Below are 288358 nucleotides of genomic sequence, written 5' to 3' on the forward strand. Positions count from 1 at the left end.
CCTTAAAAGCTACGGCACATCATCACGAATTCCATTAGTTCACTTTACTTTAAAATTACCATTCATTTCTGAACATAACGGCAGTGAATAATAACGTGGTTGGAAAATTTCTGATGGAATAAAACACAAACATTTCCTAAATAACTTCCTCTAACCACAAAATTTAAATTCATTAATCTAAGTGAATTACCTTTTCCTTGTGGTGAAACATGTCCATAAAACGCAAAAAGAATTCTGCATGCAGCAATTCTTGACGATGTAGATTTTTGTGTTGCCATATTCTCAACGAGAGCCACATAGTTATCAAAAAAGTCTGGTTGATTGTGGTGCTGAGTTAAAACCCGAGGGCAATTATTCATCTTTTCCGTGTCATTTGTTTCCTCTAAACCAGCCATCAAAGTTGCAGGTGGCTGGAAAAAGAATTGAACGAATAAGTGAAACAAATGTCCCAATGAATAATTTACTAAAGCTTCTATATACAGAGAGAACTTATGAGAGTAACAAAGAGTAAATAACTGTAACATCAGCAATGTCACTTTCATTCCAGCTTATGAATTGCTTTTGCACGTCTTATATCACCTAGTGCATCACTTTTGTGTGCAGTATTGGCCTGCTTTCACTTACAAGCTACTGGTTCGCCATGTCTGTGGATAATCATTCTATTTAGCGCTACTGCCGGAACTATTATCTGCGATCGTGAAACTAGAGTTACTATTGGTGAAATGTATGTCCATGTTTCTACATATTTCGTAATTCATAACCACATATTTCGCTGAGTACTTTCTGCAACGTACAGCATATGTCAGCGTAATGTAGTTGTTAGTGTCTTTGGTGGCTACTGTGACAAGTACCCTAGTTGTGTGGAATAACTAATCACGTAGAAGTACTCTGCTCACCTGAGATTCAGCTGTTGTCATTTCCGTAGCACACATCTCTTCTAGATCTTCATCATTGGTATTTCGACTCCTCTTGAAGAGGCAGGAGAAGCAGGAGTCCAGCTCCTTAGGAAACATACGATTCCGAATACGACGAAACATCTGTGGCCGAAGAAAATAGCCAGTGTCACGAGCTATCTAATACTGCATTAAAATATAAAAAGTCTACTGTAACAGTAGGATTCCTCCTGTCAGATAAAAACTGAAAAAGAAATGCTTTTCTACACAGAAATTACCTCTGTGACTTCAACCTTTTTAGTAACCGATTATCACTCATTTACTTATCTTTTCCGTGTATTTAGTACTATTCCAACAAAAGTTCCTGAGAGAGGAATATAATTCCGGTTTATCTGATTGGAAAGTACAGCGTGAGAATTAATGACGGCAGCGAGAGTTTCTCATATCGACTGCGGTCTTCATCGTGGCCGCATATTTGTTAGAAATCTGACTTCTAACTGTACTGTGTAATCATCATAATGACTGGGCAGACAATTTTTCGTGTTGACGGCCCTTGGAACTGCCGATTTCCTGGCCGGTAAATACAGACATCTTCAACAGCGCAACATTTCCTGTTCCGAAAAATATGACCGCGACACGAAATCAAAACGAATGTAGCGAAGACTGAGTACTAGATTATTACGCTCGAATTTGAACCGACACAGAGAAATGGACCAAAACATAATCGGAACAGGCATATGATTAGGCGGAAGAATTTTCCAACTAAAAAAAATTAGCATGAATCTCCTAATTGAGAACATCATCAAAATTACTAGTAAGGTCTGGGTTGTTTGGGGAAGGAGACCAGACAGCAAGGTCATCGGTCTCATCGGATTACGGAAGGACGGGGAAGGAAGTCGGCCGTGCCCTTTCAAAGGAACCATCCCGGCATTTGCCTGGAGCGGTTTAGGGAAATCACGGAAAACCCAAATCAGGATGGCCGGACGGGGGATTGAACCGTCGTCCTCCCGAATGCGAGTCCAGTGTCTAACCACTGCGCCACCTCGCTCGGTTAAGTAAGGTCTATCGTGTCTGAGAACAAAGTATGTTACTGTATATGATGTTCTTAGAAGAACAAGTAAGCAAAATACTCAAAACATTGTGTTCTACAAGGAAATCAAATCATTCAAAAAATTATGATTCTTGAAATTTTCCCGGCGTAAAGAGTATTCCACGAAGTTTCGGCATTGCGGCTATATAACGTCGACTTCCTACCATGAGATTTCGGATGACAAGCATTTAGCCACCTTCAGGTGAGTGTTTCGCACTGGAGGTTTCTGGTTCATGTCGTTTCCCTTATACCGAAAACAGCCGCACTACGCAAGCTACGAGAAGACCCTCACACGGTGGTCCTTCCAGCAGATAAAGGAAACACCACTATGCTGTTACCGCATGAGATCTGTGCCCAGAAGGCTTATAACTTATTGAGCGAACCAACGTAGCGGAAGATGAATAAAGACCATACAAGGAGGGTAGAAAGAAAAACGACAGCATTGCTGAATTCTTCTTTCCTTCCGTAAGAAGCTGGTAACGATTAAGACCTCACACTAAGGTTACGTGGTCTTCAGAAAATGCACAAGAAGGCCTTCCACTACGTGCTATTGTGAGCAATATCGGCGCTCCAACGTGTGACTTATCGACAACTCCCCTCTTTACTGAGATATTCTGGAGGAAGACCTCACATCATTTTCGCAACTCCGGTGACTTTATTAACAGACTGAAGGCACTTAGAATCGACGAATTTCACTTACTAGTAAGTTGCGATGTTGTCTCACTCTTCACTAGGGTCCCGGTCATGACTGTCACTCACCATCAGTGAGTTCAAAGCTGACATAAGAGCGCTATTTCATCTTGCCCATTCTTCAACCTACTTCTTATTCAGCAGTCAATATTTTGAGCAAATTGACGGTGTTGCCATTGGTAGTGCTCTCTCCTCTCTGGCAGCAAACTTTTTTTATTGAATACTTTGAGGAGAGGTCACCTGATTCGGCAGAACCTAAAGCAAAAGTCTTGTGGTACGTGATTGCAAAAAGCGGGACTGTTCTTCCTCACCGAGGGGCCACAACACAAAAGTATCAATCACGTACCACAAGACTTTTGCTTTAGGTTCTGCCGATCTCTGTTTGCAAAAAGCGGGACAGTTCTTCCTCACCGAGGGGCCACAACACAAAAGTATCAAACACCTGATTCATATCGAAGAGAATATCAAGCCGGCCGCGGTGGCCGAGCGGTTCTAGGCGCTTGAGTCCGGAACCGCGCGACTTCTATGGTCACAGCTTCGAATCCTGCCTCGGTCATGGATGTGTGTGATGTCCTTAGGTTAGTTAGGGAAGTAGTTCTAAGTTCTAGGGGCTGATGATCTCAGATGTTAAGTCACATAATGCTCAGAGTCATTTGAACCATTTTTAGAGAATATCATATTAACGATGGAAGTGGAGATGGGACGCTGTTTGCCATTTTGGCCGTCTTGGTCACATGGAAAATGGACGTATCTCTGGGACATTTCGTCTACCGTATGCCCACACATACAGACCTGTATTTGCAGGCGTCTAGTGGCCACCACACATGACAAACCATGGGCGTCCTTCAAAAGTTGGTGAACAGGGCACATGTTGTGTCTGATGGAGACAACCTTGCAACGAAGCTGGAACACCTACAATCAGTATTCAGAGATAATGGATATTCTCAGCATCAGATCGGCAAAGCTTTAAGGAAGTCGAAACGTGACCACCCACAAAAACTACAGAAGAAAGAGCGGTTAAGTCCAGAGCTTTTCTCCCGTGTGTCGACAATATCTCGTCGAAATTAGGCAGGATCTTAAGAACTCATGATGTTAAAGTAATCTTTCGCCCACCTACAAAGACTTGTGCTCTTCTCGCTTCGCAAAGGACGACCTTGTATTGAGGAAGGCTGGAATCTACAGCATCTCTGGTCAGTACGGCAAAAGCAACATTGGTCAGACGACACGCATAGTGCGTGATACATGTGTTGAACATGATCACTACACTCGCCATTCGCAGCCCACTAAGTCAGCCATAGCGGAGTATTGTGTCGCCACAGGACGTTCAATGGGTTACTTTGTCACGGTAATCTTGGGCTCGACGACGTTCTTCTGGCATTCAGTTATTAAGGAACAGATGAAAATACGATTAGCGCAAGATCTTATTAATAGTGATGGTGGCTTTCAACTGGATAAGGCGTTGGACCCGGGAGTTTCTTTAAGTTTTCAGAAAGAAAGCACTTTATGACCAATGACTCGTCTAGTGACATTTCATTTTGTTGCTTTTGATACCTGAATTTTAGCTCTGCGAGAGCGAATTCTGACAGAGTGCGCTCCATAGAAGCGTCTGCTTGCCTTAGACGGAGTAGTGTTCGAAGGGAGTGCGCAGCTAGACAAAGGTAGCTCGTGTAGCGCCTGCCTTAGCGCATGCGCCTTCGAACATATTTTTGGGCTAAGGCAGCGACGTAAACTAGTAATCTCCAGTGCAAAACACTCACCTGAAGATGGCTGAGTGGCTGTCGGCCGCAAAATCGTGCCAGGAAGTGGAGGTTATCCGGCTGCAGTCCCGACACTCCATGGAATATTAAAAAAAAAAAAAAAAATCCAAGGGAATGAAACGCCGATCTGAAAATGACATGGTTGAGGGACTAGGTAAAGCGTGCCTCTTTATTACTACACTGCAGGTTAAATGATTCATTAAACAACACAGAGTAGTGCTTGCGAAAAATATTATGATTGAAACAACTAAAAACTAAGTGCTTTCGCCATTCAGAAGTATACTTTGACAGCATACTTCGAAGGGCTAGCACCATGTTTTCCGAAGGTCTATGATCTGATTCACTATTGCGGTCGGATCACTGAGAACAAACGCAGCATATAATGAAGAATCAGCGGTGCCTCAGTAGAAACGATGTGTGTGTCGCCTGTCGACTGAGCGCAATGTGGTCAGAGAATCGTGGCGACATGTGAAACAATAGTAAAGCAACAATTATGGAATTATGTAGACCTGTAAGCCACAGTGCATCTGCATTTCTGTTACTTTTTGTTGTTTTAAAATGACATGTCTCTTGAAACTACATAGTAGATAAAATTTTCTGCCAAATAGAAACTCGAACTCGGAACCTTTGCCTTTCGTGGCCAAATGCTCTATTAAGTGAGACATGTCAGTTATTATAGTAAATTAGTCGGTGGAGAAATAACAAACTGAGTAATCACTTCAAGTGACCAGATAGGCAAAGGTTTTGACTCTCTGAGGCTGAAGACAAATTACCTAATTAACTATTGCTAAGTGGTAGGAAACTATTGCAAGTTGGAAGACGTATACTTAAATATTTCCCGTTTCTAGATGTTACTAATATTTTTGTACGAAAATATAGAACTATCGGAATTCTTACGGAATTAGGTTAGCAGATGTACAACAAACAACCTGTAAAACAATATTATGAGATAACTCTTCAGGCTTTCCCGGCGATCTAATGACATCTTGGCTTGTCGGGTGTTCTGCCGGATATCAGCGTCGTACTTGCACGATATTTCGGTCACGTAGCTCGAGACCTTCATCAGGTGCGACCTGAGACTGCTCCTCGAGTGGACCTGGTCCAGTATTTATGTCTATGGCCTTCCCCCTCCACCAACGGCTGCAGGCGCTTCCTCTGTGGTCCGCGCCCATTCCCTGTGGCCTGCTGGAGCGTTGCTGCTCCGTTTTCCGGCCGCTGCGGTTCTAGGTGTTCCCTCTGCGGTCCGCGCCCACCAAACCCGCTCCTGGGGGTTTCATCTACGGTCTGGGGTACCAGGCGTTCCCCCTGCGGTCCACGCCCGCTCACCACGACCTGTTGGCGCGTTGCCGCTCCGTTTTTCGTCTGCTGCGGCTCTGGATGTTCCCTCTGCGGTCCGCGCCCACCAGTCCCACTTCTGGGTGTTCCATCTTCGGTCTGGTGCTCCTGGCAGTCCGTCAGGGGCTCGTTTACCATCACCATGTCTCTAGTTCTTCTGTTTGTGTAGCGTTGCAGCTGGCCCCGTTGCTCATTTAACAATTCCAGAAAGTACGCCAACTTCTGGAGGACCCTGCATACAGAATTCTGGAGTGTGACCCCACGGACAAGGTGACCAAGAAGACTAGTGCTCTCTTGAAGGAAACAGGGATGCCTTATAAGATCATCAGACAACTACGGGAATAAGCGCCAGTACCACCTGGACTGTATGGTCTGCCTAAAATACACAAGGAGGGTGTGCCCCTACGTCCTATTGTCAGTAATATTGGGGCACCTACGTACACAACAGCCAAGTACCTGAAAGGTCTCCTGGCTCCACATGTGGGGAAATGTATTCACCAGAAGATTTCCTGCAACGCCTCAAGCAACTGCACATCACAGATTCGGACATCATGGTTAGTTTTGATGTGGTATCGCTGCTCACCAGAGTCCCACTGAAGGACTCACTAGAACTGATTGCAGAGAAATTTGATGGTGCTCTGTTGGACCTGTTCAGTCACACACTGACATCCACGTATTTCCTGTACAGAAACCAATATTACGAGCAAACTGAAGGTGTAGCTATGGGCATCCCACTGTCCCCTGTGGTAGCCAACATGTTTATGGAGAGTTTTGAGGAGAGGGCATTGGAGACAGCCACATTTAAACCCACATGCTTCTTTAGGTATGTGGATGACACCTTCGTGACCTGGCCACATGGGATGGACAGGCTCAATGAGTTTCTTGAACATCTTAACTCATGCCACCCTAATATCAAGTTCACCATGGAACTGGAGAAGAATGGCCAGCTGTCATTTCTGGATGTACTAGTCCAGAGGAAAGCAGATGGATCAATTGGCCACAGTGTGTACCGAAAACCTACACACACTGATTTATATCTGCAGGCCAGCAGTTGTCACCACCCTGCACAGAAGAATGGGGTTCTAAGGACTTTAGTCCACAGAGCACGTGCCCTATCAGACCAAGAGAATCTACCCATAGAGATAGAACGTCTCAAAACAGTTTTCTCCAAGAATGGATACATGGACAGACAAATTGAGAGGGCACTCCGACCAGCCACTATACCACAGGTTCCTGAAGAAGACCAAGATGAAGCAAGGAAGGTGGCATATCGGCCCTATGCTGGCTCTATTTCTGCCAGAATCAGTAGGATCCTGCGTAAACACAATATCAAGTGTCTTTTCTGTCCATCCAACAAGATCGGGGGACTGCTGGGGAGTGTCAAAGACGACCTGGGGTTACGAAAACCAGGGATTTACAATATACCTTGTCAATGTGGCATGTCCTACATTGGCCAGACGACAAGAACTGTGGAGATCAGGTGCAAAGAACATCAGAGGCACACTAGATTAAGACAGGTGACTAAGTCACCCATTGCTGAACACTGTCTAGAACTAGATCATGCCATGAAGTATGAGGATACCAAGATTCTAGCACAAACACCCAGATTTTGGGACAGTGTTATAAGAGAATCGATTGAGATTAAAATGGATGACGATCTTATGAATCGTGACACAGGGTACCAACTAAGCAGAGCCTGGGATCCGAGCCTGGGATCCGGCTCTGGAATTGTTAAAGGAGCAACGAGGCCAGCTGCAACACTACACAAACAGAAGAACCAGAGACATGGAGATGGTAAACGAGCCCCTGACGGACTGCCAGGAGCACCAGACCGAAGATGGAACACCCAGAAGTGGGACTGGTGGGCGCGGACCGCAGAGGGAACATCCAGAGCCGCAGCAGACGAAAAACGGAGCGGCAACGCTCCAACAGGTCGTGGTGAGCGGGCGCGGACCGCAGGGGGAACGCCTGGTACCCCAGACCGTAGATGAAACCCCCAGGAGCGGGTTTGGTGGGCGCGGATCGCAGAGGGAACACCTAGAACCGCAGCGGCCGGAAAACGGAGCAGCAACGCTCCAGCAGGCCACAGGGAATGGGCGCGGACCACAGAGGAAGCGCCTGCAGCTGTTGGTGGAGGGGGAAGGCCATAGGCATAAATAGTGGACCAGGTCCACTCGAGGAGCAGTCTCAGGTCGCACCTGATGAAGGTCTCGAGCTACGTGACCGAAATGTCGTGCAAGTACGACGCTGATATCCGGCAGAACACCCGACAACCCAAGATGTCAATATTATGAGACATAAGTACATTTCCTTCCATTTAGAACTTCTTTCAGGAATATTTTACCCATGTCAGTTGTACATAAATGAGTGACCTCGATTCATAAGTAGCCTTACTTTGTAAATATTGTTACAAAAGGAATACATTTGATTAATTTCCATGAACTGTAAAGTACTCTATAGCTTGTTCATGTAAAGTAACTTCAGGTCTTTTTACAACTCTCAACTACTATCAGCTATCATTTTGAATTCGGTGTTTCTTGTCACCTTTGGCTGTAGGATACTGCTGGTACAAGGTATTTTTATTAATCGCTAAGATAAAAAGTAATCATACTGGAGCACTGACGATAGTGCCCGGGGACATGAAGTATACATGAACTTGTAACAGCGTCACAAATAAAGGCAATATCTTTCTTCTTTGGTCTTTTATACAGAATAATTAAGGTGATTTGCTACTAAAATAGCAATAAATAAGTATCCTTATCACAGGCTGCGTAACATTTCTACTGATTGCAGAATCAAATGTGCGAAACTTATATCCTTAAATTTGTTTCTCTAAGTATTAATCATGTCCACTGCTCTAGAACACGTTTTGATTATATTCATTGCACGCAATATTTCAAAAAACTTAGCAACTGAAGCAGCTTCTGTTTGAGTGTTTGTTTGGTGCTGAGAACGTTTCACTCTCCAATTTAAAATTACGGAATCTTTTAGTACCACACCTAAATGTAAACTATGCACAGTACTTCACATTTCAGCTTGTCCGTAAGCGTCTAGGTAAATAGTAATAAATGGTCGAAGTAGAGAGGATATAAAATGTAGACTGGCAATGGCAAGGAAAGCGTTTCTGAAGAAGAGAAATTTGTTAACATCGAGTATTGATTTAAGTGTCAAGAAGTCGTTTCTGAAAATATTTGTATGGAGTGTAGCCACGTATAGAAGTGAAACATGGATGATAAATAGTTTGGACAAGAAGAGAATAGAAGCTTTCGATATGTAGTGCTACAGAAGAATGCTGGAGATTAGATAGGTAGATCACATAACTAATGAGAAGTTTTAAATAGAATTGGGGAGAAGAGGAGTTTGTGGCACAACTTGACTAGAGGAAGGGATCGGTTGGTAGGACATGTTCTGAGGCATCAAGGGATCACCAATTTAGTACTGGAGTACAGCGTGGAGGGTAAAAATCGTAGAGGTAGACCAAGAGATGAATACACAAAGCAGATTCAGAAGGATGTAGGCTGCAGTAGGTTCTGGGAGATGAAGAAGCTTGCACAGGATAGAGTAGCATGGAGAGCTGCATCAAACCAGTCTCAGGACCGAAGACCACAACAACAACAACAACAACAATGCACCTCCTAGCACATTAGTTAAATAATAACGAGAAAGGTATGTTTTAAAAAGAAGAATAAAGAAAACATAACATATGTGCGAACAGACAAGAAGCTACATGGAGAGTTTCAAATATCAGGGAAACAGAAGCTATACCGGAAGTTTTGGAGAGAGCATTAACCCACCCAGTCCACACAAAAGGAGATAAAACTTACCTCAACAGCTATGGAGACTTCCAGTGACTTACAAAATTCTTTCAGAAGCATTACAAAACAGGCTGGAAAGCCAAATGGATCAGCAATTGGGAGAGTACCAAGGAGGGTTAAGGAAAGGACGATTCTGTATGGAATAAACTTTACATATGAAATTCATAATGAGGTATAGAAGGATGGGATTTAAAAGCATTTATATAACATTTGCAGACTTCAAAAATGCATACGATTCACTTCACAGGAAAACATTAGCCAACACTTTAAAGGAATTTGAAGCTGACCACAAATCAGTGCCGAAATGCGAAATAAAGTTTTTTGGTGGAACCTCCAAGGCTTTTGAGATCAGAACTGTCATAAGGCAGGAAGGAGGACTGCTCTAACTGCTGTTCAATTGTATGCAAGAAAAGGTAATCAGGCAACAGAGGAAGGAACAGAAGGAAAAATTAAAGAGGAATCACAATTGGGATAAAAGGGAATAATTTTAGTTTTAATTGTCTGACTTATGCAGATGATCTTTCCGCCTTTGCTGAATCTGTAATAGATAAAAAATGCAGACAAATCCCTTACAAGAGACAGCTTCAAAAGCAGGCCCACATATACCTTCTGAGAAAACAGAGTACACGGCAGATATGAAGGAGGCAACGAAGTATATGGAAACTCATTAGGGCCTATAGTAGAGTAAAAAAGGCTACAAAATTTAAATATGTAGGTGAAATAATACAATGAAACAAGACAAGTAAGGTAACCAGCATGGGCAAGGAAAATGAAGGTAGCTTTTCAACTAACAAAAAACCCGTATAACAAGAAATCAATTACCATAAATACAAACATTTGGCACTACAAAACTGTCATTAAAACAGAATGCCTTTATGCATCAGAAAGCTTTTCGTTAAATAGAACAAACCAAACAGGTGAAATAGAAAGGAAGGAAAGATAAACAATCAGGAAAATCTTGGGACCAAAATAAGGGAATGGGCAATGGAGCTTACGAAGTAACACTGAAGCTTGTGAAAAAAATAGCGCTAATATCAGACACGATGAGGAAGAGAAAAGTTGCATTCTGGCGACACCTAAAAAGGCTAAATGAAAACAGGATAACAAAAAGAATTTCTAGCTTCTGTGACAGAAGCTTCAAAACATCAATGCTGACGCGAGGGAAATGGAAATAATGGAGGAAGAAATAAGAGAAAGAGAAAGGTTAACAGCAAAAATAAAAGGTTTGAAGGGCCTCCAGGAGATAATCAAGAAAAAGACAGGTGCAATATGGCAATTTGGGCAGAAGAAAGAAGAGAGAAACATAGGGGAAGAATGAAAAATTACTGAAAAGAAAGAGGAAGTAGAAAAGAAAGGATAGGTAAGTTATTTCATGTGGTCCTTAGTAGGCTAAACCAACTGAAAAAAACCGCGTAAGTGAAAAGTGTAATTTGATACAAGATATGATATCATGCCGCAACGTTCGTTTACACACACAATGTTAACAAATTTCATCATAAATACATGGCGTTTGCACATCATGTGTGAGACCCGTTGATTTTCACGTCTAAGATAACTACAGTCTCACGATTTGTTACATATTTTTACCGAGGACGATAGGAGAGGGATAGAAAACAGCCACATCGAATGTCTCTGTTATCGAACATTTTACATTAACAATATATCGCGAGTTTTGGAATGAGGCGAGGCAGTATTTCTAGAATTCCTCAATCTTAACTAAAGGAATCGTTGACCACTTTCCTGAAAGTACACTATGTTGATACTGATGCCCACGTTATAGCGGGCCCTAGCAATCTGAAATCCGCCTTGAGGACCACAGAGATACGAAACAATGTTGTATATTCCGGCAATCACATCATGTATCATAGAACTCCTAGCGGGTGGCATGTCTCTCCACACTGCTTCGAACCTCAGCTTTCAAAGTGATAAAAATATATCGCCTACGTTAGTAGACAATAACAGGAAAGTTAGTTGATGCTTACCGCGTACGTAGTGTAGTCTTCTTCGGCTCGCACGAAGAGATTCGTAAGAAGAGAATCGCAGTCCGTATAGCGCCTCAGACTGTTGCTAGGGAACGGCCAGCGTTGTCTCCTGCCGTTGCCAATTGTAAACCATCTCGCTTGCCTACGAGGTTACGCAGTGGAGGCAGTTCTTCATCGCCGCAGAAGATGTTCTGTTAATCCACTTACAACTGGCCATGTTTGTACCGCTCTGTTGATGATAACAATGGAATAAATTTTTGGTTAGGGTTTCCTTCACATTCGCCTTTTCAATATAGTGTTATTGATCTTAACTGTAGTAATTACACTGAAGCGCCAAAGATGCTCGAATAGGCAAGAGTATTAAATACAGAGCTATGTAAACGGCTAGAATAGGGCGCTGCGATCGGCAATGCCTATATAATACAACAAGTGTCTGGTGTAGTTGCTAGATCGGTTCCTGCTGCTACAATGGCAGTTTATCATGATTTAAGTGAGTTTGAACGTGGTGTTATGGTCGGCGAGTGATGCGAAACAGCATCTCCGAGATAGCGATGAAGGGGTGGTTTTCCCGTACGACTATTTCACGAGTGTACCCTGAATATCACGAATTCGGTAAAAAATCAAATCTCCTACATCGCTGCGGCCGGCAAAAGATCATGCAAGGAAGAAACCAATGACGACTATAGACAGTCGTTTAACGTGGCAGAGGTGCAGCCCATCCACAAACTGCTGCTGATTTCAATGCTGGGCCATCAACAAGTGTCAGCGTGCGAACTATTCAACGAAGCATCACCAGTATGGGCTTTCGGAACCAAAGGCACAATCGTTTGACCTTGACGACTACACGACACAAAGCTTTACACCTCGCCTGGGCTCGTCAACACCGACACTCGACTGTTGATGACTGGAAACACGTTGCATGGTCGGGCGAGTCTAGTTTGAAACTGTATCGAGCGGATGGGCCTGTACGGTTATGGATACAATCTCATGAGTCTGTTGGCCCTGCATGTCAGCAGGGGCTCGTCAAGCTGGTGGAGACTCTTTTATGATGTGTGGCGTGTGCAGTTGGAGTGATATGGGGCCCGTGATACGTCTAGATACGACTCTAACTCGTGACACGTACGTAAGCACCCTGTCTGATCACCTGCATCCATTCATGTCCATTATTCATTCCGACGGACTTGGGCGATTCCAACAGGACTATGAGAGAGACCACACGTCCAGAACTGCTGCAGTGTGGTTCCAGGAACACTCTTCTGAGTTTAAAAACTTCCGATGGCCACCAAACTCCACAGACATGAACATTATTGAGCATATATGTGATGCCTTGCAACGTGCTGTTTAGAAGACATCTACACCGCCTCGTACTCTTACGGACTTATGAAGAGCCGTGTGGAGTGGCCGTGCGGTCTGAGGGTCCATGTCACGGATTGCAAGACTCCTCCCACCGGAGGTTCGAGTCATCCCTCGAGCATGGGTGTGTGTTGCCCTTAGCGTACGTTAGTTTAAGTAGCGTGTAAGTACCCGTGGTCTAACGTCTTCGGTCCCGGGTTCGATCCTCGCCACTGCCTAAATTTTTATAAATAATCAGCACTGGCGGCCGAAGACTTCCGGAATAAGAAGTCAGCCTCATTCTGCCAACGGCCTTGTCAAAGAGGGCGGAGGAGCGGATAGAGGTTCAGGACACTCTCTTGTCCTAGGGGTGGGAAATTGCCCCTAAAGGCGGAAGAAACAGCAATGATCAACGACATGAGGATGCGGAAGGCAATGGAAACCACTGCATTAAAGACACGTAACGTGTATCCACAGTACATGTGGCCTGTAATTGAAGAAGTGTCATGATGATTTCTCCATTGGCAAAAGATTCCGGAATAGTCCCCCATTCGGATCTCCGGGAGGGAACTGCCAAGGGGGAGGTTACCATGAGAAAAAGATTGAATAATCAACGAAAGGATAACGTTCTACGAGTCGGGGCGTGGAATGTCAGAAGCTTGAACGTGGTAGGGAAACTAGAAAATCTGAAAAGGGAAATGCAAAGGCACAATTTAGATATAGTAGGGGTCAGTGAAGTGAAGTGGAAGGAAGACGAGGATTTCTGGTCAGATGAGTATCGGGTAATATCAACATCAGCAGATAATGGTATAAAAGGTGTAGGATTCGTTATGAATAGGAAGGTAGGGCAGAGGGTGTGCTACTGTGAACAGAATCGACAGCAGACCAACACCGACAACGATAGTTCAGGTACACATGCCGACGTCGCAAGCTGAAGATGAACAAATAGAGAAAGTGTATGAGGATATTGAAAGGGTAATGCAGTATGTAAAGGGGGACGAAAATCTAATAGTCATGGGAGACTGGAATTCAGTTGTAAGGGAAGGAGTAGAAGAAAAGGTTACAGGAGAATATGGACTTGGGACAAGGAATGAAAGAGGAGAAAGACTAATTGAGTTCTGTAACAAGTTTCATCTAGTAATAGCGAATACCCTGTTCAAGAATCACAAGAGGAGGAGGTATACTTGGAAAAGGCTGGGAGATACGGGAAGATTTCAATTAGATTACATCATGGTCAGACAGAGATTCCGAAATCAGATACTGGACTGTAAGGCGTACCCAGGAGCAGATATAGACTCAGATCACAATATAGTAGTGATGAAGAGTAGGCTGAAGTTCAAGACATTAGTCAGGAAGAATCAATACACAAAGAAGTGGGATACGGAAGTACTAAGGAATGACGATATACGTTTGAGGTTCTCTAACGCTGTAGATACAGCAATAAGGAATAGCGCAGTAGGCAGTACAGTTGAAGAGGAATGGACATCTCTAAAAAGGGCCATCACAGCAGTTGGGAAGGAAAACATAGGTGAAAGGATATCAATGATACGATTCGCTGATGACATTGCTATCGTGAGTGAAAGTGAAGAAGAATTAAATGATCTGCTGAACGGAATGAACAGTCTAATGAGTACACAGTATGGTTTGGGAGTAAATCGGAGAAAGACGAAGGCAATGAGAAGTAGTAGAAATGAGAACAGCGAGAAACTTAACATCAGGATTGATGGTCACGAAGTCAATGAAGTTAAGGAACTCTGCTACCTAGGCAGTTAAATAACCAATGACGGACGGAGCAAGGAGGTCATCAAAAGCCGGCTCGCTGTGGCAAAAAAGGCATTTCTGGCCAAGAGAAGTGTACTAATATCAAATACCGGCCTCAATTTGAGGAAGAAATTTCTGAGGATGTACGTCTGGAGTACAGCATTGTATGGCAGTGAAACATGGACTGTGGGAAAACCGGAACAGAAGAGAATCGAAGCATTTAAGATGTGGTGCTATAGACGAATGTTGAAAATTAGGTGGACTGATAAGGTAAGGAATGAGGAGGCTCAATGCAGAATCGGAGAGGAAAGGAATATGTGGAAAACACTGATAAGGAGAAGGGACAGGATGATAGGACATCTGCTAAGACATGAGGGAATGACTTCCATGGTACTAGAGGGAGCTGTAGAGGGCAAAAACTGTAGAGGAAGACAGAGATTTTAATACGTCAAGCAAATAACTGAGGGCGTAGGTTGAAATTGCTACTCTGAGATGAAGAGGTTAGCATAGGAAAGGAATTTGTGGCGGGCCGCATCAAACCAGTCAGTACAGTGATGACCAAAAAAAGAAGTCTAGAGACCGATGACCTCAGCAATTTGGTCCCTTAGGAATTCACACACATTTGAACTTATGAAAAGCCCTGCAGGATTCATGGTGTCAATTCACTCCAGCACTACTTCTGACATTAGTCGAGTCCACGTCACGTCGTGTTGCGGCACTTCTGCGTGCTCGCAGGGGCCCCACACGAATTCTTGAATTCATATATGATTAATCTCTGAGCCGTTATGAGTCAGTGCTATACCCACAGCGTCCACAGAGCGGTGCTTCAATAGCTTCCTTGCTCACGTAGCCATTATTGGGTGTGCTTCTATGTATAGGACGACGTGACGACCACCGCGCCCCGTCTCCTGCTGACGCTCTGTAGCTGCTGGGTGCCAGCGAGAGTTCCGTGTGCTGGTGGTTATGCACTGGTTTCCATAAGATGGGCCACGAGGGGCGACCGTGCTCGCTTGTGTACAGAGGTCGATGCGGCAGTGAAACCCAAGTGGTATGACCGGCTGTAATCAGCATTTTAGTACTAATGGCTATTACTTTAAATGTGCAAACAGCAGCAATACTTGTTACATATCAGAGGGCTGAAGTTTAAGAGATTAGTCAGGAAGATTCAATACACAATGAAGTGGGATACGGAAGTACTAAGGGATGACGAGATACGCTTGAAGTTCTCTCAGGCTATAGATATAGCAGTAAGGAATAATTCAGTACACAGTACAGTTGAAAGGGAATGGACATCTATAAAAAGGCACAGAAGTTAGAAAGAAAAACATACGTACAAAGAAGCTTCTGCGAGGGAGCCGTGGGTACCAGAAGAAATAATTCCGTTGAAGGAACTGCAGGAATACGGAAATACAAGTCTCTGACGAAGAAAATAAACAGTAAGTGCAGGGAAGCTAAGACGGAATCGCAGCATGAAAAATGTGAAGAAATCAGAAAAGAAATGACTGTCGGAAGGACCGATCCAGCATTCGGGAAAGTCAAAACAACCTTCGGTGACACATAAAGCAAGGGTGTTAACATTAGGAGTGCAACGGGAATTCCGCAGTTAAATGCAGAAGAGAGAGCGGATAGGCGGAAACAGTACATTGAAGGCCTCTATGAGGGTGAAGATTTGTCTGATGTGATAAGAGAAGAAACAGGAGTCGATTTAGAAGACATAGAGGATCCAGTATTAGAATCAATATTTAAGTTCAAGTGAGGCAGAAGGGACTTATAATATTCCATCAAAATTTTTAAAATCACTAGAGGAAGTGGCAACAAAACGACTATTTATTTTGGTGTGCCGAATGTATGAGTTTGGCAATATACTGTCTGATTTTCGGAAAGAATATTATCCCACAATTCCGAAGACTGCAAGAGCTGACGAGGGCGAGAATTATTGCACAATCAGCTTAACAGCTCATCAATCTAAGTTGCTGGCAAGAATAATACACAGAAGGGTGGAAAAGAAAATTGACGATCACTTTGGCTTTAGGAACGGTAAAGGCACCGCAAAGGCAAATCTGACGTTACGGTTTACATCGGAAGCAAGACTAAAGAAAAATGAAGACACGTTCACAGGATTTGTCGCCCTTGAAAAAACGCATGAGACTGTACAACGGTGCAAGATGTTCGAAATTCTGAGAAAAATAGTGGTAAGCTATAGGGAGAGACAGGTAATATACAATATGTCCAAGAGCCAAGAGGGAATAGTTAGAGTGGACGACTAAGAACGAAAGGATGTAAGACATCACTCCTCCTGTTTAATCTGTACATCAAAGAAGAAATTTATGGAAATAAATGAAAGGTTCAGGAGTGAAATTAAAATTCAAGGTGAACGGATATAATTGATAAGATTCGCTGATGACATTCCTATGCTGAGTAAAAGTGAAGAAGAATTACGGCATCTGCTGAATGGCATGAACAGTCTAATGAGTACAGAACATGGACTCAGAGTAAATCGAAGAAAGACGAAAGTAATGAGAAGTAGCAGAAATGAGAATAGCGAGAAATTTAACATCGCAAGTGGTGGTCACGAGTAGATGAAGTTAAGGAGTCCTGCTACCTAGGCAGCAAAACAACCAATGACAGACAGAGCAAGGACGACATCAAAAGCAGACTAGCACTGGTGAAAAGGACATTCTTGGCCAAGAGAAGTGTACTAGAAACAAACACAGGCCACGAATATATTTGAGGAATAAATTTCTGAGAATATACGTTTGGAGCACACCATTGTATGGTAGTGAAACATGGACTGTGGGGAAAATGGAACAGAAGAAAATCGAAGCATTTGGGATGTGGTGCTATAGACGAATGCTGAAATTTAGGTGGACTGATAAGGTAAGGAATGATTAGGTTCTGCGCAGAATCGGAGAGGAAAGGGATATGTGGAAAACATTGACAAGGAGGAAGGACAGGACGATAGGACATCTGTTAAGACATCAGGGACTTACTGTCATGGTACCAGAGGGGCTGTAGAGGGAAAAAAACTATAGAGGAAGACAGAGATTGGAATACATCCAGCAGATAATAGAGGACGTAGGTTGCAAGTGCTACTCTGGGATGAAGAGGTTTGGCACAGGAGGAGAATTCGTGGCGGTCCGCATCGAACCAGTCAGGAGACAGATGACTCAAAAGAAAAAAAAAGGACTGCTTATCAAGATACTCTTCGTGCCGTTTACCGTGTAGGCTCAAATGGCTCTGAGCACTACGCGACTTAACTACTGAGGTCATCAGTCGCCTAGAACTTAGAACTAATTAAACCTAACTAACCTAAGGATATCACACACATCCATGCCCGAGGCAGGATTCGAAACTGCGACCGTAGCGGTCGCTCGGCTCCAGACTGTAGCGCCTAGAACCGCACGGCCACACCGGCCGGCTTACCGTGTAGTCGATGATGTTACTCGAAAATTCTTTGCAGGCAGTGTTTCAACACAAGGGCACCATTGATATCATCACTACGTCTTTTAGGGATATTCATTTTGGTTTGTTTCCTTCTTCTTAACAAAGCTGGTGGCTGAGCAGTCTCTTAACGTTTTTGTGGTCTGTTATGTTTAAAGATTTCCCTTCTGGTAATTGTCGTTGCCTAGGCTGTTGGTTTGTGCATTACTCTCCTAGAATCAGATGGAACCATCGTTTGGTAAGAGATCTTAGCTGTACCTGTAGAATACCTGGAGAACATACTATTATATGTGGAACACATCAAAGTAATATTGCAGTCATATTTGTACAAGGTTCTGAAAATCCTCTTCTTTATTAAGAAACATTTTTATAACTTCACTTATTTATTTTACGTTTCTGTTATAAAAAGGGTTTTTTAATTTGGAGCTGTTAAATTAAAAGGTTCTTACGTTATTAGAAGCGGTACATTTGTTTATGATATTGGCCACGGAAAAGCCTTTTCCTCAGTACATATTATAAATGAGACTCTCTGGATTCCAAAGTTTATGTTATTGTAAAGCAGTCAGTCCACGTGTGAGAGACTTGGGTGTTGTCCTTTGGCTGAAGGATATGTGTGCACTGGCGTGTAGGCCAAATTAGGGAATGCTGTTTCAGTAACTTGAAATGGAACTCTAAATATACGTTTGAGTGGGAGAGGGACACGTTATCGAAATCACAGACAAAGGCGAGTAGGTGAAGCAATGAATTCACGAATGCCATAAGTAATGAAAAAAATATTAAAATGCTCAAAACTATTCTACATATTTACTCATCTCTCCAGGGCGAATACTGCACACCACACCTATAATGTTTACCATTGCAGTTGTCGGGTCTTGTAGTTTAGAGATGCCCGGAAATAGGACGTTTGTGGGATTGAATCGCAGTCGGACTGCAGATGTTTCAGGTTGCCTTCAACACAGGTTTCACCTCTCAAGGATGCGAAGATTCTCAAGATTAAGCTGTAGGTCCCGTTTCCGCGGTTGGATGCTTGACATGCAAGTCACTGAAGTGGCCTCCAAATGAAAGACATTTGCCAGGACACAGAGTCACACGAAAAATTATCAAAAACGTAACTTTACTTCCTCAACAAAAAATAACTTCAAAACAACATTACCAAGTTTAATATCGTATTTTTACGAATGAGGATGAGGGACTGTAAGTCACATATATCACGGGTGCATAAACTAAAACCAAATAATAGAAGTCCAGCAATGCAAAGAAAATGCATATGCGCGAATAAAGCTGCTATCTCACAAAATCCTGTGATAAATCAGGATGAATGAGCCCATTTCCAAACACCCAAGACCTCCGTCGACACTATATCCATTCGATAAAGAACCAGGAACAAAATCAAACTTTGTTCTCAATTATACAGTCGCGCAAAAACGTTTGGCAGCATGTCACCAGATTGTCTGTCACAGGTCAAAGCTTTACATGCGAACCGAGGTACAACAAAAGGTGATTTGCACAGATGCATTTCACAAGTAGACGAATCTGTTGATCACTGAAATTCTCTGACGTAACGAATGACCAGTTTGTGGCGAGTGGGTTCCTTACTCTGCCACTCTACACGATTAATTACATTGAACATCTTCCACTGAGCCTATAACAGAACGCATTCCAGCTATTGCTTCCATTTCATGTGATTATTCAATATGAGATAGTTTATTCATCGTAGTAAAACAATTAGAAATATGGTACTTTATACTTAATATCAGTATCATTACAGCAGTATCATTAACCTGTGATCTTGTGAACCAAACTACATATGCTGATTAGTATAAGAAACGTTGACCAGTACTACATGTATTCTTACAGTCAATTGACCTCTTTCTGAAAACCAATTAATGTCAAACATAGCAAAATATGGTCATTGATTTAACTGAGGTAACATTATTATTTAACACACGAGTAAAATTATTTTGGAATTTAGCTTTGTTATTAGCAATCTCTACGGAGATTGAAAACTTTATCCTGTACAGTCCTGTGTTACAATAAATTAAAAATAACAATTTCAAGAAAACCATTATTGCTAGCCTCTGTAATACAGGCAAACACAATGTAAATTCTAGTACCTTCCTCAGTGAGAGAAGAAAAAAGAAAAAAAAGAAAAACAAATAACTGTCGTGACCCACACCTATGGCATCGGATTATGAGAATAGGAACAGAAAAAAAGAAAACTACACAGGCACAGGCATACTCACAAGGAAGACAGTGGACTACTTACTATTTAGGGAACTATTTAATTCGATAAGAGAAGAATAATGTTAAGAACTGGTGTGCTGTAGGAACACACTTCTATGACTATTAACGAATCTTGGTGCTATAACACTGCAACTGGATTTACGTAGCTTGTGCAATCAAGTACCAAATTTGATTTATTCTGTACTGTGCCCCAACAGAACAAATAGTCCTGTCACGGAAAAGCCACGTATAACACTCCTGTCCGCTACTGTTATACCATAACCTTAAAGTTGGAAGCAGGTCGTGAAATAAAACTATCTTGTTAAAGCAACTATGGTATAAAGCAACAGAGCAGTGTTACCCTCTGAGAGGAATTTTGTTATGTTGGCCGTGTTGTATCTAACGGAGGTGGCTTATCGGAAATGAAAATCAGAATTACGTAAATATTTGAACAGTAACAAACAAAATTTTGCCTATCTGCACTGTTTAACTGATAAAGAAAACGGTCGCCAATCTAACTAGGCAAGAGAATGATTAACATTCTCGTTCAAGAAAATAGTTATTAGTAACTCTAATGGATAAACACAACCTATACTTGGCCACACGCGAGTGCAATGAACTCTGACACATACATATGTTTACGTTAAGACTGAAGCTAACAACTGGAGCAGCACAAACTATTTGCAAAAATATAACAGATACCGAAACACTCTATTACTTTCAGGACTTGTTCAAACTGAATGGTCTTTATACCATTACTGTTAACATTCACTGCAGGATTATAAATTGTACATAGGTGAAGTCTCTCTCAGTTAAATACTTTACTATTTAAACTGAAAGTCAATTGGAATCCACTAACAGGTTGCTTCTCACTATCATTTGAATAAAGATATTATGGTTTTCCTAATTAGTGGTCTTTCCGTTACTTGTTACCGAGCATTAACACAATAGACAAACTGTGGATCCTGTTATACTATTAATATGCACTTCTAATACACAAGAGAGACAAACACTTAGCAAACATGAGGACAGAACGTTTCACAACTGCAGTTTTCCACTTTTACTACCGTGAGACACAAAATTAACATATATGTAAGATACTGACTCACCTTCTGCGATTTACAACAGGCAGTAATGTAATCATTTACTAAGCAAACCTTTATAAGCCTCAGTGTTGAGAACTTTTAATTTGAAGTTGGCAACAACACATTAATAAGCAGTTTTACTGGGAAAATTATTGTCAGCAAGCATCATTAACTTTAATCCACTCTCTTGCCACATTAACTTTAACTTTCTTTTTACTATGTTCAAGAGGCATCAATTAGCAAGACACTGGGCTTTAATGTACTTCAGTAAGGACACTCGGAAATCACTTTAGTTCAAACGGAGAGGAACCTGAGAGGTGTTATAATGAGGAGAAAAATCATGGTAGGTACATAAATTCAGATATAAATTACCTTATATTTGAGCACACTAACACATCCAATAAGCTGATCCTTCACTGTACATCATTGTAGCATTCAGATGCAATGATTGCGCAATGTGGTGGCAACTGCATGTTGGTAGGTGGAATTGCAGGTAGAATTGCTGGACTCTGTTAGTTCTTGGTGGCGATGTTAGATACAAATTCCAGAATAGTTCCAGCTAATTATCCATCCATCCAAGGCATTGGAAAGTAGCAGAAAAAGCCTCTCTCGGAACCAGCACTATGCAACTTTTGCATGGCAGTTCACAGTTTGGCAGTTCGTCCCCGACCCGTAGCTCGTCCCCAACTGATACCTCGACCCGACTCGTAGCTCGTTCCCGACTGACTCTTGGTCCACCTTTTCTACCTAGGCCACCCACAATTTGTGCGCGCTACACAGTTCCGTTCCCGAGGGGAACCACAACAACTTTTGCAGACAGAATAACTAAGAACCCTAAGTGAGGATCAGCAGTTTACAGAACAGCAAACAAATACATTAAATAAAACTGAACATAAGCACATATTGACATTTCTACAAAAACTCATTCACACAGAAATTACAATTATATATAGTAAATTTTGTTCCCTCCAAATGGGACAAAGAATTTAAATGACAGATATACTACTTTGCATAGAACCAAACCATGACATCAAAGTATTTGACAAAGAAAAGAGTATACAATTTTGTGTTGTCTATTCAATCAAACACATTTACAGAAGCTTAACGATGTAATATTAAATGAAACAAAAGGAAAGTAAATCAGTAGAGTACTAGAGTCATGGTGTTACAGTGCCAATCAACTAACTGGGAATCGGTAATTTTTCAGTTCAGTTCTGGATGGCGGGCCACCATAAAAATCTGGTCACAGGGGTTCGAAATTTCTCGTGACGTTCGGTCTAGATGGTAGTAAGACTGTCCATTTGTAACAACATGCTGAGACTAGTGTTGACTAATCATTTTACCTCGCACCTTCCAGTTGAGTGGCTCTTTAGGCGAGACAGTACGCAAGCATGAATAGAGAAGCAGATTCTTCCGAAGGTCACAGATGCGTGTACGCTCTGTGAAGTCCTCTCAGGAAACATAATGTTATATTAGTAGAGTGTGCCGAGAATTGTTTACTGGCCCTCCAGCAGCCTGTATATGCTGTGTGCTTTTAGTCAATAGAAACGACCGAATTGTCAGTCCCGCGTTCATGGTATTTAAGCAGTCTTTTGTTACGAATGGCGACACCTCCTCCCCTGCAAGCGTATGTGTCAGCCTTCTCTCTGTTTTCCCACAATTTACAGAAAAGAATACTGTAGGTGAAATGAATGCTTGCCTTAATTGCTTGCCTCCAAGTAATTTGTCGGTTGACAAAAATACATCAGGTTCAAATGGTTCAAATGCCTCTGAGCACTATGGGACTTAACTTCTGAGGTCATCGGTCCCCTAGAACTTAGAATTACTTAAACCTAACTAACCTAAGGACATGACACACATCCATGCCCCAGGCAGGATTCGAACCTGCGATCGTAGCAGTCGCGCGGTTCCAGACTGAAGCGCCTACAACCGCGTGGCCACCACGGCCGGCTGCATCAGGTTTCAGGTAGTTATGTACCCACAATTTATATCGCTTATTCTCAGAGAACGGTGTTTGCAATGCTAACGGGCAGGTTCGGAAAGCAATGATACAAATTTTAAACTGAATACAATACATATTGTAATGCGGACAATAAGCGTTTAGTTATGCCTTCACACTAAACTAATCATTAATTCTGTGACAGGCGAATCACAGTATGCACTATTTACATACTAAAAGATAATAATGGGAGCATCTTATCCTAGCTTACGTTCAAAAATTGTTACCCTCCATATTAATTTGGTCGTGCAATAAAAAATGATTGTGTTATTATCTCCTCCGAGTTATCGTTGATATCATGGCATAGCACCTAAAGCTACCCAGTTACCACAAACTACTCTATCATCTACAACGCGCCCTAGAAGGCTACTGATGAGTTGAGTAAGCCCACCACAATGGTGGGTGAGCACTTTTTCTCAGACAATAGACTGAAGCTTTTCCGCCATAGAACATATAGTGTAATCGAAGTTCACGTATCATTCAGTGGTTAAACAGTCATTCGTCGACCTGCTAAGAAAAAGAACATTACCATACTTTTTCAGTGAGATCCGCCTGTTGCAAAACAGTTTTTTTGGGACATAAAAAAATTGTGTTTTGCTAAAGGCGAACCCCATTAAAAAACGTATGTTATTGTTAAAGAAAACACAGACGAAAGAGTTTCAACATCAAGATGATTAAAAAGAACATTGGTCAGAAATCATACTAAAGACGATATCATTTGTTTCGACGTACATGCAGTTCAGTAAACTGTAAGACAGTTAGTTACTTGCCACAAAATTAAGTTATGACATTTTAATGATTCAGTAACTGAAAACAAATATTCAATTGACACTTCTCTACAAGAAATACAATCTTGTCGTTGGTGATTTAATATCTCACTGTAGCGTACCACTACGCAGTGGTTCTTAGAAGCAAGAGAGATGAGAAAGATAAAAATTCACCGTTAGTCGTTGGGAGCATGCCCTTGATTCATCCCAGGCGTTTGCAGATCCTTTCACCTCTTACGAATATATGATATATACCTTGGAATAATAATCACAGCATGAGCTGAACCATTAAATAATGGAAAAAATCGCAACCCAAAAAATAAATAATGTACAGCAAGTAATTTCAGGAACACATTTGTCTAGGTGAAATATTTAAGGCATCAACACTGGACGATCATAGGTTAATGTAAGCGCGAAGTACGCCATTGCAAATGTGAAATACTGACGCATTAATAACCCATCTAAACACCAGAATGTTGAATGTAAGCATTCAGACATACATGCATTGTGTTGTACAGGTGTCTGATGTCTGTTTGTGGGATAGAGTTCCATGCCTGTTGCACTTGGTCGGTCAGTACTGGGATGGTTAATGCTGTTTGTGGAAGACCCTGGATTTGTCGTCCGACGGTATTCCATTTGTTCTCGACTGGAGACAGATCTGTTGATCGAGCAGGCCCACGCAGCGTGCCGACACTGTGTAGAGCATGTTGTGTTACAACAGCGGTATGTGGGCGAGCGTTCACCTGTTGGAAAACATCCCCTGGAATGCTATTCATTAATAGCAGCGCAACAGGTTGACTCACCAGACTAACGTACAGATTTGCAGTTTGGGCGCGTGGGATAACCATGAGAGTGCTCCTGCTATCATACGAAATCACAGTCCACACCATACGTCCAGATGCAGATCCAGTAGGTCTAGAATGCAGACAGTTTGGGTGCAGGTCCCCAACTAGACTCCTCCTAACCAATACACAGCTGTCACTAACACTGGGACAGAACCAGCTTTCATCAGAAAAAAACAACAAATGGGGGTGGTTTGGGGTCAGTGGAATGCGTGCTTCGGGGCGTCTGGCTCGGAATTGTCCTTGAAGTAATCGATTGATAACAGTTCGTTGTCAAATTGCTCAGATTTCTCGAATTGCTGCTGCAGATTCAGTACGATGAGCCAGAGCCTTACTCGGAAGACGATCGTCTTCCCTCTCGCTAGTGCTATTTGGCCACCCGGAGCCCTGTCTTGCTGTGACCGTACGTTATCGTGACCACCGCTGCCAGCAGTCGTGTACAGTGGCTACGTTCCTGCCAAGTCTTTCTGCAGTATCGGAAGTAGCCCTGTTACACGACCTCGTACAAACTCAGTGAGGTGTTGACAAAGGCGTCTTTGCCGCCTTGACTAAAATCACGTGACCATGTCCATTCTCAAGGGCAACTAAAGCTCACAACCGTTACAGCGTGTATTTAAAGAAAGCTTGATTTGAATCTTGATAGCTTTACTAGTAGTGCCACTCTGATGCGACTATCCCGAAGTCTGAATAGAAATCGTTTTTCGGATGTAGAAACTCAACTACCAACTTTCGTTTAAGTCGCATAACACCTTCCCAGTTTTGCGATTTTTTTCAGTTAGTGTATAAAATGCAGAGATGTTAAATTACAGAGAGAGAGAGAGAAACGACTCTCTCGGTAAAAATGTCTGTGGCCTTAAATTTCGATGCGTTAGAAAGACAATCTAGTCAATATGGGGGCCCCATTCTTAGCTCGATGTAATATTCAAGTACGTCATACTCAAATGTCATACTCACTCATTTTCATTGTTCTGTCTTACGTAATTTCCCGTTCACAATACGCTGAAAATCGCCTACCCTCACTCCCTTTATTTACAAGAAAGTCATCCTTCTGCAGTATGACTTAAGACACCAAAATGAAGAAAATGATTTCTTACATACAGTACATCTGAAATCAAAGATATAGATTAGCGTATTTTAGCTCTTACTTCACGTGCCATCTTTTCAAGGAAGAAATTAGTCAATATTGAACGTATTGTATAGGCCAATGCCCCTAGTAACAACCGCACATTAGACATGTTATGTAGATATCGTGACGCCTCACCCAAAATAGACGTCACAGTTCGCGCGGCTCCCCCCGTCGGAGGTTCGAGTCCCCTCGGGCATGGGTGTGTGTTGTCCTTTTCGCATGGACGCTCTGTGAGCGTTTTAGGAATTTGTGTTGAACCTATGGTCTGCAAGGTAGGAAGACACTAGCTCACCATGCGGAATGCAGCTTTACGGACAGTGATGTAAGCAGACAATGATCTCAATGTCGGTTCTACTACACTCCCTGTAAAGGAAGCGTTATCACTAACAGAAATTAGTGTGCAGGTTCAGGCATAACTATATGTAAGCAAAAATGAAAATCTTAGATTTTCATTATCAAAGTTTATTTTTACCCTGAGTATGACTTCATGTCATAATACGTACAGAATGATAAAATATTCATATGGGATGTTCACAACTGTGAAAAGAAATTCCGAACTGTTCTAAGTTCGTTTAACAATAAGATGGTTGATGACCATATCTGGGGGTCGGTAATATACAAGCAAATGAAATATAATTTGGGGCCAGAGATATCAATTACGCTAAATTGCACAATGAAAATACTCCAAATTGAATAGGGGTCGGTAAAGAGCAACCGGAAAGAAGTACACAATTAAAACAAATCCATAACTTAGGAGTATAAAGCACTCTACATTTTGTAATCAGGCCTTTTCGTTAGATCGAATATCTCGTGCTTCTGCTTGAATTAAGCCCAAAAATCATGAATATGTTTAAGTACAGTTCATGGTTGAATGTACAGAAAAGAAATAGGAGAGACAGAGACGACCGCAGTTCTGAGAGTCAATTGAATATCACTTGGTGGTGTAGCACGAGCGCTCGTGTTTACCTTTTGTCGGCGGCGGGAGTGGCGGCGGTCTGTTCTAAATCTCTCTCGACTGTTAAACCCCAGTCTGATACGTTTCCCTCACCTTCAGTGAAGCTGAGACTCCTAGTTGTTCCATAGGTAAGTTAACTGGCTGGAATAGCGCATATGTCATTGCCCTCAAATTAACTCCTTACGAGTTAAGGCGAGCCTGTGAACAAGTGTTCATACATTGACTCTCGCAATCGTCTCAGCGTGGTGCGAGTCACCGTGCTCAAACACTCAACAATTTGCTGCACGAGAAAGGCGAATTCTCCTCTCTACATTTGCCTGAATCAAAGCTGGTGGTCACGTGTTTTCTTTCTGGCCAATAAGAGAGTTCATACTTGTTGTAAGTCCACCCACTAAAGCTTTTTGTAGCCTATCACAGATGCCGTTTCTTTCGTTGGGCAGACTTTTAATTTCTGCTACGTAATACTGAGATAAACCGCGTGTTGTTTCATCCGAGTCTTAACACAAGTGTCTGTAGTAAATCACCAATGTTTTGAGTTGGGTTTTATCAGGATGTTTATCTTCCATCTCCGTCCGTGTTCCTGTAGAAAGGCTTTCTAAAGAGTCATCGTTAAAAGCAGCGACAAATGCCAGCTTTTGCCGACAGCCTATGCAGTGGCTCTGGCGTCTCACTGAGTCCACTACGTGTCCCACAGTGAGGTTTCAGCCAAACGTGGGACGGGCGTGCTGTCATAAAATTCTTCTTCCCTCAGATCTGCGTCTCGTAGCTCAGGTCCGTAAAATTACTTGTGTGCAGTTACTAGTGTGTGTGTTATTGGTCTGTATTCGCAAAATGTTGGTTTGTTTGTTCGATCTGCATGTTAATAAAGTTCGTACACTTTCACGTAACTATCTTGTGTGACGTGTTGATTTAACCAGAATTGTTTCAGGAACTCAATGTAAAGTGTGTTATTTGTTTTACACGTGACAGCCCGTCGATTTATAATAAGATAATAGTGTTTGTTGAGTTAGGAACTGCTGGATGCCATTTGGAACATTACAATGGTTTGAAATTTTCGCTTTGGCAAAAAATGAATGCAATCAAATCCATGCCTTCTCGATACATGCTTTCTGCTATGAGGCCAGCTCATTTCATTGGTATTCCAAACTTTTGGTTTATCTTCATGTTTCAAGTACCGTTGCTCGTCAGGGGCCTGACTGCAGGTAACCAATGCCCTCTGGAAACAATGTATCAGTATGACAGCTAAGACCTATATATCCTTGTTAGCAAAAGGCAACATTCATATACTGTCTACCAACATGGTGAAATTTTAAATAAAACTATGTTATCTTTTTTCAAATACATCAACGTTTCAGTCCACCGTGATGCTGAGTATATGATTACCCCATAGATTACCTGAAATTCCAGTAACTCCAGTAACGGTAAAAACCAAACATGTCAAATGCTGAAGTGATACACTACATTAATTTAATGATGACCGAGTGGGTATCTTAACCAATTGGTAGATGTGCACTCAGTAATGGTAACCTTGTGAAAATAGAACCAATCCAGTTTTCAGTGAACTTGGTTACTAAGTAAAATAATGATCAGAAGGTTACTAGAAAAGAGACAATAGAAAGATGCATTTGTCAGGAGTTTCACAAATAACCAAAATTACCCCTGAGACGGTACCTGCACTAGTGTGCAAAATTAAAGCAACTACGGGAAATATTGCGAGGTTACATTTATTTTGCCATAAATCAGTATAAACAGATAATAGTAAAGTAGAGACAATGTAAAGAATACAGACCGTAAACTACTGCAACATGCATAATGGTGGATAATCATGTTCTTTGTTTTTACAAACTTATCGGATTTGCGCACACATTCTGAAAACTGGATTATGTGCTAAGTATGGGGTGTGACCACCCATGACGGCTATAGAGGTCTGACACGCGATGGGACATGCTGCAAATGACGTCATTAGTCTCATGATGAGACAATAATGCCCACACTTCCTACAGAGTTGCTCGCAAGTCATCGAGAGCAGTTGGTGGCGGTTGGCGTGATGCCCCTAGAACTTCTTAAACCTAACTAACCTAAGGACATCACACACATTCATGCTCGAGGCAGGATTCGAACCTGCGGGCCAACCGGCGTGGCCGAGCGGTTCTAGGCGTTTCAGTCTCGAACCGCTGCGACCGCTACGGTCGCAGGTTCGAATCCTGCCTCGGGCATGGATGTGTGTGATGTCCTTAGGCTAGTTAGGTTGAATTAGTTCTAAGTTCTACGGGACTGATGACCTCAGAAGTTAAGACCCATAGTGCTCAGAGCCATTTGAACCATTTTTTTATTTTATTTTTTTTTTTTTTCGTAGGCAATCCACTGTTGTGCCGTAAGGCACCGTTACGAGCCGGTCCCACAAGGCGATGAGCTCTTGTGCTGCCACATGCAGATAATGCGAAGCAGTGGCCCCGGGAGCAACTAACGGATGTGCAGTGTCGTATGCATCAGACGAGTTTCATGGCAATGCCAGATGGCACCTTGGCGGGCAGCGGCAGGCATTGTCTGTAACAAACACTCATAGCGGTTGTTGGTCAGTCGAAGTCAAAATGGCTCTGAGCACTATGCGACTTAACTTCTGAGGTCATCAGTCGCCTAGAACTTAGAACTAATTAAACCTAACTAACCTAAGGACATCACACACATCCATGCCCGAGGCAGGATTCGAACCTGCGACCGTAGCGGTCACTCGGTTCCAGACTGTAGCGCCTAGAACCGCACGGCCACTCCGGCCGGCTCAGTCGAAGTCCAGAGCGTAACTGGCCACTGAGGGACAGACGCCGACTTGAGTAAGCTTAAGCAGGGTTCAAAAACGCTACGAATGTGACGCTAGAGCTAGTGACATACTGCAGGTGCATTGAAATTGCATGTGTGAACTCCCATTTTTTAGTGGCGCAACTTAAAAGACGCAACCTTTGTCATGCCATAAAGAGCTGCAGCTTGGTTGTACCTTTGTTGTGCCACATTCCTACCACTACTGCTCCCTGGTGGCAATATTGCGAAACACGAACATTCTGTCGCAGTTGTTGTTATATCCTGCTTACTCATCAAATAATAGGTGCCTAAGAAATCTGCTTTTTCGGATCACTTGACAACAATCCATACAAATAGTATTAATTAAGTTTATTACAAAAGGAAATGATTACAATGTTTAACTTTGTGAAATACAGATGTGTCGCAAGCAAAGGGCGACAGATAATAGAAGAAAGCTCTTCAGTATAAACATTGCTACGTAGCAGAAGCCAAATGACTAGTCTTGGTGCTATTCTTCATGCTATTCTTCAACTCTCTGCTGTGCAACTCGTTGAAGTAGGGCATGGTCAGTCAGCACGGCGCTTATGTTCTCTTTGCCTAGAGGCCGCAGCTGTCTCGTTGTCGTCCTGGAGAGGGGTCGGTCAGCGTGCATTTGGCTGACGTCTTCTTCACGGCACTCTCTCCGCAAACTTTCCCAACCGGCGTGCCCGCGCTTGACTTTTACGCCGGAACAGATATCACGCTGTAATTGCTGTTGCATTCTATTTGATTTTAGTGTGTTTTTATTTTATTTTCGAGAAAAGTAAAAACAGTGGTCAGCAGGTACACTTTAGCAGCTTCTAGAACTACAAGAACTGTAACTTATGTTTGATTTTCTGCAGCAGCGCGCGCAGTATTTGCAAACCAATGACACATCCCGCGAAGGAATAAATAAACAAACTATATATTTGTAAGCAAAAAAGCGAGTCGTATAAACATCGTAATTTTTGAGACCAAGCATTGTGTAAATTGTGGATTATATGCAAGAAATAGCAACAGAGCCTGATGTGGCAGCTATTGAACTAAAAATTAGTTATTCCAAATGCCTGTGTCAATGAATACAATAAGATTCTAAGATCTTGGAACAGTGGAGTGTCTGCAGATTATATTTGCGTGCCAGCTGTTGGTTAGTTTGCCATTACAGAGAGCATTTTCGCCTCTGAGTGTTATCCCTCTTATAAATGTGTTTGTTTTTGTGGTGTCACCGCCAGACACCACAGTTGCTAGGTAGTAGCCTTTACATCGGCCGCGGTCCGTTGGTATATGTCAGACCCGCGTGTCGCCACTGTCAGTGATTGCAGACCGGGCGCCGCCACACGGCAGGTCTAGAGAGACGTCCTAGCACTCGCCCCAGTTGTACAGCCGACTTTGCTAGCGATGGTTCAGTGACAAATTACGCTCTCATTTGCCGAGACGATAGTTAGCATAGCCTTCAGCTACGTCATTTGCTACGACCTAGCAAGGCGGCATTATCAATTGCTATTTATCTTGTGATGCATGTACCGTCAGACCGATGTTCACCAATTATGGATCAAAGTTAAGTATTCCACAGCTACGTCCTGTTTTTGCTAGTTCATTTCCGTGTTCTGTTTCAGACCTCACGCCAGCCTGCGTGAGCTTAAACGCGTGCCTTTCGGTTACCCGTCACTGTGGATTGGCTGTCTTGCCAGTCCACAACACTTTTCCTTGATTTATCCCTGTGCGAAATCTATTTTTGGATCCAGGATTTGGGTTTCGTCTTCCTTGTATTTAACCCTTGTCACAGTTCTAAGGCCATAGCCTGCACTATAACAATCATACCTGCCCATAGCGTTATTGACGCCATACTGGAAGGTGTGCAACTAGGTAGAATTTGCGGCGTGGTTTGTGAACGGTAGCTCACGACGCCACTACAGCAAGCCACAAGCCGTGGCGCCACATTAGATACGTGTGTGAACCCCGTGTTACGCTGAAGAGTACACGTGGTGAGTCACGTGGACTGATGATCGTGCGGACGCGAGTAGGTGCTTGCGACTGCAGCGCCGTATTCCGTTACCTGCACGCACTGTAGTGGTGCAACCCTCGCCCCCCAGACGCCGAAGAGGCTACAGGTGGCTTGCCGGTAAACAGCTAAGCGTCTCTCCTATTAACAACAAACAACCTGCAAGGTGAGGCAGATGCCATACCTTGCCCGGGAAGCCTTTCCGTAAGTGTGGTGACCGAATATCAAGTGTTTTTCGGAGTGAGAGGATTAAGGCTGTCTTCCAATCTCCAGGAATCACTTCTATTCCAAATGTTTTGGTCCCTTTCGGTTAGCTTGTCCAGGAATTTCTTATAATAATACTTAGAAATGTCTGAAGTTATGGAATTCTCCCCAGGCACTTTCTTGTTTCGAGGTAATTCGATAGTTCCTTTGACTCCCCTCCCCCCTTTTTTTTTACTTTAGTTCATATTCATCCCATGTCCCATACCCGGCATTCAAAATTACATCCATTCCGTCCTTTTCTGATTGACAGAATTACGTTGTCTTCAGCAAATGTGAATTTTTTTTTTATGTTCTCTTCAATATGAAATAGCATTTTCACATTTCTCCCTTATTTTCCTCCCAGCTTACTCTATCTACAGATTAAATAATTTCTCTCACTACCTTTGCAACTACTGCTTTCCTTTAAGGGCCTTTCAGTTACAACTCCTGTCTCGTTTCTGTACAAATTTTGGACAACCCATTGCTCTCTTTATTTTATCTCTGCCACCTTAAGGATTTCAAAGAGTTTATTAAGGCAACAATTTCAAAAACTTGTCTTAATTCTATAAATGCTATAAACATAAATTGGCTTTCAATAACTTTTAGAATAACTCGTTGTCTCAGTATAGTCTCCCATCTCTTTACATTTCTCTGGAACCCAATCTCACCTTCCCCGCAGTCTGCCTTCATTAGGTTTTCCATTACTCTGCAAATAATTCACATGAATGCTTTACAATCATGACTTATTAAACTGATAGTTTGGTAATATTAAAACTTTTCAGCACCTGTCTTCTTTGGAACTAGGATTATTTAATGATTCTTGAAGTCTTGGGGGTATATTGCCTGTCCATTATGTTACACGTGGATGTTTGTTGGAGGATGTCAGTAATTCTGAGGGAACATAAGTCCATTTTGATGTTTTCTCTTTTCCAGAAATGTCTCTTTAATTTTACTATACTCTACCTCTATTTCTTCCATAGTTATGAATATTCTTACAACTTAGCAGCCCTCCTCTAGCCATTGCTGCTTATCCCATTTTGCTCTTTACATACACATTGACATAATTATTGTTTTTACAGTGGGGGACACACATATTATTTGAAAATATTGGAATTCAATGATAGGTTTTTTTTTACAAGACTGTTGCATTATATCAGCAGACTGAATAGCATATAAATAGTACAGAACGAACGCTTTGAATACTAAAGTATACAGATTGTATGGATGTAGTATGAGAGGTGTAGATACAACAGAGGAAGCAGAACCAGAGGGATTTTACATTAATTTGGTACTATGTATTACGCGATATTTTTGTATGAACTGAAGGTTTTTAACTTTTTATTTATACGCATTTTTGTGTTCTTTATTTATTTCTTGCAGTGAGTAGTGAGAACCCTTGCCCGGAAAGTGAAGGAAACGGCATGCGTTGTCAATCATTTCGTACGTCTTGCTAACTATATGATAGAAAATCGACAGTGTGTTTTGATGATGATGTTTGGTTTTTGGGGCGCTCAACTGGGCGGTAATCAGCGCCCGTACTAAGTTCCAATCTTTACACAGTCCAATCTCGCCACGTTCACGAATGATGATGAAATGATGAGGAAACACAAACACCCAGAACCCGGGCAGAGAAAATCACCAACCAGGCCGGGAATCGAACATAGGACTCCGTGATCGACAGGCAGCAACGCTAGCCACTAGACCACGAGCTGCGGACGACGTTGTGTTGTTTCTTTAGAACAAAGCCGTCGGCCATCTAATGCTGATTCATGGGTCAGCTATACTGAAGTATGCTTTCCATCTACAATGACCCACACGTCGAATTCAACAGGTGAATCATACTGCAACTTAAGCGAAGTCCATGAGTATTTAGAGCAAGCTAATGCACCTTCCATAACAGGGATATGAATCGGTAACAATCGGGAGCGAATTCTGATGCCAAGGGAAACCTGAAAAATTGCTAATCATATACGAAAGAAGCTGCGAACGAATCTCTTGACCGACCTACACTTCAATACTGTTATTCTGCCCGAGATCATTTTTAAATAGAATTAAAGAGGGATATGAATCTATGGGCTACTCCTTAGGGGTTCGTATCATCTGAGAAAGGATATTACTGTCATACGTACGGTAATCTCACATTCTGGAAAGCATTTGTAATTAAATTACGAAAGCCGAAATTCCTTGTGCCATGAAACATGTATCTACTATACGAATCATATTACAAGATGATTAAGCGTAGAGAAATCATACAGAGGCACGCAGGTAGAGAGAGAGAGAGAGAGAGAGAGAGAGAGAGGGGGAGAGAGAGAGAGAGAGAGAGATCAATTGTGTCTATTGTAGAACAGTAACTTCAATGCGAATCTTGTACATTTATTCAAAACTTCACAAACTTCCCCAGAAAGAGAGAGAGAGAAAGAGAGAGAGAGAGAGAGAGAGAGAGAGAAGAGATGCCGTACTTATAAATGGGCTACTTAAAAGCCGCCAACAAATCGCCTGTACTGTTCTTTGTTTTCTTGAGCTGCCGCTTGATGCTGGTAAATAGGCAAGCTTCTTTGCCGCCGAACTTTGAAGAAGCTTTGATTTCCTTTCGTTTCATTGTCTCGCCTGATCTCGAGGAATGTCGCTGCCCCTTATTTCTTCTTTGAAAAGCAGCTGTGAGCGCGCTCGGGAGAGAGAGAGAGAGAGAGAGAGAGAGCGCGGCCTTTCACTCCATTTAAGTCTTGACCGCCGTTCAACAGGCCGTACGTCACGTGCCGACGTGACCCCATCAGACTCCATTACTCACCCCGTCGCCGTAAATCACTGGAATGGTTTTACATGAGTTATAGCTGTAGCAGGTTCTGTACTAGGCAAGCAATATGTAACAATAAGTTTCAACCAATATATACCACCTTTTTTCTTTACTTTCTTCACTTTATCACTTAACAGCAAGTGTCCTGGGACTCAAGACCATGTACCAGCGTTTCATGGTCATGGCTACAGTTGACGGTTGCGTATGTTTCTCCTAATTTAAACTGACTCAGTTTTACTGTCAGATCATGTCTAATCGCATCCACGCTTGTCAGAGGTTCGCCAAAGTGCTTATCTCTAAGTTTCCCCGAATTCTTGTACGATAGTATCTGACGGTGGCACGTATGTGCGACATCAGACATAGATGTTGTGTGTCTGACATTTGTAAAATTGCCAGCGTCAAGTACGTAATGCTAGAGGCGAGGAGCTTTAGTCAAGTGTTGACTGCATCTTTCAACATTGTTCCGAATAACAAATAAGTGGTCAGCATACACGAGAAAATATATGACGGCATCGTAAGCATTTCATCTGCTGTGGTTTGGAGGAATGTTGAGTATTTTAAGTAACCTCCTACCACCTAACAACAATATTATGGGGAGATAAAAAGTATATTTGTCTTCGCAATGATCTCACACCTCTTTTGTAAGACTTTGCATCACTTTTTGTATCACATACACAGTAGACTGACACAGCTGTTTTTGAGCAGTCTGTCTCTTATTTGATGACTGTTAAATGATAGATGTAATATGTGACTTAATTGAAAGTAAGATTCATTGTCAGTATGTTTCTTGATTTGCTTGTTATTAATGATAAGGATGACACTTGATATTGCAGCGTAAAATACTCGTATGTGATGACATTACCTTAACCAGGTAACACATGCTCAGTCATCGTAATAACTGTTTACATATGTCTTCTATACAATTCATTACACCATTTTGGGTCATACAAGACATTTTCATGTGAAAAGTTTACTTAATTGCCATGTTTTGTGTGGCAGCGTTCTCTGTGCTTTGTTTTTTCATCATGCTGTTCCAGTAATGACTGAAATAATGGAAACTGGCGAAGAAAAAATTTAAATACACACATCAAAATAAGTTTTGCATCACCTCGGTTCTGAGAGTTCCAAAATGTCTGCAGAAAATTGGAATGGAGACAACAAACATCATTTGCGCCCTTTTAAGTTCATCAAGGCACTGTTGGTCCAGATTGTCCCACTCATCAATTCGGCGTAGATACCTCAGAACAGTTGGAGGGTCACGTCGTCCATAAGCAGCTCTTTTCAATATATCTCAGGCATGTTCGATAGGGCTTGTATCTGTAGAACATGCTGGCAACTCTAGTCAAGCGATGTTCCTATCCTGAAGGAAGTCATTCACAAGATGTGCACGATGGGGGCATGAATTGTCGTCCATGAAAACGAATGCCTCGCCAATATGCTGCCGATATGGTTGCACTATTCGTCGGAGGATGGTATTCACGTAACATACAGCCGTTACGGTGCCTTCCATGACCAACAGTGACGTACGTCGGCTCCACATAATGTCACCCCAAAACAGCAGGGACCCTCTACCATGCTGAACTCGCTGGACAATGTGTCTAAGGCGTTCAGTCTGACCGGATTGGTTCACAAAGGCGTCTCTGATGATTGGTTGAAGGCACATGCGACACTCATCGGTGAAGAGAACGTGATTCCAATCCTGAGTGGTCCATTCAGCATGTTGTTGGGTCCACTTGTACTGCGCTGCATGGTGTCGTGGTTTCAAAGATGGACTTCGCCATGGACGTCAGGAGTGAAGCTGCGGATCATGCAGCCTATTGTGCATTGTTTGAGTCGTAACACGACGTCCTGTGGCTGCAAGAAAAACATTATTGAACTTGGTTGAGTTGCTGTCAGGGTTCCTCCGAGCCATCATCTGTAGGTAGCGGTCATCCACTGCAATAGTAGCCTTTGGGTGGCCTGAGAGAGGCATGTCATCGACAGTTCCTGTCTCTCTGTATCTTCTCCATGTCCGAACAACATCGCTTTGGTTCACTCCGAGACCCCTGGACACTTCCCTTGTTGAGAGCCCTTCCTGGCACAAAGTTACAATGCGGACGCTATCCAACCGCGGTATTGAACGTCTAGGCATGGTTTAACTACAGACAACACGAGTCGTGTACTTTCTTCCTGGTGAAATGACTGGAACTGATCGGCTGTCGGACACACTCCGTGTAATAGGCGCTGTTCATAGATGATTATTTATAACTTTGGGCGGGTTTAGTGACATCTCTGAACCAGTCAAAGGGACTGTGTGATACAATATCCATAGTCTATAGTCTATCTTCAGGTGTTCTGGGAACCGGGGTGATGCAAAACATTTTCTGATGTGTGTGTATACAGTTGGTGCCAAAGGAATTCTTTTCTTTGAACACCTTGCATCTGTAACTATTTACCTACAGAAATTATTAATTGATGAATTATTGTTAATTATTGGTAAACGAGATTAGTTATTTTAGATTTACAGTTCGATCATACCTATCACGTTTAAGAATAGCACAACTGCCAGTATACTTTATTCGACTTTTACGAGTGAAATAAAACTGAGCACAAGTACAGCGTGTGAAGTGGGAATATTGCACGATCTCCCACACCAAATTCCGCATTTTTTCAACTGATATCGAAAAAAAAGTAAACTACATTTCTTACTGAATGGCTCTTGTAGTTAACACAGAAGTACTCGGGCATCAAGGTGCCACAAGCCTTTCAACACCAGTGGCCTATGAAGTGTTTCATGTATGCGTCAAAAGCGTAGCGCAGGTCAAATATACCCAAATATACCCAAGTCAATAGTACTAAAATCACTTCTCTAAATACCACAGCCCAACCACCTCTTGAGCTGTGTCAGCTGGCCAGCGTATTGGGATGCTGACGGAGGACCATGGTTCGAATCTACGCCGGAGTAGCCTTCCCTCAAACTGTTGGAGCCTGGATGGTTGAAATGGCTCTGAGCACTATGGGACTTAACATCTATGGTCATCAGTCCCCTAGAACTTAGAACTACTTAAACCTAACTAACTTAAGGACAGCACACAACACCCAGCCGTCACGAGGCAGAGAAAATACCTGACACCGCCGGGAATCGAACCCGGGCGTGGGAAGCGAGAACGCTACCGCACGACCACGAGATGCGGGTTTGGAGCCTGGAGCTGGCGCTACGGTGGGCTAGTGTCAGCCCAGGTTAGCAGCCGTGAACAACAACACGGGGGCAGCGGATCTCTGCCCGTTACGTCACCGGGCAGCCGCCTTCAGGCACCTTGGGAATGCGAGGCGAGGCGAGAAAAACGCCGCCGTGGCAAGAAAGCTACTCAGCACGAAGAAACGTCGCTGGTGGAGGAGGAGGTTGCGTCACGAAGGCCATGGTTGGCCAATGCCGCGCTCCGACAGCAATCCTTGGCGACAAAAAGACTCGAAAAGCAGCAGAGTACCTCAGCCATGTCGCCACCGTCCTGTATTTAGCTGCGGCAAGATGCGTTAATAAACTGCATTAAGTATCTGCGGACTGTGCTGCCTGCGCCCGTCCAACATACCCCGCTGCTGACACTATTAAACACGGCTGTTCACGTACACTTCACCACAGTTTGGCAATAGAATGCTTGTGACACACAAAAAAGCTTTAAATTAGTTTAATGTGACGGTTAAGCATTCAAAACGACGGAGGGCCTTTCATCAGTACATGTAGTGATAATAACGAATTATATTTGTTCACTGCAGCTTGTTCATTCCGAGGATCTGGCTCATCTGATTTTCGGGTTTCCATTACGTGTCTTGACTTGGGATTTCATTGCTGCTCGTGAGTGACCTCATGCTTTAAGGAGAAAAAATACATTTGTTAGATATCAGCCCCAGCTATCGATATCACATGAAAATTTGGGGTATATCTCTGATAGTATGCAATCATGACCTTATGAATGTACAGCTTTTAAACATGCATTCTCACCGAATGTTTGATTCTCGCCTCAGGTTTCTACAGCCGCTTAATGTGCGAGAGCAAAGCACTGTAGAGTGGAGTGGTAAGGAATGACGGTCAAATCCTAACGTTTAAGCGTCAAACAAAGAGGGGTGCAATAAGTCGTGACTGGTAATCGTCATTAAATCCGGCTGTTCGACTAACTTTTATACAAGGTATACGGAAGCGTATGGAGGTGGTGGTGGTGGAGGGGTGGGGGGGCGGCTTCCGTTCTGCTGTTATCTATAACTCTGTTTCGATGGAGCAATCATAGACAGCTTCGTGAACAAAGACGTGCTAGATATAAAGCATAATGGGAACAGATTTTGTATGGTCCCCTTCAGTGCAGTGATTTTTAACGTTTTCGTAGTGGTGTCAGTGTTTCTCTAGTGCCGTGTGCTGTGCTACATTCCACCAGCACCATCTGTGTCTCAGGCATCACTCATTTGTGTTCCCGCTGCCGTGTTTCTTTGTTTTCGTTTCGACTCACAGTGCTCATTCTCTGCATGTGTCTGTGTTGCTCTCGTCTATGTTGTTTTTAAAGCTACCATCTATACTGATCTATTTTTGTTCTTGTTTATTCGCCAATTTATACCATTCTATGTTATGTGTTCGTTTCTCATTTGACTATGTTTCTCTGTAACTCTCTTGACTGAAGAGCGGCGTATTGTGACGCTGCCAGACCGATCCATTTTGGGGAGTGAAATAACAATAAAGAAAAAAAACTGATTTTTACTTAAGGATGACGACTTTACCGGTTACATATTCGAAATGATTCGTTAGTACAATGGGCAAGGTATGTAAAAACCAAGAATTACAATGAAGCCTGCAGTGATATTGTAATGTCGTTACCGCTTTGCCCTTGTCCATAGCAGAGAAGTACATGAAATGTTTTGTCGCCTTTGGGAGAAGTGGTAAGAAGTGAATATGACTTTTAGGATCGTCAAGAGGAACTTTAGTCTTAGCTAGTGGCGCTCTCCCAGTACTCTCTGTATCAATGTGGCTACACCACGGACGGGCTGGGTCACTTGAGCATCCAGTGAAATAATGTTATGACGTGGTTTACCGTGCTTTTATTTTGTGTCATAGTGCAAGATGCCCTATCTGCAGCAGGTGATGATGTTTGGTTTGTGGGGCGCTCAACTGCACGGCCATCAACACCCGTACAAAGACCCAATTTTTACACAGTCCATTTTCTTTTCACAATCCTATCTAGTCACAAACGATGATGAAATGATGAGGACAACACAGACACCCAGTTCCCGGACAGAGAAAATCCCCAACCCATCTGGGAATCGAACCCGGGACCCCGTGATCAAGAGGCAGCAACACTAGCCCTTAGACCACGAGCTGCGGACTCTGCAGGTGGTGCCAGGTACCTTTGCTTTGAACATTTTTATGTAATAACTCACAAATTAATAAATTAATTTGGAATATGTGTATCATTAAAAAAGTAGCGGTAGAAAAAAAATCGGAATTTGTTGTGGGACATCGAGGGATATTCCCACTTCAGCCTCTATAATTTCAACAAGTTCCGATAGGTGGCGGCAATATACGTAACCTTTAAAACAGCGTCAGGAACGGAGGCGTGATCCAAGCAGAGTCCTGTCACTCGGTTTATTTTGACAGAAGACCACAGCATCGCAGATAATCATAGGCGCTTGCAGAATATCTATGCAGACTTGATACTTAAAAAAAAGGACGGTGAGCCTTTGGGCGAAGCGTCTGTCATCGTCGCAAAAAGGCCACATAAACCTGTCTCATCTACCTCGTGCCCAAGGCTGCACACGGTTGTGATTCCTGCAATGTTGGAACGTGCGGACACGCTCATTCTACATCTGCATCTACATCTACAGCCATACTCCGCAAGCCACCCGACGCTGTGTGGCGGAGGGTACTTTGAGTACCTCTATCGCTTCTCCCTTCTATTCCAGTCTCGTATTGTTCGTGGAAAGAAAGATTGTCGGTGTGCCTTTGTGTGGGCTCTAATCTCTCTGATTTTATCCTCATGGTCTCTTCGCGAGATATACGTAGGAGGGAGCAATATACTGCTTGACTCGTCGGTGAAGGTATGTTCTCGAAACTTCAACAAAAGCCCGTACCGAGCTACTGAGCGTCTCTCTTGCAAAGTCTTCCTCTGGAGTTTATCTACCATCTCCGTAACGCTTTTGCGATTACTAAATGATCCTGTAACGAAGCGCGCTGCTCTCCGTTGGATTTTCTCTCTCTCTTCTATCAACCCTATTTGGTACGGATCCCAAGCAGTGGGCGAAGAAGTGTGCTGTAACCTACTTCCTTTGTTCTCGGATTGCTTTTCCGTAGGATTCTTCCAATGAATCTGAGCCTGGCATCTGCTTTACCGACGATTAATTTTACATCGATTCCATTTTAAATCACTCGTAATGCCTACTCCTAGATAATTTATGGAATTAACTGCTTCCAGTTGCTGACCTGCTTTATTGAACCTAAATGATAAGGGATCTATCTTTCTATGTATTCGCAGCACATTACACTTGTCTATATTGAGACTCAGTTGCCATTCCCTGCACCATGCGTCAATTCGTTGCAGATACTCCTGCATTTCAATACAATTTTCTATTGTTACAACCTCTCGATATACTACAGCATCATCCGCCAAAAGCCTCAGTGAACTTCCGCTGTTATCCATTCATATATATAGTGAATAGCAACCGTCCAACGAAACTCCCCTGCGGCAAACCTGAAATCACTCTTACTTCGGAAGACTTCTTTCCATTGGCAATGACATGCTGCGTTCTGTTATCTAGGAATTCTTCAATCCAATCACACAACTGATCTGGTAGTCCATATGCTCTTACTTTGTTCATTGAACGACTGTGGGGAACTGTTTCAAACGCCTTGCGGAAGTCAAGAAACACGGCATCTGCCTGGGAACCGTGTCCATGGCCCTCTGAGTATCGTGGACGAATAGCGCGAGCTGGGTTTCACACGATCGTCTTTTTCGAAACCCACGCTGATTCCCAGAGTAGATTTCTAGTCTCCAGAAAAGTCATTATACTCGAACATAATACGTATTCCAAAATTCTACAACTGATCGACGTTAGAGATATAGGTCTATAGTTCTGAACATCTGTTCCAGGTCCCCTCTTGAAAACGGGGATGACCTGTGCCCTTTTCCTATCTTTTGGAACGCTATGCTCTTCTGGAGGCCTACGGTACATCTCTGCAAAAAGGGGGACAAGTTCCTTCGCGTACTCTGTGTAAAATCGAACTGGTATCCAATCAGGTCCAGCGGCCTTTCCTCTTTTGAGCGATTTTAATTGTTTTTCTATCCCTCTGTCATCTGTTTCGACATCTACCATTTTGTCATCTGTGCGACAATCTAGAGAAGGAACCACAGTGCAGTCTTCCTCTGTGAAACAGCTTTGGAAAAAGACATTTAGTATTTCGGCCTTTAGTCTGTAATTCTCTGTTTCAGTACCATTTTGGTCACAGAGTGTCTGGACATTTTATTTTGATCCACCTACCGCTTTGACATAAGACCAAAATTTCTTAGGATTTTCTGCCAAGCCAGTACATAGAAATTTACTTTCGAATTCATTGAACGTCTCTCGCATAGCCCTCCTCACGCTACATTTCGCTTCGTGTAATTTTTGTTTGTCTGCGAGGCTTTGACTATGTTTATGTTTGCTGTGAAGTTCTCTTTGCTTCCGCAGCAGTTTTCTAACTCGGTTGTTGTACCACGTTGGCTCTTTTCCCATCTCTTACGATCTTGCTTGGCACATACTCATCTAACGCATATTGTACGATGGTTTTGATCTTTGTCCACTGATCCTCAACACTATCTGTACTTGAGACAAAAATTTTGTGTTGAGCCGTCAAGTACTCTGAAATCTGCTTTTTGTCACTTTTGCTAAACAGAAAAATCTTCGTACCTTTTTTAATATTTCTATTTACGGCTGAAATCATTGTTGCAGTAACCGCTTTATGATCGCTGATTCCCTGTTCTGCGTTAACTGTTTCAAATAGTTCCTGTCTGTTTGTCACCAGAAGGTCTAATATGTTATCGCCACGAGTCGGTTCTCTGTTCAACTGCTCAAGGTAGTTTTCAGATAACGCACTTAAAAAAAAAATTCACTGGATTCCGTGTCCCTGCCACCCGTTATAAACGTTTGAGTCTCCTAGTCTATATCTGGTAAATTAAATCTCCACCAAGAACTATAACATGGTCGGGAAACCTGCTCGAAATATTTTCCAAACTTTTCTTCAGGTGCTGTGCCACAACAGCTGCTAAGCCAGGGGCCTCTAGAGACATCCAATTACCATGTCTGAGCCTCCTTTAAACGTGACCTTCACCCAAATTATTTCACATTTCGGATCTCCGTCAATTTCCTTCGATACTATTGCAGTCATTCGAGATAACTGACCATAAACACCTCGCTAGTCACCTGAATGTCTCTGTTGGTAGTGTTGACAGACTCGTCCACCAGACCGGGTACGTAAGCCAGACCATAGGATGTTGCCAGACCACCTCTCCTCGAAAGCGAAAGTTCAAACCTGTGCCCTCAGCGGGTAAAGTCATGGCGATGGCCTTCTGGGATTCTGAAGGGTTATTCTATTTCATATGGTATAGGGGCAGCGTCCTTGGTCAGTAATCAAAATTTCTTCGGTCCTGGGTTCAAACTACGGCACAGTTTAAGTTTTGAATAAAATCATCTGCAACGGTGACTGAAGACTTTCGGTACAAGAAGTCACCCTCATGCTGCCAACGGCTTTGTCAAAGAGCTACGAACAGCAGACAGAGGTGAGGTCACACTCTCTCCCCTGAGGTGGTAAACTCGCCATAAAAGGCGGAAGAATCAGCAGTGATAAACGGCATGAAGATGCGAAAACAGTGGAAACCTCTCCACTAAGGGCTCATAACGTGTAACCTAAAGACAGGTGGCCTGCAATTGAAAAAAGTGTCATAGCGATCTTTCCATTGGCAAAAAGATTCCGGTCTAGACCCCGATAAGAATCTCAATGCGGAGACTGGCAAAAAACAGGTGTCTATTAGAAAAATATTGAATATAAGCAACGAAAGGATAGTGTTCTACGAATAGGGACGTGGAATGTCTAAGTTAGAACGTTGTAGCGAAGATAGAAAATTCTGAAAAGGGAGATGCTAAGGCTCAATCTAGATGTAGTGTCAGTGAAGTGATGTGGGAAGAAGCAAGGATTTCTGGTCAAACGAACATAAAGTAATATGAACAGTAGCAGAAAATGGTGTAACGGTAGTAGGACTATTGTAAGTAGGAAGGTAGGGCAGAAGGTGAGTTACTGTGAACGGTTTAGTGACAGGGTTGCACACATCAGAATCGACAGCAAACCAACACCGACAACAACAGTTCAGGTATATATGCCGACAGTGCAAGAGGAAGACGACGAGATAGAGAAAGTATATGAGTGTACTGAACAGGTAATCCAGTTTGTATAGGAAGAAGAAACTAATAGTAATGGGGGATTGGAATGCCGTTGTAGGGGAAGGAGTAGAAGAAAAGATTACAAGAGAATATGCCTTTCGAGGTAGGAACACCAGAGAAGTACGACTAATTGAGTTCTGCAATAAATTTCAGATGGTAATAACGAATCCTCCGTTCAAGAATCACAAGGATTTGGTATACTTGGAAAAGGACGAAATTTACAGGGAGATATCAGTTAGATTACGTCACGGTCAGGCATAGATTCCGAAATCGGATATTGGATTGTAAGCCATACCCAGGGGCAGATGTAGACGCAAATCACAATTTCGTAATGATGAAGAGCATGCTGAAGTGTAAGAGATTAGTCAGGAGGAATCAGTCCGCAAAGAAGTGGGATATGGAAGTACTAAGGAATGAAGAGATATGCTTGAGGTTCTCAGAGGCTATACTACGATAATGAATAGTTCAGAATGCAGTTGAGATGATGCGGACTGGATATCTCTAAAAAGCGTAATCACAGAGGATGAAGAGAAAAATGTAGGTCCAAGGAGGGCAAATGTGAAGAAACTTTGGGTACCAGAAGAAATACTCCAGTTGATCGACGAGAGAATGGGGTACAAATTTTTTAAGAGAAATTCAGGAATTAAGAAATACATGTCGCTTACAAGTGATATAAAAAGGAAGTTCAAGAGGCCTAAGGCGAAATGGAAAATATGAAGAAATCTAAGAAGAAATATTTGTCAGAAGGACTGACTCACTGTCAGCATATAGAAAAGTCAACACACCTTCGATGAAATTAAAAGCTAGGGTGATAACATTAAGCCGGCCGAAGTGGCCGCGCGGTTCTGGCGCTGCAGTCTGGAACCGCGAGACCGCTACGGTCGCAGGTTCGAATCCTGCCTTGGGCATGGATGTGTGTGATGTCCTTAGCTTAGTTAGGTTTAACTAGTTCTAAGTTCTAGGGGACTAATGACCTCAGCAGTTGAGTCCCATAGTGCTCAGAGCCATTTGAACCATTTTTGATAACATTAAGAGTGCAGTGGGAAGTCCACTGTTAAATGTAAAGGAGAGAGCGATTAGGTGAGACTACATTGAATGCTTCTATGAAAAGGGGGGGGGGGGGTTATCAGATGACATGATAGAAGAAGAAATATAAGTCGATAGGGAAGAGATAGGGGATCTAGTATTTGAATCAGAATTTAGAAGCTCGTTGGAAGACTTAAAGTAACTAAGGCCGAATGGAATTCCATCGGAATTTCTAAACTCATTGAGGGAAGTGGCAACAAAACGATAATTCATGTATGAGACTTGGGATATACCATTAGACTTTTGGGAAAACTTTATCAACGTAATTCCGAAGACTGCAATATTCCATAAGTACGAGAATTAACGCACAGTCAGCTTAACTACTCGTACATCATAGTTGTTAACAAGAACAATATGCAGAAGAATGAAAAACAAAAATGAGGAACTGTTAGATGACGATATGTAGAGGTACGAGACAGGGAATTCTGACGTTGCGGTTGATAATCGAAGGAACATTAAAGGAAAATCAAGACACGTTTATAGGATTTACCGAGCTGGAAGGAGCGTTCTGCAATGTAAAATAGTGCAAGACTGTCGAAATCCTGCGAAAATTAGGGTCAAGCAATAGGGAAAGACGGATAATATACGATATATACAAGAACCAAGAGGGAATAATAAGAAACCAAGACCTAAGTGCTCGGTCTAAAAAGGATGTAAGACCGGGTCGTTAGCTTTCGTCCCCGCTGTTCAATCTGTCCGTCGAAGAAGCAATGACAAAAAAGTTCAAGACTGTTATTAAAATTCAAGGTGAAAGAATGTCAAAGTTAAGATTCGTGGATGACATGACTACCCTCAGTGGACGTAAAGAGGAGTTACAGGATCTTTTGAATGTAATGAACAGCCTAGTGAGTATGGAATATAGACTGAGCATAAATCGAAGAAAGACGAAAATAATGAGAAGTTAGAGAAATGAAAAGATCAAGAAACTTAACATCATAATAGGTGATCAAGAAGTAAGCAAAGGAATTCTGCTGCCTAGGCAGCGAAATAAACTATCGTGGGTGTAACAAGGGGGACATAAAAAGCACACTAGTGCTGACAGAAAGGGCACTCCTGGCCAAGGAAAGTTTACTAGTATCAAACATAGGTCTTAATTTGAGGAAAAAGTTTCGGATAATGTTCGGTAGGAGCACAGAATTGTACGGCAGTGTGACATGGTTTGTGGGAAGACCGGAACAGAAAAGAACCGAAGCATTTGAAATGTGGTGCTACAGAATGTTTGAAATTATATGGGCAGATAAAGTAAGGAATATATGGGAAACACTGATAAGAGCAAGGACAGGATGATAGGATATGTGTTAAGACATGAGGGAATAGCGTCCAAGGTAATAGCGTCCATGGTACTAGAGGGAGCTGTAGAGGTTAAGATTTGCAGCAGAAGAATGAGATTTTGACATATTCAGCAAATAATTGACGACTTAGGTTGCAATTGCTACTATGAGAAGAAAATGTTGGCACAGGAGAGCAAATCGTAGCAGGCTGCATCAAATCAGTCAGAAGATTGATGACTCAGCGAAATTAAAAATAAATAGATAAAATGAAAAAGGTAAAAGTATGGGGAGTAATATAGTGTACTGAAATCCTGAATTAAACCAACCTGCTTAGAAAAAAAAAAACGTTTTATTGATTAATGAACACCCCTCATACTTCCACATGGTACCATGCTGGATCACCTCACAACACTATGAGAGCTATGTTATATTTCGTGAAGCACAGGATCCATGCTTGCAGGTGGTTGGCACTGCTGTAGTCCTCTTTCTCACTTTGTGCATTTATGACCAAATACGTCTGGTGCACTACAAATCCCTTCTTTTGTGTGTATTAATACTAAGCATTCCGATGTGTCACTTATATGGTTAGAAATACGGAAACGAGTTCATTCAGAATGCACCTGAAATGACGAAATGTTTGGCATGGAAGAAGTGACATTTTCGACTAAAAACTACTTTATTAATCATCTCGTTCTAGGTGAACAACCAGACAAAGGCAGTAGGAATTAATAGAGAAGTATAAGATTTCAGATGCTCATTAAGCTACATCACAAGTTTATTTATTCTGAGTGTTCTTTTGAATGAAACTCGATGCTATGTATGAATAGAGCCATTGTTATAAAACTGCGTGAGCAAAAGACACCACTGATTACTAGTCAGAAGGATCAAGTTCAAATTTAAAAGAAAAAGATCGCGCCCATTAAGATGACTTACATAAATTAAAAATGTGGTACAATATGTGAACTGAAAGCAAGGATCAGTTTGACTATTTTTTTATGAACACCACTGCCCGATGCACACTTAAGACAAAGGATTGCGTGGTTAACGTGATACTGCGCCCTCAACGCTCTCCAGCGGCAGTGGCTGACTTTATATGGTTAGCTGTCTGCTTGGCATGCAAAGCACATGAAGCGAAAATTGAAAATCTATCCAACTGAATTAGCTTTGTTGGTCCTATAGGCTGTTCTGGAAGATCAGCAGAGAAAACATTGCAGACGTTTATGGACACATCAGTGTATATCTTGGTAGAGGAACAATTTATCCACCACACAATTAACTGAGGAACGCGCCGGCAGTAGTAGTTCAACAGCACAAATTTGTCACACCTTCTAGATATTCTGTTTGATACAGTTAAAATGTATTATCAGCCTTTAGTTTTTACATGAACAATTACATATTTCTTGAAGTTGTACAGGCTGCTACCCTGTTGCATCTTAATTTCTTACTTAGATTTGAAGACCAAAGGTCTTTTTCAGAACCACCATAGTGGATGGGGTCTCCGTTTCAAAGTTACCAAGTGTAAATGGCAGTTACGTTCTCCACCAACATAGGAACACGAGAGAATTAATGAAACTAAGAAATTATGTTATCCTTATGCATATTTTGTTGTAGATTGGCAGCCACTTTAAGATTTTTGGTTGTAGTAGGAAGAAAGGAAGAGTGTATTAATTTATAGTGTTGTCCAATTCCAGTGGTAATCATGTGTGTGTAGTTATTTTATCCAAAGGTAACATTTGTCACAATCCAACGAATATATATACAGAGTGAGTCGCGTAAGACGTAACACCCCCTTTATTCCGGGGGCGATTGCACGTATCGGCATGCGGTTTTCGGCGAATCATAACGGACTATGGGGTACATACGTTGGTACATGCACAATAATCACAATGTTTATATTGACCGAGATAATGTGGCAAGTACATATTTTTTAAATGGGACGCTATACTTTCTTTACTATCATTCGAACGCTCTGGAAAAGACGCGTATAGTGATGTAACGCATGTTGCTATTGTGAGTCAAACTTTGCTTAAAAAAGGGCGGATGAGGATTTACCTACATAACGTAGGCGTGCATGCCGCATGTTGTTGTTGTGGTCTTCACTCCAGAGACTGGTTTAATGCAGCTCTCCATGCTACTCTATCCTGTGCAACCTTCATCTCCCAGTACTTACTGCAACCTACATCCATCTGAATCTGCTTAGTGTATTCATCTCTTGGTATCCCTCTACGATTTCTACCCTCCAGGCTGCCCTCCAATGCTAAATTTGTGATCCCTTGATGCCTCAGAACATGTCCTACCAACCGGTCCCTTCTTCTTGTCAAGTTGTGCCACAAACTCCACTTCTCCCCAATTCTATTCAATACCTCCTCATTAGACATGTGATCTACCCCTCTAATCTTCAGTATTCTTCTGTAGCACCACATTTCGAACGCTTCTATTCTCTTCTTATCCTATGTTTCACTTCCATACATGGCTACACTCCATACAAATACTTTCAGAAACGATTTCCTGACACTTAAAACTATACTCGATGTTAACAAATTTCTCTTCTTCAGAAACGCTTTCCTTGCCATTGCCAGTCTACATTTTATATCCTCTCTACTTCGAACATCATCAGTTATTTTGCTCCCCAAATAGCAAAACTCATTTACTACTTTAAGCGTGCCATATCCTAATCAAATTCCCTCAGAATCACCCGATTTAATTCGACTACATTCCATTATCCTGGTTTTGCTTTTGCTGATGTTCATCTTATATCCTCCATTCAAGACACTGTCCATTGCGTTCAACTGCTCTTCCAAGTTCTTTGCTGTCTCTGACAGAATTACAATGTCATCGGCGAACCTCAAAGTTTTTATTTCTTCTCCATGGATTTTAATACCTACTCCGAATTTTTCTTTTGTTACCTTCACTGCTTGCTCAATATACAGATTGAATAACATCGGGGAGTGGCTACAACCCTGTCTGACTCCCTTCCCAACTGTTGCTTCCCTTTCATGCCCCTCGACTTTTATAACTGCTATCTGATTTCTGAACAAATTTTAAATAGCCTTTCGCACCCTGTATTTTTCCCCTGCCTCCTTTAGAATTTGAAAGAGAGTATTCCAGTCAACATTGTCAAAAGCTTTCTCTAAGTCTAGAAATGCGAGATACGTAGGTTTGCCTTCCTCAATCTATTTTCTAAGATAATTCGTAGGGTCAGTATTGCCTCACGTGTTACAACATTTCTACGGAATCCAAACTGATCTTCCCCGAGATCGGCTTCTACCAGTTTTTTCCATTCGTCTGTAAAGAATTCGCGTTAGTATTTTGCAGCTGTGACTTATTAAACTGATAGTTCGGTAATTTTGACATCTGTCAACACCTGCTTTCTTTGGGATTGGAATTATATTCTTCTTGACGTCTGAGGGTATTTTGCCTGTCTCATACTTCTCGCTCACCTGATGGAAGAGTTTTGTCAGGACTGGCTCTCCCAAGGCCGTCAGTAGTTCCAATGGAATGTTGCCTCCTCCTGGGGCCTTGTTTCGACTCAAGTCTTTCAGTCATCTGTCAAACTCTTCACGCAGTATCGTATCTCCCATTTCGTCTTTATCTACATCCTCATCCATTTCCATAATATTGTCCTCAAATACATCGCCCTTGTATAGACTCTCTATATACTCCTTCCTTCCACGTTTCTGCTTTCCCTTCTTTGCTTAGAACTGGGTTTCCATCTGAGCTCTTGGTATTCATACAAGTGGTTCTCTTTTCTCGAAAGCTCTCTTTACTTTTCCTGTAGGGAGTATCTATCTTACCCCTAGTGATATATGCCCCTACATCCTTACATTTGTACTCTAGCCATCTCTGCTTAGCCATTTTGCACTTCCTGTCGATCTCATTTTTGGGATGTTTGTATTGCTTTTTGTCTGCTTCATTTACTGCATTTTTATATTTTCTCCTTTCATAAATTAAATTCAATATTCCTACTGTTACCCAAGGATTTCTACCAGCCCTCGTCTTTTCACCTACTTGATCCTCTGCTGCCTTCACTACTTCATCCCTCAGAGCTACCCATTCTTCTTCTACTGTATTTTCCTCCCATTCCTGTCAATTATTCCCTTATGCTCTCCCTGAAAATCTGTACAACCTTTGGTTTAGTCAGTTTATTCAGGTCACATCCTCTTGAATTCCCATCTTTCTGCAGTTTCTTCAGTTTTAATCTACAGTTCATAACCAATAGATTGTGGTCAGAGTCCACATCTGCACCTGGAAATGTCTTACAATTTAAAACCTAGTTCCTAAATCTCTGTCTTACCATTATATAGTGTATCTCAAACCTGTCAGTATCTCCAGGCTTCTTCCATGTATACAGCCTTATTTTATGATTCTTGAACGAAGGGTTAGCTATGATTATGCTATGCTATGCTCTGTCCAGAATTCTACCAGACGGCTTCCTCTTTCATTTCTTACCCCCAATCCATATTCACCTACTATGGTCCCTTCTCTCCCTTTTTCTACTATCGAATTCCAGTCGCCCATGACTTAAATTATTCAGGTAGTGAAATACCTGAATAATTTCTCTTCTCTCATCATACATTCCATCAATTTCTTCATCATCTGCAGAGCTAGTTGACATATAAACTTGTACTACCGTAGTAGGCGTGGGCTTCGTGTCTATCTTGGCCACAATAATGCGTTCACTATGCTGTTTGTAGTAGCTTACCCGCACTCCTATTTTTTTATTCATTATTAAACCTACTCCTGCATTACCCCTATTTGATTTTGTATTTATAACCCTGTATTCACCTGACCAAAAGTCTTTTTCCTCCTGCCACCGAACTTCACTAATTCCCACTATATCTAACTTTAACCTATCCTTTTCCCTTTTTAAATTTTCTAACTTACCTTCCCGATTAAGGGATCTGACATTCCACGCTCCGATCCGTAGAAGGCCAGTTTTCATTCTCCTGATAACGACGTCCTCTTGAGTAGTTCCCGCCCGGAGATCGGATGGAGGGACTATTTTTCCTCCGGAATACTTTACCCAAGACGAAGCCATCATCAGTTAACCATACAGTAAAGCTGCATGCCCTCGAGAAAAATTACGACTGTAGTTTCCCCTTGCTTTCAGATGTTCGCAGTACCAGCAGAGCAAGGCCGTTTTGGTTAGTGTTAAAAGGCCAGATCACTCAATCATCCGGACTGTTGGCCCTGCAACTACTGAAAAGGCTGCTGCCCCTCTTCAGGAACCACACGTTTGTCTGGCCTCTCAAATGATACCCCTCCGTCGTGGTTGCACCTACGGTACGGCCATCTGTATCGCTGAGGCACGCAAGCCTCCCCACCAACGTCAAGGTCCATGGTCCTTGGGGGGGGGGGGCATGCTGCATAGAGCACGGCAACTCTGCCTCCGGGTCGCGCGAGGCGTCTTTAGAGTCTGCAACCCCTTCCGACCGCCTCGACGTTCAGTCGTACAATATTTCCCAGCGTCTTTTAACCGAAGTTCCAATCAAAATAGCAACATGCGTTACATCACTATACGCGTCTTCTCCAGAGCGTTCGAATGATGGTAAGAAAAGTACAGCGTCTTATTAAAAAAAAAAAAAATCTACTTGCTTCCTTATCTCGGTCAATATAAACGTTGTGATTATTGTGCATGTACCAAAGTATGTGCCCCATACTCGGCTATGATTCGCCGAACACCGCTTGTCGGTACGTGCAATCGACATCGGAATAATGGGGGTGTTATGTCTTGCGCGACTCACCATATATATAACAGCTGATCAGTTGTGGCATTGTTTTGAGTAATCATCACAGCATTTTCCTGAAACGATTTAAGAAAACCTAAAGCAAGTTCGCTGTGGAGAGAAAACTGCATCCCTCCCTATGTGTCAGTGTCGTAACAACTGCACTGCATCATTAAGTTGGTCATGAATCAAACCCACGCTGCTGAGCCCTATCCACTCCCTCCTGCTTGTTTGGAGAAGTGGCTCCAGGCCTATAACATTCGAATGTGTCCCACACACCTCTTCATATCCACCTGAGAAACTGCGTTGGCATCCTATCATGAATAATTACATGCTGAACTCGGGAGTAGGACATTACTGTCTTACACTTTGGGTTTATTTTCATGGTTGTTGTGGGAGAGCACTGGCCATGTAATGTAACTGGGAATAGTCCCCTTTCGTTATTAACTGCTACTGTAATTGTCAATTGTGTAGCGTGTATTTACTCATGAATCATGTATTAGCTGACTCTTTAGGAAGGTGTATTTTAGAAATCTTCCATCTCCTTGTGTAACGTATCCTACAGTTTCATTCTCTGACAGAAAACGCTGTTTGGAGATTTTTGATGTTCCCTGAAACTTCACCATACCAGAGCTCTATTTGATTTACAATTTTTTCCAATCACTTAGGATTTTCTGATACTTTACTCCAATATTTTATTTGTGTGTTATCCCCATGTATGCCTTTTTGTTGTATGGTTTATACATCCTACACAGGTTTTATTTTATGCACTTCATATTATTTTGTCACTGGTTTTTGATGCAACAAGTAGTACCAGTATCTCCTGTGCACCTTTTGTACCTATGATAGTGAACTAGGAAATGTCGAATAGTTAAGTTCTTTTAAAAATTTTAAAATTATAGAACTTTGGAAAATTGCTTAACATTTACTCTACCCAGTTTTTCTCCTTACCTTTTTATGTTTAATTTTTTAGGAGACATTTGCGAAAGTAATCACTTTGATCAAGTTGCATTTGAATTGTTTCCCGTATATACGTCATCCCCAGTCTGATCTGTAGTATCCAAGAGAAAGTGTGTGTGTCTCAAGTTGCGAGAAGGTCCACTGATAGGCCGCCAGTTTTGCGTTTTAAGAACCCTATTTCGCTTAATTAGCTGACGTGAACAATCGGAGATATCAAAATCTTTCTACAAACCATTTACAGTTTTGCATGAAAGTACATGGTGTAAGATTAATGCTAATCTCTGAGGTACCCTAGTTTCAGAATATCTTTTTGCCATGTCAAGTGTGTTCAGAAAGCTCATGAAATACGAGTATTCATCTATATCATCATCCATATTCTGCTAGTATTTACGTATGGATAAATTATTGTGTGAGGGCGGGGGGGGGGGGGGTTGAGACACTTTCCATCACAAGTTAACATAATGAAGGAAGTGACCACCTTATCAGTGCATGAGCAGTACACATATTTTCATTCTACAATGTCGTAAGGAATAATATTCTGGGGTAGCTGATCTCTCAGAAAGGAAGTCTTCGTTGCTCAAAGACGTGCTAAGGCAGTAAAATATAGTGCACACTCATGACCTTTTTGAAGACATTTGATTAAGGAGGCGAGCCTTCAGACTACTGCTCACATTACATTTATTCCTTCCTAAATGTTTGTTGCAAATAATTAACTGCAGTTGAAGGGAACAATGGAAAGCCCTATAAAAATTAAAGTGAAGGTAAAGGAAGTACGAAACAATATTTTTGTCCATAAAACCATAGCTAATACAACATAACTATAAAACTTACAGCTCGTTAATACATTTTGTGTTAAAATATTTATTTCAGTATCAAAGAATAACTATCCAAGGAAATCCTATCTCAATGTTAGTTGTTCTGACGCTTTAAGTATTTGATGTAGGTATTTTCTGTTACAGTATATGTTAAAAAAGGAATTTCTCCTGTTTTTATTTAAGATCACTCCCTCCCTGTCGAAATATTAAAGTGAATTTAATTATTTAAAGTAAGTTGTGTAGATGATTGCCCTCTGCCTTATTTTGTCATAATGCTGCACAGGCGCCCATTAAGTGGAATTTAATTAAAATTTTGGGCTTCACTCTCATGTTAACATATTTGATACTTTGTATGTTAATTTTCTCGCATTAACTTTTACAATGTTGGTTTTATCAGAATTTTTACGCAATTGCAAATGGTTCAAATGGCTCTGAGCACTATGGGACTCAACTGCTGAGGTCATTAGTCCCCTAGAACTTAGAACTAGTTAAACGTAACTAACCTAAGGACATCACACACATCCATGCCCGAGGCAGGATTCGAACCTGCGACCGTAGCGGTCTCGCGGCTCCAGACTGCAGCGCCAGAACCGTGCGGCCACTTCGGCCGGCCGCAATTGCATGGACAGATTTAACAGCAAGAGGCAACAAGGCTTAGTTTTAGTTCACGGTAACTGAGTTTTCGATGTACTTTATCTCTGTCAATGGAGTGCTCAACTCAAAATGAAACCAGCGTGATAAATGGAACTATTTATCGTGAGTACAAATCCTTACGCTGTGTAAGTGGTTATATCGCCTCTCTTCGCACAATAAATTCAACAGGCAATAACAGTAATAGTTTCATGCTGATTGTGATATTCTTTGAGCCAACCGCGAGTTAAGGTAACTTAAATCATTACAGGCAAAACCGTACGTTTTTACTAATACTGTGTCTGCGTACCAACCTTTATTACCATTGGCGTAAATTTAAGCCGCATTTACGAGCGTGCAATATATGCGAGAAGCTAGCTATGTATTAAATATCCTTTACCTTTTCCCCAATAAAAATAGTTAAAATGGCACTAAGCACTATGGGACTTAACATCTGAGGTTATCAGTCCCCTAGACTTAGAACTACTTAAACCTGACTAACCTAAGGACAAATTTGAAAACTTAAGTTACTCCTTGATAATTCCTCATATCCTGTAGAATTTGTTGCGGTCATATGTAAAAGGCTGCGACTAGGAACTACCGGCTCGTATGGATCTATATTTAAGAAACATCTTTATGTATGTTCAGCATACAGACATTTAGATATTAATTTGTCGTGTATATGGAAAATGACTTACTGCAAGTCATGATTTATTGTGCACACGATCCACGGACATGAAACTCAAAAGCATACCGGTAAGTTGTTGTTTTGGGTTAAAGGTACGTTAACGTAATTTGATGTTTAAGAGAAAAGGAGCAGTTCAGTAACCTTGAGACCTTTTTTTCCAAAACAGCTTTTCTCAGCTAACAATGCATATGATAAATCTCTCATTGTTCTGTGTTTGTTGGAATTACTTATAAGCTCAATTTCGAATCTGATATAGGCATGGACTAGTTGTTTCCCCAATCATTTTTGCCAAACAAATTCCATCATTTTATTGTCACGTATTGTCTTATCAATTATATGTTTCATTATAGGGACCACGTTGTTCTTTTGTTACTGTTGGCTGCAAAGTTGACAAAAAATTGAAGGTAGGACATTACCACTCGGCACTGATGTTACGTAAGTATAGGATATTTAACGTAAAATATTGAGGGTTAATCCTCCAGTAATCACGACTCCACACAGATCCAAATGATCTTTGTTGAGAATGGGGTGGGGTGGGGTGGGGGTCAGAAGGGGTTGAAACGTCGAACTATACTTACCGACATTCCTCTGGTAAGTTGGCGACTTCAACGTCAACCTAGTTACCTTTTCAAATCTGCACTGTAAATATGAATTTTAGTGCAAATACAGACATCTTAGAGCCATACTATTTCATCCGTGCACTGATTTACCTTTCGCAACACACCCTGCCACCAATAGTGGTGTATATACACATGAACCAAGCAATTGTCTAACTTCGTTTGTGCACTTTTAAACCTTATATCCCATAGTTGTGGAACAAATCATTCAGAATTTTTTAAAATCTGATTTAGCAGTTATCTATTGTTATAGTGCAACTCACACCAAGACAGACAATTACAGGAAGTGTGATTTGACACAGCTGTACACAAAAATGATAAAACATGAAAACTACTCACACAAAGTTCTTCAAATTGACGATATTTTATGTGAAATGGTAGCAAATATGTAACTACTGCTGCCGACACTCATTTTGTTAAGCCAGATACACGAATTCGCACAGATCTCCAAGGGTAACATAGATTTAGTTTATTTCCATGAAAGAGCTGTACAGTGAAGTCACACATTTGACTGTCTACAGCATCATAAAGCAGTTTTAGAAATTGTTTTACCGAGATCCTTGTTCCATTGTTTCGAATGGCTTTAATTTCAGTAGTCAAATATTTTACATAGTTATGTGAACTGCCACTAGAATTGGACTGCAATTGTTCAGAAATTACATGAAGTGTACTTTAATAGTTATCTTCTTCACCTCTCTTTCTTGTTTCACAATACTGTCATGTAGCACTGTCCTACAATCTATGTTTCTGGTGACAGTTCTTTAACTGCCAAGCCGGTTTCATCTACAAAGTCTAAATGATTTTACTGTGTATGAAATACATAAAACAATGTATTAGATAGAAGTATCCACTTGTGTATTTTGGGTGGTGTAAATAAAAATTAATTTGTGTAACTATGTGGCAAACGCACACTGTTAGGTAGTACAGTAGTAGTAACAGCAAATAAATTCATTCGGATGGTGTATATATTTTGTCAGAGAACATCCGAATCGGATTAAAAAATTACAGGAAGGCCAACTTCACATTTGTTGAATGAAGTAGCCTGTGCACTCGTGCTGCTGGTGAGTATCAAATTCAACCAATTGCAACAGTACCATACAACATGCAGAAAGGAAAAGTATCCAAACTTATCACTGAAATTCAGAGACTGAAGCAGCGTAAGTCAGAAACGAAGTTTTCACTTTTACTCGAGTGCAGTCACATTTAACGGTGAACTTTCGATTCCTTACTGAAGTCTACACTTTAATTAAAATCATAAAACTTCAATTACATATTATGTATGACACTGGAAATATACGCATTGTTTGACCATCATGTTACTGGCAGAATGTATAGAGAATGTATGTTTGAGACATTTATTTAAAAAGGCTAGACATTGTCAGAAATTTGAATATAACGACAAAAATAGATGGAAAATATTTCGATGCGAATCAACAGTAGTTTTCAGAAACCTGAACACTGGGGAAAAATCAGTTTTAAGTAAATGTACAAACCTGAAAACTAACTTCATTTGATGGTGAGAATGACAATGGTTTCCACGCTATTACGAGGCAGGTAGTAGTGTTCATCCAAAAATTCTAGTTTTTGAAAGTAGCACAGAGCTAGCACACGTACCTGAAAATGATTTAAAACTAATTTATGAAACGTGTGCTATCAAATGTAGGTATGTACTTAAGATATTAATAACCCAATGTATGAACGGTGAATACCTACATCATCAGTCCCTAGTCAACTTATCCTACTCTTTCTTCTTCCTCTTTTGCACATCATTACGAAGTGTCGTATTCATGATCTACGGAACAAATACTAATCTATCCTCCTCATATTATAGAACTTCGTGTGGGAATGCTGACTGCTCTCACGGGCAGACTTGCCTGTATCTATACGCAGACCCCACAAAATTTCCTTGAAATTAACACGGACGTAATGGTTTCGTTATGAACAGGAAAGATCCAACACTAGGTCCATTCGGGTATTTTCTGTTACAATATATGGTAGAAAGTAAATTTCTCCTGTTCTTATTCAAAATCACTCCCTCTCTGTCGAAATATTAATGTGAATGTAATTATTTAAAGTAAGTTGTGTAGATGGTTGCCCTCTGCCGCCTTTTGCCGTGATGGGGCACAGGCGACCATTACGTGGAATTTAACTAAAATATTAAATATTGGGCTTCACCCTCATGTCACATTTAATACTTTCGATGTAGATAATTTCTCTCGCCTTAATTTTTGCAATGTTTGTTTTTACGGAATTGCATGGACAGATTTAAAAGCAGTAGGCAACAAGACTTCAGTTTGGTTCACGATATCTGAGTTTTCAATTAAATTTATCTGTCAAGGGAATGATTAACCCAAAATGAAGCCAGCGTGATGCAAATGCAATTATTTATCCTGAGTACAAATCGTTTTATATCTGTTTCTTAATATAATGTGCGTAAAACTAATTCATGCACATGGCACGTAATTTTAGAGTGATGTATCGCCTGCAGGGAGGCTTTTCCGCCACAAAAATCTGAAGTGGTTTCGCACGAGGTATTGCATGATGTCTATGGCACAATTGGTGACATGTATCTAAACATGTAACAACTATGGTGCTGCAGTAGGCAACGATAGCAGCGAGATTAATCATGACCCGGACGTATATTACATTTTCTATTCGATCTGGGCATTTAGTGGTCGCCTCTGAATCGAAATCCCGTCTCCAAAAAGGTACAAAGCAAATTTACGTGAATGACCTTGATAGTATGATTACCTCATACTTTTGCTACAGCCACCCCCTTCAGTAGAAGTATCGCAACTTATTTGCATGGTCCAAAAGTTCCTGAATGTGTAAATAGTGGTTGGTTTGTTTCCAAATTCCTGCTCAGAACACTGATTTCTCCTGATTTACATGGACAGGGTCCTGCTGCTGCTAAACAGAATTACAGGATCATTATTGTTTTAAAAAGTGTTCATTACGTTTCGCTGACAAATGTTTTCTTTGTTTAATTCTTTTGTACGAAATGCTCCACATGGACAGTAACACAGTGGAAACAAGCGTAAGTACAGTACTTTATTTCTTATTACTAAACTAACAAAGGTGTGATTATAACAAGCAATTTCAGACCGTTGGTTGATTTTTGGGAGGGACCAAACAGCAATCATTGCATTAGGAAAGGATGGGAAAGGTAGTCGGCCGCGACCATTCAAAAGAACCATCGCGGCATTTGCGTAAGGCGATTTAGGAAACTAAGGAAACCTTAAATCGTCCTACCGAATGCGAGCCCAGTGTGCTAACCATTGCGTCACCTATTCAGGCCATTACTGTTTAATGGCCAGCGGTGTTATTTACTTTTGCAGATTTCTGAGATTTCTTTTATTGCTATACCTTTGTTTATAACAGTGTGTGGTTTGAAACCGAAGTTCTGAGCACTGAATAGACCAATTAGTGTGTTCCCCACGAAAAAACACACAGTTTAACAGGGTGAAAAGTTTTGATGGGCGTTTTTTTTTTTTTTTTTTTACTGTAGAAACGTTAGTTCTCTGTAAATTTAACAAGTTGCAACTTATTCTAAGATAGATGCAGGGTCTCCGTATTTCGCTTGTTCTCTACAGGATGTACATACGAGTATGTTCCTCTTAGAAACATTAATCATATCAGAACGTAACAGTTTGATGGTATTTTCTATTTTAATTTCTTCCAATCTTGGAGAGAAAGCCACCGCACGTGAATTTAAGCTGCGCTTTTCTCTCTTTTTACTGGTACTGTATAATGAACGTTACCTTCCTTGCTTTGAATCAATGAGTACGTTAGTGTGTAGTGACTTGGCAAGACAGCCAAGCCACTCGGAGGTAGCCAAAAGGCACGCGTTTACGCTCACGCAGACTGGCGTGAGGTCTGGAACAGGACCATGTAATTAATATAGCCAATTAGGTACGTTGCTGCTGGAATACTTAACTTTAATCCATAATTGGATAACATCGCTCGTGTTGATACATTAATAACAATCTCAGTATAAACTGGTAATGGCGCCTTGCTAGGTCGTAGCAAATGATGTAGCTGAAGGCTATGCTAACTATCGTCTCGGCAAATGAGAGCGTATTTGTCAGTGTAGCTTCGCTAGCAAAGTCGGCTGTACAACTGGGGCGAGTGCTAAGACGTCTCTCTAGACCTGCCGTGTGGCGGCGCTCGGTCTGCAATCACTGACAGTGGCGACACGCGGGTCCGACGTATACTAGCGGACCGCGGCCGATTTAAAGGCTACCACCTAGCAAGTGTGGTGTCTGGCGGTGACACCACATAGTGAGACACTGTTGCCAGAAAATTTGAAACTTATCTGCGTTGCTCGTTAATAGCTGCTTTATAAATACTTTCTGGAGTGTGCTGTTTCACGTCCGATTTACAAAACATTTCAGTTCCAAGTAGTATCGTACAGTGGGTAGTTCCCTTGATCACGGTGTATTTACTTGAAAGTGCTTTGCCTAATTTGGCTGTCGACCTTATTTACGCGACTGCAGTAACATTGGTTCGATTCCTGCAAGTGTAACACCTACTCCCTTCCAAAAGAATCTTTCACAAAACGAAATTAGTTCGATTCCTACCAATTAGTACACGCTTTAACTTTAAATTCCTTTCGATGGAATAAACTTATTTGGGACACGTTCTCATGGTACTAACCGATCGTGTTACCCTCTTCATTAATCGAGTTAGCTATTGGTGAGTCAGCATCAAGAAGTCTTCAGTAGTTTCTGGGATTAGCATTAACACACATGCGGCGGCGCGGTTCCTTTCGTCAGTTACCTGCACCTACCTGTGAACTCGCTGCAGCAAATCGCTCGTAAGAAAGCTGAGCAGAAACCTACCGTACTGCAACTCGCATCAGGCTGCATACAACTTAACTATTCCAAGAATCTCGGAAAGGTCTTAATCTTGAGTGAAAGGTTGAAATACTGGCAAAACTTCGATATAATCTGAACCTTAATAATGTACACCCTCACGCTAAGTCCGTGCTAATCTTAAAGTCAAGCACAAACCATTTCATTCACCTTAGTACGTTTATGGTATCTCCCACAATCTGAACAGCTACTAAGCACTGATTGTTCTTAAATGAAAATTCTCGCCATACTATTAAGTTTATCGGTGTCTAATGCACGCAAGTTTTTTAGTCACCAATCTGCTCAATATGCGACGCGGTATCACCGTCTTTTCTCGTACAGAAAATTACATAAGAATTCCGCAGTTTCTAAAGAAACACTACAATAAATATGCCTTCACCTAAAAACACTCTTGAAGTATATAGCACAACTAGAACCACAAATTATAACTTCCTTCGGAGCTCATTACACACGACCGTACCATTGAAAGGTTGGGCTCACACTCCTTTAGACTGCTGTAAACATTCTATACCGCCACGAGAAAATACGTGCGGAGAGTACTCCATTCTGATTGATCAGTTTTCTTTAAGGCCAGTCGACAAATAACACCCTTTCGACCTGCAATTTTGTTCCAAAATATTAACGTTCTGATATTTTGTTTATACTTTACGTGATATATTTTCATTTGGGCTAATTAGCTTTCCTTTTACCATAAAATTAACTTTTTATGATACAAAATTCCGCATGGTCTGCGTTCACACTGGCTTAAAACATTCTCACACTAGTTAGTACAGCGTTTGTAAGTAGGACACTGGTCTACATATTTACTTTAGACCACATTCACGCATCGCTCACACTAATAAAAGCGTATACAAAATTACACAAACAAAAAAACTTCAAGAAATAAACAAACATTCTACTGTCGTCTAGCGGACGGAAATTAGAACTACATATTCGACTGAATCAGCTTCAGACAATGTGTCACTGTGTACGCAGAGTAATTCTTTCGATAGACACGCTCTCGAAAGGATCGATATAAGGCGACAATCCTCTCAGACCTACTGCGGCGCAGCTGTGCGGTCCAGAATCTTGATAACAGTCAAAGTCCTGATGCTGCCTTACGCAACATACTTAAAGTCATGCAGCTTGACAATCAGTAAAACAGCACCCCTCGACCTATATCAGCGCCAGGAAATTGGTAGGACGCTAGAGTGTGTCTTACGAGATCAGACACCATTGATTATGACTATGTCTTAGCTGGTTGTCATGGACCGTTGGGAAAATATCGCAGTTGAAGGGTGAATAGGAACAAAAGGGCTGAGGCCATTATCTTGTGTCGGAGTTGCAAAAGGATGTTTTCATGATAACTCGAACTTTGACTAACCCGCAATAAAGAACCGTCTTTGGACTGACAGCTTTCTTCTGTGTCTAGCACAAATCTGTGTTAGCTGCTAATTAAAACGGTCGTGTTACAGCTACATGACTTATGTCTTCAACAGCTGCACGTTACGTGATAGCTATTCCAGTGGCACTACTGAGTTACAGGGATAATCCGACACGAGTTCGCAATGTGGTTGAGACGCCTTGCCTCTATTTCTTAATAATGTGAATACTTTCTTCCTAAACAGCCAAGCTATATTTATACGTTCCCGGAAACTAAAGGAGATTCTATTATTCTGCTTTCTATTATCCTTGAATTTACTTCTTCCGGATGTTGAAGTATGAGAACCACTGTGAGTTTACATCATCCTATTCACTAAATGTAAGTATCCGTCGAGCGGTTTCGAACATAGCAAGCTGGAACCAGACGAACTACCGAAACAACTTTTATTAACATACGTATTTTCTTTCCATTTATTCACCTTACAAGTTTAGGGAGTAACTAAGACTTAAAAACCCCTATATCGACGTAGATAACGCTGGGACAAGTTATTTGATGTAAGACACACGGAGCCGCAAATGTAGGGAAATACCTCTGAACTGGATGACAAATGTTGAACATGTGACTTCACTAGATGGTTAATCTCGACGCACGTGCAGCGGTTGAGCATATCGGCCTGTCGCACCCGATAATTCCAACCCAAGTAACAACATGGCTGTGGCTCCAAACATGCATGACGTCAGTGCATGGTGCTCAGGATTCGAATTTTGCGTATGGGAGGTAGTACTTTTCTTCACTGTGTTAGACTACAGTAACTTCGTATTTAGGTAGGATTATTTACCATTTTCGCGGTTTCCCGTGGTTCATTCCGAAGTACAGTACAACAGAACCATGTCTTAGTGCGTCATTAAAGTGAGTAAGCTCCCGAGTTGTTTAACAACCAGAATATGATATGACCCACCTTTTCTTCCAAAATGAAGTCCGAACGAGAAAATTAAGGGAGAAAAAACAAGAACCTTCGCTTGGCTACAGCGAAGACAATTTTGAAACTTCTGCGTTTAAAACAGTTCGCATTTACTAAATGTGTTACAAATCTGCACCGTTTGCTTGAATGCAGCTATTGCATCACTCAGTCATCCCTTCATGCACGCATTCTAAAACACTGTCCGTATTCTGGATCTCCGCTGCGAGTGCGGCGACGTACATCTGGTGACGTCACATCTTCAAAATTTCTCACCCATTCTTCGGTTGTTTCCCATTCGGGGCCCCTTGTTCCAAATTACCTATGTCATCCTTACTAAGTCGCTTCGGGGATTTCCCAACTTTATTAAGAACCATCCTGCGCACGTAGCATAGGTTTATTGAGGAAGTATGAGGATTCTGTAATTTCCCGAGTTTTTGTCCGAATCGTGCAATTTTTTGTGTGTTTGTCAACAAGTCAGACATATCTGCACTGATAGATATATTGGATGTTCTCTTGGCAATTATGAAAGTTACTTGTTTGCTTAGTATGTTGTAAAAATGTATCAGATTTTGCGTTAAATTTTATAAAAATGGAAAGAATATAATAATGATGAATACGGCTTTTATTAAGTCTGCTATGAGTAGAAGTTTTACTAGTGCTGTAATCATTAAGAAGGTAATGATCGTTTTGGATGCACCAGGACAGAAGATGAAAACTTCGAGAAGTTTATTAAACGATTATGAACAACCGCCAGATCAGAAGTTTCTGATGTTGGCATTTCAGTGTTCTCGCGTGTCTTGGGTATGATGCTTGTGAGAATGTGTGCCGAACGTTTTTAATTTCGAGCAAAAACAGTGGCAAATGGAAGTTCCTCAGACGCTAAAGGAGGTCAGCAACGATGCAACTTCAGCTTCTTGACACTGGCAACGGACCGAGTGGTAGAAATTGAAAGCTCAATCGTCCAAGTGGAGGCATTCTTGATCGCCAAGACCGAAAAAGTTCGGCAAATGCCATCGCATGGAAAAGTTCTGCTTATTTCTTTCTTTCATTTTAGGGGCACAGTACATGAGTTCTTGCCAAAATGTCGAACTATCAATGACGTATACTACCTGCAAATTTAACGTCATTTGCTAGAAGCAAGTACGTATAAAGGAATTTTGGCTGAACAATTTACGGCTTTCACACCACAGTAGTGCACCTGCTCACACGTCATCATCTGGAAGTTTTGCCGAGAAACTACAGTGCCACGACGTACCACCCTCCATATTCGACAGATTTGTGTGATTTCTGTGTCCGAAGATGAAGGGAATTTAAAGGGCCGTCGTTTTTCAAGCTTAAATGAGATAGGAAGAGAATCTATGAACGAGCTAAGAGCTATCCCGAAGATACTTCTAGAACTTACCAGAATTTGCAGAAGCACTGGCGTAAGTGTATAGCAACAGGTACTATTTTGAAGGAGGTAATTTAGTCGTCTACATTAACCTAATTTCCAAGAACCTGAAAATTCCCGGTAGTTCTTTAACGCCTCGTCTATAAATATTGCAAGTGCGTAATTAGGCTGCGTTATACTTAACTTTATTACCCATATTTTGAAAGTGGTAAGTCATTGATAGCGCTGTTTTCAAGGTTAACTGCAAGGTATGATTAACTGAAAATAGTGAAGTCCTATGTGAAAAATCTCTTGATTTAGTAGACATTTAGCTGAGACACTACTAATAAGTGTAACACCCTATTTTTGCATTCATCTTAGATTTCAAGGAAATTGTTAAGTTATACATAAGTGACAAAATCCAGACAGTCAATTTTCAGTTACTGATATTGTTTCTATCCCTTTTAGATTTACGTACTTTGACACTTTTTGTTGCCGTGTCTTCTGTGAATAAGGTAACGAACCTAACTAATTACGCCACTAACAATTTGAAAAATTTAAAATATTTCCAAAGACGGCAAATATACCCTTACGTAGGGTAATCCCATCAATGATGGGAATGATGGTGCCATAAACACTTCTAAAGTCTGCTTGTAACGTTGTGTAACCCACATTACTGCCTTAGCATTTAGTCCATTCAGAACAGCAAAATTTAACCTAGCCATCCTTCAAATGATTATGTAATTTACGAAAGAAACATCTTTAAACCGTTTTTAAATGTTCAAACCCAACTGGAAATCCTCGCCGAGCTCAGTTATAGTAACAGTAACATTTTTGTGCAACTAACCCGTAAAATGTTCATAGCCAGGAAACCCACAAGCAACAACTATGTTTACAGTGCCCGCGCTGAAACTTATTTGAAAAATGGGTTTGAAACTCCGCTGCTAGCGTTCATATAAATAAAATCATAACAGTCTGCAACCGGCCAGTAACCAGGTGTAACCTATGTAGACGAGAACTGGATGCGCAAGCTAAGATGTAATATATTTGCTTTATTTCGTCAGCTGAATTTCATACTGGGAAAGCAAACTGACAGGTTCATAAGACGCTCTGGGCATTTTCATCGCGTTGACTTACAGGACGAAACGTCTAGAATGCTCGTGACATTTTCCCCGTGTCAAGCTTCCACTGTGTTTATCGATTGTCTCTCTACACTCTGACAGTGTTCGCTGTATTCTGTTTCGACTGCATCCGCTTGTTTACGACGTGTATGTGCTGCTGAACCTTCTATTGCTGAATTTGAACTACTAATGAAGTTAGGAAGAGCCACTTAACTGTAACAATTTACGTGTAACTGTTTTTCACTGTCCTATGGAGCAGTTTTCACCTGTTTTAAAGAAATATCGAGCTATGAGACATTGACGCTTTACGAGAATTAAATTAGATAGGAAAACGCTCCGGTTTTCTCTTAATTTGTAACTATACATCCATTACCGTGCAGTGAGAAACCAGTGCTTCCCAAAAATTATTTTTTTAACTGTAACAGTAGCCGGCACCCAACGGTTCCATTTCAGATATAGCAAATGCGATCCGTTACTGTTGTGAGCACTGATTCAGTCAAGCATGCCGTGTTCTGCTGCTAACAGTGTAATAGAGGTGAAATTTTCATCGTACGATATTCTGGTGGAAAACTTCAGAAATCTTATAAAGCATCTAGGGATAGAGTCATTTGCGTTCATTTCATACTGCAATTCTGGAGTTTGACATTTTCTGTCGAGCCGTGATATTCCGTTTCTTTGGACCTATTGTTTTGCTGATCTGTCACGTTACATATTCATGATTTGCTCTGAACTCAATTACACCTGTTCGGTTATAAAAGAAGTTGTCCGTAGTTAAAGGTAAAAATCACAGAATTAGCAACTATAAAAATATTTCTCTCTGCGTTTTTATTTGTAGTGTGAAGAATTGATTCAATGAGTTTGCCACGACCCTGATTTCTACTCTGTGGAACACACGAACTGCTTCAAGGACCATGATGTCCATATTTTCTTTACGGCACCACGAAAGGCTGCGATTACTAAAAATTTTAGTTCGCAAAATCACGGGTTTGGTAACTTATGATTCTATAGGTATCTTCAACACAGTTCTGCAACTCCACCCCATGAGTTAAATGTGGTCTCTGCGAAATCTGGTAATAAATGAAAACTCGAAATTTGGAGCTCTACTAGATGTGTTAATGACTGTTATAGTCGCATACTTTAACATTCTAACTGCACTTGACAATATACTTTACACATATGCAATAATTATGTGAAATCTGATCTAACAGTTGCTTCGTTTTATCTGAGGCGAACTGTAGTGACTTATTACAAAGCTGCAGGAAACACTATATAGCACGTATGAAATCTACATGGAACGCCCTGGGTTACAGAAGCTGCACAAGACAGGAAGCTTCACTGCCAATTTGTACCTCAAATGTCTTTATTCCAGTCTCTGAATAAAATATCAATTCTTTAGACGATGACCGGTTTCAGTCCGTAATGACCATCCGCAGATCTTTTTACACCATGTCCTGAAGTGATAAGGCCATAGCGTAAAAAAGATCTGAGGGTTATTACAGACAAACCGGTCATCATCTAAAGAATTGATATTGTGATCAGAGACTGGAATAAAAAACATTTGACAGCACTGGATCACTGTGTACGCGATTATGTCGCAGTTGCTGAAAATATGTACCTCATACAGCAACCACTTCCCGGCAGCTTTGTAATCAGTACAGCCTACCTCAGCCAGAACAAAGAAATTGTTCAGTTACAAGCTGATTTCTTTTAGAAAGGAAACGTCAAAGAATTCATTACCTACATGCACACAATTACATCGCTAAGTACAGTGAAGATATGAAGCATAGAACTACAACAAATTCACACATCTAACTCACTTCCAAATTCTGAGCAGTGTCATTTATTACTTAATTTCGTAAGGACTACTAATGCTGAAGATACCGGCAGAATCATCTATCAGCAAATCCTACGCCGCACTACTTTAGAAACAGTTTTAAATAGCGCAGAGCAGGAAATACCACAGTATGCAAAAACTGCCAAGTGCAGATGGGAAATGAAGCCATTCTACAACAACCGCTGCTAGCTATGAGGTAATGAGTGAAATATGTAAAACACCCTAACTTGCCGACCAACTTAAAGAAAACTCTGTTTTTAACCTAAAAATGTACAAACGCATGTGTCCAATTTACAGAATGACCACAGAAGATGATTTATAAATAAAAGCGAAACGCGTCTGGTGCATTTGGTTGTAATTAGACTGCAGTCAGCTCAAGGAGGATAACCTGTAGTAACCTGCGAAAGATGGCCACGCAAACAAACATTAAAGTAATTGCATTTGAGTTTTACATTTGTGCACGTGGTGAATACAGTATTTGAAAAAGCTGCAAGTCTGCTCAGATTAGTTTTGACCGTCTTTTCTGCTCTCACGTAATTGAGACCTACTGCCTGACTGACGCAACGGGAGGAGGTGGAGGTAGACAGCTGTCTAATGCATGATATAGTGTTCTGTATAGTCTACTACGGTAACTTAGCAATGCACCGGTTAATTTTTATTAAGATGAAAATATTATAGGCTACAACTGTGTTAATGGGAAATATCTGCAGGCCACAAACGTACGATTTTAAAAGTAAACTTTATTTTACAGTTTAGAAGTGTAAAATAAGTTCCGGAGAGCCATAGGTTTATTCTACCAGAGAATTTTTGAACAGCACGCATTCCATCGCAGAGTGAAATACTAATTCTACTCGGGAATGTCAGTGAACAACTTTTACAGCGTCGAACCACCTCGACTCCAGAGTACGTTTGAGTTACACTATGTGGTGCCATCGAAACCAGTATTTCAGTAAAGTAATTACAGAATCCCTTCCACCAAGTTTCTGAAACACTGTAGAATGAATACATACTTTCATAAATCTGGGTACAACGTAGTTAACTTTCAACAACTGCGAAACCGTGTACATCCGTAGTGCAACACGGCTAGGGCTGTAGACAAGAAAACCATGAGAAATTTAACGTGTCTTACCTGAGAAATCCTCTTTATGTTCCTCACGTGTCCATGGAAGTAAAGATGGTCAGCAGAATTCCTTGTGATAACTTTGGCTACACTTTCGGTGTCTCAGGTTTCCACTATTAGAGGTTCAGCTCACCTGTACAACTGAACTGGCTACCGTTCCGAGAATTGTTTTGGGAACGCTTGATACACGGATTCATTCCAGTTATACAACTACCATTTTTTAGTGTAAATTGAAGTTTTGATGCTGAATGAATGTTTCGAAATTTATCTCTTGCTCTGAAATTGCGTTGTTTTGTTACTCATGCAAACAGCCTGATCGAGAAGCGGAAAAATTGAAAGCAATTGCAAACAGTCAAACGACAAATTCCACTCAAATATTTAATTACGTATATTACCAAATTGAAGAAATAAGAATCTCTTTACAATAACGTTCTTGTTTTAAAACATATCTTTGAGGAGACATTCAATGAATAATTCAAAAAGATATAGGACCAAAGCAACAAAAAATCGCTAAAATTGAAGTAAGAGTACACATCATGTCATCTATTCTATAGATAAGTAGTTCAAACGAGTCATGTATTCTAATTCTATCGGTAAGTAGTTCGAAATAGTCACACAATTGAGAATTTTATGAACTACAGATTCTCTTTAAAAATGTGTAATAAGGTTAAAACACGAAACTGCAAGTTTTCCCTTGCAGAAAAACGGAATGAATCTTATGTAACAATTTGCAGTTACTTTCTTAGTCAAAATCTAAAATTTTTCAATTTTTAGCTGTTAACTTATATTCTCGTACGTTTTCTCGTTCATTTTTCAATAAAATTTTGGAAGCACATAAAATGTTCTTAAATATTGTAATTTTAAAGCTGTACTCTGGCTTGACTGTAGAGATCTGCAATCCACAGAATGCGTGAAACATAGGTCGAGAGTTGTTTCTAAGATATACCAAATAAGGACGTGGCTTACAAGACTGTTATTGTTCGTGATAATACTGATTTACATACCGCAATTACATTTAACCCTTCACCAAAACTCCACATTAAATGATTGTTCCTGAGACAGCGCCTTTAGTCATATTTCGAACAGTGGTTTGACATCCATTCTCCTTGTGATAGCTAGTTGGAGGTCGCTTAGTTGCACTAGAATGGATTTCCACATTGTCACTCTCATCAATCGTCGTGGTTTTCTCCGGAAATGAGGCCCAGAAGGGGACGGATGCACTGTGAAATCAGGAAGAGAACCAAGACGTAAAACACCGTTACGAAGAAGATGATGACAAAGTCCAGAAGGGGAATATTGTCAGTGGGTGACTTCCCGGTCCACTCCACCACGGTTGCGGTGCTGGCGGCGTTGCCCATGTTCTTTGCCAGCTGAGTAGGCACCACACACTTACTGCGGAGGCTAATCGTCCTTAGTGGTGCCCGAAACTGTGTGGAAGGCTCGTACTTCTGAGAGGGCGCTGCACACATGTGAGTCTCCCCTCCACTGAACAAAGAGCTTCGTGAAATAGAAAAGAGTGCATACATCACTCGAAGAGGCACGACATTTAAACGGCCCTAAACACACACCGACCGATCGCCTGACCTACCGACCGTTTTATGGGACCTGTGTAAGGGTTTTGACCGACCGACCGATGAACTTTCTTTTCCTGGCTGTCGAGCACGTCACGAAATTGGACCGTCGGTAGGTCGGCCGATAAAGGGGTGGGTTGACAGGGGCCTTTAAACAGCTCTACATTTGCACCAACCGACCGACCGACCAAATTCGTCGACAACCTACACACGCTCCGACCGACTTAATCCCGCCATTACAGTGCAGCAGTGGCAAAAGACGAACTTCTTACAGGCGGCTGACACGACAGCACTACGCATGGCACAATTTGTTGGATGAAGTAACGGTGGTGGTCAGCTTTCGGCTGTGTGTGTGTGTGTGTGTGTGTGTGTGTGTGTGTGTGTGTGTGTGTGTAGGGTCCATAAGGCGCCTGCATACTGAAATCTTGATCAATGCAAATCCATGAACCCACTTTCTCTATCCGCCTACGTTCTCCCTCATAGACCCTTCTCCATCTCGCCAAATTACCACCTCTCCTCACTCACATTGAACACTTCAGCACCGCTTTTCTCCTCTAATTTCCAATCCTGGTACACTGCGGCGACTCTACCGATAAATTCCACCAGCCCTACGCCTTCACACTCTCCACGCCCGCTCCCAATGAAATATCAGCAGACTCCCTATCCCACACAACGAAATCCGCCCTGATATTTATCTACAGTATCAAGTCCTCTCTACCTATCTCTCTACATTTTCCACTTTACAGCCCAAGTTTAATTACACTTTTACTAATGTTCCTCTTCATATTATGGTCCTACCCATACTCCAAACTATTTCTCCTCTCTTGTCTTCCTAATAGCCACTCCAAAACATTCTCCATCGATATAACCACCGGAACTTAAACCCTCACCCTACTACACTACAAGACACCTAATGCTCTTCCTTCAAAATACATGGAATTTTTTTCCAACCCAGGTCCTTCAGTTTTTAATGATAATACACTTCTCCTTTCTTAAAATCACCATTTATGCAATGTGTTGCAATTATATTGTAAATCACCTTTCATTTATAGAAAACTTCCTTAAAAGTCGTCGAAATTAAAATCGTTCGTAAATATTTCATGAGTTAATTTTTAAGTAATAGTTTTTGTATATCTGAGGATTGAAAATTGAGTTGATTGTGCCACCGACAGGCCACCACCGACTCATGTAGAGTGAGGGAGATAAAACAAAAATAAAGCGGAAAGAAAAATAAAATCCTTGCACTGTCGACAGTAAGATTTCGCACCTCATCGACTAATCATACAGCAGTAACATCGTGATAGACCAAAGCTACTGAAAGTACTAACTGGCCAAACATGGGAATGCACCCGTCCACAATACTTCATACTTACAAACCCTCATTCTGGCCAAGCCTCCCTCATAGCAACATCGTCTGCATTTACTATCCACCAGAATTTTACAAAATCAAATCCTTCAATGCTGTGAACTCCGTCTCATTTTCCGTATCCAGCTACGATTCCCCTCGTGGATGCTATACTGTCTCATTAATTTCTTCTCTCTCTTCCCCCACTTTGCACACTTTCGGATATCGTACATTTCCCGCAAACTTTGCACCGAGTAGCCTATCGTTTCATCCCTGTCATTAACACTGGTACTCTGCTACCTTCGTACCATCGCACCCCTCCAGTCTTACACCTACACACTCTCCACATCCTGCACCCATCGAAACTTCCGCCGCCTCTGACTCCTACTGAACCATGAAATCCGCCCAGAAATTTATTCATTTTCCCAACTACAGTAGAGTACTCTTTTCCCTTGCTAGTATCAGTGCTCTTGCACTACCGCCCCTCCCCCCCCCCCCCCCCGCCCCTTCCTTTCCAAACGGTTGGTTTGTGACCCTCATCTCCAATACTTCATTCTCACACCATTTTTGCAAAACATTACTCCTCCTACAACTCTTTTCATTTACTGTTCCTGCATCTTCGGTAAAGTGAAGTGCCCCATATATAGATTATCGTCAAGTGACTGTATTTCAAAAAAAGGGTATAACCGAATGTTTTACCGATTTTAAAATCATATAGATATTTCATATTTTTATATCTTTTACAAAGTATGTTTCTATTGATTACTTACTGTTCTCGCCTGCAGAGCGACACTGTACGCCATGATGGACGAAGGAGTACAGTAGCAATAAAGAGAAAAAAATAAGCTTTACAATTACACATGTGCAAGCACGCACAAATCTCCACGACTCCACCCAGTCCAAGTATGCTTGTATAAACATCACTCGAAGTAGTGCCGTTACGACGATTGCCTCACAAGTGACGTTTGCTTGTACAAGCTTGGACATTCTTCTCAGAGTACCACTTGCAACCTACCTCCTCAGTTATTTACTGGATGACTTCCAATTTCTGTCCTTCTCTACAGTTTTTGTCCTCTACAGCTCCCACAAGTACCATGGAAGACATTACCTGATGTCTTAACAGATATTCTATCATCCTGTTCCTTCTCCTTGTTAGTGCTTTCCACATATCCCTTTCCTCTCCGATTCTGCATAGAACCTACTCATTCCTTAACTTAACAGTCCACCTAATTTTCTACATTCAGCTGTCGCACCCCATCTCAAATGCTTCGATTCACTTCTGTCACGATTTTCTCAATGTCCATATTGCCCTAGGCGTACAATGATGTACTCCAGACGTGGCTGAGTGGTTCTAGGCACTACAGTCTGCAGCCGCGCGACCGCTACGGTCGCAGGTTCGAATCCTGCCTCGGGCATGGATATGTGTGTTGTCCTTAGGTTAGTTAGGTTTAAGTAGTTCTAAGTTCTAGGGGACTGATGACCTCAGCAGTTAAGTCCCATAGTGTTCAGAGCCATTTGAACCATTTGATACTTGTAGATTTCTCTTGGCTAGAGATGCCCTTTTTGCCATAGCTAGTCTGCTTTTGATGTCCTCCATGCTCCGTCCGCCATTGGTCACTTTGCTACCTAGGTAGAAGAATTCCTTAACTTCATCTACTTCATGACCATCAATCCTGATGTTAAGTTTGTCGCTGTTTTCATTTCTGTTACTTCTCATTAATTTCGTCTTTCTTCTATTTACTCTCAGTCCATATTCTGTACTCTTTAGACTATTCGTTCTATTCAACAGACATGCAATTCTTCTTCTCTGTCACTCAGGATAGCAATGTCATCAGCGAATCGTATCATTCATATCCTTTCACCTCAAATTTTAATCCCAATCCTGAACCTTTCTTTTATTTCCATCTTTGCTTCTTCGATATCTAGACTAAGCAGCAGGGGCCAACGGCTACAGCCCTGTTTTACACCGTTTTTAATCCGAGCGCTTCGTTCTTTGTCATCCACTCTTATCTTCCATCTTGGCTCTTGTACATATTGTGTATTACCTGACTCTCCATTAGCTTACCCCGATTTTTCTCAGAGTTTGCAACATCTTCCACCATTTTGCACTGTCGAACGCTTTTCCAGATCGACAAATCCTATGAACGTTTCTTATTATTTCTTTACTCTTGGTTCCATTGTCAGCCGCAATGCCAGAATTGCCTCTCTGATGCCTTTACCTTTCCTACAGCCAAGATGATCGTCATCTAACACATCCTCAATTTTCTTTTCCAATTTTCTGTATATTATTCGTGTCATCAACTTGGACTCATGAGCTGTTACCTTGATTGTGCGATAATTGTTGTACTTGAGAGCTCTTGGAGTCTTCGGAATTGGGTGGATGATATTTTTACGGGAGTGAAGTGGTACGTCTCGATACTCAGACATTCTACTCACCAACGTGAACAATCTTTTTGTTAGAACTTCCCCTAATGATTTTAGAAATTCTGATGGAATGTTTCCTATCCCTTCTGCCTTACTTGACCTTAAATCCTCCAAAGGTTTCTTAAATTCAGATTCTAATACTGGATCACCTGTCGCTTCTAAATCGTCTCTTGTTTCTTCTTCGATCACATGAGACGAATCTCACAGAGGCCTTCAATGTAACTACCCGCTCTCTCCTCTGCATTTATCAATGGAATCCCCGCTGCGCTCCTAGTGTTCCACGCTTGCTATTGATTTCACCGAAGGTTACTTTGACTTTCCTATATCCTGTGTCAGTCCTTCCGACAATTATTCCTTTTTCGACATCTTCGCGTTTTTTGTGCAGCCATTTCGCCTCAGCGTCCATGCACTTCTTCCTTAATTCATTCCAGCGACTTGTATTTCTGTAATCCTGAATTTCCCTGAACTCTTTGTACTTCCATCTTTCATCTATTAACTGAAGTATTTCTTCCGTTACCCATGGTTTCTTCGCAGTTACCCTCTTTGTATCAATGTTTCTTTTTCTAACTTCTGTGATTGTCTTTTTTAGAAACGTCCATTCTTCTCTTCTCTACTGCATACTGGGCTATTCCTCATTGCTGTATCTATAGCCTTAGACAGCTTCAAGCGTATCCAGCTATTACTTCGTACTTCTGTGTTCCACTCCTTTGAATATTGATTCATGCTTAAATAATCGAAAAACGATGTTCCGTAAACAAACGGAATGTTTTCGACAGTTATCCTGCAGATGGTGAAGCACACTTGCCGAAATGCTGTAATTGGGTGTGTGGCTACATTTGGATGTGACGCAATGTGCAGGAGGCGAAAATCTTATTAGCGAAACAGATTTTTCTCTCTCGCGTTTACATTTCAGGCCTGAATCGATTTTGCTAATCTGGTAAAACATACGCTTTACTAGTCTCATTTGTTTTACAAAAATAGTGTTTTCAAATTATCTGGTCAGATATCGTCGGCATGATGGATAAGGGTTATTGGTACGTCCATAATATTTTTAATATAGAGAAAGTACGTTTTCGTCGGGGGAGACATATTTCCCTGAAAAGACATTTCAAAATTTTATCCGTGCCAATCAATGAATGTAAAACTGTTTTATTAGATCCACTTAGAACAGGCGGATCATGGAAGAAGTCAGAAGTTTGTTGTTCCTCAACGTTTCCGAGATTATGAATGACTATAAAACTTTCTAATGAATGAAGACACATTCTGGATACCGCGCATAGAGTTAACGAATATTTTGTCGTAAACCAGTAATAATGTATGAGGGCATGTAACACTAAAATCGAGAATGGGTACATCAGTTTACAAATTAACCAGCTACGTAATGTATTTGGTTATTGCGTACCAACTTAATGAAGCTAATTCGGTAAATTTGTATTTACGTACCTAATATTTACGTATATAATAAATAAGAAAAGTTCTGTCAATTAAGTAAAGGAAAAGCCCAATTTCCTGCTCAGTCAAATACATATTGTTTCCCTCAATGCACAGAAAAGCAGTTCATCTACATTAACAAACATTTTAAAATCAAATATCAACCTGACAACCCAATTACGACTGAACTACGGTATAAAGCTTACATCGAAATGAAACGTTTCGCGGAAGCTGTAACGGCATGTCCTGAATCGGTGCTGAAATACTTACATGAGCAGAGGGAAGCGGTATTGCGTAATAGGGCTACAGAAAACAGAATTTCAAAACTCGTATGAACGTGGCAACTGGTGGGGTAGAAAGCACACCCCTGTGCAATGCTGCGGGCCAACGAAGACTTCTTTTTCAGTCAGGTTTTTTTAAGGAATAGTATTACCTCAAGATGATTTCTGGGGCTGAATACATAACTGACTCTAATTTACATCCTATCGCGTACAGTATTGTCACAATGTAAATTAGTTAAACACTACAAAATTAGCGAAGCACATCGAAGAAGGAAAAGTTAATCAGCATTACAATAGGAAAAAGATTCTCATGGAAACAACTTTTTACATGTATTGTTTATGTGCCCATCAGCTTAAATTTCCTTCCTAAGCTATCAAAGCATTTTCTTCAATGAATTTTTCGTAAGTCCCGATGAAGTGAACAACAGTATAATTGTTATTCCAGCAGCTCAGACACGGTCTTTCCATTATTTTGATGCCTTAATGAAAGCGCTGTAAATATTCCTCATTGCCATTACCCAGATTTTCAGGAAAAAGTCTATGTGACTATTAAAAGTGAAAGTTGAGCCTCATAAAATTTTCTGCTGTCTTGAGCTTATCCATGATGTTACCTACAACGAAACAATAATGTAGACTCTTTTTGTATCACAATAACTCAGCAACAACTTTCTTGAATGAGATCCAAACGTCCCTCTCATTTACATTCACACATATAAATCGTACATAATTTTTCGAATATTAGCGTTATCAAACACATCTTCTTTAAATTTCCCTTTTTAATAGACAAGGAAAATGAGCGAAGCTAATCTAAGTAGACATATTTAGGTCGGGTTTCCACAAGCGGTTTCATTGGGTCCGAGATAATTTATACACAAGGCAATGGGAGTCTTTCCGGATCCACGAGCTTTATGCCAAAATAAATAAATAAATAAAGGAACAAAAAAAGTGAAAAAGCTTGTCATAGAAGATACGGTATATACGACCTAGTGCAACCATTGTCAATGAAGTTCCTACTTAAACAGTTGAAATGGCTCTAAGCACTATGGGACTTAACATCTGAGGTCATCAGTCCCCTAGATTTAGAAACTACATCACACACATCCATGCCCGAGGCAGGATTCGAACCTGCGACCGTAGCAGCAGCGCGATTCCGGACTGAAGCGCCTAGAACCGCTCGACCACAACGGCCGGCTCTACTTAAATGAACATTATTAAAAAAAATATGTTAAATATTACGTTAAGCCAAGTAGAGATAAATTTTTCATAAGTTGAGTGAAGATATTTTGAAAAAAATGTTTGTAATACTGAATTTTTATTGTTGTGTTAGTATTCAGATGACGATAAGCTACTTCCATTAAGAACACTTCTTTTCGTTTGCTTGTCTCATTAATGAATCATTACTGCTTTAATTCTTCTTTGGGCATTGGAAGAGTATTCAGCTGTGTGGCAGTAGCGAAGTCCACTATCTAAAATACTTGCGCACTCTATGTGATATTCACAGAGCGCGCAAGTATTTTCGCTGAAAGCAAGGAGAAACTACAGCCGTAATATAACCGAGGGCATGCAGCTTTACAGCATGGTTAAATGATGATGGCGTCCTCTTGGGTAAAATATTCCAGAGGTAAAATAGTCTCCCATTCGGATCACCGGGCGGGGACTACCAAGAGGACGTCGTTATCAGGAGAAAGAAAACTGGCGTTCTACGGATCGGAGCGTGGAATGTCAGATCCAGTAATCGGGCAGGTAGGTTAGAAAATTTAAAAAGGCAGAGGAATAGGTTAAAGTTAGATACAGTGGCAATTAGTGAAGTTCGGTGGCAGGAGGAACAAGAGTTTTGGTCAGGTGAATACAGAGTTAGAAATACAAAATCGAATAGGGTAATGCAGGAGTAAGTTTAATAATGAATAAAAAAATAGGAGTGCGGGTAAGCTACTACAGACAGCATAGTGAACGCATTATTGTGGCCAAGATAGACACGAAGCCCATACCGACTCCAGTAGTACAAGTTTATATGCCAACTAGCTCTGCAGATGATGAAGAAATTGATGAAATGTATGATGAGATAAAAGAAATTATTCAGGTGGTGAAGGGAGACGAAAATTTAATAGTCATGAGTGACTGGAATTCGAGAGTAGGAAAAGGGAGAGAAGGAAACATAGTAGGTGAATATGGATTGTGGGTAAGAAATAAAAGACGAAGGCGTGTGGTAGAATTTTGCACAGAGCATAACTTAATCATAGCTAACACTTTGTTCAAGAACCATAAAAGAAGGTTGTATACATGGAAGAATCCTTTAGATACTAGAAGGTATCGGGTAGATTATATAACAGTAGGACAGAGATTTAGGAACCAGGTTTTAAATTGTAAGACATTTCCAGGGGCAGATGTGGACTCTGACCACAATCTATTGGTTATGAAGTGTAGATTAAAACTGAAGAATCTACAAAAAGGTGGGAATTTAAGGAGATGGGACCTGAATAAACTGACTAAACCAGAGGTTGTAGAGAGTTTCAGGGAGAGCATTAGGGAAAAATTGACAGGAATAGGGGAAAGAAATACAGTAGAAGAAGAATGGGTAGCTCTGAGGGATGAAGTAGTGAAGGCAGCAGGGGATCAAGTAGGTAAAAAGACGAGGGCTAGTACAAATCCTTGGGTAACAGAAGAAATATTGAATTTAATTGATGAAACGAGAAAATATAAAAATGCAGTATATGAAGCAGGCAAAAAGGAATACAAACGTCTGAAAAATGAGATCGACAGGAAGTGCAAAATGGCTAAGCAAGGATGGCTAGAGGACAAATGTAAGGATGTAGGGGCATATATCACTAGGGGTAAGATAGATACTGCCCACAAAAAATTAAAGAGACCTTTGGAGAAAGAGAGCCACTTGCATGAATACCAAGAGCTCAGATGGAAACCCAGTTCTAAGCAAAGAAGGGGAAGCAGAAAGACGGAAGGAGTATGTAGAGGGTCTATACAAGGGCGATGTACTTGAGGACAATATTATGGAAATGGAAGAGGATCTAGATGAAGACGAAACGTGAGATACGGTACTTCGTGAAGAGTTTAACAGCGCACTGAAGGACCTGAGTCGAAACAAGGCCCTGGGAGTAGGAACATTCCATTAGAAAAACTGACAGCCTTGGGAGAGCCAGTCCTGACAAAACTCTACCATCTGGTGAGCAAGATGTATGAGACAGGCGAAATAACCTCAGACTTCAAGAAGAATATAATAATTCCAATCCCAAAGAAAGCAGATGTTGACAGATGTGAAAATTTAATAGGTCACAGCTGCAAAAGACTAACGCAAAATCTTTACAGACGAATGGAAAAACTGGTAGAAGCCGACCTCGTGGAAGATCAGTTTGGATTCCGTAGAATGTTGGAACACGTGATGCAATACTGACCTTACGACTTATTTTAGAAGAAATATTAAGGAAAGGCAAACCTACGTTTCTAGCGTTTGCAGACTTACAGAAAGCTTTTGACAATCTTGACTGGAGTACTCTCTTTCAAATTCTAAAGGTGGCAGGGGTAAATTACATGAAGCGAAATGGTATTTACAATTTGTACAGAAACCAGACAGCAGTTATAAGAGTCGAGGGCTATGAAAGGGAAGCAGTGGTTGGGAAGGGAGTGAGACAGGGTTGTAGCCTCTCCCCGATGTTGTTCAATCTGTATATTGAGCAAGCAGTAAAGGAAACAAAAGAAAAATTCAGAGTAGGTATTAAAATCCATGGAGAAGAAATAAAAACTTTGATGTTCGCCGACGACATTGTAATTCTGTCAGAGACAGCAAAGAACTTGGAAGAGCAGTTGAACGGAATGGACAGTGTCTTGAAAGGAGGATATAAGACGAACATCAACAAAAGCAAAACGAGGATAATGGAATGTATTCGAATTAAGTCGGGTGATGCTGAGGCAATTAGATTAGGAAATGAGACACTTAAAGTAGCAAAGGAATTTTGCTATTTGGGGAGCAAAATAGCTGATGATGGTCGACGTAGACAGGATATAAAATGTAGACTGGCAATGGCAAGGAAAGCGATTCAGAAGAAGAGAAATTTGTAACATAGAGTATAGTTTTAAGTGTTAGGAAGGCGTTTCTCAAAGTATTTGTATGGAGTGTAGCCATGTATGGAAGTTAGACATGGATGCTAAATATTTTGGACAAGAAGAATGCTGAATATTAGATGGTTACACGTAACTAATGAGGAGGTATTGAACAGAATTGGGGAGAAGAGGAGTTTGTGGCACAACTTGACAAGAAGAAGGGACCGATTGGTAGGACATGTTCTGAGGCATCAAGAGATCACAAATTTAGCATTGGAGGGCAGCGTGGAGGGTAAAAATCGTAGAGGGATAGCAAGAGATGAATACACTATGCAGATTCAGAAGGATGTAGGTCCTCATGATCCACAACGTCTAATGTCTGTCTATGCAGATGGCTGAGCATTTCATGTGTCACACTCGCAATAAATAAACAATCCAGCGACGGATTGTGAAAGGCTTCGATGAAACGTTCCCGGTAACCCCACTTTGTAAGGGATCCAACTCACGAGCAATAGTCAAGAACTGATCGAATGAGGGTTTCGTTCACGATCACTTTCGTTAGAATTTTTTAATTACAGCTTGGAGTCCGCCTTTTATAGGCTAGTTTTTAGTGGGGTCTGCACCTTAAATCGCCCTTGAAAGTGTGTGACGGATTCCAGTGACTAATTCATTGCGTTCGTTACATTTATTTAGGTTAAGAATCAGCCGGCCGCGGTGGCCGAGCGGTTCTTGGCGCTTCAGTCCGGAACCGCGCGACTGCAAGGGTCGCAGGTTCGAATCCTGCCTCAGGCACGGATGTGTGTGATGAAATGGTTCAAATGGCTCTGAGCACTATGGGACTTAACTTCTGAGGGCATCAGTCCCCTAGAACTTAGAGCTACTTAAACCTAACTAACCTAAGGACATCACACACACCCATGCCCGAGGCAGGATTCGAACCTGCGACCGTAGCGGTCGCGCGGTTCCAGACTGTAGCGCCAAGAACCGCTCGGCCACCCCGGCCGGCTGTGTGTGATGACCTTAGGTTAGTTAGGTTTAAGTAGTTCGAAGTTCTAGGGGACTGATGACCTCAGATGTTAAGCCCCATAGTGCTCAGAGACATTTTTTTTCTTTGTTACGAATCAGCTGCCAATCTTTGCTCCAGACAATTACCGATCTCCAGGTCTCTCTGCATTTTTAAACAAGCTTAAAGTGACGTCACTTTACTGTGCACAGTAGTCTCATAGGGCTACTAGTTTATCTACCAGATCATTGACATATAACGTAAATAGCAGGTGACCTAGCACACTACCTTGTGGTACGCCGAACTCTGTTATCCCATCTGATGATGCTTCCTACCGACGTACCATGTTCTTTATGTTAGGAACTCTTCAGGTGCATCGGATTTCTGTTCACATGTTCGGTATGGGAGTATCATATTTAGCAGGCTTGGTTGGTTGGTTGGTTGTTTTGGGGAAAGAGACCAGACAGCGTGGCCATCGGTCTCATCGGATTAGGGAAGGATGGGGACGGAAGTCGGCCGTGCCCTTTTAGAGGAACCATCCCAGCATTTGCCTGGAGTGATTGAGGGAAATCACGGAAAACCTAAATCAGGATGGCCGGACGCGGGATTGAACCGTCGTCCTCCCGAACGCGAGTCCAGTGTCTAACCACTGCGCCACCTCGCTCGGTGTATTTAGCAGGCGACGCAGCAGAACTACACTGCCTGACAGAAAAGGATGAAGCACACAGAAAGGTTGCAGGAAAGGAAATTAAACTTCTAAGTTGTGAGATATGTGATGTTATTTCGATGATCGAGTCAATTTTACAAATACTTGACAGTACGAGCCCACTTATCAGTATGACGTTGTATTCGCTCAGGCATGGATGCACGGGCATATGCGGCGTGGAACGATTTCACAAACGTTGCGTATCCTCTTGAAGTAAGCTAACTCACAAGTCATGTAACTGGTCCTTGATATATTGGCTATGTGGGAAGGAGTAGACGTTCTGTAAGAGACAGATCTGTGGATCTTCCAAGGCACGGCAGAACTCCATATTGCACAACCAGTTTACGGAGACCTGCGTCACGTATGAGTGAATATTGCCTTATTGTAAAATTTCACCAAGTTCTATGAGAGGTAAAACATGAGTACGGGTGGACGTCCGTGACATGCCGTGGAGCACGCACTGTTGAAACGTGAGTCCGGTGGAAGTCGGTAGCATGACTTTGTGCTGCCAGAATTCTGTCAATCACAACACAACGATAACATACGGAGAGAGCCCTTGACAATAAACGCTGAGAGAACAAAACACCAACGGTAATGTCAACATTGAAGAGACCAGGCCATATAATTGCACAGGACTGTAGATGTTCTACGCCAATGGCCTTGCTGCATTGGTAACACCGGTTCCCGTCAGATCACTGAGGTTAGGCGCTGTCGGGCTGAGCTAGAACTTGGATGGGTGACCATCCGGTCTGCAGAGCGCTAATGGCAAGCGGGTGCACTCAGCCCTTGTGAGACAAACTGAGAAGCTACTTGATTGAGGTGTAGAAGCTCCGGTCTTGTGAACTGACATACGGCCCGGAGAGCCGTGTGCTGACAACATGTCCCTCCATTTTCGCATACAGTGAAGCCAGTGGGCTGAGGATCAGACAGCGGACAGGCGATACCGTTGGGCCTTCCAAGGCGTGATCGGCCGTAGTTTAGTTTAGCTTAGTAGATGCTCTACAGTGTACCTTATAGTTACTACCAAACAGAGACTTCTCACATGACCTAACACAAAAACACCTATGCAGACAAATGAACATTAACTACATAAATGGTGCAATCACGACTCCTTTCGCTTATGAAGAGGCTGTACTGACAATTACGAAACTCAAAGACAGGAAGGCTTCGTGCCCAGATTGAGCCCACTCAGGAACTGTTCAAACTGCTGTACTGTAGATCGTTCTCTAGCTGACGTATTAGTTAATGACCCTTTAGAACAAGGAATAATAACCGAGGGCAGGGAAATGGCAACCGCAATGCTTGTTAAAAAACAAAGGACAACAACTCAACAGACCCAATTCATACAGTCTACTGAATGTACTAAGCAAGGTCCGGGAGAGACTACCGTGTGATTGACTACAGTCACATAGACGGCTGCTGGGTCTCAGCCCACATCAGTATGGGTTCACGCCCACAAGTCAGTCCACTATGAATTAAATAGGGCTTTAAGATAACTCAGAGCACACAGGGCATATATGTGATTGCGATATTAACTGATATGTCCGGCGCTTTTTGAAAACTTTTGGTGGCCTGTTATTCGAAAATTCAAACAGTTTTATGCAGTAGCTCTGTCGACTATTACCGAGACATAGTTGTAGACCAGCGAGTGGGACACCGATGAGATGTCAAGAAAATAACCAAAGGATTCCCACTAGGGATTGATATGTCACCCATGTGCTGGGACATTGCGATTGAGCCTCTAATAGACAACCTAGACAGACACGACAGAGCAAATGGGATAGTAGCGTACGCTGATGATTTGCTCGTTGTGGTATCGGAAAACTCAAGAACACACTTACAACAAAACACTACGCAACCTCAGTGAATGGTGTAACAACAATAAAGCGACTATTACAGCTAATGAAACGGTATATTTACAACTGAAAAGCCAATTTGAAAGACACCACAGCATCAAGCTTAATAAAACAGCCTTCCCACGCAAAAGAGTGACAGCATATTTAGGTTTACGCTTTGATGACAAACTGTAATTCATGGAACATACCAGACATACGACCGGAAAAGAAATCAAACTGAAGTATAAACTGGCGGACTTTATACTGCAAAATATAGACCACCCACAATGGGTACACACCATATCGCACTGCTCGAATCCAAAGTACGTTCTGCAACGAGCGCCTGGGCGCATCGGCCGGCCGCGGTGGTCTCGCGGTTCTAGGCGCTCAGTCCGGAACCGCGCGACTGCTACGGTCGCAGGTTCGAACCCTGCCTCGGGCATGGATGTGTGTGATGTCCTTAGGTTAGTTAGGTTTAAGTAGTTCTAAGTTCTATGGGACTGATGACCACAGATGTTAAGTCCCATAGTGCTCAGAACCATTTGAACCATTTGGGCGCATCGACCGCGACTTGCGACACACAAAATCATTGAGAGATGTAGCCAAAGCAATGTTCCGCTTATGGTGTCGAATGCCTTCAGCTCAACAATGGTGGAGGCCTAAGCTTGGAGATGGAACTGTGCCCTATTGACTTCACCATCCATCAAAGAGCAGCAGCACACCGATTGAAGAAAGACAGACTGGACAAGTTATTTGAAATTATAGGAGAAGATGTGACAGAAAGGCCCCAACTGAACCGCTGGCGAAACGATACCTAGGCGACAGAATGGGATTCAACGGAATAGTGGCGTCGAGTCCACAACCTTTTCCCAAAACATCGAGGAACGAATAAGGCTAAAGCATCCCTCACGTGACATATCTATTTCTTCACAGGCCATGGTCCATACCCAGAACACCTCCCTCAGTCTGGTCTCAGCTGAGCACCCATGTTCCCTTTCGGAGAACTAAGAACTCCTACACATGTCACTGTGTCATGTCACTTTTTACGCTGCGACGGACTCACATACATACGACCCCGAACTGAGTGTGACAACATAGGATAAATTCTACTACAGCCGACGATTGGAGCACACTGAATGACATAATCGGTTATGTGTCATGTACCTTACACGAAGCATACAAACAAGAACAAGCACATGCACAAATATTTGCAAACACGAAAATATGGGAACAGCGTACTTGGAATGAAAGAGACACAGACACAAGCACAAACACAAAAGCAGACACAGTTTCTGAAACAGGTAGAGACAATAAGATCAATATACACATAGATCTGAGATAACACAAAATGAAGGAACACAGTAATGGATCAACGCTCCTTTTGTTAGTGCCTTTGCCCCACATTTTGCCCAGGTTCAGCATGGTTGAGGTTGGATGTGACATGGTTAAGTTTAAGGGGAGGCCGTATGCTCTTCCTGGCGCCACCCCATACCCCTGGGGACAGAATGACAGAATTAGTGTACCCCAACTGTCTGCATCTAGCGTAAACCATAAAATAGTGCGAACGTTTTTCAAATGTCTGCGAGGCGTGTAACTGAGGCGGGACGTGGAGACCAGCCCGCTATTCACCTAATGGGATATGGAAAACAGCCTAAAAACCACATCCAGGCTGGCCGGCACACTGGACCACGTCGTTAATCCACCAGGCGGATCCGATCCGGGGACGGCGCGTCTACCCGCGTCCAGGAAGCAGCGCATTAGCTCTCTCGGCTAACCTGGCGAGTACAGTAATGGATCAACTGTCATAAAATATGTTAACAGATGTAGAAACGTCTTGGATGACAATTTTAATATAAGCTGTTTAACTGTATTGTAAGCTTAGAAAAGGTAATACTTCTAATGAAAATTATATAAAATTACAACTGGTTATTAATCTTAAAGTTTTAAGAGTCAACACAAGCACTACACATGCAACACCCAGAAATAAGGAAGTGAAAGATGGAAAAATAATGTACCGATTGTACTCTATGTAAAGCATACGAGGAGGGACCCAAAAATAACCAGAATTTCTTTCTAGAAAGCATATACTTTATTGTTTTCGAATGCAACCTTAACCTCCTTCGAAGTACTCTCCATTAGCATTAATACACTTGTCCAAACGTTCATTCCAGTGTTCGAAGCACCTTTTAAATTCGTCCTCTTTGATACCTGCTAGCACTTTCATGACATTGCGTTTTACGTCTTCCACATCCGCAAAACGCTTCCCTCTCAAGTCTCTTTTCATCCTCAGGAATAGGAAGAAGTCTGATGGTGCTAAATCCGGCGAATAGGACGGGTGGGTCAAGGTAGTCGTCTTCGTTGAGGCCAAAAACTGGCGAACGCTGAAAGCCGTGTGCGCGGGAGCATTGTCGTGATGCAGAAACCACACGCCAGAATCCCACAAAGCCGGACGTTTTCGCGACAGACTTCTGCGAAGCCGTTTCATAACTTCCAAATAGAATTGTTGGTTTACTGTCTGGTTTTCAGGGACAAATTCAGAGTGTACGATCCCTTTGATGTCAAAAAAAACAGATCATCATCGTTTTCACATTCGATTTCACTTGTCGAGCTTGTCTTGTCAAGGTGAACCAGGTGATTTCCACTGTGATGACTGTTGTTTACTTTCTGGATCGTACCCATAGCACCATGACTTATCACCTGTAATGATTTTGTTGAAAAAATGGGGATCATCTTTGAACGCGTCCTTCATTGCGAGACAGGCTTGAACGCAACGATTCCTTTGATCCAGAGTAAGGAGCTTCAGCACGCATTTAGCTGCCACTCTTCGCATCCCCAAATCGTTGGTAAAGATGCGCTGAATCGTGCCGCAGGACAACCCAGACAAGTTATCGAGTTGGTCGATTGTCCTGCGTCGGTCTTCACTGATGAGATCACGGGTTTTGTCAATATTGTCTTCGCTTCGAGCAGTTGAAGGTCGACCAGAATGGGGCTGATCTTCAAATACTATTTATCCATTTTTAAACCGAGAATACCATTCGTACACTTCCGTTTTACTAAGAGCGTGGTCTTTGTAGGCTGTTTGAATCATCGCAACAGTTTCTGCTATGTTCTTGCCGAGCAAGAAACAAAACTTCACTGCCACACGTAGTTCGTAAGAACTAGCCATTTTCTCGTGCCACGTCTGCACTGCACGCACACTCAAAGAAACCACACTTCTCACTGATGGGTGACGCCGCGTGGCAGAATGACTCATCAGAGCCCCTACTACAACCCTCTGGCGGCGCAACCTGCTACTACAAGTACACGATGTGCAGCATTATGATTCTGGTTACTTTTGGGTCCCCCCTCGTATGTGTCCTGTGACAAATGTATCGTAAGAATAGCACAAATACACGCCAGCACACATACATTGAGCATTAAAGATATGCTTTGTACACTACCTGGAATGTGAAGAGTTTGATAATTGGCGGAGCCCTAGCTCCTGAGGTAGCTAGGTGATGGGATCTAATGCAAATTAATATGTGTTTGTATAATCTTTTATTTGAGCTTCTTAAGTGCTAGTATCTTCTTGTTTTATAATTTTTTCTAATTATAATACGTCATAAAGTTATAATACGTCGTAGCCTCTTTTCTGTCTTCCGGGATTCATGTGTTCTATATACGAACTGTTAATTTACGTATTTCCGTATCTTCCTTTTATAAGTCTGTAAGTGTTAAAAGTTGCAGTATTATTAAATCTTATAAAAAAATAGGAAGAAATCAAGTAAGTTTCACACTGTTTATATGTACAATTTAATATTGTGGAAAGTCATTTTTAAATGGAAGAAACTAAAATAAAAAATAAAATAACCATTAGTTGCTCTGGAATGGCGGGCCCATATGTGAAGGCGTTAGGATATGCTGGTGCCCAATAATGCGATCCTCCCTTGTGGTGATCGGACGTGTTAGACAGGAAACTTGCTGACGAGTATGCCTGCCCTCGCGTTTCCATGCAGTTTAACATCAGGCCAGTGTCACATCTCAATGCTTCAAAAATACGGATTTTGCACGATTCGGCCAGTCGACTACACAGAGACCTATAATGAGGGGATCGAGTACAGCATTATCAGGTACTGATAACTCTATACCAACTAATACGAGGCATCTCACACTGTCCTTCGCGGTGACCACTCAACACCAGACGCGCTTCACGCACCTTCTATGTCCTACCAGACCTGGTAACAACATTGAACATCTTACCATACTTGGTAACAACACCTAACACGAACAACACTAATAGCTGTTCTATATATATCACAGAGAATTATTAACTGTGATCACATATCTGCAGACTGTATGTATGTATACGAAGTTACATTAACACCAGGCCATACTATCTGGGTGCTTCAGTTTTCCTGTCAGGCGGTATACTCAGACTGTATTCTGGAAATCTAAAAGACTGATCTCTGCTATCTACTGGATCTTATGAACGAACTAAGCAAGCTGCGTTTCGTATGAATTGGACTACTGGTAACAAGTTGATTCGCACACAAGAGTTGGCAGGTCTCTTGAAATTTTATCATACGCAAGTTAAATATAAACAGTGTTTCAGATAAGGTGCTCTTCTGTGTAAATTACATAGTAATAAGTGAAACGGATTTTCGTTTAGACAGGTAAACGTAATAATGTAATTTTCTCTGTCGAGCTGTGAACCTAGTACATTTATTTTCTGTCATGTAACTCAAGTATTTAAACCTATTTTACACAAATCACTTCTAATCAAATTTCCATTTATTATAGTTATGGAGCTAAATTCTAAGTTGAAGGTGTGGATGGAACACGATATTCGTAATTGGATATGTTAAGATGAATAATGATTTACATGTTCAGTCGAATGGCCATTTTTCTGAATGCAAAATCCGATGTGTCTTCTAAACGACCTACGGACAAGCTTCCTCCATGACTGAGGCCATCTGAGGTTGTGCTCTCGTTGGCATTAACACGATTCTTTTGATGCCTCACAAATACAAATCTACTGGTGTTAAATAGGGCGACCGTGTGGGCTATCCTATAGACCACAGCGTGACATTTATCTGATACCGTACATCAGCAGCGCATATGCCATGTTTTTTCCACAACAATATCTATGACGTTCGTTTGTGCAATCCAACTTGTCTTTTTTATGGCAATGTAAAGGTAGATTCTACAAGGTAACCGAATAATGGTCCACAAAAATGGTATGGGTGCGAAGGAGGGATGTGTGATGTTGGCAAATCATCGATGCTGATTTAATTTTGTGATCGACGATGGTCGATAATAATCGAACACGAAACAGTGATGTTTTTCACGTCGGTGTTCAATGATGACTTTATAGATGGCTGTAAAAATCAACATTCAGATATTCGTATGCTTGATTTTTCACTTTTTAATCTATAAAACATCAATAATTATCATTACATATCCCACAAACTTTTGCAACAGAATGTAAAAATAGCATTTTAAAGATTTCCCTTCAGTCCGTTGTTTTGGATAAATAATATCCATTATGTGATTCCACACTTCTAAAGGATCTTGTTTAGGATCTAAAAGGCAAACTTTCACATAATAACTGAACTATAATGGTAGGTTCGTTTTTGTTCCTTCTACTTTCTACTGTTGACGCCATAAATTCAATTTGGTTTCTCCGTTTCGCAGTAATGGATGAACGTGTAGCCCGTCATCGCTGATAGTCGTTTCAAAACATGAATGTAAACCTTTGATGGTCTTGATTGCCTTTGAGCACGCTAAAGGAATTTTAAAGTGTTTGTTCTTAGATACAGGATCAAGCAACTTTGATGTGGCTAATACGTCATCATGTTCAGATGGTAGTAAGCAATTTTTTTATTTTCTGTTGTGAAGTTACTCTTCAGGTTTCTTCTGATAGTCTGCATTAATTGCATGACAAATGTGTCTTCATTCAATATACTACACTACTGGCCATTAAAATTGCTACACGAAGAAAAAATGCAGAGGGTAAACGGGTTTTCATTGGACAAATATACTAGAACTGACATGTGATTACATTTTCACGCAATTTTGGTGCATAGATTCTGAGAAATCAGTACCCAGAACAACCACCTCTGGCCGTAATAACGGCTTGGATAAGCATGGGCATTGAGTCAAACAGAGCTTGGATGGCGTGTGTAGGTACAGCTGCACATGCGGCTTCAACACGATGCCACACAGTTCATCAAGAGTAGTGACTGGCTTATTGTGACGAGCCAGTCGCTCGGCCATCATTGACCATACGTTTTCAATTGGTGAGAGATCTGGAGAATGTGCTGGCCAGGGCAGCAGTCGAACATTTTCTGTATCCAGAAAGGCCCGTACAGGACCTGCAACATGCGGTCGTGCATTATCCTGCTGAAATGTCGGGTTTTGCAGGGATCGAATGAAGGGTAGAGCCACGGGTCGTAACACATCTGAAATGTAACGTCCGCTGTTAAAAGTGCCGTCAATGCGAACAAGAGGTGACCGAGACGTGTAACCAATGGCACCCCATACCATCACGCCGGGTGATACGCCAGTATGGCGATGACGAATACACGCTTCCAATGTGCGTTCACCGCGATGTCGCCAAACACGGATGCGACCATCATGATGATGTAAACAGAACCTGGATTCATCCGAAAAAATGACCTTTTGCCATTTGTGCACCCAGGTTCGTCGTTGAGTACACCATCGCGGGCGCTCCTGTCTGTGATGCAGCGTTAAGGGTAACCGCAGTCATGGTCTCCGAGCTGATAGTCCATGCTGCTGCAGACGTCGAACTGTTCGTGCAGATGGTTGTTGTCTTGCAGACGTCCCCATCTGTTGAGTCAGGGATCGAGACGTGGCTGCACGATCCGTTGCGGCCATGCGGATAAGATGCCTGTCATCTCGACTGCTAGTGATACGAGGCCGTTAGGATCCAGCACGGCGTTCCGTATCACCCTCCTGAACCCACGGATTCCATATTCTGCTAACAGTCATTGGATCTCGACCAACGCGAGCAGCAATGTCGCGATACGATAAACCGCAATCGTGATAGGCTACAATCCGACCTTTATCAATGTCGGAAACGTGATGGTACGCATTTCTCCTCCTTACACGAGGCATCACAACTACGTTTCATCAGGCAACGCCGGTCAACTGCTGTTTGTGTATGAGAAATCGGTTGGAAACTTTCCTCATGTCAGCACGATGTAGGTGTTGCCATCGGCGCCAACTTTGTGTGAATGCTCTGAAAAGCTAATCATTTGCATATCACAGCATCTTGTTCCTGTCGGTTAAATTTCGCGTCTGTAGCACGTCATCTTCGTGGTGTAGCAATTTTAACAGCCACTAGTGTACTTATTGAGATTACTTTATTGTTTGCAGTGCACTTTCCTATTGTAATTTCACGAGTAAGCACTTCAATAGGCAGCACAGTATCACAATCATTTGCTAGATCTGCTTTACAGGCAGCTGTTTGCATATATGGTGCAGTAGTAAGCAAATTAAGATATAATTAATCGCTGCACGCCCCTGTAAAATTCTTTCAGTCATATACAACGTCGAATTCCGTGTTGTGGAGAGTTACTGAATTATTTTATGATCCGGTTCTTTTTAGGCTCATCACTTGCTGCCACACTTTATTTAACCGACAGTTCAATGCTTATAGAGCACCAATTGACTCAGTAAATTTATCAACTTTTCAGTAGGATTTCTTGCTACGAAATTGAAGATAAATTTCTTCTGACTCAGGTCTGCACAAGATTTACGCTCTCAAACTGCACTCGAGATCCAAGAACCTAGATGAGTCTGCTCACAATTTCAGCTTCCCCCACCACTGCGCTGTCCTGAGCTGATACGTGAGATGGAAATGTACTGAAGGCTACACATGCGGGAAACTTAGGAAGATATGTATGCAACATAGTGCTACTACTTCTGAGAGGTGAGGTGAATAATACGGATCACATAATTAATGAGGAGGTATTGAACAGGATTGGGGAGAAGAGAAGTTTGTGGCACAACTTGACCAGAAGAAGGGATCGGTTGGTAGGACATGTTCTGAGGCATCAAGGGATCACCAATTTAGTATTGTACGGCCTCGTGGAGGGTAAAAATAGTAGAGGGAGACCAAGAGATGAATACACTATGGAGATTCAGAAAGATGTAGGTTGCAGTAGTTAATGGGAGATGAAGAAGCTTGCACAGGATAGAGTAGCATGGAGAGCTGCATCAAACCAGTCTCAGAACTGAAGACCGCAACAATAACAACAACAACAACAGGCTATTTTTAGCAGATTAAATCACCAATCTTCATTTTCAACGTTTTATTTCTCTGCTAAACGAATAAGGTTAGTACTTAATCCAACAAGTACATCAGACAGCGAGCAGAGCTACAAAATGCTATAAATTCAGACATGAAGTAGTGATTAATTATAAATATACACATATTTCTGTTCTAGAATATATATATCTACATATACGTTTATAACTTGGTAATTTGTGGTAATTTCCTGTGGGATCAAACTGCTGTGATCACCCGTCCCTAGGCTTACACACTACTTATTCTAAGTTAAACTAAATTACGCTAAGGACAACACACATACACCCATGCCGGAGGAAGGACTCGAACCTCTGACAGGGGGAGCCGTGCGAACCGTGGCTAGGCGCCCTAGACAACGCGGCTGCCCCGAGCGGCAAACATTTAGAAACACAAGGATTTACGCAAGTTAGTGTTAAACTTTAACGTTGGCAGGATAACAGAAAGAAAACTGTATGCACACATACATTGGAAGTATCATTGCAGTAACTTTGACTTGGCTGTGCAGTCTAGAAAATTGCTCCAGGGATTGCTAGATTGGACAAACACGTCTGTGCCAAATGTTACAGTGCTGGTCTGTCATTTCACGTTGGAGGTAATGAGGAGGGAAATGAGAGCAAAAATCGACAAGGATTTGATAAATAAATCGAAATCGTCTCCAAAGTCTGGGAGACTCTTTAAGAACTCATGATGAAATATGTAAATTATTCAAACTTAGTCTGCCTTGTCTAATCCACAAATGACTGCATTGAGTTCCGAAAAATGTTTCGTGTCGTGAACTTCAAGCTGATTTTTACACAAGATTGGTATTTGTTTGATAGCACCAACCCTGTCCACCGTGTCTCTTAGAAAAATATTTTCCCCTTGCATTAAAAGACAGTGCTTCAAGTAATTGGTGATGTCACCAATAAAAGAAATTTTCCACTTTTGTTTTTATTCGTAACTTGATTTTTCCGCTAAGGGCTGCCTTAAGTTCAGCCAATATTCGCTCTCATTCGTCAGAAAACAAATATATCATATCGTCTTCGAGGCTGGTGTTGTTTCTCCTCATTGTAGTCCGAATCGTTTTAAGCACTTTGCATGGCCTTCAAACTACGCGAAATATATAGCAGTTCCCATTCAGCTTTGAATGATGTGGCTTCTCCACTTTTTCTCTTTTTTTGTACAAGTGCATAGACGCCATGGTATTTCTAATCCGAACTTCCAATCACAACGGGGTCGTGAAATGGTTCTATTAAAAAATGATCACTACAAACGTTAAGACATTTATCCTACTGGAAGACGAAACAATTACTGTTTAGCAGAACGCGCTCGGGTGCTGTTAGATCCACCACAGCACCCATTCTTGCACTTAATAGTCTGAAGCCGACGTCGACTCATTTTTTTACTCAAGTCGACGTAGATGTGAAAATCAGCCGGTGGAAACTCCTGGTCGGACGGAGGATGTTGTTGTGTTTCGCAGCCCTGTCGTTGGAGTGCAGCTTTCGTCCTATTGGCAATGTGAGAATGAGTGTTATAGTGCTACAGGATGATTCCACCCGACCGAATTGTGGGATTTTTAACTTTATGGAACGTCACAGCTTCATAGCGCTGCCCAATGATTGTTTTGCCACGTTCGAGGAACTCGACGACTAATGCGCCGAAGGAGGTCATCACGGACTTACTGGAACTTGCGTGAACAGCTTTCGATTTCTTTGGCGGGGGAGATGTGGGATGTTTCGAGTGCTGGCTTTACCGTTCCTCCTCGGGCTGTCGGACGGGAAAATCCCGTTTCACGGTAACTCCCGCCACACACTGCCTATGGGATGGGGGCAACATCCTCCGTAAATCCTGCTTCTTTTACCCTGTGATTTGCTCATTTTGGTGACACGAAGAAAGACATGAGTGGTTGTTCCTTTCAGGTAGACGAGGGTGCGGTTGTAGATACATCAGCGACCAACCGCCTTTTACCAAACAGTGGGATAAATGTCTCTATGCATGTTGTGATTACCTTTGAATGGAACCATTCCGGTGCCCCTGTTTTTGCAGGTGTTCGGTTCTCATTTGGCTGTGCTTATATTTAACGCAATTAATATTGTTAGCAAATTGTTACAAGCCGACTGCGTTGTTCTAGCTGTGTCCGCCTGCAGCCTTCCTTATTCTTTCCCTCCTCGATCGTCAGCTCTGCGCGCCGCAGCGCTCCGGGCGCTGAGCAGGAGTGCGGCTGGATAGTTCGCGTACCTGGAGCGTAGTTTTACGGGACCTGTTCTGCATAACACCTCTGTGTTGTTAACCACTGATGTTATCATACACGTTCAGAAAAATAAACACTTTGGCCGAGGAGAGTCCGCATTGCCTGAGTCAAGTTGAATGTCAGAGGCAGGTGAGTATGTACGTTTGGTACGGAGTTACTGAGGTTACATGAGTGGTTCTTCCTTCAGTGAACAAACCTTGTTGATCTCAGGTACAACAATAGAGGGGGAAAGGAGGAAGGAAAGAAGGATGGGAGGAAGGAAGATTCAGGTTTTGTTTCGTTGTCAATGAAATATTACAGGGGGAGCATCAGTTCAAATGGAACAAGGCTGGGGTAAAGAAATTGGTGTCGTCGTTTCATAGGAACAATCCCAGCTTTAGTATTACGAAATCAGTGTATCCTGCTGAGGGTTAGAATCCCGAACGTTCAAACTTCCAGTTAGGTAAGGTCCTGATCGTGTTTATCTGCAAAATATCGATACTGAGGGTTCTAGACAACAATGTTTCAATACCCTTAATTAGGTCCTGAGAATATCAGAACGTCGACAGTCTTCTTGCTGCGACTGTCAATAATTCTTTCGCCATATAAAGAAATATTTTTCTGAAATTGTCTGATAACAACACCATTGCATCACATTTGCTTCCTAACGTAGCCGTTGGAAGGGGAGCAGTAATCGTTCATGGCGATTTTTTCAAAAATGGTTCTAAGCACTATGGGACTTAACATCTGAGGCCATCAGTCCCCTAGACTTGGAGCTACTTAAACCTAACTATCCTAAGGACATCGCACACATCCATGCCTGAGGCAGGGTTCGAACTTGCGACCGTAGCAGCCGCGTGGTGGTCATTCTTTTTTTATGGGCGTTAGGGCGTAGTACAATGCATGTTTCTGTGCCTTGGTCCTCGGCCTAATGCTCGTAACATAAGATTACCAAGGACAACAACACCGACTTTGGAGGTTTGCATTGTATGAATAAATATTCATTCGGTTCACTCTTTCGCGACGTCAAGCAGTATTTACTCGCACTGTCTCGGGAGTATTTTGCTGAGAGTGATATTTCGAATTATGTATGTACATTTTCCGTTTGTTAGACTTAAGATTACGTTTTGTCAACGTAAATGTAAATTCTTATGTAAAGGAAACCAACATATACACAATTAAGTATTTTTTTCCTCAAATGTTTGTGTCTTTCAAGTCTCGAATAATTTTACTCTTTTCCTTTATTACTTTGAAAAGTAACTACTCCGAATAACAAAAAAGATGAAAATGAACATTTTTACGCGTTCTATATTAACATGGAATATTACGACATGATACGGCTGTGTCGGAACGTGTTATTCGCCGATTGACGGCTTCAGCAAGTTGTTGATATCTTATTTCTTATTTTTTTATACCAACGTTGTTAGAGAAAGATAATTCTGAGCTACGTAGAAAGCGGAGTCAGCAGTAAGAAAGTCATTGTATCGTGTCTTTCTTATTCGAAGAAAGTTGAGTCGCGAAGTCTTTCCCCCATTGAGCAAGGATCTGAGTAACGGAAAGGAAAGGACCTCCATGAACATAATTGCGACCCTACTCCCAACCTGATCAGTTATTCACAGTTGCAGGGAGTGGTACAATATGTAGTTTGGCAAGCCTCCCCCGCCGTTGTCGCGCTCCCTACATGGCGACACTCTGTCACTTTGGGCGGGGGGGGGGGGGCGGAGGAGGAATGTTCCGGCGTGACATCAAGCGCAAGCGCCGGTGCGTCGGCTTAGAACGTTACAGCAGAGAGGGCTATGAGACAACGTTAGCCAATCGTGCGTTGACTAAGACGATACAAAGACGGGAACGGCATCTATACGGGGAAAATATAAGTGCCGCGCCGCGTAGCCGCGCTCATAGAAGACCAGTCATCTTACAAACGCTCCAGCACTGACTTATGAACTGAATTGTTTTGCTTGCATTGAAATTGTTTATATCTAAGGACACTGTTTATTTGCATGTCACCAGTCGCTTGCGACACTCTTTTGTGAATACGCAAAGTTAAGTATTGTCAATTAAACTTACTGTAATAAATTCCATTAGTAAGATTTGAAGATTTGCTTGAATTGTTGTCTACCGATCCGGGAAAACAACTTTCTGTGCACCCTATATTAGACGAGTTGGCAGGATACTACAACACATATGATTGAATGGTAAATGAAGGATTTACAGGTTCCTACAAAATGGCCCTTCTTTTAAGAACGTAAACAAAGTGTCGCATTGTATTTGGGTGGAGTGGGTTTAGTGACTTTGCAGATGTGAGCCTCAGTGCTTTTATTGCCAGTTTATTTATCATGCAAAGACTGATTTGTAAGACAGGAAACAGTATTATGGAATAGACATCTCTGATGCCTGAATAAACCTCAACAGTGCTCAAGTAACACCAAATGTCTTCTAGAGGCAGTAACATTAAGTAATAGAAAACATTTTCATTTGATCGCACTCAGGCAACAGAAGTAACTACATAACACTTCACAATATATGTCGTTCAGCATCCACTAGTTATAATAGTACTAACTTATAACAAAACGTATTCATTTATCTGTAACAGAAAACTTACAAGGATCTCCTAGAGCGCGAGGTCGCAGGTTCAGTCTGTAGAAAGGCTCATTTGAAAATTTTGTGTTAGCAGTTATGACAGAAACATATTAGCTGCTATTGACTCACCATGTCCATCAGGAGGGTGACAGTAAATGAGTGTCGGGAGATGCAGAGATCGACGCTCTATGGGATGAATGTGTTACACTTTACAAAATAGACGTGATCTACATTCAAGAAACGTTCAAAACCATAGGCTTGCACCATAAACACCGAATGAAAAATGGCGTGATACAGTTGTAACAAAGACTCGCACCATCAAGATAAAAGGTCAATGCCACGGGAACTACAAACCGTGCAACACGTTCAGCTAGGTACCCACGCATAAAGAATGAATGTAGAATCATATTGGTGTAACAGGGTGATGAGAACTGATGGAATGTGATGTTGCGCAACCTAATGCGAAACAGCCTGTAGTGAGTCTTATCGTGGAACCGGCTATCATTTAAGGCGCAACTCCAGACAGTGCCATAACAGCCATGGGAAAAACAAACTTACAGAGTCTGAATTAGTCCCGTGATTCAAGGTGATATGAATTACACTTTTCGGGAAGGATAGTTTACTATGAAGAAGTATAATTTTTATAATCAGTCGAGGAATGAAGCAAATACAATTCATTTCGACCAGCTATTGCCCAAAAGCAGCGCTTATACCGTTGTAGTGCTCTTACGCCCATTTTCCCACTCCCACTTGCTGTAGCGTAAGTATTCCCTACTGCCCTTGCAAGTCACGCGCACGAGAAAGAATAATAGGGGGAGGAACACCTACAACTTCTCGCATATTGACAAGGAATGGGGAATCAGAGGAGTGTCACTCGCATCCTGCATTGACAGAACCTCCATCACTATCGTCTGTCGCTAACTGAAACAATCAACGACCGTGATTTCAGACGTCGTACAGAATTTTGTAGGTTTTCCCTTCAGCAACTGAGAGACCCCTAAGTTTTTTTAATGTGCGCTCTTTACCGATGAAGCATCGTTTTCTAATCACGCTAATATAAATTCACATTACATGCACTACTGGGTAGGCGAAAATGTTCTCTGGCTTCGTCAGGGGCCGTCCGCTGTGGACGAGCGGTTCTAGGCGCTTCAGTCCGGAACCGAGCTGCTGCTAAGGTCGCAGGTTCGAGTCCTGCCTCGGGCATGTATGTGTGTGTTGTCCTTAGGTTGGTTACCTCTAAGTAGTTTCTAAGTTTAGGGGACTGGTGACCTCAGATGTTAAGTCCCATAGTGATTAGAGCCATTTGAACCATTTGAGCTTTGTCGGGTACAACATCAACGTCCATGGAGCGTAAACATATGGTGTGGTTTCATACGGAATGAAATTGTGGTACCTTCCTTCATCTCAGGCGTTCTAGACGGACATTCGTACGTACACTTTCTAATGAACATTCCGCTGGTATTTCTAGAAGAGGTACCACTAGATGAAGCCCCAACTACGCTACAAGATGTGTGTAGCGAATCGCCATTTTATGCTCTACTATATCATCCACTGTAATTACATCTGTTCATCGCTCTTTCGAGCGGTGATTGCCAATATGCCTTTCAGCCCACGGTCAACAGTTTTTACAAATGCTTGAATAAAAGATGAAGCTAGGTTTTAGGAAGACAAAATTTGTGTTATCTGGTTAGTAAATTGTTTATTTCATTTAATTGTGCACGAAATTGCACCGCAATTTAGAATAAGTCTACAGCGTTAGTGCACGTAACGCTGTCATTAGGCCGCGCGGGTTTAGCCGAGCGGTCTGGGGCACTGCAGTCATGGACTGAGCGGCTGATCCTGGCGGAGGTTCGAGTCCTCCCTCGGGCACGGGTGTATGTGTTTGTCCTTAGGATAATTTAGGTTAAGTAGTGTGTAAGCTTAGGGACTGATGACCTTAGCAGTTAAGTCCCATAAGATCTCACACGCACTGTCATTACGCGCGTATGTTCAGCATAAAACAACATTTCGTTAAGAAGAATATTGATTTAGAGGTGTACAGGGGGCCACTAAAGTATTTTTCATAAAATGTTTCGTTCAACGAATGTATCCCATTTGAAATAACTTAGGGCGATGTAGGTAGAGACGTTATCCGACATCATATATTTATCTCTAAGAAGCACACAACCACGTACAGGAAAAGATAGGTCAAGTTTTCCTCCTAACATTTAGGTATTTAATACAGTAGCTGCTTTTAGCAACGTATAGGACCTCTTTATGTTTGAAGAATGAACAGTTGATTTCTCTGTTTCAGCTCGCGTAAATCTGGGAGTATAAACAAATGTGAAGTAGCTTTAATAAACCGTTTGTGATACGCTTGATTCTAGCGCACGTCGTATTTCCATATACAACATTGGCAAGTGAATCATTATCTAGGTCATAACCTGGTTCAAGGGGTAAATGAAACCTTATTTCAGTAACACAGGCCTACCTTGCCGTATACAACTATTATGTAGCCTTGTCCGAGGTGTCTGCTTGAAACGCATATGCCGTATCCAGTGACTGTGCTCACACATTCTGTGACATTTCTCAAATATTTTAATGAAAAGTTACAACGTCAACATTAACAAAAGCTATACACTGTAAATGTCTTCTCAAGCGCTTTCGCATGCAGGTATAAGAAATACAGTTCCACTAAGAAAGAACTTACTTCAGTATCTCAGTTGATACCACCGCTAAGCCGGCCGGTGTGGCCGAGCGGTTCTATGCGCTACAGTCTGGAACCGCGCGACTGTACGGTCGCAGGTTCGCATCCTGCCTCGGGTATGGAAGTGTGTGTTGTCCTTAGGTTAGTTAGATTTAAGTAGCTCTAAGTTCTAGGGGACTGATGACCTCAGCAGCTAAGTCTCATAGTGCTGAGAGCCATTTGATACCACCACTAAAATCCTTATATGTGCCTTTCGACGCTCTAACACGGGTGTTACATCTCACGTGTCTCATCCTGGATAAGGAATTCATTCATGTAAAGCAGTGCAGCAATTCACCGTCCACATGAATTAACCAGAGTTTCAATAAGAAGATGCCTACTGAATCTACATTAAAACGACAGAGTACAGGACAGATCCTTAGTTGAAACAAGATTTTAAATCACATTTGACATTTGCAGGATCACGCATACTGCGCATTCTGATACGAACCAGCTTAATTTATGACGCTATAAGCTGTACACTGTCCTGCGTGCAATTCACAGTATACACTTGGCACAGCCCGGCATACTATAACCACAATAGGCCGTAATTCAACCCACACAACTTGCAGCCGAAGCGAGCTAAGCAAAATTCATTTAATGCAACATTGCACTTAACACTAATTGAACTTGGACACAAGAACACCAAGGCACTGACATTTACTCAAAAGCGCCCTGATTGCGCTCATTCCAGTCTGCTGCAGTTGTCCCTCGCCTTCCTGCAATACCATGTGTGGGACCAACGAAGACAGCACCTGCTCCAATAGGTTGTTGAGAACACACCAGTGCTCCCCTTGCTGACCGTATCCGTCCGTTCTCGATACGTATGCTGACACGACAATGGCTTCTGACTTTGCTTCTTGCAGAACTGCTTTCCTTGATCTTTTTCCAGCATCTTCCCTCACTCACTGTCCACTCTCCTGACTCTCCTTGGTGCCGCTAAGTACAGTCACGTGTCTCGCATCAGCCGCCCTCTGACAAGTGCCACACGCCCAACAATAAGATCACAGTAACTTGGGAAGGAATGACACTGCAAAAAGTTTTGATATTGTAACTTTTGAAGACCTCGATAATTGGAAACTGTGTGTTACAAAAACTCTCGCTAACAATGTGTCGCCTTTTTATTCCGATGGAGAATAGCCTTAGCTTCCCTACTTTTGAGCATGAACATTAACTATGTAAATTGTTTTAATGGATGCAATACCAATTAACCAAAATTGAATCTCACTATTTGTATATGAAATGAAATAAGAATGCGTATTAAAACTGTGTCCTGTTAGATAAACGCCCCTATTAAAGTTATATGAAAATAGCAAGTGAAAACCGTTCCTTATTTCATCTCAGGAAGCTCACTTAAGCTCTACAAGTTTTTCTTATCTTCGCCACGGATAGCTATGCTCTGTTTGTTCAGTTGTCAGAATATGAAGTACTACACTACATGATTCTGAAATAAATCTCTTCGTGGCTTTTCCTTATTTTATGTTGCTTTTGGAAGTGAGAATTCAGTTGTCTTTCGGAGAATGCAGCAATCTGTCCGTGAAGTAGTGCAAGGCGTAACAGTGCACTGAAGTTACATTTTCCATTCAAACAGTGAGGATAAGGTTCAGTGAAATATTTGGAAAACAACAAAAAGGTATTTGCGGCTATCGATATTTCTTCACAGATGCTAACCTTTCGGCGCAGGTGAGTCGTTCGCCAGGTGGCGCGGCGGTGAGCGAATCGAGGGTGAGCGCAAGTGAGTTTTAGTGCGGAGAGCAGAGTGCGGTTGTCCAACCCGGACGGTGAAGTGTTTTTGAAAAGGGACTGTACAAACGACAGTTGTAACGGCTGTGTCTTGAGATCATCTGCGCAATCAATCAGTTGGAAGCCGTTTTAACGATTACATTTTATGGGGAGACTGTAGTGGCGACCTACTTCTCTGATTATTTCGGTGGACTGATAAGGTCACGTCGTTCCATTCATGTTTTTTCACTGGCTATGAACTTACCGCCTCCCTATTTCAAGTGCACTTCAGCCGAAACCAACTATTAGCGAGTGCTGAGTTACGAAAATCTGTCAGTTATACATGTGTGGTCGAACCTTACGCAATTTGTTGCACCATTTTGATGGAAACCTTGTTGCTTGGTGTCTAGTAGCTTCGGCATTCTGCCTTACAATCCCAGCTGTGGATCTTATTGTGTGTAATGTTTTAAAACTGAATGTATAGCTTGTTGCAGACAATCTGATGGATTTTGAACTGATGATGTATTAAGGTACGCTAACTCCGTGAGACACATGTGCAGTGGTATGAATGTCGGCATCCACCAAAGGGTCGATTATCGTAAGGATAAAATATCATTTCGTGTTTTTTTTTTGTTTCTTTTTTCTTCTCCTGAGGCATCACGTGTGGAAGTCAGCTCAGTCGGTTACTTAAAGCATCTCAACCCTGAGTTCGTTACTCATAAGCTAAATTTAACAGTCCCAATTTGTTTTAACTCTTGCGATACTGCCGCTATGCTTTTTATTTAAAGTTGTTTTAAGTGCTTGATTTTGGTTTTATGAGCATAGCACTGTTTGACACATTTGATTGTAGCATGTTGTTGCTGCGTCAGAACATGCGATTTGTTGGAATATAATTGTTCACAATTTCTTCTACATCGTTGCCTAAGTGGTAGGTCTGGGCTACACCTTCCGGTTCCCGCTTGTTCTTGAATCTGACTGAACTGAACGTTCCGTTAAGACCCAGTTGCACCAAATAACAGGCCTCTGAATTAACCAATTGAGGGGGGAAGAGCACCGGGGAAGTGAAGTCGGACGCACCTACTATACTTCGCGGCCCCGTTCGGGCGATAAATCAAGTCCGAACGGCGCAACCAGGCGTGACCGGTGTTGGCCGCTCCGCAGGACGTTCATGTAAGCACTTGGCAGATGCCGTGAGCTGGGAACTATTTGTAAGAGAAGTGTCTGATATAGATTATTGCTTGTCTAGTTGAGAGTCCGTATGTGATGTTACTCTTTCTTTTAAATGAATATATTTGGGCAAGGTTTTAAAACTATCTGGAAGGAAACTTACGACAGCCCTTTGGGCGTACAGTCTTTTCTGTTTTCTATAAAAAGGTATTACCTTTCTGATTTGGAAAGTTGTTATACATTTGTCAGTAAGTAAAGAAAGCTGATACGCTTTATGCATAAATGTTCTCTGACTGGGAGTTTATTATTATAAATGTTATTTCTTCACTATTTAATACCAAATACAGTTATTACAGTTATTCACAATTCATGTGTAAAGCTACCTCTCTCTCTCTCTCTCTCTCTCTCTCTCTCTCTCTCTCTCTCTCCCTGTTGTGGCATCCAAAGACAGTCGCAAAAATTTGAAAGTCATTTTACTATTAAATAGCACACGTAAAGAAATTTGTAAAATAAAAATCGTGTCTGTCATGAGCTGAATGAACGTCTGGAAGAACGTGGTGCGTCGTATTTCGTGATTTTACGGGAAGCGTGAATGTTCCGTGTTTATGTGGCTCAAGCTAGGAAGGGGGGGGGGGGGGTGCACACAACAGACAGAACATTCTGCTGAATGTGGTGGTATTCTCATTTGTCCACCGACGGAGTAAGGCTTAACACCACTAATTACATTAGACTTGCTGTTGGCCATTAACAAAATATGTCTCTGATCTAGTTTCCGCACATGAAAGTGAACACGTAGCAGGTTCATTCGGAGGACAGTTTTCGGTAGAAGTGACGATATTCTTGTTTGTCCATGAAAATGATCATATTTGTCAGATCCATTTCTCTTTCTGACAGAAAGACAAGACCTGTAGCTGATCATGGTCAAGTAACTCGTAAGTTTGTGGCAAGACTAGACGAGAATTTCACGGTCGCAGAATACTGTGTGCTAACCTTGCGTAGATTGAAACAGGGTGATGTTGCGACATTTTAAGCCACAAAAACCCTTATTTTCATTTTGGATTTTTTTAAATCCAGCCATCGTTCACTTTGTAGTCTATTTGGCTCATTTTCATCACAGAGAACAGTTTGTTCATCTGAGATTTGGCAATGACATATTTCCAGTCTTCAGGAACCATAGGTTTAAATAACTTTATGTGACGCTCAAAGTCTCGATGAAATGGTAAGAAGCTATTGGCAGAGAACATAAATTTCTTTTGTAGTTCTGCAAAATACCCGTTATGAATGAAACACATGTGTAAAGAAAGAATGCGCTAACTGTTGTTCTGACCAATCCAATGGCCTCACAAAATTATTACCTTCCTTTCATCACCATGGGTTAGTTCCTGAAAATTTGCCATGAGATATTTCATATTCATGATGCAATTTCTATTAGAGCCCTGTTTGGCGATTGATTCCTTCCATAAATACGTAGAGGTGTGCCTTGTATTCATGTTGTGAACATCAATATTTTAACACGCATATTGACTTTGGTAGTACATACTGGAGAGCGTAAGAGAAGGGCAGTATAGTACTCGTATATCAACACAGGAAGTGACCCTGTACACACTTGTAGCGGCGATTTCCAGTTTTTTATAGGCTTGTTCAAATCTACATTGGTGCAGTTTACTCTCCCGCTATATCTGTAACTGCTCTTTCTCACTTGCAGCAATTTTAACTGTAATATAGTGCAAGTCACGCTGTCAGCATGTATCTGACCTTGGTAGGCCAAACCTAAAGTTGAAGTTATGGTCAAATATTCTTTTATACAGTGTCACACTGACCTATGTGAGGGTTTTGGTTGATGAAGTCTCTACATTCTGAACAGGTAAGTCAGGGCTTAAGTGGTCCTTCAGCGACGCATTCCGACTTTAATGACTTTTAGATGTCGAGAAGCTCTTTATATGGGCTAATATTACACAGCCTCTATCATTACTAATTGCATGAGGTCTATTTGTGTGTGACCCTCCTCTGTCTTTAGTAGCCATTTCTACTCGTCATCGTCTTATAACGAACACATTACAAAAAGTCTTTAAACAAATTTTTGTCGTCCACTTTGTAATGAAATGTAACTTGTCTTCTAGACGTTTGTTCTGTTTGCCCCGATCGTCTTCTCACAGGCTCACCTACAACGATTTATTCCAGGTGAGCTAATTATGTTCGTCATAAGATAGTGAGTAAAATCTGTGATACAGATCAGTTACAAAATCGATATTCTATTACTTGTAGTCTTTTCTACATGATGCATGCCAGAGAAAGAAAGACAACTTCTCAGATTGTAAGGCTCTTGAGATATCTGTAATTCAGAAATATTAAAATTCAAATCTACAACGGTCTTGAAAGTAATATATATATATATATATATATATATATATATATATATATATATATATATATATATATATTACAATTAAGTCAATACAATGAAATGAATACACTTAGCTGCAGCCAGGCGTGATATACGTCAACGGGGACAGCTGAAAATGTGTGCCCCAACCGGGACTCTAACCTGGGATCTCCTGCTTACATGGCAGACGTTCTATCCATCTGAGCCACCGAGGACACAGAAGATAGTGCGACTGCAGGGACTTATCCCTGGCACGCCTCCCGTGAGACCCACATTTCCAACTTATTGTTCCCCACTGTATTCGTAGTGCCCCTGCCCATTGCACTCATTACTCGCGGATTTACCGATTCCCATAAGAGTTCGGGCAATGTGTGTGCATCCGCAGAGAAGTTGATCAAATGGCAGGTGAGCCATAACTATAGAGATATGAAGATGATGTCTGATCTCTCGGACATGTCTTAGAGAACAGACACCATCTTCATATAAATACATATAGTATCATCGAAATACAATAACGATATCATGCAAAAGTAGTTACGCTAACCGTTGCAGACTTGGCAGCAACAATCTGTTTTCCTTATCTGTTCACACAGGACTAACCACTGCCTCTCAGATTTTGATGCTTCTGCTCTTTGTACTCTAATATACTTGACAGCCCTTTCCCGCTTGTTTAAATTCATGTGATCACTGGCAGTAACATTCAATCGATTCACGCTTCATGCCATAGCGCGGAAGACCTGAGCACTTAGCACTGACTGAATCAAACCTGTCTCAGCTACACAGCATTCTTCCAGTGGACAACCTTCAAGTCGCCCCACACTCAATTGTTGCCAGACGTATCCAAGATGGCGGCGATGACGTCATCCAAGATGGCGGCGTGTAGAGTTGGCAAAAGTGCATGATGTCATTCAAGATGCCGGATTTTGGCTGGAAAATAAGCCAATTGTACTACCTCCACTAGCCTAACCCCCATACAAATGAAATTTGAATTTTGGTTGGAAAAAATTTGCACGAAAATTCAAAGTCCAACAAAATAATGGCTACAAAACCATACTTGTCTTTATTATTACTCATTATTATTCATTATCATTCATCATTTATTATTATGTATTATTTATTATTATTATTGGTCCACCTCCACTAGAAAATTGCGCCAAGTTCAAATTCCAACACGATAATGTATCGAAAACTGTACTTCTATTTTTCAGTATTTATTATCATTTATTATTATTTATTCAAGATGTCCGATTTTCGTGGCGAGAAAGCCATTTGCGTTACATCCATAACAAAAATCTATCACAAGTTCAAATTCCAACACCATAACCAATCACATGTACGAAATAGTCCACATCGTACGAACTTTCGCAGTCACTTATCTTTTTTCACTGCTAACCTATCAAAATCTCGTCAAATAATAAAGTGCACTTATAGTAACCTAAGGCACACCCTTTGATTTTGCAGGGGAAAGGGACTGAAGTCTCTATTTCAAGCAGTAAGGTGATCACTTGTTCTCCAACACAATCAGTACACTTCTTCGAGATCGCAGCAACACCCAGTGAGGTCGCCACGACGTCCGCACTCCAACTGAATTAGTTCAAATCGTCACCACCCCGTGGCCCCACCGGCCAATGCATAGACCACTGCCAATGGCTGTCACGTGAGGTGGCTGCTCGTGGGCAGGACTGGTGGCGCGTCCTACAGCAGTCAGTCCGCTGGGGCTGGCCCGCACTAGCCGCTGGACCAGAAGTCACTCCCACGTCGTAAACATGTTTTCGCTGGACACTCTGGAACTTGTCGATGCTGACATCACAACGGTCCATTGGCTGTTCACCACATGTATTCGTCGCCTCCACATGATTGACATCAGAATTGTTTGCCTGGAAGTGGAATCTTCCCCCACATCACACAATGGTCGGCCGTTCGGTTCAGCACGCAGCAAGCAAAGAACGCCCTGCCACACTTTTGTCGCAAAAGTTACTTTCCTGGACACTTTCGCACCTGACAATGCAGACGTCACACAACAGTTCGCCATCCATCACGTGTTTTTGTGCGACCACAAATGCCCTGGAACACTTTTGCGCTAAAATTGTTTCCTTGAGACTGGAAACTTCCATGATTGTACAACAGCATGTTTGTTCACCGTGAGACCCCTCGCTTAGTTAATTGATCATGCGACTCTCATTATTCAATCCACATGAGCTCACCGCCTAACCCAAAATCGTCCCGAAAAACACGCCTGTATACGTGAACCATCACTCTCGTCAATTTGATCTAACGCAAAGTTCTCAGCTCAAATCCCTGTCTACAGATAATAAGAAACCACCCAAGTTCTATATTCCTCTACAAATACTTAACCTTCCTTTTATTCATATAAAATTCTCTCTTTACCAAGAAAAAAAATAGCTAGCAATATTCATCTCCTGACTTTCTAAATCATTTCCTTCAGCGCTTACTAACGCCAGTCTTAATACCATCAACCTCAAATTACTTTTATGTAACACACTTTTTAATAATAAATCATTCATCCAAACACATTACCTCTTAATATACATACACACACATTATGACCTCAAATACTGAATTCAGTAACCTCAAGTCTCTATTCTAAATAGCATCAATTATTTGTCTATAATGCACAGCTCTCCAACAAGTCCTGGAAGCATCTGACTAGTTCAGCTTTCAGCTACTAGGGGTGCTAGTCAACTCAGTTACCACTCCCAGAAAAATCTTAACAGGCATTGGTTCATCCTAAGATCACGTGACACTATGTCATCACACTTATATAATGAGTCATTTTTCTCACTCGCCCGTTGCCTGCCGCATCGTTGTTTTACCTTGCTTTTTCGTTGTTATTAGTGAATATGAAGAGAGTTAGCTCCAGCAGCATGCCCTCAACACCCAAGAAACCTCAAGTCCACGATACTCCCTTACCGATTAAATACACAATTTCTATTTTTCATTATCCATTTTCCTGTATATCTTTTATATATATATATATATATATATATATATATTACACTTATTAATTGTATATGTCTTGTTATTACAGTGGACCTTGCGGACTTGATCCTTGAATGCGAGGAGCACACAGGGACGCAACAGGCTCCTGTCACAGCCGGAAATGCCTTGTGAGTATAATTTTAACCTCCTCCTCATTTATATTAACGATTTAAAAATTTGTTTTCTTATTTCGTATCTTTTATTATTTTCTTCTTTGTTTCCTGATCACTTAAGGCAAATTAAGCTCGAGTTGGAAGCAGAGCTGGGGGCTGCCCCACGTAGCCGCCTACATAATTGGATTCAGCCCCCAAGTCCATCTGCCCTAGAACATCATCACTCACGTGAGTATACCGAAAAATAAATCATTTTTCACTGTAGCTATCCTTTTCTAAATAACTAAAATAATATCTGATTCTGTTAAAGGAAACGCCGTTGACGACCTTATGGCTGTCGATAGACAGATCTAAGCCACCCAGCGACAATTAGAACAACACCCAACTTGTATGTTTTTTAAAGAATTACCTATATCTAATAACATTAATATACTTAGGTCTTACTCCTTTTATAAAATATCTTATTTGTTCTAGGTGACTATAAACACCTATTGGATGATGGCTTTGATGATTTTTTCGATGGTGCCATAGACTGCCCAGATGAATTACTCACTCTCCTTACATCCATGTCTGTGATTGTTAGAATTTACAGTGGTGTAGAGTGCATTTATTTACATTATCTCTACAGTGGTCGACTCTCAGCACGCTGTTGTGCGCATGCCTGTCATGGCAGGTAAACCATCCGGTCAGCAGTGCCTGCGGAGACATGCCCCGCTGGTGAATATACCCCTGCTCACCGCACGCGAAGCTGCAGCTGCAAAGGTCACGCAGCCTGGTTGTTTGCACTCTGGCTCTCCCCGGCCACCACGTGCGCCAGCCGCCACAGCCTCCACCAAGGTCACGCCAGCTGGTCCCTCATAGCAGCCACCGTGTGCGTCATCTTCAGCGTGCGAGGTACCGCATGGCTCGCCTAGTTATAGCAGTAGTATTAGTGATCCTGTGGCTAGTGGCAGTTCTCTCACCCGCCCCTTTAGTCAAGTAGATCAGGTCCGTGACACCATACCTCAGTTGGAGTACTCGGCGATTGTGGACGCCTTTGAGGAGCGAATTTCGATCACTAGGATCCAAAACCCGGCAGGGGGGTACCGGGATCCTGTTGGATTCCTAAACATGTGCCTCCCTGTCCTGGAAACGCAACTCCTCAAGGTAGTCGACAATCCATGTTATCCCGCCATTAAATGCAGTTCATTTCTATGCATTGAGTTATCGCATCCTCCCAAAGTCGAGTCTGGTAATAGAGAGACCAGCATCCATTATTTTTGGGAGGATATTGGCGTGATAATGCGGAGCACATCAATCGCCGAGAGGTTTCGTAAATCAACCTTGAGTATCTAATTGAGCCAGTTTTCCAAGATGGAAGTCAATGGCTCAGCTAAGGCACTCAGCAGAATTCTTTACCTCGACATCCATATACATGTCCACGATCCGTTAAATGGAGGGTCTAGCTACATCAAGCTCCCTAAAGATATAGCTAACAAAATGGCGTGCATTAATGTCGAAAATAGAAAAGATCACACTTGTTTTGCATGGTCAATCCTGGCTTGCGAGAGAAAGTACGATAGAAGAGATCATTCTGAATGTCCGAGTACATACAATGTAGGTGGTAATATTCATTCATATTATAACTTTCATGGTATAGACTTACCCGTCAAAATTGAGGGCATACCTAAATTTGAGGCGCAGAATACTAGAATATTCGTACTCGTTTATGGCCTGAAGAAGAAGAACAAAAGCAAGTCAGATGAACAAGACAAGCATATCATAGTTGGCCCCCTCCATTTACAAAAATTTGCCGGTGAGCGTGAGCTGAATGTAAATATGCTTCTCTTTTCTGAAGGTGATAATTATCACTATGTTTGGATCAAGGACATGTCCCGACTCCTCTCCTCCCAACCATCAACTGATCATAGTGTAAAACATATTTGTTTAAGGTGCCTCAATTATTTCTCCTCTGAACAGTTATTAGCTGTGCATCTAGTAGACTGTACGTCCAAAGATGCTGTACGTGTTATTATGCCCACCTAGGAAAACAAATTCATAAATTTAAAAAATGCTCACCACCAGGAGCGGTGGCCCTTTGTAGTGTACGCCGACTTTTAATGCCTCCTCGCTCCTGTGACACGCTGTGAAGGCGGTCCTACAACCTCACACATGTACCACGTACCATATGCAGCAGCGTACCAAATTGTATCGTCATAGGACTCCAACCTTAACCGATACAAATCTTATGTCGAGGATAATCCTTCAATTTGCTTGATCTCTGAGCTTGACAAATTTTCACGAGAAGTTGGTTCGCTGTACAGCGGCAACGTTCCCATGACAAAATCGAAGGAGAATGAAGATTTGTATAATAACGCCACTGATTGTCATATTTGTGGGCTGCCACTAGACAGGAAAGCAGAAACTCCTCATAGGGATCATTAACATCTTACGGGGAAATTCCGCGGCGCGGCTCATAACACTTGCAATTTGAAGTACCAGTTACCTAGATGCATACTGGTTTTCTTCCATATTTTAAGTGGGTATGACGCTCACTTTCTAGTTGAGCACTTGTCCGATTTCGGTTTGGGGAAAGATCAGGTGAGTGTCCTGCCTGAGAAAGTCGAAAAGTATATTTCATTCTCCAAAGAAATGACGCAAAGAATTATGCTGCGCTTCCTCGATACACTACGTTTTATGCAGGCATCACTGCAGAAACTTGTTGAGACTCTACCTCTAGTGGATATGCATATCACTCGAGCTGCATTCCCTGATGAGGAAAAGTTTCAACTCGTCACTAGGAAAGTGGTTTTCCCATATGAGTATGTAGATAGTATGGCCAAACTCAACGAAACCAGGCTACCCAACACAACTGCATTCTCCAGCAACTGCACAACGACGCCTAAACGAATGTTGAGTATGAGCATGCCGTGAATGTCTGGCAGGAGTTCCATATTTCTAATTTAAGAGGGTACGCACGGCTTTACATGGGCACAGATGTGTGCTTGCTTGCAGACGTTTTCCAGAAATTCTGGAGTCTATGTATTCTCTGGACCCCCACCTTTTATTACACGGTACCTGGATTGTCTTGGGACACGATGCTAAAACAAACGAAGTGCAGTATCGAATTACTGACTGATTCCGACATGCTTCTTTTCTCTGAGCGAGGGATCTGTGGGGGTCTTTGTCAATGTATACATAGACACGCGAAAGCAAATAACTTGCAGATGGGTGACAGGTTCAACTCATCCCTTGATTCAAGTTACATAATGTACCTCAACGTCAATAATTTATACAGGCATGCCATGCAGCAATCACTGCCGATTGGCGAGTTTATGTGGCTGTCCAAAGATGAATGCAAGGGTTTAGGTGGAAAAATCAGAGGGGTCATGACCGCCGATACTGATGTAGGGTATGTTGTGGAGGCAGAATTCACGTACTCTATTAGTTTGTGTGACACGCATACCGATTTCCTGCTGTGTCCAGAGCAACTAGTTCCGCGAGGAGGCTCCACACCGAAACTGATGACAGTGCTTGGGGACAAGCAGAGGTACATTATTCATTATTGTAACCTTCAGTAATGCCTCAGCTTGGGTATGGAGCTGGTTAAAATCACCCAGGCCATCTCCTTCAAGCAGTCCCCCGGGTTGAAGGAGTATATTGTTTTGAATACGAGACAGAGAACTTCCATGTCATGTGACTTTGAGAAAGATTTTTATAAGTTAATGAATAATTCAATTTTCGGTAAAAGTATGGAGAATTTGAGGGAACGACATGAAATTTTTATTAGATTGCAATGTGATGGGCGTTGTGGCATAAGAAAATGCATTGCCAGACCAAATTTTAAATGGGTCACCATTTTCAATAACAACTGTGTTGCTGTGGAGATGGCTAAAACTGCAGCAGAGTTTACTGAACCTATCTTTGTGGGAATGTGCATACTAGACCTATCCAAACCCCACATGTACGGCTTTCATTATGAGTTCGCGAAAGCTCATTTCGCAGATCCTAAATTACTTTATATGGATACAGATAGCTTCATCCATTGGGTGAAGAACTGCAATTCATATGAAGTAATTAGGAACCATGGCAATGAATTCGACACATCTTCTTATGCGGCCAATAATCCTTATAGTTTGGTGCACAAAATAAGAAGGCTATTGGTCTCATGGACGACAAGTCGAATGGATTGCCGATTGCGGAGTTTGTAGGTGTTCGATCAAAAATTTTTTTTTTTTTTTTTTTTTTTTTTTGTGGTTTTAGGGCGCACAACTTCAATGGTCATTAGCGCCCTGACTACTCTAAGAATGCACCGCGAGGCACAAGTTGACCACAACAACTAAAAGGGAAAACACGATAAAAGACAGACTGACAGGCATAGGATTAAAAAACAGCATCATCAAATGTCCTTAGCGAGGTGTGTCAAATTGATAAAACGAAGAACACGAGCAGCTGCTCGTGGGTCATCCGCTAAAATGGCATCGAAAGTATTTGGCAGGTTAAGATCGAGGCGCAGTGTGTTAAGATCTGGACAGGACATTAAAATGTGTCTAACCGTCAGCAAGTGCCCACATGGGCAGAACGGCGCCGGCGCAGCCGTCAGCAGATGGCGATGGCTGAACCGGCAGTGTCCAATTCTTAACCGGGCTAAAACGACCTCCTCCCGCCGAGAAGGGCGTGAGGAGGACGTCCAAGCCACGGGAAGAGGTTTTAAGGCCCGAAGCTTGTTGTCGGTAAGTGCAGCCCAATCGGCATGCCACAGAGATAAGATGCGCCGACAAATCACCATACTAAAATCGGACGAAGGGACGCAACAAGAAGCTGTTCGAGGCTGGAGGACCGCAGCCTTGGCCGCGGCATCTGCAGCTTCGTTCCCAGGGATACCGACATGGCCCGCAACCCACATAAAGCTAACTGGAGAACCGACGTCCACCAGCTGCTGAAGAGAGCGTTGGATCCGGTGTACGAAAGGGTGAACCGGGTACGGATCACTGAGGCTCTGGATGGCGCTCAGGGAATCTGAGCAGATGACATAAGCAGAATGTCGGTGGCGGCAGATGTAAAGAACAGCCTGGTAGAGGGCAAAGAGCTCAGCTGTGAAGACCGAACAATGGCCATGGAGCCGGTATTTGAAACTTTGTGCCTCGACAATAAAGGAACCCCCGACCCCGTCATTGGTCTTTGAGCCATCTGTATAAATGAAAGTCATGTCGATGAACTTCGAACGAAGTTCCAAAAAACGGGAGTGGTAGACCGAACCGGGGGTGACCTCTTTTGGGAGCGAGCTGAGGTCAAGGTGAACGCGGACCTGAGCCTGGAGCCAAGGTGGCGTGCGGCTCTCGCCCACTCGAAAGGTTGCAGGGAGGGAAAAAGTAAGGTGTTGAAGGAGGCGACGAAAGCGAACGCCAGGGGGTAGCAGGGCAGAGACATACAACCCGTATTGACGGTCAAGAGAGTCGTCAAAAAAGGAACGATAAGACGGATGGTCGGGCATTGACAGTAGCCGACAGGCATACCGACAAAGCAGTATATCGCGCCGGTAGGTGAGTGGCAATTCGCCAGCGTCAGCATGAAGACTCTCTACGGGACTGGTATAAAATGCTCCGATCGCAAGTCGTAAACCCCGATGTTGTATGGAGTTGAGGCGGCGTAAGATGGATGGCCGTGCAGAGGAGTATACGAAGCTCCCATAATCCAGCTTGGAGCGGAGGATCGACCGATATAGACGAAGTAGGACGGTTCGATCCGCTCCCCACGACAGACCACTGAGAACACGGAGGACATTTAAAGAACGGGTACAACGGGCGGCCAAATATGACACATGTGGAGACCAGCTAAGTTTCCTGTCAAATGTAAGGCCTAAAAATTTGGTTGTCTCCACGATTGGGAGAGCAACGGGACCGAGTCTTAAGGACGGTGGGAGAAACTCTTTGTATCGCCAGAAGTTAATACAGACCGTCTTCTCGGCAGAAAAACGGAAGCCATTGGCGACACTCCAGGAGTAAAGACGGTCAAGAGAACGCTGAAGACAGCGCTCCAGGACACGTGTACACTGCGCGCTGCAATAGATGGTAAAATCGTCCACGAAAAGGGAGCCTGATACATCAGCTGGGAGGCAATCCATTATTGGATTGATCGCGATGGCGAAGAGAGCGACGCTCAAAACTGAGCCCTGTGGCACCCCATTCTCCTGGCGAAAGGTGTCGGACAGGACAGAACCCACACGTACCCTGAACTGTCGATCCATTAAAAAGGAACGAATAAAAAGAGGGAGGCGACCGCGAAGGCCCCATGTATGCATGGTGCGGAGGATGCCCGCCTTCCAACAGGTGTCGTAAGCCTTCTCCAAATCAAAGAACACAGCCGCGGTCAGGCGCTTCCGCAAGAAGTTATTCATAATGAAGGTCGACAAGGTAACCAGATGGTCAACAGCAGAGCGGCGCCTACGAAATCCACATTGTACATTGGTAAGTAGGCGTCGAGACTCGAGCAGCCAAACCAATCGAGAGTTAACCATTCGCTCCATCACTTTACAGACACAGCTGGTAAGCGAGATAGGTTGATAACTGGAAGGCAAGTGCTTGTCCTTCCCCGGCTTAGGAATCGGGACAACAATAGACTCGCGCCAGCATGCGGGAACATGTCCCTCAATCCAGATGCGATTGTATGTACGAAGAAGAAAACCTTTACCCGCAGGAGAAAGGTTCTTCAGCATCTGAATATGAATAGAATCTGGCCCTGGAGCAGAGGACCGTGATCGGCCAAGTGCGTTTTCGAGTTCCCGCATGGTGAATGGGGCATTATAACTTTCACAATTCGAGGAGCGGAAGTTAGGTGGCCTAGCCTCCTCTGCCTGTTTGCGGGGGAGGAAGGCAGGGTGGTAATGAGCGGAGCTCGAAACCTCTGCGAAAAAGCGGCCGAAGGCATTGGAGACAGCCTCAGGGGCCACAAGGACGTCATTCGCGACCTTCAAGCCAGAAACTGGTGAGTGGACCTTAGTGCCAGATAGCCGGCGCAGGCTACCCCAGACAACAGAAGAAGGAGTAAAACTGTTGAAGGTGCTTGTGAAAGCAGCCCAGCTGGCTTTCTTGCTTTCTTTGATAATACGACGACACTGAGCACGTAATCGTTTATAATTGATACAATTCGCCACGGTAGGGTGGCGTTTAAAAGTGCGTAAAGCACGTCGACGAGCACGTAAAGCGTCTCTACATGCTGCGGTCCACCAGGGGACCGGTACGCGACATGGAGAAGAAGGAGGGTGAGGGATGGAATATTCAGCAGCAGCGAGAATGACTTCCGTGAGGTGTGCGACCTGACGATCGCAGCTTGTAAAGGTTTGATCCTGAAAGGTCGCCCTGGAAGAGAAGAGCCCCCAGTCTGCCTTGGAGATGGTCCAATTAGAGAAGCACGGAGAGGGGGTATGCTGCAGGAGATGGATAACACACGGGAAGTGGTCGCTCGAATATGTATCAGAAAGTGCATACCACTCAAACCGGCGTGCAAGTTGGGGAGTACATATAGAGAGGTCTAAATGGGAATAGGTGTGAGATGTGTCCGAAAGAAAAGTAGGGGCGCCAGTATTGAGGCAGACAAGATCGAGCTGGTTGAAAAGGTCTGCTAACAAGGAGCCCCTCGGGCAGGATGCTGGAGAGCCCCAAAGGGGATGGTGGGCATTGAAGTCTCCAGTTAACAAAAATGGTGCAGGTAGCTGAGCAATAAGTTGCATCACGTCTGCCCTGGTAACGGCAGATGACGATGGAGTGTAAACGGTACAAAAGGAAAACGTAAAAGTGGGGAGAGTAATGCAGATGGCAACTGCCTGCAGGCCGGTGTGCAACGTTATGGGATCGTAGTAAATATCATCCCGGACCAGCAACATAACCCCTCCATGAGCTGGGATACCTACCACAGGGGGTAGGTCAAAACGCACAGAGGTGTAGTGTGCCAAGGCAATTTGATCGCATGGGCGTAGCTTCGTTTCCTGGAGGGCTACGACAAGCGGACGGTGCAAGCGGAGCAGCAACTTCAAGTCCTCTCGGTTGGAGCGAATGCTGCGAATATTCCAGTGAATAAGTGCCATCGTAAGAAAGGAAAGATGAGAGAAGTGGTCACCTCGAAGGCCGCTTAGGGCCTGGCTTCGAGCGAGCACTGCCGCCGCTATCAGTAGGCGGACAGTCATCGTCCATTGGGTCTATAGGGTCATCGGCCATCTCGGGAGGATGGCCGGGAGGGGGAGCTTCCTCCGCCAGTGAACGGCCAGATGTACGGCGACCAGCGGTGCGGCCAGGCGAAACGGATGACGGCCTGGTGCGGCAGCCGCTGGGTGGCGCAAGAGAAGAAATGCGCCGTGGCGGGGAAGGAGAACTGTGCTTCCTATGCGCCTTTTTGGAAGGACGTGTAGTGGAAGTACCGGCCGAAGGCTGGGAGGTCGAGGTACGGAGGAAGTCTGCACGGGATGGTTCCTTCTTGAAGGCCCGTGCATCTGACTTCGGTGTCTTCGTCTTAGCAGAAGCTGAGGAAGGTGCTCGTGTCTGTGGGGTGATGGGAGGAAGAGGAGACGTCGACCGCGCGATCTTAGCACTGGCCGAACGGACGACCGTGGTGCTGAAGGTCAGATCGCATGTCTGGGTTGCTACCTCCCGGGTAGTCCGAGGAGAGGCGAGGACAGTACTGTATTTCCCCGCTGGGAGCAGCGTGGGCTTCCTACTAGCCAATAGCTTGCGAGCAGCCGAGGTGGACACTTTCTCTTTGACCCGAATTTCCTGGATACAGCGTTCTTCCTTATAGACAGGACAGTCGCGGGAGGATGCGGCATGGTCACCCTGACAGTTCACACAACGAGGAGACGGAGGTGGACAGTCACCCTCATGGGCATCCCTGCCACAGGTGACACATTTAGCCGCATTGGAACAAGACTGTCGAGTGTGATTGAAACGCTGACACTGGTAGCAGCGCGTAGGTGTCGGGATATAGGGGCGAACAGAAATAACCTCGTAGCCCGCCTTGATGCGCGATGGCAGCTTAACACTATCGAAGGTCAAGAAAATTGTCCGGGTCGGTACAAGGTCATTGTTGACCTTTTTCATGACCCTATGGACAGCCGTCACGCCCTGCTCAGCGAGGAATGATTGAAGCTCCTCGTCAGTCAATCCGTCGAGGGAGCCAGTATAGACCACACCACGAGACGAATTCAAAGTTCGGTGGGCCTCCACCCGGACAGGGAACGTGTACAGGAGGGTGGCCCGAAGCAGTTTTTGTGCCTGAAAGGCATTCTCAGTTTCTAGTAATAACGTGCCGTTACGCAACCTGGTACAGGATTTGACAGATCCGGCTATGGCATCTACGCCCTTCTGAATAACGAAAGGGTTGACAGAGGAAAAATCCTTTCCGTCCTCAGTTCGAGAAACTACGAGGAACTGTGGGGCAGGCGGTAGTACTTTTGTCACTGTTGGCTGGTCACGTTTCCGTTTTTGGGTCGAAGTCGAAAGAGATGGAGTAGAATCCATTGCGGAGGAATCCCCCATGATTGCCAGCGTCTCCGATGGCGCGCTCCTTCCTTGTGGGGACCCTCTCAGAGGGCACTCCCGCCTTAGGTAAATGTTTACACCTCAGGTCACACCTCCCGAGAAACAGACGGAGGGACCAATCGGCATGGTCAGAAGGTATCAGCTCAGGCAATCACCCCTCCCCGGGCCTGGCCTTTACCAGGGGGTACGCGCGTGCCTTACATGTCTACCCAGGGCGGGGACTTACGCGTTACCCCGTCACCGGCTACGCGTGCGAACGCGTGGGTCGGCCTTCAGGCACGCACAGGGAGGAAGGAAGAAGAGGAAAAAGAAGAGAGAGAGGGAGAAAGAGGACAGACTGTCTCAAACGCCGAGGCGGAGACCAGAGAAGGCAAGGAGAAGAAGGCAATGAGAAAGCAAGGGGAAGAAGGCAATGAGAAGGCAAGGAGAAGAAGGCAATGAGAAGGCAAGGAGAAAAAGGCAATGAGAAGGCAAGGAGAAAAAGGCAATGAGAAGGCAAGGAGAAGGCAAGGGAAAGTGTAAGGAAGACAGTGAGGTGGAGAAGAGCAAAGAAAGGAACCAACAAAAGGAAGGAAGAAACGAGAAGTGAAAAAACCAAAAGGACCACGATGATAGGTCGTGGAACCGTCCGTCTCCGGACGCAGGCGCGAACTACCCCCGTGAGGGGGATGGACTCCTTTTAGTCGCCTCTTACGACAGGCAGGAATACCGCGGGCCTATTCTAATCCCCGGACCCGCAGGGGGTCGATCAAAAATGTATACATATCGCACATTGGAAGGTCCCACTCAGCGACGGGCTAAGGGGGTATGGCAGATGGCCTAGAGAGCCGTATCTGTCGAAGACTATTTGCAATGCCTACATGGTGGCATTCATGGTCCTGAGCCGCAACCACCGCATATGGTACGGCAAACAAGTATTCGACTGATAGCGCATGAGGTCTACACTGTGCTGTAGTTTAAAATTGGTCTGTTGCCTCATGACGATAAAAGGGTCATCTATGATGACGGCATTGAAACTCGCCTGTACTCACACTACTCACTACGTGAGAGAGAGAGAGAGAGAGAGAGAGAGAGAGAGAGAGAGAGAGAGAGAGAGAGAGTGTGCAGAGTAGTAGTATGACCCTTTTATCATAGTGTAAATATTGGATGAGAGTGTTTTGTAGTGTGTATGAGCTTGCGTGCTTCCGTGTATGTCTGAGTGAGTGAATGTTGCGAGCCTGTGTTAAGGGTGTCTGTGTGTAAATATAAATATTATTTCTTCTACCAAAGAAAAGGAAAATCATAAAATCACAAAAAATTTAAAAACAAAAAACTAAAATAAAATGATTAAAAAGTATTTATATATACATTTGTATATATTTATTGATGAGTATTACTAGTTAATGTATATATGAGCAAAAAGATAAAATTTTAGACCTTCACTTCCACCTTTTATAATGAAGAAGAAGAAGGAAATATAATTTTGCGCAGTTCATGTCTGCTTTGATCTGTGTAGTTGTTATAGATTTTAGTTTGTAAATTTCACCTGCCGCTAGCAATCCAGTCAGAACTAGTTTTAAGTATGAGTTCCACCAAATAAATTCATTACATATATGTTCAGTCTACTGGAAGAAAAGCTTATAACGACAAATATATGTTCACCTGGTTGTTGTAGCGGAAAAAAACATGTTTAACCAACTTACTTGAATGAAATGTATTTTTCATTTGGTCTTTGTAGTGGAAAATGTTTTAGAGCCACTAACTTGAAGTAAATATACGTTTGCCTTTAGTTTAAAAAAATGTGTTTCCGGTGTAACTTCACTAGCAATACTATTATTTACCTTGAACGATAGTGTAATTAGCTTGTGCTACCTCTGCTTTAGTTGTTATCTATTACATAGTTATCTCAGCACAATGCTAAATGAATAATGTAAAACACGTATCTGCAAAAGAGGAGAAATATATTTTACATGAAAAATAATGTATCTGTAAACTCATATAATGTGAAAAAAACTGAATGATTCTATCGATATTTCGCAAACACTGTAAAAAAAATTATGAATTCAGTAATAAACTAACTTATTTTCTTGTAAAAAATCTCGAATATTATTATTTCACCCTCAATCATGATCATTTTTATTTAAAAAATGATAAATATGTACAAAAGTTGATTGAGCCACAGAAATACCTATAATGTTTTTACTGCTTTGAAGACAGAAATGTATTCTGAATGAAGAGTCCTGGACTTCGTCCGCCGGTGTCAGACAGACAACAGCACTGTCTTTCAGGTCCTGTCACTTCCATCACCGAGTAGGTGAGGTGGAAGCATGTAAAGTGGTTGAGACAGCTCCAGTGGAATCCGCTTCACACACAGTACCACCAATAAACTAAACTCTTATGCATGTAGGTGTCACAGAAAGAAAACAAGAATTCTTACGGAAAAAATTTATTTATTTATTTATTTGTGAGCCATTTTAAAAGTAATTTTACATTTCCACATGCAGATACAACACTATTTTCTTCTTCACACATTCACCCTCTAAGTTGATGGAGAGGTGGACAATCATAGTATTCCAGGTTCTGAATAGCTGCATACTTGAAGATTGGACGCAGCCAGGTATTCTTCTCATCGCCTTTAACGTAGATGATTGTCTGCAAATACTCGCAGCACTTGCACCAAATCTTTGTAAGAGATGCCAGGCTCATCCTAGTGAAGTCCATGATACAATCTTGTTAATCACATCGTGCTTCTAAACGTCTTATTGCACTTGACATCTTTGAATCGCTTGGGTGATTCAAGTCTTGATGCAAATGTTCATATTACTCCATCACTTTGTGTGAATGCTATTAATGAACGGTCTTTATGAATCACCTGCACTCATAGTGGTAAAATCCTTGATCATCATCTACGATCCTCACATCTTGAGGTACCATCGTGATCTGCCTTAGAGCTAGCAGAGTGTATTATTTATACGACTCATTGCACTAAACCCGTGAGCAGGCAGTAGTTAACAAGACAATCACGCAGAATGAGAGCATACGCCCAAGTCTGATCAGGGAAGTTTGCTGAAGATTCAAATTCAATCTGTACGTCTACAGGCCCTGATTTAATTATCTCATTCTGTTTTTAACAGTCAATCACGGCTATTGGTGCTAGCTTCTTGAAACTCTGTGGACTGAATAGCCATCCATCATTTTCAACACCGTAGTAAGATGCTCGGAATCTCACATACATGTCAAATGACAGACTGTATACATTGCTGTCCCACTGTAGATGTAGATTCTCGTATCGGTAGTATTCTGAATTGAAGTAGACTCTGGCAATAGTTAACTTGCAGTGGTCAGATTCAGTTGAGTCCTTTGATAGATTACCATGCGTTTGAGTTTGAAATGCGAGTATGATCGATCGAGGTGCTTCCAACTGCACTGATGTTCTAATAGCCCAAGTATGTGTGGATGCTGTAGGTAGGACTGGGTATTCAAAAAGCTCTCATGATCGGAAGGTTAGTGGTAGGTAGGTGCCAGCATTCAGAACTTTTAAGAGCTTCAAGTGCTCCTCATCAGAAATGGTGATGTGAGGCATTTTCCATACTATGCTATTAATCTTGATTTGAACATTCTCTGCAGCTGTTTGAGAGAATGAATTCGTGTCACTTGCACTTAGTGGTACGCAAGTGGTAAATCGGCTGTGTATTTGAACCCATTATCATCATGTGAATATTGACTCATATCTACAAGATAAACTTACCACAAGTGATCCAGCCCTTTAATCGCAACATGCCTGCAATGGTATGTTTTGCGTGCTGGCTTGTGCAGTTCTTGAACTACTGTCTCCATACTTATTTGATGATACCTCTCCCTCGAAGTTCAGAGATTATCGAAACAACCTCATTCGAATGAGCTGCATTGCCCACAGTAGCCGAAGCCATCAACAGTCTATTAGTTCATCCGGTTCGTCGTAAAATATATACTGGGGGCTTGATTGATCACTCCTTTATGCTGGAAGTCTACACCCTCGCCGATGTTTTTAGGTTGACTTTTCTGGCTTTCTCCAGTAAGGATTTTTACACAGATCAGTCAAGTAAAGTATATCACGATAGAATTTGCGATCATCAGCACAGTATTTCAAATTTTTTTATGGCCTTAGCAACATTAGGTTCATTAAGCCAGGCGTTCTTTTAAACTCTGTATCCCCGATGCGTATAGTGCTAGGGGATAAACTTATATGAAATGATGATTAAATGGACACCCTAGCTGCAAACAGGCGTTAATGTACTTCATTGGGGACATGTTGAAAATGTGTGCCCTGCCCGGGACTCGAACCCGGGATCTCCTGCTTACATGGCAGACGCTCTATCCATCTGAGCCACCGCGGGCACAGAGGATAGTGCGTCTGCAGGGACTTCTCTTGCACGCTCCCCGTGAGATCCACATTCCCAACATGTCCACACCACTACATTCGTAGTGCGCCTAATAGATGTTTGCCCATCATACTCATTACTCGTGGCAGATTAATCTACCAAGTCCCGTACGAGTTCGGGCATAGCGTGTGCGTTCGCACAAGAAGGTCAATGGCCGGGAAGCCATATATGACGGTAGTATGTTACCGAAGGAACAGTTACCGTGGATGACCATGCAGCTTTGCTAGAAATGAAATGATTAAATGCACACCCTAGCTGCAAACACATTAACCCTGTTTGCAGCTAGGGAGTCCATTTAATCATTTCATTTCTAGCAAAGCTGCATGGTCATCCACGGTAACTGTTCTTTCGGGAACAGATACTACCTTCATATATAGATAAACTTATAGTTTAAGCGCCTAGCATGTACGGTCTCTCCCTGCTGACACCAAATGTTCTTAACAGATGGAAATTGGTTGGTGAATTCTGCTATTGGATTATCATCATGCGAAGCCATCTTGGTTATAGATTTGGTAACAGGTTTAAAAGTTTATTTTAGTATTTGCTCGGGATCGATATGTCCGAACTTAAGCAAACGTAATTTCTGTCTAACTGTTTTGCGCTCCTGAATGACTATGCTTTGTCGACTTCTCTAAGGATGTTAATCAGAGCTGTGACTATCACGTGGTTGTATATATGCTTCGTTGTTCTTTTTCTTGTTTTCTACACTACCTTCTTCAGTAACAACAGGCTCAGCTTCTATCTGCGACTCAATTGTGCTAATTCTGTTCGCTATCTGGTTTTGGTTAATCACAATGAATTTCAGAGTGTCCTTTAATTCCCTTAGAACCTTAACGAGTCTCGCCTCAAGATTGTTAAATTTGATATCGGTGTACATGTGAGCATCCTGTATCTGTACACCTAACCTCTCAGACTGAGCATGCACCATGAGTGCAAATTTGTCCATGCTGTAGTGTCAACTGACGAACTAAGCTGTTTTGCGCGTTTATATATGGAGAAAGTCTTGGAAGTTCCGGCTATGCCTACCATCATTCAGTTTGCGAGTTTTATCAATAACGAGAAACCTATATTGTGAGTGATTCCAACGATCAGCGCATATCTTTACAAATTTATTGTATGACAAGTCGGTCCCTACGTGAGCATGGTAAATGTGCTTTAAATTGAGAGTGTCTTGTTTGAATGCTATAATGAGGTTGGCGCTATCCCGAACCAACTGTTATGGGATCCTGGAATGCCTGACTCGTAAAATACATCAACACTCGTATGACGGCGAAAACAGAAATATTTACGGATTTGATCCTGCTTTTCAACAGCGACATCGTCTAATGTGAATACAGTGTTAGGCTTTACCTCCTCAGGTGGGAGGGATGTCGTCGCTTTTACTGAATGCTCTGTACGTTACACCCTGTAATCCATCTAATATTTTCTTCAGTAACTGGGACTTGGGCTGAAAGAGTGTTTTGGAGACGACGAGAAGGTGCTCTAAGCGGACTCCATCTATGTGCATTAACAGAGCCATGAGGACATTTGTTATGGAAGGGCCTACAATTATCGCTCGTATGCTGTCAGGAAGGAGTGGTCTATTCTTATTGGTCTTCTCTTCTTTGTCATTATCACAGGACCAATCACTTACAACTAAGTCCCTGCGGCGAAGCTGTTTCACCCAGCCTGCCATGATGCCTACTGTGCTAGGTCCTGGCGTGCAATAGGCTTTTATATGCTAAACATGCTAAACAATGTGTGTGTGTGTGTGTGTGTGTGTGTGTGTGTGTGTGTGTGTGTGTGTGTGTGTGTGTGTGTGTGTGTGGCCACTGTAGCGCAGTCACCTTACCAACTGAGCTACAACGGCTACACGATAGAGTGACCTCGAAGTGGTATATTTAAAGGGAAGGCTGTCATATAGACTAACGTAGGTAACATTTTGTCTTGAATAACATTCACAAATTTCATAGAAAATATATTTATTAAAATCTTTGGAAATATGATCAGCTTGAAAAAAAATTAACTGATTCTTTTTGAAATGGTGCAGCGGAAGTACAGTATTTGGAAAATAGCTGCTTCGTGTATGCTTCGAATTCATCACATATGTCTTGTAATGTTAGTGGTGGATTGCAATAGTCCGGTATTCCATCAATAAATTTTACTTAAACATTTTCAACACCTGTTTTAGGAATAGCACAAGACTTTGGCACTGGTGTTATACAGGTACTAAAAATGTTCTATATCTTCTATGTGGATGGTACATGTGTGAAGCCAGTTGATATCACTGTATACTGCTTGAACATATGGACACCATTTATTTAGTCTAACGTACTACTTACAGCTATGTCTACAGTGAAGAAGTTATCAACAATCGAGTGGTGCATGAAAATACTATGACCATCCACACTTTTAATTCTTAGTATAGCATCATATATTGACAGAATACTCAGAGTGCCGCAGTACATGTTCTGGTAGGATTGAGATGGATAATATTCGGTAGTCATGTTTCTTGACCAGTGTTTTACACGACACAGTTCATGCCACCCATAATCAGAAAATTTCACTTTAATATTTTTGAGCACATCTTCCAGCACTAGAACAGTTGACAGACTACCGTATTGTGAAAGTTCAAGTCCTACATGAAGACATTTTGAAGCAATAACTTAAATATTTTGAGGCGAATAGTAAAGTTTGAGGTGCACTGGAAGGTCGGTATCTTCTCATCTACGGCATCACCACCAGCGAGGTTAGCCTGGTGTTCTTGCACTGATTGCGGCAAGTCTCTTGGGAAATGATCAATAGATGGTGCGTACGAAGGAGCCCAGTACTGTGAAGCTGTATCAGGCGTAGCCTCCCACGCCGACATTAACACCTAGCTGTCCTGCTCCAGCATGCTGTAGAAGCTGCGCTACAGGAGCCTGTGTGGACGGGTCTGAGGTCTTCATGTGTGTGGAATGGGGCAGGTTGGAACCTGCCGATGCTGACGTTATGGGTGCAACTACAGGACAAAGACGAATATTCATAAGCATAATATGCCGTTGGCACAGAAATAATAATAATAATAATAATAATAATAATAATAATAATAATAATAATAATAATAATATTGGGACTTACTATTCTGCTCTTTCTTCCTCTTATTCTGCTGCAGCGAGTGATGCTTCAACATGACTGACTGACTGACTGGAACAGATCGAGGAGCTGCTCAGTCCTGTCCATATATAAGCCACCTACGTCATCGTGAAGCTGCGCTCCTCTTGCTTGAATGATGTGACCACATAACCTATCAAAGTGTAGTCTAGCGGGGAACTCTATATCAGTTCTTCACCCTGCTGGATGAGAGGCAGTCATCTCTTCTGAGCTGGGAGCTTATATGTAGGCTTTAGAAAAGGCAAGGAGTTCCAACAGTAGCAGATGTTTCCATGAGATGAGTAACGCATTGTTATAGCATCTCGCTGCGCAGAGTTTATTTGGAGGACAGTATTTTTTGTTCATATGTTCGAGAATTAATGAGCGCTTCTCTTCCGCATGTAGGAGGCTATGGAGCAGTCCTCGGCTGTATGTTTGCAAACCACACAGCTGTTAAACTCATCGCAGTCGAACACCAATAACTCATCGATAGAAGACATTCTGCAGGATGGTCTTCAAGGTGTATACAGAGAATACAAATATGTTTAAACAAACGAATTAACATCAACTGGACGTCACTTGCATTTTGAGAGAGTGCATGCTTGATTTTTGTTTGTTTTGGTTTTAGGGCGCAAAACTGCTATGGTCATTAGCGCCCGGTCCGTGACTTAGGAAACCGTAAAAAACGAAAATGGAAACCAGCAGCAATGGGAACGAAACTCAAAAAATTGGAGAAACTAAAAGCAGAAGGAAAGCTTAAAAATCCACTACAGAAAGGGGTTGGTTATCCCCAAAAAAAACCTCAAATGACTCACGTCATCTCACTGGCACTAATAAACTCGAGAACGCGATCGGCCGAGCGCGTGTCATCTGCTAAAATGGACGATATATCAGGCGACAGCCGTAGACGTGCGCGTAACGGAGTAAAATAGGGGCACTCAATTAAAATGTGTCGTACAGTCCACAGCTGAGAGCAGTGGGGGCAGAGTGGGGGAGGATCTCCGCTTAAAAGATGTCGATGGCTATCCGGAGTCTAGTTAAAATTACCTCCTCCCGACGACGCGTTCGGGAGGAAGAGGTCCAAGCACAAGGAAGAGCTTTCACGTCCCGCAATTTATTGTGGGGAAATGTCGAACAATGCGCGTGCCATAAATTAACAACATGACAACATAAAACGCTCCGTAGATCGGCGAAGGGAATCGATTGAATAGCTGGCCGAAGAAGAGAGACTGCAGCCTTGGCTGCAATATCGGCCGCCTCATTTCCACAGATACCAACGTGTCCCGGGAGCCAGAGGAACGCCACCGAGACGCCCCCCAGGTGGAGCAAGCGCAGAAAGTCCTGAATCCGGTGGATCAGAGGATGCACAGGGTAAAGAGCTTGGAGACTGAGGAGAGAGCTGAGAGAATCTGAGCAGATAACGTACTGTATCCGCTGATGGCGGCGGATGTAGTGGACAGCCTGGAAAACAGCGTAAAGCTCCGCAGTATAAACCGAACACTGGTCGGGAAGCCGAAAGTGATTTCGCGTGTCGCCAACAATATAGGCACTCCCTACACCAAACGATGTTTTTAAGCCGTCGGTGTAAATAAATGTGGCGTCTGTCATTTGCGCACAGAGCAGCAAATGCCCGACGATAAATAAGTGAAAGGGTACCATCCTTGGGAAATCGACAAAGGTCACGGAGCAGGCAGATCCGGGGACGGAGCCAAGGCGGTGCTGTACCCCAAGTTGTCAAGAAGGTTTTAGGAAAGCGGAAGGAAAGAGAATGGAGCAGTTGACGGAAGCGGACTCCCGGTGGTAGTAGGGAGGAGGGGTGGCCTGCATACCCTACATCAAAGGAGGCGTCGAAAAAAATGTCATGGGTTGGATTAGCAGGCATGGAAGACAGATGGATAGTATAACGACTCAGAAGGACTGCTCGCCGATTGGATAGCGGAGGTTCAGCAGTCTCAGCATAAAGGCTTTCCACAGGGCTGGTGTAAAAAGCTCCAGACACTAAACGTAATCCACGGTGGTGGATAGAGTCGAGACGCCGAAGAATAGACGGCCGAGCAGAGGAGTAGACTATGCTTCCATAATCCAATTTCGAGCGCACTAAGGCGCGATAGAGGCGGAGAAGGACCACTCGGTCCGCTCCCCAAGAGGTGCCATTCAGGACACGGAGGGTGTTAAGGGAACGCAGACAGCGAGCCGAAAGATAGGAAACGTGGGAGGACCAGCACAGTTTTCTGTCAAACATAAGACCCAAGAATTTAGCGACGTCGGAAAACGGAAGGTTGACAGGACCTAGATGTAAGGAGGGCGGAAGAAACTCCTTACGTCGCCAAAAATTAACACAAACGGTCTTACTGGGTGAGAAACGGAAGCCGGTATCGATGCTCCACGAGTGGAGGCGATCGAGACATCCTTGAAGACGTCTTTCAAGAAGGCTGGTCCGTTGAGAGCTGTAGTAGATCGCAAAATCGTCCACAAAGAGGGAGCCCGAGACCTCAGGAAGGAGAAAATCCATAATTGGATTAATGGCAATGGCAAACAGTACAACACTCAGCACGGAGCCCTGGGGTACACCGTTTTCTTGGGAGAAAGTACGGGATAGAGTAGTGTTCACCCGCACCCTAAATGTGCGCTCTGCCATAAATTCGCGAAGAAAAAGGGGCAGCCGGCCTCGAAAGCCCCAAGAGAACAGTGTGCGGAGGATGCCTGTCCTCCAACAGGTATCGTATGCTCTCTCCAGATCAAAAAATATTGCTACCGTTTGGCGTTTCCGGAGGAAATTGTTCATGATATAAGTGGAGAGAGCAACAAAATGGTCAACGGCAGAACGATGTTGTCGGAATCCGCATTGGGCTGGTGTTAAAAGACTGCGGGATTCCAGCCACCAAGCTAAACGGTAATTCACCACACGCTCCAAAACCTTACACACACTACTCGTGAGAGAAATGGGGCGATAGCTAGAGGGGAGATGTTTGTCCTTTCCAGGTTTCGGAACGGGAACGACAATAGCTTCCCGCCATCGCCTGGGAAAGGTACTGTCAGTCCAAATGCGATTATAAAGGCGAAGGAGGTAGCGCAGGCTATGGGTTGATAAATGCAGCAACATTTGGACATGGATACCATCCGGTCCTGGGGCGGAGGAGCGAGAAGAAGAGAGTGCATGTTGGAGTTCGCGCATGGAGAAAACAGTATTGTAGCTTTCGCGATTTTGAGAGGAGAAAGCGAGATGTCGCACTTCCGCTGCACGTTTCTTCGGGAGAAACGCTGGCGGGTAATTTGAAGAGCTCGAAATCTCAGCAAAGTGCTGACCCAATGAGTTAGAAATTGCGACGGGGTCCACTAAGGTATCATGCGCGACAGTGAGCCCAGAGACCGGGGAGAAACTAGGCGCGCCTGAGGACCGTCGAAGCCGACTCCAAACTTCCGAGGAGGGAGTGAAGGTGTTAAATGAGCTAATAAAGAATTGCCAGCTTGCCTTCTTGCTATCGCGGATGACGCGACGGCATCGCGCACGGAGCTGCGTATATCGGATACAGTTGGCCAAAGTTGGATGGTGACGGAAAATGCGAAGAGCATGTCGCCGCTCACGTATTGCGTCACGGCATGCCTCGTTCCACCAAGGAACTGGGGGGCGCCGGGGCAATTCGGAGGTGCGTGGTATTGAACGTTCCGCAGCTGTGAGAATAACGTCGGTAAAATGTGTGACCTCATCGTCGACGCTGGGAAAGCGACGGTCATCGAATGTCGCTAGAGACGAAAAAAGTGTCCAATCGGCTTGGGCAAACTTCCAGCGTCGCGAGCGCATATATGGCAGTTGAGGCTGCAGTCGAGGAACACATGGAAAGTGGTCACTCGAGTGTGTATCATCAAGGGCGAACCATTCGAAGCGCCGGGCTAGCGGAACAGTACCGACCGCAAGGTCCAAATGAGATAAATTTGCCGTGGAGGCAGACAAAAATGTGGGGACCACAGTGTTGAGGCAGACTAGATCCGCTTGGTGGAAGACGTCTAGCAATAGTGAGCCACGTGGACAAGGATGTGGAGATCCCCAAAGCGGGTGGTGGGCATTGAAGTCCCCAACCAGCAAATAGGGGGGTGGAAGCTGATCAAGAAGATGAAGGAGATCAGCTCGTGCCAGTGGTGTAGACGATGGAACGTATACCGTACATAGAGAGAACGTGTATCCAGAAAGGGAAATACGGACGGCGACAGCTTGGAAGGAACTGTTTAAGGGGATTGGGTGATAATGGAGAGTATCATGGAGCAGAATCATGAGTCCTCCATGGGCTGGAGTGCCTTCAACAGAGGGGAGGTCATATCGGACGGACTGAAAATGAGGGAGAACAAAGCGGTCATGGGGACGCAGCTTTGTTTCCTGAAGACAGAAGATGACCGGCGAGTAGGATCGTAAGAGGATCGACAATTCATCCCGATTGGCGCGAATGCCGCGGATATTCCAGTGGATAATGGACATAGGGTCAACAGAAAATGGAGAAACGTGACCAAGGGCGCTGTCAACTCAACGACTGCTCAGAGCTTGCGACCGACAGCATGGAATGGCATTCAGTCGAAGGCAGAAGATCCTGATCCATAGGTTGGTCAGGAGCAGCTCCTGCCACCAACGATCGGCCAGTTGACTGGCCACCAGCAGTGCGCCTCGGCGACACGGAAGATGGCCGAGGGCGATTTCCGCCAGGTGATGCTGTAGTTGGGACACGCCTTGGCGGAGAAGGAGAGGAACTGTGTTTCTTTGTAGCCTTCTTGGAGGTATGACGTTTAGATGAAGGAGGAACCGATGGTTGTGAAGTTGCAGTACGTAAAAACTCTTCACGAGAATGCTCTTTTTTCGAAGACTTGGCGTCTGACTTTTGGGCTCGAGATTTAGCAGAACCCGACGAAGGGTGAGCCATAGAGTGGGCAGGCGAAAGAGGTGAGGTTGAACGGGCGATCTTTGCGCTGGCCGATCTGACGACCGTGGTACTAAATGTGAGGTCGCAAGTCTGCGTGGCCGCCTCCTTTGTTGGCCGAGGAGAAGCAAGGACAGTGCTGTATTTTCCTTTCTGAGGCACGGTGGGCTGTCGACTGGCGAGTAACTTTCGAGCAGCAAAGGTCGACACCTTTTCCTTCACTCTTATTTCCTGGATGAGCTTTTCATCCTTAAAAACGGGGCAATCTCGAGAGGAAGCAGCGTGGTCACCCATACAGTTGATGCAGTGAGGGGATGGAGGTGGACAAGCACCCTCATGGGCATCCTTGCCACACGTAACACATTTGGCTGGATTGGAACAGGACTGGCTGGTGTGATTGAACCGCTGACATCGATAGCAACGCGTAGGGTTTGGGACATAAGGGCGAACGGAAATTATCTCATAGCCTGCTTTGATTTTTGATGGGAGTTGAACTTTGTCAAATGTCAAGAAGACAGTGTGGGTTGGAATGATGTTCGAGTCAACCCTTTTCATAACCCGATGAACAGCGGTGACGCCCTGGTCAGACAGGTAGTGCTGAATTTCTTCGTCAGACAATCCATCGAGGGAGCGTGTATAAACGACTCCACGCGAGGAATTTAAGGTACGGTGCGGTTCCACCTGGACAGGGAAGGTGTGGAGCAGAGAAGTACGCAGCAATTTTTGAGCCTGGAGGGCACTGTGTGTTTCTAACAACAGGGTACCATTCCGTAATCTGGAACAAGACTTTACAGGACCCGCAATTGCGTCGACACCTTTCTGAATAATGAAAGGGTTGACCGTGGAAAAGTCGTGACCTTCGTCAGACCGAGAAACAACAAGGAACTGTGGCAACGATGGAAGAACCGTCTGTGGCAAAGACTCAGTGAACTTACGTTTGTGAGCAGACATAGTGGAAGGTGAGGAAACCATTGCGGAAGAATCCCCCATGATTACCGGCGTCTCCGATGGCGCGCTCCTCCCTTGTGGGGGCCCTCACCGAGGGCACACCCGCCTTAGGTGATTGTTCACACCTCTGGTCACACCTCCCGACAAACGGACGGAGGGACCAATCGGCACTTTCGGAAGGTATCAGCTCGGGTAATCACCCCTCCCTGGGCCTGGCCTTTACCACGGGGTACGTACGTGTCCTACCTGTCTACCCGGGGCGGGGAATTACGCGTTACCCCGTCACCGGCTACGCATGGAAGTGCGTGGGTCGGCCTTCAGACACGCACAGGGAGGAAGAAAGAGAAAGGGAAAGGAAAGAAGAGGGGGTCTCAAACGCCGCAGCGGAGAAAAGGGTAAAGAGAAGAGGTAAGGAAAAGAGAAGGACAAAGGAAGGAAGAAGACATACAAGCAAGGAAGAAGAAGAATGTGGTACATTTACAAGCGTCCGTCTCCGGACGTAGGCGCAAACCATACTCCCAGAGGGAGAGAAAGTGAAGGAAAGAACCAGAGGTGAGGGGGGGGGGGGGGTGAAGACAGGGGATGGGGAAGGATGCGGAAAGGGAACGTATGCAGCCCGGAAAGGAAGGAAGGCCACATTAGCTCGGGGCCCCGTGCTCGCTACGCACGTATCCACAAAAGAGTTGTGGATCCCCTGGGGGGCCAACAGGTATCGTATGCTCTCTCCAGATCAAAAAATATTGCTACTGTTTGGCGTTTCCGGAGAAAATTGTTCATGATATAAGTGGAGAGAGCAACAAGATGGTCAACTGCAGAACGATGCTTTCGGAATCCGCATTGGGCAGGTGTTAAAAGACTGCGGGATTCCAGCCACCAAGCTAAACGGTAATTCACCATACGCTCCAAAACCTTACAGACACTACTCGTGAGAGAAATGGGGCGATAGCTAGAGGGGAGATGTTTGTCCTTTCCAGGTTTCGGAACAGGAACGACGATAGCTTCCCGCCATCGTCTGGGAAAAGTACTGTCGGTCCAAATTCGATTATAAAGGCGAAGGAGGTGACGCAGACTATGGGTTGATAAATGCAGCAACATTTGGACGTGGATAACATCTGGTCCTGGGGCGGAGGAGCGAGAAGAGAGTGCATGTTGGAGTTCCCGCATGGAGAAAGCAGTATTATAGCTTTCGCGATTTTGAGAGGAGAAGGCGAGACGTCGCACTTCCGCTGCACGTTTCTTCGGGAGAAACGCTGGCGGGTAATTTGAAGAGCTCGAAATCTCAGCAAAGTGCTGACCCAACGAGTTAGAAATTGCGACGGGGTCCACTAATGTATCATGCGCGACAGTGAGCCCAGAGACTGGGGAGAAACTAGGCGCACCTGAGAACCGTCGAAGCCGACTCCAAACTTCCGAGGAGGGAGTGAAGGTATTAAATGAGCTAGTAAAGAAGTCCCAGCTTCCCTTCTTGCTATCGCGGATGACACGACGGCATCGCGCACGGAACTGCTTATAGCGGATACAGTTGGCCAAAGTAGGATGGTGGCGGAAAACGCGGAGAGCACGTCACCGCTCACGTATTGCGTCACGGCATGCCTCGTTCCACCAAGGATGGTTGGTTGGTTGGTTGTTTGAGGTTAAAGGGACCAAACAGCAAGGTCATCAGTCCCATGTTTCAAATAGACTCCATTCTGCTAACGGGACATCTCAGTATAGTCAGAAAAATAAAACGGATAAAGGGGAAACGTAAAAGGGCAGTCACGTTGTCATTAGTAAAAACAAATGAGGGAAGTTGGCAAGAGAACGAACCCACCACTATGCTGAAACAGCATAGGCAAGACCACCTGTGACTTAAAAGGTACAACTGCTATAATGCAGAAAGTACGTATGGGAACAGAAAAACTAACCAAGCCTTAAAAAGAAGGGGTGAAAACAGAGTAAAAGGGAAAGAAAAGAGGATTCCGGTCAGGGAGGTGAATTGGGAATCCCTGAACACTGCCTACAGTGGGAGACACCCAAACACTCACCGCCCTGCCCCAACACCAGAGGGAGATTAAAAACTTTAAAACTGAGAATAAAAACCACTCTCCCGGAGGAAACCTAGAACCAGAGAGACCATCCGGGAATCGTCAGCCAACATCAAAGGTAAAGTGTGGGGGAGTCTGTACTTAGCACGCAGAGCCAAAAGAAGGGGGCATTCAACCAAAATGTGGGCCACTGACTGGAAGGCTCCACAACCACATAGCGGGGGTGGCTCATCACGCAAAAGGAAACCATGGGTCAGCCTGGTATGGCCAATGCGGAGACGACACAGTGTGGTCGAATCCTTGCAGGAGAGGCGAAAGGAAGAACGCCATGGGCCTGGATTCACTTTAATGGCATGAAGTTTATTAGACAGTGGAGTAGCCTCCCAAGAATTGGCCCATGACTGTGCAAAGTGGGATTTGATGTGAAGCCGTAAATCCGCTGCAAGAGGGGTTACAGAAAACGGGGGGTAAGTAACTGCTCCCCCAGCCAAATGATCAGCGAGCTCATTACCCGGGATACCCACATGGCCCGGGACCCATAGGAAGTCAATGGAACAAGCAGCACGGTGAAGATCAGCGAGATGGTCATGGATGGCAGAGACCAAGGGATGGCGCGAAAAACACCGGTCAATAGCAAGAAGGCCACTCATCGAGTCCGTACATAACAAAACGCGGTTGTGTTGGGATTGTTTAATAAAGGTAAGGGCCCGGGAAATTGCCATCAATTCCGCAGTAAACACCCCACATTAGGGTGGCAGTAGATGATTTTCCGTTCCAACAAAGGACGTGAAGGCATACCCAACATGATCAGCAGATTTAGAACCATCAGTGTAAAAAACAACAGCATCCCGAAACTCCCATAAAATTTGGCGGAAAAAGGAACGGAACACCACCGGGGGGATGGAATCTTTCGGACCGCGGCGGAGATCCATCCGAATTCGAGGCCGAGGAACTAACCAAGGAGGGGTGGAGGGGAGGGAGCGAGGAAGACAGGACAAAGAAGAAAGCCGAAAATCACGGGTAAGAGACGCAAGGCGCAGCCCAACCGGTAAACCCGCCCGAGGGCGGGAGTCAGGCGGGCGACGCCCATGGTCTGGGAACAGGATAGAATAGGAAGGATGAGCGGGAGAAGAACGGATAGTAAGGGCATAAGACACCAGAAGCTGGGACCGCCGAACAGAAAGGGGGGGGATCCCAGCTTCAACCAGGAGACTATCAACAGGGCTAGTAGGGAAGGCACCGGTGGCCAAACGGATACCACGATGGTGGACTGGATCCAGCACGTGCAGCGTGGAAGGAGCAGCTGAACCATAAACTTGACAACCATAGTCCAAACGTGACAGAACTAGAGCACGATAAAGACGGAGGAGGAGGGAACGGTCCGCACCCCAGGAGGAGTGGGCAAGGAAGCGAAGGACATTGAGTTTACGGAAACATCCTACCTTCAGGAGTCTGATATGGGGCAGCCAAGTGAGCTTGTTGTCGAAAAGAAGACCTAGGAAACGAAACTGTGGAACCACAGGCAATCTTTGTGCAGCGAGATAGAGCTCTGGATCAGGGTGGACCGTAGTACGGCGACAGAAGTGGACCACCCGCGATTTTAAAGGAGAGAATTGAAACCCGTGGGAGAGGGTCCATGCAGAGGCACGCCGTATAGCCACCTGGAGCTGCCGTTCTGCAGATGGCATCGAGGAGGAACTAACCCAAATGCAGAAATCATCCACATACAGGGCAGGGGCGACCAAGGGACCGACAGATGCCACAAGTCCATCGATAGCAATGAGGAAAAGAAGGACACTCAAGACAGAACCCTGTGGGATGCCCGTCTCCTGGGTCCGTGGAGAACTAAAAGCAGTACCAACTCGAACTCTGAATGACCGATGGATCAGGAACTGGCGGATAAAAATCGGGAGTGGGCCCCGAAGACCCCACTGATGAAGGGTTAGTAAGATGTGATGGCGCCAGGCCGTGTCATAGGCCTTGCGAAGGTCAAAAAACACGGCAACCAAATGGCGGCGCTGGGAAAAAGCCTGCCGAACTGCGGATTCCAAGCGAAGCAAATGATCGATTGGAGATCGTCCCTCTCGAAAGCCACACTGGTAAGGGGACAATAGATCCCGAGATTCGAGGACCCAAGTGAGCCGACGGGCTACCAGCCGTTCAAGTAACTTACAACCAACATTGGTCAAACTAATTGGCCGATAGCTGTCAACAGATAGGGGGTTCTGACCAGGCTTAAGGACAGGAACCACAATGCTATCCCTCCACTGAGAAGGGAAGTCACCCTGGAGCCAGATACGGTTAAACACCCGAAGAAGATGGTGCCGTTGTGGAGCACTGAGATGTTGAAGCAGCTGGTTATGAATGGAATCTGGGCCAGGAGCCGTATCATGAGAAGCAGATAGAGCAGAAAGAAATTCCCATTCAGTGAAAGGTTCGTTGTAAGATTCTGACTCACAAGTGGTGAAACATAAGGTGACAGCTTCAGCCTGCTGTTTTTGATGAAGGAAAGCAGCTGGATAGGAGGCCGACGCTGATGCCACTGCAAAATGGGTCGCAAGATGTTCTGCGAGAACTAATGGGTCCGTACAAATGCCATCTGGGAGGTGAAGGCCTGGGAGGGTGGACTGCCGATGGCAACCTTGGAGAGAGCGAAGTGTAGCCCATACCCGTGACAGAGGGACAGTGGAACCAAGGGAAGAAACGAATCGTTCCCAACATATCCGCTTGCTCTGTTTGATTAAATAACGGGCTTTAGCGCGAAGGCGCTTAAAGGTAGAAAGGCTGGCTACAGATGGGTGCCTCTTAAAGTGTTGCAAAGCTCGACGGCGATCACGGATGGCAATGGCAATGGCCGTACTCCACCACGGGACTTGCCGACGACGAAATTGTCCAGATGAGCGCGGGACAGCAAGGTTAGCAGCGCGAACAATCGCGTCAGACACGTCACGTAGGACGTCATCAATACAACCCGACAAAGAGGGAGAAAACTCGACCTGTGCAGTATATAGAGGCCAATCGGCGCGGTGGAAAGACCAACGAGGTAACCTCTCCATCGGGGAGCGGGAAGGGAGCGTGATAATCAACGGGAAATGGTCACTATCACAAAGGTCGTCGTGTGGCGACCAGTGTAATGAAGGGAGGAGAGAGGGAGAAGAAAGAGAAAGATCAATGGCAGAAAAGGTACCATGACCAGCACTGAAATGAGTAGGGGAGCCATCATTAAGAAGGCACAGGTCGTGGTCTGCAATAAATTGGTCGATAAGAAGACCTCGTCTAGATGGAAAGGCACTGCCCCACAAAGGATGATGAGCATTAAAATCCCCAAGGAGGAGGAAGAGAGGAGGAAGTTGCTGAAGAAGGGTGGTTAAGGCAGCAGGTGTAAGAGTCCTGTCAGGAGGGAGATAAAGATTGCATACTGTGACTGCAGAGTCTAAGTAGACCCTAACAGCAACTGCTTCCAATGTAGTTTGGAGAGGAATCCACGTGCTAGCAATGTCTGTACGGACCAACGTACAAACGCCACCAGAAGCCCGCAAGGGTCCGACCCGATTTCGACAGAAAACACGGAACCCACGGAGGGTCGGTGAGTGAGCATCAGTAAAATGAGATTCCTGGAGAACCACACAAGCTGCTGAGTAGGACGAAAGAAGGGATTTCAATTCCGGAAGGTGACGATAGTAGCCATTACAATTCCATTGGAGAACCACAGAACGATGGTTTAAATGAGGGCTGAACACGCTAAATCCAGTCATACCGCCGGGTCCCCACCTGTCACCGACAAGGAGGGGGCGACATCCATAAACGACAGGTCAGAATCCGGTTGTGAAGCCGGGGAAGGGACCTCCGGTGACACCAGAGGCTCTTTGTCCCGGGACTTATGTTTCTTCTTCTTTTCAGGCTGAGATCGAGGAGGGCTGTGTGGCATAATGGAGCCAGCTGCAGCAAGATCAGGAACAGAAAGAGACCGGGCGACCTGGGGGCCGATAGACCGCGGCTCTCGCGGTCGCCGCGCTGCAGCAGACCTTTGACCTGGAAGGTGCCGGGAAGGTGCCGGGAAGGGGCATCCCGGGAGAGGCGCCCTTGACCGGCAGACGCCGAAGGAGTGGGACACTTCTCCGGCTGGGGAGGGGGAGCGGCGCCCAGAGGAGAAGGTGTGGGAGCCGCAGGGGAGGGGGGAAGGAGAGGGGTCCGGGACGGGGGTAAGGAAGGAGGAGGAAGGGATGAAGATGTAAACAAGGCGTAACTAGATGTCATGGACACAGGGTGCAATCGTGCATATTTCTTACGGGCCTCTGTGTAGCTTAAACGATCAAGAGACTTATACTCCTGTATCTTTTTTTCTTTCTTATAGACTGGGCAATCTGCTGAACGTGGAGAATGACTACCATGACAATTTACACATACAGGAGGGGGAACACAGGGACTCCCCTCATGGAGTGGACGTCCACAGTCACCACAGAGAGGGTCCTGGGTACAGCGAGAAGACATGTGGCCAAAACGCAAGCACTTAAAACACCTCATAGGAGGTGGGATGTACGGCTTCACATCACAGCGATAGACCATAATCTTAACTTTCTCAGGAAGGGTATCCCCTTCAAAGGCCAGGATAAAGGCACCAGTATCAATACGATTATCTTTAGGACCCTTCTGAACACGCCGAACAAAGTGAACACCCCGCCGTCCGAGATTGTCCCGAAGTTCCTCATCAGTTTGAAGGATGAGGTCTCTGTGAAAAATCACACCTTGTACCATATTTAGAGACTGGTGAGGGGTAATGGACACGGGAATTGTGCCAAGATGGGTACAGGCACGAAGGGCCGCAGATTGGGCAGCCGAAGCAGTTTTTATCAGTAATGAACCCGACCGCATCTTGCTCAGGGAGTCCACTTCGCCGAACTTGTCTTCAATGTGTTCCACAAAGAATAAGGGTTTGACACCGGTGAAAGTATCTCCATCAGTCCTGGTGCAAACTAGATAACGGGGGAAAGGTTTTGCCCCTAGACGACGGGCCTGACCCTCCTCCCAGGGGGTAGCCACGGAAGGGAAGGCCGAAGGGGCAAGAGAAGCAGCACTTGAGGAATCAGTACCACGCAGAGAGACGGCCGCAGAAGAGCGGCCAGAGGTTTGGACCCTTATGCGTTTCATCTGCATAGCGTCCGCCCTGATACCACCCACTCCGATCAGGGGCTCTCCTCACGGGCGCCACCCAGCCACAGCAAGGGCCGTCTGGCACGGCGGCCATTGCCGGGAGTTCCGATGCTCCAGGATGACAAGCAACCACTCCAAGGCATGCATGAGGAGGTCACAGCTCAGGTATCAGAAGTGTGATCCCTGTGTGTTCAGGGGGCTCAACCAAAAGGGTACATAGCGACCCCACCACACGGGCTGGCTACCGTGCTGGCTATGCACCCTAGCATCAGACAACGACGTAGAAGAAAAGGTGGAATATACTAGGAGGGCACACGTCGGAGACACTAGGTAAGGTGCTCTTCCCCAAATGGCTCACACTACGGAAAGAGAAATTTTGGAATGGAGGTCAAACCCCAGAGGGGGACCAAGGAATGCCAAAAGGAGGAGATGATTACGCAACAAAGCCAGAGTGTAAAACCAACAGAACCAGGAGGATAGCGGGGGCCAACATAAGCAAGGACACCAATAGAGGGAGAGGAGAGGAGAGGGCGAGGGGAAAGGGGTATGGAGGGGAAAGGAGGGGAAGGGAAAGGAAATGCAGCCCAGGAGAGAAAGAAGGCTGCAATGGCTCGGGGCCCCGTGCTCGCCACGCACGTATCCACGAAAGAGTTGTGGACCCCCTGGGGGGTCTACCAAGGAACTAGGGGGCGCCGGGGCAATTCGGAGGTGCGTGGTATTGAACGTTCCGCAGCTGTAAGAATAACGTCGGTAATATGTGTGACCTCATCGTCGACGCTGGGAAAGTGACGGTCATCGAATGTCGCTAGAGACGAAAAAAGTGTCCAGTCGGCTTGGGCAAACTTCCAGCGTCGCTGGCGCATATATGGCAGTTGAGTCTGCAGTCTAAGGACACATGGAAAGTGGTCACTCGAGTGTGTATTATCGAGGGCGAACCATTCGAAGCGCCGAGCTAGCGGAACAGTACCGACCGCAAGGTCCAAATGGGATAAATTTGTCGTGGAGGCAGACAAATGTAGGGACCCCAATGTTGAGGCAAACTAGATCCGCTTGGTGGAAGACGTCTAGCAATAGTGAGCCACGTGGACAAGGATGTGGAGATCCCCAAAGCGGGTGGTGGGCATTGAAGTCCCCAACCAGTAAATAGGGAGGTGGAAGCTGACCGAGAAGATGAAGGGGATCAGCTCGTGCCATTGGTGTGGACGATGGAATGTATACAATACAAGGAGAGAACTTTTATCCAGAAAGGGAAATACGGACGGCGACAGTTTGGAAGGAAGTGTTTAAGTGGATTGTGTGATAATGGAGAGTATCATGGAGAAGAATCATGAGTCCTCCATGGGCTGGAGTGCCTTCAACAGAAGGGAGATCAAATCGGACGGACTGAAAATGGAGGAGAACAAAGCGGTCGTGGGGACGCAGCTTTGTTTCCTGAAGACAGAAGATGACCGGTGAGTAGTATCGTAAGAGGATCGACAATTCATCCCGATTGGCTCGAATGCCGCGGATATTCCAGTGGATAACGGACATAGGGTGAACAGAAATTGGAGGAATGTGACCAATGTTGCTGTCAACTCAACGACTGCTCAGAGCTTGCGACCGACAGCATGGAATGGCATTCAGCCGAAGGCAAAAGATCCTGATCCATAGGTTGTTCAGGAGCAGCTCCTGGCACCAGCGATCGGCCGGTTGATCGGCCGCCAGCAGTGCGCCTCGGCGACACAGAAGACGGTCGAGGGTGATTTCCGCCAGGTGGTGCTGTAGATGGGACACACCTTGGCGGAGAAGGAGATGAACTGGGGAGGAACCGATGGTTGTGAAGTTGGGGTACGTAAAAAATCTTCACGAGTATGCTCTTTTTTCGAAGTGTTGGTGTCTGACTTTTGGGCTCGAGATTTAGCAGAACCCGACGAAGTGTGAGCCAGAGAGTGGGCAGGTGAGTGCCGAGGTTGAACGGCCGGCAGCGGGCCGGAGAGCCGGCAGCGGGCCGGAGAGCCGGCAGCGGGCCGGAGAGCCATGTGATTGCCTCACGTCACTCCGTATGGCATTCACATGACGCCACATGGCTGAGAATGACACAGCATTGTTTAGTTTCAGACGATTTGTGGGATACGTGATGTTAATTAGTGTCATAGTTACTATCAGACAGATTAATTCGTAACTAGCCTTATGCGCTATCTCTAAATTAGTAATTTAACAACGTTCTTAGAAATATGGATGTTTACCCGTTGCTGAGGATATCATTCATTACCTATATATCAGCATCACACATCCCTCGACCAAGCCCATAGTTGAGATTTTTTTTGCAGTAGGCGACTGCTTACAGCAATTACTTTGTTGTGGTGTAAGTTCAACGATTCACTGTCGGGAACGTAGTACATGCCTCAACAACTTAACGTCTCATAATATGTCATGAAGTGTTTCGGACTTTCAGGATACTTGCGTCCAGCTTACGGACGTGATTGGGAAAGAGGCCTGATAAATGCAGTAATTATGCTGTGGATAGAAGGTAATTAAGAGGAAATAAAATGCTATGGAATGTTTTATGGATGATTATTAAGTGCATTGTCACTTTTTCGAGGTATTTTAGTCTCGAAAACCGAAATACAAAATGTTAGATTGTTATTTCAATAACCAAGTAATATATGTAGGCAATTATACATCCTCTATTTACACGCCCACCATTCAGGCTGCTTGTGTACGTATGAGTTGTAACGACACTACGTTACGATCGAGGTATAACTTACACCTTTGTATGTATGCTAGGAATAAAAGCAGAGGACTGTGTCGCCAGGAGTCTTGTCTGAATCAGATGAGTTTTGTCTTATAGTAATCTTATCTGCTACAATCCGACCCTGATGTCACGTTGTCAACAGGAGATCGACCAAAATGTAGGAGTGAGTGGTGCAGTGCAAGAGCCGAGCCGTCAATGCGACAGCGTAATCCGTAATTAAATTTCTCAAACAAGGTTTGCAAAGGTTTTAGCTTCGTAACAGCTTCAGCTGCGGCCAGAGCGAGGCGCACACGCTTTGAAAGAATGTTGATGCCTTGTGAGCTTGTGATGTTATTTCACTGCTTTGTCCGCTTCAAGAGCGGGTGTCGGTAGCAAGTGAAGTAGGCGTGATTCACCGGAGATGCTCCAGTGACCCAAGTCGGCAGCTATCTCAGCGCTCTCGATGATCATGCCGTCCTGCACTCAGGTGGTCTGTCGATGGCGGTAAAGGCTGTGCATACGAGCCTCATTTGGTCGGTATGTAGATTATAGCTTGTATGTCATGTGGACTCACCCAGTGCAGGAGAGGGTCTGGACGTTCACTGATCTCATCCGCAATGACCCAGCAGCAGCAGACTATGGCTGTAGTATACATCAGGTTTGGCTGACCCAGTGTTGAAGTCAGCGATAAGGTATCATGCTGACTTCCTCGAACGGATGGTCGTGGCTTCGTTGCTTTAAGTAGCGTGCTTAGAAGGTCGTTATGTGTAAGAAGCGTGAAGCGCACATTGAATGTATCCTGATGGCTAAAAGAGCTTTTTCTTATTCAAAGTTTGCGTGGCTATTTGACATTGAAATCAACGTAAGAGATTCGGTTGCCACCAACTCTAGCCACACGACAATTAAGAGGTTGCGCTGAGTCAGAAAAAATTATTTTTTTTAATCAGAAAAACTCACAAAACAACGCTCATTGTAAAATCATTGATAAAGAATGGGATGCAATAATGTGATCCAGGCATTGTTCACGTGAATCAAATATTTAGTAAAGTAAAGAGTGCCTTAACACTGCATAGGTGCAGCTTGCAGCAACATTCCTGGAAAAAAGTGTCTATTCCAAAGTATTTGTTTTAAATAAAAAGCTACACTAATTATTGGACCTGTGCGCATGGAAACGCTATGGATGGGCTAACAAGAAAAACTACAAGGTAAATTGCGTAGGTAACGGTGACTAACCATCAGTACACTGGAGAAGACTGGAGGCAAAATTATTTATTCCTTGAAACATTTATGTAAAGCTATATGTTTAACAACAGACTCGAGTGCCCACGTGGTTCGCGGAGACCATTTCCACGTATTGTGGCCAAATTTTAGTAACGTCAAACAACGCAGTCACGAACAATCAACGTTTTACAAAGGACACATTTGAATAGACAAATGATAATACTCTAATATTAACACACGTGGATGGTTTCCAACGGACAAAGTACTGCGACAAGAAAGTTCACGAAGAGGGAAAAACTATCAAGGTTAGGAAAAGATTAGAATGTATACAGACACAGTTGCAAGCACACAAAAATTCACACTGAACCAAGGGCGATTAAACATACGCAACACCTATGTGTTACGTTTTTCTTATGGATCGAAGTCTGCATTAGGAATCAAAGTCTGCCGAAGCCTTGCATTCCTTTGTAGTGCTACAACGATGAAAATTAATATTACGACGATGTCAAACATTTTCATGATTCAAAGAATTATTCATGATATTAAAAACGTAATTATAATTTTATTATTTTCATTTTTGTGCTCAGTGTATCAAAGTCTTTCTAGTGCACGGAATAATTAGCATTGTGTGTACTACGAAACTATATGTGATTGTTAAGGGTTAAGCATGTAATAATTCGATGTAAGACATTTTGTTGAGTCTTAATTTTGTTCTCGTACTGGTCGGTAGAGAAGGAAAAGTTCCTTAATCGATGTGAAGCTATAAAGGCTTTAAAAAGGAAGGTAATAGAGAGAGAAGGTAAATACAAGCTATTCAAAACATATCTCCCAAGTGTAACGTCTTGTTTCCTATAACTAAAAATTGCAAGGTCTAATCTGAGCATGTCGTGAATAACAGCGAAGAGCATTTATGTTATGTATTTTCTTCGTTTGATCACGGTTCTGATTCGCATGTTTCTTTTTGTTACGGGACGTGTTATGAATATTTTCATTATACGCGCAAAAGTGCACACAGCTTTAATCGAACCTGCGTCTTTCGGAAACGATAACTTTTAATCAGTACAATTACGCGAATCCCGTCTAAATCGCAACCGTGATCGCAAAAGTGTTTCCTGAACCAAATAATTCTTATAAAATGAGTATTCTCCAAAGCGAGCAGCATTGCACTATCTCTGACTCGCAACATTCGAAAGAGTCAAATCAATGCTTAAATAAAATTGCCACCTTTTAATAATTATTATTATCCCATTAAATAAATAAATAGCAATTCAGTGGCTATCCAATCAATAAACAGAGGGGGCAATTCACCTTGCTGCGACCCAGCGAAACAATCCTTATTAGATGAAACGCGAGGCCAGTAACTAACAGCTCCCCTCCCTCTGTGACAACACGCCACGCGCTTAAGTCAACTCATCCTCCTTCGAAGATACTTCGGCTGCAGACCCTCGGCGAGCTGCAAGCAGACTGTCCGTCTCACACACTCCAACGTCTCCCACGCGACCACGTGGCCAGGTAGAACCAGAGATGAGGCGTCCGCCACCAACCTAACACCTGTAACTTTCACACAAGTGGAGCAAACCTCTTTGCCTACCTGAAAACTACAAGGGTTGGCCATTCTGTACGACTGCGGTTGGTTCTCTGCAGCTAACTAAGCCACCGTATAGCAAAATGAAAGACACCCACATTCATTCACTCACGCATGCCAGAGTGTCCCGTATCACTGTGAAGCAAATAAAATGGTAATTAAAGGGGACTACAGGACCCTTTCATTGCAACCCTAATTTTGCATGATACTTCGACTGGGACAGATTGACAGCACATCAGAATGTGTCACATGCTCCGAAAGCTGCGTCATTTGTAAGAGCTCAATCCCTGCCTCTTTCACAGTACTAAGTACCTGACCATATGGGCCCTCATTTATCGGACCTTTCAGTGTTCCTTGCCTCTCTGTGGTAATTTCAGTAGGCCATGAAGCTCGGATGTTCAGTCGATGTTTCACTTTGTTGAGGTGCTCGGGCACAGAATTACATAGTCCTATCTTACAGTGCCTTTCTAGTTCTCACAATGGTGCTAATACTTCTGCCTGCCCCGATCACTAGGTCATATACAATGTCGACAAACTGGCACATCGGATCAACTCAATCTATGACCTACTCCATTCCGAGTTCACCTGATGGAACTTCAACAAAAATTTTAAGCGTCCACAGTATAGTTATTAAGCCATGCAACATATTCAGTTAGTAAACAGCTTACGTACATAAATGCAAATGTATCCCGACACCTAGATATTTTAGCTTTGGGTCACTATGCAAACAAGAACGTGCCCCGGAAATTATAGGTCACTAACTATTCATTATAAATATTAAATACACAAAATGTGAATAAAACTGAAATCTCATCAAATAAAATTAAACTTTAAATAGTTTCGTATTTCAGATGCACAAGTAGTGTTTTAGGGTTTTCTGTGTCCTTACACTCAGACAGGAAGTAAGTCAGCAAGGAGTCACATTTTAATCTGTGCTGCATTTTTCGATTTCAGATACATTATAGTTATCAGTCCTTACGAATGTAGTCACGTACACTAATCAGGCAGACAGTACACTACCTTAGGGGGTACATAGAGTAATTCTGTGTTTGAATTAAGCCATGTGGATACTACTTTCGTGTAATAACACGTGCACGTGCAAGCCTCTTAAATCTATAACTCACCTACATGCACTGACGATAGCTGTACTGTAGCTCAAATTTACATCTGGAATGAAGAACAGATTGAGTCACGACTTATTGCTATTTGAATTACATCACAGTTGCAGTGTACAATAGTTCCAATGGAATCCAACCGGGTTTCTTAATTTATTTTGTTAAATTCTTGCGGTGACAGAATGGATCCTGTTTGGAACTAAAACGGAAGCGTTATGCCTCAAAAACCTTTGTACGTCGAAGATTGAATTGAGAGGAATTACCGTGTCAGGATCAACATGCTATGAGGACTCAGAATTGAAAATAAACACATACGCAAACAATTAAAAAGCATGCACTATCTAACTTGTTTCTTATATGTAGGTAATCTTTGTAAGGTTTTATTTATTATTTCTATTAGTTTCGCTGTTGTCACTGCCGATGTTGCGTGTTTGAAAATCCGAAAGAGTGCGCCACAAGAAGACTACAATAAAACTATTCTAAAATTGTTCACAAATTACAGCAAATCTTCTTACCATGTTTGGCGGTACACGCTTTATGAGCCACTGTTTCAAATCAAACCCTCTTTCTTCGCAATCGCATTGTTTGCCTTTGGTACATCACGTTCCCGTTATTACTTGAATGGAATGTAGATTTCTAACATCGACAAGTTTTTCACCCACAACGAAGCACTGTTTCGCTTTCGTTTATCATCGTTCGAATGACTACACGTTTATGGTATTACGTGAAGTAAAAAATCTAATTCAAACTAGTGTAACTATTATGTATTTGATGTAGAATTAAATATTTTCATTTTTCACCTGTTAAATTAATCTTACGTTTACTTTTAGTCTTCCTGAACACATTGCATAAACTATTCTGTTCAACATTTCTCTAATAAGTATTTAGAATACAAAATTTAAAAGAAATTTTAGTACAACTCAGAGGAAGCGCAAACAGAACTTCAGTCTAGTAAAATAAGATGCACTTCTTTCTGAAGACTTTCCATATTACTTACTGTCCAGCATCATTGTTTTAAGTTAACTGTAGTTCCCTTAACTTTTACTAACGATTTACAACTGCATGTCGACACCACGAAACTGTTTTGGGTGAATGTTTCGGAATACAACAACCGTGTTTGATACCTTGACAGTCGATAGCAGTACTCTTGGTCAGACGTTACTCTATCAGCAACGTTCAAAAACCTAACGAAGAAATGTTGCTTAAAAGTTGTGTACATGTAAATGGATTCTTGCACTGCATCGGCGATTCCATTCTACACCGATGCAATGCCCTTCATTCTATCAATTTTGCACCGTTGCTTTGACTTGCAGTAATTGTAACAATATTCAGTAACTGTTACTCCTGTCACATAATTTCTTTTAAACATAAAGAAGTACCAGAATGAAATTTTCACTCTGCAGGGGAATGTGCGCTGATGGGAAACTTCCGGCAGATTAAAACTGTGTGCTGGACTGAGACTCGAACTCTGGACCTGACGAGGTACTGGCGGAGGTAAAGCTGCGAGGACGGTTGGGAGTCGTGCTTAGGTAGCCCAGGTGCTAGAGCACTTGCCCGAGGAAGATATATACGTGTGAATCAGGCAACTGGCTACATATATGAAGTCGATGATAGCATGAGAATTACTACATTAATGTTCACAGCAGATACACTGCCGGAAAATAAAATTAGTACTCCCTTTTCGGGGTTTCCAATGCACTCAAGATTTGTTGTAACAGTGCATATGGCGTACATGGTTTTATATATATATATATATATATATATATATATATATATATATATATATCGCAAAAGCACAAGCGGTTATGAGGTGGTAGGTATCGACCCATGCCGAAACTTCCGTATTAGTTCGTGGTTTATCCTCACGAGCGGCAATGCATGCGCTGAGTCCAGCATCTAGTCGATTGTATAGATAGCGCATACTGTCTTGCTCTCTTTCTATTCATGTACTTTTGTATGGGTTGTTGTCTGACGAGTCACCCGCGTCACTTCTCGTCTCATCATATCCCACGCGTGCTCAAATCGAGTCTGGAGATCGTGATGGTTAGAGAAGTTGCTGCACGTCTTCCAGAGCACGTCGAGTTTCACAGGTTGTGTGGGGGTAACGTTATCATTTCGGAACAAAACTGCACCTTCTAGTTGCAAGAAAGGCTTGACAACGGATCTAACAACATTCTGCACGAATAAAGTGCTGGTTAGGGTCCCCACGAGAAAAACAAAAGGTGAACGAGAGTTCCAGTTTATCTTACGCCAGATAAGAAGGCATGGGATGAGGCTGATGTGCCTTGGACGAATGCACTCTACAAGACAGCACTCGCCAGCTCTATGTCGAACATGCAAACGACCATCACTTTAGTGCAGACTGAATCTGCTTTCATCGCTGAAGACCATTGCGCGCCATTCCATCTTGAAGCGATTTTCTGACGGCACCAGTCGAGTCGTGCATTTCGAAGCCGTGGCGTGAGTGAAAGACGGACTACATGCGTGCATGCCCTAGTCCCACTGCTAATAACGGATTCCCAACAGTTCGTGTTGACATACTCGGGCTCTCAAGCCCTCTTTATCTGTTGTGTGGTAGTAGTACGATCTGGCATTGCTGCCCTTACAATGCGACGATCATCGTGGGTGTCTGTGCTACGTGGACGTCCAGAAACTCTTCTACAGATGCGAGAATGTTCACATGATCACTGATACCAGCACCATTGCACAACTGACGCAGCCTCTCCTACTTGTGTGGCAATTCTCCAAAGCTATCATTCCCCGACTTCGAAGGCCCTCAATTAATTCGTTTCAAAATCACTCAGTTGGGTGAAGGAAGCACCCGTGCATCTACATGGCAAGATTGTCTCCTTGTTTCCCAAGTCTGTAACTACATTGAGGCTTCTGCCTCTGAGCATTCCATACTGAAGGGTGGACACAGTTGGCACTGTTGTAGGCACGGCACTACGCAGCCTGTTTGTTTTCTTTTGCTTTAGGGCGCAAAAAACAACTGGGATCATATGCGCCTAAGTCAAAACTATAGAACACGAACTGAGAGGAGTTAAATAACTACACGTCAGTCCCAATAAAGAAAATAGGAGACAGCTAAAACATGCAAGTGGAAAAAGGGCTAAAAAAGCACCATGCAGAAATGGAGGTCCAAAACAAATATTAAATGGCCTTCGCCATATCGCTTCGGCGGATGAAATGTAAAACGCACTCGACAGCCCCCGCGCCATTCGCTAAACCGACTGATAAAACAGGTGACAAACCCAAGACGGAATGTAAATTTTACAAAAAAGGGCATTCGAGCAGGAAGTGGCGGACAGTTGAAAAGTGGGCGCAACGTGTACGAAGTGGTGCGGTTGCGCCACTTAGCAAATGACGGTGGCTAAAAAGGCAGTGCCCAATACCCAGCCGACTTACAATAATCTCCTCCCGAAGCTTATTCCCATGAAGGGAGGAACATTGGCGATGCCAAAGGGACACCACCACCACCGCCACCACCACAGACGGCAACGCAGAGATCATCGAAGGGAATATAGGTACTCGTGGACTGAGGTACGAGGACTGCAGCCTTGGCAGCAGCATCAGCAGCCTCTTTTCCTGGCAGACCGACATGACCAGGGACCCACAGAAACAGGGCAATCGCTCCGCAAAGAGTGAGCAAGTGACTTATCCTGGATCCGCTGCACTAAGGTATGAGCAGTGTACAGCACACAGATTATGGAGGGCACAGAGTCTGAGCAGAGGACGCAATTGGAAAGGCTGTGTCACCGGATGTACTCAGTGGCCTCATATGAGGCGAAGAACTCGACTGTAAATACTGAGGAGTGTCCCGGAAGCCGATATCGAAAGACACGAGTGTCAGTGACGAAGGCACACCCGATCCCAAGGTCTGCTCAAAAGCTATCAGTGTAGACAAACGGACTACCGCGAAGTTCCATCTGAAGCTCGTAAAAACTGGAGGCGATAAAGCGAGGCTGGCGTAGTGACCTTAGGAAGCGTATGTGGGCTAAGGTTAACTTGGGCCACTTCTTGAAACCAAAGTGATTAAGAGTTCACACTCACCGGGCAAGTTAAAGGTAGTGTGAAGTTATGCCACCGTATCAAGTGGCGAAAACAGACATGAAGATTTAACACAGGAGAGAGACGAACAGCAAACAAATGATCATAGGAATCACCAAAGAAGGAGGCATAGGAAGGATGGCCACTCATGGCAGACAAACGGCATGCTCTGAGCATGGCAGACAAACGGCATGCATGGCTGCTGAGGAGAAAGTCACGGCAGTAGGACAGTGGTAGTTCAGCAGCTTCAGCATAAGGACTGTGAACCAGGTCCATGGCCGAACGGATGCCACGATGGTGGACAGTGTTGAGACAGCGTAAGAGGGAGAGGCGTGCAGAAGCATACACAAAGAGCCGGTACGAACGAAGGACCGTGGTTTCTTTGGCACCTCAGGAAGTGCCATTGAGGGAGCGCAGGTAAGACACATGGAAGGACAAAGAGTTTCCTGTCGAACATGAGCCCCAAGAACTTCGTAGTTGGAACGAATGAAGGGAAACAGGCCCAAGATTGGTTGGTTTGGGGGATTAAAGGGACCAGACTGCCATGGTCATCGGTCCCTTTTTCCAAAGACAAAGAACACCCACAGAATAAAAACAAGGAACAGAAGAGATCACAGACGATACAGAACAAGAGATACTGAGACAAAGACAAGACAAAACAAACTAAAACCACACAGAGAGTGACGGTGGTTGGCCGACCATAGACATAAAAAAGGAAAGGCCAACCACTTAGAGACACATTAAAAAATCAGTGTAAAACCATAGGCCAAAGGCCAGAAGCAACACAAAACAATAAAATAAAACAGAAACACTCAGAGTAAATGATAAAATCCCCCTGCCCGAATAAAACGTAAAACTAAGTCAGCCATAGTGGAGTCGTCTGTTAAAAGGGCAGGGAGCGTAGCAGGCAGCGCAAATGTCTGCCTGACCACAGCTAAAAGGGGGCAGGCCAGCAAAATGTGGGCCACTGTCAAAGCTGCCCCACAGCGACATAGAGGAGGGTCCTCCCGGCGCAGTAAATAACTGTGTGTCAGCCGGGAGTGGCCAATGCGGAGCCGGCAAAGAACTACTGAGTCCCTGCGAGTGGCTCGCAGGGATGACCGCCACACAGCCGTCGTCTCCTTGACAGCACGGAGTTTATTGCGCATTGTCAGTTCGCACCATTCATCGTCCCATAGCGCCAAGATTTTGCGGCGGAAGACTGCCCGCAAATCAGTCTCTGGGAGGCCAACGTCCAGAGATGGCTTACTGGTGGCCTCTTTCGGCAGGCGGTCAACATGTTCGTTACCCGGGATACCGACATGACCGGGGGTCCACACAAAGACCACAGAGCGGCCGCAACAGGCGAGAGTATGCAGAGACTCGTGGATAGCCATCACCAAACGAGAACGAGGGAAACACTGGTCGAGAGCTCGTAAACCGCTCAGGGAATCGCTACAGATAACGAAGGACTCACCTGAGCAGGAGCGGATATACTCTAGGGCACGAAAGATGGCGACCAGTTCAGCAGTGTAAACGCTGTAGCCATCCAGCAAGGAACGTTGTTCGGAAAGGTCCCCTAGAGTGAGCGCATATCCGACACGACCAGCAACCATCGAACCGTCAGTGTAAACAACGCCAGAGCCCTGATACGTGGCCAGGATGGAATAAAAGCGGCGGCGGAAGGCCTCTGGAGGGACTGAGTCCTTAGGGCCCTGTGCCAAGTCGAGCCGAAGGCTAGGGCGACGAACACACCATGGGGGTGTATGCAAAGTAGCCCGGAAAGGAGGTGGAACAGTGAAACCCTGGAGCCCAGAGAGAAGCTCTTTGACGCGGACCGCTATTGTACAACCAGACCGGGGCCGACGTTCTGGCATACGGACGACCGACCGCGGGAACAGGAGGCGATAGTTTGGATGCCCGGGCGAGCGTAGAACATGGGCAGCATAAGCGGCCAGCAAACGTTGGCGTCGGAACCGCAGTGGAGGTACACCTGCCTCCACTAGTACGCTGTCCACAGGGCTGGTGCGGAAAGCACCAGTGGCAAGGCGTATCCCGCTGTGGAGAATCTGGTCCAGCATCCGTAACGCAGATGGGGATGCTGAACCATAAGCCAGGCTCCCATAATCCAGACGGGACTGGATTAACGCCTGGTAGAGCCGCAACAGTGTAGAGCGGTCGGCGCCCCAGCGGGTGTTGCTCAAGCATCTCAGAGCGTTTAGATGCCGCCAACACGTCTGTTTCAGCTGCCGGATATGAGGCAGCCAAGTCAACCGGGCATCGAAAACCACCCCCAAAAACCTGTGGGTCTCCACCACAGCAAGGAGTTCGTCGGCAAGATAAAGCCGCGGCTCAGGATGGACTGTTCGGCGCCGGCAGAAATGCATAACGCAGGTCTTGGCTGCCGAAAACTGAAACCCATGCGCTACAGCCCAAGACTGCGCCTTACGGATAGCGCCCTGTAGCTGACGTTCAACAGCTGCAATGCCAATAGAGCTGTAATAAAGGCAGAAGTCGTCAGCATACAGGGAAGCGGAGACAGAATTTCCCACGGCCGCAGCAAGCCCGTTAATGGCTATTAAAAACAGACAGACACTTAAAACAGAGCCCTGTGGCACACCGTTCTCCTGGACGTGGGAGGAACTATACGAGGCCGCGACTTGCACGCGGAAGGTACGACACGACAGAAAATTGCGGATAAAAATAGGCAGAGAACCCCGAAGACCCCATCCATGAAGCGTAGAAAGAATGTGATGACGCCATGTCGTATCGTACGCCTTCCGCATGTCGAAAAAGACAGCGACCAGGTGCTGACGGCGGGCAAAAGCAGTACGGATGGCCGACTCCAGACTCACCAGATTGTCGGTGGCGGAGCGGCCTTTATGGAACCCACCCTGAGACGGAGCCAGAAGGCCCCGAGACTCCAGTACCCAATGCAAGCGCCGGCTCACCATCCATTCAAGCAACTTACAAAGAACGTTGGTGAGGCTAATGGGACGGTAGCTGTCCACCTCCAGAGGGGTCTTCCCAGGTTTCAAAACGGGGATGACAATGCCTTCCCGCCATTGCGACGGAAACTCCCCCTCGACCCGAAGACGGTTGTAAAGATCGAGAAGGCGCCGCTGGCAGTCCACTGAAAGGTGTTTCAGCATCTGACAGTGGATGCCATCTGGCCCAGGAGCGGTATCAGGGCAAGCAGCTAGGGCACTGCGAAATTCCCACTCACTGAATGGAGCATTGTAAGATTCCGGGTGGGTGCTGCGAAACGAAAGGCTCCGACGTTCCAGCCGCTCTTTAATGGAGCGGAAGGCCTGGGGGTAATTCGCAGAAGCGGAACTCATAGCAAAATGCTCTGCTAAGCGATTTGCAATGACGTCGGAGTCGGTACAAACGGCTCCATTCAGTGAGAGCGCAGGGACGCTGGCAGGGGTCCGATAGCCGTAGACGCGTCGAATATTGGCCCAGACCTGCGAGGGAGTGACATGGAGGCCAATGGTGGACACATACCGCTCCCAGCACTCCTCCTTGCCTTGGCGGATAAGGAGGCGGGCCCGCACACGCAGCCGTTTGAAGGCGATAAGGTGGGCTAAGGAGGGATGTCGCTTGTGACGCTGGAGCGCCCGCCGGCGATCTTTAATCGCTTCAGCGATCTCAGGCGACCACCAAGGCACAGCCTTCCGCCGAGCGGACCCAGAAGAACGGGGAATGGCAGATTCGGCGGCAGTAACGATGCCGGTGGTGACAGATTGAACCACCGCATCAATGTCATCAGTAGAGAGAGGCTCAAAAGCGGCAGTGGAGGAGAACAAATCCCAGTCAGCCTTATTCATAGCCCATCTGCTAGGGCGCCCAGAAGAGTGACGCTGTGGTAGTGACAAAAAGAGCGGAAAGTGGTCACTACCACACAGGTCGTCATGCACACTCCATTGGACAGACGGTAAGAGGCTATGGGTACAGATGGAAAGGTCAATGGCGGAGTAGGTCCCATGCGCCACACTGAAGTGTGTGAAGGCGCCATCATTTAACAGCGAGAGATCGAGCTGCGACAACAAATGTTCAACGATGGCGCCTCGACCTGTGGCCGCTGACCCACCCCACAGAGGGTTATGGGCGTTGAAGTCGCCCAATAGCAAGAAAGGTGGCGGCAAGTGGGCGACCAGTGCAGCCAGGACATGCTGCGAGACATCACCATCCGGTGGAATGTAAAGACTGCAGACGGTAACAGCCTGTGGCGTCCATACGCGTACAGCGACAGCCTCTAAAGGCGTCTGGAGAGGGACAGACTCGCTGTGCAGAGTGTGAAGGACATATATGCAGACGCCACCAGACACCCTTTCATAAGCTGCTCGGTTCTTGTAATAACCCCGATAGCCACGGAGGGCGGGGGTTCGCATCGCTGGAAACCAAGTTTCCTGGAGAGCAATGCAGAAGAAAGGGCGAAGGCTGAGAAGTTGGCGGAGCTCAGCTAAATGGTGGAAAAAACCGCCGCAGTTCCACTGGAGGATGGTATTGTCCATGGCTGAGAAAGGCGTGAAAGGACTGGGAAGGCAATTTACGCCGCTTGTTCACTCACTGCCACCGATTCAGTACCCGTACGAGAGGCATCCATGGCGTCTGAGGGACCAGCGAGATCAAGGTCCTCAGAGGACGCTAGAATCTCGACTTCATCCTCAGACGCAGAGCGCGAAAGGTGCGGTGGGGCTGGTGCCACCGCAAGTTCTCTGGCCTTAGAGGTCTTTCTCTTGGACTTCTCTCGCTTAACCTTGGGTTTCACCGGCTGGGAAGGCTTCACCGATTCAGTCTCCGGGACAGAGGAGGATCGTGAAGCCCTACGCCCGGCCGCTGGTGAGGACTTATGCCACTGGTGGCCGTCATCCTTCCCGCTGGTGGAACCCTGGGAAGGGAGGGTCCCAAGGGAACTCTTACGGGCGAGAGGAGCCGAAGAAGTTAGACGCTTCTCCGGCTGAGAAGCGGGGACGGACGTCGCCGACGGGTGGGAGGAGGTTGCTATTGAGGTAGGTGGTGCAGGAGCAACCTGTTGGGTAGAGCCCCCCACGGGCAAGGGGGCAGGAGGAGACTTACTGCTTATCGAGCTGGCTGGAAGTCTCGAAACTGATGGAGCTAGCACAGTTGTTGTAGCAGCTGCATAAGAAGATGTCATTCTCACAGGATGGAGTCTGTCATATTTCCGTTTGGCCTCAGTATAGGTCAGCCGGTCCAGGGTCTTATATTCCATGATTTTGCGCTCTTTCTGAAAGACTTTGCAGTCAGGCGAGCAAGGTGAATGGTGCTCCCCGCAGTTGACGCAGACGGGAGGCGGGGCACATGGAGTATCGGGATGAGATGGGCGTCCGCAATCGCGACATGTGAGGCTGGAAGTGCAGCGGGAAGACATATGGCCGAACTTCCAGCACTTGAAGCACCGCATCGGGGGAGGGATATAGGGCTTGACGTCACATCGGTAGACCATCACCTTGACCTTTTCCGGTAACGTATCACCCTCGAAGGCCAAGATGAAGGCACCGGTAGCAACCTGATTGTCCCTCGGACCCCGATGAACGCGCCGGACGAAATGAACACCTCTACGTTCTAAGTTGGCGCGCAGCTCGTCATCAGACTGCAAAAGGAGATCCCTATGGAAAATAACACCCTGGACCATATTTAAACTCTTATGTGGTGTAATAGAAACGTTAACATCCCCCAACTTGTCACAAGCAAGTAACCTGCGGGACTGGGCGGAGGATGCCGTTTGTATCAGTACTGACCCAGAGCGCATTTTAGACAAGCCCTCCACCTCCCCAAACTTGTCCTCTAAATGCTCGACGAAGAACTGAGGCTTTGTGGAGAGAAAAGACTCCCCATCAGCTCTCGTGCAAACTAAGAATCGGGGCGAATAACTGTTACCTCCATCCTGAGACTTACGCTCTTCCCACGGCGTGGCCAGGGAGGGGAACGTTTTCGGATCGTACTTCTGAGCATTAAATTGAGCCCGAGAACGCTTAGAGACTGCTGGCGGCTGGCCGCCAGCGAGAGATGATGTACCACATTTCATTGCGGGTCATCCGCCCTGATGCCACCTACTCCGACCAAGGGCCCTCCCCACGGGCGCCACCCAGCCACAGCAATAGCCACCTGGCAGGATGGCCATTGCCGGGAGTCCTGATGCCCCAGGGAGATGGGCATCTACCCCTTGGCATACGTGGGGAGTGAACGGCGCAGGCATCAGTAGAGCGATCCCTGTGTTGTCAGGGGGCTACAACCAAGAGGGTACATGGCGGCCCCACCACAACGGACTGGCTACCGTGCTGGATGTTAGGTGACATGTGGTCCATGGGCGTCGTCAGTGCAGAAAATGGCCCTGCACAGTGCTTGGCAGAAAGTGCACGCAGGGGCGCATCGATGCCCAAGAGATGGAGAGCGGGCAAGACTGCAATGCAACGACGAATAAGATGGCGAAAGTTCTCAACACAACACGGACACAATGCACCAAGTAAGGCGCCCTTCCCCAATCGGCTCGCTCTTCGGAAAAATTTTGAGATATGGAGGTCAAACCCGACAGGGGACCATCACATAAGGCCGAAACGTTTGAGACTCCTTTTAGTCGCCTCTTACGACAGGCAGGAATACCGCGGGCCTATTCTTACCCCCGAACCCGCAGGGGGGAAACAGGCCCAAGATGTAGAGACAGTAGGAGATACCATTTGCGCTGCCAGAAATTCATACAGACGGTTTTGTCAGAGGAGAAGCGAAAGTCGTTGTCGACGCTCCAGGAGTAAAGACGATCAAGACAGCGCTGAAGACGCCGCTCTTTGAAAGAGGTCCGTGGAGAACTGCGATAGATGGTAAAATCGTCTGCAAAAAGGAGCCAGATATGCCCGGTGGAAGACATCATCATAGGGTTAATGGCGATAGCAAAGAACGACGCACAGGGCGGAACCCTGTTCCTGGATAAAGGTGTCAGGACACGGTAGAGCCCACACGCACATTGAAATCTCGGGCGCCTGCAGAAACCCCAAGTGTAAAGAGTGTGGAGGATGCCTGGTCTTCAGCAGGTGTCTTAGGTCTTTTCCAAAACGAAAAACACGGCCAGTCTGGAATTTCCACAGAAAACCACTCATGGCATGGGTGGACAAAGTAACGATATGGTGAACTGTAGAACGCTGCACGCTAAATCCACAGTGTGCATTCGTTAGTAGATGTCGAGACTCGAGCTACCACACCAGCTGGACATGGTTAGTTGGTTGGCTTAAAAGAGGGAAAGGGACCAAACTACGAGGTCATCAGTCCCTTGTTCCGAAGGAAACAATGCCACAGGGGGGAGAATGAGACAATACGAAACAGAATGAAAGGAAAAACCACAACAACGACTGGACGGCAAACACTTAAATAGACGAAAGTGGCCAAGAAAACCACAAAGACGCAAGAAACAGGTAGAAGAGGGTGAAAAGGAAAGGACAACAGCTCAGGAACGCATTAAAACTTCCACCCTGAAAGCATTAGGGTGGGGGACACACAGGGACAAACTAAACGTGCTGAACTTACAAATGATAAAACTCATCTTCATGAATAAAACGTAAAACTAAAGCTGCTGTTGAGGCATTGTCGCCCAACAACGAAAGACTGCTGGGAAAGTTAAAAGTCCACTGCAGACCGGCTGAAAATGGGCAATCCAGCAAGAGATGGACGACTGTCATACGTAATCCACAGCGACACCGAGGTGCGTCAACGAAGGAGGTAACCATGTGTGAGCCACATATGGCCAATGCGGAGCCAACAGAACCATAAAGACCCTGCGAGAGGCACACACGGAATTCTTCCACACATTCGTAGTTTCCTTAATAGTACGTACCTTCTTGTGAGTATTGAGGTTATGCCATTCCGACGACCAAAGCCGCAGAACCCTGGGGCGTAATACTGAATGCAGGTCAGCTTCAGAGAAGCTGATAGCCGTAATCATTTGGCTAGGCTGTCGGAAAGTTCGTTGCGAGGGATTCCGACGTGACCTGGGGTCCAGACAGGCATCACTGAACGACTGGACCGCTCAAGGACAGATTGACTCCAGGATGGTCGCTACCGAAGGATGGCAAGGGTAGCACTGGTCGGTAGCTTGTAGGCTGCTCAAGAAGTCAGTACACAGGGGAAATGACTCGCCTGGGCATGATCAGACGTGCACAAGAGCACGAGATATGGCCGCCAGCTCAGCAGTAAAAACACTGCACCCGTCTAGCAAGGAGTGCTATTCTATAGGTCCTCCATGATCATAGGTAAAGCCAACGTGGCCATCAGCCATCGAGCCATCGGTGTAAACCATTTCATGGCCCTTGGACATGTCGAGAATCGACAAAGTGACAGCGAAGAGTCGCAGGGTTAACAAAGTCTTTAGGGCCATGTGAAACGTCCAGGCGAAGCCGCGGCCTAGATGTACGCCATGGAGGTGTTCATGAATGAACCTGAAGTACATATGATGAAGGCAAGGACTTCAGAGAGAAGCGATCGCACACGAACTGCAATTGTAAGCCCTGACCTGGGCTCTGGATGCGGGAGATCAACCTCCGTGGGCGGGAAAAGGAGACGGTAACTCAGATGGGCAGGAGAACTACGAACGTGTGTACCGTAACTGGAGAGCAATTGCGCATGCCTAACCTGCAATGGAGGTACTCCGGCATCCACCAGGACGCTGGTCGACGGACTCGTCCTAAAAGCTCCTGTCGCTAGGTGAAAGCCAAAGTGGTGCACTGGGGCGAGTAAATGCAAAGCCAAGGGTGCCGTCGAACCATAAATCAGACTCCCAGTCAAGGCAGGATTGAACAAGGGCTATGTAGAGCTGCAGCAGCGTAGAGCGATCTGCGCCTCAATTGGTGTTAGACAGCAGAGGGCATTGAGGTGCTGCCAGCACTTCGGCTTAACCTTTTTTTTTTTTTTTTTTTGTTTGTGGTTTTAGGGCGCAAAACGTCTATGGTCATTAGCGCCCAGCCCGTGACGTAGAAAACAGGAAAAAAACGAAATTTAAAATCAGCAGCAATGGAAACATAGTCAGAAAATTGGAGAAACTAAAGGCAGAAGGAATGCTTAAAAGTCCACTATAGAAAGGGGTTGGTTGTCCACAAAAAAAAAAACTTCAAATGACTGACGTCATTTCACTGTCACTAATAAACTGTAGAACGCGGTCAGCTGAGCGCGTGTCATCTGCTAAAATCGACGATAGATCAGGCGATAGCTGTAGACGGGAGCGTAACGGATTAAAATAGGGGCATTCAATTAAAAGGTGTCTGACCGTCCACAGCTGAGAGCAGTGGGGACAGAGTGGGGGAGGATCACCGCTTAAAAGATGTCGATGACTAAAAAGACAGTGCCCTATCCGGAGTCGAGCTAAAATTACCTCCTCCCGACGACGCGTTCGGGAGGAAGAGGTCCAAGCGCAAGGAACGGCTTTCACTTCCCGCAATTTATTGTGGGGAAGTGTTGACCAATGCGCATGCCATAAATGAGTAACTTGGCGACATAAACCGCTCCGTAGATCGGTAAACGGAAGAGACTGAAGAGCTGGCCGAGGAAGAGAGACTGCAGCCTTGGCCGCTATATCGGCCGCCTCATTTCCACAGATACCAGCGTGTCCCGGGAGCCAGAGGAACGCCACTGAGACGCCCCCCAGGTGGAGCAAGCGCAGACAGTCCTGAATCCGGTGGACCAGAGGATGCACAGGGTAAAGAGCTTGGAGACTTAGGAGAGAGCTGAGAGAATCTGAGCAGATTACGTACTGTATCCGCTGATGGCGGCGGATGTAGTGGACAGCCTGGAGAACAGCGTAAAGCTCCGCAGTATAAACCGAACACTGGTCGGGAAGCCGAAAGTGATTTGGGGTGTCGCCAACAATATAGGCACTCCCTACACCTAACGATGTTTTCGAGCCGTCGGTGCAAATAAATGTGGCTTCCGTCATTTGTGCACATAGAGCAGCAAATGCCCGACGGTAGACAAGTGTAGGGGTACCATCTTTGGGAAATTGACATAGGTCTCTGAGCAAGTCGATCCGGGGACGGAGCCAAGGCGGTGCTGTACCCCAAGTTGTCAAGAAGGTTTTAGGAAAGCGGAAGGAGGGAGAATGGAGCAGTTGACGGAAGCGGACTCCCGGGGGTAGTAGGGAGGAGGAGCGGCCTGCATACCCGACATCAAAGGAGGTGTCGAGAAAAAGGTCATGGGCTGGATTAGCAGGCATGGAAGACAGATGGCTAGCATAACGACTCAGAAGGACTGCCCGCCGATTGGACAGCGGAGGTTCAGCAGTCTCAGCATAAAGGCTTTCCACAGGGCTGGTGTAAAAAGCTCCAGACACTAAACGTAATCCACGGTGGTGGATAGAGTCGAGACGCCGAAGAATAGACGGCCGAGCAGAGGAGTAGACTATGCTTCCATAATCCAATTTCGAGCGCACTAAGGCGCGATAGAGGCGGAGAAGGACCACCCGGTCCGCTCCCCAAGAGGTACCATTCAGGACACGGAGGGTGTTAAGGGAACGCAGACAGCGAGCCGAAAGATAGGAAACGTGGGAGGACCAGCACAGTTTTCTGTCAAACATAAGACCCAAGAATTTAGCGACGTCGGAAAACGGAAGGTTGACAGGACCCAGATGTAAGGAGGGCGGAAGAAACTCCTTACGTCGCCAAAAATTAACACAAACGGTCTTACTGGGTGAGAAACGGAAGCCGGTTTCGATGCTCCACGAGTAGAGGCGATCGAGACATCCTTGAAGACGTCTTTCAAGAAGGCTGGTCCTTTGAGAACTGTAGTAGATCGCAAAATCGTCCACAGAGAGGGAGCCCGAGACATCAGGAAGGAGACAATCCATAATTGGATTAATGGCGATGGCAAACAGTACAACACTCAGCACGGAGCCCTGGGGTACTCCGTGTTCTTGGGAGAAAGTACGGGAGAGAGTAGTGTTCACCCGCACCCTAAATGTGCGCTCTGCCATAAATTCGCGAAGAAAAAGGGGCAGCCGGCCTCGAAAGCCCCAAGAGAACAGTGTGCGGAGGATGCCTGTCCTCCAACAGGTATCGTACGCTCTCTCCAGATCAAAAAATATTGCTACCGTTTGGCGTTTCCGGAGAAAATTGTTCATGATATAAGTGGAGAGAGCAACAAGATGGTCAACAGCAGAACGATGCTTTCGGAATCCGCATTGGGCTGGTGTTAAAAGACTGCGGGACTCCAGCCACCAAGCTAAACGGTAATTCACCATACGCTCCAAAACCTTACAGACACTACTCGTGAGAGAAATGGGGCGATAGCTAGAGGGGAGATGTTTGTCCTTTCCAGGTTTCGGAACGGGAACGACAATAGCTTCCCGCCATCGCCTGGGAAAGGTACTGTCGGTCCAAATTCGATTATAAAGGCGAAGGAGGTGACGCAGGCTATGGGTTGATAAATGCAGCAACATTTGGACATGGATACCATCCGGTCCTGGGGCGGAGGAGCGAGAAGTAGAGAGTGCATGTTGGAGTTCGCGCATGGAGAAAACAGTATTGTAGCTTTCGCGATTTTGAGAGGAGAAAGCAAGATGCCGCACTTCTGCTGCACGTTTCTTCAGGAGAAACGCTGGCGGGTAATTTGAAGAGCTCGAAATCTCAGCGAAGTGCTGACCCAATGAGTTAGAAATTGCGACGGGGTCCACTAAGGTATCATGCGCGACAGTGAGCCCAGAGACCGGGGAGAAACTAGGCGCGCCTGAGAACCGTCGAAGCCGACTCCAAACTTCCGAGGAGGGAGTGAAGTTGTTAAATGAGCTAGTAAAGAATTTCCAGCTTGCCTTCTTGCTATCGCGGATGACGCGACGGCATCGCGCACGGAGCTGCTTATATCGGATACAGTTGGCCAAAGTTGGATGGTGACGGAAAATGCGAAGAGCACGTCGCCGCTCACGTATTGCGTCACGGCAGGCCTCGTTCCACCAAGGAACTGGAGGGCGCCGGGGCAATTCGGAGGTGCGTGGTATTGAACGTTCCGCAGCTGTGAGAATAACGTCGGTAAAATGTGTGACCTCATCGTCGACGCTGGGAAAGCGACGGTCATCGAATGTCGCTAGAGACGAAAAAAGTGTCCAATCGGCTTGGGCAAACTTCCAGCGTCGCGAGCGCATATATGGCAGTTGAGGCTGCAGTCGAGGAACACATGGAAAGTGGTCACTCGAGTGTGTATCATCAAGGGCGAACCATTCGAAGCGCCGAGCTAGCGGAACAGTACCGACCGCAAGGTCCAAATGGGATAAATTTGCCGTGGAGGCAGACAAAAATGTGGGGACCCCAGTGTTGAGGCAGACTAGATCCGCTTGGTGGAAGACGTCTAGCAATAGTGAGCCACGTGGACAAGGATGTGGAGATCCCCAAAGCGGGTGGTGGGCATTGAAGTCCCCAACCAGCAAATAGGGGGGTGGAAGCTGATCAAGAAGATGAAGGAGATCAGCTCGTGCCATTGGTGTAGACGATGGAATGTATACCGTACAAAGAGAGAACGTGTATCCAGAAAGGGAAAGACGGACGGCGACAGCTTGGAAGGAAGTTTTTTTTTTTTTTTTTTTTTGGGGTTTTCGGGCGCACAACTTCAATGGTCATTAGCGCCCTGACTACTCTAAGAATGCACCGCGAGGCACAAGTTGACAACAACAACTAAAAGGGAAAACACAATAAAAGACAGACTGACAGGCATAGGATGAAAAAACATCATCAAATGTCCTTAGCGAGGTGTGTCAAATTGATAAAACAAAGAACACGAGCAGCTGCTCGCGGGTCATCCGCTAAAATGGCATCGAAAGTATTAGGCAGGTTAAGATCGAGGCGCAGTGTGTTAAGATCAGGACAGGACATTAAAATGTGTCTAACAGTCAGCAAGTGCCCACATGGGCAGAACGGCGCCGGCGCAGCCGTCAGCAGATGGCGATGGCTGAACCGGCAGTGTCCAATTCTTAACCTTGCTAAAACGACCTCCTCCCACCGAGAAGGGCGTGAGGAGGACGTCCAAGCCACGGGAAGAGGTTTTAAGGCCCGAAGCTTGTTGTCGGTAAGTGCAGCCCAATCGGCATGCCACAGCGACACAACGCGCCGACAAATGACCCTGCTAAAATCGGACGAAGGGACACAACAAGAAGCTGTCCGAGGCTGGAAGACCGCAGCCTTGGCCGCGGCATCTGCAGCTTCGTTCCCAGGGATACCGACATGGCCAGGAACCCACATAAAGCTAACTGGCGTACCGACGTCCACCAGCTGCTGAAGAGAGCGTTGGATCCGGTGTACGAAAGGGTGAACCGGGTACGGATCACTGAGGCTCTGGATGGCGCTCAGGGAATCTGAGCAGATGACATAAGCAGAATGTCGGTGGCGGCAGATGTAAAGAACAGCCTGGTAGAGGGCAAAGAGCTCAGCTGTGAAGACCGAACAATGGCCATGGAGCCGGTATTGGAAACTTTGTGCCCCGACAATAAAGGAACACCCGACCCCGTCATTGGTCTTAGAGCCATCTGTATAAATGAAAGTCATGTTGTTGAACTTCGAACGAAGTTCCAAAAAACGGGAGTGGTAGACCGAACCGGGGGTGACCTCTTTTGGGAGCGAGCTGAGGTCGAGGTGAACGCGGACCTGAGCCTGGAGCCAAGGTGGCGTGTGGCTCTCGCCCACTCGAAAGGTTGCAGGGAGTGAAAAATGAAGGTGTTGAAGGAGGCGACGAAAGCAAACTCCAGGGGGTAGCAAGGCAGAGACATACAACCCGTATTGAAGGTCAAGAGAGTCGTCAAAAAAGGAACGATAAGACGGATGGTCGGGCATTGACAGTAGCCGACAGGCATACCGACAAAGCAGTATATCGCGCCGGTAGGTGAGTGGCAATTCGCCAGCGTCAGCATGAAGACTCTCTACGGGACTGGTATAAAATGCTCCGATCGCAAGTCGTAAACCCCGATGTTGGATGGAGTTGAGGCGGCGTAAGATGGATGGCCGTGCAGAGGAGTATACGAAGCTCCCATAATCCAGCTTGGAGCGGACGATCGACCGATATAGACGAAGTAGGACGGTTCGATCCGCTCCCCACGACATACCACTGAGAACACGGAGGACATTTAAAGAACGGGTACAACGGGCGGCCAAATATGACACATGTGGAGACCAGCTAAGTTTCCTGTCAAAGGTAAGGCCTAAAAATTTGATTGTCTCCACGAGTGGGAGAGCAACGGGACCGAGTCGTAAGGACGGTGGGAGAAACTCTTTGTAGCGCCAGAAGTTAATACAGACGTCTTCTCGGCAGAAAAACGGAAGCCATTGGCGACACTCCAGGAGTAAAGACGGTCAAGAGAACGCTGAAGACAGCGCTCCAGGACACGTGCACACTGCACGCTGCAATAGATGGTAAAATCGTCCACGAAAAGGGAGCCTGATACATCAGCTGGGAGGCAATCCATTATTGGATTGATCGCTATGGCGAAGAGAGCGACGCTCAAAACTGAGCCCTGTGGCACCCCATTCTCCTGGCGAAAGGTGTCGGACAGGACAGAACCCACACGTACCCGAAACTGTCGATCCATTAAAAAGGAATGAATAAAAAGAGGGAGGCGACCGCGAAAGCCCCATGTATGCATGGTGCGGAGAATGCCCGCCCTCCAACAGGTGTCGTAAGCCTTCTCCAAATCAAAGAACACAGCCGCGGTCGGGCGCTTCCGCAAGAAGTTATTCATAATGAAGGTCGACAAGGTAACCAGATGGTCAACAGCAGAGCGGCGCCTTCGAAATCCACATTGTACATTGGTAAGTAGGCGTCGAGACTCGAGCAGCCAAACCAATCGAGAGTTAACCATTCGCTCCATCACTTTACAGACACAGCTGGTAAGCGAGATAGGTCGATAACTGGAAGGCAAGTGCTTGTCCTTCCCCGGCTTAGGAATCGGGACAACAATTGACTCGCGCCAGCATGCGGGAACATGTCCCTCAATCCAGATGCGATTGTATGTACGAAGAAGAAAACCTTTACCCGCAGGAGAAAGGTTCTTCAGCATCTGAATATGAATAGAATCAGGCCCTGGAGCGGAGGACCGTGATCGGCCAAGTGCGGTTTCGAGTTCCCGCATGGTGAATGGGGCATTATAACTTTCACAATTCGAGGAGCGGAAGTCAGGTGGCCTAGCCTCCTCTGCCTGTTTGCGGGGGAGGAAGGCAGGGTGGTAATGAGCGGAGCTCGAAACCTCGGCGAAAAAGCGGCCGAAGGCATTGGAGACAGCCTCAGGGGCCACAAGGACTTCATTCGCGACCTTCAAGCCAGAAACTGGGGAGTGGACCTTAGTGCCAGATAGCCGGCGCAGGCTACCCCAGACAACAGAAGAAGGAGTAGAACTGTTGAAGGTGCTTGTGAAAGCAGCCCAGCTGGCTTTCTTGCTTTCTTTAATAATACGACGACACTGAGCACGTAATCGTTTATAATTAATACAATTCGCCACTGTAGGGTGGCGCTTAAAGGTGCGTAAAGCACGTCGACGAGCACGTAAAGCGTCTCTACATGCTGCGGTCCACCAGGGGACCGGTACGCGACGTGGAGAAGAAGTAGGGTGAGGGATGGAATATTCAGCAGCAGCGAGAATGACTTCCGTGAGGTGTGCGACCTGACGATCGCAGCTTGTGAAGGTTTGATCCTGAAAGGTAGCCCTGGAAGAGAAGAGCTCCCAGTCTGCCTTGGAGATGGTCCAACGAGAGGAGCACGGAGAGGGAGTATGCTGCAGGAGATGGATAACACACGGGAAGTGGTCGCTCGAATATGTATCAGAAAGTGCATACCACTCAAACCGGCGTGCAAGTTGGGGAGTACATATAGAGAGGTCTAAATGGGAATAGGTGTGAGATGTGTCCGAAAGAAAAGTAGGGGCGCCAGTATTGAGGCAGACAAGATCGAGCTGGTTGAAAAGGTCTGCTAACAAGGAGCCCCTCGGACAGGATGCTGGAGAGCCCCAAAGGGGATGGTGAGCATTGAAGTCTCCAGTTAACAAAAATGGTGCAGGTAGCTGAGCAATAAGTTGCATCATGTCTGCCCTGGTAACGGCAGATGACGATGGAGTGTAAATGGTACAAAAGGAAAACGTAAAAGTGGGGAGAGTAATGCGGATGGCAACTGCCTGCAGGCCGGTGTGCAACGTGATGGGATCGTAGTAAATATCATCCCGGACCAGCAACATAAACCCTCCATGAGCTGGGATACCTACCACAGGGGGTAGGTCAAAACGCACAGAGGTGTAGTGTGCCAAGGCAATTTGATCGCATGGGCGTAGCTTCGTTTCCTGGAGGGCTACGGCAAGCGGACGGTGCAAGCGGAGCAGCAACTTCAAGTCCTCTCGGTTGGAGCGAATGCTGCGAATATTCCAGTGAATAAGTGCCATCGTAAGAAAAGAAAGATGAGAGAAGTGGTCACCTCGAAGGCCGCTTAGGGCCTGGCTTCGAGCGAGCACTGCCGCCGCTATCAGTAGGCGGACAGTCATCGTCCATTGGGTCTATAGGGTCATCGGCCATCTCGGGAGGATGGCCGGGAGGGGGAGCTTCCTCCGCCAGTGAACGGCCAGATGTAAGGCGACCAGCGGTGCGGCCAGGCGAAACGGATGACGGCCTGGGGCGGCAGCCGCTGGGTGGCGCAAGAGAAGAAATGCGCCGTGGCGGGGAAGGAGAACTGTGCTTCCTATGCGCCTTTTTGGAAGGACGTGTAGTGGAAGTACCGGTCGAAGGCTGTGAGGTCGAGGTACGGAGGAAGTCTGCACGGGATGGTTCCTTCTTGAAGGCCCGTGCATCTGACTTCGGTGTCTTCGTTTTAGCAGAAGCTGAAGAAGGTGCTCGTGTCTGTGGGGTGATGGGAGGAAGAGGAGACGTCGACCGCGCGATCTTAGCACTGGCCGAACGGACGACCGTGGTGCTGAAGGTCAGATCGCATGTCTGGGTTGCTACCTCCCGGGTAGTCCGAGGAGAGGCGAGGACAGTACTGTATTTCCCCGCTGGGAGCAGCGTGGGCTTCCTACTAGCCAATAGCTTGCGAGCAGCCGAGGTGGACACTTTCTCTTTGACCCGAATTTCCTGGATACAGCGTTCTTCCTTATAGACAGGACAGTCACGGGAGGATGCTGCATGGTCACCCTGACAGTTCACACAACGAGGAGACGGAGGTGGACAGTCACCCTCATGGGCATCCCTGCCACAGGTGACACATTTAGCCGCATTGGAACAAGACTGTCGAGTGTGATTGAAACGCTGACACTGGTAGCAGCGCGTAGGTGTCGGGATATAGGGGCGAACAGAAATAACCTCGTAGCCCGCCTTGATGCGCGATGGCAGCTTAACACTATCGAAGGTCAGGAAAAGTGTCCGGGTCGATACAAGGTCATTGTTGACCTTTTTCATGACCCTATGGACAGCCGTCACGCCCTGCTCAGCGAGGAATGATTGAAGCTCCTCGTCAGTCAATCCGTCGAGGGAGCCAGTATAGACCACACCACGAGACGAATTCAAAGTTCGGTGGGCCTCCACCCGCACAGGGAACGTGTACAGCAGGGTGGCCCGAAGCAGTTTTTGTGCCTGAAAGGCATTCTCAGTTTCCAGTAATAAGGTGCCGTTACGCAACCTGGTACAGGATTTGACAGATCCGGCTATGGCATCTACGCCCTTCTGAATAACGAAAGGGTTGACAGAGGAAAAATCCTTTCCGTCCTCAGATCGAGAAACTACGAGGAACTGTGGGGCAGGCGGTAGTACTTTTGTCACTGTTGGCTGGTCACGTTTCCGTTTTTGGGTCGAAGTCGAAAGAGATGGAGTAGAATCCATTGCGGAGGAATCCCCCATGATTGCCAGCGTCTCCGATGGCGCGCTCCTTCCTTGTGGGGACCCTCTCAGAGGGCACTCCCGCCTTAGGTGAATGTTTACACCTCAGGTCACACCTCCCGAGAAACAGACGGAGGGACCAATCGGCATGGTCAGAAGGTATCAGCTCAGGCAATCACCCCTCCCCGGGCCTGGCCTTTACCAGGGGGTACGCGCGTGCCTTACATGTCTACCCAGGGCGGGGACTTACGCGTTACCCCGTCACCGGCTACGCGTGCGAACGCGTGGGTCGGCCTTCAGGCACGCACAGGGAGGAAGGAAGAAGAGGAAAAAGAAGAGAGAGAGGGAGAAAGAGGACAGACTGTCTCAAACGCCGAGGCGGAGACCAGAGAAGGCAAGGAGAAGAAGGCAATGAGAAAGCAAGGGGAAGAAGGCAATAAGAAGGCAATAAGAAGGCAAGGAGAAGAAGGCAATGAGAAGGCAAGGAGAAAAAGGCAATGAGAAGGCAAGGAGAAAAAGGCAATGAGAAGGCAAGGAGAAAAAGGCAATGAGAAGGCAAGGAGAAAAAGGCAATGAGAAGGCAAGGAGAAGGCAAGGGAAAGAGTAAGGAAGACAGTGATGTGGAGAAGAGCAAAGAAAGGAACCAACAAAAGGAAGGAAGAAACGAGAAGTGAAAAAACCAAAAGGACCACGATGATAGGTCGTGGAACCGTCCGTCTCCGGACGCAGGCGCGAACTACCCCCGTGAGGGGGATGGACTCCTTTTAGTCGCCTCTTACGACATGCAGGAATACCGCGGGCCTATTCTAATCCTCGGACCCGCAGGGGGCTTGGAACGAAGTGTTTAAGGGGATTGGGTGATAATGGAGAGTATCATGGAGCAGAATCATGAGTCCTCCATGGGCTGGAGTGCCTTCAACTGAGGGGAGGTCATATCGGACGGACTGAAAATGAGGGAGAACAAAGCGGTCATGGGGACGCAGCTTTGTTTCCTGAAGACAGAAGATGACCGGCGAGTAGGATCGTAAGAGGATCGACAATTCCTCCCGATTGGCGCGAATGCCGCGGATATTCCAGTGGATAATGGACATAGGGTGAACAGAAAATGGAGGAACGGCACCAAGGGTGCTGTCAACTCAACGACTGCTCAGAGCTTGCGACCGACGGCATGGAATGGCATTCAGTCGAAGGCAGAAGATCCTGATCCATAGGTTGGTCAGGAGCAGCTCCTGCCACCAACGATCGGCCAGTTGACCGGCCACCAACAGTGCGCCTCGGCGACACAGAAGGTGGCCGAGGGCGATTTCCGCCAGGTGGTGCTGTAGATGGGACACGCCTTGGCGGAGAAGGAGAGGAACTGTGTTTCTTCGTAGCCTTCTTGGAGGTATGTTTAGATGAAGGAGGAACCGATGGTTGTGAAGTTGCAGTACGTAAAAACTCTTCACGAGAATGCTCTTTTTTCGAAGACTTGGCGTCTGACTTTTGGGCTCGAGATTTAGCAGAACCCGACGAAGGGTGAGCCATAGAGTGGGCAGGCGAAAGAGGTGAGGTTGAACGGGCGATCTTGGCGCTGGCCGATCTGACGACCGTGGTACTAAATGTGAGGTCGCAAGTCTGCGTGGCCGCCTCCTTTGTTGGCCGAGAAGAAGCAAGGACAGCGCTGTATTTTCCTTTCTGAGGCACGGTGGGCTGTCGACTGGCGAGTAACTTTCGAGCAGCGAAGGTCGACACCTTTTCCTTCACTCTTATTTCCTGGATCAGCTTTTCGTCCTTAAAAACAGGGCAATCTCGAGAGGAAGCAGCGTGGTCACCCATACAGTTGATGCAGCGAGGGGATGGAGGTGGACAAGCACCCTCATGGGCATCCCTGCCACACGTAACACATTTGGCCGGATTGGAACAGGACTGGCTGGTGTGATTAAACCGCTGACATCGATAGCAACGCGTAGGGTTTGGGACATAAGGGCGAACGGAAATTATCTCATAGCCTGCTTTGATTTTTGATGGGAGTTGAACTTTGTCAAATGTCAAGAAGACAGTGCGGGTTGGAATGATGTTCGAGTCAACCCTTTTCATAACCCGATGAACGGCTGTGACGCCCTGGTCAGACAGGTAGTGCTGAATTTCTTCGTCAGACAATCCATCGAGGGAGCGTGTATAAACGACTCCACGCGAGGAATTTAAGGTACGGTGTGGTTCCACCCGGACAGGGAAGGTGTGGAGCAGAGAAGTACGCAGCAATTTTTGAGCCTGGAGGGCACTGTGTGTTTCTAACAACAGGGTACCATTCCGTAATCTGGAACAAGACTTTACAGGACCCGCAATTGCGTCGACACCTTTCTGAATAATGAAAGGGTTGACCGTGGAAAAGTCGTGACCTTCGTCAGACCGAGAAACAACAAGGAACTGTGGCAACGATGGAAGAACCGTCTGTGGCTGAGACTCAGTGAACTTACGGTTGTGAGCAGACATAGTGGAAGGTGAGGAAACCATTGCGGAAGAATCCCCCATGATTACCGGCGTCTCCGATGGCGCGCTCCTCCCTTGTGGGGGCCCTCACCGAGGGCACACCCGCCTTAGGTGATTGTTCACACCTCAGGTCACACCTCCCGACATACGGACGGAGGGACCAATCGGCACTTTCGGAAGGTATCAGCTCGGGTAATCACCCCTCCCTGGGCCTGGCCTTTACCAGGGGGTACGTACGTGTCCTACCTGTCTACCCGGGGCGGGGAATTACGCGTTACCCCGTCACCGGCTACGCATGGAAGTGCGTGGGTCGGCCTTCAGACACGCACAGGGAGGAAGAAAGAGAAAGGGAAAGGAAAGAAGAGGGGGTCTCAAACGCCGCAGCGGAGAAAAGGGTAAAGAGAAGAGGTAAGGAAAGGAGATGGACAAAGGAAGGAAGAAGACATACAAGCAAGGAAGAAGAAGAATGCGGTACATTTACAAGCGTCCGTCTCCGGACGTAGGCGCAAACCATACTCCCAGAGGGGGAGAAAGTGAAGGAAAGAGCAAGAGGTGAGGGGGGGGGTGAAGACAGGGGATGGGGAAGGATGCGGAAAGGGAAGGTATGCAGCCCGGAAAGGAAGGAAGGCCACATTAGCTCGGGGCCCCGTGCTCGCTACGCACGTATCCACAAAAGAGTTGTGGATCCCCTGGGGGTCGGCTTAACCTGACGGAGGTGATGAAGCCAAGTAAATTGGGCGTCGAAAACCAGTCCTAAGTATCGATGTGCCTCTACTACGGTGAGGGGATCATCATTAATGTCAAGTTCTGGTTCAGGATGAACGGTACGACGCCAACAGAAGTGCGTAACACACGACTTCGCAGCCCAAAAGTGCAAACCGTGGGCTAGAGCCCATGACTGCACCTTGTTAATGGCTCCCTGTAGGCGCCGCTCAATAACATCAGTACTGGTGGAGCAGTTTGAAATGTAGAAGTCGTCTGCATAGAGAGAAGGTGAAATGGTTCAAATGGCTCTGAGCACTATGGGACTTAAAGTCTATGGTCATCAGTCCCCTAGAACTTAGAACTACTTAAACCTAACTAACCTAAGGTCATCACAACTCCCAGTCATCACGAGGCAGAGAAAATCCCTGACCCCGCCGGGAATCGAACCCGGGAACCCGGGCGCAGGAAGCGAGAACGAGGGAAGGTGAGACGGACGGCCCTACAGCTGCTGTTAGACCATTAACGGCCACTAAAAATATAGATACGCTTAACACGGAGCCCTGCAGAACCCCATTTTCCTGGATACGGGGGTGGGGGAGGGGGGGGGGGAAACTATGAGAGGTACCAACTTAGACACGGAAAGAATGAAGTGACAGGAAATTTTTGATGAAAATCGGGAGTGGGTATCAGACTGCACTCAGTATGTGGCGAGTCATACGTTTTTCATAAATAAAAAAGACGGCAACCAGATGTTGGCTTCTGGAAAAGGCAGTTTGGATGGCAGACTTGAGGGACAAGATTAACCGTGGTAGAGCAACCCTGGCGGAAGCCGCCCTGTCATGGAGCCAGTAGGCCACGTGGCTCCAGGACACAACCCAACCGCCGACACACCACACGCGCCAGTAGCTTACGAAGGACGTTGGTGAGGTTGATGGGCGGATAGTTATCCACATCAAGCGGATTTTTACTGGGTTTCCCATTCCAACGAAAAGACGCCATCGCACCAAATTCGTTTGAAGATAAGGAGATGTCGCTTTCAGTGAGATGAGAGATGTTTCATCATCTGACTGTGGATCCGATCTGGCCCAGGAGCTGTTTGGGTGCAATGTGCAAGGGCGCTGAGCAGCTCCCATTCTGTAAACAAGCGAGAGGACTTTCGTTTCCATCCACCGTTTGAGGGTGCGAAAGGCTGGGGGGGGGGGGGGGGATGGATAGTTCTCTGAGGTAGAGGCCTGAGCATAGTGCTCAGTAATCGCGTTTGAGTCTGTAGATAACACACCATTGATGTTAATGCCAGGGACACCAGTTGAGTCTGGTACCCACAAAGAGTCTGATCTCCGTCCAGACTTGGGATGGTGACGTATAGCATTGAATGGTCGTGACGTATCTCTCGCAACACTCTTGCTTCCTTCTTGATAAGCTGGCGAACGCGGTAACGGAGTTTAAGGCTATGAGGTGTTCAGCTCAAAGCTGCCGCTCATGCCGGTGTAGAGCTCGCTCCTTAATTGCCTCAGCGACTTCTGGCGACCACCAAGGGACTGCCTTTTCCAGGGGCACCCTAAACAGCGACGGGGTCGCGTTTTTTTTTTTTTTTTTTTTTTTTTTTTTTTTGCAGCAGTAGCGATTGTTGCAGTCACCTGCTCAGCCATCACATCGATGTTACCGTGTGGGGGAGAGCCAACAGTGACCCCAGAGGTGAAGATTTCCCTGTCTGCTTCGTTCACACGCATCTGGGTAGATGTCTGTGGGTCTGACGGGAAGATGCACAAGTGGTCACTACCACACAGGTCGTCATATGCTCTCCAGTAGATAGATGGGAGAAGCCCCAGGCTGCAAATGGATAAATCAATGGCCAAGTAACTAGCACGAGCCACACTGAAATGTGTGGCGGCCCCAGTGTTTAAGAGGCCGAGTTCAAACTGCGACAGTAAATTTTCGATATCTTTCCCTTGGCCAGTAAGCACAGTGCTACCCTACAAGGGGTTTTGGGCGTTAAAATCTCCCGAAAGTAGGAAAGGTGTAGGGAGGTTGAAAGACGTGTACTTTAGTCACCATTCAGTGCTCGTATTTCATATTTCTAATCCCAGCATTCTGGTATTCGGTAATATAATAATGCAGGCCCTGTTAATTTCTATGGTTTGCTTCATTTATCTGACGATGTACACAGTTTGTCTCACACTGATCTGTGAGAGGAGCTTGGCGCTAGGAAGTTTCTTTATTTATGGGCGAGGGCAGGAGTCTTCCTAACAGCCGTGATAGCTACCAGTGTCCCATCCGTTTTTCTGATCGCCAGCTTAGCACGTGGTGTCGTTTGAATGTTCAGTAGGGGGCAAAGTTTCTCTTGCTTTCAGTTCCCCAACCTGCCTTACCAATGCTGTAACTGGTGCTTCTGCTCGATTTTAACGTCGCGAGGTCGCCTCCCTGTGAAATTCCGGCCCTCTGATTGGCCAGTTCAGGCGCGCCCGTTTTTCGCGGGTGGGTGGCAACCACCCTCCGCGGGTGGGTAGTGGGCAAAGTGACAGTTGGCAGTTCTAGTGTGACCGTGCCTGAGACTGGAGGTGCTGCTTTCAGGAGATGAAGTTTCGGTAAGCATGTGTGCCGACGTGCACTGTACATTCGCACCCTGTGGCCCAGAGGGAACCTTATTGGGCATTTTATTGATGTGCGTTCCTTAAATTTCGGTTTACGCAATTTTTCCGTGTTATAGGATTGTAGGTTTTCCTTGCACAGTTGGGCATAATGCGTGCGTTGTGTCTGTTAGTCACAGTAGCTTGCAGTTTGGCACTAAAGTGCATACTTTCATGCTCACTTTTACGCTTCGTCTAGCAGTAGCTCTTTCAGTTCTCCCATGCAAAATTTTACACAGAATTTAGGTCTTCCTAGCTTGAAAACTTGTGACCTTTGTCCTACGCCACGTGGTTAGTGTCTGGCGCTCCTTCATGTTTCGTTAACGTGGTCGGTCGGTGGGCTAAGGTTATGTAGTATCGCCTGTTGAATAGTTTCGTGTCTTGCTGGTTTTATTCCTTTAGTACAGGAGGCTGCCTAGCGATTCACCCCCAGTAGCATCTTTCTTAGTCTTTGGCTGATTCACGGTGGTAGTCGTCGCATGCCTGCAACCCCTTCCTTCAGTAAATTAAACTCCATTTGATAATACGGCGAGCGTTCCTAAAATTCCTTTTCTCCTGCCATCGTGGCTTATTATGAACGTATGTTGGGGCAGGCTGCTGAACTCAATTCTTTCTTCCCCCACCCTCATTTTATTGTATAATTGTTCCGTATTCAACTGTTAAACGGGTCCCTAAATCTTTACATTCTCCCTTTCATTACGTGAAATCACCCTTAGTGTCACAGTAGAATAGTGCAGAACTATGTTGCTGTAAGGTCGTGCAGGTCTCGCGCCTATAATGATACGATAAGAAGTCAGTATCGCGCGCCTGGCACGACCATTGCACGCATGGTACCGATAGTAATAATAATTTTAAATTATGCCCCAATTGATAAACTGGGAAGTGCTCACAGCTCAGTGTGTGTACGTGAGCACTAAAACCACTTGAGGTGGAAGTAGTGGCCTCTGTTTTACCTTGCTCTTTTAGAAAAAATATCAAAATTACAGCACCTACAACAAGGGATAGTAACCTGTAAAAAACGAGCCACCGCTTTCTAGGTAATCAATCAGTGCAACTAATATTTTCAGGGGTACTGCACCATCTGGAGGAAGATATACATTGCAGACAATTATTTCCTGTCGTCATTCTGACAGCCACAGCTTTGAGAGGGGTTTTGAGGGGCACAGTTTCACTACAGACTGAGTATAGGAGAAACGCAAACTCCACCTTACACACTATTATAGTCGCTACTGTTCCTGTAATATCCCTTATAGAAAACCGAGAGCAGCTGTCCACATCGGTGGGAACAAGGTTTCCTGGAGGAGCAGGTGTAAAGATTAACAGTTGCCATAGCTCAGCCACGAGGTGAAAAATACCGCCAAATTCCACTGGAGGATGACATCATCGTGAGACTGGGGAGGCATGTAACATTGAATGAGGCAGTTTACGCCTCAGGGTCACCTGCTGCCACCGACTTACTACCTAAGCAGCCTATATCCATTGTATTGTGTCTGAGGGTCTGGAGCGATTACGTCCTCAGTGGAATCTCCACCTTATCCCTAGACGCAGAGTTTGCAGGTAGAGGTGGTGTGGGTATCATTTTAATTTCCTTGGTCTTAGAGGGTCTTCTTTTTTGGACTTTTCTCGCTGCTCCTTGGGTTTCTTTGGCTGCAAGGGCGTCACTGATACAGTCTCCAAGACTGAGGATGATCGTGAAGCCTTATGACCAGCTGCTTTCAGGCACTTCAGCCACTGGCGGGCATCATCTTTCCCACTAGCAGAAACCTGGGAATGGAGTGACCCAAAGGACCCCTTCCTGGCAAGAGGAGCCGAAGAAGACTTACACTTCTCTAGCTGCGAAATGGGGACTGGTGTCCCTGATGGTTAGGGGGCAGTGCTCCCGAGGTAGGTGGGGCAGGATAATGGGGGGAATGGGGGGGGGGGGGGGGAGGGAGTGCCCCACCATCAAGCGGGCAGATGTAGCCTCCTGATTCCGAGAAACGACTGGAATTTGTGGAACCGATGGGGCAACCACTGTTTTCGTAGCGGTGGCATATGAGGTGGTCATAGCCACAGGATTAGAAGCTCATATTCTCTTAGCCTCAACCGGCCGAAGTGGCCGTGCGGTTCTAGGCGCTGCAGTCGAACCACGAGACCGCTACGGTCACATGTTCAAATCCTGCCTCGGGCATGGATGTGTGGTTTTTTTTTGTGGTTTTAGGGCGCACAACTTCAACGGTCATTAGCGCCCAGACTACGTGAGGAATGCACCGCGAGTCACAAGTTTAAAACAGCAACGAAACGGAAAAGACGATAAAGGACAGACTAACAGGCATAGGATTAAAAAAGGAAGACAGTAGAATCAAATGTCCTTTGAGAGGGTTGTCAAATTGATAAAATGAAGAACGCGAGCAGCTGCTCGTGGGTCATCCGCTAAAATGGCTTCTACAGTACAAGGCAGGCCAAGATCAAGACGCAGGGTGTTAAAATCTGGACAGACCGTTAAAATATGGCAGACCGTCAGCAATTGCCCACAGGGGCAGAACGGCGCCGGCGCATCCGTCAGCAGATGGCGATGGCTGAACCGGCAGTGGCCAATTCGTAACCGGGCCAAAACGACCTCCTCCCGGCGAGAAGGGCGTGAGGACGACGTCCAAGCCACGGGAAGAGGTTTCAGGGCCCGAAGTTTGTTGTCTGGAAGTGCAGCCCAATCGGCATGCCACTGCGATAAAATGCGCCGACAAATGACCCTGCTACAATCTGACAAAGGGACACCACAAGATGCTGTCCGAGGCTGGAGGACCGCAGCCTTGGCCGCGGCATCTGCAGCTTCGTTCCCAGGGATACCGACATGGCCAGGAACCCACATAAAGCTAACCGGAGAACCGACGTCCACCAGCTGCTGAAGAGAGCGTTGGATCCGGTGCACGAAAGGGTGAACCAGGTACGGATCACGGAGGCTCTGGATAGCGCTCAGGGAATCGGAGCAGATGACATATGCAGAATGTCGGTGGCGGCAGATGTAAAGGACAGCCTGGTAGAGGGCAAAGAGCTCAGCTGTGAAGACCGAACAAAGGCCATGGAGCCGGTATTTGAAACTTTGTGCCCTGACAATAAAGGAACACCCAACCCCGTCATTGGTCTTAGAGCCGTCTGTATAAATGAAGGTCATATTAATGAACTTCGAACGAAGTGCGATAAAACGGGAGTGGTAGACTGAACCGGGGGTAACCTCCTTCGGGAGTGAGCAGAGGTCAAGGTGGACGCGAACCTGATCCTGGAGCCAAGGTGGCGTGTGGCTCTCGCCCACTCGAAAGGTTGCAGGGAGTGAAAAATTAAGGTGTTGAAGGAGGCGACGAAAGCGAACTCCAGGGGGTAGCAGGGCAGAGACATACAACCCGTATTGACTGTCGAGAGAGTCATCAAAAAAGGAACGATAAGACGGGTGGTCGGGCATTGCCAGTAGCCGACAGGCATACCGACAAAGCAGTATATCGCGCCGGTAGGTGAGTGGCAACTCACGAGCGTCAGCATGAAGACTCTCGACGGGACTAGTATAAAACGCTCCGATCGCAAGTCGTAAACCCCGATGTTGTATGGAGTTGAGGCGGCGTAAGATGGATGGCCGTGCAGAGGAGTATACGAAGCTCCCATAATCCAGCTTGGAGCGGACGATCGACCGATATAGACGAAGCAGGACGGTTCGATCCGCTCCCCACGACATACCACTGAGAACACGGAGGACATTTAGAGAACGGGTACAACGGGCAGCCAAATATGACACATGTGGAGACCAACTAAGTTTCCTGTCAAATGTAAGACCTAAAAATTTTGTTGTCTCCACAAATGGGAGAGCAACGGGACCGAGTCGTAAGGACGGTGGGAGAAACACTTTGTAGCGCCAGAAGTTAATACAGACCGTCTTCTCGGCAGAAGAACGGAAGCCATTGGCGACACTCCAGGAGTAAAGACGGTCAAGAGAACGCTGAAGACAGTGCTCTAGGACACGTGTACACTGCGCGCTGCAATAGATGGTAAAATCGTCCACGAAAAGGGCGCCGGATACATCAGCTGGGAGGCAATCCATTATTGGATTGATCGCGATGGCGAAGAGAGCGACGCTCAAAACTGAGCCCTGTGGCACCCCATTCTCCTGGCGAAAGGTGTGACAGGACAGAACCCACACGTACCCTGAACCGTCGATCCATTAAAAAAGGACGAATAAAAAGAGGGAGGCGACCGCGAAGGCCCCATGTATGCATGAAGCGGAGAATGCCCGCCCTCCAACAGGTGTCGTAAGCCTTCTCCAAATCAAAGAACACAGCCGCGGTCGGGCGCTTCCGCAAGAAGTTATTCGTAATGAAGGTCGACAAGGTAACCAGACGGTCGACAGCAGAGCGGCGCCTACGAAATCCACATTGTACATTGGTAAGTAGGCGTCGAGACTCGAGCAGCCAAACCAATCGGGAGTTAACCATTCGCTCCATCACTTTACAGACACAGCTGGTAAGCGAGATGGGTCGATAACTGGAAGGCAAGTGCTTGTCTTTCCCCGGCTTAGGAATCGGGACAACAATAGACTCGCGCCAGCATGCGTGAACATGTCCCTCAATCCAGATGCGATTGTAAGTACGAAGAAGAAAACCTTTACCCGCAGGAGAAAGGTTCTTCAGCATCTGAATATGAATAGAATCAGGCCCTGGAGCGGCCAAGTGCGGTTTCGAGTTCCCGCATGGTGGATGGGGCATTATAACTTTCACGATTCGAGGAGCAGAAGTTAGGTGGCCTAGCCTCCTCTGCCTGTTTGCGGGGGAGGAAGGCAGGGTGGTAATGAGCGGAGCTCGAAACCTCAGCGAAAAAGCGGCCGAAGGCATTGGAGACATCCTCAGGGGCCACAAGGCGTCATTCGCGACCGTCAAGCCAGAAACTGGTGAGTGAACCTTAGTGCCAGATAGCCGGCGCAGGGTACCCCAGACAACAGAAGGAGTAAAACTGTTGAAGGTGCTTGTGAAAGCAGCCCAGCTGGCTTTCTTTAATAACACGACGACACTGAGCACGTAATCGTTTATAATTGATACAATTCGCCACTGTAGGGTGGCGTTTAAAGGTGCGTAAAGCAGGTCGACGAGCACGTAAAGCGTCTCTACATGCTGCAGTCCACCAGGGGACCGGTACGCGACGTGGAGAAGAAGTAGGGTGAGGGATGGAATATTCAGCAGCAGCCAGAATGACTTCCGTGAGGTGTGTGACCTGACGATCGCAGCTTGTGAAGGTTTGATAGTGAAAGGTCGCCCTGGAAGAGAAGAGCCCCCAGTCTGCCTTGGAGATGGTCCAACTAGAGGAGCATGGAGAGGGGGTATGCTGCAGGAGATGGATAACACATGGGAAGTGGTCGCTCGAATATGTATCAGAAAGTGCATACCATTCAAACCGGCGTGCAAGTTGGGGAGTACATAGAGAGAGGTCTAAATGGGAATAGGTGTGAGATGTGTCCGAAAGAAAAGTAGGGGCGCCAGTATTGAGGCAGACAAGGTTGAGCTGGTTGAAAAGGTCTGCTAACAGGGACCCCCTCGGGCAGGATGCTGGAGAGCCCCAAAGGGGATGGTGGGCATTGAAGTCTCCAGTTAACAAAAATGGTGCAGGTAGCTGAGCAATAAGTTGCATCATGTCTGCCCTGGTAACGGCAGATGACGATGGAGTGTAAACGGTACAAATGGAAAATGTAAAAGTGGGGTGAGTAATGTGGATGGCAACTGCCTGCAGGCCGGTGTGCAACGTGATGGGATCGTAGTAAAGATCATCCCGGACCAGCAACATAACCCCTCCATGAGCCGGGATACCTACCACAGGGTGTAGTGTGCCAAGGCAATTTGATCGCATGGGCGTAGCTTCGTTTCCTGGAGGGCTACGACGAGCGGACTGTGCAAGCGGAGCAGCAACTTCAAGTCCTCTCGATTGGAGCGAATGCTGTGAATATTCCAGTGAATAAGTGCCATCGTAAGAATAGGAAGATAAAAGAAGGGGTCACCTCGAAGGCCGCGGAGGGCCTGGCTTCGAGCGAGCACTGCCGCCGCTATCAGTAGGCGGACAGTCTTCGTCCATTGGGTCTATAGGTTCATCGGCCATCTTGGGAAGATGGCCGGGAGGGGGGGCTTCCTCCGCCGGTGAACGGCCAGATGTTCGGCTACCAGCGGTGCGGCCAGGCGAAACGGATGACGGCCTGGGGCGGCAACCGCTGGGTGGCGCAGGAGAAGAAATGCGCCGTGGCGGAGAAGGAGAACTGTGCTTCCTAGGAGCCTTCTTGGAAGGTCGTTTGGTGGAAGTACCGGTCGAAGGCTGGGAGGTCGAGGTACGTAGGAAGTCTGCACAGGACGGTTCCTTCTTGAAGGCCCGTGCATCTGACTTCTGGGTCTTCGTCTTGGCAGAAGCTGATGAAGGTGCTTTTGTCTGAGGGGTGACGGGAGGAAGAGGAGACGTCGACCGGGCGATCTTAGCACTGGCCGAACGGACGACCGTGGTGCTGAAGGTCAGATCGCATGTCTGGGTTGCCACCTCCCTGGTAGTCCGAGGAGAGGCGAGGACAGTACTGTATTTCCCCGCTGGGAGCAGCGTGGGCTTCCTACTAGCCAATAGCTTGCGAGCAGCCGAGGTGGACACTTTCTCTTTGACCCGAATTTCTTGGATACAGCGTTCTTCCTTATAGACAGGACAGTCACGGGAGGACGCTGCATGGTCACCCTGACAGTTCACACAACGAGGAGACGGAGGTGGACAGTCACCCTCATGGGCATCCCTGCCACAAGTGTCACATTTAGCCGCATTTGAACAAGACTGTCGAGTGTGATTGAAACGCTGACACTGGTAACAGCGCGTAGGTGTCGGGACATAGGGGCGAACAGAAATAACCTCGTAGCCCGCCTTGATGCGCGATGGCAGCTTAACACTATCAAAGGTCAAGAAAAGTGTCCGGGTCGGTACAAGGTCATTGTTGACCTTTTTCATGACCCTATGGACAGCCGTCACGCCCTGCTCAGCGAGGAAAGATTGAATCTCCTCGTCAGTCAGTCCGTCGAGGGAGCTAGTATAGACCACACCACGAGACGAATTCAAGGTTCGGTGAGCCTCCACCCGCACAGGGAACGTGTACAGGAGTGTGGCCCGAAGCAGTTTTTGTGCCTGAAAGGCGCTCTCAGTTTCTAGTAATAAGGTACCATTACGCAACCTGGTATAAGATTGGACAGATCCGGCTATGGCATCGACACCCTTCTGGATAACAAAAGGGTTGACAGAGGAAAAATCCTTTCCGTCCTCAGATCGAGAAACGACGAGGAACTGTGGGGCAGGCAGTAGTACTTTTGTCACTGATGGCTGGTCACGTTTCCGTTTTTGGGCAGAAGTCGAGACAGATGGAGTGAAATCCATTGCGGAGGAATCCCCCATGAATGCCAGCGTCTCCGATGGCGCGCTCCTTCCTTGTGGGGACCCTCACAGAGGGCACTCCTGCCTTAGGTGAATGTTTACACCTCAGGTCACACCTCCCGAGAAACAGACGGAGGGACCAATCGGCATGGTCAGAAGGTATCAGCTCAGGTAATCACCCCTCCCCGGGCCTGGCCTTTACCAGGGGGTACGCGCGCGCTTTACATGTCTACCCAGAGCGGGGAATTACGCGTTACCCCGTCACCGGCTACGCGTGCGAACGCGTGGGTCGGCCTTCAGGCACGCACAGGGAGGAAGGAAGAAGAGGAAAAGGAGGAGAGAGAGGACAGACTGTCTCAAACGCCGAGGCGGAGACCAGAGAAGGCAAGGAGAAGAAGGCAAGGAGAAGAAGACAAGGGAAAGAGTAAGGAAGACAGTGAGGTGGAAAAGAGCAAAGAAAGGAACCAACCGAAGGAAGGAAGAAACGAGAAGTGAAAAAGGAAAATGACCGCAAATAGAGGTCGTGGAACCGTCCGTCTCCGGACGCAGGCGCTAACGACCCCCTTGAGGGGGTGGGACTCCTTTTAGTCGCCTCTTACAACAGGCAGGAATACCTCGGGCCTATTCTAATCCCCGGACCCGCAGGGGGGATGGATGTGTGTGATGTCCTTAGGTCAGTTAGGTTTAAGTAGTTCTAAGTTCTAGGGGACTAATGACCTCAGAAGTTGAGTCCCATAGTGCTCAGAGCCATTTGAACCATCTTAGCCTCAGTGTAGGTCAGCCAGTCCAGGGTCTTGTATTCCATGATTTTTCTCTATGACTGTAAAATCCTGCAATGAGCAAGGTGAATGATGCTGTCCATAGTTCACAGAGATGAGAGGTGGGACGGATGCAATATTGGGATGTGATGGACATCCACAATCTCGACATAAGATGCTGGAAGTATAGTGGGAAGACATATGGCGTAACTTCTAGCAATTAAATCACTGCATTGTGCGAGGGATATATGGGATGACATTACAGTGGTAGACTATCAGCTTGTCCTTCTCAGGCAAGATATCCAACTCAAACGCCAAGATAAAGGCTCCGGTGGCCACCTGATTTTCCCACAGATCCCTATGTACGAGCTGCACGAAATGAACACCTCGCACTCTAAAATGGCGCGCAGCTCGTCGTCAGACTGCAAAAGAAGGTCCCTGTGAAATATAATACCCTCGACTATTTTTAAGCTCTACTGTGGCATGATCGTAAAAGAAATATCCCCCCCAACATGTTACAAGCGATTAAAGCCCATCACTGGGCAGAGAATCTTGTTTTTATCAAGACTGACCCAGATCGCATTTCGGACAAGCTCTCCACCTCCCCAAACTTGTCCTCTAAATGCTCTACAGAAAGCTGTGGCATCATCAGAACGAAGAAGTCTACATCATTTCTCATACATATGAGATACCGGTGTGAATATGGTTCACTGCCATCCTTAGCCTGACGTTCCCCCCATGGTATGGCCAGAGAGGGAAATTATTTAGTCTTACATTCTTGCATTGTACTGAGACTTTAAACACTTAAAGACTGCTGGTGTTTGATCACGAGCAAGTGACAACGTTTTACTCTTCATCGTGTGTCATCGAACCTGATGTCACCAACCAGGGGCCTTCCCTGCGGGTGCCACCCAGCACAGCGAAGGCCACCTGTTAGGATGGCCATTGCCAGGAGTCCCAACACCCCAGGGTGAGAGGCATCTACTCCTCGGCATACGTGGGTCATTGTCAGCGCAAAAAAGCGACAGCTGCATATTGCATGGTATAAAACGCATCCAGGAAGGTGTTCTCACGCAAGATATGGAGAATGACCTGGAGTGTAGTGCAACGACGAGAAAGTGGGCTAAAGAACTCAAGGATAGATGGACACATAGCACAATGTAAGGCGCCCTTCCGCAACTGTATCGCTCTTCGGGAAAATTTTGAAAAATGTAGGTGAAAAACTACAGGGGACCATCACATAATGGGCGACATTTGAGAGACTCCTTTTAGTCGCCTCTTACGACAGGCAGGGATACCTGAGGTCTATTCTAATCCCCAGACCTGCAGGGGAAGCCAGGCGTGAATCTTACATTCCATCACCTTGAATATGTACGTGGTAAGGTAGATGAGGTGGTAGCTAGAAGGAAGGTTTTTCTCCTTAGGGGGCTTAGGTATGGGTATGACGGTGGCTTCACGCCAGCGTCCAGGCAAAGTGCCCTCTGCCAGGATGTGGTTGTATGTGTTAAGGAGAAAGTGCTTGCCTGCAAGAGGAAGGTGCTGCAACATCTGAATGTGGGTGGCATCTGGACCTGGGGCAGTGGATCGGGATGAAGAGAGCATGATCTAGCTCCCTCATAGTGCAGACAGCATTGTAGCACTCACGATGAGGAGGAGAGAAATGCATCGCCCGAGCCGTCTCCACTCGTTTCCGATGAAGGAACGCAGGGTAATAGAAGATCTCGAAACTTCCGCGAAACGGCGACCCAAGGTGTTGGAGATAGTAATAGAGTCGATGATAACATCGTCTGCTACTGTGAGGCAGGAAATTTGGGAATGGATCTTGGCCCCAGACAGCCGTCTGAGGTTGGCCCACATCACAGCTCTTTTACTATCCTGAAGAACTCAACAACACTTTCCATGCATCTGTTTATAATGCATACAGTTTTCCATCGTTGGGTGGCGATTTTATACGCGGGGGACGCATCTACATGGGCGAATTGCGTCGCAGCATGCGTCAGTCCACTGGGACACTACATGGTGGAGAGGAGGTGCGGGGTTTGGGAGGTTCTGCAGCAATAAGGATAATGTTTGTGAGATATTAGACCAGGGCATCACAACTGGGGAAATCTTGTTCTTCAAATGTCGCTAGGGAGGAGTAAAGCTGCCAGTCAGCCCTAGAAAGCTGCAATTTAGGCGTGCACATGGATGGGGTAGAAGTCAGCGAACAGATAGCACACGGGAAATGGTCGCTCAAGAAGGCATTAGAAAGAACAGACCACTGAAGTCGATTGGCAAGCTTGGCAGTGCAGAGGGATTGGTCTGAATGGGAATAAGTGTGTGAGGAGTCGGAAAGGGATGTGAGTGCACCAATGTTAAAGCAGAAGAGGTTGTGGGTTATGAATGTCAGCCAAGAGGGCACCTCTTGGACAGGCCCTGGGAGAACCACGAAGAGGATGATATGCATTAAAGCCACAAAGCAGCAAAAATGGGTGAGGTAGCTACCCTGGTGGCAGCTAATAATGGAGGGAAAAAGTCAGGTAGGGAAGGAAAAGGCGAATTGCAACAGCTTGAAGATTGGTGGCGAGATGGGATGACTATGAATGTCATCCCACATGAGCAGCATGATGCTCCCAAGAATGCCGACCTTAGGGGGAAGATCAAGAAGAATCGGTAAGTGATGTGAAAGCTCAAAGTGGTCATGAGGGCGAAATTTCGTTTCCTGAAGGCAGATTACAAGGGGATGCTGCGACGCGTTTGTGGGACCGAAGGCGGCGAATGTTCCATTTGAGGGGATTATTGATTAAGAGACGTGTGGATGTCATGTCGGCGGCAGCCGAGTCACAGCTGGGGAAGAGGCGCTACTACAGGGCATAGAAGCAGGAGGATCCTTCTCCATGGGCTCCACAGAAGCATTAGCTTGCTGGTGAGGTCAGCCTGTGGCGTGAGACGCCGGAAAATGGTTGTTGGTGTGCACTAGCCACACGGAAGCTGGCCGAGCGAAGGTGTCACGTGCCGACACCATCGAGGAGGATCTGCGAGGTGGCGAAGGAGAAGACAGTTTGCCTTAGGTGGACTACTTCGAGCCTTTCTGGTAAGAAGAAGACTATGGTGTTTGGCTGGAGGGACAGAAGAAGTCTTCACTACTCCTGTCCTCTCTAGCCTACCGGTTGTGTAGCTGGTGGTTTTGCTCCTTGAGGCGAGAGTTTGGCGGCTTGCTGCGCAGCTAGAAGGGGCATGGCGACGCTACATTGACACTGGACGATTTCACGACATCAGACCTGAATTCTTGGTCGCATGTCTGTGTGGCCATGTCCTTCATGGAGTGAGGGATAACAGAACAATAGGTACCAGACAGGAGAACACATGGTTTACGACTAGCCAGTAACTTGCGGGCAACTGGGTAAGGCAGCTTTTCCTTTATCCAGATTTTTTTTACAGCCCACTCATCAAGAGACACTGGACACTCCAAAAAGGAGACAGCATGGTGGCCATTAAACTTAATACAGCAGGAAGGAGATGGACAATCGCCCTCTAGCGCATTTGCTACCACAGTGGACACATTGGGCTGGGTGCTAAGACATTATAGCGTGGTTAAAATGGTAACACTGGTAACAGTGCATCGGGTTTGGAATGTATGGCTGGACAGTGATAATTTCATAGCCTGCTTTAAGCTTGAATGGAAGCACCACTATATCAAAGGTGGGAAAGATTGCAGGTAGGCACTAAGGAGGAATCTACCTCTTTTCATTACACGATGAATGACAATGACCCCTGATCAGAGATGTAAGACTGTATTTCGGCCTCAGACCGTCGAGCAGCCTGCCGTAAATTACACCATGGGGAGAATTCAAAGTTCTGTGGGAACTGACACAAACAGGGTAACTGTGGAGAATCGAGGCAGCAAGCAGTAGTAGCGCTCGAGAATCGTAAGTGTTCTCCAAAAGCAAAGCGCCATTCTGTAAACGAGAGCAAGATTTCACAGGGCCAGCAATTGCACGTACACCTTTATGAATAATGAACGGAATTACTGTGGCGAAGGACTGACGATATTCAGTACGTGCAGTAGGAAGGGTCGTTGAATCATTAGCCTCATGGCGTTTACGTTTCTTAGAAGTTGAGTCGGAAGATGATTCACTCAGTGCGAGGAAATCCCCCACGATTGCCAGCGTCTACGATGGCACGCTCGTTCCCACTGGGGAGCCCCTTCACAAGGGGGAGCACCCGCCTTAGGTGATTGTTCGCACCTCAGGTCACACCTCCCAAACACCTGAAAGAGGGACCAATCGGCAGTTTGGGAAGATTACAACTCAGGCAATCACCCCTCCGTTAGCCTGGCCTGTACCAGGGGATACACATGAACTCTACCTGTCGACTCGGGGCTGAGAATTCCGCGTTACCCAGTCACCTGTTACGCGTCAGACGTGTGGGCTGTCCTTAAGGAGTGCACAGGGAGGAAGGAAGAGTATCCTCAAACGCCAAAGCGGAGCAACGAGAGGAGAAGGGAAACAAAGAAAGGGAAAGAGCGGGAGATACAAAGATGAGACTTCACACATCGCCGACAGAATGCAAAACATTCCCAAGAATACCTCAGACATGTTCCGCAATGGAGGTGATAAATTATAGCAAGACGATAAACATGTAGTATGGAAGAGAAGAAAATGTTGCAAAGACTGGGGCCCCATGGTTGCGAAGCACAAACCTGCCAAACATTGGTGAGCCCCCTGGGGGACACCACCTGTCGGCGGATGTGGAAACCATTATTCATACATTCATGTTCCATGGGGCATTTACCATCTTCTGATAGGAATATTTTTTCCAGGTGTACTATTTTTTTCCGGCGTTGTACATATATTTCTACAGAGAAACACATTATCAAGTTTTTAATGGGTACATAGTGTCACGTCCAGGCTTTAAAACCAGTCAGAAACTTCTGCAGAATAGCTGATGACATTCCATTGTCCCTTTAAATGCTACGAGTTAAAATTGAGATTTAATGTGATGCGTTACTGTTTGCTGCTCATTGGTGCTGTCACATTCAGCAGAGGAATTCTATCCCCACTTTTTCAGCATTGCTCTACATTTGCCCAGATCAGTTGTGTTCTGATTCCGCATGCAGCAGTGTTTTCAGGACAGATGAGAGCATGATGATCACTCTTTGGAAGGGTGATTAGTTGGCAAAACTCCATGGAAGAATGCTCCTGCAATTGATTGTTGCAGATTTCTTGCACATTACTACCCTGCAGACAGATTCCTGCGCGCCACTACAGTTTTATAGAACACATCGCTGGGATTCTGATAATGAAGTTTCTGATTGAGTTGCTATTTCTGGGTTATGTTTTTAATCTTTTCCACACGTTCAGCAGTGACTGGGTTTATGGACGGTTGTGAAATATTGCTAAGAATCTGTAGCGAATGTGCGTTGTGGGACGAATGTACACTGCAGTGAGGTGCATTGCGTGACTGATCTGTGTGTCAACTGTTTTAGTGTGAGCCTATTTCGCCAGGGTAACAGTAGTATTCTGCAACTGCGTATGAAAGAGCTAGAGCAAATCTGAGGAACGTTGCATTGGGCACGCGGTTCATATTAACTGATAACTGGTCTGTATAATGTTTTTGTGGTATTCCCTGTGTGATACCGTCATTCTAAATGGCACAATCAAACAAGACCATTGTCTGCAGGACACGGGGCACCCAGGGCATGGGATGGTGTTTCATGCTGACAACACGTATGCACACTGCAGGCGCGCAGATGGGCAGAGGCCATAGAATGGGGCCCTCAGTTCTCCCCTTCCTTCGCCTCCTTGTTTTTGGAATGTTGTTCACGGTATCACCTTGGAGATAAGGAAATGCTGGTGACAGGCAAACGAAACATGCGCAATTCTCTCAGTTCTAATGACACCAGAGATAAGAAAACAATAATACTGGTGTCAGCACGTTTTTACCCATATTGACTACTGAGGATTGTGTAGTATAAGCCATGGAAGTCGGAAGAGCTGACTAGGTTGGTTGGTTGGTTGTTTGAGGTTAAAGGGACCAAACAGCAAGGTCATCAGTCCCTTGTTTCAAATAGACTCCATTCTGCTAACAGGACATCTCAGAAAAGTCAGAACAATAAAACGGAAAAAGGGGAAACGTAAAAGGGCAGTCACGTTGTCAATAGTAAAAACAAATGAGGGAAGTTGGCAAGAGAACGAACCCAACACTATGCTGAAGCAGCATAGGCAAGACCACCTGTGACTTAAAAGGTACAACTGCTATAATGCAGAAAGTACGTGTGGGAATAGATAAACTAACCAAGCCTTAAAAAGAAGGGGTAAAAACAGAGTAAAAGAGAAAGAAAAGAGGATTCCGGTCAGGGAGGTGAATCGGGAATCTCTGAACACTGCCTACAGTGGGAGACACCCAAACACTCACCGCCCTGCCCCAACACCAGAGGGAGATTATAAACTTTAAAACTGAGAATAAAAACCACTCTCCCGGAGGAAACCTAGAACCAGAGAGACCATCCGGGAATCGTCGGCCAACATCAAAGGTAAAGTGTGGGGGAGTCTGTACCTAGCACGCAGAGCCAAAAGAAGGGGGCATTCAACCAAAATTTGGGCCACTGAGTGGAAGGCTCCACAACCACATAGCGGGGGTGGCTCATCACGCAAAAGGAAACCATGGGTCAGCCTGGTATGGCCAATGCGGAGACGACACAGTGTGGTCGAGTCCTTGCGGGAGAGGCGAAAGGAAGAACGCCATGGGCTTGGATTCACCTTAATGGCACGAAGTTTATTGGACAGTGGAGTAGCCTCCCAAGAATTGGCCCATGACTGTGCAAAGTGGGATTTGCTGTGAAGCCGTAAATCCGCTGCAGGAGGGGTTACAGAAAACGGGGGGTAAGTAACTGCTCCCCCAGCCAAACGATCAGCGAGCTCATTACCCGGGATACCCACATGGCCCGGGACCCATATGAAGTCAATGGAACAAGCAGCACGGTGAAGATCAGCGAGATGGTCATGGATGGCAGAGACCAAGGGATGGCGCGAAAAACACCCGTCAATAGCAAGAAGGCCACTCATCGAGTCCGTACATAACAAAACGCGGTTGTGTTGGGATTGTTTAATAAAGGTAAGGGCCTGGGAAATTGCCATCAATTCCGCAGTAAACACCCCACATGAGGGTGGCAGTAGATGATTTTCCGTTCCAACAAAGGACGTGAAGGCATACCCAACATGATCAGCAGATTTAGAGCCATCAGTGTAAAAAACAACAGCATCCCGAAACTCCCATAAAATTTGGCGGAAAAAGGAACGGAACACCACCGGGGGGATGGAATCTTTCGGACCGCGGCGGAGATCCATCCGAATTCGAGGCCGAGGAACTAACCAAGGAGGGGTGGAGGGGAGGGAGCGAGGAAGACAGGACAAAGAAGGAAGCCGAAAATCACGGTTAAGAGACGCAAGGCGCAGTCCAACCGGTAAACCCGCCCGAGGGCGGGAGTCAGGCGGGCGACGTCCATGGTCTGGGAATAGGATAGAATAGGAAGGATGAGCGGGAGAAGAACGGATAGTAAGGGCATAAGACACCAGAAGCTGGGACCGCCGAACAGAAAGGGGGGGGATCCCAGCTTCAACCAGGAGACTATCAACAGGGCTAGTAGGGAAGGCACCGGTGGCCAAACGGATACCACGATGGTGGACCGGATCCAGCACGTGCAGCGTGGAAGGAGCAGCTGAACCATAAACTTGACAACCATAGTCCAAACGTGACAGAACTAGAGCACGATAAAGACGGAGGAGGAGGGAACGGTCCGCACCCCAAGAGGAGTGGGCAAGGAAGCGAAGGACATTTAGTTTACGGAAACATCCTACCTTCAGGAGTCTGATATGGGGCAGCCAAGTGAGCTTGTTGTCGAAAAGAAGACCTAGGAAACGAAACTGTGGAACCACAGGCAATCTTTGTGCAGCGAGATAGAGCTCTGGATCAGGGTGGACCGTAGTACGGCGACAGAAGTGGACCACCCGCGATTTTAAAGGAGAGAATTGAAACCCGTGTGAGAGGGTCCATGCCGAGGCACGCCGTATAGCCACCTGGAGCTGCCGTTCTGCAGATGGCATCGAGGAGGAACTAACCCAAATGCAGAAATCATCCACATACAGGGCAGGGGCGACCAAGGGACCGACAGAGGCCGCAAGTCCATCGATAGCAATGAGGAAAAGAAGGACACTCAAGACAGAACCCTGTGGGATGCCCGTCTCCTGGGTCCGTGGAGAACTAAAAGCAGTACCAACTCGAACTCTGAATGACCGATGGATCAGGAACTGGCGGATAAAAATCGGGAGTGGGCCCCGAAGACCCCACTGATGAAGGGTTAGTAAGATGTGATGGCGCCAGGCCGTGTCATAGGCCTTGCGAAGGTCAAAAAACACTGCAACCAAATGGCGGCGCTGGGAAAAAGCCTGCCGAACTGCGGATTCCAAACGAAGTAAATGATCGATTGGAGATCGTCCCTCTCGAAAGCCACACTGGTAAGGGGACAATAGATCCCGAGATTCGAGGACCCAAGTGAGCCGACGGGCTACCAGCCGTTCAAAGTAACTTACAACCAACATTGGTCAAACTAATTGGCCGATAGCTGTCAACAGATAGTGGGTTCTGACCAGGCTTAAGGACAGGAACCACAATGCTATCCCTCCACTGAGAAGGGAAGTCACCCTGGAGCCAGATACGGTTAAACACCCGAAGAAGATGGTGCCGTTGTGGAGCACTGAGATGTTGAAGCAGCTGGTTATGAATGGAATCTGGGCCAGGGGCCGTATCGTGAGAAGAAGATAGAGCAGAAAGAAATTCCCATTCAGTGAAAGGTTCGTTGTAAGATTCTGACTCACAAGTGGTGAAACATAAGGTGACAGCTTCAGCCTGCTGTTTTTGATGAAGGAAGAGCTGACTAACTGTTTACCGTAACAATTCAGGACCACATGCAGAAGCTAATGCACAATCACTGGGTCATTCAATATCTGCAACAATATTGCCAAATCTTAACTACATAGTTGACAGCTGTGTGGTTTAATGTTTGCGTTCTTCGGCTATCAGAGGAGATGCCACAGTGGATTTTGTTTTTATAGAGTTCTCAGCTGATACATTCCAATGTCGCCTTTCAGTCTTTGTATACTACGGCATTCAACTGAATTTAATCCAGATTTCCTAATTTTTTAAGGTTTCCGCAGTATAAGACGGCTGTTAATGCTAGTGCTATATAATTTCAGTGCAGTAATAGCAAGGCTGGTTGTATTATTTCAGTATGTGAAATACTGAGCTATATATATTTCGACCGTGATTACAATTTCCCCAAAATCCAAATAATTAACGCGCTTTGAAAGACTGCAACGAAAAACGTTCAATGGAATAAAACGTGAAGGGAAATTAACCTTGCCCCAAACATCACGTAACACTAAAATAAACTTTACACCCAGAACTTTGCCATGTCTACTTGCAATATTATCCACATATATGATTAAGAATTTCACGACTTCCACAAGAGTAAATGTACTATTTTGTGTGGCGAAATAACCAGCATTCCATTCTTCTAAATTGACTAGCCATGTGAATCGGTGACAAACAAGGGTAGGAAAGATCTTCCTTGTTAACGGACAGAAATAATAACAATACGGTATGTTGTGCCAGTCGTAAAAGGCGACGAAAAGAACAAACCACTAACAGGGATTTTTGTTTGTTTGTTTGTGGTTTTAGGGCGCAAAACGTCTATGGTCATTAGCGCCCAGCCCGTGACGTAGGAAACAGGATAAAAACGAAATTTAAAATCAGCAGCAAGGGGAACAAAGTCATAAAATTTGAGAAACTAAAGGCAGAAGGAATGCTTAAAAATCCACTATAGAAAGGGGTTTGTTGTCCCAAAAAAAAAAAAAAAAATCAAATGACTGACGTCATTTCACTGTCACTAATAAACTGTAGAACGCGGTCAGCTGAGCGCGTGTCATCTGCTAAAACCAACGATAATCAGGCGATAGCTGTAGACGGGAGCGTAACGGATTAAAATAGGGGCATTCAATTAAAAGGTGTCTGACCGTCCACAGCTGAGAGCAGTGGGGACAGAGTGGGGGAGGATCACCGCTTAAAAGATGTCGATGGCTAAAAAGACAGTGCCCTATCCGGAGTCTAGCTAAAATTACCTCCTCCTGACGACGCGTTCGGGAGGAAGAGGTCCAAGCGCAAGGAAGGGCTTTCACTTCCCGCAATTTATTATGGGGAAGTGTTGACCAATGCGCACGCCATAAATGAGCAACTTGGCGACATAAACCGCTCCGTAGATCGGTAAACGGAAGAGACTGAATAGCTGGCCGAGGAAGAGAGACTGCAGCCTTGGCCGCTATATCGGCCGCCTCATTCCCACAGATACCAGCGTGTCCCGGGAGCCAGAGGAACGCCACTGAGACGCCCCCCAGGTGGAGCAAGCGCAGACAGTCCTGAATCCGGTGGACCAGAGGATGCACAGGGTAAAGAGCTTGGAGACTTAGGAGAGAGCTGAGAGAATCTGAGCAGATTACGTACTGTATCCGCTGATGGCGGCGGATGTAGTGGACAGCCTGGAGAACAGCGTAAAGCTCCGCAGTATAAACCGAACACTGGTCGGGAAGCCGAAAGTGATTTGGGGTGTCGCCAACAATATAGGCACTCCCTACACCTAACGATGTTTTCGAGCCGTCGGTGCAAATAAATGTGGCTTCCGTCATTTGTGCACATAGAGCAGCAAATGCCCGACGGTAGACAAGTGTAGGGGTACCATCTTTGGGAAATTGACATAGGTCTCTGAGCAAGTCGATCCGGGGACGGAGCCAAGGCGGTGCTGTACCCCAAGTTGTCAAGAAGGTTTTAGGAAAGCGGAAGGAGGGAGAATGGAGCAGTTGACGGAAGCGGACTCCCGGGGGTAGTAGGGAGGAGGAGCGGCCTGCATACCCGACATCAAAGGAGGTGTCGAGAAAAAGGTCATGGGCTGGATTAGCAGGCATGGAAGACAGATGGCTAGCATAACGACTCAGAAGGACTGCCCGCCGATTGGACAGCGGAGGTTCAGCAGTCTCAGCATAAAGGCTTTCCACAGGGCTGGTGTAAAAAGCTCCAGACACTAAACGTAATCCACGGTGGTGGATAGAGTCGAGACGCCGAAGAATAGACGGCCGAGCAGAGGAGTAGACTATGCTTCCATAATCCAATTTCGAGCGCACTAAGGCGCGATAGAGGCGGAGAAGGACCACTCGGTCCGCTCCCCAGGAGGTACTATTCAGGACACGGAGGGTGTTAAGGGAACGCAGACAGCGAGCCGAAAGATAGGAAACGTGGGAGGAACAGCACAGTTTTCTGTCAAACATAAGACCCAAGAATTTAGCGACGTCGGAAAACGGAAGGTTGACAGGACCCAGATGTAAGGAGGGCGGAAGAAACTCCTTACGTTGCCAAAAATTAACACAAACGGTCTTACTGGGTGAGAAACGGAAGACGGTTTCGATGCTCCTCGAGTGGAGGCGATCGAGACATCCTTGAAGACGTCGTTCAAGCAGGCTGGTCCGTTGAGAGCTGTAGTAGATCGCAAAATCGTCCACAAAGAGGGAGCCCGAGACATCAGGAAGGAGACAATCCATAATTGGATTAATGGCGATGGCAAACAGTACAACACTCAGCACAGAGCCCTGGGGTACCCCGTTTTCTTGGGAGAAAGTACGGGAGAGAGTAGTGTTCACCCGCACCCTAAATGTGCGCTCTGCCATAAATTCGCGAAGAAAAAGGGGCAGCCGGCCTCGAAAGCCCCAAGAGAACAGTGTGCGGAGGATGCTTGTCCTCCAACAGGTATCGTATGCTCTCTCCAGATCAAAAAATATTGCTACTGTTTGGCGTTTCCGGAGAAAATTGTTCATGATATAAGTGGAGAGAGCAACAAGATGGTCAATGGCAGAACGATGCTTTCGGAATCCGCATTGGGCTGGTGTTAAAAGACTGCGGGACTCCAGCCACCAAGCTAAACGGTAATTCACCATACGTTCCAAAACCTTACAGACACTACTCGTGAGAGAAATGGGGCGATAGCTAGAGGGGAGATGTTTGTCCTTTCCAGGTTTCGGAACGGGAACGACAATAGCTTCCCGCCATCGCCTGGGAAAGGTACTGTCGGTCCAAATTCGATTGTAAAGGCGAAGGAGGTAACGCAGGCTATGGGTTGATAAATGCAGCAACATTTGGACATGGATAGCATCCGGTCCTAGGGCGGAGGAGCGAGAGGAAGAGAGGGCATGTTGGAGTTCCCGCTTGGAGTAAACAGTATTGTAGCTTTAGTGATTTTGAGAGGAGAAAGCAAGATGTCGCACCTCCGCTGCACGTTTCTTCAGGAGAAACGCTGGCGGGTAATTTGAAGAGCTCGAAATCTCAGCAAAGTGCTGACCCAATGAGTTAGAAATTGCGACGGGGTCCACTAAGGTATCATGCGCGACAGGGAGCCCAGAGACCGGGGAGAAACTAGGCGCGCCTGAGAACCGTCGAAGCCGACTCCAAACTTCCGAGGAGGGAGTGAAGGTGTTAAATGAGCTAATAAAGAATTTCCAGCTTGCCTTCTTGCTATCGCGGATGACGCGACGGCATCGCGCACGGAGCTGCTTATATCGGATAAAGTTTGCCAAAGTTGGATGGTGACGGAAAATGCGAAGAGCACGTCGCCGCTCACGTATTGCGTCACGGCATGCCTCGTTCCACCAAGGAACTGGGGGGCGCCGGGGCAATTCGGAGGTGCGTGGTATTGAACGTTCCGCAGCTGTGAGAATAACGTCGGTAATATGTGTGACCTCATCGTCGACGCTGGGAAAGCGACGGTCATCGAATGTCGCTAGAGACGAAAAAAAGTGTCCAATCCGCTTGGGCAAACTTCCAGCGTCGCGAGCGCATATATGGCAGTTGCGGCTGCAGTCTAAGAACACATGGAAAGTGGTCACTCGAGTGTGTATCATCAAGGGCGAACCATTCGAAGCGCCGAGCTAGCGGAACAGTACCGACAGCAAGGTCCAAATGAGATAAATTTGTCGTGGAGGCAGACAAAAATGTGGGGACCCCAGTGTTGAGGCAGACTAGATCCGCTTGGTGGAAGACGTCTAGCAATAGTGAGCCACGTGGACAAGGATGTGGAGATCCCCAAAGCGGGTGGTGGGCATTGAAGTCCCCAACCAGCAAATAGGGGGGTGGAAGCTGACCAAGAAGATGAAGGAGATCAGCTCGTGCCATTGGTGTGGACGATGGAATGTATACAATACAAAGAGAGAACGTGTATCCAGAAAGGGAAAGACGGACGGCGACAGCTTGGAAGGAACTGTTTAAGGGGATTTGGTGATAATGGAGAGTATCGTGGAGCAGAATCGTGAGTCCTCCATGGGCTGGAGTGCCTTCAACAGAGGGGAGGTCGTATCGGACGGACTGAAAATGAGGGAGAACAAAGCGGTCATGGTGATGCAGCTTTGTTTCCTGAAGACAGAAGATGACCGGCGAGTAGGATCGTAAGAGGATGGACAATACATCCCGATTGGCTCGAATGCCGCGGATATTCCAGTGGATAATGGACATAGGGTGAACAGAAAATGGAGGAACGTGACCAAGGGTGCTGTCAACTCAACGACTGCTCAGAGCTTGCGACCGACATCATGGAATGGCATTCAGTCGAAGGCAGAAGATCCTGATCTATAGGTTGGTCAGGAGCAGCTCCAGCCACCAACGATCGGCCAGTTGACCGGCCACCAGCAGTGCGCCCCGGCGACACAGAAGACGGCCGAGGGCGATTTCCGCCAGGTGGCGCTGTAGATGGGACACGCCTTGGCGGAGAAGGAGAGGAACTGTGTTTCTTCGTAGCCTTCTTGGAAGTATGATGTTTAGATGAAGGAGGAACCGATGGTTGTGAAGTTGCGGTACATAAAAACTCTTCACGAGAATGCTCTTTTTTCGAAGACTTGGCGTCTGACTTTTGGGCTCGAGATTTAGCAGACCCCGACGAAGGGTGAGCCATAGAGTGGGCAGGCGAAAGTGGTGAGGTTGAACGGGCGATCTTTGCGCTGGCCGATCTGACGACCGTGGTACTAAAGGTGAGGTCGCAAGTCTGCGTGGCCGCCTCCTTTGTTGGCCGAGGAGAAGCAAGGACAGTGCTGTATTTTCCTTTCTGAGGCACGGTGGGCTGTCGACTGGCGAGTAACTTTCGAGCAGCAAAGGTCGACACCTTTTCCTTCACTCTTATTTCCTGGATGAGCTTTTCATCCTTAAAAACGGGGCAATCTCGAGAGGAAGCAGCGTGGTCACCCATACAGTTGATGCAGTGAGGGGATGGAGGTGGACAAGCACCCTCATGGGCATCCTTGCCACACGTAACACATTTGGCCGGATTGGAACAGGACTGGCTGGTGTGATTGAACCGCTGACATCGATAGCAACGCGTAGGGTTTGGGACATAAGGGCGAACGGAAATTATCTCATAGCCTGCTTTGATTTTTGATGGGAGTTGAACTTTGTCAAATGTCAAGAAGACAGTGCGGGTTGGAATGATGTTCGAGTCAACCCTTTTCATAACCCGATGAACGGCTGTGACGCCCTGGTCAGACAGGTAGTGCTGAATTTCTTCGTCAGACAATCCATCGAGGGAGCGTGTATAAACGACTCCACGCGAGGAATTTAAGGTACGGTGTGGTTCCACCCGGACAGGGAAGGTGTGGAGCAGAGAAGTACGCAGCAATTTTTGAGCCTGGAGGGCACTGTGTGTTTCCAACAACAGGGTGCCATTCCGTAATCTGGAACAAGACTTTACAGGACACGCAATTGCGTCGACACCTTTCTGAATAATGAAAGGGTTGACCGTGGAAAAGTCGTGACCTTCGTCAGACCGAGAAACAACAAGGAACTGTGGCAACGATGGAAGAACCGTCTGTGGCTGAGACTCAGTGAACTTACGTTTGTGAGCAGACATAGTGGGAGGTGAGGAAACCATTGCGGAAGAATCCCCCATGATTACCGGCGTCTCCGATGGCGCGCTCCTCCCTTGTGGGGGCCCTCACCGAGGGCACACCCGCCTTAGGTGATTGTTCACACCTCAGGTCACACCTCCCGACAAACGGACGGAGGGACCAATCGGCACTTTCGGAAGATATCAGCTCGGGTAATCACCCCTCCCTGGGCCTGGCCGTTACCAGGGGGTATGTACGTGTCCTACCTGTCTACCCGGGGCGGGGAATTACGCGTTACCCCGTCACCGGCTACGCATGGAAGTGCGTGGGTCGGCCTTCAGACACGCACAGGGAAAGGAAAGAAGAGAGGTCTCAAACGCCGCAGCGGAGAAAAGGGTAAAGAGAAGAGGTAAAGAGAAGAGGTAAGGAAAAGAGAAGGACGAAGAAAGATGAAGACATACAAGCAAGGAAGGCGAAGAGTGCGGTACATTTACAAGCGTCCGTCTCCGGACGTAGGCACAAACCATACTGCCCAGAGGGGGAGAAAGGGAAGGAAAGAGCCAGAGGTGAGGGGGGGGCGAAGATGGGGAATGGGGAAGGATACGGAAAGGGAAGGTATGCAGCCTGGAAAGGAAGGAAGGCCACATTAGCTCGGGGTCCCGTGCTCGCTACACACGTATCCACAAAAGAGTTGTGGATCCCCTGGGGGAACACTAACAGGGATAACCCCCCTTTTAGTGTGATTAGTTGGTTCAGGACAGAGCTAAAGATGCCTCGGACAAGCGCCGTCATGGTCGGGGACGACGCTTGAACCCTATGCCAGCACACAGTGGTAACGACACTGCTAGCCAACTGGAAAATGATTGAAATCCAAATAGAGGTGTTTTGCAGGATATGCTTCCTGCAACCACCCTAGAAGGAAAACAAAGACAGAGGATGAGATGGTCAGATGAAGTTAATCGACACCTCATGTTCTGTTATTACCAAGCAACAAACGTAGGAACCAACACAACTGGATACAGATCACAAGTATACACAACATTTAATACCAGATGCCCAGAATTAAAATTTTTAACAGAACAACGACTAGCGAATCAGATCTGTGTAATAATCAAAATTAACAGGATACCCCAGTCAGAATTAGAAAACATCAAACAACAAGTACAACAAATACTGGAACAAAATAATGTGGAATCAGAAGAAGAAAATACAGTAATGGACTCAAACATCCCAGAGCAGACAAAAAAGAACAACACGCATCAATTAAACAATCAGAGGAAAACGAAATCTTAAGACAGCCACCAGAACAAGCACAAATGGAACATGAAGTGACACACAAGTTAGATATAGAAGAAAATTTTCAGCTGACATATATAGAATACAAAGACACAAATACAGACATTAGACCATTCTTACATAGACCCCCAAATAACCCACAAGTCGAAACAACAATAAAAACTATCAACACAATCATACACAACAAATAAATGAAAACAACAATGGAAGAGATACAACTACTGGTTTATATAGGAGCACTCACTACACTAAATGCAGAGCGAAGCGAAGGCAGGGCGAAGCGAAGGCAGGGCGAAGCGAAGGCAGGGCGAAGCGAAGGCAGGGCGAAGCGAAGGCAGGGCGAAGCGAAGGCAGGGCGAAGCGAAGGCAGGGCGAAGCGAAGGCAGGGCGAAGCGAAGGCAGGGCGAAGCGAAGGCAGGGCGAAGCGAAGGCAGGGCGAAGCGAAGGCAGGGCGAAGCGAAGGCAGGGCGAAGCGAAGGCAGGGCGAAGCGAAGGCAGGGCGAAGCGAAGGCAGGGCGAAGCGAAGGCAGGGCGAAGCGAAGGCAGGGCGAAGCGAAGGCAGGGCGAAGCGAAGGCAGAGCGAAGCGAAGGCAGAGCGAAGCGAAGGCAGAGCGAAGCGAAGGCAGAGCGAAGCGAAGGCAGAGCGAAGCGAAGGCAGAGCGAAGCGAAGGCAGAGCGAAGCGAAGGCAGAGCGAAGCGAAGGCAGAGCGAAGCGAAGGCAGAGCGAAGCGAAGGCAGAAGGAAGCGAAGGCAGAAGGAAGCGAAGGCAGAAGGAAGCGAAGGCAGAAGGAAGCGAAGGCAGAAGGAAGCGAAGGCAGAAGGAAGCGAAGGCAGAAGGAAGCGAAGGCAGAAGGAAGCGAAGGCAGAAGGAAGCGAAGGCAGAAGGAAGCGAAGGCAGAAGGAAGCGAAGGCAGAAGGAAGCGAAGGCAGAAGGAAGCGAAGGCAGAAGGAAGCGAAGGCAGAAGGAAGCGAAGGCAGAAGGAAGCGAAGGCAGAAGGAAGCGAAGGCAGAAGGAAGCGAAGGCAGAAGGAAGCGAAGGCAGAAGGAAGCGAAGGCAGAAGGAAGCGAAGGCAGAAGGAAGCGAAGGCAGAAGGAAGCGAAGGCAGAAGGAAGCGAAGGCAGAAGGAAGCGAAGGCAGAAGGAAGCGAAGGCAGAAGGAAGCGAAGGCAGAAGGAAGCGAAGGCAGAAGGAAGCGAAGGCAGAAGGAAGCGAAGGCAGAAGGAAGCGAAGGCAGAAGGAAGCGAAGGCAGAAGGAAGCGAAGGCAGAAGGAAGCGAAGGCAGAAGGAAGCGAAGGCAGAAGGAAGCGAAGGCAGAAGGAAGCGAAGGCAGAAGGAAGCGAAGGCAGAAGGAAGCGAAGGCAGAAGGAAGCGAAGGCAGAAGGAAGCGAAGGCAGAAGGAAGCGAAGGCAGAAGGAAGCGAAGGCAGAAGGAAGCGAAAGCAGAAGGAAGCGAAAGCAGAAGGAAGCGAAAGCAGAAGGAAGCGAAAGCAGAAGGAAGCGAAAGCAGAAGGAAGCGAAAGCAGAAGGAAGCGAAAGCAGAAGGAAGCGAAAGCAGAAGGAAGCGAAAGCAGAAGGAAGCGAAAGCAGAAGGAAGCGAAAGCAGAAGGAAGCGAAAGCAGAAGGAAGCGAAAGCAGAAGGAAGCGAAAGCAGAAGGAAGCGAAAGCAGAAGGAAGCGAAAGCAGAAGGAAGCGAAAGCAGAAGGAAGCGAAAGCAGAAGGAAGCGAAAGCAGAAGGAAGCGAAAGCAGAAGGAAGCGAAAGCAGAAGGAAGCGAAAGCAGAAGGAAGCGAAAGCAGAAGGAAGCGAAAGCAGAAGGAAGCGAAAGCAGAAGGAAGCGAAAGCAGAAGGAAGCGAAAGCAGAAGGAAGCGAAAGCAGAAGGAAGCGAAAGCAGAAGGAAGCGAAAGCAGAAGGAAGCGAAAGCAGAAGGAAGCGAAAGCAGAAGGAAGCGAAAGCAGAAGGAAGCGAAAGCAGAAGGAAGCGAAAGCAGAAGGAAGCGAAAGCAGAAGGAAGCGAAAGCAGAAGGAAGCGAAAGCAGAAGGAAGCGAAAGCAGAAGGAAGCGAAAGCAGAAGGAAGCGAAAGCAGAAGGAAGCGAAAGCAGAAGGAAGCGAAAGCAGAAGGAAGCGAAAGCAGAAGGAAGCGAAAGCAGAAGGAAGCGAAAGCAGAAGGAAGCGAAAGCAGAAGGAAGCGAAAGCAGAAGGAAGCGAAAGCAGAAGGAAGCGAAAGCAGAAGGAAGCGAAAGCAGAAGGAAGCGAAAGCAGAAGGAAGCGAAAGCAGAAGGAAGCGAAAGCAGAAGGAAGCGAAAGCAGAAGGAAGCGAAAGCAGAAGGAAGCGAAAGCAGAAGGAAGCGAAAGCAGAAGGAAGCGAAAGCAGAAGGAAGCGAAAGCAGAAGGAAGCGAAAGCAGAAGGAAGCGAAAGCAGAAGGAAGCGAAAGCAGAAGGAAGCGAAAGCAGAAGGAAGCGAAAGCAGAAGGAAGCGAAAGCAGAAGGAAGCGAAAGCAGAAGGAAGCGAAAGCAGAAGGAAGCGAAAGCAGAAGGAAGCGAAAGCAGAAGGAAGCGAAAGCAGAAGGAAGCGAAAGCAGAAGGAAGCGAAAGCAGAAGGAAGCGAAAGCAGAAGGAAGCGAAAGCAGAAGGAAGCGAAAGCAGAAGGAAGCGAAAGCAGAAGGAAGCGAAAGCAGAAGGAAGCGAAAGCAGAAGGAAGCGAAAGCAGAAGGAAGCGAAAGCAGAAGGAAGCGAAAGCAGAAGGAAGCGAAAGCAGAAGGAAGCGAAAGCAGAAGGAAGCGAAAGCAGAAGGAAGCGAAAGCAGAAGGAAGCGAAAGCAGAAGGAAGCGAAAGCAGAAGGAAGCGAAAGCAGAAGGAAGCGAAAGCAGAAGGAAGCGAAAGCAGAAGGAAGCGAAAGCAGAAGGAAGCGAAAGCAGAAGGAAGCGAAAGCAGAAGGAAGCGAAAGCAGAAGGAAGCGAAAGCAGAAGGAAGCGAAAGCAGAAGGAAGCGAAAGCAGAAGGAAGCGAAAGCAGAAGGAAGCGAAAGCAGAAGGAAGCGAAAGCAGAAGGAAGCGAAAGCAGAAGGAAGCGAAAGCAGAAGGAAGCGAAAGCAGAAGGAAGCGAAAGCAGAAGGAAGCGAAAGCAGAAGGAAGCGAAAGCAGAAGGAAGCGAAAGCAGAAGGAAGCGAAAGCAGAAGGAAGCGAAAGCAGAAGGAAGCGAAAGCAGAAGGAAGCGAAAGCAGAAGGAAGCGAAAGCAGAAGGAAGCGAAAGCAGAAGGAAGCGAAAGCAGAAGGAAGCGAAAGCAGAAGGAAGCGAAAGCAGAAGGAAGCGAAAGCAGAAGGAAGCGAAAGCAGAAGGAAGCGAAAGCAGAAGGAAGCGAAAGCAGAAGGAAGCGAAAGCAGAAGGAAGCGAAAGCAGAAGGAAGCGAAAGCAGAAGGAAGCGAAAGCAGAAGGAAGCGAAAGCAGAAGGAAGCGAAAGCAGAAGGAAGCGAAAGCAGAAGGAAGCGAAAGCAGAAGGAAGCGAAAGCAGAAGGAAGCGAAAGCAGAAGGAAGCGAAAGCAGAAGGAAGCGAAAGCAGAAGGAAGCGAAAGCAGAAGGAAGCGAAAGCAGAAGGAAGCGAAAGCAGAAGGAAGCGAAAGCAGAAGGAAGCGAAAGCAGAAGGAAGCGAAAGCAGAAGGAAGCGAAAGCAGAAGGAAGCGAAAGCAGAAGGAAGCGAAAGCAGAAGGAAGCGAAAGCAGAAGGAAGCGAAAGCAGAAGGAAGCGAAAGCAGAAGGAAGCGAAAGCAGAAGGAAGCGAAAGCAGAAGGAAGCGAAAGCAGAAGGAAGCGAAAGCAGAAGGAAGCGAAAGCAGAAGGAAGCGAAAGCAGAAGGAAGCGAAAGCAGAAGGAAGCGAAAGCAGAAGGAAGCGAAAGCAGAAGGAAGCGAAAGCAGAAGGAAGCGAAAGCAGAAGGAAGCGAAAGCAGAAGGAAGCGAAAGCAGAAGGAAGCGAAAGCAGAAGGAAGCGAAAGCAGAAGGAAGCGAAAGCAGAAGGAAGCGAAAGCAGAAGGAAGCGAAAGCAGAAGGAAGCGAAAGCAGAAGGAAGCGAAAGCAGAAGGAAGCGAAAGCAGAAGGAAGCGAAAGCAGAAGGAAGCGAAAGCAGAAGGAAGCGAAAGCAGAAGGAAGCGAAAGCAGAAGGAAGCGAAAGCAGAAGGAAGCGAAAGCAGAAGGAAGCGAAAGCAGAAGGAAGCGAAAGCAGAAGGAAGCGAAAGCAGAAGGAAGCGAAAGCAGAAGGAAGCGAAAGCAGAAGGAAGCGAAAGCAGAAGGAAGCGAAAGCAGAAGGAAGCGAAAGCAGAAGGAAGCGAAAGCAGAAGGAAGCGAAAGCAGAAGGAAGCGAAAGCAGAAGGAAGCGAAAGCAGAAGGAAGCGAAAGCAGAAGGAAGCGAAAGCAGAAGGAAGCGAAAGCAGAAGGAAGCGAAAGCAGAAGGAAGCGAAAGCAGAAGGAAGCGAAAGCAGAAGGAAGCGAAAGCAGAAGGAAGCGAAAGCAGAAGGAAGCGAAAGCAGAAGGAAGCGAAAGCAGAAGGAAGCGAAAGCAGAAGGAAGCGAAAGCAGAAGGAAGCGAAAGCAGAAGGAAGCGAAAGCAGAAGGAAGCGAAAGCAGAAGGAAGCGAAAGCAGAAGGAAGCGAAAGCAGAAGGAAGCGAAAGCAGAAGGAAGCGAAAGCAGAAGGAAGCGAAAGCAGAAGGAAGCGAAAGCAGAAGGAAGCGAAAGCAGAAGGAAGCGAAAGCAGAAGGAAGCGAAAGCAGAAGGAAGCGAAAGCAGAAGGAAGCGAAAGCAGAAGGAAGCGAAAGCAGAAGGAAGCGAAAGCAGAAGGAAGCGAAAGCAGAAGGAAGCGAAAATAGACGGAAGCGAAAATAGACGGAAGCGAAAATAGACGGAAGCGAAAATAGACGGAATCAAAACCAAACATTCAACATAATCCAAAAGAAATTTTATCAGACCATAGATAAGACACACATTAAACAATCCACCAAACATAACAGACATGGAACACTTCTGGAGCAACATATGGTCAAACCCGTTACAACATAACAGGCATGCACGGAGGATACAAGCAGGAACAGACACATACAGGATGATACCACAAATTCCTGAAGTGATGATTTTGCAACGTGAAGTCACCCGAGCAATTAATTCTACTCACAATTGGAAAGCCCCTGGGAAAGATGAAATAGCAAATATCTGGCTAAAGAAGTTTACCTTAACACATTCACATGTAACTAAATTATTTAACAGTTACATTGCAGACACACACATTCCCTGATACACTTACACATGGAGTAATTTATCTGAAACCTAAAGATCAAGCAGACACAGCAAACCCAGCTAAATATCGCCCCATAAAATGCCTACCAACAATATACAAAATATTAACTTCAATCATTACACAGAAATTAATGAGACATACAACACAGAACAAAATTATAAATGAAGAACAAAAAGGCTGTTGCAAAGGCGCACGAGGATGTAAAGAGCAACTGATAATAGATGCAGAGGTGACATATCAAGCTAAAACTAAAAGGTTGCTACACTACACATACTTTGATTACCAAAAACTTTTGATAGTGTACCCCACTCATGGTTACTACAAATATTGGAAATATACAAAGTAGATCCTAAATTGATACAGTTCCTAAACATAGTAATGAAAAATTGGAAAACCACACTTGATATCGATACAAATTCAAATAATATCGCATCACAGCCAATACAGATTAAGCGTGGAATATACCAAGGAGACCCATTAAGTCCTTTCTGGTTCTACCTTGCTCTGAACCCACTATCCAACATGCTAAATAATACAAATTATGGGTACAGTATTACTGGAACATACCAACACAAAATCACACATTTGCTATACATGGATGATCTGAAACTACTGGCAGGAACAAATCAACAATTCAACCAATGACTAAAGATAATAGAAGTATTCAGCAATGAATTAAATATGGCTTTTAAAACAGACAAATGTAAGAAGAATAGCATAGTCAAGGGAAAACACAGTAAAAAAGACGATTACGTATTGGATAACCACAGCAACTGCATAGAAAGGATGGAAAGAAGAGATGCCTATATATATCTAGGATACAGACAAAAAATAGGAATAGTCAATACAAATATTAAAGCAGAACTAAAAGAAAAATATAGACAAAAACTAACAAAAATACTGAAAACAATTGACAGAAAGAATCAAGACAAAAGCTATAAATACTTATGCTATATCAATATTGACCTACTCATTTGGAGTAGTGAAATGGAGTAACACAGACCTAGAAGCACTCAACACACTTACACGATCACAATGCCACAAATATAGAATACATCACATACATTCAGCAACAGAAAGATTCACATTTCGCGGAAAGGAAGGAGGAAGGGGATTTATCGACATAAAAAACCTACATTATGGACAGGTAGACAATTTAAGAATATTCTTTCTAGAACGAGCAGAAACTAGCAAAATACACAAAGCAATCACTCATAAATACATCGGCTACACCATTGCAATTTCGTAACCACTTCTACAACCCTTTAGATCACATAACATGAACAGATACGAAGAAAGTAAATTGTAAAAAGAAAACACTACATGGCAAGCATCCGTATCATCTAACACAACCACCCATCAATCAAGACGCATCCGACACATGGCTAAGAAAAGACAATATATACAATGAGACTGAAGGATTCATGATTGCAATACAGGATCAAACAATCTTTGTGGGACTGAAGGCTATGAACGTTCCACTGGAGGAATGTCATAACGAGGAAGATATGTAGGGGTGTCACCTCGGAGTTTGGCTGAGTGATAGCCTGTGAAGAGTCGCTACTTCATGGCAGAGAAGCAGGATGATCCTGCTCCATGAAGTCCACAGAAGCATCAGCTTGCCTGTGTGGCCATTCTGTGGAGTCCAAGGCTAAGAAACGGTTGGTGGTGTCCACTGGCGACACGCAGACTAGCCAGGCTAAGGTAGCACGAGGCAACACTGTTGAAGATGATTTTCAAGTCGGCAAAGAAGAAGACCGTTTGCCTCTGGTGAATTTGTTCGAGCCTTCCCGGTTAGAGGAAGACTCGTGTGTCATTTGGCTGGATGGATGGAGGAAGTCGTCACAGGAGAACTCTTTGTCCTTTCTGGACTACCAGTTACGTAGATGGTGGCTTCGCACCGTGAGGCGACTATTTTATCGCTTGTGGCACAGCTGGACAGGGCCATGGTGATGCTACCTTGACCCTGGGCGATTTCACAACCCCAGGGCTGAATTGGAGGTCGGATGTGTGTCGCCACGTCCTTCGTGGTGCAAGGGGTAAGAAGTACAGAACTACAGATGCTGGATGGGAGAACGCAAGGTTTGTGACTAGCTAATGACTTGCTAGCCGCAGGGTAACTAACCCATATCTCATGGACAGCTCACTCATCAAGATACACAGGACAGTCCCAAGAGGCGGCTGCATAGCCACCAATGCAGTTCATACAGCAGGGAGAAAAAGGTGGGCAAATGCCCTTGCGTGCAACGCTACCACAGGTTGTACATTTGACTGTCGGCAAGCCATTCTAGTGTGGTAGAAATGATGACACTGGCAGCATCGCATCAGGCTTGGAACCTCCAGCTTGGTTGTGATTATTTCATAGGTAGGTAGGTAAGTAATTTGGTTGGTTGGATTTAAAGAGGGGGGAAGGGACCAGACTACGAGGTCATCAGTCCCTTGTTCGGAATAAAACAATGCCACAAGTGTGCGAATAAAACAAACGAGACTGACAACACAAAAGGGAATGAAAATAAAATCACAAGAATGATTAAGGGCAAAGAACCTGTAAATGGACAAAAGGGACAAGAAAACCACAGAAACGCAGGGCACAGGATGAGGAGAGGAAAACAAAGCACACGACCATGGCCGGCATACCATTAGAATAAAAAAAGCCAGCCACTCTGCAGCACATTAAGACCTCCAGCCTAGAAGTACTAGGGTGGAAGAAACAGAGGGACAAAGGACATGCACTATAACTTATATAGAATGATAAAGCCCACCCTCATGAATAAAACTTAAAACTAAATCAGCCAGTGAGGCGTAATCAGATAAAATTAGTGGCAACGAGTCCAGTAACCCAAGATTCCGTCACTGGGCAGTCAGAGTGGGACAGTGCACCAGAAGATGGGCCACTGTCAACCAGGCTCTGCACGGACACCGAGGCGGCTCTTCACGGCACAGGAAGTAACCGTGGGTCACCCAAACATGGCCAATGTGGAGCCAGTAGAGGACAACTGATTCCCTCCGAGAGGCCCGCATGGGAGACTTGTGCACATTAATAGTCTCCTTAATGACACGCAGTTTGTTGTGTTTACTGTTATGCCATTCTGTCTCCAAAGCCGAAAAACCCTGAGGCATAAGTCAGAATGCTGCCTATCTCCAGAAGCGGTTTCCGTGTAGCCTGTTTGGCCAGCCTGATGGCAAGTTCGTTGCCTGGAATTCCGATGTGCCATGGGATCCAGACAAACGCCACTGAACGACTGGACTGTTCCAGGGCATAGATGGCCTCCTGGATGGTCACTACCAAAGGATGACGAGGTTAGCACTGGTCGGCAGTTTGGAGTCTGCTAAAGGGATCCGTATAAAGAAGAAACGACTCCCCAGGGCATGAGCAGATGTGCTCAAGACCACGAAATATAGCCGCCAGCTCTGCAGTGAAAACACTGCAGCCATTACACAAGGGGTGCTGTTCTATATGCCCTCCATGAACATAGGGAAAGCTAATGTGACCATTGGCCACATCCTAGCGAGAGTCGCCAAAGACGACTTACATTTCTCCGTCTGACAAGTGGGTGTCCCCGATGGTTGGGGGGCAGTGTTCCTGTGGTATGTGGTGTGGGAGCACAGGGAGGGAAGTGCCCCACACCATCAAGAGGTATCGGAGAGCCAATCAGAATTCGTGGAGAGGATGGGGGCTACAACTGAACTCGTAGCAGCGGCGTTAGGAGGAGGTCATAGCCACGGTATGTAGACGCTCAAATTTCCTCTTAGCCTCAGTGTAGGTGAATCAGTCCAGAGTCTTGTGTTCCGTTATTTTCCTTTCAGGCTCTAAAATCCTGCTGTCTGGCGAGCAAGGGGAATGATGCTCTTCGCATTTGACACAGAAGAGAGGTGGGGCACATGGAGTATCGGGATGAGATAGACGTTCACAATCTTGACATGTGATGCTCTGAGTACAGCGGGACGACGTATTTTACTTCCAGCACTTAAAGCACCGCATAGGGGGAGGGATATACGGGTTTACATCACTGCAGTTGACCATCACTTTGTTCTTCTTGGGGAATGTGTCACCGTCGAAGGCCAAGATGAAAGCACCGGTGGCAACCTCAATATCCCTCACAATCCGATGTACATACCAGGCAGAATGAACGCCTCGTCGTTCTAGGTTGGTGCACAACTCGTCATCGGGCCGCAAAAGAAGGTCACTGTGGAATATAATACTCTGGACCATATTTAAACTCTTACGGGGAGTTGTGGGAATGGAAACATCACCCAGCTTGTCAGAAGCGAGTAGTGCCGATGACTGGGTAGAGGATGCAATTTTTATCATGACTGACTCTGACCCTAGAGTTCCTCCCATGGTATGGCCAGGGAAGATAATCATTTATGGTCATACTACCTTGCGTTGCTCTGAGACTTAGAACGCTTAGAGTCTGCTGTCGTTTGATCACCAGCAATTGATGAGTTCTATGCATCATTCATCATCCAACCTGATGCCACCCACTCCAATCAGGGGCCCTCTCTGCGGGTGCCACCCAGCCACAGAAAAGGCCACCTGGCAGGATGACCATTGCCGGGAGTCCTGACACCCCAAGGTTTTTTTTGTGGTTTTAGGGAGCACAACTTCAATGGTCATTAGCGCCCTGACTACGTTAAGAATGCACCGCAAGGCACAAGTTTAAAACAACAACTAAAAGGGAAAACACAATAAAAGACAGACTGACAGGCATAGGATTAAAAAACAGCATCATCAAATGTCCTTAGAGAGGTTTGTCAAATTGATAAAACGAAGAACACGAGCAGCTGCTCGTGGGTCATCCGCTAAAATGGCATCTAAAGTACATGGCAGGTTAAGATCTAGACGCAGTGTGTTAAAATCCGGACAGGACACTAAAATGTGGCGGACCATCAGCAATTGCCCACATGGGCAGAACGGCGCCGGCGCAGCCGTCAGCAGATGGCGATGGCTGAACCGGCAGTGTCCAATGCGTAACCGGGCCAAAACGACCTCCGCCCGCCGAGAAGGGCGGGAGGAGGACGTCCAAGCCGCGGGGAGAGGTTTCAAGGCCCGAAGCTTGTTGTCTGTAGGTGCAGCCCAATCGGCATGCCACAGCGATAAAATGCGCCGACAAATGACCCTGCTACAGTCTGATGAAGGGACACAACAAGAAGCTGTCCGAAGCTGGAGGACCGCAGCCTTGGCCGCGGCATCTGCAGCTTCGTTCCCAGGTATACCGACATCGCCAGGGACCCACATAAAGACGTCCACCAGCTGCTGAAGAGAGCGTTGGATCCGGTGCACGAAAGGGTGAACCAGATACGGATCACTGAGGCTCTGGATGGCGCTCAGGGAATCGGAGCAGATGACATAAGCAGAATGTCGGTGGCGGCAGATGTAAAGAACAGCCTGGTAGAGGGCAAAGAGCTCAGCTGTGAAGACCGAACAATGGCCATGGAGCCGGTATTTGAAACTTGGTGCCCCGACAATAAAAGAACACCCGACCCCGTCATTGGTCTTTGAGCCATCTGTATAAATGAAGGTCATATTGATGAACTTTGAACGAAGTTCAACAAAACGGGAGTGGTAGACCGAACCGGGGGTAACCTCTTCTGGGAGCGAGCTGAGGTCAAGGTGAACGTGGACCTGAGCCTGAAGCCAAGGTGGCGTGTGGCTCTCGCCCACTCGAAAGGTTGCAGGGAGTGAAAAATTAAGGTGTTGAAGGAGGCGACGAAAGCGAACTCCAGGGGGTAGCAGGGCAGAGACATACAACCCGTATTGACGGTCGAGTCGTCAAAAAAGGAACGATGAGACGGGTGGTCGGGCATTGACAATAGCCGACACGCATACAGACAAAGCAGTATATCGCGCCGGTAGGTGAGTGGCAATTCGCCAGCGTCAGCATGAAGACTCTCGACGGGACTAGTATAAAACGCTCCAATCGCAAGTCGTAAACCTCGATGTTGTATGGAGTTGAGGCGGCGTAAGATGGATGGCCGTGCAGAGGAGTATACGAAGCTCCCATAATCCAGCTTGGAGCGGACGATCGACCGATATAGACGAAGCAGGACGGTTCGATCCGCTCCCAACGACATACCACTGAGAACGCGGAGGACATTTAAAGAACGGGTACAACGGGCAGCCAAATATGACATGTGGAGACCAGCTAAGTTTCCTGTCAAATGTAAGACCTAAAAATTTTGTTGTCTCCACGATTGGGAGAGCAACGGGACCGAGTCGTAAGGACGGTAGGAGAAACACTTTGTAGCGCCAGAAGTTAATACAGACCGTCTTCTCGGCAGAAAAACGGAAGCCATTGGCGACACTCCAGGAGTAAAGACGGTCAAGAGAACGCTGAAGACAGCGCTCCAGGACACGTGTACACTGCGCGCTGCAATAGATGGTAAAATCGTCCACGAAAAGGGAGCCTGATACATCAGCTGGGAGGCAATCCATTATTGGATTGATCGCGATGGCGAAGAGAGCGACGCTCAAAACTGAGCCCTGTGGCACCCCATTCTCCTGGCGAAAGGTGTCTGACAGGACAGAACCCACACGTACCCTGAACTGTCGATCCATTAAAAAAGAACGAATAAAAAGAGGGAGGCGACCGCGAAGGCCCCATGTATGCATGGTGCGGAGAATGCCCGCCCTCCAACAAGTGTCGTAAGCCTTCTCCAAATCGAAGAACACAGCCGCGGTCGGGCGCTTCCGCAAGAAGTTATTCATAATGAAGGTCGACAAGGTAACCAGATGGTCAACAGCAGAGCGGCGCCTACAAAATCCACGTTGTACATTGGTAAGTAGGCGTCGAGACTCGAGCAGCCAAACCAATCGAGAGTTAACCATTCGCTCCATCACTTTACAGACACAGCTGGTAAGCGAGATGGGTCGATAACTGGAAGCCAAGTGCTTGTCCTTCCCCGGCTTAGGAATCGGGACAACAATAGACTCGCGCCAGCATGCGGGAACATGTCCCTCAATCCAGATGCGATTGTAAGTACGAAGAAGAAAACCTTTACCCGCAGGAGAAAGGTTCTTCAGCATCTGAATATGAACCTGACGATCGCAGCTGGTGAAGGTTTGATCCTGAAAGGTCGCCCTGGAAGAGAAAAGCCCCCAGTCTGCCTTGGAGATGGTCCAACTAGATGAGCACGGAGAGGGGGTATGCTGCAGGAGATGGATAACACACGGGAAGTGGTCGCTCGAATATGTATCAGAAAGTGCATACCACTCAAACTCAAGTTGTTGAGTACATATAGAGGTCTAAATGGGAATAGGTGTGAGATGTGTCCGAAAGAAAAGTAGGGGCGCCAGTATTGAGGCAGACAAGATTGAGCTGGTTGAAAAGGTCTGCTAACAGGGAGCCCCTCGGGCAGGATGCTGGAGAGCCCCAAAGGGGATGCTGGGCATTGAAGTCTCCAGTTAACAAAAATGGTGCAGGTAGCTGAGCAATAAGTTGCATCATGTCTGCCCTGGTAACGGCAGATGACGATGGAGTGTAAACGGTACAAATGGAAAATGTAAAACTGGGGAGAGTAGTGCGGATGGCAACTGCCTGCAGGCCGGTGTGCAACGTGATGGGATCGTAGTAAAGATCATCCCGGGCCAGCAACATAACCCCTCCATGAGCCGGGATACCTACCACAGGGGGTAGGTCAAAACGCACAGAGGTGTAGCGTGCCAAGGCAATTTCATCGCATGGGCGTAGCTTCGTTTCCTGGAGGGCTACGACGAGCGGACGGTGCAATCGGAGCAGCAACTTCAAGTCCTCTCGGTTGGAGCGAATGCTGCGAATATTCCAGTGAATAAGTGCCATCGTAAGAAGAAAAGGAAGATGAAAGAAGGGGTCACCTCGAAGGCCGCTGAGGGCCTGGCTTCGAGCGAGCACTGCCACCGCTATCAGTAGGCGGACAGTCATCGTCCATTGGGTCTATAGGTTCATCGGCCATCTTGGGAAGATGGCCGGGAGGGGGAGCTTCCTCCGCCAGTGAACGGCCAGATGTTCGGCTACCAGCGGTGCGGCCAGGCGAAACGGATGACGGCCTGGGGCGGCAACCACTGGGTGGCGCAGGAGAAGAAATGCGCCGTGGCGGAGAAGGAGAACTGTGCTTCCTAGGAGCCTTCTTGGAAGGTCGTTTGGTGGAAGTACCGGTCGAAGGCTGGGAGGTCGAGGTACGTAGGAAGTCTGCACGGGACGGTTCCTTCTTGAAGGCCCGTGCATCTGACTTCTGGGTCTTCGTCTTGGCAGAAGCTGATGAAGGTGCTTGTGTCTGAGGGGTGACGGGAGGAAGAGGAGACGTCGACCGGGCGATCTTAGCACTGGCCGAACGGACGACCGTGGTGCTGAAGGTCAGATCGCATGTCTGGGTTGCCACCTCCCTGGTAGTCCGAGGAGAGGCGATGACAGTACTGTATTTCCCCGCTGGGAGCAGCGTGGGCTTCCTACTAGCCAATAGCTTGCGAGCAGCCGAGGTGGACACTTTCTCTTTGACCCGAATTTCTTGGATACAGCGTTCTTCCTTATAGACAGGACAGTCACGGGAGGACGCGGCATGGTCACCCTGACAGTTCACACAACGAGGAGACGGAGGTGGACAGTCACCCTCATGGGCATCCCTGCCACAAGTGACACATTTAGCCGCATTTGAACAAGACTGTCGAGTGTGATTGAAACGCTGACACTGGTAACAGCGCGTAGGTGTCGGGACATAGGGGCGAACAGAAATAACCTCGTAGCCCGCCTTGATGCGCGATGGCAGCTTAACACTATCAAAAGTCAAGAAAAGTGTCCGGGTCGGTACAAGGTCATTGTTGACCTTTTTCATGACCCTATGGACAGCCGTCACGCCCTGCTCAGCGAGGAATGATTGAATCTCCTGGTCAGTCAATCCGTCGAGGGAGCTAGTATAGACCACACCACGAGACGAATTCAAAGTTTGGTGAGCCTCCACCCACACAGGGAACGTGTACAGGAGTGTGGCCCGAAGCAGTTTTTGTGCCTGAAAGGCGCTCTCAGTTTCTAGTAATAAGGTACCGTTACGCGACCTGGTACAAGATTTGCAGATCCGGCTATGGCGTCTACACCCTTCTGGATAACGAAAGGGTTGACAGAGGAAAAATCCTTTCCGTCCTCAGATCGAGAAACGATGAGGAACTGTGGGGCAGGCGGTAGTACTTTTGTCACTGGTGGCTGGTCACGTTTCTGTTTTTGGGCAGAAGTCGAGACAGATGGAGTAAATCCATTGCGGAGGAATCCCCCATTATTGCCAGCGTCTCCGATGGCGCGCTCCTTCCTTGTGGGGACCCTCTCTGAGGGCACTCCTGCCTTAGGTGAATGTTTACACCTCAGGTCACACCTCCCGAGAAACAGACGGAGGGACCAATCGGCATGGTCAGAAGGTATCAGCTCAATCAATCACCCCTCCCCGGGCCTGGCCTTTACCTGGGGGTACGCGCGTGCCTTACATGTCTACCCAGGGTGGGGAATTACGCGTTACCCCGTCACCGGCTACGCGTGCGAACGCGTGAGTCGGCCTTCAGGCACGCACAGGGAGGAAGGAAGAAGAGGAAAAGGAGGAGAGGAAAAGGAGGAGAGAGAGGGAGAGAGAGGACAGACTGTCTCAAACGCCGAGGCGGAGACCAGAGAAGGCAAGGAGAAGAAGGCAATGAGAAGGCAAGGAGAAGACAAGGAGAAGACAAGGGAAAGAGTAAGGAAGACAGTGAGGTGGAAAAGAGCAAAGAAAGGAACCAACCAAAGGAAGGAAGAAACGAGAAGTGAAAAAGCAAAATGACCGCAAATAGAGGTCGTGGAACCGTCCGTCTCCGGACGCAGGCGCTAACGACCCCCTTGAGGGGGTGGGACTCCTTTTAGTCGCATCTTACGACAGGCAGGAATACCTCGGGCCTATTGTAATCTCCGGACCCGCAGGGGGGTCACACCCCAAGGTGAGAGGTATTTACGCCTTGGCATACTTGGGGAGTTAACGGCGCAGTCATCAGGAGAGCAATCCCTGTGTTGTCAGGGGTATATGGCGGAGCTACAACAATGGACATCGGCGCAGAAAGCGACCCTGAATAGTGTATGGTGGAAAACGCACCCAGGAAGATGTCCTCGCCCAACAGCTGGAGGATGATTGGAAGTGCAGATCCACATCAATGAAGGATGCAAGAAGTCTCAGCAAATCATGGACATCAGGCACCATGTAAGGCACCCTTTCCTAATTGGCTCGCTGTTCGGAAAAATTTTGAAGTTTGGATGTCAAATCCTATAGCGTACCATCACATAAAGGCCAAAACGTGTGAGACTTGCTTTAGTCGACCCTTACGACAGGCAGGAATACCTCTTGCCAATTCTTACCCCTGTACCTGCAGGGGGGATTATTTCATAGCCGGCTTTGATGTTGGATGGAAGCACCACTATCAAAGGTGAGAGCGCAGGTGGGCACTAAGAAGCAATCTATCTTTTTCATTACACAATGGATGGCAATGACACCCTGATCGCAGAGGTAAGATTGGATTATGTCCTCTATTAGACCATGAATGAGCTTAGTGTAAATGAGACCACAGGAAGAATTCATACATATATGGGCCTCTCACTAACAGTCTAGCCATGGAGAAGGAAGGCAGCAATCAGTTGTGCTCTAGCATCAGAAGCAGTCTGCTAAAGGGAAAAGCTATTCCGTGAAAGAGAGAAAGATACCATAGGGTCAGCAATTGCATCAACATCTTCCTGAATAAAACGGATTTACTGTGGCGACTGACTGACCACCTTCACTGTGTGAATCCCCATGATCACCAGCGTCTTCAATGGTGCTTCCTTCGAATTGGGGACCCCCTTCACAAAGGCGTGCACCCACATTATGTGATTGTTCACACCTCATGTCACACTTCCCAAACACCTGACAGAGGGACCAATTGGCAATTTCGGAAGGTTGCACCTCAGGCAATCACACCCTCGCTGGGCCTGGCTTGTACCAGTGGGTACGTGTGGACCTTACCTGACGACCTGGGGCTGGGGCTGGGAATTACGTCTTACAGTCACCTGTGGGGCGGCCTTAAGGAGTGCACACTGAGGAAGAAAAAGAGGAACCTTAGTCGCCGAAGTGGAGGAGTGAGAGGATATGGGAAACAAAGGAAAAGAGAACGAAATGCGATGGTGAGACTATTCTTACGTCAGCGACAAACAATGCAGAACATTCTTAAGGGAGGGGAAGAAGAATAGAAGACAAACATGCAGCATGGAAGGTAAAAATGCTGCTAAGGCTGGGGCCCCGTGGTAACGAAGGATGAACCCACTGAAATGTACCAAGCCCCCCTGGGGGAAGGATACTACGTTGATCACAGTGCATCGTTATGGGGCTCTGATTCCCTTCCTGTGTTGTCCTACGCACTGTGAGCGCTGACCACTACACGCAAAATGGAAGTTGGCCTTCAATTAAGGATCACTGGACGCTCTCACTTTCAGAAAATAGCTGGAGGTATGCATACTCAGAAATCTGAAGTGGAACTGTCACATAAAATTAACCGCTGGTAAGTTAAGTGAAATATTCGTTGGAAGAATTCTCAGGAAATTTAATTCATCAGCAAAGGAAATGGCTTACAAGACACTCCTTCGACTAATACTTTAGTACTGCTCGTCAGAATGGGATCCAAACCAGATAAAACAGAGGTAGTAGGGATGATCCAATGAACAGCAGCGCATTTCGTTACGGGTTCGTTTAGTAAGCACGAAAGAGTCACAGAAATGATCGAGAAGCTCCAACGGCAGACGCTGCAAGATGCGTTTTGCAACATGGTGAATCACACCGCGATGGAGTTCTGAATGTGTACTTTCCTCTAAGAATTACATAAATTGTTTCCACCTACGTATGCCTAGTGAAGAACAATGGAGATGGAATCAGATTTCCGCTCACGAGGAGGCTTACCAGAATTGTGCTTCTTGGTAACTACCCGCTACTGGAACAAGGAAATGGAGAGGGAGAAGAATGGGAAGTGACAATGGTACCCTCCGCCACAACGCAAGGTTGCTCGCTGATTATAGGTGTAGATATAGAATCACGTAGAATTATTCATACATTCAGGAAAGATAGCAACAAATTCCACGTAAGCAGTTTGTATTTCGGTATCACAACTCTCAATTCAACGCTTGGAAGGAAAAAGGTGGAGAAGTAGGTATTTAAAATACTCATCATCGTAATAGGAAAGAACAATCACTCAGAGTTTGATACAGAAGATCGTAAAACTAGCAGCAGTTTGTTCCAGGCGTTGTGACTTATTGATATAGGCGTTCTGTATCCGAAATAATAAATTATACTCATACTAGTCCTTCTTACTTTGACTGTGTAGTCGAAATGCATAAAACTTCGTAATTGATTGAATATATTTGCAACCAACGCTGAATGTAATTGCTGAAAATTTTCTTCAGTGAGGGCAAGTTGACGTGCAACAGTATTTCACCATTCATGCTCTACCCTACAGTCTTATAACAGTAAAAACATACAATACCGCGATGTCGCATTTCAACAAATGGCAGCGTAACTCACACATCTTAATTTTTGAGGAAATGTGGAAACCGTGATGGTCCGGGCAGGGCTGTCTACGCGCGATGGAAACCTGTCTTACTTAATTTGCGGCGTAAGTAGCTGCGTACTCGACCCTGTCGAATGTACGGTGGTGAATTTTTTTTCCTCTTTGTAACAGAGACACCAAAGACAGATGACACTTATTTCCTGTCTAGCTAGCGCACATGTTTAAAGCTTCGTTTAAATCTTCGATCGGTGTATTGTGGAGATACTTCGCAAATGGTCGGCACTCTTTAATGATAAATTGCATTCTGGCACCCCGCTTACGCTTCTCGTTCCTTCAGTGTATCAATACTTATTACAAGCACTATGCAACATTTATCAGTCACCGTCTCATTCACGAATGACATGCCTCACTGCTGGTCTCGTGAATTCGAAGTACCAACAAAAGATTCAAAAATATGAAGGGGGATCAAAAGTTTCTGTTCGAAGGCCGTGAAGTCCAGAATTGGTATGCCAATCAGGCAAAATGTCCAACACGAGGTAATCATCTCACTGACGGACCAGGTTGAAGATGTTTGATAAAACACCGTGTACTGGTGCTTAATATCCGTAACTGCCTGCTGCACATCGACACGAAGTGTCGACTTCTAGGCTTATTTTAAGGTACCGAAGGCGTGATTAGATGAGGAGAGATCAAGACTTTAGGGCAAATGCCCGACTGTCTTCCACTTGAGTTGGCACACCTTCAGCGAGCAACATTTGCAGTATGGCGACGTGTGTTTTCATGAAGTAGCAGCGTCCAGCAAGGAACCTGGTGCACCATTCCAAGACAGTGGTTTTCGGCAGACATGCCGCCCATACGCATTCATCCTACGATGGATGTCTACGGGTGTATCTTTCGTCAGCGAAGAAACGATAAACGCCACAGTAGTATTTGGTAGAGTTTAGTTACAACGTCGCCATAGTTCACGTTTCCGCATTTACCGCACGCACGTTTAAAAGATACGAATGTCATACTTTCCTACATATCTGTGCTTCAATACCCTCATCAGACTCGCGGTACGTTGCATATATGCTGCAGCACCGCTCTAAAATGGGAACTATATGCGCTCGCTGTGATTCAGTTAAGCTGTTTAACTAAATAATAATGTAGTCAAGCTATTGATAAGAGTGGAGAACAGAGAGAATGCTGTTTCTTACGAGTTTTGAGGATGAATGTTGGCGGAGATCGCCCTGAGGTGTTACGGAATGCGAGCGGTCTTTCGAAAGCTGATTTTAAGTACCCCGTGAGACGGACTACGTGCTTTGTAAGAATGAGTTGCAACATTGTGTCAAATTATGACCCGCTTTTAACACGGAATGCGCAACATAGTCGTAAAAAATGCAAACGTTATCCCGTAACTTACCTCGATATTCGCCGTAAGATTCTAAATCACTGATCTTCGACAACCGTATCCACAACTGAAATCAGTCTCTCTCACGTTATTAGATTCAGAGCCCTTTTACCTAACCTAGACATCAGGCTACGCCAAAGATTTTCAAAATCATTTTAGAATCTGGAAGCCGTGGTGGCGATAATTTATAGTCTCCGTACATGACTTGAGCTTATCGCAATCAGTCCGCGGAGAATAATGGTGTCAGTTTCAGTGCTCAAAATACATCGTTCCTATACTCAGTTGTCTATGATTACCTGAAAGTATCCGCCCACTGGGTACGCGAAACAAACGCGCGTCTTCCTACATAGCGTAGAGAAGAAACATCCAGGTTGCAACTGTCCCAATTTTGTATTATTTTAAGTATTATACATCGCCAAAATAGACTATCAAAATGAAAATAATTATGCAGATAGCGTACTGAAATAAGTGAACTGATAAGAAATGGGGTGCCCAGGAGAAAAATCGTAATAATACTACAAAACACTATCTAGAAGTGAAGTATGTGGCAGATGTGGATTAAGCCACCAGGCATTATCTTACATAGTGTTAGAGGGACCCGTAAAGGCAAGACTGGTTTAGAGTTTAGGTCGATACGTAACACTTATTAACGGCAAGGCACCTGTGTACTTAGTTTTTAGCAGTGTAATTTTTACTTACAGGATGTACTAGTACACATAAAAATTTTCTGGGACATCAGGAATACCGAAACTCAAGTTATTTAGGGAAGAAATACGCAGGAAGTGTCGCGGAGCCGTAGCCAAATGGCCGCATAAAACGTGCGAAGAGAACTACAAATAAATGGTATCGGAAGGACTGATTTAACACACAGAAAAACAGAACTTTCGGCGAAACTGAAAGCAAAAATTTCACAATCGTACTGGTAGGTGAAAGTACACTCAAGGCCACTACGAAGGGAAGAACTTCACTTATGAGGCGATTGAGGAAGAAATGGGACTCAATGTGGTGAACGTGTGTGTGTGTGTGGGGGGGGGGGGGGGGGGGGACAGTGTTAGAGGCACATGCAGTAAATCTTTGGAAGGTTAGCTATTAAATAAGGTGGGCGGTAATATTCGTTTGGAATTTCTGAAATCGTTGGGAGAAGTGGCAACCAAGCTACTACTGAAGATCGTATGTACTATCTATGAATGTAGACACACGCCATCAGTCTATCACCCTCGTATGATCCACACTATACCGATGATAGCAAAGATATTAGCGAGAACTACCACACAATAAGCTGAACAGCAAATGCAGGCAAATTACTGACAAAAATATATAGAAAACCGGCAAAGAAAACAGATCTGTTTGATCAGTATGACTGCAGAAAGGCAACTAAACGAGAGAAGCGGTTCTGATCTTTTGCTTGATAATGGAAGCAACGGTAACACGTTATTTGTTGACCTAGACAAACTGTTCAAGAATTTAAAACAGTGCTAGATATACGGAATTCAGTGGAGAAAAATACTAGAGCTAAATACCGATAATGCACGATACTTCCAAGAAACAAGACAAAATACTAAGAATTGATGAAGAATAAAGTTCTCTGATTGAAAATGGTGTGTCACAGAGCTACATTCACAGAGCTACATCTTTTCCTGTATTGTTTAATCTACAGGCCAAAGAACAGCTCACTTAAGTAAGAAGTGTTTGGGAAAGGGGGTCTCAACTCAGGGTGAAAGGATCAGATTATGACGTTGATATTCTCAGTGTGCGAGGAATTATAGAAATTGCATAAATGAATAGTCTAGTGGGCTCACACTTCGGATTGAGAGCATGCCAAAGATACGTAATAAGTAGCAGAAACTGCTGACAACGGAGTAGACGAGGTGAAGTAATTCGGACGGAAAGTTACAGATGGGTGTGGGCGAAACAATTGGGGAGATATGAAGAGTGAACTGGTATAGACAGGACATTCTTGGCTGTAACGAAAGAGTTTTCTGAGAACAGACGTTTGGAACACAGCATTGTGTTGAAGTGAATCATGGACTGTGGGAAAACCGGGAAAAGGAAGAAACAGATTGAGATGTGGTGCCACAGAATAAAGTTTGAAAGTTAGGTGGATTGTTAAGGTTCGGAATGAGGTGGTTCGCCAAAGAATCGACGAGGAAAGCAATACGTAAAATACCCTGGCAATTAAAAGAGACAGGATGAAAGAATGTCTAGAAGTAACTTCCATGGCGCTTGAGGTAGCTCTACAACATAAAAACCTAAAAAGACAGACCGGAATGTATCCAGGAAATAACTTTACGTAGTATGCAAAAGCAATCCTGAGATGATTTTCTCACAGAAGATAAATACCAGGACGACCGCATTCATTGTTAGCAGAGTGAAGCGAAAGTAAAATACAAAAAATATTTTCTCCATTTAAGTACTAACGTATTAGGCATCCTGATTTTCGAAGCATTATCTGAGCGAATCATTACGTTAGACACAGACTACCAGCCATAATTTATTCTTACTACTTCCATTCACACGGTAACGAAGAATCACTTTAAGAATCGACTATGCGCTATAAAATTAAAGAAAGAAGGGAAACACTAAAAATCACCATGTGATTAAAAACTATTCTACACAGTGTGTGAATATATACAATGTATATTACACTGCAATGTTCTTAAGATGCAAATGCTTGTCCGATGACCTTACGAGACGACAGAAGGCAGCATCATCTGAAAAAAAACTTAAGACGGCTGCTAAGATTGTCACGTAGCCCATTATAAGTTATTATAGTTCTTGTCAAAAGGTGGAACGTAGCATGTTATAAACTTACACGACTTTGAACTGTAGACACAAAAAAATATTGCAAAGCAAACCAATCCTGTATCACGCCAGTTAGTAGAGCTTACGTTGAGATCAGCGATGAAACTCGAAACTAACACTGCGACATTCGGCGGTAGAGAATCAGAAGATTAGAGTATTTGAATTGGTTAAATAAACCTGCGAATTAGATTTTGTGTAATTTTTGTCCCATAGCAAGTAAATATTCAGGGATTTGGACAGTTCACACATCAAAAATATACATTTCATATTTTAAAGAATCAAGTAAGCATGCTCATGTCCCTCCCACAGAATGAAAGTACAATGGTCCTCATGGATATGGAGATAGTTGAAATATCTAACATTTTCATTTAAGAAGTCAAACACTTAACTGTACGGTACACTAAGGGGCACCTGATAATTCTCGGTCAACCGCAGTCGCACGTCACACAAGATTATTAGATTACTACGCTATCTGACAAATTATTCTCCCGAAGATGTGAAGGAGTCGTTTTAAGTAACCTGTTTACTGTTACTGTTAATATATTCACTTCAATCTGTTCTACTAAGAAATTCGTCACTGGAGTCCAAGGAGTAGACAGCCAACTCAGACTTCTCATAACCCGAATTTAAAGCACTTATAAACACACTATAACGGCACGTTATGAAAATGTGTATCCCTTAAAAATGGACACGTTTCTGGAAAAAAACCAATTGACAATGTCTTCGTGAACTTCTAGTACTGTTTCCATGGACTGAGCTGTAGGTTCTAAATTTAGAGGTACTTCATAACAAAGTACACCGGAGAATAAATATACAGCGAAGCAGTAGCTAGTATCCCCAATTCCTTAAACAGGAATTTGTACGATGTTCGTGAGTTCATACTACAAACAAATGTGTGGAAAATTGTGGAGAAATGAACTGGAAAGGCACGCTGGATCTGAAACGATAATTAGTTAAATGAACGTAAAATATAATAGCGTAACAGCATTTACGTCGATTATCACTAACCGTAATTGAATAGTTTGTATTTTTGTTATAATACAACTAGAAAGCAGCCATCAGTATATTGTGCTAGAGTATTAAAAACTCTTAAGATCTCTGGAAATGTTATGAAAATCTGTTGACGATATTGTCAGGTAGCTTAGTTTTGATGAATAGACCATAATGATACAGAACACATACAGAAATCCTGTGCTGATTTATAATGAATTTTCTTTAATAGATTGGAATTACTTCGAATGTATTTTTAGCATTTAGCATTCGGACACCAAGTCTGTTCCAATGGTCTATAATTTCCAATGCTTTCACATTAGCGCGTGAGACAGAGCAACTGTTTATCTTCCACATGCATTAACCGGCTCAATGTAGATGGCAAGAACTCGACGGGGAAGTAATTGCAATATACAGAACGAATAAATGAGGCCGGTTTTTCTTTGGGATAAGTAGGCTGGCAGAGGAGGGGAAGCTGTTGCGCTCCGCATAGAAGTAACAAGACTGACGAACTGCTTTTGTCTCTCGTTAATTTGTGATACGAAATCGTGCCATATTCATTCATTACGCATCTTTAGATAGTAGATTAAGTCTTTCGACATGGTCATTCGCTAACCATCCTATCTTTTACACGCTTTTCTTCTACAGTTTGCAAATACATCTATTTAATATGATAATTCGCGGGGCTCTAGATCACACATTGAGACTAATAGTACATACGTTTTAGTCACAGATCAGGCAAACTGCCCATTCTGTCAACGCAACTGCTGCCGGGCTACGTAAATCGTGTACGCACGGCAATAACGAATCAAACGACATAGCCATGTCCTTAATTCAGTTGTTTCCGATACCATGGAAGGTCTGCTATAGCGCAAAAGTTCAGCGTAGTCACTATTTACGTATGAAAACCTTAGAAAGCGTCTATAGGAATTTACACGCAACACAAATGTTAAGTTGTGAGCATTTTCAAGATGAATGAAATTTTAATTTTGTAGCGGAACATGCGCTGATATGAAATATACTGGTAGATTAAAACTGCGTGGTGGACCGACACACTAACGGGACCTTTGCCTTTCGTGATCGAGTCTTCTATCAATGGGGCACTTTCCCGTGAACGGCAAAGGCCTCGAATCAGAGAATCGGTCCGGCATACAGTTTTTATCTTCCAGCAACTTTAGTTTTTTTATTTCAAATGTCTTACTAACGCTGTAAAAATAAGGAACACATTTAGTCTTTGCCTTTTGAATTTAAGGGGGATGACCTACATGTACCTAAGAAAATCTAGACTAGCCCGAAGGTGTTAAGGTACGGTTTATCCCCTCTAGAAACTTGCTCCGGAAAGTGGCAAATTCCCTCGAGTTACCTCTTCAGTATAAAAATACATATATATACTATTAAATGAAACTTTCCTCTCTTGCTGTCGCTACTACTATCATACACTATTTGGAGTGAATAAAAGAGCTTACCTGATTCCTTAAACCGTTACATAGCCTTAGGAAAATGAAGCAGCTAGAAAACTCCGGAGTCTTATTTAAATACCATCTATGCAACACGCTCCGTAGGCAAGGTAGCGACCAAACCTTTATAAGCAATAAAGTATTTGTGCAATAACGTCTATGTCATTCACGTTAAAACCGTGAAGTCGTGTTCTCACTGTATTGAGCGTAAGTTTTAATTCTACACTCAAGACAAGGAGCATGAAGTTTTAACAAACTGTGCCTTACGATTGAAAGTACAATTGGCGGCGATGAACACTGTACACAAAAATAAATTACGAATTTACCATACCATCTGTTTAAACGAATGTGCATTTTTAAAATAATGCAGAACAGTTCAAATGCGGACACTTTAAGGATGCTATTACGGAACTTAGGAAAGTCTTAATGCATAAGTAAAGACCACATGCGGACTGCAGATTAGTCTTGATCACAACGTTTTTGGTTTTATAACATCTAACGTGCGCTCTTTTTATTAGAATAGGAAGATCTATTCACGAACATAAAACTATAGCAACAAAGACAAATAGGCAAGACAGTTGTTTAATTGAAAAATTGAACATTTTGCGTTACAGATTAAAATATCATTTTAGCGGGACCAACAATTATTATAGTTATCTAAATAAAATTTTGCAAACGTTTTTTTGTCTGAAAGCTTCATCGTGGCACGAGACTGGTGGCTATATGCACTTCACAGTTCTCCACTCTTACGTATAGGCAGACTATGAACTACCAGATAAACTTCCTTATACAGTCTAAAATCCAAAGTTAATTAGAGTCTCTCTATAGTTTTCTGTTGCGGACGATTCCCTTGTGTCTTATCAGGCGTTGAGCATGGAATTCACTTAAGTTATTCCAGATGCAAGACCATTATTCACGTTTCATTTGACGGGATAGAACATCTGACAACTAGGCATGGTACTACAGATGCTAGGACACATTTCAAAATATTACCTTACACTATCACATTACTAGCCAAATCGAGAGAGCCGTCTTTCTGGAGAACGAAACTGCAGTGTCCGTTTGATTTCCTGATATAGCCAGAAGAGAAGTATGAAGTGGAAGATTATTAACCACAACGAAAACAGACAGTCTTTCAGAGACATTTTAAATCGCATATAATAGTTACACATTCGCCACTGGCTAGAAATCGATCTCCATGAAAAACAAACCGCAGCACACCAATCTTGAGCGGTGACTAGCGAAGCGGATAGAGCGGTAAACACGCCGGGTAGAACTCACACTGACAAAGACGCAAGTAAGTCTTGGCGGAACTGTCTACTACAGATACGACGTTCCGGTACCAAAGATATAAGCCTCGAGAAAACGTGATCGTAGTACTATAGAAGCTGTAGGGCGTAACTTGTAAGTTTTTGTTTGTTTTTTCCCTCGATTCTTGCCGATCCCAATGTGTAGATTTGATCTCACTGCCTTCCTGATATTTGTTCCACCTGGTTACTTGCGACTTACAGTTACTGCAAGTGTTTCACCAACTCGACATATATCTATAAATTATTCTCATTACAGTTCCCTAAGTACCTCAGATTCACTTAAATGTAGGCTCTGTCAATTTTATGATATGATAGTACGTCTTGAAATTGTGTAAAGGCATGCCTTCTCTAATAATAGATACGTAATCTAGATTAGGTGGCATAAAAGTTTTTGAGTGTCATACCGAATCATCATGTAAAAAACTATGCTGGAGATACCAACGTCTACTGTTCAGTGGACCCAGAAGAAGGCTACTGTAACCGTGGCTGAAACGTCGGTTTTTTCCACTATAGTTTTTTATTTTATAACGCGGTACGGTATCAGAAAACTTCTGTGTCAACTGACTCTCGCCGCGAGAGCCGACGCAGTTATAATCCAGATTATGACCTGTAGAATATTTCATATGATTTTCTCAAAGGATCAATTGCACCCCTGAAAGAGTCTAAGTGTCTATTCGTCTGCTTTGTGCCTTATTTTTTCTCAAAAGATCAATTGCACTCTTCATAAAATCTAAGTGTCCATTCGTCTGCTTTGAGCCTAATTTTATGTGGTTATTTTACTTAATATCACTTCATGTTATTTCTTCTCCACATATACAGAAAATCAGTTCGTGTCCACAACTGTGTCACTAAACTTTTAATCTTCATCACACTCTTGATTATGAGCTCAGCCTTGGAATTATCCATTGCTTTGAGGCTTCCTTCTTCGGTTGCTTTAGACAGATGACCCACTTGATGAGACGTCATTGCCTTTTTTGGCACCCAGGCCAGAGCTTAAACAAGTGGCTACGGAGATTATCCAAGAATCGTCGAACGATTTTGTTGAGTTACGTTTTCGGGTGGACAAAAGTACGACCGCTTTAAAGTTGCGCGCACTCATTACATACGATAAACGGCTTCCAGGATAGGAGAACGCTTTCGGCGAGCATCTACTTGTTTATGAAGCTAGAGAAGTTTGTACGTAGGCCTGCTGATTGATTATGAACTGTATTTGGTGACTGTAGTAGTTCAGCCCTTTACATGTGGAGAGAAACGTTTCTTCTTGCAAGAATCAGATAATTATTCGTTTTAGTTATACAGCTTTTGCAACTGATGTGATTAATTATCTGATTCTGTCTTTAAACTCGGTTGTGGAAATCATTTTCATCAAATCTGATTTCTCCTTGCATTGCGGAAAGAATAATATTAATAATGTGTCATGCGATTATACAAAGTTCGTTGAAACTCTTAGTCTGAAAGGAAAGCAGTGGCATCCCGTGGCAAGTTGAACATTTGAGTTTGTCAGTAAGAGTGCAATCAAGGCGTAACTGTTAGTCCACCGCTCGAAGAAGGCAGGGGTCAGGACTGAAATCCTGCTGCAGGACGTTGTAACCTTTTACATACGAACACCACAGCGTATAATCTATTAAACGTAAGGAAATTTACTGGTGATATTAATGCTTACGTACATCTCGGGACAGAAACGCAGTGCAAAAGGAAATGGAAAGAACTAAAAGCAAAACACTCTTTCGTAGAAACCAAAGTAGAATCTACAAGTTGTCTGTTTTTGGAAACTCAGCTGTGTCCGTTGAACTTTCAGGAAGTTGATCTTTCGGACGGCTATCGATACAGTACAAACTGGTCGCCTACTTAGGGAAATACGAGGTTACATAATACTGAACAAGCTTGATGCTTATATTGAAGGAAACGGCGTATCATCCTCAACAGGGCCATGCATAGTAAAGCACCATGCTGTTAAAAACAATCTTAGGATTGAAGACACCTTTACCTTACTGGGAAATTGCGGAGATATGTGTGACATATGGCAGGTTTCATTGCGTAGTAGGAGGATATAAAAAAAATTATTCTCGTTGCATTCGCGTCTTGTTGCTCGGAAGAATAGCTGGCGTATACCTTTTGCTAGACGTTTAATAGTTAAGAGTCCTACTATAATGGCAGACAAAATACTGTAGAATGTTCCTGCCCTAACGTTTTCGTACCCTAAATCTCCTTTTGAGGTTTATACGTCGTGTACGCACTTTGTTGAACTGCGTGATACTTGTTCTGTGTATTTCCCTGTGTTAATTGATTGTGTATTTCTGAGCTGGAGATGTGGAAGCAGCTCTGATATTTGTCTGCACGAGTACGAGAGGTCACGGCCCTCTTGGTGTTGTACCACACCACCGGCCATGAGTGCTCAAGTTCTGTAGGACACTACCTCCCCTACTTGTTAACCTGCATGCGGCTTGCTTTGCTAAGATACTACTGGACCCATTATGGGATTATGCCGACTCGCCCAGTATAGAGTCCCTAGGTGCTGCTTTCTCTGATAGTTATACTTCAAGCAAATCTTATTAATGGAGTTTACTAGAGAAAATTGATTTTACAATACTTAACTTGGATGATTTACAACGAGGTGTCGCAAGTAATTGGCAACATGCAAATAATCAATATCCTTCGAAAGATACAATTTCCATGCAAGCAATTATTACAGATCACAGGTCACGGCTGTTGTTGTTGTTGTTGTGGTCTTCAGTCCGAGAATGGTTTGATGCAGCTCTCTATGCTACTCTATCGTGTGCAAGCTTCTTCATCTCCCAGTACCTACTGCAACCTACATCCTTCTGAAACTGCTCAGTGCATTCATCGCTTGGTCTCCCTCTACGATTTTTATCCTCCACGCTGCCCTCCAATACTAAATTGGTTATCCCTTGATGCCTTAGAACATGTCCTACCAGCCGATCCCTTCTCCTGGTCAAGTTGTACCACAAACTCCTCCCCACTCCTAATCAATACTTCCTCATTAGTTATGTGATCTACCCATCTAATCTTCAGCATTCTTCTGTAGCACAACATTTCGAAAGCTTCTATTCTCTTCTTGTCCAAACTATTTATCGTCCATGTTTCACTTTCATACATGGATACACTCCATAAAAATACTTTCAGAAACGACTTCCTGACACTTAAATCTATACTCGATGTTAACAAATTTCTCCTCTTCAGAAACGCTTTCCTTGCCATTGCCAGTCGACATTTTATATCCTCTCTACTTCGACCATCATCAGTTATTTTGCTCCCCAAATAGAAAAAATCATTTCCTAATCTAATTCCCTCAGCGTCACCTGACTTAGTTCGACTACATTCCATTATCCTCGTTTTGCTTTTGGTGACGTTCATCTTGTATCCTCCTTCAAGACACTGTCCATTCCGTACAACTGCTCTTCCAAGTCCTTTACTGTCTCTGACAGAATTACAATGTCATCGGCGAACGTTAAAGTTTTTCTTTCTCTCCATGGATTTTAAATACCTACTCCGAACTTTTCTTTTGTTTCCTTTATTGCTTGCTCAATATACAGATTGAATAAAATCGGGGAAAGGCTACAACCCTGCCTCACTCCCTTCCCAACCACTGCTTCCCTTTCATGTCTCTCGACTCTTGTAACTGCCTTCTGCTTTCTGTACAAATTGTAAATAGCCTTTCGCTCCCTGTATTTTACCCCTGCCACCTTCAGAATTTGAAAGAGAGTATTCCAGTTAACATTGTCAAAAGCTTTCTCTAAGTCTACAAATGCTAGAAACGTAGGATTGCTTTTCCTTAATCTAGCTTCTAAGATAAGTCGTAGGGTCAGATTGCCTCACGTGTTCCAATATTTCGACGGAATCCAAACTGATCTTCCCCGAGGTCGGCTTCTACTAGTTTTTCCATTCGTCTGCAAAGAATTTACGTTAGTATTTTGCAGCCGTGACTTATTAAACTAATAGTTTGGTAATTTTCACATCTGTCAACACCTGCTTTCTTTGGGATTGGAATTATTATATTCTTCTTGAAGTCTGAGGGTGTTTCGCCTGTCTCGTACATCTTGCTCACCAGATGGTAGAGTTACGTCAGGACTGGCTCTTCCAAGGCTGTCAGTAGTTCTAATGGAATGTTGTCTACTCCCGGGGCCTTGTTTCAATTCAAATCTTTCACTGCTTTCTCAAACTCTTCACACAGTATCATATCTCCCATTTCTTCTTCATCTACATCCTCTCCCAATTCCATAATATTGTCCTCAAGTACATCGCCCTTGTATAGATCCTCTATATACTCCTTCCACCTTTCTGCTTTCCCTTGTTTGCTTAAAACTTGATATTCATACAAGTGGTTCTCTTTTTTCCAAAGGTCTCTTTAATTTCCCTGTGGGCAGTATCTATCTTATCCCGAGTGAGATAAGCCTCTACATCCTTACGTTTGTCCTCTAGCCATCCCTACTTAACTATATTGCACTACCTGTCGATCTCATTTTTGAGATGTATTCTTTTTTGCCTGCTTCATTTACTGCATTATTATATTTTCTCCTTTCATCAATTAAATTCAATATTTCTTCTGTTACCCAAGGATTTCTACTAGCCCTCGTCTTTTTACCTACTTGATCCTCTGCTATCTTCACTACTTCATCCCTCAAAGCTACCCATTCTTCTTCTACTGTATTTCTTTCCCCCATTCCTGTCAATCGTTTCATTATGCTCTCCCTGAAATTCTGTACAACCTCTGGTTTAGTCAGTTTATCCAGGTCCCACCTCCTTAAATTCCCATCTTTTTGCAGTTTCTTCAGTTTTAATCTACAGTTCATAACCAATAGATTGTGGTCAGAGTCCACACCTGCGCCTGGAATTATCTTACAATTTAAAAACTGGTTCCTAAATCTCTGTCTTACCATTATATAATCTATGTGATACCTTCTAGTATCTCCAGGCTTCTTCCATGGCCAGCCGCGGTGGGCGAGCGGTTCTAGGCGCTTCAGTCCGGCACCGCGCGACTGCTACTATCGCAGGTTCGAATCCTGCCTCGGGCATGGATGTGTGTGATGTCCTTAGGTTTAAGTAGTTCTACGTTCTAGGGGACTGATGACCTCAAATGTTAAGTCCCATAGTGCTCAGAGCCTTCTTCCATGTATACAACCTTCTTTCATGATTCTTGGACCAAGTGTTAGGTATAATTAAGTTGTGTTCTGTGCAAAATTCTACCAGGTGGCTTCCTCTTTCACTTCTTACCCCCAATCCATAATCACCTACTAAGTTCCCTTCTCTCCCTTTTCCTACTACCAAATTCCAGTCACCCATGACTATTAGATTTTCGTCTCCCTTCACTATCTGAATAATTTGTTTTATCGCATCATACATTTCATTAATTTCTTCATCATCTGCAGAGCTAGTTGGCCTAAAAACTTGTACTGCTTCGTGTCTATCTTGGCCATAATAATGCGTTCACTATGCTGTTTGTAGTAGCTTACCCGCACTCCTATTTTTTTATTCATAATTAAACCTACTCCTGCATCACCCCTATTTGACTTTGTATTTATAACCCTGTATTCACCTGACCAGAAGTCTTCTTCCTCCTGCCACCGAACTTCACTAAATCCCACTATATCTAATTTTAACCTATCCGTTTCCCTTATGAAATTTTGTAACCTGCCTGCCCAATTAAGGGATCAGACATTCCACTCTCCGATCCGTAGAACGCCAGTTTTCTTTCTCCTGATAACGTCGTTCTTTTGAGTAGTCCCCGCCCGGAGATCCGAATGGGGGACTATTTTACCTCCGGAATATTTTACCCAAGAGGACGCCATCATCATTTAACCATACTGTAAAGCTGTATGCCCTCGGGAAAAATTACGGCTGTAGTTTCCCCTTGCTTTCAGCCGTTCGCAGTACCAGTACAGCAACCCCGTTTTTTTTTGTTTTTTTTTTTTCGTGTTACAAGGCCAGATCAGTCAATCATCCAGACTGTTGCCTCTGGAACTACTGAAAAGGCTGCTGCCCCTCTTCAGAAACCACACGTTTGTTTGGCCTTTACTTCTACATCTACGTGATTACTCTGCTAATCACAATAAAGTGCCTGGCAGAGGGTTCACTGAACGATCTTCATGCTGTCTCTCTACCGTTGCACTCTCGAATGGCACGCGGGAAAAGCCAGCGAGCCCTGATTTCTCTTATTTTATCGTGATGATCATTTCTCCCTATGTGGGTGGGTGCCAACAGAATGTTTTCGCAATCGGAGGAGAAAACTGGTGATTGAAATTTCATGAGAAGATCCAGTCGCAGCGAAAAACGCCTTTGTTTTAATGATTGCCACTCCTATTCACGTATCATGCCTGTGACACTGTCTGTCATGTTTCGCGGTAACACAAAACGAGCTGCCCTTCTTTGTACTTTTTCGATGTCATCTGTCAGCCCCACCTGATGCGGATTCCACACCGCACAGCAGTACTCCAGAATAGGGCGGACAAGCGTAGTGCAATAAGTCTCTTTGGTAGACCTCTTGCACCTTCTAAGTGTTGTGCCAATAAATCGCAGTCTTTGGTTTGCTCTACCCGCAATATTATCTATGTGATCGTTCCAATTTAGGTTATTTGTAATTGTAACCCCTTAGTATTTAGTTGAATTTACAGCCCTCAGATTTGTGTGGCTTATCGCGTAATCGAATTTTAGCTGATTTCTTTTAGTACTCATGTGAATAACTTCGCACTTTTCTTTATTCAGGGTCAACAGCCACTTTTCGCTCCATACAGATATCTTATGTAAATCATTTTGCAAGTCGTTTTGATCATCTGATGACTTTACAAGTCGGTAAATGACAGCATCATCTGCAAACAATCTAAGACGGCTACTCAGATTGTCTCCTATGTCGTTAATATAGATCAGGAACAATAGAGGGCAAAGGGGGGTATAAGATGAACATCAACAAAAGCAAAACAAGGATAATGGAATGTAGTCGAATTAAGTCGGGTAATGCAGAAGGAATTAGATTAGGATGTGAGAGACTTAAAGTAGTAAAGGAGTTTTGCTATTTGGGGAGCAAAATAACTGATGATGGTCGCAGTAGAGAGGATATAAAATGTAGGCTGGCAATGGCAAGGAAAGCGTTTCTGAAGAAGAAAAATTTGTTAACATCGAGTATAGATTTAAATGTCAGGAAGTCGTTTCAGAAAGTATTTGTATGGAGTGTAGCCATGTATGGAAGTGAAACATGGACAATAAATAGTTTAGACAAGAAGAGAATAGAAGCTTCCGAAATGTGGTGCTACAGAAGAATGCTGAAGATTAGATGGGTAGATCACATAACTAATGAGGAGGTATTGAATATAATTGGGAAGAAGAGAAGTTTGTGGCACAACTTGACTAGAAGAAGGGATCGGTTGGTAGGGCACGTTCTGAGACATCGAGGGATCACCAATTTAGTATTGGAGGGCAGCGTGGAGGGTAAAAATCGTAGAGGGAGACCAAGAAATGAATACACTAAGCAGATTCAGAAGGATGTAGGCTGTAGTAGGTACTGGGAGATGAAGAAGCTTGTACAGGATAGAGTAGCATGAAGAGCTGCATCAAACCAGTCTCCGGACTGAAGACCACAACAACAACAACAATAGAGGGCCTATAACACTTCCTTGGGGAACTCCGGATATTACTTCTGTTTTACTCGATGATTTTCCGTTTATTACTACGAACTGTGACCTTTCTGACAGGAAATCACGAATTCAGTCGCACAACTGAAGCGATACTCCGTAGGCACGCAGTTTGGATAGAAGAAATTTGTGAGGAACGGTGTCGAAAGCCTTCATGAAATCTAAAAATATTGAATCATTTGACATCCCCTGTCGAAAGCACTTATTACTTCATGCGTATAAAGAGCTAGTAGTGTTTCACAAGAACGATATTTTCTGAATCCGTGTTAACTACATATCAATAAATCATTTTCTTCGAGGTACTTCATAATGTTCGAATACAGTATATGTTCTAAAACCCTACTGCAAATCGACGTTAGTGATATAGGCCTGTAATTCAGCGGATTACTCCTACTTCCCTATTTCGGTATTGGTGTGACCTGAGCAATTTTCCAGTCTTTAGGTACGTATCTTTCTGTGAGCAAGTGGTTGTATATAATTGCTAAATATGGAGCTATTTTATCAGCACACTCTGTGAGGAACCTGACTGGTATACAATCTGGACCGGAGGTCTTGCCTGTATTAAGTGATTTAAGCTGCTTTGTTACACCGAGGATATCTGTTTCTATGTTTCTCATCTTGGCAGTTGTTCTTGATTGGAATTCAGGAATAATTACTTCGTCTTCTTTGGTGAAGGAGTTTCGGAAAACCGTGTTTAATATCCCTGCTTTAGTGGCACTGTCATCAGTGGCTTCACCGTTGTCATCGCGCAGTGAAGTTATTGATTGTGTCTTGCTACTGGTGTGCTTTATGTATGACCAGAATCTCTTTGGGTTTTTTTGCCAGATTTCGAGACAGAATTTCGTTGTGGAAGATATTAAAAGCACCTCGCATTGACGTACGCGTCATATTTCGAACTTCTGTAAAACTTTGCCAATCTTGGGGACTTTGCGTTCTTTTTTCTTTTTTCGTTGCTTCTGCAACAACGATCTGACCCGTTTTGCGTACCATGGGGGATCAGTACCATCACTTATTAATTTATGTGCTATATATCTCTCAATTGCTGTCGATACGATCTCTTTGAAAACATTCCACAACTTTTCTACTCAACAGATACGATTCCGTTGTGGTTGCACCTACGGTGCGGCTATCTGTATCGCTGAGGCACGCAAGCCTCCCCACCAATGACAAGGTCCATGGTTCATGGGGGGCTATAGAGTTTATATCACAGCTGGAGCGGCGCTTGTATTTTCTTCGTATAGGTGCTGCTCCTATCGTGGTGTCATCCTAGTCAGTGTTCTGTTGGCTGACATCGCTCACCGCCCTGTCTGATGTATCGCTGCAGGCCCAGGCGGAGGTGTGGCGCTTGATGTTTGCCGGAAACCGCCCCCCCCCCCCCCAAAGCGACGGACCGTCGTTGTGTAGGGAGTGCGACAACAGCGAGGCGGCAGGGGCGTAAACGCTGTGCTGGATGGAAAGCCGTCGCTGCAGGGGACGTCAAGCATCCGGTCGTACCTCGCCATACGGCCTCAGCTCCAGCGGAAACGACCCCTGGGAGACGACCAGAAGGGTACGCGTCCACCTCCGGAGGCCAATAACCAAAGAGAAGGCGTCGGCTGCTGCGATGTGGGCGGGTGCAGCTCCAACGCTAGGACAAGAGGAGGCGGAGGAGGCGAAGGTTCCATCTCCAAGCGGTCGTCCCACGGTGTCGTGATGGAGGCTGCTGTGGACGTGCTGTCCTCGGGATCCGTGAAAATGGGGGAAGAGACATATAAGGATCACCGTACATATGACAGTGGCGAACTTGATTGTGATGTCGGCGCTGCATCCCATCCACGTCGTCAAAGTGGGATTCTGCCTACTCGTCTAATATAAGGCGCCTAGGAAAATGTTTTCTCGGATAGAGTTTATTACAGTAAACTGAATTAACCACACTTGGATGATTTACAGTGAAGTGTCGCAAGCAATTGACAACACGCAAATAATCAATGTCCTTCCATACATATAAATTCCATGCAAGCAATTAACATACACACACAAAAAATGTTTGGCATCACCCCGGTTCCTAGAGTTTCGGAAGCTGTACAGAAAATTGGAATAGGGATCAATGTAAACATAATTTCCGCCCTTTTTATTGCTCATGAAAACCACAAATTGCATGTTGTACCACAATACAGCGGGACCTTCAGAGGTGGTGGTCCAGAGTGCTGTACACACCGGTACCTGTAATACCCAGTAGCACGTCCTCTTGCACCGATGCTTGCCTGTATTCGTGGTGGAATACTATCCACAAGTTTATCAAAGCACTGTTGCTCCAGATTGTCCCATTCCTCAACGGCGAATTGGCGTAGATCCCTCTGAGTAGTTGGAGGTCACGTCGATACATCCCAAGCATGTTCGATAGGGTTCATGTCTGGAGTACAGCTGGCCACCCTAGTAGAGCAATGTCGTTATCCTGAAGGAAGTCATTCAAAAAATTGTTCAAATCGCTCTGAGCACTATGGGACTTAACGCCTGAGGTCATCAGTTCTCTAGACTTAGAACTACTTAAACCTGCGACCGTAGCGGTAGCGGGGTTCAAGGCTGAAGCGCCTAGAACCTCTCGGCCACACCGGCCAGCGCAGGAAATCATTCACAAGATGTGCACGATGAGGGCGCGAATTGTCGTCCATGAAGACGAATGCCTCGCCAAGACGCTGCCGATAATGTTGCACTATCGTCGGATAATGGCATTCACGTATCGTACAGGCATTAAGGCGCCTTCTATGACCACCACTGGCGTACGTCGGCCCCACGTAGTGCCACCCCAAAACAGCAGGGACTCTCCACCTTGCTGCACTCGCTGGAAGGTGTGTCTAAGGCGTCCAGCCTGACTGGGTTGCCTCCAAACTCGTCTCCGTCGATTGTCTGGTTGAATGCACATGCGACACTCATCGGTGAAGAGAAAGTTATGTCAATCCGGACAATCCTGAGCGATCCATTCAGCATGTTGTTGGGCCCATCTGTACCGCGTTGCATGGTGTCGTGGTTGCAAAGATGGACCTCGCCATGGACGTCGGGAGTGAAGTTGTGCATCATACAGCCTACTGCGCACTGTTTGAGTCGTAACACGACGTCCTGTGGCTGCACGAAAAGCGTTATTCAACATGGTTGCGTTGCTGTCAGGGTTCCTCCGAGCCATAATCCGTAGGTATCGGTCATCCACTGAAGTACGAGTAGTAGCGCTTGGGCGGCCTGAGTGAGGCATGTCGTCGACAGTTCCTGCCTCTCTATATCTTCTCCATGTCAGAACAACATCGGTTTTTTTCACTCCGAGTCGCCTGGACACTTCCCTTGTTGAAAGCCCTTCCTGGCACAAAATAACAATGTGGACGCGATCGAACCGCGGTATTGGTCGTCTAGGCATCGCTGAGCTACAGACAACACGAGCCGCGTACCTCCTTCCTGGTGGAATGTTTGGAAGTGATCGGCTAAAGGGCGCTGCTCATGCATGGTTGTTATCATCTTTGGGCGGGTTTAGTGACATTTCTGAACAGTCAAAGGGACTGTGTCTGTGACACAATATCCACAGTGAACGTCCATCTTCACGAGTTCTGGGAACCGGGGTGATGCAAAATGTTTTCTCATGTGTGTAGATCAGAAGCCACGGCTATAGTGTTTATACCACAGCTCGTCTTATAGTGCGGCTCTTCTAGTGCGATTTCTAGTGCGACCGCTGGAGCGGCGACTATATTCTCTTCGTATAGGTGTCGCTCCTGTCGCGGTGTCGTCATAGTCAGCGTTCTGTTGGCTGATGTCGTCCCACCGCCCTCTCTAATGTATTTTTCCAGGTCGATGAGCAGGCGCTTGAAGTTAAGCCTGAACATCCATTCCTACAAAGACATCTGTATTTTCCAAGTAGGTTTTCCTTAATGCAGTGCCTCTCTTTTCGCTCGTGGATTATCTTAGAGTTTTCAGTAATTGTATAATTCTCTATGGTTGTCGAAAAAGCATATGATGATGCTACCGCAACGTCTATAGACTCCACCTCCACCTTTTGGCCAGCACAATGTATAGCCCAAAATTAGAGGCAGCAGAAAGGAAATAGCGGCCCTAGCGTTTTACAACCTCCCTATTTGATAGACAAACCAATAATCAAAGGTTTTAGCCAGAAATTAATATGTTATGATTCCATCAATTTACTGCGCATTGTAAATCACTGTTACGTATATGAATGAAATCTTTTAGTTGTTGTTGTTTAAAATGTAAAGAAAATTACTGCCTATACCAATTTCGAACAACAGAAAAGCTTACATTGGTTTCCATTTAGAGCTGGTTACTAATCATTGGCTTAGATTGATATGATGGCAATACTTTCTCGCTTCCGAGTAAAGCTACGTTTTTTATACGACCAGAACCAAATGTTTCAAAGTTTTATTGTACAATACAGAGGCTGTCATGCAGAAGTGTATCTTGAGAATTTAAGGGACTCAAGAAAAAAATACATTAATTATCTAAAGAATGTCTCCGGTAGTAGCAGAGATTTATAAATCAAATTATCTTAGCTATCTCTATATTAGAAAAAATTAAACCATTTGTCACTAAGCAGTTCTGACGGATATGAAGCGCATGCACTTGATCTGATAAGTTTTAATAACTTCTTTTAATAATGTGAATTGATATTGCTTTTAACATCTTACCCTCTGCAATGTGAAAATGAAACAATACGTGAGGAATTCACTTGCTTAAGTATCTTATTCAACAGTTAAATAACTTCTGTCACTGAAATTTCCTGTGCTATGAGTTATGCAGACATAATTTATTGATTTGCGTCATTAAAAACAGGGAAAGTTAAGAGTGAACGTTTCCCTCCCTCATCAATCACACCCTTCCGTTGGCACTGAAGTCATTGCAGACGCAATACAATTTCGGTGTGCGCAATGAATCGCGAAGAACGTCAGCCTTGTTTTTGATACGTTTTTGCCTACACTACGGTGGAGTATAGGATTTTTAGGTTATATTTGAGCTAGAATTCCCCTGCATGAGGCATACGACACGATAAGATACACTAGCGGTATGATTTACGGCACTGGCCGAGAGAGGTTAAGGGTCGTAAATCACGTTTTCTCTTTCGAGCAACTCCTGTTAAATCTTGTTAAGAGATTAGTGGCTAACACGTTTTCAACAAAACTTGTTACCATCTGAACATCTTGATTTATGTAGCGTCGTACCGTCCTCGGGGAATGTGTTTATGTTGCCGGCGGAGTCGCCAAATATTCTACTGTTAAATACGACTGTGATAATAACAAAGAAATTTTATAAATTTGGAGTTACTGCTCGGCTTCTCGGCTAAGGTACTCTGTGGAAACAGGTTTGTACATTTTTCATGACTATAGAAGACAGAATTTATCTCGTACCGTTGGATCAGCGATATTGAGAAAGGAAATGTTTTCATTCATTGACTTAGAATTTCCGTAGTAGTGGCATTAGAATACCTATGAGTCAGTGCAAAAGCCTTGTAAGTGGCACAGATTAGAATAGCACTGTTCAGAAGGAATGACAGCATTATCAAGATACTGTGTACTGCCGTTTGTCCCTCACAATATGAACATATGCTATTGCAAGTGGAGTGTTAATGACTGCCTACAAAAAATGAAAAGATCGATAAAACACAATATACAGCAAAGTGTAGACCGATTTATGAGCGAACGAAATCGTGTCGGAGGAATAAAAGAAATAAACTGATAAAATCCCTGAGTAAACTGATTAAAGCATATTCATAATGTTTGTGACAGCTGCTAGCAGTTAAAGCAGTTTCATAGTGTTGCCACGGTGAAATTTTATTTATCGCCTAACACATTTCTGTGCTGAGAGTAGTGTACGAAATGTTTATAATGCTGACACTAATGAATGATGTAAATGTCGTGTGACTAGGTAGACCGTTCGCCTTGTGCAAGTCTTTCGATTTAACGCCACTTCGGCGACTTGCGCATCGATGGGGATGAAATGATGATGATGATGACAACACAACACCCAGTCCCTGAGCGAAGAAAATCGCCGAACCAGCAGGGAATCGAACCCAGGCCCTTAGGATTGACATTCTGTCGCGCTGATCACTCAGCGACCTTCTCTCACTCACAGTTGCAAAGTTCGCGCTTCATGCACCAAGTGTTGAGTCTTCAACGAGTGGGGGGCATGTACCATCATGAAGTGACTGACATAGGTCAACGATTAATGGCAAGTTCCAGCAGTGTGCACTACTGAGATGTCGGAGTTGATGTACTCTGCTTTATCTGAATAGCCAGAAGTTATCAGTGAAACTGTGAATATTTCGTATTTACGATTGTTCCGTTGACGATAAAAATCCTGGTAGAAATATTTGGGTATTTATTTTCTGTATTCACTAAATAAAGTGAAACAATGATCTGTCGCAGTTCGAGCGCCCCACTATTTCCGAGCAACATCACATGCAGCCAATCGAAAGGAGATTCTCTATAATCTCGACAGGTTCTGGTACACGGGATGTCAAGTGCTGGGTGGACCATGGTGGCAGATCCGTCCTTATAAAACACCAACAGATGGACAAACAAGAAACCAATCAGCTTAAAACTTGTTATCTAAATCAAATTGTAATTCAAAATAGCATTACTTTTAAATTTCGATTATAGTATCACCCACATGTTCGTATCTACAATAGGTTTTCCTACTTTTCAATACTAACATTAACTATGTAATTAACTTTAAGTATGTGTGATGCCTGTTAAATCCAGCCTAGTCATCACATATTATGTCTTCGTGCTCGTCGTGGTGTCTAGGAAGCGTGCATGTTTGGACCGCTAGACAACATCCAAACAAATCGTATTAATGGTTTCTGACAAATGGGCAAAGATCCAATACTTTGTCAATTACACAGATGTGTAGCAAGCAGAGGGTGACATACACAATAAGAAATCGTCTTCAGTATGCACAAGTGTAAGTCAATGCTGCATAGCAAGTACAAGCTTCTAACCAAGTCGTCCTGGAGAGGGGTCGGTCAGCGTGCGATTGGCTGACGTCTTGTCACATCCATGTCTTCTCTATCCTTCCCGACTGGAAGGCCGGCGCTTGTCTTTACGCCGTACCATTCCTCTCCCCTAAGGCGACGGACAGTCGTCGTATATGGAGCGCGACAACGGCGGGGGAGGCGGGAGCGTGGACGTTCTGATGGACTGGAAGCTGTTGCTGCTGAGGATGTTAGACTTTCAGTCGAACCCCGGCATCAGGCCTTCGCTCTGGTGGAAACGCGTTCACCTCACGAGGCCCATACCCACATGTCGAAGGCGTCGGCCGCTGCGGCTTGGATGGGTCCACCTCCACCTGTAGGACGAGAGGAGGCGGAGGAGGCGAAGGCTCCGTCTCCATGGTCGTCCCGCGGTGTTGTGATGACACCCACCGGCGGCTGTTGTGGCCGCACTTTCCTCTGGATTCTTGAATCTGGGGGAAGAGATACAGATGGATCACCGTGCACATGACAGTGGCGATTTTGATTGTGATGTCGGTGCTGCAAACCATCTGGCCCTGAAATAATATAAATGCATATGCCCAGTTGACGAAGCATCTCGCCTCGCTCCCATCGTCTGCTGTCGCTAAAAATCGCGAAAAACAAAATACGCGGTGCGAAGGGATACCTTCCTTCTGCGCCGAATGCTGAGGAGGGTGGAGCAGGTGGTGCAGTGTCCGATGGCGACAGCCGTGAAGCAATTCCAACTTGTGGACGCGAAAGATAGGAGGCAAGAAACAGTTGCAATGCTTGATCCCTGGTGTGTGTGGTGCGAGGTTTGGCCATCTACTGCTTGAAGGATCTGTCAAAATGTTCCGCTTCGCCGTTTCAATGTGGATGGAACGGTGCACTAGTTAGATGCGGTATGCCATTGCGTTCACAGGATGTTTCAAATTCATTTGACCTGAACTGAGGGCCGTTTTACGACACTATGATTTCAGGCAAACCTTCGAGGCAAAAAATAGAGGACAATTTCGGAACTTCGCCACGTGATGTTGTCGAGTTCACTGGCACAGCAAAAGGAAGCTTTCAATAAGAGTCTACCACAATTAACCAACGAATATTCCTTAAACGTACCACCAAGTCTATGTGCACACGTTGCCATGGTGATTGCGACTTAGGCCAAGCAGAGAATATCTGTGGTGGAGCGGACTGATTTTCTGCACATGCTTGTTGAAACTGACAGTGGACAGTCATATGTGTTGATCCCCAAATCTTTGCAAAAAAGAAGTGTTGCAGTTACTTCACCAAGAGCACTAGGGGATTGTTCGTACGAAACTGTTAGCGTGTGAACACTATACTTGGCAGGTATGGATATCCAAATAGAACAGATGACGTTACAGTCATTTTGAACAAGATTAACGCCTAGCTATATAGTGAGGCTATGCAGGGGTGCAAAGTACAGGCGTACTACACAGTACTTTATGCTTTGCAATGAATGAGACCAAGATGTACGAGTATACTTTAGGAAAATGTTCAAATATAAATAATCTCCCGAGGCCTATGCAATTTCTCTATAGTTCAGAGGAAGATTGAGGTACATCAAAATCCTGAGTATCGATGAGACAACAAGATGCAGCAAAAGCGTCAAAGTCGGCATCAGGGCCAATCGGAAAACATGAAAGTGCGTCTGCATTTCCATGTCGAGCTGTCGCACGATACACAATCTCGTATTGGGATTGAGACAACAACAAAGCCCATCTTTGCCATTTTTGGGCAGTTCGTACAGGAACCGGCTCCGTCGGATGAAACAAGGACTGGAATGGCTTCTGATCCGTTACTGAGTAGAATTTTTTGCCATACAAAAGTGTTGGAATATGGTGACACATACACAGTAGTCAATGCCTCTTTCTCTATTTGTGAATAGTTACACTGATCTTTGGATAACACTTTTGATGTGAAAGCAATGAGCCTGCCTTTATCACCAAATCTGTGCAAAATCACTGCACTTATTCCGCAAGAGGAAGCGTCAACTTGCAACGCAACTGATTTGCCAGGATCAAAGTGAACCAAACATCGATCACTGAGTAATGCAACTAAGTTCTTGAAAAGCTACTTGACACTCATCTGTCCAAACAAAGGGAACGTTCTTGCGACGCAAGCGATGCAATGGAGCTGCGGTTTCTGCAGCTTTCGGTATGAACCGAATACAGTAGTCCATCTTCCCTGACTCTAATTCTGTGACATTGTGAGGAACTGTCAAGTCACTTACGGCTAGCAAATATAACTGAAGGGGATGTACATCCTGACTGTTCATGACATGACCAAGATACTGCAACTCAGGTTCAAAGAAATGATATTTGCCCAGTATACACTTTATTCCTGCATCAGTTGTTGTGGTATTCAGTCCTGAGACTGGTTTGATGCAGCTCCATATGCTACCATAACCTGTGCCAACTTGTTCATCTCCCAGTACCTACTGCAACCTACATCCTTCTGAATATGCTTAGTGTATTCATCTCTTGGTCTCCCTCTACGATTTTTACCGTCCACGCTGCCCTCCATTGCTAAATTTGTGATCCATTGATGCCTCAGAACATGTCCTACCAACCGGTCCCCTCTTCTTGTCAAGTTGTGCCACAAACTCCTCTTCTCCCCAATTCTATTCAATATCCCCCCATTAGTTATGTGATCTAGCCATCTAATCTTCAGCATTCTTGTGTAGCACCACATTTCGGAAGCTTCTATTTTCTTCTTGTCCAAACTATTTATTGTCCAAATTTCACTTCCATACATGGCTACACTCCATACAAATACTTTCAGAAACGAGTTCCTGACACTTAAATCTATACTCGATGTTAACAAATTTCTCTTCTTCAGAATCGCTTTCCTTGCCATTGCCAGTCTACATTTAATATCCTCAGTACTTCGACCACCATCAGTTATTTTGCTCCCCAAATAGCAAAACTCGTTTACTACTTTAAGCATCTCATTTCCTAATCTAATTCCCTCCGCATCAGCCGACTTCATTCGATTACATTACATTATCCTCGTTTTGCTTCTGTTGATGTTCATCTTATATCCTCATTTCAAGACACTGTCCATTCCGTTCAACTGCTGTTCCAAGTCCTTTGCTGTCTCTGACAGAATTACAATGCCATCGGCGAACCTCTAATTTTTATTTCTTCTCCATGAACTATAATACCTACTCTGAATTTTTCTGTTGTTTCCTTTACTGCTTTCTCAATATACAGATTGAATAACATCGGGGAGAGGCTACAACCCTGTCTCACTCCCTTCTCAACGACTGCTTCCCTTTCATGCCCCTCGACTCTTATAACTGCCATCTGGTTTCTGAACAAATTGTAAGTAGCCTTTCGGTCCCTGTATTTTCCCCTACCACCTTTAGAATTTGAAAGAGAGTATTCCAGTTAACATCGTCAAAAGCTTTCTCTAAGTCTACAAATGCTAGAAACGTAGGTCTGCCTTTCCTCTTTCTTCTAATATAAGTCGTAGGGTCAGTATTGCCTCACGTGTTCCAACATTTCTACGGAATCCAAACTGATCTTCCCTGAGGTCGGCTTCTACCAGTTTTTCCATTCGTCTGTAAAGAAATCGCGTTAGTATTTGGCACTGGTGACTTAGTAACTGATAGTTCGGTAATTTTCACATCTGTCAACACCTGCTTTCTTTGGGATTAGAATGATTATACTCTTCTTGAATTCTGTGGATATTTCGGCAGTCTCATACATCTTGCTCACCAGATGGTAGAGTTTTGTCAGGACTGGCTTTCCCAAGGCCGTCAGTAGTTCTAATGGAATGTTGTCTACTCCCGGGGCCTTGTTTCGACTGAGGTCTTTAGTGCTCTATCAAACGCTTCACGCAGTATCGTATCTCCCATTTCATCTTCATCTACATTCTATTCCATTTCCATAATATTGTCCACAAGTACATCGCCCTTGTATAGACCCTCTAAATACTCCTTCCACCTTTCTGCTTTCTGTTCTTTGCTTAGAACTGGGTTTGCATCTGAGCTCTTGATATTCATAGAAGTGGTTCTCTTTTCTCCAAAGGGCACTTTAATATTCCTATAGGCAGTATCTATTTTACCCCTAGTGGGATAAGCCACTACAGCCTTACATGTGTCCTCTAGCCATCCCTTCTTAGCTATTTTGCACTTTCTGTCGATCTCATTTTTGAGATATTTGTATTCCTTTTTGCCTGCTTCATTTACTGCATTTTTATATTTTCTCCTTTCATGAATTAAATTCAATATTTCTTCTGTTACCCAAGGATTTCTACTAGCCCTCGTCCTTTTACCTACTTGATCCTCTGCGGGCTTCACTACTACATCCCTCAGAGCTACCCATCCTTTTCTACTGTATTTCTTTCCCCCATTCCTGTCAATTGTTCCTTTATGCTCTCACTGAGACACTGTACAACCGCTGATTTAGTCAGTTTATCCAGGTCCCAGATCCTTACATTCCTACCTTATTGCAGTTTCTTCAGGTTTAATCTACAGTTAATAACCAGAGTCCACATCTGCCCCTGGAAATGTCTTAAATTGTCTCTGCCTTACCATTATATAATCTATCTGATACCTTTTAGTATCTCCAGGATTCTTCCATGTATATAACCTACCTTTATGATTCTTGAATCGAGTGTTAACTATGATTAAGTTATGGTCTCTACAAAATTCTACCAAACGGCTTCCTCTTTCATTTCTTACCCCCAATCCATATTCATCTACTCTGTTTCCTTCTCTCCCTTTTCCTAGTCTCGAATTCCAATCACCCATGACTATTAAATTTTCCTCTCCCTTCACTACCTGAATAAATTCTTTTATCTGATCATACATTTCATCAATTTCTTCATTTGCAGAGCCAGTTGGTGTATAAACTTGTACTACTGTAGTAGGCGTGGGATTAGTATCGTCCAAATAGTTTGAACAGTGTGATACCTGAGCAGTCTGCAGTTCCAAATACCGTTGGAAAATGGCGGGTGTAAAAGCAGTGCTAAAATGCAAAAGCAAATATTTAAACAAGCCCAAATGAGTGTTCAAAACACACACGTTTTGAGATTCTTCATCTAGGGGTATTTGAAGACATGCGTCGCGCAAATCAATTTTTAAATGTATCGACCAGCGCCTAATCTGTCCATGAGATCCTTTGGGCATGGTACTGGACAACATCAATCACAGGTTGTGGGTTGACTGGAGACTTCAAGTCAACACAGAAGCGAATGCGACCTGAGGGTTTGGGGAGCAAATCCAGTAGACTTGCCATTAACTAGCTTTTATGGGCGCAATAGCTCCGCTATCTTGTAATTCTTTAAATTCAGCCCCTACTTCGTCCCGTAATGCAATGGGAACCGATGTGGCCTGGAATAATTTCGGCTGAGCATTATCTTTCGTAGTAATAGATGCAAAGAAATTGTTAGGCTTGTCTAAAACTTCAGAAAAGAGTTCAGGGAATTCTTCCAGCAAGCTAGCTACACTGTCTTTGGCATTGAACGCAGTCATTGACAACACATTGTCCTTAAATTGCAGAAATTATTGTGATAAATAAGAGAAATCAGAGCTCGTACAAACACTTTTCCCATTCGCTATTGGAGAGTGGAACAGTTCACACTTGAAGATGGTTCAAAGAATCCTCTGCCAGGCACTGAACTGTGAACTGCAGAATAGTCATTTAAATGTAGGTGTATATGTACATGAACAGCTGGTCTGAGAGAAAAAAAGGCTCCTTCACTTCAGTGATGCTGTCCGCAGTCAAAGCTCCATGACAGTTATTCCTTTTTACAAAGGCCGACAGTTAATGAGGAAGAATAACACTGTTGCTTTGTATCTGTATAGCTGCTGGGTTGAAGTCCTGTATCACGGTCAAGTACAAAAAATTTGGACATGCTATTTCAAATTGTGACCTGATTTTTGAAATGTCGCTTATTGTAATAAATGCGAGTTCACAACCTCTAATAAGGTGTTTCAGGTATTTTAATATTGTGGTATTAATTTGTATCTGGACCGAATGCTGTATGAAGTAGTGTTCTTTTGTGCTCTCTTTTGGTAGTCATTTTGCATACCCAAATGATTACACAGAAAAGAGATTAGAGAACCTACAATATTACTATGTATGAGCTGCACGGAAATCAGGCGGAATCCAGTAGAGATACTTCTGAGCATACTATCACACACATGCAAGAGCACTTGAATTATGGAGCTGCTGAGTAACAGTCATCAACTGCTACCGGCAAAACGTCTCTGCTGAATAGCTACCACGTGTCCAGCAGTCGTTCCATACCAGACTGGAAGAGCGCCTTGCCGCCGCCGCGGGTAGTCATTTTGAACACAACGCATGATGGTTCGTTTTCTCATTACTGGTCAGAAACCACGTAACTGTTGTGTGCCGTTGTGTTGTCCTACCACAGGTACTACACAAGAGTAGGTGTGGGAACTTTTCAAAATACGGTATCTCGTAAACGACTCGCACTGCAGTCCCGCAACAAACACCATTGACATTCAAATTTTATATAATTATAGTTTTTTAATGTCAATTTGACTAACGATACGAGTCCCCGACTATCAATCTGTTCTGTGAAAACCGCACATTAATAGCACTTACAATTTCTGTCATGTTTGCGGTGAAACTTTTAGGTGATTCACCCTATTTATTATTTAGTCGTACAGATGTAGTTAAAATTGAAAATACTATTAGTATTTTACATAAAGTAGCGAGAAGCAAATATATGGATCCCATGGAAGAGACAAATGCTTCCACATTATGCTAAAGATCCAAGCTCCATTCTGAATGATGAACACACTTTCAAAAAGAGGGAAACTATTGAAAATTTTCATGATAAATTCTTACAAACCTGACGCTGGGCCATGAAGATTAATTTTTGCTATTTTATATTTTATATTCTTTGGAAAACTGTCAGTAATTGGCATTCCGTGCATCTACCTCAGAATGACTAAACATCACTTATATTTTATCTCTGAGTTATTTTTTTATATGTGCGATTTGTTTCAAAGTTTTTGCATCAAACGTCCAAGGGTGATAAATCACGTGATGGGAAACAACTTTTGTTAGATTCACAATGTACCAGAGGCGTTCAGTAAGAAATGCAACAGGACTGTTTCACGTCCAATTTCGACTGGACAAATGTTGTTTTGGGACATCGTAGAATACTCCCGCCTTAGCCCCTGTAGTTTCATGAAGTACCGATAAGTAGTGGCGCTAGACATAACCTTCAAAACGGTGTCTGTAACGAAGGTGCGTTCAAAGCAGAGAGCTGTCGTTGAGTTCCTTTTGGCAGAAAACCAGAGCACCACAGATACTCGTAGATTCTTGTAGAATGTTTACGGAGGTCTGGCAGTGAAGAAAAGCACGGTGAGTCGTTGGACGAGGCGTCAAGGTAACACGGTCGCGCACATCTGTCCAGTCTCCTGTATGCCGGCCGGCCACACACAGTTGTAACTACTTGCAGTGCGTTCGTCACCACAAAACGCAAACGAACGTCTTCTTCTACATGTTAACGCAAGGTCTTACCCAAGTCTGTGCCCCAGAGAGGAGCTTACAAAACTTCATTGGACTTAGTCATCCGCCCTACATCGCTGATGTCGCTCCGAAGCTGTACGTGTATAATGGGGCCGCTATTGATCCAGCAAGAGGTTGGCTCCGATTTCAATCATGCGTGCGTAGAGACCCTTCCAGTGAAGTAAGGCCGTCGTATTGAACTGAGATTATGTTAAAAAATTGTGTTTTGATGACGAAATAATGGGGAATAATTTGGTGTACTGGTACTCTAAATAGAACCATCCTGCTTTAAGAAACAAATTGCGTTGCATTATTTTTTGAACGTCTCTTGTATGCTGACCCTTCCTGGTGATCTTAGTATTCTTTTGTATTGGCGTAGACACTCTCATGTGTCCCTACGCCTTACGTGTCGCCTCTAATCCTGTCATCTGCTCCATATCAAAGGGGTTAGTTCCAGCATAATGAATGTTTCTGATTCGCCACTAAATTATCTTTCTCCGCTTCACCCATTATTAAGCTTATCTCGTTGAAAACAGCTCTGGCAGTTTACTGGGGAATGTAGTGTGCTGCACATCTGGTCAGTAGACCCTGCTAGTTCGATGAAATCTCGTCGTCCGAGGGCCGCCGAATACTGGAGGACGTCTAGCGGCACCTGGAAGCGTCAGCGAACATCTTGTCTGTAAAAACAGTTGTTCTACACGTCGGGCACCCACGACCCTACTGCGATCAAATGCCCGTCCTTCGCATCGCGGTGATACCCAGTACATGAGATTGTGACACATCTGACACATCGAACTGTTACGGCCAGCTCATAATGCCCTTGAAACTGCCTAGCCAGTTCAAGAAATTTAGGATCAATAGCTCTGTTCCTTATCCAGAGAATCAATCACTGGTAAATATAAGTAACTGTTGTTGTCAGTTTTAATACTGTTATTAAGACTTGGATCGAGGCTTATGTTTACTTACTTCAGTCATGAAAAAAATCGTTCTGCAATTCGTCATTAATATATCGCACATATTTTTGAAATATCTCGTCTTTCAGTGTGTAGGGACTTGAGTAAAGGAAGTTTCAGTTAGTACGTCCAGTGAACTTACCGCCAAATCTGAAGCTGTTTCCACAGTTTTTCTAATATAAAGTTGTATTCCATGACTTCTTCAGATGGCTGTCTGGCGTAGCTCCGTCGCAGACTAAAAATAGATTCCATTCATATTCGACTAAGACGGAGTTAATACGAACGAAAACAGTCGTTTCCAAAACTTATGTATCGTGTAATGACGAATCCGAAGATATATATTGGAAAAACAACGGAATCCAACAGGAAATATAAATATTATGAGATGTAGATGATCTAATCATGTAGTTAAATGCGCTGATGCCAGTTTGACGTAGGTGGTCCTTTCTTGTTTTCATATTATAGCTGGCGACCTATACGAAGGATCAGCACAAGTTTAATCGACTTTATCAAGCAGGCATGACACGTTTACAAGACTGAAAAATCAAGAACCTAAAATTTGGAGAAATACACTGCCTGCTAAATAAGTGGAGCCCGCAGAAGCCAAAGTCTGATGCCACTGTAAATTCGTACTTTTACTCACCATCGGCAGGTATGTAAATGATTAGAATTACAATTCTCAGTGACAGGCAGAATGGCCCACCAGAGTGCTTTGGTGTTGTTCATGTTTAGTGTTGTTACCAGACATGGTACAGTACATAAGGGGGTGATCAGCATCAGATGTTCGCTGTGAAGGACACGCAGATGCCGCTCGCACGTATGAGACAGCATTATCAGTACGTGACAGAACTTCAACGAGCCACATTGGGTCTCCATTTGGACGGCCTGTCCAATCGTGCAGTATATAAATTTGTAGCACCTTCGGATGTGCCAGTGGCCGGATGTTGAGCTGAATGGGAATTTAAGGCTAGTCATCTTCGTCTTCAAGGATTTGGTCAAATCTGACAAGGGAGAATCGCCGTATTGTGCATCAAACATAACGTGGCATCTTCACATCGACTCCTGCCGTCCGGGAGCAATTAATGCAATTTTAATGCAATTTTCTGCCATCCGGCACAGTTGACTGGAGACTAGATGCAGCTGTTCTAGGCAATTACCGCCTACCGGCCCGTGTGTAGGTTACCTTTAACAACACAGCACAAACGGCTGCGACTGGAGTGATGCCGTGGCCGGGCGGCATTATGTTTAGCGATGAATCGCAGTTCTCCATAGCATACGATGAACTTCGTCGGTGGATTTAATGGCGACCTGCGAAGAGGTCCCATTCCTCCAATATTTATGAGCAGCATAACGCTGTTACTGTTGGCTTAATGGTATGAGAAGACGTCGGATACGTCTTCAGGTCACGCCTAGTAGTGATCGAAGGAGCTCTGATGCCATTACGGTACGTCACAGATGCCCTGCGTCCCCAAGTGTTACCTTCATGCGTCAATATCGTGGCTCAAATTATCAACAGGTCAAAAATCCTTCACTTATGAAACTGTCTGCGTGATCTTGAGAGACTTCAGTGGCCACAAAATCACCAGGTCTGTCCCTGACAGAAAATGTGTAGCACCAGCTTGGACGTCAACACTCACGCAGTGTCAGTACGGTAGGTATCAAGGACAGGTTAGAAACTGAGGGGCAGCTTTTCTCAGGGAAGGATACAACGGCTTTATGACGCCCATCCCAACCGAATCAGGGCATGCATCCAGGCAACAGAGCGTGCAACGTCATACCCATAAGCAGGCTCGTAGTGGGAAGTTCTTTGTACTTTTGACTGATATTGTAATCACTCAGATAACATCTACATCTACATGGGTACTCTGCAAGTCACATGTAAGTGCCTGGCAGTGGGTTCATCTAACCACTTTCACAATTCTCACAGAAATCTCGTATAGCGCGCGCGGAAAGAAAAACACCTATATCTTTCTGCACGAGCTCTGATTTACCTCATTTTATCGTGGTGATTGTTTCCCCCAATGTAGGTCGGTGTCAACAAAATATTTTCGCATTTGTAGGAGAATGTTGGTGATTGTAATTACGTGAGAAGATTCCATCGCAACGAAAAACTCCTTGCTTTCAATGATGTCCAGCCAAAATGCCGTATCAATTCAGTGATACTCTCTCCCATATTTCGCGAAAATACAAAACGTGCTGCCCTTCTTTGAACTTTTTCGATGTACTCCGTCAGTCCTATCTGGTAATGATCCCACACCGAGCAGCAATATTCTAAAAGAGGTCGGACAAGCGTAGTGTAGGCAGTCTCCTTAGTAGATCTGATACATTTTCCAAGCGTCCTACCAATGAAACGCAGTCTTTTGTTAGTCTTACCCACACATTTTCTATGGTTCCTTCCAATTTAAGTTTTCGTAATTATAATTCCTAGTTATTTAGTTGAATTTAGGGTCTTTAGATTTAACTCATTTATCGTGTAACCGAAGTTTAACGAATTCCTTTTAGGACTCATGTGGATGACCTCATACTTTTTGTTATTTAGGATCGACTGCCAGCTTTCGCACACTTCAGATATCTTTTCTAAACCGTCTCGCAATTTGTTTTGATCTTGTGATGACTTTAATAGTCGATAAACGACAGCGTCATCTGCAAACAACCTAAGACAGATGCTCAGATTGTCTCCCAAATCGTTTATATAGAGAAGGAACAGCAAAGGGCCTATAACACTACCTTGGTGAACTCCAGAAATCACTTCTACTTTACTCGATAACTTTCCGTCAGTTACTACCAACTGTGACCTCTCTGACAGGAAATCACGAATCCAGTCACATAACTGAGACGATATTCCATAAGCACGCAATTTCACTACAAGCCGCTTGTGTGGTACAGTGTCAAAAGCCTTCCGGAAATCCAGAAATACGGAATCGATCTGAGATCCCTTGTCAATAGCACTCGACACTTCATGCGAATGAATAGTTAGTTGTGTTTCACAAGAACGATGTTTTCTAGACCCATGTTGACTGTGTGTCAATAGACCGTTTTCATCGAGGTAATTCACAATGTTCGAACACAATATATGTTCCAAAATACTGCTGCATAAGGGCCTGTAGTTAAGTGGATTGCCGGCCGAAGTGGCCGTGCGGTTAAAGGCGCTGCAGTCTGGAACCGCAAGACCGCTACGGTCGCAGGTTCGAATCCTGCCTCGGGCATGGATGTTTGTGATGTTCTTAGGTTGGTTAGGTTTAACTAGCTAAGTTCTAGGGGACTAATGACCTCAGCAGTCCCATAGTGCTCAGAGCCATTTTTTAAGTGGATTACTGCTAGTACCTTTCTTGAATATTGTTGTGACCTGTCCAACTTTCCAGTCTTTGGGTACGGATCTTTCGTCAATCGAACGGTTGTATATGATTGTTAAGTATGTAGCTAATGCATCAGCATACTCTGAAAGGAACCTAATTGGTATACAGTCTGGACCAGAAGACTTGTTTTTAATAAGTGATTTAAGCTGCTTCACTACTCCGAGGTTATTTACTTCTATGTTACTCATGTTGGCAACAGTTCTTGATTCGAATTCTTGAATATTTATTTCGTCTTCTTTTGTGAAGGGGCATTTCGAAAGGCTGTGTTTAGTAATTCTGCGTTGGCAGCACTGTCTTCTATAGTATCTCCATCGCTATCACGTAGAGAAGGCATTGATTGTTTGTTGCCGCAAACATACTTCACATACGACCTGAATCACTTTGGATTTTCTGCCAGGTTTCGAGACAAAGTTTCGTTGTGGAAACTATTATATTATCTTGCATTGAAGTTCGCGCTAAAGTTCGAGCTTCTGTAAATTATCACCAATCTTGGGGATTTTGCGTCTGTTTCAATTTGGCATTTTTGATTTGTTGTTTCCGCAACAGTGTTCTGGCCCGTTTTGTGTACCAAGGAGGATCAGTTCAGTCGTTTGTTAATTTATTTGTTATAAATGTCTCAACTGCTTCCGACACTATTTCTTTGAATTCAAGCTACACGTGGTCTACACTTATATTATTAATTTGGAAGGGGAGGAGTTTTTCTCTAAGGAAGGCGTCAAGTGAATTTTTATCTACTTTTTTGAAGTGGTATATTTTTCGTTTATTTTTGGAGTATTTGGGGTTACAATATTCAATCTCACTACGACGACGCTGTGTTCACTAATCCCTGTATCTGTTTTGATGCTCGTTATTAACTCAGGATTATATGTTGCTAAGAGGTCAAGTGTGTTTTCACAACCATTTACAATTCGCCTGGACTCTTGAACTAACTGCTCGAAATAATTTTCAGAGAATGCGTTTAGCACAAAATCGGATGATGTTTTATGTGTACCTCCTGAATTAAACATATATTTTCGCCAACACATCGAGGGTAAATTAAAGTCGCCACCAACTATAATCGTAAGAGTCGGGTACATGTTTGAAATGAAACTCAAGTTTTCTTTGAACTTGTCAGCAAATGTATCATCTGAATTGGGAGTAAAAAGATTCTATTATTATTTTATTCCATTTTCCAACAATGACCTTTGCCCATACTAAGTCACAGGAACAACCTACTCCAATCTTGCGAGAAGACAAACTACTTCTAACAGCAAAAAACATCCCACCGCCAACCATGTTTAGCCTATCCTTTCAGAACACCATTACGTTTTTAAGGTGGCACTTTGAATGGCTGTCAATTTCACAACTAACATGAGAGATCTTATATGCCGTAACAAGAAGGTGAATATGTCACCTGACATACTTCGACTAAAATGAGCAGCAAGATTCTAAAGTAGGTTTTAAGGGTTGATCAGATACAAACAAAAGCATGCTGGGAGACGACTGGGAATCGACCGATGATGAGGGACAAAAGTTGTTAACACTTAATATAGACAGATGTATAAAAACTGCTGATGACCAAATTGTGGAGGATGTAGTTCATTTATACGAAACTGAGAGAGAAACGATATGCCAAGAGGATAATGCACCATTGGCAACACCAGTATTGATACCCAAGTCAGATGATGTATAGAGGACAGGGACTTATCCGAAGAATAATTAAATTCCCACCAGTACCCAGAGTACAATATCAACATCTAGTAAAATTGGCACTGAGCAATCTGAAGGCTGCGGCGTTAAATAGAAAGAACCGAGCAGACAAAACGGCAACCTCGCGAGTATTCTTGGTGCAAGTCGAGGAATCTGCAGCCTACACTGTCACAGAACCGTCTGAAACTCTGATTCAGACCCTCCAAACGACTCTCTACCAAAGGTCTGCATTCGGTCCTGCCGACTATGTTGCAAATGGTCAGCTCTGCTTACATCTTGCGATCAAAACTGGCAGCCTTTGCCACTTCTGTTAGCCACCCAAAACCAGAGAGATTCTCTTCTGATCCAAAGTGACATACATCACTAGTACCGACGTGAGCAACGACCTGCAGTTGGCCGCACTTTGTGCTCTTCACTGCATCCGGGAGGGCGTGTTCCACATCTGGATTGACACCACTCAATATGCACATGGAGTGCATATAGGTTTTCTTTCCCTTCTTGGCAGCCATGTCCCTAACGGGCCCCATAATGCGCCTAACGTTGCAACTCCCAACTATCATACAAACCCACCCTCTGTGATTGTCCAGATCTTGCCGTTTGAGAGGTTTCCTCTGAAACAGGACAGGTGACAGCGTCTGGCTCAGCGACATTGTCAGCCACAGACAGCACCTGGAACTTGTTTGTCAGGCAATAGATGATATTACAAAATTCGCTCCTGGTTAGGAACTCGTATAAGTCACAAAATCGGTTACTTCCCTGTTGCTGCTTGTGTCTCGGCAGGCTGCTACTGCCTGACTCAACATCACATACCCTCTCAGAATGAGAATTTTTATTTCGTTTCCTCCCTGAAGTAGTGCCACACAGCGGTGGCTGGAAAAAAATAACATTTTCATGTCTATTATCACATTACCACTCGACTGTGTTACCCAGCTCCTTTAACTGAACGCCAAAGACGAATATTCCTGGAAGGTTTCCGTGGCAATAGTGACGTACGACTAACCTAAATGTGGCGACCGCAGCACCTAAGTTTTACGAAAGGGGCGTGGTCGACCACAGGGCCTTTGTGCATCTGCGGGCCAATCACTTAGAGCGGCCAGGGGCGGCGCGGCGACAGCGCCTGCAGGGCCTCTCACGCGACACGCGAGGGGCTCTGGAGGGGAGGAGTAGCGTAGCAGCTGGCTGGCCACTCCAGCGGCCGCGGAGGCGATGTCGTGACGCGGTGCGACGTGACCCTGCCGGCGAAAGAAGGGCGCCACTGCGGTCTTACGTGCTTCCATCAATTGCACACTACTGGCCATTAAAATTGGTGCACCAAGAAGAAATGCAGATGATAAACGCGTATTCATTGGACAAATATATTATACTAGAACTGGCATGTGATTACATTTTCACGCAAATTGGGTGCATAGATCCTGAGAAATCAGTACCCAGAACAACCACCTCTGGCCGTAATAACGGTCTTGATACGCCTGGGCATTGAGTCAAACAGAGCTTGGATGGCATGTACGGGTACAGCTGCCCATGCAACACGATACCACAGTTCATCAAGAGGGTGACTGGCATATGGTGACGGGCCAGTTGCTCGGCCGCCATTGACCAGACGTTTTCAATTGGTGTAAGATCTGGAGAATGTGCTGGCCAGGGCAGCTGTCGAGCATTTTCTGTATCCAGAAAGGCCCGTACAGGACCTGCAACATGCGGTCATGCATTATCCTGCTGAAATGTAGGGTTTCGCAGGGTTCGAATGAAGGGTAGAGCCACGGGTCGTAACACATCTGAAATGTAACGTCCACTGTTCAAAGTGCCATCATTGCGAACAAGAGGTGACCGAGACGTGTAACCAATGGCATCCCATACCATCACGAAGGGTGATACGACAGTATGGCGATGACGAATACACGCTTCCAACGTGCGTTCACCGCGATGTCGCCAAACAGGGATGCGACCATCATGATGCTGTAAATGGAACCTGGATTCATACGAAAAATTAACGTTTTGCCATTCCTGCACCCAGGTTCGTCGTTGAGTACAACATCGCAGGCTCTCCTGTCTGTTCAAATGGCTCTGAGCACTATGGGACTTAACATCTTAGGTCATCAGTCCCCTAGAACTTAGAACTACTTAAACCTAACTAACCTAAGGACATCACACAACACCCAGCCATCACGAGGCAGAGAAAATCCCTGACCCCGCCGGGAATCGAACCCGGGAACCCGTCTCCTGTCTGTGATGCAGCGTCAAGGGTAACCGCAGCCATGGTCTCCGAGCTGATAGTCCATGCTGATGCAAATGTCGTCGAACTGTTCGTGCAGATGGTTGTTGTCTTGCAAACGTCCCCATCTGTTGACTCATGGATCGAGACGTGGCTGCACGATCCGTTACAGCCATGCGGATAAGATGCCTGTCATCTCGACTGCTAGTGATACGAGGCCGTTGGGAACCAGCACGGCGTTCCGTATTACCCTCCTGAACCCACCGATTCCATATTGTGCTAACAGTAATTGGATTTCGACCAACGCGAGCAGAAATGTCGCGATACGATAAACCGCAATCACGATAGGCTACAATCCGACCTTTATCAAAGTCGGAAACGTGATGGTACACATTTCTCCTCCTTACACGGAGCATCACAACGACGTTTCACCAGTCAACACCGGTCAACTGCTGTTTGTGTATGAGAAATCCGTTGGAAGCTTTCCTCATGTCAGCACGTTGTAGGTGTCGCCACCGGCACCAACCTTGTGTGAATGCTCTGAAAAGCTAATCATTTGCATATCACAGCATCCTCTACCTGTCGGTTAAATTTCGCGGCTGTAGCACGTCATCTTCGTCGTGTAGCAATTTTAATGGCCAGTAGTCTTCTTTCAATTCTGCGCTGATACGCTGTCCAGTCACATTAATGTGAACACCTGTCAAAAGTCCGAATAACCAGCTTTTGCAGCGTGGGACGTGCGAGACGTGTAGGAAGAGAGCCAGTGAGGTTCTGGAACGCGCCTAAAAGGATGGGGGCCCCTTTTCGACTCCAATGCCATGGCCAGCTGCGCTAGGTTTATCGGTTGAGGACCGTTGGTGCGAACAGCCCTACCGGTGGGGTCTCACAGATTCTCAATTTGATCCAAATCCGGGGAATTTGATGGGAAGGAGACTAAGAGAAATTCTTTCTAGTGCTCTTCGAATCACACACTGTGAGCTGTGTGACACGTTGCATTGTACCGCTGGTTTGTGCCATGTGCCGAGGAAAAAGAACTGCATGTAGGAGTGGACGAAGCCTCCAAGGACAGATGCATAGTTTTGTTGATCAGTTGTGCCTCCCAGAAAGATGAGAACACCCAGGGAGTGCCTCGAGAACATTCCCCAGACCATAACACTCCCTCCTGGTTGCAGAGTTTTCGCTTTCATACATTTCACGTCGTAGAAGCCAACGGTAATTTGTCCGTTGGAGCATAAAATGTGATTCACCTGAAAAGGCCACCTGTCACTACTCCGTGGACGTCCAGTTGCGGCATTGGCGTGCAAACTCCAGCATTCTTCGAGATCGACAGCAGTCAGCAAGGGTGCATGAACCAGCCGTCTTCTGAGGAGGGCCTTACGCATCAACGATCACTGAGCTGCAGTTGAAGAGACACTGTTGGTGGCAAGTTGATTCATCTGGGCGGTCAGATGGTCAACAGTTGTACACACATCCACAACCGTTATTCACCGCTTGTCATCAATGGTCTCTAGTGCACCTCAGCGCCTGTTTTAGATGGAATCATTTTGCAGTGCACGATATACTTTAACCATGGCGACACAGTTTGCAAGCTTAGCTGTTTCAGAAATGCTTCTACCCTTTCCTCTAAAGTCAAAGATCATCTCCTTTTGCACGTCAGATAAGTCATTCCTTTTCCGCATTACGACAACGAGTGCGCTATAGCACGTGTGTCCCGAGACGGTTTATACACGCAACACTGCTAGTACTGTCACCTACCAGCTGTGAATGGTTATTACACGTTGGCGTTGAACATAGACGGTGGTCACATTAATGCCAGTGGGCCGTGTAGCATAGGGACGAAGTGCAGGGGCATGGAAATCATACATAGCTTTTATAAAACCTTAAGTGAGATGCGTAAGGGTACCGCTGGACTATAATGCTTCGACACAAATACATAGAAAGCTATATCAAATTACAAAGATTAAAGATATGAGTTTTGCTATTTGGGGAGCAAAATAAATGCTGATGGTCGAAGTAGAGGGGATATAAAATGTAAACTGGAAATGGCAAGGAAAGCGTTTCTGTAGAAGAGAAATTTGTTAACATCGAGTATAGATTTAAGTGTCAGGAAGTCGTTTCTGAAAGTATTTCTATGGAGTGTGGCCATGTATGGAAGTGAAACGTGGACGACAAATAGTTTGGACAAGAAGATAATCGAAGCATTCGAAATGTGGTGCTACAGAAGAATGCTGAAGATTGGATGGGTAGATCACATAACTAATGAGCAGGTATTGAATAGAATTAGGGAGAAGAGAAATTTGTGGCACACCTTGACTAGAAGAAGGGATCGGTAGGTAGGACATGTTATGAGGCATCAAGGGATCACCAATTTAGTACTGGAGGGCAGTGTGGAGGGCAGAAATCGTAGAGGGAGACCAAGAGATGAATAGACGAAGCAGATTCAGATGGATGCAGGTTGCAGAAGGTACTGGGAGATGAAGAAGCTTGCACAGGATAGAGTAGCATGGAGAGCCGCATCAAACCAGTTTCTGGATTGAAGACCACAACAACAAAGAAATTGAGCAGTTCTTAGATAAATATACATTAGCTTTAGGAGAAGACGAATAATATACAAAACATGAAAAATGAGGGAGTAATAACAATGAAATACTAATAGAAAATCGTTCAAATTAAAAAGCGCACGAGACGGGGAAGTAGTCTTCTTCACGTTTCCCGTGTTGCTCACTGAAACAAAAGTCTGGTTAAGGAATAGATGATAGAGCTACCCTCGGTGAAAACGAGGAAATGGTGAATGGAGTAGCCTCGTGATGACTGGGTGTTTTGTGATGTCCTTAGGTTAGTTAGGCTTAAGTAGTTCTAAGTTCTAGGGGACTGATGACCATAGATGTTAAGTCCCATAGTGCTCAGAGCCATTTGAACCATTTTTTGAATGGAGTAGGCAGTCTAATAACCATAGAATATAAATTGAGAGTAAACCGGAGTAAAAGCCGGCCGCTGTGTCCGCGCGGTTCTAGACGCTTCAATCCGGAACCGCGCTGTTGCTACGGTCGCAGGTTCGAATCCTGCCTCGGTCCTTGATGTGTGTGATATCCTTAGATTAGTTAGGTTTAAGTAGTTGTAAGTCTAGGGGACTGATGACCTCACATGTTAAGTTCCATAGTGCTTAGAGACATTTGAAACATTTTGAACCGCAGTAAAATGAGAAGCAATAATGGAATTGGGGGGGGGGTGTCCATGTGGTATATTTCCGTTTGCGTAGGTAATAAATAGTATATATCTTAGGGAACAGGAAGGCAGAGATTGGAATATATTGAAGAATAAGTGCCGGGCAGAGTGGTCGTGCGGTTGTAGGCGCTACAGTCTGGAACCGAGCGACCGCTGCGGTCGGAGGTTCGAATCCTGCCTCGGGCATGGATGTGTGTGATGTCCTTAGGTTTGTTAGGTTTAATTAGTTCTAAGTTCTAGGCGACTGATGACCTCAGAAGTTAAGTCGCATAGAGCTCAGAGCCATTTGAACCATTTTTTTAAGAATAAGTCAAGGCGTAGGATCCACTACTGAGAGATGAAAAGTTTTGGAAGGGAAATGACGTCGTAGAGCCCACATGAAACCAGCCGAAATAGAATCTGTTAGTAAAATATTTACTCTTCCCCCCTTATTATAGCCTGGTGATAGCTATCAGACGAGGGACCAGCGAAAAATTCAAAATATGTGATTTCTCAATCATAAGTCATGTGTACTTAGGAAATTTTCCTACAGACATGAGCAATCCTCGTCGTTCTTGTTGCATGTGTATAGATTCATTCATACCTGGAGGTCTGTAGTGTTTCCTTAACTAATCAGATACCGATTGCACTTTCGTCGATAGACAGTCTAGAAAAATCTTATGCACCATATGCTTCTGAACTCTGAATTGGTATGAGATGGTCGTTTAGTCGACGCGAGAGCGTCACACAGATGCTCAACAAACTCTAGTGGTAGACATTACAAGAGAGGCATTGTGTATCACAGAGATTTTTGCTATTGATCTTCTGAGAGTCCTGTCAGCGAAGAGTAGGACAAGACGTTAATTCTTCCAACGTACGTCATGTTAAATGACCCCAAGGAGAAAATTCGAGCTAATACAGAGGTCACAGACAATCGTTCTTCCCAAGCACCGTTCGCGAGTGTAAGAGGGATGAGATAGTGGTACCACAAGTAACCTCTGCCGCACACTATCAGTCGGTTTGCGGAGTGCTGATGTAGATGTAGATGTAGATCGCGTACCTAATTGCCTGCGGGTGTTGGGATACTTCATGTATTCTGCGTGTCTTAGTGTCTCTTGTAAATCAACATGCTTAAGAACGGTAAACACTCTGACAGTCCAACTGGAAGATGAAACTACTTTTTATGAATTATAGTCAACAAAAAGTTTCGTTTCGTTTGCCCTGCAACAAGTGTGTCATTGTTACAACGCAACACAATAGACTAAAAATGATACAAAAGTATAACCACTGGCTTTGGCAACAAAAGTGAGTTCTCAGCAACACCGTTCGATTGTTCAGAAAATTCCTTCTATTTTTTAAAACAATTTAATGACAGAAGGAGTTCGACCGAGCAGCAGGTACGTTTATAAGCCAATATATTTTGATCATTGACCACCATGAAGCTGAATACCACCTGGTAGCGTTGCGGTCACGCGACGTGGTAAGAAAAATGCAGGGCGGGTACGATAAAACTGGTAAGGAAATGACAGCGCGTCCATAAATTATATTTACAACTTCAGAGTTTAGTGAATTTAAAACTGTACTACATGTTAATAAATGTTTTTCAACATATGATAACACAGAAAGCTTTTTTACCTTCCAGTTTTTTGACGCGAAATTGAACTTGAAGACCTGATAAAATATGGAAGCTATAGGAGAAAACTGAGTGTGTGTCCTGGCTTATGCAGACGATGTCCGATATCCAAGCACACTAACCTACTGGCCCCTAAATGTCCGTCAATACCATATGGAAGGCAGTCGCTGTCCCGACTAACTATTATGTCTTGGCATACATCATTTATGGAGACAGGTAGTGTTTTACATATAAAGGGGTGGGTCGCCCATCTGTTTCAGACGCCAGTGTGGACGAGATGCAACAGCTGTGTGCAAGGAGCCGGGCAAAATCGGCGCGTACGTCGGCCAGAGAGTTGGAAATGAGAAGATCAAAAGTGCACATTCTTTTTTATCGATTCTGTCGTCAACGGTGGTGTTCAACTAGACATGTTATAAGAGTTTAGTGTGTCTCAGTTGGAGCACCTTTAACATAATGTCACATTCCAGTAGTATGGGGCACTACCCCGTCAGTTTCTAAGGTAAAAGTTTCCAGCCATATGTGCTGGACGAGATGGCCCAGTTAGATGGCCGCCGCGATCTTCTAACCTCACACAACTACACTTCTTCCTGTAGGGTACTGTAAAGGATCTGCTGCACCGAACCAAGGTTAGAGACCTACAATACTTGAAGGCACGCATTCACATTGCATTTGAATACGTCACCGTGTAGAGAGAAATGGAATTCTGACTAGACATTATCCGTGCCACTATGGGAGCACACATTCATATGTATGAATGAGGAAACAAAGCTTGATGCGTTGTTTCATCACATGATGAAAACCATTTGTTAACAATTTGTGGGCACACTGCATATGACGTGCCTTAAGACAGGGAACGCAACTTACAGCATCTACACCTGAGGCAGGTAATGTAAGTCGGGTTGCCATTTTTAAAGAGTAAAATATATTGTCCCGGCTAGTTGTATCCTCCCCGCCCTGCATCTGATCGGAGCAGAGGGGTATGGGGAATTACATGATCGAGTTAGCGACGCCAAAGCTTGCGGAAGCAAGCGGAAACAGAGTCGACCGACAACCGGTCGGAGCGTCTTCGAGCTCTGGAAAAGGGCACTGTAATAGAGATGGGTCGAACTCGTTCATTCCCCTGAACTACTTCATTCATTTCACTCTTTGCCGTGAAGCGTTGAAATCAAGTAGTTCATTCACGAAGTACAGAAGCTACAGAAGCCTGGCGATGGTTGCCCAGTTCGCCGCTCAGCCGCGGCCACGCTCGCTTCGCCTCGCTCGTACAATAACGCTTCGTAATACTTCATAATTTTACCAACAGATGGCCGAACTATGCAGTAACGTGAACGCAACGTTTTACGCTATTACAGCGTCTGTTACATAGAGCATGGTCGAAGGGAACAAAGGAAAGATAAACAGAGAAGCCTGTCACATATAAAGAAGGTATTACATTTAATCTTGCTCAACATTTTCTCATGAAGCGCCCAAAAAAGTCTTTTATCTGCCAAATGAAACATTATTTGTTGTATTCATGGACTGAAAACTAGGGCTACCAACGAAATGCAGTCCAATTTGATGTTCCTTTTAAAATTTAATCCAAAATAGAATGAGTATGTTTATCACTGTCACAAAGTATGGCTCTGAGCACTATGGGACTTAACATCTGTGGTCATCAGTCCCCTAGAACTTAGAACTACTTAAACCTAACTAACCCAAGGACATCACACACATCCATGCCCGAGGCAGGATTCGAACCTGCGACTCTAGCGGTGGCGCTGTTCCAGACTGTAGCGCCTAGAACCGCTCGGCCACTCCGGCCGGCTGTCACAAAGTCTATATACCTATGTTAAGTAATTATTCAGAAGTTTTGCTGTAGATTTTACTTTGTTGAGAACTCTCCAGATTCAAAACGTAAACTGTAACATGTAGTCATTGGTAAGATTTCAGGTAAAATCCCTCTTTCAGTGTTATTAAAAAACCTTTTATTTTCATGTTGGCTGTGCGTGCTCACACAGCCAGCCTCTTCGTTTGTATCTTTAATATTCATTTGTCTGCAGGCGCTGCCAACGGTAGACTACCCGTAGACGCGAAGTTTAACTGCACAAATAGTCACGGGCAATGATGTCAGCACTACAGGAAGCAACTGACGCTGCTTTCCCCTCACCTTCCCAACCCAAACCATCATAAACCTATCGTTCAGAACAAACACCGCGCGATTCGTCGACAGGCAGTAGAGGGAGGACTGAAGTGAAGGGAGGATGAGTGACGTAGCGCCGATGTAGTGGGAGAGGGAGAAGGAGAAAGGAAGAGAGTGAGTGAACTAGAAAAAAGTGTGGAGTGTGCTATCTGTGAAGAATCTGAAGTACCAGTTCATTGAAATTGAGTGGTTAGTACACACTTCACTGGAGTGAAGCGTTCATTTGAACGACTCATTCACGAGCTCCCCATCACTAAACTGTAATGAATTACAACTTGGGCAAAATCGCCTTCGCAGTACTACTCTCGGATTCAAAATGTGAGTAATCCATGAGGCGTCCGCCAAGTGGAACTTTGGTGAGCAAAAAATGTAGACCTTTAGCTAGCACCGTCAATATACGAAGCTCGCAGAAGGGCAAAAAATTGTGGAAGACAACCGTACCAGACGCCAGGGGCTCTGTGCGGGTCAAAATAAATGCTCTGCTAGCACAATTGTCAACCAATCCCACAGCAGACACTTCCAATGCTTTTGCACTGCTCTCAAACCACCAAGAAGGCTCAGAATACGCTTCAACAGCGCCAAAATCTGATCCACCACCTCCACCGCAAGTACCGACAGCTTCAACGAGTTGACCGAAGCTCGACGACTTCGAGGGCTGTTCGGTATGTAAGGTCCAATTGGTCTCGAAATGGATACGGCAGGGAAAATGCGATGAAGTTTTGCACAAATGCGCTGCGAAGTGTCTGTAGTATGCCTGCCGATCGCCTAACGATGCCCTTTTCAGTTCGGAGCACATAGTGACCATGTAAAGATGCCTAGACAAATAGTGTCTCCCGCCAAATATGGGTGGCCCCTGAGAGATATCGCCTGATTTCATGCAATCCCACATAACGTAACTGTCACGCACTTTCTTCTTCATGACAATTCTGTGCCACACACTGCAGGGGCAACTAGGAGGCCCCTGCATCGTTTTCAGTGCGAAGTGTTTTATGGCGCAACATACAGCCTGAACTAGGCTCACATGAACTACTATGGAGACAACATTTTGGCAAAGACAGCAAACAGCAAACGAGCGTAGACAAGTGGCGGAACGTACAGGTAATGGAAATGTCGTGTGGCTAGGGCCTCCCGTCGGGTAGACCGTTCGCCTGGTGCAGGTCTTTCGATTTGACGCCACTTCGGCGACCTGCGCGTCGATGGGGATGAAATGATGATGATTAGGACAACACAACACCCAGTCCCTGAGCGGAGAAAATTTCCGACCCAGCCGGGAATCGAACCCGGGCCCTTAGGATTGACAGTCTGTCACGCTGACCACTCAGCTACCGTGGCGGACAACGTACAGGTGAATATTGGAAGTTGGTACAACGCTACGACAGGCATCTAAGTCGGAGCAGCTACGATGTACAGAAGTAGCTTTAGGGTGTTGCTCACTATTGCAAATAAAACATTTTTGATTTTCACTGTGGTTTCCATTTCACGACCGATTGTATCTGACTTTCCGACTAGCCTTTTCACTTCGTTCGACATGAGGATAGCCAGCAGAGACCTGCGCAAGACAACACTGCTTACGATGTCAAACGAGGGGCAGACGAAGCTTCGGAAAGGAAGCTACATTACTTCACTCTCATTTCCTCACCTAAAATACTTATGACGATTGTACTCTTCAATGCGGAATCTCACCACGCAAATGAACCATTTGGAGCTTTAGACCTGTAATGACAATCTAAAAGCTCAAACCGACGAAGATATCCGTGCGCCACTATTCCTGGTTACAGTAACTGACAATCCTGAAAGTAGTAAGCTTTCCAAACTGACTCACCTGGCCGGTATCACAGTACGAGCAATAATCTCAAGCCTAAACGAGGACCAGCGCATTGCCACTGGCGACAGGGCATCGATCACGTTTCCAGACAGGAGTTCAAATGGCTCTGAGCACTATGGGACTCAACTGCTGTGGTTATCAGTCCCCTAGAACTTAGAACTACTTAAACGTAACTAACCTAAGGACAGCACACACATCCATGCCCGAGGCAGGATTCGAACCTGCGACCGTAGCAGTCGCACGGTTCCGGACTGCGCGCCTAGAACCGCGAGACCACCGCGGCCGGCCCAGACAGGAGTGCTGGCAGCAAGTTGGATTGCCCTCTCCCACGTGATTCGACTTCATCATGCATACTCTGCAGCGAGGAAGACTATGTGGCTAGTTACCGCGACTGCATCGTATGGCTGCGCACTAGAGCACACCACGTGGAAAAATTACTGAGCTCCAACCAAACAAGATAGCCAAGGCACACCCTTGTGTATCCTTCGCCGCAGCCAACACATCGACGGTGCCAACCAATGAAGAAGCGTCTCATAAGCAACGCACAAACATGTCAAATGAGAAAAACAGAAACAAAACCAATCAGAAGACTACACAGCAGACACCTAAAGATGTACCCACTTCTTCCTAATAACTATGCGTAACATGCAGAAATTTACTTTCTTTTCCCAACCGATGCAGCCCAGCGCTTTGTCTCTATGTAATAGGCGTCGAAATAACGAATCAGACGAAAAGCAATGCACAACTTAAGTTCACTGTTGTACCACTGAAGCAGACCAGGAAACTGGAACGAGCACGTCCCATAACAGCTGCTCCAAACAACGTTGTCAACGGCTTGATTGTGAAAATCATTGTTCTAGCGAAGATGATGGAGCTCCTTCCGCAGCAAACTATTGGTACAGATGCCAGCTATGCAAGCAGCCACCGGATTTAGACCATAAAATCCGCATGTTGGACAGCATGAATGGACTGATAATAACCAAGTCGAGCACCAATGGCGTTCATACTCAACATGGTGAACTTTACCAATTTCACCGAAACGAAGTTATTGACATTTTCCTGGTGTGTGAAACACAGCTAAGCCTGGATGGATATCCGAGAGCCAAACTACTGTTTTTGAAGAGCTAGACCAACGATACGTGGCGGTACAGCACTATACGTACGAAACCGATCAAGCTTTGTAGTCCATACGTCAATGGGATGTTCCACGTTTATCGCAGCATGCATACCACAGTCTTGTTCTCTAGACCCCAATAATTTCGAAATCTTGCTGAACTTACGGGTCAGGCTCTCTTTATCACAATCGACCTAAACGCCTAGTATGTTGCAGGGCACTGAAGGCTGACGCTTGCCGGCACATTCGAGCTCCATGAGTACCTCTGGCTCGAGGTAGTGGCGCCACCTGACGGCAGTTCCGTAAAGTGTCTCACGAGCAGGGAGAAGTGACCAGAATGTCGTCAGCCGTGGAGCACAACTGTTGCGCAAAGACCGATAGACAGTTGTTAACATTCCATTTGGACAATGAACTGGCATCATTTAGTTCCATACGACGGATGTAGAGAAATTATAAACAAAGTTTAAACTGATTGTAAATCATGCCTTGCGAAAATATCTGCCATGTAAGTGGATTCAGGACGGAAAAGTCCCACCGTATTTTGACAACGAATTCCGAAAAATGTTGAGGAAGCAAAGGCTGTTGCATTGTCGGTTCAAAAGAGAACGCGCAAATGACGACAGATAGAAATTAATAGAAATTCATGAGCGAAGCCTGCAACTAGCACCGTCAAACTTTTAAATCTTGTAGGGACCCCGAGAAAATTCTGTTTCTAAGTAAAATCGCTACGTGATTCTAAGGCTTCTATCAGTCCTCGTTGACCAAACTGATGTGGTGGTACAAGGCAGCAAAAGTAAAGCTGAAGTTTTAAATTTCACGTTTAAGAAGTCTTTCACACAGGAGAATCGTAGAAACATACCGCCGTTTGACCATCACACAGACTCCCGTATGGAGGGCATGGTAACAAGTATCGCTGGTGCGGAGAAACAACGGAAAGTGTTGCAAGAAAATGAGTCGTCAGGTCGTGATGGAATTCCAGTTTGGTTTTACAAAGAGTACTCTACATCATTAGTCCCTTACTTAGCTTGTAAATAAAGTGAGTCCCTTCCTCAGCGTAATGCCCCAACCCAGTGGAAAAAGGCGTTGGTGACTCCTGTATATAGGGAGGGTAAAAGAAGGGACCAGCATCTGTTTCCTGCAGAATCCTTGAACGTATTTTCACTTCGAAGAAATATCCTTGAGACGGAAAAGTTTTTGTCCATGAACCAGCTCGGTTTTAGAGATCATCGTTCGTGTGAAACTCATCTTGCACTTCGAACTAAGAATGAAAGGCAACAGGCAGATTACATATTTCTAGGTTTCTGAAAAGTATTTGAAACGGTGCCCCACTGCAGACAGTTAACGTAGGTACGAGCGTGTGGAATAAGTTCACAGATATGTGAGCGGCTAGAATTCTTCTTAAATAATAGAACCCAGTATGTTGTCCTTGAGAACGAGTGTTTATCAGAGACTAGGTTATCGTCTGGAGTGCCCCAGGGAAATGTTTTCTGTACAGATAAATGAACTGGCGGACAGGGTGGGCAGCAGTCTCTGGCTGTGGTTGTGTGGTGTACCGTAAGATGTCGCAGCTAAGTGACTGTAGGATGATACAAGACGACTCACACTAAATTTCTAGTGTGTGTGATGAACGGCATTCGTTACAAACGTAGAAAAATGTAAGTTAATGCGGATGAGCGGACAAAAAAACCCGTAAATGTCATATACATCATTGGAAATGTCCTGCTTGGCTTAGACAAGTCGTTTAAATGACTGGGCGTAACGTAGCAAAGCGACATGAAGTGAGACGAGCAAATGAATATTGTGGTAGGGAAGGCGATTGGTCGACTTCGGTTTATTGGGAGATTTTTAGGAAAGTGGTACACCTGTAAAGGAGACCGCATATAGGATACTGTTGAGTTCTATCTGAATGTTTGGGATCTGCACGAGGTTGGATTACAGCAACCCATCGAAGCCATTCAGAACCGGTCTGCTAGATTAGGTACGGAGATAATTCGGGAACGCAGATGGGAAAACCTGGAGGGAAGGGGACATTCTTTTCTAGAGGCGCTATTGGGGAAATTTGGAGAACAGGAATTTGAAACTGGCTGCAGAACGATTCTGTTGCGGCCAACATGAATTTCACGTAAGGACGATGAACATAAGAGACCAGAAATTAGATTCAAATGGTTCAAATGGCTCTGAGCACTATGGGACTTAACTTCTGAGGTCATCAGTCCCCTAGAACTTAGAACTACTTAAAGGTAACTAGCCTAAGGACATCACACACATCCATGCCCGAGGCAGGATTCGAACCTGCGACTCTAGCGGTGGCGCTGTTCCTGACTGTAGCGCCTAGAACCGCTCGGCCACTCCGGCCGGCGAGAAATTAGGGCTCATGCGGAGGCATAGAGATAGTCGTTTTTCCTTCCCTCTACCTGTAAGAGGAACAGGAAAGGAAACAAGTAGTAGTGGTGCAGGGTACCTGCCGGTTTACGCCTTACGCTGGCTTTCGGAGTACACAGGGAGCTCCATTGATAATTAACGGGCCAAATATCTCACGAAGTATGCGTCAAACGAAAAAACTACAAAGAATGAAACTCGTCTAGCTTGAAGGGGGAAACCAGATGACGCTATAGTTGGCCCGCTAGATGGCGCTGCCATAGGTCAAACGGATATCAACTGCGGTTTTTTAAATAGGAACCCCAATTTTTATTACATATTCGTGTAGTACGTAAAGAAATATGAATGTTTTTGTTGGACCAGTTTTTTCGCTTTGTGACAGATGGCGCTGTCATAGCCACAAACGTATAAGTGTGTGGTATCACGTAACAATCCACCAGTGCGGACGGTATTTGCTTCGTGATACATTATCCGTGTCAAAATGGACTAATTGCGGAAAAGGTCGATATCTTTTCACTATGGCTGTTGTGATCAAAATGCCCAACGGACCTGTGCTATGTATGCTGCTCGGTATCCTGGACGACATCATCTAAGTGTCCAGACCGTTCGCCGGATAGACACGTTATTTATGGAAACAGGAAGTGTTCAGCCACATGCGAAACATCAACGACGACCTTAACCAAATGATGATGCCCAAGTAAGTGTTTTAGCTGCTGTCGCGGCTAATCCGCTCATCAGTAGCAGATAAATTGCTCGAGAATCGGGAATCTCAAAAACGTCGGTGTTGTAAATGCTACATCAATATCGATAGCACCCGTACCATATTTCTATGCACCAGGAATTGCATGACGACGACTTTGAACGACGTGTACAGTTCTGCCACTGGGCACGAGAGAAATAACGGGACGTTGACAGATTTTTTGCACTCGTTCTATTTAGTGACGATCGTCATTCACCAACAGCGGTAACGTGAACCGGCATAATATGCACTATTGGGCAACGGAAAATCCACTATGGCTGCGACAAATGGAACATTAGCGACCTTGGCGGGTTAATGTATGGTGCGGCATTATGGGAGGAAGGATAATTGGCCCCCATTTTATCGATGGCAATCTAAATGGTGCAATGTATGCTGATTTCCTACGTAATGTTCTACCGATGTTACTACAAGATGTTTCACTGCATGACAGAATGGCGATGTACTTCCAACATGATGGATGTCCGGTACATAGCTCGCGTGCGGTTGAAGCGGTATTGAATAGCATATTTCATGACAGGTGGACTGGTCGTCGAAGCACCATACCATGGCCCGCACGTTCACCATATCTGACGTCCCCGGATTTCTTTCTGTGGGGAAAGTTGAAGGATATTTGCTATCGTGATCCATCGACAACGCCTGACAACATGCGTCGGCGCACTGTCAATGCATGTGCGAACATTACGGAAGGCGAACTACTCCCTGTTAAGAGGAATGTCGTTACACGTATTGCCAAATGCATTGAGGTTGACGGGCATCATTTTGAGCATTTATTTCATTAATGTGGTATTTACAGATAATCATTCTGTAAAAGCTTACGTTCTCAAAAATGATAAGTTCTCAAAGGTACATGTATCACATTGGAACAACCTAAATAAAATGTTCAAACGTACCTGCGTTTTGTATTTTAATTTAAAAAAACCTACTTGTTACCAACTGTTCGTCTAAAATTGTGAGCCGTATGTTTGTGACTATTACAGCGCCATCTATCACAAAGCGAAAAAAGTGGTCCAACTACAACATTCATATTTCTTTACGTGCTACAGGAATATATAATAAAAAATGAGGGCCCTATTTTAAAAGACGCAGTTGATATCCATTTGACCTATGACAGCGCCATCTAGCGGGCCAACCATAGCGCCATCTAGTTTCCCCCTTCAAGCTAGACAAGTTTCGTTCTTTGTAGTTGTATAGTTTGACGCTCATTTCGTGAGATATTTGGCCTGGTCACGATCAATGGACCACCCTGCATGTAAATGTAGATGTATATTTAAACGCCACGTATGTTGCGTGGCAGTCATGACTGCCACTTGTGGGCACATTTGACATACCATGAGCATCTTTGGTTCGGGCGGTTCGCGCTACCTGAAAGGCATTTGGTGAAGCGTGTCGAGCGGGGAGAAATAAGCAATATGGTGTGAGCCGCAGAACTGCGTGGTTTCGCAATGACTGCTAACCAATTGGCTGAGTTAGCAGGAGCAGCTACAGAAAGTGTGGCATGGTTGTGTTCTGCCACTCCCATGCTTGCTGCAGCTGGTGTCTGACCGACATTGGCATTTGATTCCGTATTTCCGGCCAGTGTTTTTTGAATATGAGTTAATTATGATACCGTGGTGGGTTACACGAACGCAGCTAAACATCCAGTAGGCAATAGTTTCCTGATGGAGCCACGGAAGTACATAGAATACTAAATATAGCGCTAGTCTTCTGTGACCTAAAGAGCATGGTTTAGCTAAAGTGTACTCTACTGCTGCTCCTCCCCAGTTGCTGAAATCAGTAACTGCTCTTGAAGTTCGTTTCCAAACTATACGGTTTGGTTGAGCAAGGTATTGATTCACAGCTCCGAGCCGACGCCTCCGCTTTGACCTCTGTCGTTACTCATGTAACTAGTTAGCCACTGGAACTCGTATTTACCAACGTCTTGTCACCGTGTGTAGTTGGCGTTAATGACGAATGTCACCAAGTCTAAAAAGTCACAGACGTACATAAGTTCACATTTTAATGTGTTCTGACAGACCTAATATTATTGACCACTGTGATGACCAGGGAGAGTGATAAAATGAATTTTATGATTCTAATGTAAGAAATACTTTTGTAATTCGTATTGCCTTGTTTTATTTTTATCAAGTTGCAAGAACATAAGTTCAACTCTTTACGTGATTTCACGAGGTATAACTTCAACTTATGTACTTATCTGTCGGGCTCGTTATTTCGAACTTACTCAGTATGAGTTTGTACATCTCATACTGTATATGATAATAATTTTGAGAAATTTATTTAAGTTCCTTACCTTAATTTGAACAGTAAGTTTAAGTGGCACTGAGCTGTTATCCTAGCATCACTGGGCTGAACGCGATATAATAGACACTGGTCCAAAAGGGTACGATAAGAATTTTAATTGTTGTTTGATGAATTACAATATTTGTTTTTTTCAGATGACCAGAGTAATTTCCATATGGAATCTGTCTCAACGGCAGTATGAAGCTCAAGAATTGATGTTTTAATTCTCTGAGCGCAGTTCGTCTAAGCAGCTACCACAGCAGTTTGCTGTATTACGTTATCTGTGCAAGTTCTGTGCTGATTTCTTTGGCATATCAGCTTGGCTTTGTAAAGTCACTAATGAACTAATTTTATGTTCTTAAGTGTAAATTTTTGTCTGATTTCTTGGGCAGGTAAACCATGTTTCATAAACATTATTTTGTTAACCAATTTATGTTTTAATTGTACGTGTTCGAGGTTCTCATTGTGCATTTTATTCATCCCATCTTCGCTCCACGAAACCCCTGTGAACATGACTTATAATGCCAGTGGACGACGTCTACTGCACGTCTCAGAACGACACGAGACTTAAGTGGCTGTGCCATACGATCCCATTATAATCCACAACAACAGAGGGAACCACACTTACTGCAGGTTGACGGCTCAACAGGCAACGCATTATCGTCAGACCATCCTCTAGTCATTTCTGGCATTGATATTTATGCTTCTCTACGACCCAGACGTGGAATATCACTGGAAGGCATCAACTGGAACCACTACCGTACCATAAATGCCGAAAAGTTTGCCAGTCGCCCAACCTTCAGGAATCGAAAACGATACGTTGCTACTTGAAGTTAGTGACGCAGCATCAACCGCTACAAGTCAGCAACTTCCAGGACGCATGCTCATGCTTCGGCTCCACGACGATGTCAGTATCATCAGTGAACTTTAGCTGACGGCTCTGCCGCAAATTTCACAGCTATATATAATCCAGTAGATGCAGTGCATATTGCATTGTTGGGTGAACGGCTTCCAAACTATCTTCCTGTGAGGGATGAAAAGGACGAGATAGAAAAATAGCAGCTGAAGAGGTCATGTTGGTGCTCCTAAATCTCAATACCAGGAAGGCTGACAGTCTCGACGACAACAATAATGCCCTACTGAAGCAGATGCCACTAGCTGCCGTCACATATCTGGATATTCAATGAGATTGGAAAATATCTGCGACTTGCCCAGAATTATAAACCTATAAGTTAATTACCAGCCCTTATACCTAATGTTGAATTCGTATTCCACTCTACCGCAGCAGCTTGGTATCGCATTATACACTGAGATGAGAAAAGTCATGGGATATCTCCTAATACCGTGTCGGACCTCCTTCTGCTCGGTGTGTCACAGCAACTTGACGTGGTATGGACTCTACATCTCGTTCGACATTCCCAGTATAAACATTGAGCGTTAATGCCTCTTTAGCTATCCATAATAGCGAAAGTATTGCCGGTGCAGGGTTATGTGCACGAGCTGATCTCTCGATTGTGTCCCATAAATGTTCGATGTGATTCATGTCTGGCGATCTGGCTGTCGAAACCATTCGTTCGAATTGTCCAGAATGTTCTTCAAACCAGCCGCGAACAATTATGGCCCGATGATATGGCGTATTGCCATCCTTAAAAATTCCATCATTGTTTGGGAACGTGACATCCATAAATTACTGCAAACGGCTCCAAGTAGGCTAACATCCGAAGGACCCAGTGAGTTCCATCTAAACACATCTCATACTATTGTGGAGTCACCACCAGTTCGAACAGTGACTTGTTGACAACTTGAGTCCATGATTTTGTGGAATCTCCGTCATACTCGAGCCCTACCATCAGCTCCTACCAACGGAATTCGGGACTCATCTGACTAGGCCACGGTTTTCCAGTCGTCTAAGGCCCAACCGATGTGGTTATGAGCTCAGGTCAGGCGCTACAGCCGCGCGGGATTAGCCGAGCGGTCTAGGGCTTTGCAGTCATGGACTGTGTGGCTGATCCCGGCGGAGGTTCGAGTCCTCACTCGGGCATGGGTGTGTGTATTTCTCCTTAGCATAATTTAGGTTAAGTAGAGTGTAAGCTTAGGGACTGATGACCTTAGCAGTTAAATCTCATAAGAATTCACACACATTTGAACATTTTGTGAACAGGTGCTATAGGCCATGTCGTGCTGTCAGCAAAGCCACTCAATTCGGTCATCTGTTATAGCCCATTAATGCCGTATTTCGCCGCACTGTCCAAACGGACGTCCCACATTGATTTCTAAACTTCTTTCAGGCAGTGTTTCTTGTTAGCACTGCCACCTCTACGCAAACGCCGCTCCTCTCGGCCGTTAAGTGAAGGCTGTCGGCAAATGCGTTGAAATGCCTGAAATAGGATATAAATTCATTCACGGAAAGACTCCCCCAGGTTGTGTCTAAGCCATGTCTCCGCAGCAATCTTTTTCCAGGGATGCTAGTGCCGAAAGTACTGCAGGAGAACATTATAATGTTTGGAAGGTAGGAGTTGAGGTACTGACGGAGTGAAAGCTGTGAGGAAGGGTTACGAGTCATGATCGGTTAGCTCAGTTAGTAGAGGACCTGCCCGGGAAAGGCAGAGATCCCAGTGTCGTGTCTCGGTCGGGAAGTCAGTGTTACTCTGCTAGGAAGTAAAAATTATTCCATTCCATTGTGGCAGGGTGCTGCAGCAGCCAGTTATGAATTATTTTTAAAAAAAAAATGTCAGCAAAAGCACACTCATTTACGATCGCGTCGATCCAGTGAAATATCCATAACATTCTTCATATTTCATAACGGTTCGAGATGTCGAAATGAGATTTCGGCAGATGACAGCGTCCACCTATCGTTTAGGAGTAGCGTCTTTGATTAATAATAAAAACGTCATCCGTTATGGGTTCGAAACCCTTCATGGGTTAAACTTTGAATAATAAACAGCATTTGTGGCCGAGGACTGCCGGCATAAGAGGTAACCCTCATTCCGCCAACGGCCATGTCGAAGACGGCAGTGAAGCAGACAAAGTTTCGGGGTACTCTATTTTCCGTGGGGTGGCAAACTACCCCTAAAGGGGGAAGAATAATCAGTGACCAACGACATGAGGATACAGAAGGCAGGGGAAAACACTGCATTAAAGACACATAATGTATATACACAGGACAAGTGGCCAGCAATTCAGAAAATATCAAATGATCTTTCCATTGGCAAAAATTTCTGGAATAGTACCCCATTCCGATCTCGGGGAGGGGACTGCCAATGGTGAGGTGCCCATGACAAAAAGATTTAATAATCAATGAAACGATAACTTTCTAGGTGTCGGGGTGTATAATATCAGAAGCTTGAATGTGGTAGGGATGCTAAAAAATCTGAAAACGGAAAAGCAGAGGCTCAATCTAGATGTAGTAGGGGTCAGTGAAGTGAAATGCAAAGAGGACAAGGAATTCTGGTCAGATTAGTATAATACCGATAACAGCAGAAAATGATACAGCGGGTGTAGGATTGGTTATGAATAGGAAGGTATGGCAGAGATTGTGTTACAGTGAACAGTTAAGTGACAGGGTGGTTCTTGAAGGAACTGAAAGCACACCGATACCGACAACAATAGTTCAGGCATATATGCTGACATCGCAAGTTGAAGATGAAGAGATCGAGAAAGTATATGAGGATATTGATAGGGTAGTATAGTACATAAAGTGAGATGAAAATCTAATAGTCATGAAGGACTGGAATGCAGTTGTGGGGCGATGGAGTAAAAGAAAATGCTACAGGACAGTTTGGGCTTGGGACAAGGAATGAGAGAGCAGAAAGACTAATTGAGTTCTGTGATAAATTTCAGCTGGTAGTAAGAATATTCTGTTCAAGAATCACAAGAGGAGGAGATGTACATGGAAAAGGCCGGCTGATGCGTGAAGATTTCAGTCTAAGGAATGACGAGATACGCTTGAAGTTCTCTAAGGATATAGATACAGCAATAAGGAATAGCTCAGTAAGCAGTGCAGCTGAAGAGGAATAGACATCTCTAAAATGGGCAAATCGTGTAAGTTCGAAAGGAAAACATACGTAAGAAGAACTTAGCTGCGAAGAAACCACGAGTAACAGAAGAAATATTTCAACTGATCGAAGAAAGAAGGACGTACGCAAATGTTCAAGGAAAATCAGGAATACAAAAATACAAGTCGCTGAGGATTAAAATAAAGAGGAAGTGCGGTGAAGCTAAGACGAATAAGATGAAATGGCGGCAAGAAAAATCGAGAAAGATATGATTGTCGGATGGACTGACTCAGCATAGTAAAAAAAAAAAAAAAAAAAAAAAAAAAAAAAAAAAAAAAAAAAAAAAAAGGAAAAGAAACCTTCGGTGAAATTAAAAGCAAGAGTTCTAACATTAAGAGTGCAACGGAAATTCCGCTGTTAAATGCAGAGGAGATAGCGGATAGGAGGAAAGAAGACATTGAAGGCCACTATGAGGAAGAAGATTTGTCTGATGTGGTAGGAGAACAAACAGGAGTCGATTTAGAAAAAAGAGGGGATCCAGTATTAGAATCGGTATTTAAGATAGCATTGTAGGTCTTGAGATCAAATAAGACAGGAGGAATAGATAAAATTCGACCAGAATTTCTAAAATCATTGGGGAAGTGGTAACAAAAGAACTATTGACGTCGGTGTGTAGAATGTATGAGTCTGCCGATATACCATCTGCCTTTAGGAAAAATATCATCCACACAATTCCGAAGACTACAAGAGCTGACAAGTGCAAGAACTATTGCACAATCAGCTCATGCATCCAAGATGCTAAGAAAAATAATATACAGAAGAATGGGAAAGAAAATTTAGATTGTGTTAGATGACGACCAGTTTCGCTTTAGGAAAAGTAAAGGCGCTAGAGAGGCAATTCTGACGTTGCGGTTGATAATGGAAGCAAGACTAAAGAAAAATAGGATTTGTCGACCTGCAAAAAGTGTTCGATAATGTAAAATGATGCAAGATGTTCGAAATTCTGAGAAAAATAGGGATAAGCTATAGGGAGAGACGGGTAATATACAATATGTACAAGGGCCGAGGGAGAATAGTAAGAGTGGGCGACCCAGAACGAAGTGCTCAAATGAAAAAGGATTAAGGCAGGGATGTAGTCTTTCGCCCCTACTACATAAGCTGTACATGAAGAATCAATGATGGAAACAAAAAAGTTTCAGGAGTGTGATTAAAATTTAAGGTGAAAATATAACAGTGATAAGATTCACTGATGACATTTCTGTCCTGAGTGAAAGCGAAGAAGAGTCACATGATCTGCTGAACAGAATGAGCAATCTAATGAGGACAGAATATGGATGGAGGGCACCGGTAAATCGAAGAAAGACGAAGATAATGAGAAGTAGCAGAAATGAGAACAGTGAGAGATTTAACATCAGGATTGCTGGTCACGAAGTAGATGAAGTTAGGGAATTCTACTACAGCAAAATAACCAATGACGGACAGAGCAAGGAGGACATCAAGAGCAAACTAACACTGGTGAAAAGGCGTTTCCAGGTCAAGAGAAGTCTACTAGCACCAAACATAAGCCTCAATTTGAGGAAAAAATTTCTGAGAAAGTATGTCTCGAGCACAGCATTGTATGGTAGTGAGACAAGCACTGCGGGAAAACCGGAAAAAAGTGAAAGGAAGCATTGAAGAAATGGCACTGCAGACGAATGTTTAAAATTTAGGTGACCTGATAAGGAATGAGTGAGTCCTGCACAGAATCGGATAGGAAAAGAGTGAGTGGAAAACATTGACAAGGAGAAGCGACAGGACGATAGGAGTCTGTTAAGACACCAGGAAAGGACTTCCATGGTTCTAGAAGGCGCTGCAGAGGGAAAAACTGTAAAGGAAGAGAGCAGTTGGAATACGTTAACCTTGTAATTTAGGACGCAGGTTTCAATTGATGCTCTGAGATGAAGAGGTTGGCACAGGAGAGGAATTTGTAGTGGGTCACATCAAACCAGAGACGAGACTGATGAAAAAAAAAATCCAAAGAAGAGAGTATTTTACAATATGGTTACTATGCAAACTTGATTATCTACCATGTTATTCAACTATCTACAGACTTTTAAGCCGAAAGAATGCAATTTTTAAGGGACATCGATAGCTGGTGAAATGAGAAATGCTGTGGGTATTAGAACAACATAAATTAAGAGACTACCCATCTGTTTTGTACCGGGAATCTGCTTTCCATAAGCTATGACTTTGTTTTTCCTCAGTTCCTCATCTAATAAAATTAATAAACCTCCTTCTCAGAATTCGTTTGACAAATGAAGCATATTTTAACATGGCAGCGAGAGAAATGTGTAGGCTTCACCCAAAATTCAACACTCACGACGCTACTCTGGAAGTTACAAATGCTTAACAAGCCAGGCGAAAAGCCGGCCGCGGTGGTCTCGCGGTTCTAGGCGCTCAGTCCGGAACCACACGACTGCTACGGTCGCAGGTTTGAATCCTGCCTCGGGCATGGATGTGAGTGCTGTCCTTCGTGTTGTGGGCTGGCAGGAGACCAACCCACTAGATTTAGAGGAAGCCGAAAGGCACGCGTTTTAGCTCACGCAGGCTGGCGTGAGGTCTGGAACAGGACAAGGAAATTAGAACTTAGAAAAACGGACGCAGATGGTGGAATACTTAATTTTAATCCATTAATGTTGAACGTAGCTCTTGTCTGTACATTATTTACAATATCAATAGCAACTGATAATGGCGCCTTGCAAGGTCGTAGCAAATGACGTAGCTGAAGGCTATGCTAAACTATCGTCTCGGCAAATGAGAGCGTATTTTGTCAGTGAACCCTCGCTAGCAAAGTCGGCTGTACAACTCGGGCGAGTGCTAGGAAGTCTCTCTAGACCTGCCGTGTGGCGGCGCTCGGTCTGCAATCTCTGATAGTGGCGACACGCGGGTCCAACGTATACTAACGGACCGCGGCCGATTTAAAGGCCACCACCTAGCAAGTGTGGTGTCTGGCGGTGACACCACACTTCGGTTAGTTCGGTTTAAGTGGTTCTAAGTTCTAGGGGACTGATCACCACAGATGTTAAGTCCCATAGTGCTCAGAGCCATTTGAACCATTTTAAACCAGGCGAAAATTAACCGATGCATTTTCAGCGAAATTCGTTTTAGATATTAACCAAAGCAGAGGTGTCAGTAGATCTTTCTGAATGACCACAATGCAAGCATGGGTGTGGAGGACCCCCACTTAATATTTACAGAAAGTGTGAGTGCAGGCTTCAGTTTAGAACGGCACTTCCCTTCCAGCGCTCGACACTTCCACTACAACCCCCTACACTAGCGCTCTCCCCATGCATGCCCTGCTATCTGTGCATATATCGGCCATGGTATTCTGTGCACACTATACTGCCTGCATCATCGGCGGGACTGTTCAGTGCCCCAAGTTCTGCCAAAACAATATATTTACGACAGAAATTGGTAAGGGCATTGAGAATGATATTCTCACATTTCGCCACTAAATTCACCTGATCTGAACGTGACGGAACACATTGGGAGGTTAGCTAATGCCACCCCTGTAGTGTGTTTAATTTACTGTACTTTACCTTTTTATTACCAAAAATCCAATTACACTCTTTCAGCCCAATACTGTGCCACGTCTACAATTTCTTGTCCATGCACAAATCGTTGAGGTTGTATCTACAGGGATATTTCGAGTGGACCGAGGAGGTGTTCCATGTTTTACACATGTCTTCATTCACGCTACCATAACCCTACCTAATCATGTTTTCAATGAAGTCATCCGTGTTTTTATGCTGTTCAGGATCCTCCATCTTAGCTAGCTTTCTCTGAAGCCGCCAGATACTGCACATTCTCGTGGATAGTCAAGTGGTGGTTCTTCAATGATCGTGTTTAAGAACCTTTCACGGGACCTCAGTTGTCCAGCCTCGCACTCATTGTCAGAGAGAGGAATTGGATTGTCTTCTGAGCCCCTCTGTGAAAATTCGTGACATGTTTTTGCGAGGTGGGACTCGCAAGACCAGAACCTCTGGAAAGCTTTTGTAGGGGCGTGCGTTTCATACACCCTGTTAATATTCGACATGTTTCATTAGGGCTTACGTCGACTTTCTGCATATGGTTTGATTTGGTACATACTGAGCCGTAGAGAAGCATAGTGCTTGTGTGGTGATTCTCAGGACAGTAGGTTTTGCTCCGCATTTGCTATTTACGAGTTTCCGCAAAATATTATTTCTGGAGGACTTCTTGTGATGGACCTTTGCATCGGTGGAGGGGGGGGGGGGGTGATCAAATGTCAGAAATCTATCCAAAATCAGACCCATTTGTGCCACTCTTATATTATTCCAGGAAACAAAGAGCTTTCGCTTTGCTTGGCGAGATCGAAGATGGATATTACTTAACACTGAGTATTGGAAGAATTAGGTTTAAGGGAGTTATTTTGATCATATGTTCAACCTATCATCAGGATGCCCCAGAACCGGCCTTAATTTATGGATACTGCACCTTGCGTAAACATGTGGTGCCACATACCTCGGGAAATCTATCAAGGACTCGTATCTAGGTTACACCGGATAGCTGTTGTACTGCGTTTCAGAGATCTTAAGAATCCTACCAATAATGTTTGTTGATCGGCGCTGGGAAGTAGTCTATCATCAGCAGTGTTCCACTGGTATTAAAGACGTCGAGGTTGGTATGGTGTATAATGCCTGACAATTGATGGCGATCGTTTTGTCAAGGGGAACCTTGAAAAACACAGCACTATAAATGCATTCTAAACTCTAAAATTGCAAGGCAGAACTAACAGGCGACGATTGCTACTTTCAGTTTAACTCAAAGTTTATTGAGTTCATGAATTATGTTGCTATGAGGTGTACTTTGATGTAGTTCCCTAGAAGATGAATTGTTTGCCTACAGTGACAACATTATCCTTTCTCCTGGGATGTTTATAATTGATGTTTGAGTTTCGGTGACTCCGCCATAATTCCTCTAGCCGGTTTTTTTTTTTTTTTTTTTTTTTTTTTTTTTTTTTTTTTTTTTGACAGACATTAAATGTTTGGTCCTTTTGGAGACCGTATATTCTGGACGAAGCGCATATCCGGAGCGCCAGTTTCCTACTCATACAAAGAGCATTCAGTAAGTAACGTGAGGTTCTAGGCGCGCAGTCCGGAACCGCGCGACTGCTACGGTCGCAGGTTCGAATCCTGCCTCGGACATGGATGTGTGTGATGTCCTTAGGTTAGTTAGGTTTAAGTAGTTCTAAGTTCTAGGGGACTGATGACCACAACTGTTAAGACCCATAGTGCTCAGAGCCATTTGAACCAAGTAACGTGACAGATATTTTTTCATGAACGCAGGTTGGTTTTATACAGGATTCCGATGCATCATATTATTTCCCACTCTTTTGACTATAAAACCGGATTTTTCAACACAATCTCCATTCAATGCGGTGGCCTTACGCTACCTTTTCTGGGAGAGCCTGTATGCCCACATGGTACCACTCGAGTGGTCCACACCGGAACCAACGTCTTGCTGCACCAGTAGCCTCCTCATAAATCCACGTACTGGCTGGCTGGCTCTGAGCACTATTGGACTTAACTTCTGAGGTCATCAGTCCCCTAGAACTTTAGAACTACCTAAACCTAACTAACCTAAGGGCATCACACACATCCATGCCCGAGGCAGGATTCGAACCTGCGACCGTAGCAGCAGCGCGGTTCCAGCCTGAAGCGCCTAGAAGCGCTCGGTCATCCCGGCCGGCTCCACGTACTGCTTCCTTCGGAGTTATCTTACATTGCAGAGGCGATCATTTGTTACTTCTTACTGTCTTCTGTTGGGCGGCGGGGAACCAACGGGCACTTACCTCTGAGTACCCCATATGATAGACGAGTGTATCAGCAGTACCAACAGAGACGTTCAGTTAAGCAGCAAGATGTATGATTATGATCTGTCGATCACCTCGAATGCGAATTTCCGCACGTTCCAGCATGTCAGGACTTCCATTTGTGTGCCACCTTGTTGCAGTGATGACAGATGCCTAGCCCGACGACTCATCGTGCGTTTGTTCACTGCCAGATCTCCGTAGACAATCTGCCATGGCGTATGACTATCTGATATCCTCTCATTTTCCGACAAATGGAACTAAACGACAATTCTTTGCTTGGAACGCATCCCCGATATATTGAAGGATACGTATGCGGCGCCACTTATCGGAACTTCATGAAACTGTAGGTGCTGAACCTGGAATATCCGACGATGTCCCACAACAAATTCCACAATCGTTCAACCGAAACTGGCCGGAAAAATATATTTTGCAATACTTACAGAAGTCTAGTCGTGTAACTGTGTGTTTTAGCGCTCGATAAATGGCCCCTTATCTTTCTCATATTCCTGTCTGTGGGACCAATGCAGACACTTTATTGGTGAGAAATACGCACTACAGTCCCTGTACCGCACACTTGAAAGAGAGAGATGGGGATGGGGATGCATTTTGGCATAATGTTGGAGAGAATCAGGAAAGGTAGATTATGATCTTGATGACAGTGGGGTGTAAAAGTCTTTCTTCTTTCTTTTCCTGGTTTGTTTCGTAAGAGGCATTAGCGCAATTCATTAGACTGTTGCTGGGGAAACGGAGTAAACTATAGAGACCGCCACTCGTAAAGAAAGTGATCTAAAGTGCCTATAAGAAGGCTGCACTGTTGACGTGTGGAATCAGCGTAATGCAACGTAATGGGTCTGTCTTTGGCTGTATCGGTTGTTGTCAGGACGCATTTCTCACATAGTGTGAGGGAGGGTCCAGAAACATTTTTACCGTTGGTCCTGTAACTTCCTAGTGTTCTTCGTAGAAGCGTTATGATATGAAAGCAGACATGACCCACGGAACAACCAAAAATATTGCTTTGCTTCGTATATGTATTGTAAACACCTATGAGAGTCTTGTGAGAGTAATTTTCCGAATAGAAGTCGTATTTATATAATCTGACAATAAAAATTTATACATCTGCACAGAAAACTGAGGTGCATAAAAAGAGGTGAAGGAATTGCAGAAAGTGTGGACGACAAGCACAGTGAGTTCTGCTTGTCTGTTTGTATAATGAGTAGATTATTATGCATGTTGATGAGATTCATTTTCAGATACATAAACGTTCACTGAATATCTACGAACCAGTCTGCAGTTATTTTGTTTCATTCTCGCTAAAAATTGGATCAGGTAACCATGCATATTCTGAGCTAGAATAGAAAGAATTTAGTCTCAGTAGTTGAAGTTACTTGAATAGCATCTTCAGCATCTTTATCGTTACATGATTTTTTTGCTTGGTTGCTGATACCTTGTAAATATTATAATTTGAAATTTTTCTACTGTGTCCATATTTTGCAATGAGTTGTCAAAGGGATGGATCTATGAAACTGAACAAAAGCTTATTTTTAGCTTTTTAGCACAAGCGTGCTGACCTTCTGAATGGTATTCAAAGTCACTGTCTATTTGAATAAGTTTCTGAGTTCGTTATTGTACAGAATTTTTATTGTTTACTAAGAATTTGTGCTTAATGAACACCCTTCTGTAGATTCATAATCTACCATTAATCTATCCTTCAATATGACGTAGATTCATCAATTGCGTGGCTTGCAACAAGTGGACGCTCATAAATGGTATAAATGTGAAGTGTGCTACAGAATATGTGGGGAAAACGAGCGGGGCACACACAGAAATGGGTTGCACTGGGGCAACTTCCATACATGTGATATTTTTGTTTACGTGTGGCGGCAGCAACGCAGCAAAATTACGACAGTCGTGTGCTCCGTGAATCAAAAAACTTAAATATGTTAAATAAAAGCATAACTAGCCCGAGTGAGAATTTCTGCTTACAATAATACAAAAATGATATCAAAGAGAGAAATGAAAATTCACGCTTTCATCGGTCCTACAGTTTCACTGCGTTACGGAAGGAAGAAAAATCAGTGATTTACGTCCCGTCGATATCAAAGTCATTAGAGACGGACGCCACTACCTCAAACATAATCGATACGTATTCGTCAGTACCGAGCAGATATCGTACTTGATAAACTCGTTCGGAACGTGTTGTGGGTAATATGACTTTCACGCTATTCAAATATGCTGTGTCAGGCCACGTTAGCATTAAACACGTGACGAAAACATGTTGTCGTTTGAACCACCTAAATTATCGACATCGTCTAGTCGGTGACTTAATATCTTGTTAAATTTTTATGTGCAAAGTTGATCTAGAAGTTTTGCCCAATCGGTGGGGGTGTGGATATCAACTGATTATTTATGAGTGAAAATATTATTTGCTTGTTCACCTTGGTGGACACAAATGTTTTTCTTCGACATATGTATTGCGATTGCTTTCTTTTCAACATTTTCAACGCAAACATTTTGATGAAATCGTAGGGAAGGGTATGGTCAGCAGTTTGTTATTACCAAATTGTCCACAACTGTCGGTAGTATACCACAATGGGAGTGAAAATTACACTGTCGGAATTTTCCCGTCAAGTGGAGACAGCAAGCTCGGCAACTGCTTTTGTGCATTTCAGAAGCAACACGCTAACAGTTTCTCGCCCTCATTCCAAACTCATAACAAAACACCATTCTGAAGGAGCACTTATTGGGGCCAGATGAAAATCTGTACCCTTAAGAAACATCATTCAACCTATCTGGCAATGCATTACGTTCACTAACAAAAGCAGAAGAGACTAACTTACTGTCTCTGCGTTTAATCAGGAAGGAAGGAAGTTGGGTTTAACGTCCCGTCGACGTCGAGATCATACGAAACGTAGCACAAACTCAAATTTTGTCAAGGATAGGGAAGCAACCCGACAATACCCCTTTCGAAGGAACTATCCCGAAATATGCCTGGAGAATTTTAGAGAGTTCACGGGAAACCTAAATCTAGATAGCCGGACGCAGGTTTGAACCGTCGTCCTTCCGTATCCCAGTCCAGTGCGCTAACCACCGCCCCACCTCGTTCGGTACCAAATAATGAATGGGTGACTAAATATCGTTACACCGTCTTCAAAAGGTGACCGCCATCAGAAAGGTATGAACGTACGTTCGTCTTTAAATAAGTTGTTTATCTCATCTCATTAAAAACACATCTTGTGGTCTGTAATAATTCCACTTCTTATCGAATGATAAGAGGGTCCATTGTAGGAAGTATCACAATATTGTTAACAATTATGGTGTATCTCTCTTACACATACAAGATATTTGAAAATAAAAAAATGAGCATTCCATTTCTCATGATAGTATGGCCACATATATATTATGCAAACAATAGTGAGCGGTGACATTACAGACACATAGAAAATTTGTCCGTTTTTGTTAGATCAATTTTATCTTGCACAGTTATATGGGACTACTTTACCGTATTTTTACTAATAGCATACAAGATTAATGACACTGTGATTGTCGTCGCCACGGTTTTTAAATTGGGAGGGAAAGTCTGTATGAATGCATATTAAGCGCAATTATACGCTAAAAGTGTCACTTCCGACTTCTGTTGCAAGACTTATTCATCCTTACAGTCCGTAAAATTGATTGCCGCTATTTGTAACAATTATTAATTTCGTAGACAGTCACGGTGTTCAAGAATAACCCGAATGATGTGGTGGAATTCAGAAGTTTATCCCTCTAGATTTATTTATCCTACTCTTCGATTAATGTTTCTACCTTGCCTGCCTCTGTTTGATACTTATGCAGTATGACGATGATGATGAGGTCCCATACTCCACGGAGCGTAGGGGACGATGCGGGAGACCCGCACCGCTGTACTAAGCAAGGTCCTAGCGGAGGTGGTTTGCCACTGCCTTCCGCCGACCGTAATGGGGATGAATAATGAAGATGATGAAGACGACACAACAACACCCAGTCATCGCGAGGCAGGAAAAATCCCTGTCCCCGCCGGGAATCGAACCCGGGATCCCGTGGGCGGGAAGCGAGAACGCTACCGCAAGACCGCGAGCTGCGGACACTTGTGCAGTATAAGAGGGATCAACACTACTACACATTATGAAATCCCTACTACTAATGCACAACCTCCAACGAGGTGGAAAGTACGATATTGCAGTACCTGTGTGTTAAAAAGTGTGATGCAACGTCCGTTCCGACACGCATGCAAGTCCGAAGGAACAGACACTGCGGTGACTACAGCCGCCATGAAATATTATGAATTGTATTCGCAATTGCGAATACGGAAAAAGGTCAGCTGTATTTTGGAATACCGACAATGAATGAACTGGATTGGAACCCCGATTTCCCGCCTTATACAAACGGTCGGCGTAACTGCATTGGCTACCCGTGCACGACGCACGGCCAGACCCAGATCTCCATATGAAGTCGTTCATGCGTCAAAATCAGAACTCATACACTTTATGTAATTCCCATACAGGGGGAGGACATTTTAACGCAAAAGCAGTACGTGATATCGGCGGATTATTACGAAACTGCTGTGTCTATTTTGTTAAGAAGTACGATGCAGTGTTCATTCGGACGTGCTTCCATGTCACTACATTGTCGTCATTACATTATACAGCTAATGATTGTCCGTATTCACAACTGCAATATATTTCATATATTCCTTCGGACATGCAAGCATATCCGAAGGAAAATTCATCGTACTTCTTAACAACATCGGCACTACTGATAACAGGCACTGACTTTTAATCAAAATGTCCTCCTTCTGTTCAGGAATCTATATCTACATCCATAATCTGCAAGCCACCTGATGGCGTGTGGCGGAGGGTACTTTGAGTATCTCTATCGGTTCTCCCTTCTATTCCAGTCAGGTATTGTTCGTGGATAGAAAGATTGTCGGTATGCCTCTGTGTGGGCTCTAATCTCTCTGATTTTATCCTCATTGTCTCTTCGCGAGATATATGTAGGAGGGAGCAATATACTGCTTGACTCCTCGGTGAAGGTATGTTCTCGAAACTTCAACAAGAGCCCGTACCGAGCTACTGAGCGCCTCTCCTGCAGAGTCTTCCACTGCAGTTTCTCTATTATCTCCTTAACGCTTTCGCGATTACTAAATGAACCTGTAACGAAGCGCGCTGCTCTCCATTGGATCTTCTCTATCTCTTCTATCAACCCTATCTGGTACGGATCCCACATTGGTGAGCAATATTCAAGCAGTGGGCGAACAACTGTGCTGTAACCTACTTCCTTTGTTTTCGGACTGCATTTCCTTAGGATTCTTCCAATGAATCTCAGCCTGGCATCTGCTTTACCGACAATCTACTTTGTATGATCATTCAATTTTAAATCGCTCCTAATGCCTACTCCCAGACAATTTATGGAATTAACTGCTTCCAGCTGCTGACATGCTATATTGTAGCTAAATGATAAAGGATTTTTCTTTCTGTGTATTCGCAGCACATTACACTTGTCTACATTGAGATTCAATTGCCATTCCCTGCACTATACGTCAATTCGTTGCAGATCCTCCTGCATTTCAGTACAATTTTCCATTGTTACAACCTCTCGATATACCACAGCACCGTCCGCAAGAAGCCTTAGTGAACTTCCGATATTGTCCACAAGGTCATTTATGTATATTGTGAATAGCAACGGGCCTACGACGCTCCTCTGCGGCACACCTGAAATCACTCTTACTTCGGGAGACTTACCTCCATTGAGAATGACATGCTGCGTTCTCTTATCTAGGAACTCTTCAATCCAATCACACAAGTGGTCTGATAGTCCATATGCTCTTACTTTGTTCATTAAACGACTGTGGGGAATTGTATCGAACGCCTTGCGGAAGTCAATTGCATAAAGTGTGCCAGTGTACGCCGGCCGCGGTGGTCTAGCGGTTCTAGGCGCGCAGTCCGGAACCGCGCGACTGCTACGGTCGCAGGTTCGAATCCTTCCTCGGGCATTATTGTGTGTGATGTCCTTAGGTTAGTTAGGTTTAAGTAGTTCTCAGTTCTAGGGGACTGATGACCACAGTAGTTAAGTCCCATAGTGCTCAGAGCCATTTGAACCATTTTGCGAGTGTGCATTGTGACGCAGGAACGACATGTGGAAGATTATATTTGGTCGTGTGTCATGCTCAGATAGCCAAACCGGTTACTCGGGAAATTCTGTTTCCAGACCCAGCCCAGTACAAATTTTTTTTGCAGTCATTCCATTATACAGCAGATGCTTGTCCGTATTCGCAGCTGCGAAAATACTGTATTTCACGGATGGAAGTGAGAAGCTATGGTGGTGGCTTTCTGTAGTTAGGCCACCGACAATAGCGATAAGCTTTCTGTACTGCTTCGCTCGGGTCACGATCAATAGTGTTCCGCCTACGACTTCAGTCGCTAGCTACCAGATGCCTAGTTCCGGAGGTCAGTGCTGGTCGTCGAGCCATGTGGGCGGGGGGGGGGGGGGGGGAGAGGGGGAGAGGCCAGAGTGTTTCGTCACTACTGCCTCGCCGTCAGGACACGGCTGGGTCGTGTGACCTATCGATTGGTCACGAATTATAGATGAGACACCAACACAGCCGGACGGCGGATTCACGTGTGTCGCAGCACAGTTCGCATTGTCCAGCGCTTTCGCTTTGTGAGACCTATAAGGGTCACGTCAGAGCACTAGGACGGGAATCATCGGTGTTATCATTCTCTTTTGTTAGCTATGATTTAGGCGAGACTATGCGCAATCCCGGTTTATAGTCGAACATGTTTATGAACTGTATGACAGAGAAAATCCAGAATCACACCCAACAAATCGATTGTACCGCTGTAGCATGGTGTTAGTACTTTATAAAAGAAAAAAAAATTGCTTGACGCAGTGGAAAAAGGGCATTTTAAAATGTTACGTGAACTGATGGTGGTGGGGCGGGGGGGGGAGGGGGGGGAGGAGGAAGGAAAGGAAAGGGAAGCAAGTATCAGCTGCGTAGGGAGTCTATGTAGGATCAGTGGTGACAAGTGAAAATGTTTGCTGGGCTTGGATTCGGACCTGGGATCACTTGTTTATTGCCGCGCAGGATTAGCCGAGCGGTCTAAAGCGCTGCAGTCATGGACTGTGCGGCTGGTCCCGGCGGAGGTTCGAGTCCACCCTCGGGCATGGGTGTGTTTGTTTGTCCTTAGGATAATTTAGGTTAAGTATTTTGGAAGCTTAGAGTGACCTTAGCAGTTAAGTCCCCATAAGATTTCACACACATTTGACCATTTTTGAACTTGTTTATTACGCAGTTGTATTAACTACTGAACCATCCGTACGTGGTGTTTATCCTAATTGCGAGGACTATCTTGGCACGCCTCCTAGCCGACTCAGATTCCCACATAGCACCACCTATAAGCAGTCTCTGTGTCTTCCATACTGGCTCCTTTGAGTTACCCGCAGTAGGTCGAAGGTAACTGTGCTTCCGCACTGAATGTGATGGATTCATTGCCCATCGAGGTGAATAAGTTATGTGAAATGTGGGGTGTCTGTTCTTTCCGACATGCCCGCTACATTCATATGATTTTATACGATTTTAAAATGTGTCACTGGAGTTAAAAATGGTGTTCTTGGCCTTTTCCTATCAGATGAACTTAGAATTGAAGGAACCGAATCGTATGAATCGGCAGTTACTGATCCCAAGAATCAATAATTTGAGATGATATACATGTAGACTTAAACTTTACTCTTGGGCCACAAAGTCAAGGAATAAATGTAAGGCCATTTGGCTCCTGGGTGATAGCACAATTAGAACCAAAGTGTAACTATACAAATTCGTTATATTGGACTTGATAGGTGGGATTCGCAGTGAAAATGATGCATGAGAAATAGCTTCGTTCGGTGGAGATGCGCACATTGCGGTGATGAGATTCTTTATAGTCGTTGTCCGCACATAGAGACAGGGTAAATTTTTAAAACAGCACCCGTTAAGAAATCTGACTGAACCGAGACTGACAGGTAAATAGTAGAGCAGCGCCCTGTGTAGATACGAGGACTTCTTCATCGCTACAGGTAACAGAGAAGCAAGCAGATCTTCAGCTGTCGGACAGTCATTTGTCCGAAGGCTAACGAAAGAATGTGGGAATGGTTAAATAACTGAAAATACTTTTATAAGGTCAGCAAATAAAGAATGTACTCCACCTATTCGACCGGGGAAAGGGTGCGCACAGTTTAACGTGGAATCCTAACCACCTCTCGTTCATTCTCCCATTATTGAAACTTGAAGGCTATATTAGGGTCAGACGGAAAATTTTCATGGTCCTACAAGGGATTGAAACCACTACTTCTCTGTTTCAAAGGAATCTCCTTTTCACTAGGCCACCAGAACCAAAGATAGGCTCTAGTATCCCGGATTATATTCCGCATCTGTTTGTTGTGTCTACTGGAATGAGAGCATGTGATACTGTTGATAGTATTCATCTCATGATGACTGGGAGTTTCCCTTGATTCCGTATTTCCATAGTAATCTTTTAAATTGATCGTTTTGAACAACCGTAAATGATTTTAAAAGCCAGGTGATGCTGTGGGCACCATTGTACGCTTGCATGTTGTGTATCATTCGACCGTTCGTACCTTCGATGAAGGTAAAATTAGATGGCGAATGTTGTGATATCATTTAACTAGTTATTTCTTCAAATATAATGGCGTACAGGAACTACTTCGTCTTAATATTTATTGTGGAACAGAACTAACCGCGAATAAACTTCATTTGTTAGTCTCTGTCTAGACTTTATATTTTATAATTTAATAACTCGGCTCCCACAGAAAGAGTCAATACATCACTCCCTCGTCATGCGAGAAATAGCCGATAATAGCGGTGCAACATCACATGTGGACTTCAAACTACGTCTGAAGCATTCCTTTCGTGCTTTAATTAACTTTTAATACAGTTAAAATTTAAGATAATTATCAAACGAAACACTTCAAGAATTGTATAAAACTGACTTTCTTTGCTCAACACAACGGCGGAATAATGTAACTAGAGAACTTTACTTTTAATATTTGTTGTTTAGTAATTCTCCTTCGCTAAATTTTATCAGTCCTAGATAGTAGCCCAAAGTACAATGTTGGTAGGCTGTTCTCTCGATGATGCTTGACCATGTTAAGTTAATTAATACACACATCAAAAAAAGTTTTTCGTCACCTCGGTTCCAAGAGTTCCGGAACCTGTACAGAAAATTGGAATAGACATCAACATAAATAGACATCAACATAAACATCATTTCCGCCCTTTTTATTGCTTATGAAAACCATACATTTCATATTGTACCACCATACAGCGAGACCTTCAGAGGTGGTGGTCCAGATTGCTGTACACACCGGTACCTCTAATACCTAGTAGCACGTCCTCTTCCATTGATGCATGCCTGTATTCGTCGTGGCATGCTATCCACAAGTTCATCAAGGCACTGTTGGTCCAGATTGTCCCAATCCTCAACGGCGATTCGGCGTAGATTCTTGAGATTGGTTGGTGGATTACGTCGTCCATAAACAGCCCTTTTCAATCGATCCTAGGCTTGTTCGATAGGTTTAATGTCTGGAGAACATGCTGGCCGCTCAAGTCGAGCGGTGTCGTTATCTTGAACGAAGTCATTCACAAGATGTGCACGATGGGGGCCCGAATTGGGGTACATGAAGACGAATGCCTCGCCAATATGCTGCCAATATGGTTGCTCTATCGGTCGGAAGATGGCATTCACGTATCGTACAGCATTATTCAACATGGTGGCATTGCTGTGAGGGTTCCTCCAAGCCATAATCGGTAGGTAGCGGTCATCCGCTGTCGTAGTAGCCCTTGGGGATGTCGTCGACAGCTCCTGTCTCCCTCTATCTCCTCCATGTCCGAACAAAGCCGTTTTGGTGCACTCCGAGACGCCTGGACACTTCCTTTGTTGAGAGCCCTCCCTGGCAGAAAGTAACAATGCGGACGCAATCGAACGGTGGTATTGACGATCCAGGCACGGTTGAACTACAGAAAACACAAGCCACTTACTCCTTCCTGGGGGATGACTGGTTCAAAATGGCTCTGAGCACTATGGGACTCAACTGCTGTGGTCATAAGTCCCCTAGAACTTAGAACTACTTAAACCTAACTAACCTAAGGACATCACACACATCCATGCCCGAGGTAGGATTCGAACCTGCGACCGTAGCGGTTGTGCGGTTCCAGACTGTAGCGCCTAGAACCGCTAGACCACTCCGGCCGGCGGGGATGACTGGGACTGATCGGCTGTCGGACCCCTCCGTCTAATAGGAGCTGCTCATGCATGGTTGTTTAAATCTTTGGGCGGATTTAGTGTCATATATGAACAGTCAAAGGGACTGTGTCTGTGGTACATTACCTACAGTCAACGCTTATCTTCAGGAGATCTGGGAACCGGGGTGATGCAAAACTTATTTTGATGTGAGTATTACCGTACACGTGTAAAAATACTTTGCAAACGAGGTTGTCGGACTTCGTTAGAAAATGCAGGTTCCATTTAATAACACATAGAAAATTTAAAGATTATATCTCTCTAGAGCAACCTGCTCTGCCAGTCCAGTTCCTATCACGAACATGGAGGGCAAGGTCTGAAGATGATCTAAGTAAAATAGATCGAAAC

General features: G+C 44.9%; 1 protein-coding gene and 1 non-coding gene across 2 annotated transcripts; one reads left to right on the forward strand and one right to left on the reverse strand.

Moving 5' to 3' along the window:
• Window positions 1-39721: 39721 nt before the first annotated feature.
• LOC124620184 (vicilin-like seed storage protein At2g18540) lies at window positions 39722-203274 on the forward strand. The gene is made up of 3 exons (XM_047146854.1): window positions 39722-39730; window positions 200181-200829; window positions 203249-203274. The coding sequence occupies exons 1-3, from the start codon at window positions 39722-39724 to the stop codon at window positions 203272-203274; spliced, it is 684 nt and encodes a 227-aa protein (XP_047002810.1).
• On the reverse strand, window positions 121460-121534 carry Trnat-ugu. The gene has a single exon. It is a non-coding gene; the product is annotated as a tRNA-Thr (tRNA).
• Window positions 203275-288358: the final 85084 nt, after the last annotated feature.

This window comes from Schistocerca americana, chromosome 6, assembly GCF_021461395.2.
Source record: "Schistocerca americana isolate TAMUIC-IGC-003095 chromosome 6, iqSchAmer2.1, whole genome shotgun sequence".
NCBI classification, from domain to species: Eukaryota; Metazoa; Arthropoda; class Insecta; order Orthoptera; family Acrididae; genus Schistocerca; species Schistocerca americana.

Coding starts and splice junctions, on each gene's coding strand:
- LOC124620184 (XM_047146854.1), top strand. Junction 200,830..203,248: donor GAAAGCAGAAGGAAGCGAAA/GCAGAAGGAAGC, acceptor ACTTCATGGCAG/AGAAGCAGGATGATCCTGCT.